At 38.8% G+C, this 288358-nt stretch overlaps 1 protein-coding gene across 3 annotated transcripts; it reads right to left on the bottom strand.

The window, feature by feature from the left end:
• Nucleotides 1–67618: 67618 nt before the first annotated feature.
• On the bottom strand, nt 67619–254211 carry LRRC4C (leucine rich repeat containing 4C). Of its 3 annotated transcripts, none has more exons than XM_053925803.1 (3): nt 254145–254211; nt 183812–183892; nt 67619–70185 (listed from the first exon to the last, which is right to left on the bottom strand). In XM_053925803.1, exon 3 carries the CDS (start codon nt 70141–70143, stop codon nt 68221–68223), a length of 1923 nt encoding a protein of 640 aa, XP_053781778.1. In that variant the 5' UTR covers nt 70144–70185; nt 183812–183892; nt 254145–254211; the 3' UTR covers nt 67619–68220. The 3 variants fall into 3 exon arrangements, with proteins under 3 accessions (XP_053781778.1, XP_053781779.1, XP_045050286.1); XM_053925804.2 differs by lacking the exon at nt 254145–254211 and adding an exon at nt 229585–230279; XM_045194351.3 differs by lacking the exons at nt 183812–183892; nt 254145–254211 and adding an exon at nt 229585–230279.
• Between the last annotated feature and the right edge of the window lie 34147 nt (nt 254212–288358).

The raw sequence follows: 288358 nt of genomic DNA, 5'->3' as shown, positions 1-288358 counted from the left end.
TTATCCTTCAGAGCCCATTTGGTAATAGCTGGATAAGTTCTTGATGGTTACAACTGATGGAGGAGGTTGCTGCTGACATCTGGTGGGTACTGGATAAGGATGCTACTAAACATCCTACAATGAAAAGCACAGCCCTCCTCTTCCCCGCCCCACCCCGGACACACACAAAATTTCATCTGGTCCAAGTGTCAGTAGTGCTAAGCTTCAGAAACCTTGTACTAAACTAAGATAATAGAGTAAAATGGTAATTTTATTATATAATTTTCCAAGCACTTCTGATTCTGTCTCTTTCATTTTCTCCAGTTTGTAAGTAATGAAATGGATACCAACAACACTAACATATTTTTAAAAATATATAATGCAAATAAAAATGCAGGTAAAAGTGTTTCTTTAATTTTTGGAACTGGTTGGTAGAAGACAAAAATGTTTCATCACATGTTTGAAATGTAAATTTTCCTCATGTGCAAAAAAATTAAAGTAATTTGAGGAACTTCCTTCAGTTCAGCTCACTGAACAATTTTGTCCCTACACCTTGTTTATAATAAATCTCTGGCCCTAGCAACTACAGTGGCAACTAAAAGAGGAGGCAATCGCATTTTTCCTGAAACTCCATAACATTAACTACCTGCCACAAATTCGAGTGTTATCTAAATCATTATATACCAGAGATGTACAAGGGAGATTAAAGTGGTAAAGGAAAGAAATATTTTATCAAGTTCTTTGTATGTTGGATGAGAACAGTAACTTATTTTTCTATCTCCGTTCTATTCAACCCACACTTGGATGACAAACCCCATATGGTGACTAGAATGGAAATGGATCATCTAAGGATGTCACACCACCATCCTGCTAACAATTCTCACTGAAGACTGAAAAAGCAATAAAAGTATATTTTACATGATAAGTGAAGATGGGTGATAATTGATATTCAGAAGATATATAAAATGAATTATATGCTTAAGTCACTTTCTATATTTGTGATAGTGATTTCACTGGCAATGATAATGCATCATCTTCATAGCAACGGTTAGTTAAGATTATATTCTTAAGAGCTATCTGCTGCATTAGATTCCATGCCTCGCAATAGGGGTAACTTAGAGACTAGAAATTAATGATCAAGTTTTAGATGCTTAAGCTATTGGAAAACTGTGGACATTTGCCTAATTTCAAAAATATTAAGTGCTAAAAGATAATAGATGCAAGGATTTACAGCCAAGATGGAGGCATAGATAAACATGCTTCGCCTCCTTGCGCAACCACAGAAAGAATCACAACTAGACATCAAAACAAATAACACCCAGAACCATCAGAAAATTGAGCTGTGTGGAAATGCAACAACAAAGGATTTAAAGAAGCCGCATTCATCCAGACAGGTAGGAGGGGTACAGACACCCTGTGGTGCAGAGAGGCAGCAGCAGCAGAATGGGTGGTCCCACATTCACGTGCGGTGGATAAAAATTAGGAGGGGTACCTTGGAAGTAAGTGATCCAGCCCCAGGCTAGACCACACAGCCCAGGGTTGCAGCACTGGGAAGAGAGAGCCCCATAATTTCTGACTATAAAAACCAGGTTGGGTTGGGGTGGCAGAAGAAACTGCCAGATTTTCAGGGAGACTCCACTTAAGGCACCTGCACAGATTTAGAATGTACACAGACCCACCCGCCCTGGGATTCAGCAACAGGGAACCAGCTAGAAGGGCACCTGTTGCATACAGGGAGTAAATGAAGTGACTGGAAAGAGGAAAAGTGCTGGGCAAACCTCCAGAAGCCAGACAGCGGCACTGTCTCCTCTCTGAGCCCTCCTCCAACATAAGCCCACAAAGCATTGAAGCAGGCTGCCCCACCCCAGTGATACCTAAAACTCCACCTCACACAGTTTACAGGTGCTTTTTCTATAATAGGCCACACTACTAAAACAGAGAGTCAAAGCTGCTCTCCCTAATACACAGAAACAAACACAGGGAGGTCGCCAAATTGAGGAGACAAAGAAATCTGGGCCAAATGAGAGAACAGAACACAACTCCAGACAAGGAACTAAACAAAACGGATATAACCAACCTATGCATCTTTACTAAGAAGAGGGTTTGTGATTCTGAGCACACTAGGGTATCTTCATAATGGTCACTAGATAACTTCACAGGGAATCCTGAACTGGCAACAAAATCTGTGGGTTTAAACTTTAGTCTTCAAGGTTGTTCTGCTTTCATTTCCCTCTAACAAAGTGGTCCATTAAAATGCAAGGGTGCCTTCTTTCTGCAACCTCACCATAGCCATGGCTTAGCTTTGACATTTAAAGGACTCTGATGTCAATAGCAGTATCCAGAAAAATAGACAGGTCTAACAATGTGGCAGAAAGAAATATTCAACTAAAATGAATTTCAGAATTGTATGCTTGAAACCTATATAATCTTATTAACCAATGTCGCCCCAATTAATTTAATTAAAAAGTAAAAATATAAAAATAAAATAATATGAATTTTTTGAAAGATGCAGATGTTTCCATCAGTCTTGTCAGCATTCTCTCTCTGGGAAACCAGAGTCTCAAACACAGTATTCAGTAGCAATGATAAGGAGGTCAACCGAGGCACCAAGCCCAAGCAGACACAGCAGAAACTAGCTGAAGCAGCACTTACCTAGAAATGAGGCTGAGAAAGAGAAGTAGAACAAAAGGGTTGGTGGCCAAGAAGAAGAAGAAGAAGAAGAAAAGAAAAGAAAAAGTTCTATAATAAAAGCATACCTCAAAGATATTGTGGGTTTGGTTCCAGACCACTGCAATAAAGTCAGTCATAACCTTTCACTGGTGAAGGGTCTCACCTTCAATATTAAAACATGCACCATATGTGGAATGCCATAAAATGAGGCATACCGGTAGTTAAAAGAGTAATAGGGGAGAGTATTCAGCAAGTGTTTGCGTTCTTGGTATTATACTAGATTCTCACTAATCCTTACAATTTATTAATACATGTTACAATAATCTCAGTTTACAAATAAAAATTTAAGGTCGATGACTTATTATTGAATAATTTCTTCAACTTTTATATTGAATCTCTTGAAAGTAAATTCTGCCTTATTTTACCATCTAGTTAACACCAATGCCTCAGAAATTATTGTAGCTACTTTCAACTGAAGCTCAAAGAAAGAGAGAAAAAGAAAGAAAGAAAGAGAGAGAGAGAGAAAGAGAGAAAGGAAGGAAGAAAGAGAGAGAGAAGGAAGGAAGGAAGGAAGGAAGAAAGGAAGGTCACTGAATGATTTCAATTCCATGCTAAGGCCCTTTTCTCAATGCTTGATCTTTGACTTCCCAGTAGTTGACAGCAGTAAAAAGCCCTTGCTTCTTTAAACTTTCCTTTACAGCTCTTTCTTTCTCTAAGTTCCCAGCTAAGTGTTCTTTACAGCATTGTAGTCCTCCAATTGTCATTAATTGTAGGAAATCCTAGCTCTAAGACTACCTTCCTGTGCTTCTCCTTCTGTGCCTCCTCTGATTCTCTCTTTTGTTTCAAAGAGAATATGTAAGACGATGCTTTCTCTATATATTCCTTAGGCCCAGTATTTTCCCTAGAACTCCAGATACACAATTTCAATGTACATTTGAATATTTCCGCATACACGACAGGATGATACCTCAACATCAACATGTCAAATAATGAGTATGTTACTTTTCCCCCAATTTTTGAGCTAATATCTCCCCCTCCTCCTTATTTTATCTTAATTTTTTAAAAATTTTGCTTAATAATTCCTTTAAAATCATCTTTGATCTTCCTCTCCTAAATTCTATCATTGCTTTGTCATTCTTACTCACCTTCAAAACTACATTTCATGATTACTAGTATTAAAGGTAAAGGCCGTCCAAGTGAAAAGAAATTTTTTAAATGGAAAAAAAAAATGGAGATTTGATTTGGGAACAGTATGTAATCTGGTAAGGTGGAACTGGTGTGTAAACCCACCAAAAGATAAAGCCCAAGCCAAATAAATTGTACCGGGGAGCACATTAGAATGGCTTTAAATGGCCGGCAGAGACATTTAGATCCCATTGTGCTGTAAACATGGTACTCCGCCACACCTGAATGCTAATTTGCTTATAACTCACCTTACAACATTTACCACATTTTGCCTATAGTTGTTGCTGTGCAGGTTTTGTATATACTATTTTTAATAGTCCAAAAGACTATTTGTATTTTTTTCTATATTTAGGTATTACCTATAGCCCCAGTATGGGCTTACAATTTATTGGTGGTCATGAAATATTTACTTAATTGCATGAACCTACACAGCAATAGTAGAAATGGGAAAGAGAGATGAAAATGTTGATTTGGAAGGCAGTAGCCAACTAATAATTGATTGAATTTGTTTGGTTAGATTGCACCTACAGAGGACAAATTAAGTCAGCCATTGTATAATCTTTTGGTGATGTCCACTATGATATTGTGATTTATAAGAAGATATGTGTGTGTGTGTATGTACAGATATATATGTAGATAGATATATAGATATATAGATATATAGATATAGTCATCCCTTAGTATCCAAGGGGAATTGGTCCCAGGACCCTTGCAGATACCAAAATCCAGAACTTCTAAATCCCTTGGCATTTCCTAAGTGGTGAGAGAGATAAAGGCGTCTTTTGTTATGTTAAGGGTGTGACTTTTGGAGTGCTGCTCTACCAGCTAAAAATGGGGGCTAGTTGCCAAGGGAACCACGCCTGTGATTGGAGGGTTGGAATTTTCAGTCCCACCCCTCCTCCTACAGAGAGTGATAAGGTGCTATAGATTGAACTAATGGCCAAATGGCCAGTAAATTAATCAATCATGCCTATGTAATGAAGCCTCCGCCAAAACTCAAAAGGACAGAATTTGGAGAGGTTCCAGGTTGGGGAACCAGAACATTTCCACATGCCACGACACCAGGCCTCAGGTGGAGACAATCTCCTTTGTTCTGGACCTTGGCCCATATATCTCTTCATCTGCCTTTTGATTTGTATCTTTTAATATCCTTTCTAATAACATGGTAATCTATTGAGTAAACAAGTTTTCTGAGCTCTGAGCTCTAACATTAGTCAAACTCAGGAAGGCGACCATTGGAACAACCAATCTATAGCCCATCAATGAGGAGTGTGGGAGACAACTGGGTTTGTGATTAGCATCTGAAGTAGAAGGCAGTCTTGTGGGACTGAGCTCTTAAGCGGTAGTATCTGATGTTCTCTCCAGGTAGGTAGTGCCAGAAAGGAGGTGGAGTGTAGGACACCCATCTGGTGTCCAATAAGTGCTTGCTTGGTGGCGATGTGTGTGGAGGAGTGGCAGGGGAGTCCCTGCATCCTCACACATCAAAACTGCACACAGATTCCTTTACCCATTTACTTCAAGATCCAGTTAAGACAAATGAGACTCAGACATTATTTCCCTTCAATCATGCACAATTTTTGGGTCTGGGCCAATTAAGAAAATAGCCTCAATTCTCCAATCTGTACTTACTGATACTTTCTTGTATGTTTTACTATAATAAATCAATATATTTATAATATCAAGCGATATAAAACCTCTTTCCATATTTTCAAAGAGGTCTTCTGTCAAGTTTATACAAGAGCTAGGGAGAAGATCACTAAGCCACTCAAATTTAAATTGTAGACAATATTTTTAAGGAGTTGCACTGAAGGGACAAGTAAACAGCTTAGTCCTGGACCAGATCCCTAGATCTCTTAAAGATAATGCTTTTCGACATCCTGATCAAACTGAACCCATTACTTATCCCCCCACCCCCGACCTTGGGACTGCTCTTCATTTTCTGTGATACTAAATGGCAGTGTTTCTATTACTGAAGAGTGTGATATACCAATGCAGGCTGCAATCCAAGCCAGGCCCTGTGATCCAAACCAGAAGCACAGAGTGCATGGGAAGAAAGATACATGGTCCTCTTGGGACAGCATTAGCACCATGACCTCATAAGAGTTAATGGACAAGAAGAATGGCTTCAATAGGCTGCGTAGAAAAACCTGCTGTTTCCTCTCAACACTTGCAAACCCCAGTGAAACTTTAATGATTAATAGTGATTGGGTCCAATAATGATTAGGCAAAACATCTGCCATGAGCATCTCCTGGGCACTGACATGACCTTCTATGTGTTAATTGAAGACATCACTGATCCAAATAGTCTGGTCTGCAGTATGTAACCTCATCCCATGCAGAGCACAATGCCCTGAATAAAGAAACGAACTGAGAGGGCTTTCTCTTCAAATCTAACGTAAATGTGACTTAAAGCTAAAGGTGACTGTTAGGTTAATTTTATCTATGCCAACTTTAGGTTTATAAATAGGCATATGTGGGTATTTAACTGGGTAAGCCACTTAACCTATGTACAAATTATTTTGGCATAAATATGTATATATCGAGTTGTTAATTTGTGGGCTCTCTTAAAGTTTAGTCAAACTTCTGAATGCAAATAAGAGCATATGTACAATATTAAATATTTTGAAAAATCCAAATGGACGTGGAACAAACTATTGGACACGGATGTGGTACAGTCAATGATTTAACTGTGCCTATATATTTTTAATTTAATAATCATTTTATTTCATATTTTATGTTTGTAAAATATTTAAATATTTTATTATACTTTATATTTTATATTTAACTTTTTAGATTTGACCAACATTAATGAGATTTTCAATCTATTTAATGACATTACACTAATACTTTTTCTTTCAGTGACTTACATAAAGAAAAATTTTAATACACAGGGTCAGGCAGAAGTAATACTTTTACTTTTATACTTTTAATCTGAAAATCTCACCTAAAATGTCATATGGTGTGCTTGAGTATGCTATTGTTATGTTACAGAATTATATGCTTATGATGTTGTCATAAAAGGTTTTGTAATAACAGGGGAGTTATTTGTGCCATAGCCTGTATTTCAGTATATGTCTAAGTAGTGGAAATGTAAATTGAATTATGATGAGGACCCCCAAAAGACCAGAATTATCTTCGGGGTGGCAGGTCCCTTGTAACATAGGTTTCCCTGCCAGGTGAGAGTTCTAGGAGCCACCTGCATCAGTGTACCAGCTGGTGGTGGTGTGAGAGTCTGCGTTCGGCTTCAGTAAATTTCTTTTGAAGATTCACTGTGCTTGCCCATTTCACAATGAGTGATTTACAAGTGCATCTGCCCACACGGCGCTGCATGATGAGAAGTTTTTCACCAAAAATGGCATGATCCCTGTGTCCCACCCTCCCTGTTCACACAATCTCAACCTGAGAGTGACCTTTTTTTTTGTTTCTCCAGAAGAAAAAAGTCCTCAAAGGGAAACATTTTGCTGATGTGGAAGAGGTGAAACAATCATTGAGAGGCACCAAAAGGCATCAAAATCAGAGAGTCCAAAAGCTGTTTTGAGCAGTGGAAAAAAGTTTCTATAGGTGTGTTGCATCAAATGGAGAGTACCTTGAGGGGGGCTAAAGTTTAAACATGTAAGATTAAATACACAGCATTTTATAAATAAATTTTGGGGTTGGGGATTGAGTCTCCCCTAGTACACATTAGTAGCATGTCAGAACACGGAACGAAAGCTATTCTTGAAACATTTCTTTTTAGAGGTAAATATTATGGGCATTACAAAACACGTATTTGTTACCTGGAGATGATGAAAAAAAGAAAAGGCATAAGATTTGTATATCTGTTTCAGAGACAGTGTTCAAGTAAACAAAATAAAGAACAATACAATGCAAAGAACATAAATACAAAGAACATAAATAAAATAAAGAACAAAAAAGTCATGATTTTAGCAAACACTATATTGCCCTGAACTAACTCCAAAAATACATAAAAGTAAAAATCAGAGAGAGAAAAGCCAGGAATGTGAAGGGGTCGGGGGCACAGTTCAGCCATAATATCCCCAAATCAATGCCTTGAGGTCAGGTAAGCAAATATTTTGAGATCTGGTAGAAAAAAGCCAGAGAAAGAGGCTTCAAATGGGCGGGGTGGGGGTAGGCGGGAAGATAATAGAGAGAGACACAATGGTAAAGAGGAAGTCACTGACTACTGCAAGAATTATCCAGATTTAGATACTAACAGGGCAGGATAATGTGGCTTTAATTCTTTCTCCTATAACTAAGAAAGCTCTCACGCTGATGCAGCAGGAAGTCCAGAGTTCTCAACAACTCTGAGAGTAGTATTGTCCTTATTGCTATGACTTATTCTGTTTATAGACTCTGAGCTCAAATTGAGTCCTCTAGATTGGCTCGGAATATATGAGCTCTAAAACTCAAACTTAAATAACAGCTCTCTTAAAAATATTGTAAGAAACTGGAGACAAGGCAGGGCTAGAGCTAGGTAAGAGTCATGCAGGAAGGGTAAGGAAAAGAGCATCTTCATGTCTACCTGGAAAGCCATGTGGCTTCACCAAATGACTCTGGAAGACACAAAGCCACTCTGGGACTTCAAGGACTCTGGAAGTTGTGTGGCAGCCGGCTCTGTATCAGATCAGCCCCATGGTGAATGGCTACTGTGATAATGAGCACAAGCTGCAGAGAGGCCTAAGAGGAATCCATGCCAAATAACGTTCAGCTGCAGAAGCAATTTACCTGCTCATATTCAAGGTAACAGCAATGATTTTCACAGGAGGAGCTGGAGACAGGGCCTAGAAGAGGAAGAAAATGGGGGTGGCCATTGGAACTTGTTCTTGAGGAGACATGAGATGCATACATTGGCTCCATGAAATAATTAGGAAGATGTTACCACAAGAGCCACTGATGGCAAGACACAGAAAATCATGGACTATGTTTAAAAAAAAAAATGATGGATGCTCTGATCAGTGTGGCTCAGCTGGTTGGGCATTATTCCACACAGCAAAGCTTCACAGGTTTGATTCCCAGTCAGCGCACATGCCTGGGTTGTGGGTTTGCTCCCTGGAGTCCCCAGTCTGGATGCGAATGAGGGGCAACTGATGGATGTTTCTCTCACTCTTTTTCTCCCACCCTTCCCTGTCTCTAAAAAGATAAATAAAATCTTTAAAAAAATAAGGGCATGAAGAGAAAAACAGGAAAAGTAGTATAGAGTAAAATGTCTTTTGCTACAAGACAAAGCTATTCAATACTTACGTTTTGGAAAATGAAGGACCACAAATTTTCTGATCAGCAGGTTCTCAGTGATTTCTCAGAGTTGAAAAATTGTATATGTATTTATCGACTAGTAATATATTAATCCCCAACTACTAATTCATTTCCACAAACATGGATAGAGAGCTTGCTGTGTGCAAGTTACTTAGATGGGGATTGGAAAACAAAGATAAATAAGACGTTGTTCCTTATTTTTTAAAATCTCATGATCTAGCCAGGTGTGCAGTGTGCTATAATAGGCCTTATAAAACATGATTAATGGGTAGACCTTGCTAAAAAACAAGTAAATGACACTAACAAAACGTAGCATATAGATAAAGGAAAAGAAACAGTAATAGCTACTTCAGTTGTGTTCATGTATGCAAGGTTTGTTTCATTTATATCAGACAAAAAGTATCCACTTTTACCTGGAAATAAGCACATATACATATATATTTCCTGCTCTGGATTCCTGTATTGAATTTTATTAATATAAAGCCCATTTGCAAATCTGAAAACAGAATGTGTATTTTGTTTGTGTAATCCATTTTCATGATAATCAGTTACTATTCTTCAAAAGGAATATCATTCTGAAGACAGACTTTAGACTAAATAAAACAAATCTAGTCTGAAAATACTATCATAAACATGGAAAAATCCAGATCTACTGGGCCATTTTTCTTTTGTTGATATATGATGATTTCAAATTAACACATTAGTACTGAAAATCTGTAGTGTATAGCAGTGGTTTTGTGTGTCCAGTACTTCCTTCCCATTGTGTTGGGGCAGAGCCCTCCAATGCTATCTCTTTGACTCCCTTCCTATTGAAGGCGAGAGGCAAGATAACCCATCCTTCCCATCTCATTAATTTTCCAGGGTTAGATACATGGCCCCAACTACAGCAATCAGAGTACACTGGCAGAAAAGTGTTCTCTTTTTGTTTATGAGGCTATATACTGTATAAAAACCAGAAACAGCACTGTGGCCGTGATCTTAGATTTGTAGGATTGACTGATCTAAGAGAATGAAGTCAAAACACAGAGAAGCGGAGAAAAAGAGAAAGGAAGAAAATAATAGAATAAGCTTGATCCAGTGCAAAACCAAGAGGCCTGATGACTTTGGTGTTTCTGCATCTAGGCATGAACGCCAACGACTTTCACCCCATCTCCTTTTTAAGTTTGTGCCATGTATCCTTCTCACTTACAGCTAATTGAACTAGTTTTCTGTCACCTGACTCAGACTGATGCCTAATACATTATTAAATATATATTCCAAACCTATTATAAATTTATAGAGACTGCATGTTCAACAATCTTTGTGTATAAAAGCTCCATCAGCTTCCCTAAGCCTGTGGTAGAATGTAGCTGCTCAAACTTTCCATTCGTCCCATCCCTTAAATATCAGTTACACAGAAAACCTCACACCAGTCACGGTACTGAAATACAAGATGAAAAATAAATCAAACTTAGAATATTTTATTTGTTTGAGACTATGTATTAAGTGGATTTGTGAGGAAATAAGATGTTTTGATTTTTAAAAGTTAAATATATTATTTTTTGGCAAAATACTGATACTTTTCTGTTTTCTGTAATTCTGACTTCAAATTTTACCTAAACCACTGTGGGAGCAATTTTACAATCTCATGGAGTTGGATTTCCATTGACCAAGTAATTATTGCCATTTTATTTTATATAGAAATGTCTATTTCAAAGTGATTTAAAACATAACTGAAATTCATCAAAAATACAGGAAGCATATATTATTGTTGTGATTTTTACCAGAGTGAGAATGGGCTTGTCCAAGGATGCAAACAAAGCTATCCAAAAATGAAAATGCGGGTCTCTATTTTCAAGACGAGTGTTCACAACAGTATTTTGTAAGCAAGGAAAATAAAGGGACACTTGTGTTTATCTATATACATGCTAATAAGCTAGGATAATTGAAATAACTGCATTGACGATTATAAAAGCTTTGAATGATAATGTATATACATTAAGGTTCGGACCACTTCTTATCTGGTTCACTCATACTGTGTAAGTAACATTTCAAACCAGAGCTGAAGAGCAGCCACAGAAGTCATTTCAAACTATCAGTGTTTGTTGAACAATAGTATATTTTGTCATAAAAAAAGCTTAATTCATTCATGTACATATACATAGACATTCCAAACAATTTTGTTACAGTGGAAAAGCCAGAAGTCTCAGCTGAGCTACTTAATGCTATATAAGCAAGATATAATTCTAATATCTATTGTAAAAGAAGAATTGTAGTGAACACATTAAAAATGGCAAGGAAGACTTTATTCAAGACTTGCAGAAGAGGCCAAGACATTGCAATAGAGAGAGGTTGAACTCATCAGAAAAGCAAGAAAACAGCTTAAAGAGCTTTCAATGCTCAAGTACGTTAAATGGAAAAGTACTGAAGAACTTTAGGGGAGAACCTTTGTTAATGTGATTATGCTCTCTGTATCTGCCAATTGTCCCTTATAAAAGTTATGTTCCTACCCTCTCACAGAGACTAGAAGCCAGGGTATCTATCGTTATTGATGCTTACATTTCAAAAGGATGTCTGCCAGGTCCTTGAGAAAGGCTTTCCTGGGTTTGCATAGAGGAGGTATCACATATTTGTCAGGAGAATCAAATTAAAAATATTACAAAACTTCTTAACAAATAGAAATGTCAATATAAATCTAATCAAGTTAATATCCTATAACAATCAAAATGATTGTATTATAGCAATAGGATGAGATGCAACAAAATCAGTTCTATTTTTCCATATTTTTAACCCTCTTGGCTATCTTCAGATTTTGGAACTGTCATTTTATTTCCACTGTCAAAATGTGGAAGAAGAAAATTGTATACTTTGGTATAAGACGGGTCTGGATGTTATTGTTTCACTTACTAGTAACTTTATACAAATGGATTAACTTTCATGAGCTTCATTTTTCATGTAAGATATGTGGAGCAATAAAAAACTTAATATATTTGGAACGAAGCACACCGTAGATATGAAACAAGCATCTAGTAGGCAAACAGTGTGCTTTCTCACGTTCCTGGGGTTTTATAAATGCTGTTCTTCCTGAAATTCCCTCTCCTACCCTGTCTGCCTAGTCCTCCTTATCTTCCAAACTGCAGCATTATCTCCTAGTCTAGGCCGTTGCTATCCTCTTACCTCCCACCCAGGATTGATTTATGTGCCTCTGTACTTACCCAAGTCCGAGGATGCACTGAAAATAGGGCCGTTCCTTTGGCAAATGAACACATTTTAAAATAATGATTGCTTAAGTGTTTTCACTCCAAAGTGACTTTATAGGTAAGGGGTTTTTTCAAATATTTAAAAACAAGTAATTCACATGACAAGTAAAAATGATGGGAAGTTTTCCAATACATGTTATGAGCCTGGCATAATCCTGAAACTTAAATAAGAAAAATAATAGCAGAAAATGAAAGAAACAAAACATTACATGTCCATACTCTCTATAGGACAATATAAAAATCTTGACTGAAATAATGGCCCATTTCTGAAATAAAGAATGAATGTGTGGGCTCCCGAGGGTTTATTGCATGAATGATATATTGGGAAATATTCGATGTAATTCATCACATAAACATTTCAAAGCAGAATAAAAGACATAAACTTTACAAAAGATGCTGAGAAGGCATTGGGTAAAATGTAAGCTTTTTATTATTAAAAGCCCTAGTTAAACTAGGAATAATGGACACTGCCTAAATATGATAAGTTTATTTAGCTCAAAATGACTACCAAACTCAAGATGAAGCATAATATTTTATAGGAGCCATAAATGAAAAAAGGAAATTCAGAGTCAACTACCATTGTTGCTGTTACAGGGTTATATTAATTTTCTGATGCTGAGTAACCAATCACCATGAATTTGGTGGTGTAAAAGCAATGCCCCTTTACGAGTTCCTATATAGGTCAGAAACCTGGGTGAGCTTGAATAATTCTTCTGATCAGTCTCCGGCAAGGCTAAACTTGAGGTGTCAGCCTGACGGCATTCTCATCTGCAGGCTCTAGGGAAGGATCAGCTCCTAAGCACTCAGATCACTGGTTACATTCTGTTCCTTGAGGTTGGAGGACTGAGGCGTTGGATGTTGACTAGGTGATGGTCTCATATTCTAGACACTTCTCTCTGGTCCTTGTATAGGGCCCTTTATACTACCAATTTAAAAGAAAAGATAAAGGCAGGGGGTATTTTTAATATAAGTAACTCTGACATAATAAACAAAAAATGTCCAATAGAAAAACATTTACAAATTAGAAACTTAAAAAATATATAAAACAAGAATAACATTATGAGACTCAATAACAAAAACAAAGAAAAAAGAAAACAACACAGCTTGTTTTCACGCCAATAAAAACCAGTAGAAAAGAGCAACTTGGTTGTATGTTTCTTAGGCCCTAAACCTGTGCCTAATATTTGCCCCAGAAATTCTCTCTCATGGTGCTTATCCTAAGGAAATGATTAAATATACAAAAGTACATCCTTGGAAATGTTCAGGGATTATTTTCTTTTACACTAGCAAAACTTTGGTAGTATGAAAAAGTCCAACACTTCAAGAACAGTTAAATAAATTTAATAGACCCATATATGTGAACACTATTAAAACATGTGACAGGGAAGCACGCTTTGTCTAATCAATGGAGAGTAGGTTAAAAAGCAAACAATAAAATTTTTAGACAGTATTTTCACACTTGGGGAAACATATCTACATAATTGCATAGAAAAATTATGGGAACATATACACATGTAATAATCGTAATTATATTTGTGCTAGAAGATAATTGGGTTTGTTTACTTTCCCTCTTGTCTATTTCCTAAATCAACAGCAGGGACTGGCTTTTGCACTGGATGTCTTCCCACTAGACTAGGAGCATTTTACGGAAAGGGTTTGAGTCATTCAAAAACCTTCTGTGCTTGGTTCTGAGAGGTGTAAAAGTAAATGTGTATTATTTGTAAGTAAGTACTCTTCGTAAATAAGAAAAATTAATCCTGACTCATGTGTAGATATTTTATCATCGAATCTCTGACTGTTGTATGGGAGATCAGCTCATCTTTTCAAGTGAAAAGGGAGACTTTTGGACTATACCAAAATGAAAGTTTACAAGACACTTCTCTGTCCCATCAGTAGGTAGAAATAAAAGAATAGAAATGTGACATTTGTTACTCTGCAGGGTTTTTTTTTTTAATTGTCGTTCAAGTATATTTGTCTCCATTTTCACCCCACTACACCCCCCACCCCCATCCCCACCTCCCACCCTCAAATGCACCCCATTTGGCTTTGTCCATGCGTCCTTCATATATGTCCCTTGATGGCTGACTCTGCAGGATTTTAAAAACGGTGTTTGACTTTAGTACTATGAAATTCAAATTACATTAGAACACATACTGATTTGATACAGTGGAAAGATTTGGGGGGTTACTATATTTGGAAAGGAACTGGAGTGGGACCATTTTTTTCCTCTCCAATTTTCGAGCGACACTAAATAAGTGTTTTTGGAATGAACCGTATTTACCTTTTTATTCATTTAGCTTATTTTGTTTGGAAACATTTACCTAGTAAGAGCTGTTAATGCATCCTGAGAACCCTGGAGCTCTGAGTAAAGAGATTGCTGCTTTGTGCTAAATGTACATTTTATCCTTTTACTTCTTCTAAATACCTCTATTGCTAATGACTTTCTTCCTCCTGAAATTCATATTTCCTAAGTAATCTGCAAACGTAGGCTACTCATGGAGGGACAATCACTATTAAAATTAGCTGTCTTCCCCAATCAGCAAATAAAGAGAATTTCATTCAAGGGAAAAGCTAGTTCTGTTAAAGGAAATTGAACTGGAAGATTTTATTGTCTGATGGGATATGGTCTTAAAGGTTATCTAAAGGACAGTTCATTCATCAAACTCTCCTGCTGTTTCTTTTATAGATGTTATAGATGGTCATTAAATTGTCTATTTAGATAGATTTTACATTTAAAAAAAAAAAAGTAGAGAAAGGCTAACTGTAAATATTACCTAAAATTAACACTTAGAATTAATGTGGATATATAATAAGGTTCTCATATGTAGCAAAACGTGGCCAACTTAATTAAAATTTGGTTTCTTTATTCCTACTATGTTTTACTCTAGTGTACATTCTGGATATCGATGCAATTTATGGAAGGGCTTTTACACATGTTCCAAGAGCTGATAGACGGTGTGTGTCTGGTACAGAAACACCCTTCGCGCACATCCGTGGAGAAGGGCTTCACCTGGGCAGGGCCTAGTTGTGCTGGGTAGATATTTACTCAAGTCTGTTTGCGAAGTCTATCCCCTGGTCAGACATCACGATGAGCTTTTCTTCTGTTCTTGTTTCCCCAATATATCTGAGGTTGTTTTAACCATGTTTTTACCATCTCTGAATTTAAAATTAAGTGAGGAGAAGGTTTCAATTTAGCAATTTCAGTTCAGGGTCTCATGCGGTCAGAGCCTCTCCCAACAGTTCAGGACAAAAGGCGGGGTCCACCCTGGACCGGACAGCTTTCTAGAGCAGAGCCACTCACACATGCCCACAGTCACTCAGACGGGGACAAGTTAGACAAGCCAGCTTGCACTTCTTTCTGGGGTGTGGGAGGGAGCTGCAGTCCCTGGAGAAAACCCACCCAGAGGTGAGGAGATGTGCAAACTCCACACAGACAGTGGCCCCGTCAGGAAATGATTTTTTTTTCTCATCAATATTTGAGACAACATTGAACAAAATATTGTTATTCAAGGACTGACTGGATGCACTCACTTTTTCACTTGAAGAAAGTACTTTGTACCTTCTCCTTGGCATATCCGAAATGCCAGCATCACTACTGGTGTGCTTTGGGGCCCTCATTCAGTAATGTGAGGATTGTTTGGACACCAGCACTGCAATGCTGCATATAGATATGGGGACGCTGGACCCAGGGACGATTCACATCTGGGTGAGATGAGCAGAACGTATGAGGTCTCATCATGCTACTCAGAACGGTGTGTAACTTAAAACTTACCAATTGTTTCTTTCTGAGATTTTCCATTTAACATTTCGGACCACCGCTGACCACAGCTAACTGAAACCACAGAAAGCGGAACTGCAGTAAGTGGAGACTACTGTATCTGAAATTTCTGTCGATGCTAACTCTTGGCAAAAGGTCTAAACGTGTCAATCTCTCTCCATTAGCAATATCAATTGTCCAAGCTAAAATTGTCTCTCGATTGAGCTATTGGAATGGCTTTCTAACTGGAGTCCCTAACCCTTGCCCCTATCTAAACATTCTTCACACAGAGACTAAAGTAATCATTTTAAAGCAACTTCATCAACAAATTGATTATGGCAATTTCCCAGAAAAAATAAATAAACTTTTATTGGCTCCCCAATTCAATTATGATAAAATTTTAAAAAATATTTACTACCCCTCAAAACTGCATACAATTTGACTTTGCTGATTTTTTCATGTCATTCTCAGACCAATTATGTTCTGTATCTCAACTAAACTATCTTTCTCCCACCCCCCCAACCCCGAAATTCCTTAAACATAGCTAGCTTATTTGTAGATTAGTATGTGTTCTCTCTGCCTGGTACTTCCTTCTCCATATCACATTTAGTTTTGAAGTTACCTACTATGAAAGACATTTTCTGAGCTAGTTCACCCCATTATACTCATGCATAGCTGTCTGTATTTTTAATTCACAATAATTGTAATTACACATGTATTTCTATGTTACATATGCTTCTACTTAGGCATTTTATTTTTTAATTCCATAGGGGAAAGGATCATGTCTGTTTTACTTGGCGTTTTATCTTTAGCACCTGAAAAGGTATTCAATAAAAATTTGTTGAATGAAGAAATAAACTTGTAACAAACTGTACTTTCTAGACCCAGCACTTTGATAAGCCAAGGGAGTCAGAAATAGTTTGTTGGGACACTTTTCATTCAAATTCTACCTCTCCTTTTCTAATTTAATGTCTGCATTATTAAATTACAGACAACTTGAGTTTTACTTTTTTACCACTACTTACATTAAGTTGATGTAGGGGAATTCACTTTAGATGCAATATGGCTCCAGCAATGAAGGCATCTAGGAAATGTTGGGCTCTCTGTTTAATTCTCTGTGACTGTTTGAGCTCCCTGTAGCCTCAGGCTTGGCTCACTACCCATAAAACCAGAATGCTATGCAAAGATAAATATCATGCCCTCAGGAAGGAGGTTAATGAATGCATGGAGTGTGATAACTGATGTTATCTGTTAACTTAAGAATGCACTGTTCTTTCTGGTGGTCCACATAACTACTCACCATATAATTTTATTATTAACTCCCTATAAAAAGGGTCCCTGTCCTGGGAAGGTTGTGGATTCTACTGGGTGGCCACCACTAGGAGCAGCTGCTTTGTCCATGTATGTAAGATTCTCCTATTAAAACTCTTAAGAACTTGAATAAGGATATGTGTCAGTTCTTCAGAATCCATCCTGAATTTAGCCTTTGGGGACACAAAAGCCAAGCCACACAACTGCCCTACAGCTTTGCCTGCAGTACCCATATTCCCCAAATCCTTGAGGTTCCCATCATGTCTTAAGGTTTCTCCTTGCCGTCTTTCAGGAAAGCAACCTTCATTACTTCCCTGGAAAGGTTGCCATGCACCACATGACCAACAAGGTATCAGGCCACTTCTCCAGTGGGCTTTCACTAGCTTTGAAAGTCAATTCAGCTCCCCGAGGCTTTCTAACACTCAGAATCCAGGCATGCCTCTTTCAGGCATGGCATTCCAGTCAAAATCTTGGTTAACAAAGCCACCATTGGAAACTGGTCAAATTCGGGAGCAATCAGGTAGGGAGAAAAATACAAAGCATGAAGGAAAATCCTTGTCCTTCTAGAATCAACCAAGATTGCATTTCCATGCCTTTTACCTTTCAGTGTTTACTTTCCACTTGGTGTGAAGTTCTAACTCTCTTTTGGAAACCACAGTTTCTTTCTGAAACCAAAATAAAGCAAAGTCCAAAGCAAAGACAGAGTTCCAAAAGAGAAGGGGGCAGGCTAGAATCAGTCTTAGAATCTTGTCTCATACCCACCAGTCACACTAACCGGTCACCCAGATGACCTTTCTCAGGTCTCAAATGGCCTAAAGCCCCAATGGTAGATGCATTCTCTTGTCTACCGGTACATCCACCAGTCTCCTGGCAGAGACATGACCTCTCACCCCTAGCTGGTACACCCAGCAGCATTCAATGGCACAAAGCCCCAATGGTAGAGGCACTCTCTCACCTACCAGTCTGCCCACTAGTCTTTTGGAAGAGACATGCTCCCTTGCCCCCAGCCAGGCTCTACCGGACACCAAATGACCCTTCTTAGGTCCCAAATGGCACAGGCATTCTCCCTAACTGGTCTCACAGATGAACTCTACTAGGTCTCAATGGCCAAACAGTAGAGACAGAGGATTCCCAATTTACACAAAACAACAGAGTTCAAGCCAAAGTCCCCACAAGATCATGAAGTAAGTAAAGAACAAAGCAAGCAAAGTATAACTTGCACCCGAGCTGAGGTTTCCTTTCTTTCAGGTTTAAAACTTTCACAACGTCCTATAGCTTTCACAACTTTCTACACACCTTCTGCAGCTTCCACAAACCTTATACACACCTTTACTCATTCGGAAATAATTATAACTCACTTTCATCTCTTGTTTTGTTTTGTTTTGTTTTTTTCTCACAATGGGAAGGACCATACTCAAACTCAGTTATCTGGCAGCTAAGAGTCCCTAGATTTGCAAGCACATACATAAAGTAGAAGGAACACTGTCACTTTGCACTGGGGGGTCGCTGTTCTTTTCCAGAAGAAAAACTTCAAATCTCCTTCTGGAGTGCAGGTCCAGCTTCCCACTCAGCATCAACCACAGCAGCAGGATTTGAGTCGTCCTCAGGCGGGGCCTATTTTATCTGTGTGTGGTGCACCTAGGGCTTGATTCCCATTAGCACTAGGGAACAGTGTGTTGTCAGCAGGACATCATTTCTTGGTGAGAGTTTTCATCTCTACTTCCCATTTTGAACTTCGGGCCCTCCTTTCTCCAATGGCCCTCTTCCTTGCAATAGGCACATTGATTGGTGCCTAGAGGGCCTCTCTGTTTCTACCATTGCCTTGGGCAACTTCCTCCTATGGCCTATCTCTACTCCTCACCAGTGATCTGATCACGTCTCTCTGTACCAGATACACCTGCATAGTTCTAAAATATTACAGAAGAAGGCCATATACAGTAAAATGTCAAATTTTATGATATGGACACGTAGCTATAAAATTATCAGTAGAAAATGCTGCAAGAGTAAGCAAAATAAAAAACACAGTCTGAGAGCAAATAATTCAATAAAGATTAAAAGCTCCATATCTGTTCCTTACAAGATCATCACTATCTTGACAGCCTTGTGTCATGGCTCAGCTTATGAACTAAAGGAAAATCATATTAAGCATTCACCTATTTTCCAACATCTATTTTACTTAGAACTTATTGTAGAAAGAAACATGTCTTTGTTTTATGTAGCTAGCTCAGCGCAGAATCAACTTTTTGGGGTCATACGTCTTAAACAATATGAAAACCAACTGAGATAGTCTGTGGACATTATTACTATTATTACTAATGTTATTCTGCTACCTCAAATTACAAACTCAACTTCCTCTGCTAAATCATTTCCACTCAGCAGTTAACTGCTCAATATCTTAAAGAGATAGTCATGTAAACTAATAAGCAGACAATTTATTTGATTGCTTCTACAATGAGAAGGGAAAACCATAATTACTTCTGTGAGGGTGAAAAGGGCGTTAAGAGAGCCTTTGGTCTACACAGGTAATCTGCCGGGTCTATTGCTTGGCCCCAGGAGGATAACACACAGCACCTCACAGCTAAACACTAGAGGCTATCTATTTGCTAGCTCTTAAATTTGCTCCGAGGAGAGTTGCATTGATTCTGGGAAGTGTGGTGCGCCTAAAGTTATTTAAGCACCGTGGGCAAATTTTATGCTAAAATACAGCATTTCTAAGATTTAAAACTTTATTTCTAAAACTTAAATATTAGTGGTCTTACCCGTTAAAATCACTGAGAGCAATAAGAAAAAACTATTTGTATTTAATAGAAGTTATAAACCCCCTCAGTGTCACATGCCCTGATAAGTAGTCATTCTTCCTCAGCGAGAAATTTAAATGGTGTTGCTTATTTTGTGTTATTCTGATCAGTCAATACAAATTAGGGGCTCAGGCTTACTCAGCATTGTGTATTCCCTTAAAGAAAAAATCCACTCAATTTACAAAGCTGGAACAGTGACCATTGTTTAGATTTCAATCTATAGGCCAGTTTCACACAAGGAAATATCTAAATCTTCTTTTTATTTGTAACCTTATAAAACTGATGCACCTCTTTCAAGGTAATGAAGCTCCAATTACAAAAAGATTTGGCCCCAGGGCTCAAGGGAACTGGTAATAAGATATTCAGCCTTTTATCTCCATGCAGTTGGTGTGAGAGTGTCTTGAGCTGATAATGGATAAAAGCAGCAAGTGTATGCCAATAGATTTAGGGTTTCTGCCAGCCAAGTTCATGATGCCGTCAGTATTTTCATGTTTCACTTGTGAACTGGCTTCTAATTTATCATTTGAAGAGCAGAAGCCTGCTATTAAATGCTTGTTTACTTTTAACATTGATGACCTTTAAATTAAAGTTTATGTTTATCTTCACTATCAACCTTTAGAATAGTCAAGATTATGAATTCCTATGGCTTCACAGACCAATGCCACATTCAAGGGCATGGAGATAATTGTTGACTAAATTAGTACTCAACCTAAAAGTGATTGGCTTTCCTTAGCCACCTGATCTGGTCAGTAGTAATGTGTGAGAGGTTCTCTGGCAAAAAAAAAAAAAAAAAAACAACCAATACTAAACTTTATTTTCCCAGTTGGAAGATTGTGAAAAAAAGGAAAAGGGTTCAATGAAAAGGGAACTTACATTACCTGATGCCTTTCATACAGCAAGCATTTAGTAAAATTTCTTGATAAGATTTCCTTCCATTCTCACAACCTATGATAAAGGCATTATTATTGTCATTTTACCAATGGTTGAAGGTCAGAGTGGAGGGCATGTACCCATCTGCTTACTATAAAATTTTAGCTCATAGAGTTTTCTTTGTTTTGAAATTTTCAAACCTGGTATGATTAGATATTTGATACATTAATTGAAAGGTATGTTATACTCTTAGGAGAAATATTCTTTATGTCTGAAACAAAAAGATAAAAAGTGCTTTCTCAGTAAAAGCAAAAATTTATCTGAAGGTGCTTGGGGAATGAAAGGCTGGCATTCGGAGGGTGATAGAAGATCTGTATGCATCCCCTCCAGGCTGTCCTGCCAAAGACGGAAGACCTCAGACCTAGATGGGAAGTTGTGCTTCTCGAGACTCACAGTCCTCCCAAAAGGAGTCCAAGTAAGCCCTGTGAGCAACATGGCATTGTGCTACGTTTCAAAAGCTAAATCAGCAAGGCATGAAGCTTTAAATGCTCAGTCACAGGAATATGATGGCAATGACTTACTAAAATACATTTACTATGAAATTAATTTTCTTTATAAAACTTTTAACTAGATAGAAGGAGGTCATTATACCCAAGTTTTAAATGACTTGCCTGTGTTCTATTTACTTACCCCTTTCAGCCATGTATAATCATTTACCTCATCTCCTCACTAAGTTCTGGGTGGCTGATGCTCTGACACTGTGTACTTCTTAAGCAGAGGTTATTTATTATGTAATATTGTGCCCCAATATTTCCTGGATGCTGCCATCTCATGTTTTCTTTCTGCCATGCCTAACCCACCTTTTCTCAAATGTCAGGAACCAGAGGCTCCGCAAACATTATCGTGCCTCCTTTCCCTCTGCGTCGCTCTGGCACCCTCCAGCCTAGATGTACCACTCGTCTATCTACCCAGACATTTACTCGTCCACTCAGAACAAACACTTACTGAACACCTCCGTATGAACCCAGCCCCATGTAAGGCACTGAGGATACACCACTGGTTCATAAAAGACCATTGTGCCCCGAGATTTCACCATCTTATGAAGAAGACAGGCACGAAAATATGCAGTCACAGAGCACTATGGGCAGTTCTATGGTAGAGTCATGTGAGGAGTACCTGAGGAGCAGAGGAGATGGCAGAGGTCAGTGGGATAAAGAGAGGAGGTGATGCTAAAAATAAGCAAAGCATTCTAATGATGTGTTTGGTACTTGATCAAAATTCTCGTTTCTTATCTCTATTACTCTTAAAGTAGAGTTTCTCATCTATTTACAGACTTCCATTTTTCTTAACAGTTATTATTTTGAGGACTCTTTTCTGGATATTACCTTACTGTACATGTCCTGGTTTTTGCAATCTTCCTCTTAATGCTCCTCATTAATGGCCAGCATATCACTTTTCAAATGTTTTATCTTTGTTTATTCGTTTGCCAATATATAGACCTAAACTGCTTTTAGCACAGACCTGACTTACTTTTAATTCCCCAGTGCTAAAAGGGCAGGTATATTTAAAATACACATCCAACAAAATGCACTTGTGCTCTACTACCTCTACAGCCTGTTTTTAACACAGCTGGCGTTCTATTAATAAACGTAAGGCATTGTTTTTGTTGCTTTCCTGAGTATAGACACTCACACATTTTGTATTCACACTTGGTGTGAAGCGTTCTGCACTCTCATCGTGCAAAATTTCAGGAGAAGAAAGTGACTAATTTTCCCCCTTTGTGTCCTTGTTTTAACACATGACTGCATTTTTAATACCCTAAACCTATTTGCCACTCTGCTATGGAAAAATGTTTACATGAATTATCAGGATATTACCTGAATCTAGAATCATTATCCAAACCCCATTAAATTGAAATTTTACCAAATGGCAGCTAATGGGTCTGTTTTTAAATATTTGCATCACCGTTTTATCTCAAATGATGTAATTACATAATCTAAGCAATAAATTAGTGGTGAGCTATTCTTATGTCTTTTAGGCTGAGAATAAGTGAAAGTTCTTTCTTTGCATATATTTATTTACAAGGAGGTATCTGCTATAGGTCTTACACAGTGAAGAATTTTAAACACACATATACATACACACTAGCCTCCATGGTTTTATGTCTTTGTTCAGCTGCTTCACACACATAATTATATCTGAGGACTTGAATAACTATAAATCTGAATTACTAGAAACTTAGAATTTTAGAGACTAAGCAATATTTTTTGCCCAACATCTTAATATATAAAATATCCCTTGTTGGTTTAGTGTAGTAAATTGGATGCCATCTACTGCCCCAGTATTGTTGCCTAAGGAACACCTACAAAAATCCAGTAGAATGCAACAAAATACACTTATTTTTCAGAAATGTTCTGTAAAATTTTATTTGAGTTTTTTAGGGTGGCATTGGCTAATAAAATTATATAAGTTTCAGGTATAAAATTCTATAATACATTTGTACATTGTATTGTATGTTCACCACCCAGAGTCAAGTCTCCTTCTATCATGATTTATCCCCTTTTAATCTTCTACCTCCCTCCACAACACCCCCATTTTCCCTTTGGTAATCACTGTACTGTTGTCTGTGTTTATGAGTGCGTGATTTCGGGTTTCTTTTTGCTTAATTCCTTCACCTTTTTCATCAAGACTCCCAAACCCCCACTCCTCTGACCGCTGGCAGTCTGTTCTCTGTATCTATGAGTTTGTTTCTATTTTGTTGATTTATTTTGTTCATTAGATTTTACATATCAGTGAAATCATATGGTACTTGTCTTTCTCTGACTGGCTTATTTCACTTAGGATAAGACACTCCAGGTCCATCAATGCTGTCACAAAAGGTAAGGTTTCCTTCTTTATTTCACAGCCCAGTAGTATTTTCTTGGGTAAATATACCATAGTTTTTTTTAATCTACTCATCTACTGTTGGGTACTTGGGCTGCTTCCAAATCTTGGCTATCACTGATCATCAGAGAGATGCAAACTAAAATCACAAAGAGCTATCACCTCACACCTGTCAGAATGGCTGTCATCAATACATCAACAAATAAGTGTTGGCGAGGATGTGGAGAAAAGGGACCCAAATGCACTGTTGGCGGGAATGCAGACTGGTGCAGCCACTGTGAGAAGCAGTATGGAGTTACCTCAAAAAATTAAAAATGGAACTGCCTTATGACTCAGCAATTCTGCTTCTGTGAATATATCCAAAGAAACCCGAAACACTAATCCAAAGGAATACATGCACCTCTGTGTTCATTGCAGAGTTATTTACAAAAGCCAAGACTTGGGGGCAACCCAAGTGTCCACTAGTAGAGAGTAGATAAAAAAGCGGTGGTACATTTTCACAATGGAATACTACTCAGCTGTACAAAATAAGGGAATCTTACCTTTTGTGTCAGCATTGATGGACCTGGAGAGCACTATGCTAAGAAATATAAGCCAGTCAGAGACAGACAAGCACAACATGATTTCATTAATATGTGGAATCTAAAGAACAAAATAAACTAACGAACAAAATAGAACAGATTCCCAGATACAGAGCACAGGCTGACAGCTGTCGGAGGGGAGGGGCTTGGGGGACTGGATGGTAAAGGTAAAGGGATTACGCAAACAAACAAAAAGAAAACCTCGTAGACACAAACAGTATGGTGGTAACCAGAGTGAAAGGAGGGGTGGGAGGCAGAAGAGGATAAACGGGGATAAATGGTGATGGAAGGAGATTTGACTTGGAGTGGTGAACACACAATACAATATGCAGATGATGTGTTATAGAACTGTACACCTGAAACTTGTAATATTATTAACCAATGTCATCCCAGTAAATTCAATGAATACAAATAAACAAATAAAATTTTAATTTTTATCTGTTCAAATTATCTATTTTTAATTTTTTCTGTAAATAGGCACAGTAATGGGCCCCCAATCATATGCTGCTTTTGCATAAAATTCCAGCATATGCATATTTCCATGATACCCACACAAGAACAAGAATTTAAGGGCACAAACTTGGAAACCATATTGTGCTGTGAAAATGTTTTGAAATTAGGAAAGTTGACATAAGGATAAGATACAAGAATAGCTACTGGCATTTGATCACTGAAAATTATGTGGAAAAGGAAGTAATGATGAAATAGTTCTGACAGCCGCGCCGAGGGAAGGGGATGCGAGACCACCAGCCATATGAATCTCCAGATGTTTGGATCAAAGAGATTTATCAGACTCCTATATCTTTTTCAGACTAATTTCTTTACCAGATTTATATTCAGCCAATCACAATGCTAAGCTGAAACTAACTTACAAAGAATGCTTCCCTGTCACACATCCTAAGTGGACTAGCCAAATAAACATTGGAGGATTTATAGCTGCTTTGAGAATCCTTCAAGTGATGACATTGGCATTGAGTTTAAAGCTTTCTCTGCTGAGTTTTAATATATGCATTCACTATGATCATGGCTTTTAAGTCTTTAAACTTCATCACTTCCTGATTCTTTACCATTCCCACAGTGAGTACAAGCACTGGCCCCGTTGTCCAGGTACACCAGTGTGATAAGGCTGGTCCCTGTCAAAAGTGCCTCTTTTTGCCCTCCCCTGACTGACCTAGTGACATTCAAATGCACCGATGAAATCCCTCAGTGCCTTCTGTCCTGTCCTCTACCCTGAGTCCCAGTGAAATCACTTGCCCCCAGTTCCTGTATGTGAATAATTTCTGTGCCACCTCACCCTCCTCCCCACACACACCATTTTGTGGTTACAGACGAAAATAGCATGAGAATTGAATCTAGAATTCTAACCCAACAGTATTTTTGTCCTGGTGTGTAGGAAGTGTTGGAAATAATAAGGCTATACTTAAGATACCATTCCTTGGTTTTCTATGGAAGAAGTATCATATCCAGTGGAAGAAAACAATCTCTACTCAGAATTCAAAGTCCTATGCAAAAGGGATGCAGTTTTGTGATCACAAAACACCATGTTATTGTAGGAACTGTCCCTTGAAGGAATAGCATATTTTGATATTTTTATTACATTAACAAACATCACTACAAAAGCAGGCAAAATTTCTCTTGGGTGCGTTTTTTAATTAAAACAAAGTATTTTGACCCCAGTATACAAACAAACTAAAGCTACATGATGCGGATCCCAGCCCCCGGGATCTCTGTGTTGTGGCTGAGATGAGTCCTGTGGAGGAAAAGGGTCAGCACAGCCACTTTCTCAAGAGGAGAACCCCTCAACCTTTGCCTTGACAGGCTTTTATTGCTTTTCTGGGCACATTACATTGAGGACTACTCTCATTTACTATGCACAGGTTCGCTTTAGGCCCCTATTTACTTTGCTTTAGGCAGGGGGTTGCAGAAAACAAAGGAGAGGGTGTTGCTAATTACATAAGAGAGGAAGGATATTTGCAAATTAAAGGGAAAAGTGGTTGAACTGGTTACACTGGTCCTTGGAAGGTTTAGCATAGATTTTTAGGAAGTTACTTAAAGATATGCAGCTGCCTCAATTCAGGGTGGGGAGTTTTAGCAAAAGCAAGTCTCATAGCTGTCTAGGTACAATGCAGGCCTGATTCCCCACGGAGAACCTATCCGAGGGTGTGGGTCCTGTGTGCCAGACCTCCCTCCCCACTGGCCTTTCTGAGTGGGAGCTGGGCCCAGGCCATGCAAAACAATCTCCTATAGCTACATAAGGAGAAAAACAACTGGTCAGCTTTTATCCACTGTAACCACACTCTGTTGACATCTCTACATCCACACGTTAATATGCGTGTGAATTTTAGAGGAAAGCTTGCAGGCTGTGCCATTTTTTAACGCCAATCCACCAAGCAGCTATAATCATTGCTGTTTTAATGACTGTGTTAATTTCAAAGAAAACCAAGTAATGCAGCTTCTTGCAAAAGCCTTGAAACTGACTAAGCCCTCAGGGTAACCGCATTTCTAAAGGAAAGAAGTTCAGTTCGCCATGCCATTTCTAAGACTATTGAAAGAGTAGGATTAAAAGTAGCGTTGTGTTTCCCTAAATTTCATGCTTGCCAACTTGTTATACATATTGTAAAAAAGGGTGTAAACTAAGAGGATGTGATCAACTGGTACCTTGATTAAACTAACGCCAAAAAACCTCAAAGTTTCTGTGTTGTTCTGGAGAAATGCTTTGGAGGGTACCTGTTAGAGCTGGTCTTCTTGCAACAGCTCTCGCATTTGTGGAGGTTCTGTCACGGACAGTCAGCCCTGCATATCTGCAGTTTCCGAATCCGCAGAGTCAACCAACCACAGGTCAAAATATTCAAAAAAAATAATGGTATATTATTGCTGGCGTGTATTATGCAGCTAGGTCTACAATGGTTGTGCCTGCACATTGTATGTAAATAACTATTTACAAAGCACTTATATTGTATTAGGTATTATAACTAATCTAGAGATAATGTACAGTACATGGGAGGATTGCATAGGTTATGTGTAAATATTGTGTCATTTTATATAAAGGGCTTGAGCATCTATGTATTTTGGTATCTGCAGGGGGTCCTGGAACCAGTGCCAGGTGGATACCAAGGGACAACTGTACTCTTCTAGCTGACCACCTCCAGAAATTCTTCAAAGATCAATCCAATTCTATGATGACTTCTCTGCTCATAAACACGATTATATTCTTGGTTCACATGCATGTATCTTGATATGGGTTGATGATCTCCACCTAGATCATTTGGTCTTAAGTTGTCTTTCCAGCAGCCCACCTTGGACACAATGTACTATGTTATTCACTGAAGACGCTAAATTTTTAGTTCAAGCCTGAGTGATCATGCTTAATGTATTTATCAGAGTTTCCATATCTGTCAAACAAGACTTTTGACTCAGCCAGTATTGTAACCATACATAATTCGTTCAGGAGTTGAGTATTCTTATAATGGTTGCCAAATATAATGAAATCTAACTAAGCATATTTTAAAACCCATATTTTCTATTCATTACTAACTTTTCTAAAGTGAGAGAAAGCCCATGCTTTCTATACTTCACGTTCCCAGAGAAGGTCTTTGAGAAAAATTTTTCAGCTTGGGGGACAAATGAGAAAAAGAAAGCCACATTTGTAAAAGAATACCGCATTTGTGGTATTCCTTGTTCTATCCTTCAATGTCAATTTGAAGCAGGGTGCAGCCAAGAGGAGGGCCCCAAGAAGGGATTTGTAATGGGGTCCAGGACTCAGGGTGTCCAGGAAATATTAGAAAAATGTATGTAGGATGTCTTCACCCCCACAGGCCTGAGCCAAGGGGGATGGGACACATGGAACAGGGCCATTCAGAGCTGTTTTGGGTAGCAAGAGCTTTGCAGCTAACCCCTGGCACAGTCATTTAACATATCTATAACCTTTAACTGGTTTCATGGATGTGTTAAGTAGCTGTGGCCATGCTTTGAGCCAGGGGGATGGGACCAAATTCCACCCAGGATGGGACTGGGAAGTAACTCCCCCTGGTTACAGGGCCTGCGTGAGAGCGTGGAGATGATTGGCTCCATGCCATGGGGCCACACCTGCCCAGACTTACTATGGCAGCCCAGAAAAGCTGGAAGAATACAGGGATGCTGGCAGGTATAGCTGACTGTAGGAGGAGTCAGAAATGGGGCTGCAAAGGAAGATGGGCACTGGGATTTATACCTAGGCCCGGCAGCCATAGAAAGGAGAGAGACCACGCGGCTTCAAAGAGTAGGGAGGACCACAAGGTTATGGGGGAGAAAGAAGAGACCATGCAGCTCTGAAGGAAGGAGTGAACCACGAGGCTCTGAAGCAAGTAGATAGATAGAGGTCCATGTGGTTCTGAAGTGGGGAAAAGGACCACGCGGTTCTGAAGGAGAGAGTAAAGAGGACCACGAGGTTTTGGAGTGCTTCTTCTTGCCACGCGGCTTAGGCAGCAGGAGAGACTTTGCAGCCATAGAGAAAGGGGAGAAAGGACTCTTGCTGCTGGGCCATGAGAAGGTGCCACATGGCTTTGGATTAACTGGAGATCGCAGCAGCCACACAGCTGATGGTGCCGGGAGCCTGAATCACGGACTTCTACTTCTTTTCCTGAGACACTGTACCCCGGACTGGGCACAGGGAGAGGGAAGGACTGTGCAACTGTGGGTATTCTAGAGGACTTTAGTATCTTACTGAAGACATTAGGTCATTATTCTAAGTTTGTGTAACTTTTGAATAAACAATTCCTTTCCTTTTCACCAGTCTCTGGCATTGAGAGACGTCTTTCCTCTGGCGGCGGGCATTTCGAACCTAGCAGGTGGGTGTGGGGGGAAGGAACCTGCAGAGACAGAAAGGCGGAATCCTTTCTGTAATAATTTATCGTGAACCACCCCCCCCCCCTCTTGCTCTGTAACAAATTTACTTTGGGATTAAATGGGTCATGGTTTGGGGTTTTTTTGTTTTTTTTTTTTACCATGATTGCTAAATCCAAAAATCTGGAAGTGTTCTGCTGAAGGAATAATTTTTTAATTGGGACTGTTGAAAATCTGGAATAGTGACCAAAGACATGAAATATTTTATGCCTCACTCATTTAGGCTTATAAGCACTTACCATATAAGTTTCAAAATTTCAACCTGTCCAAGGAGAATTCAGGGAAAATGAAACGTTTTGCTCTTCTGAGAGGGAATTCTACTTTCAAATAGTTATTTATCTAACAGCATAATTACTGGGAACATACTTAACCAGCTATGCAGAAGATTTCAATGTTTATATTTATTATAATATCCAGTTTTCTTGGAAAATTTTAGAACTTCAATCAATAGTTTTTAATCTGTAGCAGCTGGTGGCTCTTGAAAGACATGAAGCAGCCCTTGTTGCTGGTCATCTCTGAAAATGATGCCACGACCTGAATCCAGGTACCAAGTGACACTTCCTCCAGCATATAGTGGCTTGAATACATTTCTTCCAAGCCAAGAGCTGGAAGCAATAAGTGCCCATTAGTAAATGAACAGATCAAAAAACAATGGTACATTTACACAGTGGAATACTATGCAGCAGAAAGAAAGAAGGAGCTCCTACCCTTTGCGACAGCATGGATGGAATTGGAGAACATTATGCTAAGTGAAATAAGCCCAGACGGTGAGGGACAAATACCATATGATCTCACCTTTAAGTGGAACCTAATCAACAAAACAAACAAGCAAGCAAAATATAACCAGAGACATTGAAATTAAGAACAATTTGATAATAACTGGGGGGGGGGAGGTGGGAGGAGATAATGTGGGGGGAAGGAGGGAAGGGTTTTCAGGAACAACTATAAAGGACACATGGACAGCACCAAGGGGGCGGTGGAAGCAGGGGAAAGAGGTGGGGATGGCTGGGGTGGGGGGAGTGGTGGGGGTAAATGCAGACAAATGTACTTGAACAACAATAAAATAATTTTTAAAAAAGACATATGTCTATTGGATGAGAAAAAAAAACAAAACAAATTGTCCGAAATGTTTCTCAGAAGGATCAGTTTACCTTTCCAATATTCCTGAGCATATATGTCTTAGCGTAAATCCAAGGTAATCACAAAGTTTAATGTTTCAAGCAAGGGAAAGATGACACAGAATGGCAAATTGGAAAAAGAGGAAGACTGGGCACTGACCTCCTTCGTTTCTCATGTTACTTATGAAACAACCTTGGGGATAAACCTCTTTTTAACCTCTGAGATTGAGCTAGATAATTCCTATAGACCTGTCCAGCTTTATCTATTCTAATATTACATAACAGAAGAAGCCTGGAACTATCTCTATTGTTTCTCCACAATTATTATGGTAACAATATATTGTCAATAAATGTGCATAGTATTCTCCCTTTCATCTGCATAAAGCATTATCTGTTCATCCCGCTAAGTATATAAGCTGGACCTTGATAGACCAACCCTGTATTAAGTAGGGTTCTTCTGATTGAAAGTAATAAAACATTTCTTGAATTCAATCAAAAACAAAGCAGAATTTTTATAAGTATGATCTGAATAAAATCTGGACTCTTATGTAGGCCCAGTCATGTGACAAAGAAATGTGATCTGGAAATCAAATTTAATCACAGATAAAAAATAATTTAAACCTTTACAGAAGTGTCTCAAGCAAATTCAAAGAGAGAAAGTTTGTAATTCATAGACATATTTTATAAAACCCTCCACTCCCACTCCTCTCTCCGCAGCTCTCACACACAGTGAGCCTGCAGCCTCTTTTTTCAGCTTTTCTAGAGTCCACTCCTAATCACAAGGTATCCCGAACCCCACCCTATGTAGATGTCCCTTTGCTTTCCTCCTTTTTTTTTTTCAAAATTTTCATAATCCAGTCTGTTTTTTAATCCCCTTCCCAGTGTAAATTGAGTTGTCTGTCCTTTCTAATGTTCCAGGCTCATCTGTCAGCCACTCAGAATCAGTAGCAGTACAAAGCCAAGGAACTTAGCAGGAAACTGTGGAATCACCTCCAGAAACTGAAGGAAAAAATGGAAAAGGGAGAGGGATTATCTCAATGGAGATATTTAAGAAAATGTTCACAAATTCACATATTTTCTCCCATTTCCTATTCCTTAATGTACATGAGAGAAGAGGGGCAATGGGTTCCTGATTATGTGAGGAATACAGCTTGGGCCCCTAGAATAAACTAGAAACAGTGGTATTACTATTTTTAATGGGATATTTTTCCTTCTCTGCTTTTTCTCTCTGGGCATGTTGGTCTTTTTCTTCTCTCCAGCTCTCGGAGCTGTTCTCCACTGCTTTATTGTCTCGATATTGTGGAAAGCACATTCCCAGTGGGCTTTCCATTTAATGTTATATAGTCAGCTACCAAGAGAGTGACTAATCTCTTTGTCATAGAAGGGGAATCTAATTCAGCTTATATTTTATGCCCATTTAGCATCTAATTTAAAGTGGCCAAGGTGACTGGCTCATATTTTACCAAATACATCTTAATGTGGTTACAAGAAGGATTTCTTAAAGTGCAGTGGAGGTATGGTCTGAGAAGACAATGCAGTTGCACCAACCATAACTTCTAATTCTGAGTGTAAGAGTATCATTGTGATTGCTTAAGTAGGCTAGGAGTAGCATCCAGCTCCCCTTTGCTGTTGTTATTCCAGTTGTATTTTATGCCACTGTTTCAGTGATGTATCCCTTATGATAGGGTAAGATACCTTAAAAACACATTTCCAGGGGTAAAATATTTTGTTCATTATTCATTGTATACATTTTCACAGTATGCATTTTCACAAGTGCTAGTTTGCCTATCAATTTTTATTTTTACCTAGAATCTTGCTTTCAGATTAATAAGGTATTTTAAGTATATTTTACTAATTATGCCATTACAGTTGTCCCATTTTTTTTCCTCTTTATCCCCCTCCATCCTGCAGCCCCCCCATTCTCTCCCCCTTAGTTCATGTCCATGGGTTGTACATATGAGTTCTTTGACTTCTCTATTTCCTATACTATTCTTAACCTCCCCATCTAGTTTGTACCTATTATTTATGCTTCTTATTCTCTGTACCTTTTCCCCTATTATCCCTCTCCTGCTCCACACTGATAACCTTCCATGTGATCTCAATTTCTGTGATTCTGCTCCTGTTTTAATTGTTTGCTTAGTTTATTTTTGTATTTCCTTTTGTTTTTTAGGTTCAGTTGTTGATAGTTGTTTGTTGCCATTTTACTATTCATAGTTTTGATCTTCTTCTTGTTCTTAGATAAGTCCCTTTTACATTTCATATAATAATGGCTTGGTGATGATGAACTCCTTTAACTTTACTTTGTCTGGGAAGCACTTTATCTGCCCTTCCATTCTAAATGATAAGCTTTGCTGGATACAGTAATCTTGGATGTAGGTCCTTGCCTTTCATGACTTTGAATACTTCTTTCTAGCCCCTTCTTGCCCGCAAGTTTTCTTTTGAGCAATCAGCTGATAGTCTTATGAGCACTCCTTTTTAGCTAACTGTCTCCTTTTCTGTTGCTCCTTTTAAGATTCTCTCCTTATCTTTAATCTTGGGCAATATAATTATGATGTGCCTTGGTGTGTGCTTCCTCGGGTCCAAGGTCTTTGGCAGTCTCTGAGCTTCAGATTAATCAAGTATTTTTTAAGTCAATATACTCATTGTACAGATGATGCAACTGACAGACTTAGCCTAGACCACTCATCCAGTTCAGTGAAAAACACAGAAATTGTATCTCCTCTTTAACGTTCATTTAGTTCCACCCTTGGGCCTATTCAGTTCCAATAAACCTTTTCTGAGCATTGGAGGAAGAGTCAACTTATGGTTGGCTAGGTTAGAGTATCTAATTTTCAGAAGAAATGTAAAGAGAACCAGCAGCTTTGCAATTTAATGTGCTAGCTATATTACATTTTTAAGCTAGGTGCAAAGTTATATGACCCAGGCAATTCATAAAATTGTGGGGTTTCTTTATATTTTAATACCAAGAGTAATAGTGAATTCTCAGCTTTAACTGCACATAAGTGGTTGAAACATAACCTTTCATCAAATACCAGCATTCCAGGTATTCAGAACGAATTCATTTAGAGTGTAAAACTGGATTTGAACTTTGCTTTAGTCAAATATGTTCACCTAGATTTTACATTCAAGCCTTTTTACATCTATAAAGAAGGGAGAACAAAAGAAAGACCAAGGATCATGCTACTTAATGTGATCAAGATAAGGTGAGCAGGAAGATGGGCAGATAAGGCCTAAAGAGTTAACTACACTGACTAGAGACCAGCAGGACCTTGGGTCAGAAACAAGCCAGCCACAAAAGCTGTCTTGGTGATCAGCCATCTATAGAGCCCTGACTCCCGAAGGGCAGTGATGAGAGAGTTGAATTTCTGAGGGATCCAGATCCAGCAATTCTCCTGACAAGGTGAAATTCACACGTTACTTGCACGTTAGAAGGTGGAGTAGGTGGGATGGGGTTTGGGGCTAGTGGCTAAGAAGCAGAAATTTCAGAAACATCCATAGATTAGTTGAACGTAGCCATCCAAACTTGTGGAATTTTGTATTTGTGATAGTTAATTGTATTTGTTAACTTTACTGAGCTAAGAAATGCCCAGATAGCCGGTAAACTTTATTGCTGTGTGTGTCAATGAGGGTGCTTTTAGGAAAGATTAGCATTTGAATCACTAGACTGAGTTAGGAAGATACACTCTCAAAAAGGTTGGTGGGCATTATCCAATCCCTTGAGAGCCCCAAAGGGAAGAAATAGGTAGAGAAGGAACAAATTCTCTCTCCTCTTAAGGTGGAACCACCGATGTTCTCCTTGCTTTAGACATCGGAGTTCCTAATTCTTAGCCCTTTGACCCTGGGCTGAATTATGCCACCAGCTTTCCTTGTTCTCCGTAATTGCACAAGCCAATTCTCATTATATAAGTATAATTTTTTCCTATTGGTTCTGCTTTTCTTGAGAACCCTAGTTAATACAGTCCTAGAGTAAAGAAGTTCTAAAGACATTTGGCTGGACAAGGGCCTTTTGAAGTAGTGGAGTGACCTCTAGGATTCAGTCTGTTAATTTGTTAGATGTCCAGATGTCTAAACCTGCTCCTGGCAGCCGTGACTAACAGCAGTACCGATGGGCTCGTGGGGATCTGAGACTAGCTGGACTGAGGACTGGGGTTAGTCCTGAGTAGGTTTGATATGTGACACCACAGTGCTTTATGATGCACCATCGAAAACTACTACAGTCTTCACTTGTTGGCTTAGGAAGTCAAGGGTTTTTAAGGATATATATTTTTTTAATTTATGACAATTTTTAAAAAAGATGTTTTCAATTTGGGAAATACACTCTTTGGTCCTGAAACCTTAGGAACAATATGCCACTTCTCTTTCACTCAAGTCATGAAGTCTCAAATTACCCTGAAAAAGTTCTCTCATTCTGTTTCTTCTAAATGCCTCTTTAGAATTTGACTTTCTCTTTAAAATAGAAATGGTAAGAATACTCTGAAACAGACTTGCTGTGGCACAGCCAACACACGAACCCTCTGTGATTTTGCTGATTTGAGTTCAGAAAGAGCTCTGGTTTCTTCCACATTTCCAACTCACACTGAATGTTCACTTTCATACTCTTTCTTCGTGTTCCGGCTGGAGGTGAAAGAAATCCACACTGATTTGAAGGACTTCTGATATGCAGTGAACACAAAATTAGGTTTCTTAAAATCTCAGAGTTTCTATCAGTGAAAAAAAGCTTTTTTTAATGAAAAAATTAAATATTCCCAAGCGGGATTGCCTCGTTTTAAAAATCTATTTTAAGTGTTACATATGTCTTTAAAAATACCAAATATAAAAGATTTATTTTAGTGAATAAGTAAAGAATAATTATAATACTGTTATTACAAAATGGGGGTGATATGAACTTCAAGAGTATTCATGAAAGAAAAGAATGGTTTAAGTGTCACGTAAAATGCAGTCCGTGCCATTATTATCATTACTGAAGTGAAGCACTGTCTGGGTTGGTATTTAAACAAGAGGTTACCAAAGCCTAGATGGAGTCAAGGGGATTACAATAACTTCTCAACTCTTGAATTTGGAAAAATATAAATTCAGGGGGCCTAACCCAGACTTACTAAATCAAAGCTTCTGGAGAGGAATCTGAATTTATTTTGAAGTTCCTCAGGTATAGATGGCCAAATTTGGATTTCAGTGAATAAACACACATTCAAACTGTTGATATGAATACCAGTTCTAACAACTAATTTTTATATTTGACCGATTAAGAAACAGGCTCAGAGGTAAAGCAACTGGGACTGATGGCGAAGCTGGGACCGAGGTCCAGGACTTCCTGACTCCACGACTAGCCCAGAAACCTTAGCCAGCGCAATATGCTATCCAGGAAAGCGTGAATATAATTCTTCAATTATTTTCCTATGGAGTTTAGTAGTTCTATAGCACCCAAAACCACGTGAGCACATTCTTCTTTGACTGCATTTTCAGCAATGGCAGGAATGTGCTCCAAACTGCAAATCTGTATGAAATTGTGAATTACTTTTAATTCCTGTATCTGGTCCATTTTTGTAGCTTTTAGACCTAGTCAGAAAACTTTAAAAATGATAAAATGTTCACAAAACCCTTATATCATTTTTTTTCCTCTTCCTTTTTAAATAATAAACAATAGCAAGGGGCCCCTTTCCTTTTAGAAAGCTACTTATCACCAAAAGAATCTAATACTTCAAAGCAACATTTTTTTTGTCTTTACATGCTGGCATCCATTTTAACTGACTTCCTACTTTCTAGACATGAACAATCGATTTGTTGATGATACAAACTCAGAATTATATTTGAGGAAACAGTTATAGTTACCAAGGAGATGGATTAGCCTTGCGTTAGTAAGGATGCTGACCTGGCCTCTGTAACAAGAGATCCAAAAATAAAATGGCTGATATAATATGAAAGTTTATTTCTATCTTCCATAGTAATTCAAGGCTGTCAGAGAGAGTAAAAGAGACCAAGCATGCAGCTTTCTTTTATCTTTTCATCTTTGCCTTCTTTGACATGTGGTAAACAGATCGTGGTTTAATGCTACTGCTTACCCAGACTTGTAGTAGACCAATGTAAAAAGCAAAAGGGAAGGGGAGAAGTCCACCTCTTCCTTTTAGGGCCAAGATTCAAAGTTGCACATCTCATTTGCTCATATCCTCTTGGACAAAACCTAGCCACATGGCCACACATGGGTACATGGGAGACTACACTCTGGGTGTGGATGAGCAGTGATGTGCTCAGGTGGGATGCATATTCCTATATAAGAAGAAAATGGGCATGGAGGGCAGGCAACTGGCAGCCTCTGGCACCACTTTAAGATCCCCACTGTTTTGTATTTAAACATTTATAAGTGTTCAGAAGAGATACAGTTTCATTTCTTTCACCTTGGTGCTATGTCCTGTGCTGTCTCACCTAACCCTTGTTTAGAATTTAATAAAGAAAGCTTATTTAAGTCAAAGTTGCAATGGAAATCTTACAGCACTTGTAAACATCTTTCTTTTTTTAACTGTGCCATTTCCACAGACATTAACCAGGTCCTGATGAATGACAGCATTAAAATAATCTTTTTTTTTAAACAAAAAAATACTCTTTGTATTGATGTAGCATAGCTTCAGTGCCTTAAGTCAAATTAAGCAAATGCCTCCTACTATTGAAAACAGGATGCAAAAATTGAAAGTTCATTCAATATTTAGCAACCATGAGGAAACATAGGTCCTAGTCCTGATTCTACATGTGACTACATGAATGGCCTTGGGCAAGAAACTTTGTGGCCTTTAATGTTATGGGCAAAACAATGGTCTTCCAAAAACATCTAGGTCCTAATCCCCAGAACCTAAAGGTCATGTCAGGTTATATGGCAAAGGAGAATCAAGTCAGCAGATAGAATAGAAGCTGCTAATCAGCTGACCTTGAAATAATGAGTTACACTGTATAATCCTGTTGGCCCCAATATAATCACTGGGGTATTGTTTTAAATCATTCAGTTTGTGGTAATTCACTATAGCAGTAATATAAAACAAATACCCTTAGTTGAATTGTACTTAGATTCGAGAGTTTTATTACCTGATTCAAATTATCTCTGTGCTGGCATACTAAACGCGCCATCTCATTTAATTCTCTCGACTCTATGAAGTATGTACTAGAAAACAAATCCAGGATTAAAAAAGTTAAGTAAGTTCCTCAAAGTCACACATATTAATGAAGAAAGTGCTCAAATATTGTTCAAAAATCTATGATGTTTTACTTAAGACATACCTTTTGCCCTCAAGGATCTAAAGGTGGTTTTGATTCATTAATTGCATGATATTTGGAGTATCCTAGAATAGGAGTTGGAAAACTTTTTTAGAATGGGTCGCACAGTAAATGTTTTAGGCTTTGTCGGCCAAATGTTCTGTATTCATACTCAACCCTGCCGTAGTAGCATGAGAGCAGCAGACAATAGGTAAACAAATGAGCATGGCTATGTGCCAATAAAACTTTATTTACAAAAGTAGACAATGGGTCAGAATTAGTTCATGGGTATTGTTTACCAACTACTGTCCTAAAGTAAAAGAGCTTAAATATAGGAAATTCTCCTATTAACGTTGTTTAGCTGAATGGAGACTATTCTCTGTGTGTAGGTAAAGATTGTTAATAGAAGATGTAATTCATAATGAGTGGGACTTTATACTAGTGCTTCTTATTGGTTATTCACGTCCTGATATGCTATACCAATGCCCAACCGCAACTACCCTATTTACAGAGCTAGCTCCTCTCTTTTTGGTTTGTCATCAGCTCTCATCTTCTCTGTTAGACCTATCCTGATGAACTCATTTAAAATTACATCTTTTCTGCCATCACTGCAAGATGGACTCCCCTTTACCCTGCTATACATTTCCCCTTAAGGTATTTATTACCCTTTCATATATAGCATATTTATTCATTTTGTCTATAGTTTAGTGTCTGCCTTTCCATAATAAAAATGATCTTTGCCTGTTTTGTTTGCAATATATCACAAGTACCTAATATAGTACCGAGTACATAGCATACTTTCAATAAATATTTGTTGAATAAATGTTGTCCATGGTATCTTATTTGTTTTTTGTTAGGTCAGATTTGTAAAGCATTAATTTCCTTATATTTAAAGTGCATATGTGACCAGAAGACATCATTTAATATTAAATTTCATTTTCCATTGCAATATCATACTTTCACCATCTTGTTAAACACACCATGATTTCATATTAAATCTTCCCCATTCACATGGAGATGAGGTCTTTTATTCCTATCTCTAAATTCACCTCCTAATACAATGCCAAACATTTGTTGCTTTTCTCCCCAAAGAGCCTCACATCAGTGATCATAAAACACTTTAAAAATATTTCAAAAACAAGTGGCTATTTAAATGCAAGCTCCAATATGATAATGAAGGAAAGGAGCGACATTGCAAGACACAAGTGAAAGATAAAGCATGCCTGTATTTATTCTAGAGCTGTATTGGGATTCCTATAATGATTAATGATGCAATAATATAATGAGAACTCAGTGGCCATGAGTCAGTGGCATTTGCAAATAAAGAATGAGATAGGAAAGTAATCAGCAGCAACTTCGAACTTAGTTAACGTTCCAAGTTATGCACCATTTTTTATATCATGTTAGTTCATTTCCTTTCATATTACTACCCTAAATCATTTTGCTGTAAGGAAGAAAGAACAGCTGAGTTGAGTATGAAGATTAACGGGCGGTATATCTATCTCAACTTGCTAGGATGAGCACCTAAAGTTTAGAAAGCAGATCAGAACTTCTTGGTTTGCAAATTGGACTGGAAAATGTCCAGCCAGAGATTTTCTGCTCAGGATACTTCCTAACCCTGGTTGTACGGGAAATAATGCAATGCTAGTCCTTATTAAACCAAATACAAGCTGTGAAGGGATCACAAATACATAATTAGAAATCACAGCAAATTGAAAAAAACAAGACTCTACAACATTTTAATCAGGTTGAAACCCTGATTCTTTGAATTATTAATTCAAAGTATACTTCTTTGGACTTTTGCTCCTCTCTTCCTTGACATCAGCTCCTTTTCCAAAACTCAGACCTTCCTTTCTCGCTGCTTGATTTCTCCATTTGGATGTCTTGCCCAAAGGCTACTTACACCGCAAACCTACCAGGTCCACAATAGAATTTGTCACCTTTCCTTGGAAATGCTTATTAAGTCACACAACACAGTCACACAGATTTGATTCCTCCTTCTGCACTTCCATTATCTAATCACCAAAAATCACAAAGATTTGACATTCTGAGTGCTCTTCGTATTTTTTTCATTCTCAGCTATATTACCTTAATGCAGGGCTTTATAACCTTTTTACTTTGTCATTGTAATTGCTCTCTCACTGGTCTACTGCCTTCTCTCACCAAGGCATTATCTTGCACCCAAATTAATCTTTCTAAATTATAACTCTGATAATAACCTGTTCAAATACTTCCCAACTCTTCAATACCTACCAAACTCAGGATGACATTCTTGTCTTTGCATTCAAGTCCTCCTAGATATTGTTGAGCTACCTTTCCAACAGTATCTCCAAGGTGCTGTCAAACACAGAGACCAATCTGTGGCCAAAGTCTCTGAGCTTTCCAAAACATAAGTGATATGCTCACAACACATTCTCTATATGAAATGCCCTCCCTTAATTCTCATGCTTGTGAAAACTCTACCCATTAATCTCATATATTCTTTTGTTAACATATTCCTTTAAAAAATTGCATGTTCTACTTTTGTTGAATATGCATAATCTTTTGTTAGTATTTGCCCATTTCCAATTAGGGCCTAAAACACTGTGCTTTATCCATATTTGTATCCCTTTTGGTGTCTTGCATGGGCTACCGTACATAGAGTAAGCATTCATTATATGCATATGGAAATAAGTTCAAACCAGAAATATAAACAAGGATATAAATAGACATTTCTAAAAGTCAACTAATGGTCTCCAATCTTTTAAAATTTCACTTTCTATAACTGTTTTAGCCTTATCCTGAAAATTCTGAATGATACATATACAGGGTCCAGCAGAAGTAATGCTGGCTTGAGTGTAGTTGGTAGGGTAATAATATGGGTGTAATAATTTATTGTTTTAATTTAACATTTCACCTAAAATGTCATATGGTGTGCTTGAGTGTGATATTGTTATATTACAGAATTACATGCTTACGGTTTTGTAATAAAAGAAGGATATTATTTGTGCTGGAGCCTGTATATATTTCACCAGGGAGGCTCAGTTAATCAAATATTTAAAACAAATTTGTGATGTAAAACAATCTAAATTTTTGTATGAGAACAAAAAATGAGAGTTTTAATGAGTACATTAAAAAATAAGATCTAGCCTTAAGTCTCAAACTAGCTGTTAAATCTGAAGTAATGATGAACATGAATATTTTGGTGAGTTATCTATGACTACTACAAGAGTTGTATAAAAATATGTTAGTTATATGGTTGACAAATGACAGGTACTACTAACACTTCTATGATTTATTGGCCAAATCCAGAGATAATTAATCATAGGTTTGTTGCTGACATTGATTGCCAAAATATATTAAAGAAATACTGTACTAAGTTTCAGTTACAAGTTAATGAAAACATTGATATAAACCTGACATTCAAGTTCATGGTCCCCTTCCTGTACTTGGAAGACCTTACAATCTTAACTCTTCTCAACCAGAAGCATGGTCTTCTCAATCTTCTAACACTGCAATTATATCTTTTGCATATTTTAAAGAACTTTAGCATGTTTTTACAATGCCATTTGAGACATCCCAAGTCACCCAAAAATGTCTCAAAGCAAAAGATGCCATTCAAACACCTAAAGTAAAAAAATAATAATTCCATCTCAGAGGAGATAATTCCATAATATTACTTACAGCTTACTTATTCCTTACTTTTACATCTGCAAAGACCCTATCTACAAATAAGGTCACATTCTGAGGTTCTAGCTAGACCTAGGTTTTAGGGGACACTATTCAACCTACTATGTTGTAAAATAATTGTCCCCTCAAGGGCTACTTTGTCCTTAAGTAGCCACCAGCAGCAGCTCAAGAAGACAGTCTCTGATATAAAAGTAAGAGTAATAACAGCTGGAATCATTGGGTGATACCTGATGAGTGGTATCTTTATAACAGAAGAAAGAAGATAAAAGACAGAGAGAAGAAGGTCATGGAAAGACAGAGGCAGGATTGGAGGGATGCAGATAGGTACATGCCAAGGAGCACCAAGGATCACTGGAAGCCACCAGAAGCTAGGGTTCTTCCCTGGAGCCATCAGGGGACCATGGCACTACAAAGAGCATGCTTTTGGACTTCCAGCCTCCATATATGTAAGAGTATAAATTCCTCTTGTTTTACACTACTTGTGGTAATTTGTTATAGTAACTCTAGGAAACAAATGCATTACCTAATGTTTCATAGAAATTCCATATGTAAGGATACTGTACAATCATCTTTAACTCTTTTATAACATTTTAAAAGAAAAGCTAAAAAGTCCAAATATTAATAACACAAATGTTTTTCATCAAATCTATATATATTTTTTAAAAAGTGTATAACAGCGGATAAAAGCTTAGGCTGTGCAATCAACTGGATTTGAATTCGTTTCACTTATTATCTGAGTCATCAGATAAGAGAGTTGACATATTTAAGCCTCAGCTCTTCATGAACCCAACTAACAAATAATGATAGCTGTCTCATAAGGTTCTTGTGGAAATTAAAAGAGATAATTTATATAAAGTGCCTCTCCATTACCAGTACATAATAGGCACTCTAGGATGTGAGTTGCCACTTATGCTATTTTGGTTCTTATGATATAATTATTACTGTGCATTATTATTGTCTTCTGGGGAAGGAATTAACTTCTCTCATGCAAAGTCCCTGCCATCCCATAAAATTAGAACTTGTATCAGTACTTCGCTTCCCTTTGTTGGGGGAACAACGACTTGCCGTAGACTGGGAATTGATTTATTTTGCTGATGAGATGGTCAAGATTTCTGTTATTCAGCATAGTCTCAGCCATATTACATTAACAATCCATGCCCTACCCTCACCTTGAACCTCAAAGGTTGAAACCATCAGAGGTTTATTTTTCAATCAGCCCACAGGACTGCTTCAGAGCAGCTGGTAGTTCTCTTCTACACTTCCCACACTCAGGGACCCAGGCTGACCCAGTGGTTACCACCTCTGTGGCAGAGGGTAAGGAGTGTTCCTTTAAGAAATGACATATAACACTTCTTCTTACATGCTATTGGCTAAAGAAATCACAAGGCAGAAAAGTACAATTTTACCATGTGCCTAAAAGCAAAATGAAATGTATTTGGTGAGAATGCCTGACGACTACCACGGTAGAATGCACATTGTCCCCTGGGTTTTACTGGGCAAATGTAGTCTTAGAGTTTGCTCCATGGAGTAAGTTTACATTGAACCATCTGTACCTCCTCAGGGGAAGTCTTGCCAGTTTGTCTGCCAGCTCTGCCTTGGCTTGAGTATCTCAGTTTAGGAGAGACAGGACTCACCCCTAAGGTCTATTATCTAACTCAGCTTTATAAATTATAAGGTATATGTCTTAAATTTAAAGTCTGTTTCTCCATTAAAAAATCTGATGGCAAAGAGAATGGTTAATAAATGAGATCCCTCAGGAGCCCTAACATGGAAGGGCACACATCATTCTGTAGTATTTTTTGCCAAAAATTTTATAACTTAAATTTAATCATGAGAAAACATCAGACCCAAATTGAGGACATTTAAAAAAATATATGGCCAGTCAAGAATATGGAGGTCATGAAAGATAAACTGAGGAATTCTCTGGAATTAAAAAATATAAAAGATGAAGAAGATGCGAAAACAATTGAATGCGAGATCCTAAATTGAGTCCACATTCAAAAAACCTTTACTGGGATAATTGATACAATTTGAAATAGTATTGCATTAATGTTAATTTTATAATTTTTTGATCATTGCATTTACATAAAATTATATCCTTTTGAAAATCTGGGTAAAGAGTATATAGAATCCCTTGCTCTAATTTTGTCTTTTTTTAATGAAATTGTTTCAAAAATCAAAAATACAAAAAAATTTAAAAAGAGAGTTTGACACTTTTGAGGAATAAAAACTTGGGCAGAAGCACTCCCGACTTCCTTGTCCAAAACTTTGTCTTTTCAGAATCATTGCATCATTTATTCAAAGTAGTAACCATTCCCATATTACCAAGTCTAAAATTCCTAAACATGGTCGGTCCTGTTGGATTATCCCTACCTCTTTTCCGTTTTCTTAGAAATTGCCCCCGGAACTGACCATATTGCTGAGATGTTTATATTACTAGGATTTTGCTTAAAACAACAACAACAACCAGAAATCCAAAGGAGAAAAATGTATTGTTTTATTGCATTCCGATATAATTACACAATTTTAAATTGCAATTTTGTCTTTGCGAACCCAAAGGGAAAATGTTTTACTTATGATACTATCCAATCACTGCATTTGCAAATATTTGCTCCGAACCTAGTCAGTCATAAGTGGTATATTGGAAAGGACCACTTTGGATGGAACAGTCGATAATTAGAAAACCGACGTTACAGTGAGATTACTCAGACATTTGTGTCACCACGGACAAAAGTTTGAGGTAGTTTCCTAAACAAAGGAATGCCTCACTTGTGGCTGCCTTATTCACCCCTATCACCCAGCTGCTAAGTATTATTCCTTCCTTATCATAGCTGTCCGAAGGAAACATATCCCCTCAGTCAAACGCAGGAGATTCCACTGCTAGTGTTCCCCACTGTCCCCAATAACCACTAACCTTAAAGTCTTCAACGTCTCCTGCCTGAATGTTTGCCTTTTACTTGGCCTTTTTGCCTACAGGAGCATGCGCACAGAGATTCCCCCCCCCCACACACAATAACCCACAAACACACACACACAACCCACACACAGTCCTCACTGCTCATCTAAAATATACCTGTGATTAAACAAATAAAAAGATGTCTACCATGCATAAATGAACAGGTCCAAAACTTATGACTGATTTCAAAGCTCTGTTTCACCTGGGTCCCATTCCAGCCCCCTCTCTTGCTACTTCTCACGATAAATCAACTTTTACCTGCCATTGCAGAAACAGTCTCTGCCGGCTCGCCTCTGCCTGGCGGTGACTGCGCTGCCAGAAATCTCATCCACTCCAGTGGCACCAATTAGCACCATTATGATGGAGACTCGCACATCCCGACTAGCAGACCAGTTTTCCCTTTTGAGCCCCAGACCACATTTCCAAATGTTAAACTGGTCTTTTTCAGTTTGCTATCTCAATTCTTCAAATTTAAACAACCCCCAAGGGTTTCTTTCACCTTCCCTGCCATCCACGCCCACTCCTTGTTCTTTGTTCTCTAAACCAGTGAATGGAACTACATTGGAGTAATTTCCCCAAGTCAGAAACTCAGTTTCATCATTAATTTTCCTTTCTCTTGGACACATAGAATATAGCCAATGCTGTAGATTCTTGAAGACCAGATAATCTCTTAGGTCCATTCCCTTCTTTACATTCCCATTCCAATATTCACCATGGCCACCATTTTATCTTTATTTATTATTATTTAAGTATTTTCTCCAGGCTTATCTGTCCTCTCAGGGTGAACCAGAAGCCTTTTCTTTGTCCTTTTCCTAATACAGACATTAACAGCCCTCACTAGACTATACCTCCATATTCCTTACAATTGTATATCCATGCCTGGGACACCCCAGTCTATATGTATACACATTATTATTTGGTCATTATTTTTTTGATGTGTAAAGTACAGGTAAAAATTAGAAGTGATTATTGTTTTAGTTATCATAAAATATATAAAAATGAGTTGTAGATACAGAAAAAAGACTGTTATAAGAAATCTAAAACCAATTGTTTATTAGTTGATTTATGTGATTTTAGAATATAATAGAGGAAAAAACTAGAATCTTGATTTGCGTGTGTATGTTGTTCCTAGTTGCCAAAAAGTCATTTAGCTCTTCACCTCCGCAAAGCCCAGACTGGACTGGCTGATTTGTTAATAAGACTTTCTCCCATTCTGGGTATTTGGCAGATCAAAAGACATACATCAAAGAATCCTGAGGATAAAAGATATTTTTCACCTAGATAAAACCTAAAAGGCTCCATGGGATATTTATTTATTATTGGACCCTTATTCCAAGATCAAACGTGTCCCAATTCAGCCAGATACAATCTAAACTAGGTATCAATTGAGAAGCAAGCAGATGAAACCAGTCAAATTCCAGGACTTAAAAACTTTCAGGCTTGAAACCAGAGGTTGTTGAAGAACTTACCATTCACATCATCATAAAAACTGAAGCATCTTCCTAATTTAAGTTTCCCACTGTTAGTCTTACAGAGGAATGTGAGTAAAGTTGTCTGATCAGTAAAATAAAACTTACAAAAAGTTGAAGTTATTAAAGTGAATAATCAATAGATCCATTGAAAAATCTATTAAAAATTAGAATATCGCTACTGTTTCTTTGTCTTAAGCTTTTATCCCTAGACCTTAGTATTTGTAATGGCCTAACGTGCTATCAGCCCTTTTAAAAGAAAAAGGCTCCCCTCCATGAACACAGGGAAAAAGTATATTTCCCATTTCTTCCATTTATTGTCATTTTGTTACCTGTTAGTTGTCCACAGATCTCTTCCTTCAACCTCATGTTATGTGAATCAGGCAGGGGGTTCCTTTCTTCTTTATGCTCCCCAACAATCAAGCCTTAATGAATTGACTGGCTCAACAGATTCAGGACATTTTTGTGCTTTAAACATTATTCTACTTGAAATCTTTCTACTCTAAAGAGACACATTCCTCTTGCCCGGAGCTCCCAGTTTTTAAAAGCACCTGGAACACAATTCAAAAAACTCAATTGGCTCCTTCTTAAGCCAATTAAGTCAGAGAAAGACTTACAGGTCAAAGATCAGGCAGGGTGTGTATTAGAATGCTTATTAAAATTTAGATTTCCAGAAGAATCTGAATCATTGTGCCTTGGTGGGGCATTGAAACCTACTTTTTAAGAACTGCCCTCTGGGTTATAATCAGTAGAGTTCACGATTAAATGGCAGTGCTGGATGTAGTTTCTTCATAACATGTCTTTGTGTAGCTAAACCTGGCTTCAGCACCCTATTGGAAAGGTTAATGATGTTATAAGAGGTCTTCACAACCGTTGTGTACTAATTAGACTGGGGGAAAGAATCCATTCTGGAAAAGAATATATTTTACATGGTGGGACCCCCCTAAAAAAGGAATTTCTTTATAAAAAAATGTGTATTTATTCTTACATGCTTAAACTTCAGTCACCTCCAAAGCACTCCCCATTGGATGCAAAACACCTATCAAGATATTTTTTCCACTGATCAAAACCGTTTTTGAACTCATTGATGTTGATGCCTCTTAGTGCTTCTGCAATTTTCTGTTTCTCCTCTTCCACATGGGCAAAATGTTTCCCTTTGAAGGCTTTTTTCATCCAGGGAAACAAAAAAAATTTGCTCAGGGCGGGGTCAGGTGAATGGGTGAAATGGGAGGGGGGAGCATGAGGGTCATGCCATTTTTGGTCAAAAATTGCTAAACGCTCAGCGCGGTGTGGGCAGGTCTGCTCATAAATCATCCAGAATGAAATGGGCAAACGTGTTGAAACAGCCTTCAGAAAAATTTCGCGGAGGCTGTACACAGCCTCTCATAATAATATCAGCTAGTACTCTGATACCGATGGGCTCCTAGAACACTCACCTAGTGGGGGAAGCCTGTTCTACAAGGGGCCTGCCCTTCAGAAGAAAGTTCTGTTTTTTGAGGGGCTTCCCCCCTTGTAAGTTGACAATATTGCCTTTAAACAAACCTCTATATTCACCACTATGCCAAGAATTGATAACTGGGTTTTGCTATCCTAAATCTAGTAATAATTATTTAATGCTGTTTTGGTGATTTGTTTTAGAATTGTTCTATTCCACTAAACTCCTTGAGGTTGTAAATGGTTAGAAGCATGGAATATGGAATTACACCTGAAGTTTAGCCCCACCTCTATTATAGTCATGCACCATATAATGACTGTCTGATCAACACCATAAGGCACATATGAAGGTGGTCCTGTGAGATTATAATGAACTGAAAATTTCCTGTGGCCTACTGATGTCATAGCCATTGCCAGGTCATAGTGCAAGGCATTACCGTTTTTTACCCGTTTTAGCCTATCAGTAGAAATGCAAGAGAGCACTCACCTGGGCCCCACTTAGCTTCCCACAGACATCGACCCTTTCTAAACCAATGTTACGACTGGACCAACCCTTAGGGTTCTTATTACAATTGCATGACTCCCTTCAGCAAAATCCATTCGCAAACTTTGAAGCAAAAAGAGTCTGTTACTTACAGGCTCTGGAGCATACAAGGCATACCAGGAGCTGTCAGTAAGGTTGCAGCATGGGTGGGGCGCAAGGCCTGCCTTTCTGCCTGAACTGGGGGCAAGGTTTCAAAGGTTTGCTCCTTATTGGTGAATTTAAGAGTTCAAAGTGAGTATTTAGAGGCAGGAATTTAAAAAATAATAATAAAACAAGTAACCCAAATGGTCATTTGCTGAAATCAAGATCTCCAAAACAAAGGAACCTCAGCGGAGGGAAGGGGCCTGGCTTTTTATCTAGTTGTGTGGCTGGGATTATGTTTATTTGAAATAATCTTCCTTGAAGTAGCATCCACTGTTTGAAGTGTGTACGTGGGCAAGGCCATGGAAGCTTAACTCAGGCACTTACATTACAAAAAGAAAAGCCGGCTGCTGGGATTCCACTACAAATTCACAACGGCACTGGTGTAGACAAACGCATTGTGCTGCCCGTCACAATAGTATACCACATAAGCTGCAATAGTAGGCTATACCGTTTTGTTTGTGTAAGTTCACTCAATGCTGTCTGTGCAACTACGAAATATCCTAATGACCATTGGTCAGAACATATCCCCTTCGATAAGCAATGCATGACTGCTTTCTAATTCCCTCGAGGATGTGCCCACATTGTCTGCTCCTCTGTAAAGTAGGGAGGGAAATGCACTTAGCTAATAGGGTTAATCTGAGGTCTTTCAAATGAAATGCTTAGTATAGAACATAGCAAGCACTCTACATATGATTTCCCCCCAAAAGCTACCAAATACTTCTTTATAATACTTTGTGTACCTTGCACCAGGCACAAGCCGGGACATTTTATAGCCATTTACTAAATATTTACTCATTGCACAGTAGCAAAAAGAGCTAACATTTTAAAAATGTCTACTGGACAAAGAGCAATGTGCTCATTCTTTTCATCCATTGCCTTACTTATATCTCACAACAAACTCATAGGACAAGAAGTAGACAAGGATCTTGATGAAGGTCAGAGTTTTAATAAAAAGCAGAGCTGAGGTTTGAACCTATGGTTGACTTCAGTATCAGTCTTCTTTCCATTATACTGCATTGTACCACCTTTGGGAGGAGAGAGTGTCACGGTCCCGTGGATTTAGAGGGCCCACCTGGCCTTTTTGTTATGCCCTCCCATGGAGGGTGGAAACCACAGGGTCAAGAGGAAATGCCCATCAAAGCCTATACCCACATTTTAATCCACAGTCCAATTACCCAGGACCCAAGATTTCTCTACTCAAACATTCCTGGGAACAATGTAATGCAGAGTATGGCACAGCCCAAGGCCTAAAGAATGGCAAGGAGCCCTGGGATGGAGGTGGGAGGTCCATAGCCCCAGCACTCTCTGGAAGAGCTGACTGCAACACAGAGGTTCCATGGAAGGTGATGGGGCTTCCTCATGACTCTCCCTGAGCCACAACCTTCTGAGTGCCCAAGGAAGTTAAATTCACACCTGCCTTGCAGGCTGGAATAAAGGCGTATTTGTCAATGCAGGGAGATGGAATGTATTTTATTTACCAGTTTATTAGCTTAATTTGCAACTTGGAACTATTTAGATATATGGCATGTGGCTTTCTATTAGTATTCTTAACCAGAACCCCATGAATGTTGTGGTGGGATTAGTTGTAGATAAATCTATACTGATTATTTGGCTTAGGGGATAAATCATATTCTTTAACTCAAATATGGCTCAGAAGGAAGATCATAAGCATTTTATATGTTATATATACTTGCTATATATATCATAATTGCTATACATAGAGCAAGTATATACCATATATATGTACACAGATATAGCAATTATGATTATCTTACCTACTTCAAAAAATGATTCAAAGTGATTTATATTGAATGCCAGAAGAAATTATAAAATCAAAATAGAAAAATGTTGAACTACATAAAAGACGGAAAGAAATATGAAAATGGAGGGTGATAGATCTGATAAATAGCAATAATGAACACGTACAACTAAATAGACTCTGCTCTATTGATATGGAGAATCTTGAATGTGCTCATCTTTCTATCACGCAGCTCTTGGAGTCCAGAGAAGTGTATTAAGAGGAATCTTACCAGACTGTGACTGCTACATAGAGTGAAGCCTCTTATGTGGTTCATTAGCATAACTGGATATGCGGTTCTTTCCACCTGAAATTTTTCAAGAGCAAGAGGAAGAGCCAGCAAAAGCAAGCGTTCCCTGGTAAACTCTGTGCCTAAGAAGGCTTTTCTGCTCTTTAAAATCATCTTCCATTCAATACCCACATATGAAAGCACACACTGCTAGAATCTCAACCAGGAAATGGAGGACATTCTGCCTCTAGAGGCAATTAAAAAATAATTTCCCATCATTACATATATGCTTCTGAAATGTCTTGAACAACTCACATTAAAATTTTGAACATATTTTTAAGTAGCTTCGTTCTATATGGGTAAAAATGTAAATGTATATTTTTGAGAATCCTGATGACACATATTTTCTCTATTGAAGATTGGTACATGCGGATTTGAGAAGAAAAAGTACATTCATACATTTATTTATTTATCCATTAAATAGTCATTGAATGAGTGTCTACTATATGCCAGGCAGAGAGCCAGGTGCCCAGTAGATAATAGTATATATATCAAATTTGGTCCACCATTCAATGAGCTTATAGTACAGCATGGGTTGAGCAAATTTTTCTATGCATATTAGCTAGTAAACATTTTTGCTTTCTGAGTCAAGAGGCAAATTTGATGCTGTTATATAGGCACGCAGACATCCGGAAGGAAAACAGGTCTCCGCAAATTTTGTATTGATGTGAGCAATAAAAAAACAAGGTGGGGTGATGGATTTGGCCCACAGCTACAGTGTGATGATTCCTGACACAGTGTGTAAACAATCATCCTTCACCAGTATTTCTAGGCTTCGTGTGAATTAACAGAAACTCAGACTTGATGTAATTTTATCTAAATGTTTTATCCATTCACTCATTCATTCACTCACTCATCAAAATTTTATAATCGCCTACATTACGCCGGGCTCACATACAGCTCAATTTTTAGTGCATCATGCTACTCCATTTAATGGGTATATGTCTCTCCTAAAGGGTAAAGTAAGGTTTTTTGTTTTTGTTTTTCTCCCAGAAAAGAGCCCGAGGAAGCGACAACATTGCTTTCTTACAGGATCTGCTTATTTACTCTGGTGAGCCAGTCACCTCCTCTCAGTCGCCCACCCACAACCCCTCCCCTGGAAACAAAACACCTGAAAAACAATCACTGCACAGTGGCATCGACACCAATTTTTATCTTTGGTTGGACTGTGTGGTTACACAGAATGATTTCAAAATACTCATCGCATTCAACTTAAGTGAAGCAATTTCCTGAAAACATCCGTGACGGGTCTGGTTCCACGTGGCTCCTGTGGGCTTTTCCTCTAGGCTGTCGTGTGTGAGTGCACCAAAAAATACTCTTGTACGGGTTAGAGAAAACAACGTGAGAATTCCGGCTGTTCTAAAATGCATATGTTAATCAGTGTAGTAGTTAATTGGTAATAAAAATGAGACTTTATTAATTTTATTAATAATTGTCTAGGTGCCAAACCCCATCCTAATATAGGAGCGCATAAATGACTTTCAGCTTACAGGTTAATTTCCTAATGAGAAAGGACAATAAAAAATATTGAGGTGCTAAAATTTATTGAATTGTATTTGTGAAAGAATAAAGCTATTTTGAGTTATTTTTATTTTCATCCTTAGCCTATGATCACCATAAGACATTATTTTCACTGTTTTACTAGACACGCTCAGGAGCTGAATCACAAGTTAGGCTCTCTGGCTAATGCTGGAGGTAAAGCCCTTCATTCCGCCACACTCCGCTTATCTTCCTCTGTCCCAGGAGGGATAAATGATAGGAGAACCGTTTGACTGGTTATCTGTGAAATTCAGCTTCCTGTCTTCAATGAAGCTTTTATCTTTCTGATCCTAGAAGAGGCATATAACTTTCATTTTTGGAGATGTCCACTAGTGGAAAATCGTAACTTTTTTCTTATTCCTACACCCCAGGTACCATCTGTTCTCACAATCTAAAATGTGTTAACTACTTTTAGCCTTAACAATAGCTACTTAAACTCATTCTTACGATAAAAGCGTGTAGTTGACCCCTGACTACTATGTTCTACATTAAGTAGTCCGCTTATATTAATACGTATTTACATTTATTAAGCCATCAGTAGAATTGGTTGAGTTTAAAAATCATGCAGCAAATGGAATATCATGTACATGTAAGGTATTATTTTTAATCTGGGGAGTAAATTCCAGTCATTCAGTGTTAGAAACTAGTTTTCATGTATTGCTTTGCTATTTCAAGTCTATTCCGACCCCCATCAGAAACTGTAAGCTCTTCTACTGACAGTCTGTGTGTTGGGTCTGTCACTCTCTAGGATCAATCTGCTTGTGGTTGCTAAGACATTTATACCAGCGGTTTTGACTCTAGTATGTATTAGAATTACAAGGGGATCCTTAAAAAAATATTGAGCTTTGACTCCACTTTAGATCATTTCAATTAAAATCTCTGAAGTATGCATGGAGCTTGAATATCGCTATTTAAAAAAACTCTTTCAAGGTTCTCCTAATATAGAGTCAGAATTGAGGAAGGTTGATTTAGACATGAGAGTGGGAAGTAAAGGCTATGCTTGGAATCTTTATGGGAAAATTATCTGGGTAAGAGATTTTTTTCTTTTTTCTTTTCTATACTCTTGGATTACTAGGCAAAGAAAATCTTCCTTATTGCTCATTATTCTAAATGGGGATATGAAACTTGTTCAAAAGCACTTGGAATAAAGATTGAAAGTTGAAATATATATCAAGTCAGAATCCTCAAAATATTATTTGTTAGCTTTAGTGAATTTAGGGCACATTTCAGCTGGCTTGCCAACTTTCAAATTCTCTACAATCATTATCCAAAATGTATTTGAAACCAGCTTAATTTATTCTTCTATCTTCTCTGTGATGTAACTAAAGATGGAAGTAGAATGCAATGTATAATTGTGTTATTTCAGACAATAAACAAATCATCTACCACAGAGAAATAATCAAGCCATTTAAATTTGTCATAATTCTTGAACACCTGTCTTTTTTATTTTTAGGCCTTACTATTCTCTTTAATAAGTCCAGTTTAAAAAAAAATCAACACAGCAAAATATATATTTCTTCAGAAACAGCATTTAAATGATTCATCTAATCAACATATAAGCTCCTGGCTTATGATAATGTGCAAGCTTCTATGGAATGTTCACATTGAAAACGCATCAGTATTGCAAAAAGAAAACCTTCTTGATCAATACTCACTGGCTAGTTTTCTTTTGATAGTGAGATGCTTACTAATTTGCTGTGATGCAATAAAAAAATATTAAAGGTGGTAATAAATTCTGCAACCAAGGAAGCACTGAGGAATCTCAAGGACAATATTTTAAGTCACGGGGTAGTGTGTAATGTGAATTTTACATACTACGCTCTTTCAACCTAAAATATACTAATGGGTGTGTAAAATTGAATAATGGAAAGAAGGTAGTTTAAAAAAATGAAGATATGGGATCCCAAAGTCAAATGATTGATTAAAAATCATTTAATACTATATAAGTGATTGCTGACACTAATTTCTATACTCTATACCAGAGGCTGGCAAACTATCTGTAAAGGTCAAATAGTAAATATTTTGTGACATATGGCCCCAGTTACAATGACTCAGTCTGTCACCGTAGTGTAAAAGCAGTTATAAACAATGAATGCATAAGCCAGTGGGCACAGCTGTGTTCCAATAAAAGCTTGTTTACTAGCATTGGTCATTGACAGGAAAGTAGTAGTTGACTGACGTGGTTCAAATAAACTTTTTGAAAGTGATATTCTGGCTCTTGGAACCATGTAACTGATCTGGAGATTGATTCTATATAATTTGCAAGATTTCTGATCTATCTATTGGTTTCTGGTCCGTTGATCTGAAATTTCAAAGGTTTTCTGCTAGCATACTTTAGAAAAATTATAAGGGTGGAAAAATGCTAAAAAGAAACCTGGCAGAAAGAGCCCACATTTAATATAAGTCTGTGTTTGCAAAGTCTCTTCTAACCCCTTGAAAAGGGGTTTTAGAGCGAAGCTCTGTAAAGAGTAGGAAGCATATGTGTGCAAAGTTATCCACACATTATAAATAAGGGTTTGAAGCCATGAAACAAAAGTAGCTGAGTTTTGCAAGCATTTTCTTTTAAATTCACTGACATAATTCCGTACTGTTTGATAACTGGTACACCCATTTTACTTTAAAAGTCATTGTGTCTTCATGTGTGACACCTTCGTGTTTCAGTGAAACATAATCAAATTTTTCATTACTCAAGGCCTACAAATTATAGAGAAAAAAATGAACTCCATCTAAACTGCATCACATTAAACATTTTAAAAAAGGCTTCAGATTGAAAACACACTGCTTGGCAGAAAAATAATTGAGTCCATTAGAGGAGGTCCCAAGGGCCCATATTCACTAAATTCTGTTTAGTAAGCTAGTCATCAGAAGTATCAGAAAGAGAGGAGAACTTGACATCAAACTTGCAAAATTATAAACTTTGCTTTTTACACCTATTCCTTTTACATCCCTAATGGATTTCTTCAAGGCTGCATTTTCAAGGTCTCAGTTTCAGGTCTCTGAAACACTTTTCCAAGAAAGAAATGTTTTAGGAACAGAGTTTTTATGGGAGATTAACCTTTGGGAGGTATGTTCCCTTTTGTGCACCTAGGAGAGGCTGAGTGAAATTAAATTATAGATTTATTAACTGCTTTCTTCAATTCCTTCTTTGAGAGGCTTATTTATCAAACAAAATTTAATAAAACAGTCTTTTTTGTAAGCAATAAGAATAGTGGTAGAGTTTCTATTCCTCAAGAGTAGTCATCAGGAGAAAGGAATAAAAAGGATGTGTAGACCTAGTCCTAATTTTCCTTATCTTGAGTGGAATCTTCAAACTCATCCCTTACTTTTCTCAGACAAAACAAAGGAAAATGCACAAACAAACAAAAACATAGTGCTTAGTCTTAATATTGGGAGCAATTGGGAAAGTTGAGAAATGTATAATTAAATCTATTAACCTATGAGTGGTCAGAGTTGAGAATTCAAAAACATTGGCTATTATAATTTTATTAAGATTATAATTAATAGTAATTACTATTAACAGTGATTTAGATGTACAAATCACATACTGGAAAAGGATTTCTTCTCTCAGAAGAAAAATAAAAATGAAGGAAAATATATTAAAAAAATAATGTGGCTTTAAAATCAGTACCGTTATATCTTCCATATTTCTAACTTGTCAGAAGCAAGTGAACAAATTAGTAAAGGGATAAAAAGCATGTAATCTGGCTCTCTCCTGTGTTGAAATTTCAAGCTATGAACCTACTAGAAGAGAAAAACTATTTTTTTTAAACACTCATGAAAACTAATGAAATTTGTGTCCATTAGTAGCAAAAGAAAGGAGAATACTAGAACCTCATGGTACAACAGTAGCGTGTCTCACTCCATATCAGAAAGGAGAATATAAGTATGAGAAAGAAACACATGTATTTACACCAACACCTATGTACCCATACACACATACACATTCATGCACACATGTATCAGAGGCATATAGATTAAAAGAAGTAAATCTTTTCTTTTCAATGGAAATTCGAAACCCAAAAATAAAAGCTAAACCATTGTCATTAGTGATTGGGTAGCTATTCAGAAAATAAAAATATTTGGAATTAATAACTGAATAGTTGGGGTTAGAAGAGGTGCAATGGTTTGATGCTATTCTACCCCTTTCCTTTGGGCTATGTTTATTCCAAATTTCTTACTGCTGGAACATGAACATGACAACAAATGGGTAACGTAATGGGGTGTTACTTGACCCAAGGAAAGTGGCCAAGTAACACAGTGTTGTGCCAAATGCTTAAAGGAAGCATATAAAATGACTATTTTAAAATGCAGGACAATTTCCATAGCCATCGAGCAGCTGAACGAAAATTTCCAGGTATAAAATAAAATAAAGAAAAACAAAAATCATTTGTTTTGCAAATATGTTTGTGGTCCTGTTTTTAGAACCAAAAGAATAAAAAGATGAAGGGTGAAAGAAATACCCAATGCGTATATTTGATTCCTTGGACGCAAACAGAGTTTAGATGTTTAATGAATTTTAATATAGAAATACAAAAAGTAAAGACCATCACTTACAAGCAGGGGGCCTATCTAAATTCTACACTACATTTTCCATTTTGAGACATGCTAGGAAGGTGTGGAATGCAACGATGGTGGCTTCCATGGATGCTGTGCTAAGAAGCATCCAATCAAAGAACCATAGAGAAAGTAATGGAGAGTCTAAACCCTAATGTTAGGTTTGTAGACTGAGCGACTGTGAATGAATGAGACCCCATGTCTCATTAAAAACTACTTTTTCCTTTTTGCTTTTATTGTGTCCCCATTTCTAACAGTTATCATCTTGGTTCAGGTTACCTGCTCATGACTCTTGATTTTTTTTTTCTTTTCATTGCCTAATGGTTAGCATAGCAATGCGTTGCTCTGAGATGCACCCTAAGCATGGCCAACCCAGTCATCGAGGCAGTAGGCTCCAAGTCTCCTTTATTAAATGGTTTCAAAATGTGGCTTATTAATACAAAAGTTATTTACTAGTATGTAATAAAAAATATCATGCCATATTTTGTTATGCCAGAATGAGCAATAGCCTATAAATAATATTTTATGGAAAAATAAATCAGAAATCACTGTCATTTACTTACCAATTTAATATCATTTCTCTTGGAACCAATATTAAAACTTCTGAAAAGCTTTCAGATCCTTGGAGCAATAATATATGTGCCGTTAGTAAACCTTGAAGGGCAACCCTTGAGATGGAAGAGAAGTACAGCTTCACTTCTTACCTATGTCTTGGTGTTCACAGGGACTTGGTTACCTGTAATCTGGTGTCTAAAGGTTTTATTCATTCCATATTGAAGCTTCCACGACTTTCCTGTAATTTATTGTCTATATTCCACTCATGAGTTTATAAGCCTGCATTCCTTCCATGCATCATAGTTCTTATCTGACTGCACTAGAAAACTGCAGCTGTAATCGTTTGCTCTAAGCTACTAAACCATCAATTAATAGGTTATTTAATCGATGATAACCTAATTTCATTCCTGTAATGGACTCTGTGGTATTTTAAATTTCATGATTCATTGTTCATTCATTAAATGCAAATTTTATTACTTCATTGTATATCAACGGATGAAAGACCTTCCTTAAATGGGTTAATTAGCCACTCATGAAACGGATTGAAAGTATTTATTTCCTGTTCTTTGAAACAACTGTAAATTATAAGCCAGTCTAAACACAGAAGGTCCTCAAATAACATTTTTTCATTCAACATCATTTTCTAATAACGTTCATGGGAATGCCTGAGGAACTTAAATCTCATTCATACCAAGTATCCTAAGGTTTATTGTATGTTGTTTTGCTTAAGTTACAGAACCTATCATGGCATTAAGTGAGGACTTTGTATAATGATTATGAGTCCACCATTCCTCAGAAAATGCTCGTTATCTGCCACCAATAGTGTGCCACTCCTGCGATATAGATCAGACATTTAGAATTAATTTTTAAAAATCTAAGTAACTTTCCTGTCATTTCTTCAAGCTAAGGTACATTGGGATTCATAATTTTACTGACTTCCCATTTCATTCTTATAAATTAATCATTGTGATATAAATGTTGGTCCATATACGGTTACCTTTTTGCATATAAAGTCTAAATTCCTTAGACTAGCAACTGCCCTATTCTCTGTCTCCTCCTTCTGGTTAACATCAATCACCACCATGCTCTACTAGTTTTATTTGCAGGTTCTTCCAAAACCATCTATCATTGCCTCTACTTATACCCCACCACTGTAATGTGGCCTCTTTTTTCTCTTTTCACTGCACCCCCATACACAAATACAATCATTTCCTAAAACTGTTCTTGCTAATGCTATCACTCACCAACCAATTGCCAAATTAGTGAAAACTATTATAAAATTTCTTAGATTATTGGATATATGTTCTTTCCAAAACTCTGTTCAACTTCCCTTGGTTTTCTTCTTTGTCTTTTTCATTTGCTTCTTTAAACCTCAGGAACTTAACCCACCTGTTTCTCTGTTTCAAAAGCTCTTTGCACCTTTCTTTGCTTCTACCCTTTTTCACCTTAGAGTAATTAATTCTTCTTGGAAAGCTTTAAAAGCCATTGCTTTAAAGAAACCTCCCAAACTAGAAGAAATTCCCCTGTTTTATACTCTAAGTATGTAATCCTGCAATTTTAATTTATAGCACTCATCACAGTTACAGTGAAATAATCTGTATCATCTGTTTTCCCTTTTTAGCCTGGCACTCATCTTCAAAGTGATAACACCGGGCTCTAGCATAGGGCCCAGCATACAGCAAAGCCTCAGTCAATACATCTTTAAAGGATTTTGAACAAATGGTTTTTCTCTTCCTCTCCATACCTACCAAATGTTGTTATTTCCCACGCTGCTATCCTTTACCCACTGGACTTCCTGTTTTGCATACTGGGTGGTCCCACCCAATCTCTCAGTTTTCACCAGAAGTATTATATTGCTGGTGGCAGGACTAATATTGCTGGTCCAGAAAATGTTCCTGCTGGACAAGTCTACCTAGATTTCTCACAGGTGTTGCAGAACCAAACTATAATGGAGTTACTTAAGGCAGGAACAGAATGGAAATGGTCAACAGTGGCACATAAAGAAAATGTAATCTAACCTTTTAGCAATTGACAGCTATTCTCAGAAATCAGCAGAGGATACCAGGGCACCAGCCAGTCCTCACACATTAAGCCCGTTCACTTCATCTTAGTACTTTCTTGTTCCCTTGGCTCAGCTCTCTGGTCCAAATGAGGAACACCACTAAGCAGCTAATGAACTAATAAAACAAAATGGCATCCATATTTACTCCATAAAAATTCCTCTGTCTATGAGCAACTTGGAAATTACTGCTCCTATAGCCTGAGTTTCCCAGCTTGCATGTCAAGAGCCTTGCAATAAACTCACCTTTCTCTTGTTGTAGTAAATGTACAGAGTCTGGTTTTTGACAGTACTCAAACTCCATATATCTAAAACTTAGTGAAGACAAAACCTTCCTCCCTGGACCCCCCCCCCCCCCAGAACAGCCTGTTCTATCTCAGCTGCCAACTATAAACATTTCCTCTTAACCCCCCACTCAATTCCATATTTCCACTAGGTAACAAATAAATCTTGATTCTATCTCCTCTCTCCAACATCCAATGAGACACCAAGTGTAGCTAACTCAGCTTGACTTTTTTAAAAAATTGGATCTTCCAACACATCCTGACTATAATTTCCACTAACTTCTCTTCACTGCAGTAGTTAAACACACTTCAAAATGAGTTTCTCCGTGCCCCAGGCTCGATGACCTTAAATTTTGCTTCTTCTGCTATGCAACTGACCTATCCGAAGCTGAAATCTAATGATGCCACTTAACTACTTAGAAAATGTTAATACTTCATTATCATCTATAAGCTAAATTCAATGGGGTCAACATGCTCTCTAAGGTATTTAATTGTCTTAAACTGGTCTTTACCAACTTCCAAAGTTCATGTCTTGCTGTGGCAGCATTAAACCACTTGCAGTCCCATCATACAGGATGTTGCTTATTCCTCAACTTTGATGTACATTGTGCTGAAGCATGTGATGTATTCTCTCCTTCCACCTGGCTAACTCATATTCATCCATTAGGACTCAACCCAGGCATAACTTTATGTAAGAAGCAAGTCTGATTTCTTCACCGTCGACCACACAGCCCAGGTCTGCTGCCCTTCTCTCTGCTTACATAATGTGCAGTGCCTCTTCCATTCAATGTATCTATTGCATTTGCGATATTGTTATCTGAAAGCAAAAATTATGTCCTTACTTGTATTTCTGGCGACTTTGCTCACTGTTGGCATAAAGCAAGCATTCAGTAAGTTTTTCATGAATGAATGAATAAATGTATGTAGGTTAAGATGAGAAAATGGAATAAAAGATTGAAATCTAACCTCTCATGCCATATGAAAATGTCTATGCCTGGAGACCTACTTTCAAATATGTCACTCATGGTTTTACACGGAGAAACAACTTTTCCACTACATTTTAGTGCTGGTTTTTACTAACCTATTAATTTTATCATGTATCCATCTAGTTTTCTGCTATCTTCACTTTGGTTGATGTCATTATTTATCAAAGGTGATGCTTTTACTAAGTATGACAAAGCAGTAACAAAAATAGAAGCATAGAGGCTTAACTTTGTCAGGAGAAAGTGATTAAGGTAATTAAACATTTTATTTTAGAATTATTACTTTGAGTCTTTAATTTTCAAGTTAAATCTCTAGCTTTGGAGACTATGTCTTATGTTTTTTCTCTCTTGTAGCTACCCAGCAAGTAAAAAAACATTGCCAAGTGTTTATGTCTAATACAGTATAGACAGCTTTAAATAGGGTGTTGTATTCTAAGAATGACAAATTAGATGATTTTATTGGCTTCACGAAAACAGTTTACATAATGAGATGCTAAAGTACTACTACAGTTAATTAAAGGCTTTTTTATGGAGACTGGAATATGATCCTTTAGCTACTGTGTTATTTAGAAATATATTTATCAATATTTGATTGGAATATAAAAATGAATCATAATGCAACCATAAATATAAAATACCTAAAAGAGCTTATGACAAAAATAGTGTGATTGATTTATTTTCATCTTGTAATACTAGCTGCTCCATAATGTTTTCCATTCGAAGTGTCTATGTGAAATTCAATGTAAGCCAATATTTCAAACATTTCCATATTAACCAATCTAGTGCTTCAAAGGAGTTGGACTGTCAATTTTGTTAGTAAATTCGAAGGAACAAATAAGACTAACATCAGTTACCAAAATGTGTCCCCCAAAAGAAGACTGTTTTTCAGGAGAACAGGACCCAATAAAACGAAAAGATGAAATATTCCCAGGACAGTTTTAAGTTTTCTATTCTGAATAATAAATGCAATTACTAAATTAAGTCTTGCAATAGTGACCTGAAAGCTCTAATTCTCTTCTTTCGCCCTCTGTTTTCTTTACTTTGTGTGTGTGTGTGTGTGTGTGTGTGCAGTAGGAAGAATTTACTCTTGATTTCATCATCCCTAAAATGGAGATGATAACACCTACCTGATGGGACTTTGTGAGGAGTAGAGACGATGAGGGCTGGTGTCCTGCAAATGATGTTTTATAATAATGTGATTGTTGGTACCCCCCGACCACAACCCTCCCGTGAGGGTGAGTTGTGCTTGCTCTATTTCTGTTGCATTCTGCGGAGGGCCATCTAGAAATTGTTTGAGGCAATTTAGTATTTCCAGCGTATGTTCTTGTGTTGACCTTGCCCAACTGAGAAACTGCTTACATGTGGCCGATGTTATCTGCAATTGCCATTAGCAATAGATAAGCACATAAATAGAAATCGTCAAATCAAGTTGACAATTTCCAGAAGACAGGGTCAGCAGGAGGGTGACCAACCATTCTGGTTTGCCCTGAACTAAGCAGTTTCTGGGACACAGAATGTTCGGGGCTGAAACCAGGAAAGCTTGGGCAAACCAAGGTGAATTGTCCACCTTATCACATTCGGCATGACTTTGTTTTGCTCACTGTTGTGTATCCAGAGCCTTGCACTGTCCTGGAATTAAATTAGGTTGTTCAAGTTATATTCACTGTATGGATGAGTCCACTCTAACACAAAAAGAATCTCACCCTATTTTTGCGCTTTTATGGCTTACATTTTTTTCTTTTCCAATATTTTTCTCTTTCTATTCTGTGTTTATAGCTTCAAAATATTAATAGCTCTCCATATAGACAACTGCACTATCCAGGGAAAATTTGATATATTAACTAAGATACATTCACCTACCATTCTTTCAAAGCTCCACAATGAGAAAACAGGAGGAAGCACTTGCTATGCTACAAAGCACATTTTTTAAAATGTTTGAATTATCTTATGAACACCTAATGATGTCCAACTAATTTCCAAGGACACAGTCTATTTCTAACATTAATCTGTATAGTTCTACTCTGTAACATCAGTGCTCACTCTGATTACTAAAACAGCTCTCAAATAACTAATACAAATCACTCTCAGGATTTATCACAAATTTAGTTTTACATGAGTTCAATGGTAAGGACAATAAATTAAAACATGTTAGCTAATAAATATGATTTTTATCTAATTAGCATAGCTTTCTGATGAATAACCTATATGTTTTTCTCATCATTGAAAAAAAGTGTGGTAACAAGTTTGTGTTCATAAAATTTTATAAATTATATTATATAATATAAATTACATACAATCTATGTATGCATTCTGTAGCTTTCAAAGCATTTTTCAGTATTGTGAAATTATTTATTTTCATTTTTCTTGAAGGTAGAAGTTATATTAATCATAATAAAAATGTCAGATATTTTACATGGTAAAACGTAAAATAAAGTAAAAAAAGTAAAGATAAAAAGAGGCACTACTCTTATAATGTCTACAAAATAATTTATTTATGTTTAAGAGTTGCCCTTAATGTTGTCAGAGTTGAACTCCAGATTGCATAACTAAATTTTGTGTAGCAGTGACAGATTCTGATTTTAAATTTCTTCTGCAAAATCTGAAAACAAGCTGAGAAGTGAAAACCAAGAATAAAATGCACGTAGGATTAGGTTATGGACTGAAAAACCAAGTGCAATTGAGCATGTAAAAGCTAGCATTAACGTTTTTAAGAGTCACTTGTTTGCAAGATCCTTGAAAAAAACTTCAGATGAGAATACATAGGTACATGATATTTTTGTGGTAAAAATTAACTGAGGTTTATTCTTTAACAGTCCATTCATGTTGAGAAATATCTTTATAAGCTCGAGTTAGTCTGGTTGGGGGCTGATGGAAAGAGAAGCTTTATTACATTTCTCTTTCATGTGTAAAACTTTTTTTTTTTAAATAGAACTTTATTTTTAAAAATTATTTTCCATGGGACCTGGAAATCTATTATGTGTTTGACTTTTGAGGCATTTTACAAATTTTGTTAAGGTTAATTTTATTCATAATGATTCTATTAGTAAAAAAAAAAAAGCCAGGATTTCCCTAGTAATACAAATTATTTGATATAAAATTTATAGTAGCTACCATAAAAATATGTACCATAAAATATAACTATTTTTATGTGTTTTAAGCTGAATTTATTTCTCTAAGAGAACAAGTCACTTTACAAAACTAGCAAGGTTGCTTAAAGAGCAATTATTGAGCTCCGCTTTATTTTTAACTTTTTTAATGTGGAACTAAGGTCTGGGAAGTAAGGAGATTTATCAACTGTCATTCAGAAGCCTTACTGATATACAAACACAATAAAGGCCAGGGATTCCCCTAATAGATTTCCATCCCGATATCTTGGGGCTGACATAGCTGGATATTATGCCAAGTTGCCGTGTTGCCACAAATCAGAATGAATTCTACTGCCCCCATGAAGAAAGCCCCTCTAACTTCAAAAAAACATTAAATCTTCCCTTTTGTCTGGGTAATAAGCCACATACTACTTCTGCCAACCAAATAAAGACAGGATTGATGCCACTTGGACAGGTTCAAATCCAGCAGTTCAGCATCAAATCTATAATAAAGTGTGGCATTGATAACCTGGAAAATGAAATGAAATTATTGGACCAACTATGAAAAGATAAGCCTTCATGGTCTGGAATTGTATAGGTCTTTGCTTTCTGTATCATGCACAGGATATATATAAGTATTCTTGCTTACTGCACGTGACAAAATTACAGAACAAAAGATCTTTCAATGCCATGAGCTCTTGTTAAAATATTTGCTTCATTTATTGTCTGTCTTACAGCAACTGCACTCCCTCTTGCTTTCCTTTTTATCTGGGCAGGAGCAAAATAAACACTAGTTTTTCTTACTGCTACAGAACAGTTGTTATAAAATGTAATGCTATACATTTTTATGTAATGTGGATATATTTCTCAAATAATGCTAGGAAAGATTGAAATCTCAGAAATGTTGGTAGCACTTGAAGAAAAAAAAAATGACATGAACTGGTATGTGTAGTAAAATCATTCATTCATTATCTAAATTTGGGTTTTAATTGACAGAGGGCTTTGAGTAATTCTAGATTTCTTTGTTTTTGCCCTCATAGAGCCAGCTGTTACCTTCTTTTGTATCCTGATAGAGCATAATCAGACCACAATGTCACAGCTGGTTTCTACCCGATACAGAAGTTTTAGAAATTCATATATTTTTCCTATGGAAAAAGAGAAAGAGTAAATGGTACCTTGATTTTTAAGGCAACTTTTTAGACTTATTTTTATCTGAAGTATTTTTTGTACAAACATACATTTTAATAAAATATAATGATGTGTGCATAGTTGGGGGGGAGATGCTTTTATAAGAGCTTTGACTCTATATTTTATGAGAAGCAAATGGCTTCTTAGAAGGGTATGACTCCACTCAGGCGAATATCATTCACAGGTTAGGTCTGTGATATTTAATGATATAAACAATTTATTTTTATGTCCTTATAGAAACACACTGAAGCACCAACTGAACAATTGAACGTATTTAAAAACTGCACTGTTTCAGAGCACTAACCCGTATTCATTCATAAGCACTCATCTGACTCTACTTACCTAATTATCTTGAATATTATTCCAAAACAATAAAAGATTCCAATTTTTTCCCACCGTGATCAATATTTACCTTGGAAATGTTGTATATACTGGGATATTTCACTTAATATTTATTCACATTCTAGTAATTCCTGTTCCCCAAAATGCCTTCTTCCTTTTCTTTCTCCTGTGTAAATAAGCATTCCATTGCCAGGTTATTTTCTAGCAGACCTATACTCAGAATTTCATGGGATGCAGATCTCAAAGAATATCCTGATTTTCAACTCTGACTATAAGGCCTAACCGCAGTCATGGACTAGCAAAATTTTCTTTCTCAAAAAAACACTGATCAACATTCCAAGGTCAAAGGCCCCACTTCAACCTGAGGAAAAGATGAAATTTGATCCCATGGTATTCAGAATATGAGTGGAAATGATTAAGCTATATTAGAGTGCATATGTGTGAGCTCTGCCAAATCCTGCTCATATGTTAACAATGCACATAAATGGACATGTTCAAAATAATTTAGAAGATCAAGGTCATAGCCAGGTATAAAAGGATAGGAAAAAATTGGCAAATCCTCTTTCTAAAGCATTCCTGATGTATCCCCAAAGCAAACCATATACCATTAGTAGGAAATATATATACAATATATATATTTATATATAATGTATGTATATATGTATATATGCATATATACACAATTATATGATCATTAGGTTACCTTAATTTGGTTACTTGTAAATAGCACAATTTTGGTGCATAAGTCTTAAAGAATATTGTCACTGGGTTGCTTTTGGATAGAATAAAAAGAGCGATTGACATAGAATTTTGTTTTACTATAAGGATACACCACATGTATAAAAGTCAAAACACAGTGTGTGATAGTCTCTGTATGCCAGGACGGCTACTGTACTGAGGGGCCAAAAGCCAAGCACATTATGCAGAGAAAATACAGACACTGCAAATCATAAACATCTAGCATTTTAGCGTCCTTTAAATCATGCCTTTATAGCACCCCACCCTTCAACCCCAAAATCTGATATGATAACCTTTTGTCAATAGCATTTCTAAATTTTCTGTGAAAGTCATTTGACTTAACCAGTCTTTTATCCATGTGTGTGTGTGTGTGTACACATACATATATGTGTGTACATGTATATTCTACAATGTATCCATTAGGGCAACTATAATTTCCTGTGGAATTGAGTTGTACACTTTATTTTCTTACTTAAATTTTTAGTTCAAGTTCACCTTTCATTCTATTCAGTAGAATTTCTCTAACTGTTCGGCCACCCCTGATGGTCAAGGGGAATTGTATGATCTATTCTGAGGCAGAACTGGATCTAACTCAGGATGAAAGAACGTTCAGTCGGCAGAGACAGAGATCTGTTAAGCACACACCAAGTAGAGAAGGAAGGATTTTTCTCCCTTTTGATTTATACAACTCTTTTTGTACTAGCATATGCCTGATATTCCTCAGTGGGTTGTTTGTTTGTTTGCCTTCTGATGTACAGCTTGGGAATATATGAAGACATCTGATACTGAAAAGCTTGACAAATTACAGCCAATATGTGTTTTCCATTTTTTATGATCTTCTCCACACAAAGTAAAAACAAATGTGAATAATTTTCCTACCAAGGAAAGCAGGGAATGTAGGGAATAAGGAAAGAAAACGCTGCTAGAGAATTGGTGATAAAAAGATAGAGGCAAGACCCTTGTGTGATCTCATTCATTTGCCATCCCATCCTTCTAGTTCTCTGACCTACTGTGCTAGTAATGATTGGTTTTTCAGTTGGAGATCACAAAACCCTGGCGTGAGGTCCATCCTGCTGAGTTAAGTGTGAGTACCAAGCAGCTCGCCAAACAACTCATCCATTAGGAGTTGAAGTGTGCTCTGCCTCCGCCAACCCTTGTTTCACCAATGGGTGGTAGGTGTCAAGGGTAACTAAGAAGAGGTGTATAATTTCACTTTGCTTTACAAAAAGACAGAAGTCATCATACACATATTATATTAAAATGTTAGGAGAATGCCATGGTGCCGATAACCCACAAGTTATTTTTTTTTATTTGGAACCTGATGTATGTTTTCAAGTACCTTTAGTGCATTACCACTATATTAGCATAGCTACCCCTTGGTACACGTCCATCTGTTCATAAAACGTCTTTACTTACGCTTCTTTAAACTCTGCAATCTGCATTTGGAAAAAGAGTTGGCTTTTCCAAAAGGATGAGAGAAAACACGAATTTAGAAGGTTTCTGTAATAACCGTAACCTGATATTTTGAAACTCCATGGTCACAATTTATAGTCTTTCACATAACAGTAAAATTAGAGCCTTCCCCCAATAATGAACTCGTATTTTTAATCATATATTATATAAATCATGAGTGATCAAGGGCAGGAACCAGGTCTTTTCAACTGTGTGTGTACACTAAAATCAGTTTAACACATAGTAGGTCCTTAATAGTTATTGTTCAATAGCATTGAATTTGCTGAGACTCAGCACCAAAAATGATTTTTCGACTTGGGTAGTTCAGAATATCTTTGCATTCAAGGGTCATTCTTTGTCTAGCCAGCAGAATTATATGAGGCAGTGAATAAATTATACTGAAAGTTTCTTTCAAGTTGAATTAAATTTACTTCACAAAAATCACTGTTTTTAATCTGACCATTCTACAAAGGGTGACCCTAGTGAGAGGGGAAAATATACCACAGCATCTTTGAATATATAGACCCAAACCTCAAGTCAACTAATGAAACAGGACCCCATAGAGATTGGTGCTGTGATTGAAAAATACTGTAATATTTTCTATCTCAGAAAGTAGAAAATCAAATTACCTTCAAGTTTCTCACATTTGAGCCACGCTACAAATGAATTGTGTCCAGGTACAGAAAAACCAACAATATTTTATTTATAATCTTATTTTTAGCTTTTGAACTACAAATTCAGGTTCTAGAGTTGTTTAAAAGATCATGGGTTTTATAGATGTATGTAAATTAATCTGTTGTTTGCTTCCCTTTTTTTTTTCCTTTTCCATTGAATGGTCCTCATCATAAATACAGAACAGGACATTACATGAAAAATATAAGATCTTGCATTATTTTCCTTGCTCTCTCTTAAAAATCTATTTCTAATATTGCATTCCCCATTGGACTAGTTTATAAGGGCAAGAGGGGGAAAATAAAAGAAAAGAGGGGAAAAAAAAAAAAGAAAGACAAAATAGACTGGATCTCACCACTAGAATTCACCATAAAAATCTCAAAGTGTAACAGAATTCTTAGAAAATTTCCTAGACCAGTTTCTTAGGGAATTGAGATCTCCTATGAAAAATATGGCAATTGGGGAAGGCAGGGACGAGATGTAGGGAAATAGTAAGTAAGTGCAGCAAAAACAGGTTCTGAGGAATACACATCATTTTGTCTGCTTTAGATCACAATAGAATTTTTAATAAATAAATTTCTTTTCTTTTTTGATTTTTTTGTAAAGACACTTTTTTTGAAACAGTAGATTTAGCCCAGTCACTTGTGTCATTTTTAATAAACTGTCTTTTTTTTATTGTTTTCTGTAACTCTGTAAATGTTTTAGATTTGAGTCTCTTGTACATTGTCTTTAGAGTTCATTCGGATCAATAACGGTTCATGCACTGAACTGTGTATTGAATTTATCGTGTTAACTGTTGTTGTGTGGTTGAAGGGAGATTTGTAAGAGTTATAGTGATTTAGGTGCTCATGCTCGATAGCAGGCATGGGCAGGTGGCTTTCCATGGGTGTGTCTCCTGTAATCTCATCATCCACATTAATGATTTCAACAGTCCTCGTTGGGGCGTGATGGTTTTGCCTATGGTGCTGCTTCCTCATCTTGTAGAAAATGACCAGCATCACTGCAGCCATGAGTGTGATGGCCACGAAACAGCCAATGATGATTTTGGTAGTCTTCATGACCTCATCAATTCCTGGGATCCCACTGTTCATATCAGTCACTGGGATGGTGAACATTTTTTCTGTTGACCTTGTGCTCTGTGGCGTGAGAGAGGTGGTCACGTTGGTGGTCTCCCAGTCAATCACTGGAGTGGGACCCACGTTGTTGTCTGTGGTCCGTGCCTCATCCTGAGAAGGTTCCATAGTCTCTACTGTGACGGTTGAAAAGTACGTAAAAGGAGTGGTGGTTGCTGCAGTAACATTCAGGGTGGCTGAAGCGGTGGTATTTCCAACAGAATTACTCACCATACATGTGTACATGCCTGTATCTTGCACGGTCACATTTGTGAAATTTAACGTGCCATCGCTGAGCACAGCTATCCTCACTTTGTATGCCCCATGCGTCATGACTGTTCCATTGGGAGTAATCCAAGATACAGAGGTCAGGGATGTGGAGGCCCGACATTTCAGCTCAGCGGCCATGCCTTCAGTGACATTGAGGTCTGCTGGGGGCTCCACAATCACAGGAGCATAGCATGTGAAATAATTCTGGTCGAGCTCCCCAATGTACCTCCCTTTCAGATTGGGAGGAGTGTTACATCGGGCACAACAAGCTGTGTTGGAGGGGGCCATGTCTTTTATCCACCAGCTGAGCCACAGTATGTCACAGTTGCAGTTCCACGGGTTGTGATGTAAGTGTATCCGCTCTAGATGATGCAAGGGTGTGAAGAGATCGTGAGGCAGTAATGTGAGATTGTTGTGTGCCAGGTTGATCTCCACTAGTGACTGAAGGTTATCAAAGGCATTCCTTTCAATCACTTGAATCTGGGACTGTATCATCCACAGTTTTTGAAGGTGCAGCAACCCCTGGAAAGAGCCAGGCCTGATGGCAGACAAATGATTCCCGGAAAGATCCAGCTCATCTAGTTTTATGAGCGGTGTGAGGTTAGGGATTTCCCGGAGGTTGCACATGGCAAGGTTCAAATACCTCAAGTTGGACAGACCTTCAAAGGCACCTTCTGAGATGTATGAAAGCCTTTTCAGTTCCCCCAAGTCTAGCCGGCGCAAAGAAGGGATTCTGTTAAAAGCATAAGAAGGGATGCTTTCAATGGGGTTGTTTCGCAACCAGAGCTCCTTCAGCTTAGACAAATATACAAAAGCTCCATTCGGGATGGTAGTAAGACGATTGTCAAAGAGTTCCAGAGTGTTGAGGTTCGCCAGACCATTGAACGCCCCGATTTCAATTGTTCTAATGTGATTCCTACTCAACTGGAGGATTTCCAGGTGCCTCAGGTGCTTGAAGCTGTTCACTTTGATGATCTGGATTTGGTTCTCATGGAGGTTCAGCAGCCGCGTGTTGGTGGAAATACCATCCGGAACTTCGCGCAGGTTTTTCCGGACACAAATCACCTTGCTGAACTGGTTGCTGCAGGAGCAGACGGAAGGGCAGGTTTGAGCCCGCACGAGACCAGCCACCACAAGAAGTTGAAGAGCCAGGAGCACCACAAGCAGGGGGTCAAATAGGGCCCTGTTAAACCTAGGACCTATCATTATCTGCTGTGGATGTAAGGTCATCTTGTTCAACATTCATAATTTATCTGGTGTTGGTCCTTCTGGAGTTCGAATAGTCTGCAATACAATAAGAGCAAAAAAGAGTGTTAGGTCTCTTCCAAAATGTCTTTCTGGGACAATGTAAGTGATACAGCACATCTCAGCTAAAGCCATCATTTCCCAGACTAGGAAAACAACAAATCTAATGTCCCTTACAGAGTGATGAGTCTCATATTTTTAGAAAAATGTTTCTGCACTTCCAATTAGCAGCCATCCACAGCCCATATTCCATCAGATGTGCAATCACAGAGAAATGGGAGAATGAGGTGGAGGATCGTAATAGAGTGATAACCAACTGGTGTGTCCTGAATGCATGAGGACATATGAGATGTACTTCACCATGAGATTCATTGTCCTGACCCAATTTGAAAAGTTCAGAATGTAGAATTTGGGGGCTCTACCCAACAAACTAAAAGTCTACTTGCAAAATTAGTAATAGCTGACGTTTTATTTGGACTTACTCTACGTGCCAGGCCCCAGGGGCTATTGACTTCACAAACAATCCTATGCAGCGATGGCTACATAATTTGTGGGCCTCTGTCAAAATGACAATGTGAGATGCCATGTTAATAATTATTAAGAATTTCAAATCAGTAACAACAGAGCATTGAGCCAAGTGTGGACCCTCCTGAGAATGGGCCCTATGCAATCATAATTCTTTCTAATCCTGCATTCCTCTGATGTAGGAACTGTTATATTCTCGTGATGAAATTTATCATAGAAGTGCTATACATGAATTCACATGGTTTGTAACTACAGAGCCTGGGCTCAGATGCTCATCTGATTGGTCCAGGAGCATATGATCTCAAATATTCTACCAAAAGGTTGCTGTGGGAATGAAGGCCATATACAGGGCCTGGCATAGATAATGCCCCTTTTTTATTACAAGGTATTTTATTATGAAATTATAAGCGTGTAATTCTATAACATGATATCACACTCAAGCATACCATATGACATTTTAAGTTAAATGTTCAAATTAATACAATATATTATTATACCCATATTATTACCCTACCAATCACACTCAAGCAGGTATTATTTCTGCTGGACCCTGTATATATGATACATATTTTATAATTAAATTTTTAAAAATACCTTTCCTTCGGGGTGACAGCTATAAACACTGGCAACTTAACTTATAGTACCTATGAAAATACACTGAAATAGTGACATGCACAAATGTCCATAAATTTCTAGAGATTCTCATATACAAAAACTCATATTATAGTGGACTGCTACCTATAGGCAGACATACCACAAATTAAATCACTTGCCATAAAGCATGATATTATTTTGTAGAAAGGATTTTAGTATAACAGGACTATAATATGTCTTGTGTGCCTACTCTTACTGATTTTAAGTAGATTTTAAGACAAATAAAATAACTCACTTTCTGTATTTCTTCCAGTGCAAGGAGGCATTCCAAAGGAACTTGTGTTGCCCAGTACATGCCCCACTCCACTGGCTTACCATGGATTGGGCTTCTGTGTAATGACTTCTCCAAAATCTCTCATCTCAATAAACAGTGACTCTTCTATGAATCTCTTGGAAAGAATAAAGGGGCGGGGGAGGAGCTGTCCACAGTCCAATTCAAGAGTACTTACTATGTGTTGCCTTGGGGAAGTTAACTTACCCTTTCCATGGTTCAATATCCCCCCTTGCAAAATGGAAATGATAATATTATATTCCCCTTAGTGCTGTGGTGAGAACAAAATTAGTTCATGTAGATGAAGGGCTTAGAATAATGCTTCCCACATTGTAAGAACTCAATAAATGTTAGACATTATTGTTATTATTATTTCTGTTTTTGCTGTTGTCTTTAGCCAGACATTTTACTAAGTACTGGGCATACCAAATAAAATAATATAAACCCTACCCCCCAATGAATTATAATTCAGAGGATGAAATATAGGCAAACAGATGAGTGCAACAATGAACATATGATGTAGGTTTTTGAGACCAGGCCACATTGACACAAGGGCACTGATGTCAGAGCAACTCAATCCCTGCTGGTGAATTAGGAATTTTCAGAGAAAAAGGTTATCTGATCTCTGTTTTGTGGGAAGAGTTGGTCAAGAAGGAAGAGAAGGACATTTCAGGCAGAGAGACCAGCCTAAGTCAAGACAAGGACACAGTACCTCCAGGGAACAGCAGAAAGTTCCCTGTGGCAGTGGAGCAGAAAAGCCCGGGGAAGAGAATGGGAACGGAGCTGGGGTGATTTCAGGTCTAGACTGTCAGGAGTTATGTCAGACTTAGGAATCACTGATTTAACCTGCAGGTGACACGTTCTGCTTTTAGAATGGAGTGCTATCATCAGCTTTGTTTTTAAGAATAGTAATGTTGGACTAATACAGGAGAGAAAAAGCTCCAGAAGAAGCTAGCAGCAAGGAGAACAACGAAAATGATCTTCCTATTGTTCCAAGTGAGCCTTAGAGAGAAGTCAATGCCAGGAATAGGTCATCTTGACCACCTGAGGGCTTGAGGTAAGAAGGGCTGACCCTTTTTTAGGGTGTAGTTCTGCTGGTGGGGAGGTTCTCAAGGTAAATTAGCATCTGTAAATAATCGCATTTTCATAGAGTACACAAGATGGAGAAGAGGCTTTCTTTTTTAAAGATAGAAGACACCTTACTCATTAAAGTCAGCTGTCATTAGCAATCATTAAACATATATTCACATTCACAGAGCTACTTACTGAAAGGGACCAGAGTCTCAAGAAGGTGAAGTTTAAAGTCATAGAATGATCTGGATTCAGAGGCCTGTTTATGTCTCCTTCACTATAGAAGCGAAGAAAGTTGGCTGATAGGTTCTGAGTTAGTATTTCTTCTCTCACCAGGTGGACCTACTTGCTTCCATGCTTGGGGCTACTGTGGCTCTAGGTTGACTTTTCACACCATCCAGTACCATAAGCATTCGTTCCTGGATCTGTTTCCTGCCCTCGCCCATGAACTCTGTGAGGGCACAGGCCATCTCTGATGGCATCTTCTTAGCCTGTTGCCAACACAGCACTTGGCTTGCTATAGGCACCAAATAAAATGGCTGTTGAAAATGTGCAAAAGTTAATATCTAATGACAACTCTTTGCACATGTGTAAGTGATATGTACCAATGTATTATTCATGCCCCTAAACCAACCAACCTGAATCCCATACCTCAACCATGCCCTTTACTGGGTTCTTATATGTCCCTTACACTCAGGCCAAAATCCCTCTGCCCTGATCATTCTAGGGCTAGATACGAGGCAATTAAGATAGCTCCCATGTCCCCCACTGAATAATTTCAGTGATAGCACCCACTGAAATTATTCATATTAACCAGTCCTAAGCCTGTTTACCTTGTATCCCCTCAAAACACACAATAAAGGCTCCTGCTCACATCTTTCCCTTGCTCTTGACCAACCTTGGCACTTCCCCATGTGGCCCCTATGTGCCAAGGCATGCCCTCTTCTCTTGGGCACTGTGAGTAAAAATCAAACACCACCACCAGCAAAAATATCTTTATAATGGCAGTTGTCTCCTCATCTGTGGGCCTCACCCTACTTGAATAATAATAAAAATCTACATTTTAGAACAACTAATTGCTAAATCTTAGGGACCCACTCATCATACTAATTCTTTGATGGTTTTATAATAATATCATGGGTAGGTTTCAATCCTTGAGTTTGATCCTTCACTGTAAATTTAAACATGACCTTAAAAACTCTTTCAGGTTTACATTTTAAGAAGAGAAGAATGTTATTTAAATGTCCAGTAATCATGACCATCAAAAAATTTTCATTTGTGTGACTTGGTGTCTCTTTCCCTCAACACACACTTCTTAAGGTAATTGGGAATTTAAAAACAAAACAAAATTTAAAAACAATTTAAAAACAAAAACACCAGCACACAAAATCCCTGATACATTAACAGATTAATGTTTTTAGGAGTAGGGTCCCGAGGCCCTTCTTGTCCATTTCTGTGCCCACCTCCCACCCCATGACTCTCCTCAGAGTCCTAGGGTCTCTGGCAACACAGATTGAATAAAACTGACTGACAGGAAACAGCATAAAAGTGAAAAAGATAAGTCCTTACTCTGCCATTTGCTACCTTTTTCCTCTTTAAAATATGAAACAGAAAAAACAATTATGTCCAGTGACCAAGAGAGAAGTCTCTGGTGTGAGACTCGCGGATTTCATATACCTGTTTGTACCTCCATGACATTGTAATTCACCTGTCTATACTTCACCATCCCCATCTGGGAAAGGGAAACGACAGTGTTACCCACTCAAAAGACTTTCGTTAGGGCTGTCATATAATATAAGTCACTGGCTCATAATAAGCAAGATTCAGGGTATAGGACAAATAACACCCCCTTTCTATTACAAAGTCACAAGCATGCAATTCTGTAACAACAACATCACACTCTAGCACACCCTATGAAGTTTCAGGTGAAATGTTCAAATTAAAACTATCAATTATTACACCCATATTATTACCTTACTATTTAATGCATATGAAAAATAAAATGGTGGGACGCTCAGTTTCTTTTTCTTGTATGAGACAGGAGTTATAATATCTATCATTCAAAGTTGTAGGCTTAACTGGCACGATCAGGAAATGCTATCAATAAAACACACGCAAACATGATACATTGCTATTAATTGTAGAGCATACGTGCCTATCCTTTTTAAATCCCAGGCTGTTTTATTTGCCACTTCTTGCTTACTTCAGGATCTTTTTGCTATTGCAATTAATGAGATTTCCCATAAACCAGTCCTAAGAAACAATTTATGAATTATAACTGGTTCAATGCTGATTTATAACCTACAGCAAATAATGCTTGGTACGTGCACTGAATCAAATAACCCACCATCAACAGAAGGTTTTCTACTTTAAAATCTGAATTATGTTACTTTACATCAAAAGCCACATTTCAACATGTCTTTCATAAGATGTTTTTATCACATCAAAAGGAAATCAATTTAAAGGTATGCCCTCTCCATTTTAATGTCATCTGACAGCATTTATTTACAAATAGATCTGTACAGGTTTTCAATTAAACTGTAATACTTTTAGCCTAGTCCCAGAGTATAGCTTGACTTCTTTCCCTACCCATGCATGCTTCACTGCTCTGAGGCACACAGAAGAAACTGACTAAGGGAGAGTAGCTAATGGGGATGCTTTATTTAGCATAGTATCATTGCTAAGTCAGCATGAACTGTCTAGACATTGGAACTAGTTTGAAAATGAGGTGGGAGAAAGATAAATTTAGTTAAACACAGCCAGCCAATTGTCCTCCCCCTAATAGGCACACACACTCACACTCGTATGTAATAGCAACAAACCTCCCTAGACACACTGAGCACCGACACTGTTTGCCACTCTCAGCGTGGGCACTGAGATCTCCCAGTTATACCTTACCGTGGACAGCCACATGACTTTGCTCTTCCACAGTCTCTATCAGCATCTCCATCCCCTTCTGGAATGCTCCCGCCCAAGGAAATGGTTTGTTTCATTGTCCTTATGGGAACTCACCCAATGATCCATCACCTCTCATGGAAAGCATTCATGGAGGTCTGTGATCTAAGATTCTTTGAATCTGTCACCTTGCCTTGCTGTTTTCACTAATCCCGGACTGCTGTATCATAACCCTTATGCAATCCTACTCAAGCTCTCACATTAAAAAACCACCCTCAAATCAAACTTCCAATTCTCAATAAATTCTGGCCTGATCTTCACCACTTCTCTCTCAGACACTGTGATGGGTGAGTAGAATTTGGTTTGAGCTAAGACTAGGCACACTTTTCCTGTAAAGTTCCAGATAGTAAATATGTCAGGTTGCAGGCCATATGGTCTCTTGCTGCAACTACTCAACCCTGCCACTATAGTTTGAAGTAGCTATAAACAAAAGGTAAATGGACGGATATGGCTATGTTCTAATTAAACTATGTATGGGCACTGAAATTTGAAATATAAATTTGAATTTCATAATTTTAACATCTCAAAATATTGTTAATTTTTTTTGACCATTTAAATACTCGAAAACATTCTTAGCTCACAGGATGTACAAAAACAGGTGGGCTGCCTTTTGGACTATAGTTTGCTGAACCCTTTTAAAACAAATGTTGGCTGTGCCATTCCTAATGGCAGAGACTGGTTAGGTCTGGGCATGTGACCCAATTTGGCCAATGAAATATGAGGGGAAATCAGCTGAAAGGGTTCTGGGAATTTGTTTTCTCCCACAAATCAGAAGAAAAACATGGGAAAGAAGTAGTTCTTTATCCTGTTTCTGGATGTGCTTGTGAGTGTAAGCTTTCTGGAGTTTCTGCAGCCGTTTTGTGGCCAAGAGAGGAGGCACCTTGTGGACAAAGCTGATAGATGCCAAAGAAGAAAAATGAAATGAGGGAAAGAACTGCATTCTTGACATTGCAGTAAGCAGCTGAGTTAGTTAATCCTGTAATTGTCTTTCCTCTGTATTTTCTTATTATGTAATAGAATCCATTCCTTACAATACGAACAGTTATTTTCTGATTCCTTAGAGCCAAATCTTGTCTTCATACTTTCATACTCATTCTCTTTTCTCCCTGTCTCCCCCTCTCTCTCGTCTCTTCTACTTTTGCCATCTCCCTCTTCCTCTAAACAAAAGCAAAGTAGAGACAAATAAGACAGTAGAAAAATTAAGATTTTTATACCATTATGAATCTGAGACCTATCAGAGAAACAAAGTAGCTGAAGCAACATGATTTGCTTCTAAGACAAGAGGTGAGGTTCATCCTTACCATGCTAAGAAGCCTTTCTGCTGCAGTCATTTCTCCAGATATCTTTTTTAAATTTTATTTATTTTTATTTTATTGTAAAAGATATTATTTATTTTTAGTGAGAGGGGAAGGGCGAGAGAAAGGGAAGGAGAGAAACATCAGTTGGTTGCCTCTCACATGCCCCAACTGAACAGCTGTCCCACAGTCCAGGCAGGTGCCCGGACTGGAATCAAACTGCTGACCTTTTGGTTTGCAGGACAACACCCAACACACTGAGCCATATCAGTCAAGGCTCTCTTTAAATTTAAAAAAAAAAAGCTAGAATGTACAGGAAAAGAAAAAGCAGCAAATTAAATATTACCTCTCCAAATCAAATTTATCATACAAATACTTCCTAATACGGTTCCTTTTTTCCCCATTTGAAAGTCAATTTTGCAAATCTGTTGAGCTTTCTCCACCCCTTAATGCAGGAGTATGCGGTTCTGCAGGTTTTCAGAGAAAAGAACATTTTTGTAAAGGCCCAGGGCTGCCCCTCTAGGCAAATGTAGTGGAAGTGAGGCAACATTTAAAGGGCTGTAACCCAGGGACACATCTTGTCAAGGCAAAAGAAGAATCTTTGTTTGTCAAGGCAAAAGCCACACTGATGTCACAATGTTTCTATAAAATGTTGGGGTTTTAAGAAATTGAGATTTAGGGAAATCTGGATCTGCATTTTCATTTTTTTTCTAGAAGACTTATGTGGCTTCTAGTAAAAGAATACATATGTTTCATATTTAGAGGCGACAACATTAAGTGAGAAGAAGCAGTGACTAGAGAATGATGTATAAGAAAAAGAAAAGCAGGAAGAAAAAAAACATGTGGTCAACATGTTGCTATGTTCTGGAGGGTATAAAATAAAAATAAGAATTATGAAAGAGCTAAATTGGCAAAGCTTTCTAGAATTGCACCACCTTGTTGGAGCTATAATATAAATGTATAGGTATATATAAAAATAACAAGTATAAATGTAGAAGCCAAAGAACTTATAAGTATGACCCATGGACATGAACTATAGGGGGGGAATGTGGGAGGGAGGGGGTGAGCAGGATAGAGTGGAGTTGGGGGGGGAAATGGGACAACTGTAATAGCATAATCAATAAATATATCAAAAAAAGATATTGCAACTTAAAAAAAATAACAAGCATACATGTATGTATCTAGGCATGAATGAAAATCAATGTGTTCAATATCTAAATGCCATAAAGCATTGCCAGAAATCAAAATAAACACAGATAATAAGAGAAAGTCTTAAGAGGGAGAGTGGCAGTGGAGGAGGGAAGAGACTACTTGTAAAAGGAGAGCATAGGAGCATGAAATAACGGGAACGCTGACTTCATGGAAGCAGAGGGCTTATGCTGCAGAATTTAGATAGTTAAGTTGACCCAGTTGAGGAGCACTGCATGCCTGGTGGAAGAATTTGGATTTGCGTCAATGAACAGACTTAGGAAGAAACTCTGATTTCTGAAGCAGGAAAGGACATGATGAGAGCATTATTTTAGGAAGATGCTGTCCTTATATGTAAAATAAATTGGAGAGAGAAGATTGGTTAAAGGAAAAGTCAGATGACTTTAATAATTGACACCCCTTGCATTACTTTAGAACTGAATGGAACTGATCTTCAATGAGGAAATTTATAGGTTCAAATTAACCAGCCTAGCTGAAATTCTAAAGAGTATGAAATACCATTGAAGGCAAAATTAATTTCTGTATATGTTTTCATTTAAAAAAAGTCAGTGTATTAGGTTCAGGTGTACAATATAAATAAAAAAATTTTAAAAAGAACATGCTAGCCCTGGCTGGTGTGGCTCAGTGGATTAAATGTTGGACTTCGAAGCAAAGGGTCACTGGTTTGATTCCCATTCAGGGCACATGCTTTGGTTGAGGGCCAGGTCCCCACTAGGGGGCAATGGAGAGGCAACCGCATATTTATGTTTCTCTCCCTCTTTTTCTCCCTCCTGTCCCCTTTCTCTAAAAATAAATAAATAAAATCTTTAAAAAAAAGAGCATGCTAAAAAAATCATTGTATGCAGAGCAAGTAGAGTATTTTGGAAATTCTGATGTGCAAGCCTGGAAGGAGTAATCTCTCACAAAGGACTTCTATACACAGTCAGTTTTGGCTCTCTGATGACACCTGTACTTTCCAACTTGACACAATGATGAAGCACAGAAAACCGCCCCCCCCCCCCAATCTATAATAGCAAAACCTAAACGAACAAAAACCAGATTTAGGATAAAGTGAGTAGGGTTGGAGGGTTGGTTTAGGATTATTGAATGCTTAATCTCTGTTAAATTCGTCACCAGGTTGTGCTACCACATCATCAGTTAATCTTTAAACTGTTACTAACTTTTTTGTATTCTCTCCAACATATCCCCTGACAAAGCAGGCTGAACTCATCAAAAATAAAAATAAAAAGGCAAAAACGCAAAGGCTAGCAAAGTCTGTAGCACGGACCAGAGAAAGAACCCAAGAACCACAAATAAGAAACTGGTTTGCACGGGAAAGATCCAAAGGGCATTTGAAACCCTTTTCCAGGTCACCTTTTGATAAACTTTTCTTCATTAGTATGCTAAAAATCATGCCCAGGATTAGAGATTTAATATTAGGGTGGGACACGTGACGTGTGGCCAGTCATTTCCCAAGCCTGTCTGGAAATTGCACGGGCTCTCCTGCAGTTCCACGAACTCTCCACCCTTTTCTGAAATCTACACTCCTGGGCCCACCTGCCTTCCCCCAACCCTTTAAGACTTTCCTGACTTCCCAAAATCAAAGAGAAGGGATCTGAGGCCCCAATCGTATCGTGCCCTTCATTCTTTGATTAAGAATAAATTTTAGGATGGGCTGTACCAGAAACAGTCTCTTGCAATTGGTATGAATTCCACTAGACAGAAGGACCTCAATTTGAGGTCTCTGAACTGCAGGGGTCAGGGACAAACTGGCTTTCTCCCAGCTGCACCATCTGTAGGTGGGAGGCATGACAATAACATTAGTAAATAGACATTGAGAGGATTATATTCACTAAATGGCACTGAAAATACCGAGAGCAAATCCCCAAACCTGCCCCTGCCTGCAGCTCTATAAATGCCACTATTACACAGTTGCTCCAAGCAAAAATGTAAGACTCTTCCTTGACTTTTGTTTGTTTTTCTTTACACCCAGCACAACACTATTCATTTGTCTCTACTACTAAAATATAACTGGATCCATCTACTCTTCTTCAGTGTCCTTTACTAGACCAAATTATCTTCCTGTCTAACTTGGACCAGCAAAATACACTCTTGCCAATTTCTCTATGTTTGCAACTGCCTTACCACAATCAATTCCTCACACAGCATTTAGAGTGAAGATTAGAAATACAAATATGTTCATGCCATTCTTCAGTCGCAATGTTCCTGTTAGTTCTATAGCTTTTGAAAGCAAAATGCACGTTTTGAGGCCTGTAACAAATGATTGTGTAAAACCTGCCTGCCTGGAACGCCTTTCAACTTCCTGTCCTCCCTCCTCTGCAACCACACTGGCCTGCCTTCAACCTCACACATTCCAAGCTTCCCTCCCTGCACCCCGTCCCCCCAAAACCTTTGCCCTACGGTTTTGTGAGCAGCACATGTTCTTTGATTTTTGCTTGGCTGGTCTCCTTGCCATGGAGGGCTCTCTTAAATTTTACCTTCTCCAGGAGTTATTGCTCATTCAGCCAGTCTAAGTAGCCCCTCTATTATCATCAATCACCTCAGCATATTTAATTTTCACCATAGTACTTATCATTATTTGATATTTTCTCATATACTTAATGTTTATTTTCTTACTGCCTGTCTCAAGTGAAATGTTAAGTTCCAAGAGGCTGAGACTTGTCTCCCCTATTCAGTGGTATTCACCTAGAAAAAAAACTCATCAAACATGTGTTCAGTGCATGAATGAATGAATTAGCAGGTGTTTAAACAGGCAGAAGCAGCTTGTAGATAGGGAAAGCTGTAAATTCACTGAAGACCTAAATGATGTCAAGTACACTAATGGATCCCTGGCATCTAGTAGAATTCAACTCACATAGCAGAAATTTAATTTATTTCTGGACCAATACTTGTTCCGTTGTTAGTTCTTTTCACAGAGGTCCTTCCTACAAGGAAAGGCCAAGGAGAACAAAGCAATATAAAGGTCATTTTGTTGTCTCCTTGCTCTCTTTGGGGTTTTGGTTTTGTTTTTTACAGAAAGAGTTTCTATCTCTTCCTCTATTATTGCCAATAGCAGCCCTGTTTTAAGTTTGGCCAAACAATGCCCTCTGCTGTATGTGCCTAAAAATAACATGATTGCCTTAAAAAATCCTGTGGATGATGCAAAAGCTGTTTCAAAATTTGCTTCTTCACGTGTACTTCAGAACGAGGAAGGTTTGATCCAGCTTTCCGTTCACTGCGTTGAATGTGATGCTTAGAGCAGAGAACAAGAATCCTTACAGGCAGAGAGTCAAATCATCTCCAAATGCCCTTTAAAATTCGTCATTGCATTCCTGTTTCTGGAACTCATTGGAACCATTAATTAGAAAAGCCGCGAGTGAAAAAGATCTCCTGATTCTTCGACCACAATCTAAAGGAACAACTTGGAATAGGCGAGGGATTGGGGAAGGCAGTGGCAGCTCCAACTTTGTCTTAGCAACAAGAAGTAAAATCTACTTCATGTTAGTAAAGCAGACCCAGCAATATAGCCAACAACTTGGCAAAGCTAAAACAGAATGAAATCATTTCTTCCTGCTTGCTTAGCCTCACATGGTGCAGGAGAGATCAACGTATCTGGCCTGGAGTTTCTGGCTGCTTATGAATCCATTTGATCATATTCACATTTTGACGTTGATTATTTATGGAGAAATGAAATATAGATGACTGACTTGTTTTTCAAATTAAAGGGTGAGTGGGATTTAAGTTGTTCAGAGACATGTTTGTGTTTTTATGAGAGCTGCTTGCTGTGATGGTTTAGTGAAATGCATCACCAAAGAATAAAGCTTAAAACCTCAAGCTCCACACACCGCGTGCTATTTCATTCTTCAGGAAATGAAATCAGACTGTTCCAATTATCAGAAATGTTCCTGTTTGTAACAATGCCTGCATTCTCCTTTGCACTAACATTTTTGAGTCTGGAGCCCTACCAACAAATAAAAACTTCTTCCCCCTTCCTTTTTGTTCTTTTTCTCAGGTCCAGGACCAGCAAATAGTTAATACCTGACATTTTATGAAAAAGCTGTGGGGGTTTTTTGCCTTGTTTTGTACTTTTTTGGGGTGGGGTGGGAGGTGGTCTTTAAAGTAACACATGCAGAGTTAAGTGTAATAACACACAGTTTAGTGTAGACAATCACAGCTCTGGAAAACATAACCCACCAATTGCTCCCCAGTGCTCACAGGGTAAAGCCTAAATCCCTTACTGCCTCTACCCACTAGATGCCAGCAGCACCCCCAGTTACGGCAATCTACAGTCTCTACCAAATGTTACAGGGGAAGGGGGATTTGCTCTCTTAAAACCTCTGACTTAGTATGACATGCAAGACACCATGATGGGCAGCCTGTTGCTCTTTACCAGTCTTATTTCCCACTGTTCTCCACAATACAGTCTAGGCTGCAGTCTGTTTTGGATTCTAAAAATATACCCCCTACTTTATTTCTTCAGAGCCTTGCTCCTGTTTTTCCCATGGCCTGGAATGATGTACTCTGATCTTTGTTTCAAAATTGTACCTGGCGTCAGAGCCAATTTTACAGTGATGATTACTAGGCCTTCCTTGGTCTTACTGGCCAGTATTAATACATATTTTCTTTAAGTGTCTGTAATGCTGAGATGATAGCACTTTTCCAACCTGTGTTTGAATCTAAACGTTTGGAAATGCATTCGACCTATTTAATCATAAACTTCCTAAGGACAGGAATGGAATGATATCTAAGCATTCAGTAAATATTTGCTGAGTTGCATTACTGAATGTAGCCCACATTCCAATTCCTAGTCAGGAACAAGGCTAATGAGCTAATTTTGTAATAACAAATAATATATCAAGGTCTATATGTGAACCAAAAAAAAAAAAACGATATACAACTCACTATAAATGGTAAAGACGAGGCTCAATAACTACTTCTTGCCTACCTCCCCCAATAAACAAACACAAGCTTATAAATAAATTAACATTGGGAGGAAGTAGATTGCCAAAAATCAGTATGCAAATGGGGGATTGAAAACAATAGGTTAGGGTAAAAATTTATCCTTACCAGCAATAAGCTGTTTGCTAAATACCACACACAGCACCTGGCATATCATATATACTAAATATGCATATATTAAATGAAAGAATAAATAAATATTTCAAAAAGAAAGAAAATAAATAGACTCTAGAAATATCAATTACTATAGACTGCCAACTACTTACATAACTAAGTAGACACTATTGGAATATAGAGTTTTTTAAAAAAGAAATTGGAGATACAAATGTGTGAATTGCCAGTCTGTGCAACTTTCTAGAGATTGATATTCTGATTTACATACTCTCTTGCTATGAGGAAACATGAGTTAATAAATTAAGAAAAACAATGCCTCCTATATATACTATATAAATGTTTGTCATTGTTTTTGTTATTGTTATTTGTCTACTGCTGACAACTGAATAATTATAGAGAATGATTACTACATGAGACTATTATAACTGATGCTAAAGCAATTTGGATCATACAATTAAGATTTCTTAGTTTGATTTTTCATCAACCATCTTATTTAATTGTAATTTGCTTTGTCATAAAAATGCATAGTTCAATCTATGGGTTCCTTCAAAGTTCAGGAATGGATTGTGGGTACGTTGTGAATCCCTTGAAAGTATATGCAAAATTTTGTATAAATGTGATTGTGTATTTTATAAAAAGATTATTCATTGGTTTTATCATCACAGTCTAAGAGATTTTGACTGCAAGAAACTTAAGCTGTACATGAAAAGATTTGACAGACTGAAGAATTTGAAGTGTCTGTTATAATTCTAGCTATAAATTAGCAAATTGGCATTCTTCTCTAAATATCCATTTCTTCTACATTTAGTAAGTGTGAATACTTTCTCAAGAGGAGCTACCAAAATCACATTTCTGAAGGTAAACAACTGAGGACTAGACCCAGGTTTTAGTAAATTCAAGACAAATGTCCATTGTGAAAGGTGCTGGTCTTCCCTGGTGACAATGGTCCTTGGCACACCTTTTAAACACTGGTACTTAGGTGAAGATGTGTCACCCCATGTCATTTCCTTAAGGAATCAGTATCAGTGTAAGAATCAGGATGCTATGTGATGAAATGGGTCCTGAGATTCCTCAACAGAAAGAAATGGAACTTCTCTGCTCTACAACTTTTCTTCATTTGCCACAGTTGATTCCTCAAGGGAAAATGCACTGAGACAGTGCAAGTGAATTGTTAATGCTTATCTATCTCTTATAATATCATGGGTAATAATGATTGACAAAGGAGAAAATATCATGCTCATTAATATTTGTAAAGAGGAAGTGTATATCAAGAATAAATAGAAAAATTATATATTCCATTAAAACAACTACATCCAAAATCCTTATAACCACTGCCCCCCCAATCTAATGTTGGACTAAGTTAAATTACAGAAACTAGACATGTGTTTTAGCCACTTGGGATGCACAATGGAGTAATTTTCTAGGGAATCTGAGTTTGGAATGAGGGAGTTAAAAGATAACAAATAAAAGAGGCTGAACATCTCAAATTATGTTTGACCAAAATACGGAAAATTATTTTTCTCCTCATGAAAATCTCCTGTCCGTTTATGAGGCTAAAGATTATTCTTTTTATATATATTTATTAATTACTATTAACATTTATATATTTTCCTGTCTGTGTTAATGACAGGGCAAGTAACTAAAGAAACCTTTGAAAATATAATAAACCCATCTTAAATATATGTCCTTGGCAAGGCAAGTAGAGAAGGATTTCAGGAACTGATAATGCAGTCAATGACTTGGCTTCCCATGTTTCCTTGGGATTGATGGCTAGCTGGGAGGAGCTGATAGCCATTAACCCCCACCTGTTCATTAATCCTCAGCAAATGCCTTGTGCGAGATCATCATTGCCATTACAGGTTGAAAACAAACAAGCCGACAGCAGCACCCAAAAGGCATATGGATTTTTGTAATGAATAATGCAATTTAAATTGCCTTGCAAGGAATCTGGAGATAATAAATACCACATATACAAGGCCATTCAGATTTTAAAACTACCTTCCAATGTTTTACCAACTACTGTCTTTTCTGTTTCTTATTAAACTGTGCAAAGCCCTAATTTCCTAGGCAGTAACCAAAAAGCACTAAACATAGCTAAGGTTCATTTTATAGAGGGTGCTGGAGAAAAAGAATCTCTAAAGTCATTTCAGCTCTAATATTATGTAATTCTAAGTATGTTCACAAACACTGCGTGAACTTTGCCTATGAGGAAACTTTCTATGCAGTAACTCCCCTTCATCGATCATTTGAAACACTGTGCTGAAGCAAGCCTAACATAAACAGCAGAGTCACGAACCATTCAAGTGTTACCCTGAATGAGTGTGGACATGATGATGTGAATAATTATACGTAGTCTGGTGTTTGAGGGGAACCAGGAAGTTTTGAACAGTTCGTGAAGGCTATGGGGACATGCGATTTAGTAGGATATGTACTTTGGATAAGCTAAAGATCTAACTTTCCAAGAAAGGGAAAAACCCCCTTTAATAAAATTTGCTGAGCCCTGGCTAGTGTGGCTCAGTGGATTGACTGCTGGCCTGCAAATTGAAGGGTCACCGGTTCAATTTCATCAGGGCACATGCCTGGGTTGCAGGTCAGGTCCCCAGTAGGGGACACGTGAGAGGCAACCGCACATTGATGTTTCTCTCCCTCTCTCTCTCCCTCCTTTCCCCCTCTCTAAAAATAAGTAAATAAAATATTTTATAAAAATGTGCTGAGTGCCTACTAAGTGTCAGGCACAGCGTTCAGTTCTTGACCCTTAGGGCCAAGTTTCTCCCATAAATCTCACAGTGTAGTAGGATTGATAAGCATGTAAACAAGGAACTATAATAGAGCAGAAAGAGCTAGAGAAACATGAACAGTTTTAGGAGGATACACTAAGAGAAAGAAGAAAGAGAAGGAGAAGGGAGTTGATTGGAAAACAGGCATGTGGTGGGTGGGAAGTGTATGGAAGTAAACATGAATAGAGGACAGAGAGAGACACAAGCTGACTTCTATTAGGAACATATAGTAATAACCAGTGGGACAGAAGGTATGATAAGGAAAACAACAGCAGATTGTGAAAAATAGGCCAAAGAATTTAGACTCTGCACTAAGTCAGGGAATGGGTTGTAGGAATTTGATTTTTCTTTTTGTTGGGAGGGAAGAGGACAATGAGAAGAGTATTTAAGGAAAAGCAGATTTGCAATAATATGGAGAATAGATAGGGAAGAGTGCACAGTAAGACCTAACAGTCAACTAAGACATTATTTCAATAATTGAGGTACGCAATGAGGGGGGCATGGACTAGGCTTTGCATTTTATCTAAAATACAGACTGATATGGCATCATGATCTCCATATCTCTGTTCTGCAGTCCTCCATCTGCGAGACTTCATCCTTTCCCAGCTTGCTAGATCCCAGACCCATCATTGGATGCTCTGACTTGTATTTACTTGACTCCCTAAAACATCAGAGGAAGTTTTGCTCATCTAGTCCTGTCTCCCACTGACAAGCTCGGAGCCACTGCCTGCCAGTGTTCAGCATGACTTAAGAGTTTAATAAATTCACCAAAATGATCCATAAAAACCTGATAAGGAAACTGTCTTTAATTGAGTCTGTGTTTACGAGATCTGAGCAAGGGGAGGAAACAGAGTAGACTCTTACTGTGATTTCCAGGCAACATCATTTAATCAGAATGCAGATAGCAGGGATGACCTCCTAATTAGAACTGGAACTGCTTTCAAGTAGCCTCAACACTGTTAACATTGCATAATGAGGAACCCTTGGTGATCACATGTCAGATAATGGAAATGAACATAATCAGTGATTTCTTTGTTTCCCCTTAATGACCACAAAGGAGGGAATTATATGGCAAATGCAGACATTTGGAAATTGGATTCTTATTTATTTGCTTACGGCAGTCCTCCTTTGCTTGGTGCCAGTGTTAACCATAGTTCATGCATATCGCATCCAGGTCTTCTTTTTTGCACAGGTTTTTTTTTTTTTTTTTAATTTTGAATAACAGATTTGCACTCAATTACCATGGAACCTTGCAAAATGAGAATTTGGTTTCAATATGAACAAGCTTCATTTACGATAGTACCATGCAAAGCAAGAACTCCTTCTATTTCCTGTGTTCATTTGTCTACAATACATTATATCCAAAAAGAAATTATGAAAAAAATCAGCAATACATGTGGAAAGCAATAAGGAACTCTGTCCCCTATTGTATATTAATGGGATAAGGATGTAGGGTAGCCTGTTTATGTCCTTATTTAAGCCATTAGTCAACTACTTTTTCCTTGGTTTGGATAATGAAAATTGCCTGTGAATTACTTCTCCTACCATCTTTGTTTATTCTCTAAATGATGCACTTTAGAAGAATAATCCAACAGAAAAAAAAAAACAAGGATGACCCTATAGGTGAATATTGCAGATGCTAGGTGACATTAATGCAAGCCACCTAAACTTTCTGTACCTTCCTATAAAGTGCAGACGGAACATGTGCTCTTTCTGTGCTAAATCACACTGAAAAGATAATGTTTAATCAAGGGTAAGTGTAACAAAAAGTAAAATCCACAAAATTAGAGTAGAGTATGATATGATTGTCCCTCCTACCTGCCCAAGTACCATCTTTTAAGCTGTAATTGCCATGTGAACAGAAATGGAAGTTGGATGGAGATGCAGGCAAAACTCTAAGATCAGTGGTTGGCAAACTACTGCCCACAAGCAAAGTCTAGCCCACAACCTGTTTTTGTCAATAAAGTTTTATTGGAACACTTACCCATCCATGTATGTATTATCTATAGCTGCTTCCATATTAAAGCAGAATTGTGTAGTTGTGGAAGACTAGAAGGCTCACAAAGCCTATCAAATATTTACTCTGTGGTCCTCTACAAAAGAAGTGTGTTGATCCAGCTCTACAGCATTCAGAAAGATTCCATTCTCCTCAGCCCCCAATTTACCAAGATTACCCATTAAGGCATGGAAGAAAGACATTAAAATTCCTATTTATAATTTGTTTCATCTAAGCAGTAAGAAAATGTTTAAGACTCAGTAATTTGGCAAAGGTGCCATGTATCCCATAACATATGTGAAGAATACTGAGCAAAAGAGTGATTTCTGCAGCACAGAGGGGCTGCCTGCTACACATTACCTGCTCATATGCCTTCAGCACATTGTGATACGCTACTATGCCTGTGTGTCTGGCTAAGTGGCTTTAGGGGTTATATTATTTAGTTTTAACTAAACTAATACAAAATGAAGAAAGGGGCTTACAGATATTCTTTCAAAGACAATGTAGAAGGCATATTCTAGTAATAAAGCAAGAATAAACATAACAAGTAAAAATGGTAGAGCTAATACCTTACTTCCTAGTATGAGCTCTTTCAGATCATAAATTGATTATCATTTAAGGACATGTTCATTCTGATTAATCCTTTCTACATGTGCCTGTGTGTATGCGTGTGCACCCATGTATGTGTGTTTATGTGTGTGTTAATTATCACACTCTCTAGCAATCATGTCCATCACACTCTTGTCCTAGCTGTATAATCTTTTCTGAATTAGTAGGTGCTCACCAATACTTGTGACTGATACCTGACTTGATGTTTTTTCTCCAACCTGAAATACTAAAGTATTGCTGTACAAAATCAATGTCTCATCTGCCCCTGAGATCAATCATTGTAATTCTACATATCCCTTTGCATTCTGAAAGAACAATCGGGAATCAGGTCTGTGAGAGACATATTTTGCAACCAACCCTTCCTTACCTCTTTTCCTCTTTCCCTGCCAAAATCTCCTTCCTCTCACCATTATTAGATGTATGACTTAAAATCTGCTGGATTTCAGCTTTAAGACTCAAGAACATAGGACCCCAATAAGAACAATAGACTTTGAAAGTTTTAATTATAAAAAAGAATCCTAGAGACCTAGGTAAATGGAGAGCAGGATGACAGCTAGGGGTGGGGGGCAAGTTAGGGGGTGGAGGGATTAAGCAAAAAGGAAAAAGGACTCATGGACATGGACAACAGTATGGTGATTGTTGGGGGGAGGGGGTACAAGAGGACTAAATGGTAATGGAAAAAATACAATAAACATTAAATCAAAAAATTAAATTAAATTAAAAGTAAAAAATAGTCAACTTCCTCATTCACTATAGGGAGATCTTCTCAATAACAGTTCTGAATCCCCTTACGCTAACCTATGAAATAGGTGTGAAATTATCTGTCTTTCCTTTAGCGTTGTTATCATGATAACTTGAAGTAGTTTATGAATTGTGAGATACTTTTAAACTATAAATATTAGATAGATTTTGAAGATAGATCATGGTTACTTTGAATCCATATTTTTTTAAAAAAGAAAACAATCCAGAAAGGAAGGAGTGGGAGGGGGAGATGAATGTAATTTCAACTCCTTAACAGTTGAGGATTAGTTACATGTATACAGTCCTAAAATTATTTCGGCCCTTTGAAGGCAACCGCGAGGCTGATGTGACCCCCGGTGAAAATGAGTTTGACACCCCTGAACTAGATGCTCTGTTAGCTTATCACTTACCCCAAATCATACCATTGGTCCTTGATCCTGAGTCTGTCTAAATCTACCCCTTCTAACCACTGCAGTGTATGCACACATGTTCTAGTTTTGGGTAAATGACGTACTCCTGTGGCAACTCATTTTCCTCATTTCTAAGGGGATGGAGAGAAACATCACCACTAGTGAGCACTGGCTACATTATCATCTCTAATCCTAATAAAACCCCATTTCTTAGAAGTGCTTATATTCGTTTTGTCTTTGAGAAACCAAGGCAGAACATTTCCGCACTCTACCCAAAGCTCTACAGCCAACTGGTTGTGGGAACCTGAACTTCAATCACCAGCTTCAGATTCATTTTCCTGCCTGGTAGTTAATTTTGTGGGATTAATAAGGCAACCTAAATGAAAGTCCATAGCAAAATATCTGGCACACAGTAGGTACACAACATATAGCATGTGTTTTCTTTCCAAAATAAACTCATCTTTTTCTCTTGGAATGTAATTGGCACAATGACTTCATGGTCCATTGAGAAGACTGAAAATTAGGACTGAAGAGAAACATCAGGCCGGGCTGACTAAATCACGGAAAAACCACAGTTGGGGTATGAATGTGGACTGTGATATGTAGAATGCAAATTTTCCACTGGGTTTCTTCTTGCCAGCATGTGCTATTTGAGTAAACTTCACTCTCAATTCTTTTGTTTTTGAAGAAAAACATTTCCAGCTAATAACACAATTACACTTAAGTCTCAGAGCTCATTTTAGTATTATTGCATTTGTTAAATCTAACTGAGTCCAAATTACTTCCTCATTGCTCATAAGAGAAGGGGAGGAGGCAAACGAGGAGGAGGAGAGGTCTGAGGTGGGGAGAGGATTGTGAGGGTTAAAGGAAGAGAAGGAGACAGACACAGAGTGTCTGAGAGAAAAAAAACAGAGATATCAATGCTGCATATAGCCTCGAGTCCAATAAATGTCAGTTAAATTTGCTGCCCACGGTTTCTATGGAAACCCCTTAAGTTAAGAGTGGAACAAAGACATTTTTTGGACTGCAATTCACAAGCTGTTTATTTAATTATGATGAAACATGAGACTGTTAGGGACAATACTATCATCATACTGATAGCATTTAGAATTCAAAGAATAGGTATGGTAAAATAAAAAGTTAATCTCTCTCTCTTTTTTAAAAACTATTAGCTTCTTGTGAATTGCATGCAAATAATATGCATCTTGATTTTATAGGACTTCACACATTATTTTCCACAGGTGAACCCCAAATTAGCTAAATGACATTTGCTAAAAGAGAATACTTCAGAGGTCTCATGCCAATTAGACCACCCCCATCCCAGTGAGCAAACCAAGGTCACACATATTTTTCAATTAAACCCAGGATAGCACCAACGTGCAGCACAGCTGAAAAAGCAAGCTCATTATTACTCCATAGATCATTCATGAGCAATGAATAGGTCTCTGGTGTTTTCCTGTTTTATAGACATTTCAATATAAAAATAAAGAAAATAGCTTCAGATTAGCTTCTGCCTCCCGAAATAAGCAACGACTTTCAGGGCACTATTCCTGGTGGCCTGAAAAAAGTATGACTAGAAGTCATCATTTCTCTGTCACTGATAACTGGAAAAGGCTTGCTTAGCACTTAATTTGGCCACAAGGAACCATTAGATCGATGAACTCATTCAAATCCTTGTTCCCTCACTAAACAAACATGTAGTGTCCACCTACTGTGTGTTAAGCACTGTTCCAGGGGCAAGGGAGGCAAAAAGATTAAATCCCAATCCCCACCTAATCATGGACTTTTTAGAAGGGAATGCATGAATTTTGCTGCTAAATATTCATGGAGGGGCAACTCTGGCTTATAGATACTAGACTAAAATAAATCCAGGATCCTGGCTTCCAGGAGATGACAATTTAATGGTGACAAAAGACCCTTGATTATAAGTCACAGAGCAAGAATTCTGTACTTCTGCCTGCTGCCTCTCGACCTTCTCTCTATGGATAGAAATGCCACCCATGGCTGCTGGGTATAGTGGTAGGTAAGTGTGTTTGTGCATATGGCATGATCGGCGGATAGAGGGTGTGATGAGGGACTTTCAGAAATATTTCCACAGGACAACCACTAATCCAGCTCTGTCCATGAGCCACCACTACTCTTATAAAATCTTTCACCCTTAAATATGACTGAAGGAGGAGGCGCTCCCAAGAAAAAGGAATCCCAAGGACAGCCATTCTGGTGTCAAGCTGGGAACATGAAGGTTGTTTCTAAATTGGCAAAAAGAAACATACAAGGTATTTGCAAATATGACTGTGAATATGCCTTTTCTACAATACTGCAACCTATTTTTTAAAATCCATGGTGCTTTGCAGGGGCTGGACAAACCACAAGTTGCTAGCAAAGCCAGTCGTTGCTGTTATTGGAGTTGACAGTGTATAATGAGCCACTTCACATTAGCTGATGCCGTGGTGTTCAGCATATTGTGGGAAAGATTTAGCATGAATCATCACCCACCTAGCTCTCCACTGCGGTCTCCATGCTGTAAACAGGCAATGTGTTTGACAATCTTAAAAAAAAAAAAAAGAGGCATCCCTTAGAACAATTCAGCACATTTCTCTATCTGTCACCATCACCATCACCACAGACAACGGGTGACAATATTTATTGAATCACCACTGTATTTTAACACTCTCCTGGGAAGAAAGCCAACGCAGCTATTTTAACCACTGGCCATTTTGAACAATGCATTGTTTAATGCCAACAAAAATGCGTTTGGTTTCAGAAGACCTGCAGTCTATACTTGGTTCTGGCTCATCAGATGCATGACCGAAAGCAAGCCACATTTCATCTTTGTTCCAGTGACTTCATCAAACCCCTTCTGAAGATCAAATGACATAGTGGATTTGGAGTATGGCTAAGAAGGAGTTAAACAGAACACTCTGAATTATTAAAGTCAAATGGCAATGTTAAAAGTTTGACCTAGGTTTTTGCTGCAGTCTCCAATGGTTTTTTTCCCCCACATCCAAAACCAAGAAAGATACTAACATCTCTTCCTCCTACCCATCCTTCTTCCTACCTCCACTCCCCTCCTAACACTCCTGTCGCAATGGCAGAATCTGAGATTGAGGACCACAAAGTACTTGAAGCAAAGAAACATGAAGAGGTAGAGCTGGCATTTTGCAAAGCATGAAAGAGTAAACTAAACAATTGTTAATTCCAACAAATATAGATCTTTACAGTTTAGACATTCAGTTGGTGCAAACTTCAAAAAAAAAGGAAATCCTGAATAAGAGCAGATGGAAAAAGCCCATGCAGTTAGTAATCAAGATCAGGGACTGACATATATATTGAAATCACCAAGAATTCTTTCAGGAGTAGGATTGGAGAGAACACAGGGAGGCAGGTGTTAAAATCTTCAAGGAATGAGGAGGTGTGATGTGTGGGTCTGAGGTTGACTCCTTCAAGGAGGTGTTAGCAGGTGGTGGAATCTGATGCTGTAAGCTGCAGAGCTGAGTGTTTTACTGTGGTAGATGGTTTTGTTTGAAACAGATAATGTAAGGAAAAATGTTTCTTAAACTTCAAAGCAATATGCCATGAGTGAATATCATCAATATTACATAAGTAAAACTGAGTAAGATTAAAGTTTATTTCTGAAATCATTTGTGAATTTTTTGTTATCAGTTTCAAAAAACTTGTAGCTCAACCATATAAAAAGCTTCCCCAAATCTCACAGCTTCAAGAATCATCCATGTACCTGGGATTTACAATAATGTGAGAGCAAGGCAATGGGTAACGGTAAGTGTGTGTGGAGCAGGTAAAGAAGAGGTGGGGGGTGAAACTTTAGGTCCACTGCTGAATCAACCAGCCAATTCTCATTTCTCCTATTAGGCAAAACCAGCAGCATTAGACATAGTGACCACTGTGTCCTTCCTGTACTTGGCTGCTAGGAAATCACTCTCAATTCTCCTTTTACCTCATTGGTCAGTATGCTCAGCCTCCATCACTAGTTCTGCCTTATCTCTTGAGCCACTTAAGCTTAGAGTGCACCTCCTACAGTGGCTTTGGATTCCACCTGCAAACTAAAGACCGCCAAACATGTATCTACACGTTTATATATATATATATATATATATATATATATATATATATATATTCCAGCAATGCAGAATATATATATATATATATATATATGTATGTTGTATATATATAAATATGTATATACATATACGTGCTTGCTATATTACAGAAACAGCAAGAAACCAGTGTGGCCACAGCAGAGTGAATAAGAATGGTAGTGGCAGCAGGATAAGATAAGTACTATAAATGCAGAACAAAGATACAAATGGCCTCTTGGACCACTGGAAGAAGCACTTTAATAGTATTCTGAGTGATATGAAAAGCCATTAAATATATAGGATATGTTTATATTCTTCCTCATGAAACTACTTCCTCAGGAAAGTTGTACTTGCTGTTTCTTCTGCTTAGAATGTTCTTCACCCAGGCAGAGCTATAGCTATGCATACACATGAACCCAGTACCACTTTTCATCCAAACCTCTGTAGATTTGGCTCCTTCACTTCCTCCAGGTCACCGGCTCAGAGAGGTTATCCTTAGCTATTCTGCCTAAAATATAACTTCCCCTTGTCCCCATCATTGTCTTCTGCTTTATTACTCTTCTTAACACATCTCACAACTAGAGATAATGCATATTTATGTGTGCATGTATGCGTATATATATGTGTGTATATGTATGTATATATATGTGTACACATGCATTTCCTGTCTCCTCTGACAATATGAAGTCCCAGGACATGGGGTTTATAGCATTGGTTTACTGATGGAGATCATCGCGGTCCAACTATGTATATGAAGAAACGAAAGCCTAGAGAGGTTGAGAGCCTCTCTGGGGTCTTGTATTTTGGAGAAACTGGGGTAAAAGGAGAAGTACAAGAGTGGAGATGATGGTGAATCCTAGATCAGCACGTGAGATTGCACACAGAGGTGGGTAAATTCCATCATTAGATGTAGTAATTTTATAACGTGGGGAAGTTCCATGATATTTTTAGACTTTAATTCCCTCATCTGTAAAGTGAGGGTGAAAATAACAGAGCCAAGCGCAGAAGGTTATTCTCTGTATGAAATGAGGTGATGCCCATAGACCAGCGAGACTGGCATATCATAAGCTCTCCAAAAATAGACATAATTATTATTGTCTGAGAGTTTCATTCATTGTTTATTAAGCACTGATCTAAATAATTGGAGAGTGGCAACACAATGCGCCCACATTTGTAAAATGACTATGTGGTGCTACATGTGCTACTTGTCCCCAAATAATGACAGTGCCTGGCCCTGGGAACATACACCTCACAGACTGGAAAATCTTCTCACACACCCACTTTTGTCTGACCATCACAATTACAGGCGTTTGGCAGAACAGATTATAGTTTTCCATTTTGCAGATACGAGAGTAAAAGAATAAGGAAGTTAAATAATGTGCTTAAGTTAAAAAAATATTAACTATATATAATAACCGTTAATGCAAGAAGTTAAATCTTTGGAGTCCTAGGCTAGTGCTTTGCCCATATCTGATCTTTTAACATGAACACGTAAAGGGAGAGGGAAGGAGGTACTTATGCTACAAATCCTTCCAAAGCTCTCTGTGTTTGAAGGGACTTGCTTTTTGAACGTGCTCCTTTTAAGACAGTGCACTGTTGCTTTCATATGGAAAGAATGCAAACAAAATTTATTGAGCAATTATCAACCATTGGACTCGTCACCCACACTGTACTACTCGTGTGTCTTTCTGCGTGACTCCGAATACACGCTGTCTCGGGACAGGCGCTTTTCCAGTACAGTTCTCCAAGGAAGGACACTGCTACACATGTCCTCCATTTTCCCTCCCTTCGCCCCTCCACCCAGCTCCTCCCTCAGCTCAGTAAATTTTTTTTTGATAAGTAAATAAAATAGTTTACTTGGTTATGCACAGAAAAAACCCCAACAACTGAAAGTCAGCCTACATGTGAATTATACAATCCATTGGTATGATTAGAGTAAACCTTACAAAATTGCCATTTCCTCTCAAAAACTGTGGGTATCAACAATTCATATAGTTAAAAATAACAGTTTTCAAAGAGAAGCAATGATTTTGGAAATGTCCAGTATACCAAATTCTGGAATTTATGGTAATCCTTTTCAGTTTAATACCAGTTATATAAAATTTTATATACCAACCAAAGGAAAAAGAGCCAATGATTTTATTTCGATGGAAATTCTTATAACTTCAAAGATTCAATTTGTAGAAGAAGAATTAAAAATAAAACCAGTATGACTTCACTTATATGTGGAATCTAAATAAACAAAACAGTAACAAACTCATGGATAGAGAGAACATTCTGATGGTTGTTAGATGGGATGGGGGTTAGGGGGATGGAAGAAAAGGTGAAGGGATTGAGAAGTACAGATTGGTAGTTACCGAATAGTCATGCGGATGTAAAGTATAGCATAGGGGATACAGTCAATAATATCCTAATAACAATGTATGGTGTCAGGTGGGCACTAGATTTATCAGGGTGATCACTTTGTAAGTTGTATAAATGTTGAATCATTATGTTGGACACCTGAAACTAATATTGGATTGACCAAAAAGTCCATTTAGTTTTTTTGCATAAAATAAAAGACACATTTTTCATTTTCACCAATAATTTTGTTGATTTGGATATTTTGAGTATGTTGGCTCTCTCCCCGCTATTGGCTTATAGTGGGTAGAGGGGAGGGGTGATGCTAAACATCTTTCAATACATAAGACAGCCCCACAGCAAAGAATTATTTGGCCAAAATGTCAATAGTACCAAGAAACTTCTCAAATTCCTTTTGACATGTTCAATCAGTCACAATACCTTCACCATAAACTGCACAAATCTTGTATTTTGCATTTTAGTTGCATGGTTACCTGTCCTGAAATAATAAAGCATAATATTCTGAAGATGTCACATGTTTTCTTCCATGTTCAATATTAAAATGGCTGTACGAAAATTCACCGATCTGAGAAGTTTTTTAAATAAATGCATACTGATATGACAGCTCTCACAGACAACCTAACAAAATTGTTTTGAATGAAGTTAGACAACATAAGCACTACTAGAACTACTGAATAGAATGAACTTTTTGGTCAACCCAAGATAATATTGTATGTTAACTGTAACTAACTTTTTTTTTAAGTATTAAAAAAAAATCAACTTCTGAATGGGATGCCAGTGTCGCATATAGAAGCAGCATGTAAATCACTCGGGGACAGAAGGGCAATGTCAAATTTGTCAGATCACCAGTAAAGACGATGTCCAAATCCCTATACCTAGATTTGCCTTTAGAATATCAGACCTGGGGGTTTCTAGAATGATAAACAGTAACAACCTAAGCAGCCAAGTTTTAATCAATACTGTTTTAACATTTGTAACTAAAAATTAATCATGTCACCCTGTTGAAGTTAAACATCTGACTATGTGATATGTTGTTTATTTCACATGTAGAAAACCGCCTGGTGGTAGGGGTCCTATTGAGCTACTTGTATTTTTAAATTGTTTATTTAGATTAAACTTTTCTGTACTTGGTTTGTATGCCGTTGTTACTATGTGAGTTAATTTTATATTCCTCTGCCTGGTTTTCAATACAATATAGTGATGTGGGGGGAAAAATAAAATGAAACCAAAATAAGTACATTCAGTGCTGGGTTGAAAGGGGTCTTGTCTATTGATGACTTATAGGAGGGTCCACAAGCACAGAAGACAGAAGTCACCCATTTGCTCAGCCATAGACTTAAAATACAATAGGACAGCCATTTGCAAATCATGGAAAGCTAAGGTGTGAATGATGTTTTCTTTTAATATAGTTGCTCAAATATTACCACTTGTCAATAGTTCTATTCTGACTTGCTCCTTTGTTATCAGATATGCCCAGGAGGGACTTAAGCACTTGCTTATCATTTTTTTCCATGGTATTCTCTTCTTTATGCCACCTGGTGAGGACCAAGACCACATCCTATCAATCAGTACATTGTCCCTACAGAATGCTGTGCTGGGCATACACAGGAAATAAACATTATTTTAATAAAAATGAAGTGAATATCTGAATACAGACATGGATGAAAGAAACATATGCTACTTAAATACCTCTTTAGCTGTTAGTGATACCCTAGTTTAACACTGGGGATGACGGCGTGTGAGAGTAGGAGATGCTATATGCAAAGTGCCCTTGATTTTCGACTAATGACACCAGGTCGACCTCCTGCTCTACCCGACCAAAATCCCTGGTCTGAAAGAGCACATGGGAGCTGGGGTCCGCGTCACTGCGGCATTTATCTTCATGAGTGTAGCGATGAAGAATGAATCAGGACTGGCACAGTCCTGAGTGACTTATCTGTCCTCACAGATGAAGATAAATAGCACAAAGTATCAGCCTCCATGCATTATATGTATTTATTCCACATTTACGCCCTCGGAGACAAACATACAGTAGGCCTTTTCCTCAACCTGACTGTTTTTCACTTTGAAAATGTACAGCCAACAATAACAGCCAAGAACCTGCGGGAAGTCAGAGGGGATGAAAAATGCTGACATAACCTCTAGGAGACAAGCTACACACCCCATGAGAGAATACTCAAAAGACCCTATCTCTGAGATCTCTAACATGGCTGCAAACCTCAAAATGGGATTCCCATGGGTGTCTGGCTGCTGTTGTTAAGCTAATGTTATGAGAAAGTCACAAACCCCTAGCCACCCCCAACAAGGATACTGCATGAGGGCACTTTCCGACCTGTGGAAAATTCACTGAGAGGGTGCTTCCAACAGAGTGGATTCCTAGTTCTCTAACAGATAGTCCTCCTGGTTTACATTATTCTTAGATGATATGAAATATCTTCAAGTGATATGCATTCCTTAATTTCTTAGTTGAACTAAGTATGTCTTCATTAAGCATCTTAAATTGCTGGTAAGGTGGACAGAGTACAAAAGGCTGAATTCTGGCAGCCCCAGCGATGCTCTCCCTGCCCAGTCCTCCCAGTGAGATAATGTGGGACTCAACGTCAGCCAGCCATTGGACACGGCCTCTTCTAGGTTCTAATGTGGTAGTGTGTAGTCTCATTTTACATTACTGAACTCAACCCGAAACCTGGCTCTGCTGGGAAGAATCTAGTCCCCTAAATCTGATTGACTAGAAAACTTTCACATCTGGATTGTCAGAAAGCCAAATCTTGTCCTTGCCAAAGCAGCTGAGAGTTGTAGTCCTTGCCTCGTATTGTCCATGCCTGACTTTTTCCCAGTGGAGGAAGTGAGCAATGGACCTGCCCCTACAGGCAGAACGAAGCCTGGCCATCTTCTCTAGCCTCATGACATCATTGCTTCAGCTTTAGCTCTCATCTTAGGCTCCAATACCTTAAACTCTGTATCTGTACTACTTTGGGAAATGTTACCAGTTTGTCCCTCAGACTATTCCTGCATATCTCTTTGTCATCTCTTATGGAATTTCTGTGCTCTTCTTTGAGTCTAAATCTTTCTCATTATAACATACCCAATATCTCAGACTCTCTCAATGGCTTAGGACCTGTCTTTTTCTCTAACTTTCTAGCTATCAATATTACCACCATAATCCCCTCTAACATCGAGAGCCTTTCTGATATGGACCTTATTAACATTAATTGCATTCTTACGAAATACCAGGGGTTGTTTTAGACACTCAGGATTCTGCAGTGAGTCAGACAGTGCAAAATGGAGCATGGAGCTTCCCTTTAATGGGTAGGCAAACAATAAATAAATCCAAAAATATCAGGTACAGATAAGTATTAAAATCAAAATAAAAGAGTGATGATACAGGGAATATTACATTGATTTAGTCCAGGGAGATGCCTCTGAAAAAGAGACATTTAAGTTCAAAAATGACAAGAAAGAACTCAGACAAAAAGATCTAGGAGAAAAATATTCCAGGCAGACAGAGCAGCTAATGTGAAGGCTCCGAGTCTGAAGGAGTGCTGTGGTCCAAATGCCTGTGTCCCTCCAAAATTCATGTTAAATCCTAGTGCCCCATGTGATGGCATCAGGCGGTGGGGCCTTTGGGGGGTGATCAATCATAAGTGTGGAGTCCTCATGAGCGGCATTAGTGCCTTCATAAGAGAAGCCCCAGAGAGAAGCCAAGCCCCTCCCTTGATGTGAGTGCGCCCTGAGGAGTGTACAGCCTGGAAATTGGCCCTCACTTGACCATACTGGCACCCTGGTCTCGACTTCCAGCCTCGAGAACCACGACAGATAAATTTCTGTTGCTGAGAAGCTACCCAGTTGGTGGTGTTTTGTTGTGGCAGTCCAGACAAAGACAAAAAGCATGTTATTCTTGAAAAGAATGATAAGGGGAAAAATAGGTTAGTCTTGCAAGCAGAAGAGTAAAAATATAAGAATGGAAGATGTCTTAGTTTCCTTTGGCCTGCAGAACAATTATCACAAATTTAACAGTTTCAGACAATAGAAATGTATTCTCTTCCAGTAATGGAGACTACAAGTCTGAAATTGAGATGCTGGTAGGACTTTCCAAAACATTAGGGGAGAATTCTTCCTTGCCTCTTATAGCTCTGACAGCTCCAGGTTTTCCGTGGTTTGTGACTACATAACTCCAGCCCCTGCCTCAGTCTTCACATGGCCTTCTTACCCTCTCCATGTGTCTCTCCTATTGGTGTCTCTTATAAGAACGCTTTATATTTAGGTCCATCTGGATAATTCAGGATGATCTCATCTGAAGATTCTCAACTTTAATTACATATGCAAAGCTAATTTTTCCAAATAAGGTTACATTCACATTTTGTAGGTTAGTTAGCATGTGGAGATATTTTTTAGGGATTCATCATTCAACCCACTATAGAGAGTTAAGTCTGGTAGGCCAGGGAAAACAATTTCTTCATATTTTATTTTATATGCAATGGCAAGCTTTTGCAGAGTTTTATACTGGAGAATAATATACTCTGATTTTGACTTTTCACTATCACTCTGGCTAGGTGTGAAAACTATTTCAAGGGATCCAGAGAGTAGATCAATAGCACAGGAGAAATGGCTTGATCTTGAGTGGCAGCAGTAAGAATACAGAAAATTAGAAAATTAAGGATTTGTTCTGGAGGGGGAATCAAGACTATTTGCTTAGGGATCACATATAGGGATGACGAAAGGAGAAACCAAAAAACTGCCATCTGCCACCTACCAATGCAACTGTCCAAATACCATCTGCTCCTGAACTTCCCCCACTGCCATGCTCCATATGCCTGCAAGAGTATTTGTGTCAAGGGATCATCTCCACTTACCTTGCTATTCTTAGAAGTTTGAAAATAGTACCCTCTCTGTTAGTCTGGCCCTTGTCCTCGTTCCCATGGCTGGTTGTGCCTCGTCTAACTTTACTTCAAGAGTCTGCCCTGCTCAGTCATCGATTGGGCTTTAAAATAAGGCTACTCCAGTGTTTTTCCATTCCAATGCAGGTCCTTGGGGCAGCCAAGCAAAACCTAAGTGATTTGGTTATACCCTGGAAATGTCATGGATTTCTGCGTTTTCTTCAGGTCAAGGTGACTGAAAACTCTCTGGGGACAAGTCTAAGGAGGTTTCAGAGCCTAATTTTACGTACAATTACTGTTTCAGTGGCCTGCATGTGTTCTGTACTTAAACCTCCATACACTTAGAGTTTTTAGATTCTTTCTACTTTAGGGACATTTTCTGAATACACAAAGAGATTAACTTAAATAAAATAATACCAATTCTCATGGTTATGTCTTTCGGAGAAATTATCAAGTCAAGTATAATTTACCTCCCTCATTAGATTGAAATTCTGATGAAGAAGAGAGCCTTAAAATAATCTGCATAGTTCACTGAAGGTAGAGAGCCAAGTGAAGGGCAGTTTGGTGTAGTTTGTAGAGTGAAGTCCCTTGATGAAGGCCAAATTGAGCAGCTATTGAGTGCAAATGTGGCTGGCGCCCTATGATATACTCTTGGATTCTGGGAGAGAAAAAATTGACATGAGTTCCTTATCATATTCCTTGACATCAGCCTGTTCCCTTATGAGCCATTCCCAGAAGACATTCCAGAGCGACAGCATAGTGTTTCTTCTGGTTAAGTGCCTGTCAAGCTTATTTTTAAATAAGCTCACTTTTTTCCCAAAATGATTGCAACATCTAAAACTACATTTATCTGCACCTATATTTTTTCAATTTATCAATTATGGTATATAATTTATTGTTTGGCCCCTTCATAGCAAAGCAAATTTGAGGGTTTGGTATTTCAAAACCCAATAGTATATAGAATCAGCCTTAGTCCAGCAAGCTTAAAATATACCAAGAAAATACATTCCCTGGCATGTGAAATTTGGCAACAGTGAAGAGAGGAGCGGCTGCTCTCTGGCTCTGGATTAGAACATATTTGCATCCAAAAGATCTTTAATGCAATCCATCGAAGTGGCAACCCAGTAGAAAGACAGGTCACCAGCCTAATATCCATCAGCAAGTGGGAAAATGCTGTAGATGTTTATGCTGACTTTTGGCTCTACTCTTCGGTTGGTTATGTCTAAATAAGGGCTGCTGTCTTCATCATGAAGTCTATATCAAATCAATAGCAGGTTAAAAGTAAGAAAAAATTATAAGAAAAAAATCTCCCTGTTGATGCACATTCATCTCTTTACCAATTCATTTACTTATTAACTGATTATTTTGCTATCTTCAAGTCACCTCAACCTGATGGAGCATGAAATGATTAAGTGGGAATCCAGCAGATGGTGGAGTCAGGCTGGATCTTAATTCCGTCGCATTGCGAGGGAGTAAAGTCTGTACTTCTATATAAAGGGAAAAGCCCCTTGCAGGTGGAAATTTGGTTATTGATTTTTTTCACACTGAAGAGTTTAAAATCCTCCTTCCTTTATTATTGCTTGGAGAATCCTGATGAACAGAAGTCACAGACATTGAAGAGAATTTTTCAATTGGAGTTAGAGAAGCCAATTCTCTGGTTAATGATCACGGAGCAGCAGGCACTCTGAAGAGTTTATTTGGAGAAAGAAAACATCTGCAGAAATCAAGTGATTAAGATGTGATACTCAAAGCGAACTCTGAGCGATCTCATTAGCGCAGACTAAGAATAATCTACAAATGTAATAAGAGCCATGATACAAGGTCACAGTGCAGGCCAGCTGGGTGGGACCCACCCAAGAGGAAGATGGGGCACCTGATGGGATCGGATCAGGAAATGTTCCCTAGGAGAGATGACAATTTCTATCCACTTCTTAAGGAAGGAAGAATCATAAGTGCATATGAAATTTCCCATTGCATATTGTTCGTAGGTCTCCAGATGCGCTCATGTATATTAAAATGTACATATTTTTATTCTCAATAATTTTGAGTAACTCCTGCATAAATGTCACTTTCTCACAGATTGTTCTTCATGAACTTCCATAAAAGGACTCCGTACCCACCTGCGATCTCTTTTCTCTGAAATGGCATTATTTATTTACTTTTCTCTCTTTTAAACCATAGTTTCTACCTTCAAATTACTATAAGTTTCATGAGTAGAAGAATGTTTTATGTGGTTTGCTCACTCTTATTTCCTGGGCCTAGAATAATGTCTGGCACACAAGTCACTCAAATGATTATTGAATAAAAAAATTAAGAACTCTTTTATATTGTCATAAAATCACTACCTAAATGACACCTCTCTGTGTTATTACATGAATGAGAGAATATTGAAATGGAGGTTTTGGCCAGGAACCCAGACCCTGGAGATGACACAGCTATAATGGAGGAAGTACTAGGTGGTCATACAGCTCATAATCACCTAGGCACAGCCAAGACATCAATGAACCAGAGAAAGCTCATGCAGAGTCCTTTGGAGACAGTTATCCTATGAGTTCTACTCCTGAGGGATGTGGTGGGTGGTTTTACATCCTAATCTTCAGCTTAGTAGGGAGGGGCTTCCAGACAATTAGAGGAGGCTTTTTGAGACAATTGTGAGTGGGCTATGACTTACAATCCCCCAACCCCTCAAAAAAGACAGCAGAAGCATTGCTGCCTTCTTCTCAAGACTAAAGATAGAGCTTAGATGGAAGGGTAGACACAGAAGGATGGTGTATAAATCCTATTTGAAATATTTCAAGGGCAAAACACCAGATCTTGATCACACATACGAGTTTCTGGAAAGAGCCTTGAAGATATTTTCAATCCTGTGCAAGAGGGTTGCCTCCAGAAGTAAATAGCTTACCAGAGGGAATCTGAAAGAACTTCTGGATGCTGAGGGGCTGGGGAGAGAGTAAGTGATGCGCAAGGCCCATTAGGGGGAGATTGGGGGGGTGGTGACTCACCAAATGATGTGTGCACATGAAAGTCACCATAAGAAAAATCAATTTCAAGTGTCTGGCAAACTCAGAGATGCTGATGTCAATAAGAGCTATTCTTCCCACTTCTTACTTATTTTCCCTAACTATAATCAAACAAAGAAGATCAGAACCAGGAGTAGGGAGATGAGAAAGGAAGAGAAAGAGAAAGCTAGGTTACAATAGAGAGAAAAAACCAGCCATGTCCACATTCCGGGCTGTGACTTCAGGCTCCCCACCAATAACTGGCTCTGGGTTTGGGAAGGCAGGAATCTTGATATTAATATAAGTTCAACATTTTGAACATTATGTACTACGCATGTTTCAATTACTTACCACAGTGCCTTTATTACAGAAATATAGAAACTCTGTGTATATATTCCGCCCCAATTTCAAATGTTAATCTGATTTCTGTCTGGCTACGTTTTGCATTATGATTGATAATGAAGACACCAGCTATCCTTTCAACTTGAGAACGAGGCTCCCAAATTGATACCTAAAAGCTATTTTTTAATCCGCAACAATTCTCAATGTTTAAATATTTTTCAAGTTTCTTTTACTTCTAAAAGAGCTGACTAAAGAAAGGTACATTAGAGGTTATTTAAAAATCAGAGTCTCTTAGTCCATCATATATTCTGGAAAAACTATAACTCAGTGCCGAACTATTTACAGGTTGTGGGAGAGTGAGATCACAGGGCAACGCGTGTCTGTGTGTTGAGCTGGGAAGAGGTGCATACATGGTAGCACACAGGGGTTAGGAAAATACAACACAGCAAGTACTTCTGGTGAGAGATAAGGCATCGAAAGGGATTTTTCCCATTTCTGTGGTGTCCCACTAGCTAGCTTCAATGGGTATTAGAGTTCTCATGTCCTTTTAAATAAAATATTAGGCCACAAAGAATTTATGATACTGTTTTACCAAATGCAGGGCTGGCATTGGTATTTTGGCCTTTATGTTTTGTTGTTCATCTTTATTGTTTGCCCTATGGTTTTTCCTTTCATGACTGTTTTTATTAGAGTGTTTGAAACATCTGGCTCCATGTAATAAAAAGCAGTCAGCTGATCTGACTGGTTAAAATCTTGAAAAATAGCCAATGTGCCGTTTATTCCAACTTAATGTTTGTAACAAATAGAGGTTCACAGTGGTCTTTAAAGGATGGCAAGTCAAGAGAAATACAATTTCAAAGCATTGTTAATCAATAAAAAACAAATAAAAATTGCCTAAGTTATGTGTATAAACCTTACCCTAACCAGAGATCTTTTGTTCTAACTCTTATGTCCTCATACCATCTGATTTCAAAATATTGCCGCATATTCTATGACCTGTCCACATCTACAGAAGAAGACAGAAGTAAGCGACACTGTGACAAACATAAAGATTTTGTCCCTTTCCTCACTGATGACTTACGATCCTGAAGCCACTGCTGAGGGTGAAGAAGAGAAATGAAGAGCAGAAGCAGAGAACATAGCATGTTTTCCCTAACATTCTGTCCCTTAAGATCAGGGAAACTCTATAAAGACTATACTTTGTGTAAGAACTCAGTTCTTTAAATATTCATGAACAAGTGCTCGTGGACAGTGGATCATATTCATTGTTCCAATCCTTTAACTTCTTGCTCATGGTCATTGTTATTTTATTGTCTGGAAAACTGGTTCAGAAAAAAAAAAAGACTGACCATTCGACCATTACTGAACCAGAAGCCATTTCCAGCCCAGATTTGTCGTCTCTGCTCCAGGGATTCAATCCGTTTGACCTTCATTAGCTCATAAGCATCAGAGCTGAAAACACTCTTCACCTTTGCTTCCCTTTTGCCATTTTTCTTTGGTAGAAATGTTAAAGGAAAACGGAGTCTAATAATTTTTGGTACATAATTAGAGAAAGAGACACAGATACAATAGATAAACAAATTGCTTCCTTCAGGCCCAGGGTAAAAGGGAGAGCAAGGAAGCACCTGTTTGATTATCTCTGACTTCCCTTGAAGGCCGAGACTGCTAGCCCCTCTTCTAGGAGTTGGCGGAGTGCTCTGTAATTATGCTTTTTCCTGGGTAGCATGCCCATCCCCCATTAGATATGAGCTACTTGAAGAATAATGATTTTTTTTCATCCTTGTAGCCACAATTTATTCTGCTTATGTCCTTGTTTTGTTGTGTTTACTAGGGTCAAACACTATAACAAACTCTTTAGGTAAGCTGTATCATTTACAACCCTGCAATAATGAGAAAACGATGGCTTAACAAGGTTAAGTAACTTGGTCAAAGCTGTTAAGTAGCAGAGCCAGGTTTCTTGTCCAAGTTGTCCAGATCCAAAGATGAGGCACTTTAACTTGAACTTCTAAGCACTACTCAGAAAGAAAGGCTCAGATGGCCTTTACTGTGATCTTTTTCATGAAATAGGATTTAACTCCCAACTTATTCTTAGCCTCTCTGGATGAGATGCTCTCATTTGCCATATCACCTCATCCACAAGTTCCATTATCCCTCTGATCACATCCACTTCCTATCTCTTGTTTTTTGCCTTCCATTATAGTTTGTTAAAGGGCAGCAACCGTATTGCACCTAGCGTTGATTAAGCAGGCATGACATTTCTCAGGGAGCTAAGCAAGAAAAGTCCTTACAGTGGTCTCCTTAAGTCACTGCTTGGCATGTTTCCCAGAAAGCACAGTGCATCTTATCCCTGCCCAGTCCACCGTACCATGTGCAAGAATAGCTATGCCCATGAAAAGTTTTAGATCTATTCTGAACCAATTTTATAATACAGCCCGGAGAGGACAGTAGTTTCACATTATTCTGAAGGTTTGATCTTAATAAAGATTGGCTATCTTTCAGAGGGTTTATGACAAAGGGTGCCGCATTTCAAAAGGAGTCACCGCCTTCTGTGATGTTCTGGATCGCTTTTTATTCACACTGGAGGTGAGAGTAAGGTAATATAAACTCCCTGTTAAAGAAATCACTGGCTTGTAAAATATCTACATTGTAACACCATTTGTTAGCAAGGTAGCAAGTATATAGATTAAACTGTGGCTGATTCCATTCTTATGGTAGGGGGTGAAATTGAAGAGTCACTTACATATTTGTATTTATGTACATGTGAATATGCATATATTCTGAAATTTAATGTGTGATATATGAATTAGACTGTGAGTTGCTGCTAGAGTCAATATATCCTATGAATAGAAATTGATCTATAATAACAACAGTATTATGGGTACACGATGAGAACGACCACATAAAAGAAATTTCTCAAGTGCTGTAGGCACAATTCTAAGCTAATCCCATGCCACACCATTGTATATTCTTCCCAACCTTTGAGTATTAGGCAGGACCTGCAACTCGCTTCTAACCAATAGACAATGACACAAGCAGTAGGAGAGTTGCTATCCTGAGTGGCATGGATTAGACAGAAAAGTTGATGGGAGGTCATTCCAATGAATATGTGATGTTTTCTAAGATCTGTCTTGGGACATTGTCAGCAACAGGGTCTCCTGTCGACCACGAAGAACTGAGCTGCCATGTTCTTGTGAGAGAGCCACATCGCAAGGGACAGCAAGTGGCCTCTAGGTGCTAAGCGTACGGCCTGGCTGAGAGCACCAGAGAAAGCCAGAACCCTAGTCCTAGGCTACAAGGAATTGAATTCTGCCAGTAATTACTTAAGCTTAGAAAAGACCCCCAAGCTTCACCCTGAGCCCAGCCACTGTCTTCATGGCAGCCATCAGAAACCTTGAGCTGAGGACCCTGTGAAGCGGTGTCCAGAATCCTTTCTCCAGAAACTGAGATATTAAATGTATGTCATTTAAGCTAATATAATTATAGGAATTTGCTACATAGCAATAGAAACCAAAATATTTTCTTAACTTCTTTCCTGGAATTATAGGGCCCACATTTCAATCACTGACAAAAGTATCTTCCCTAAATAATTCCGCAGAACCTGAATAAGAAATATTCTTTGGGCAGAAAGAAGACCCCTCGATTAGACATTATAGTTTGTGAATTAAGTGGACATAGGTATGTCCAGTGATGCTGTATAAAGAACAATACCCATCTAGTAATTAAGCTCCAGGCATGTTACTGAAGTAGGGTATCTTATATTTCTCCAGAAATCTGAAAATTATAAAACTAAAGTCACCCTCAAACTAAGTATGTACACAGGTGCTTATTGAGAAACCATGCACCATACAAACACAACCGTAAGGAATTTATTCTGTTGGCAAAAGTATGGAAGAATATGAAAAACTATGACATACAACTAGGTGTATGTGCCATGGTACTTGTGTGTGTGCCTTCATGTGCATCTATGGATGAGTCTGCATGTATCTCTGTGTCCATAGCGGTATTCGTGTTTATGTGCACACATGTCTGTATGTCTGTATGTGTGTGTGTCTGGGTTTTGTATGCCTGTGTCTCTGTGTGCCTCTGTGTGCACACCTTTATGTTTGTGTGTGTGTATCTACACGGGGCAGGCTGTGCGTATGTGCCTGTGTGTCCATGGTTCTGAGGGGTTTGAAGAAGATGGATAAAGGGCAAATAACCTCCTCAAAGGCCGTGATAAGTAGTAATAAAAAACAGAGGAAAAATGACGAACAATCAGACACCACTGGCTATGACTCTGTAATCTAGTGTTGGTTTTAGTTTTGTGATGTATAGTTAGCTCTGTGATGTGGGTAACCTGCTTCAGTGCTGAGCCTCGTTTTTCCTTTTCTGTAAAAACAATGAATTAGAGCCTAAGATGAAAACCAGCCCACTGATGGTGGGAGCACACACTGGTCAAGCACTCTGGAGAAGAACCTGTTTGGTTGTCTTACTACAGGCTGAACGGATTCAAGCCCTGTGACCCAACTAGTCCAGTCCTAGGCGGCTGTGACCAACACAAATGAGCACATGTGTTTACCAAAGGCACGTGTCAGAATGTTTACAGCATCACCATTCGGTTCTCACCGGCCCAAACTGGAAATGTTCCAACGAGCACTGACAACTGAATGTGTAATGGTGGTATCGGCGCGGAACGGGATACTATGTAGAAATGAAAATGAGTAATCTATAGTCTCACAGCAACATGAATGAATCTCACACATGTAATGTGAACAAAAGAAACTTGATACAAAAGAGTTTTAGAAGATTTATGTAAAGTATGCAACCAAGCAAATGGAATCTAAATAGGCAAAGGTAATCTAGGCCCTAGAAGTAAGGACAGTGGTCATCCTTGGAGGGGGCACCGGGGGCCGCGGTCAGCTTCCTACGGTGGGCACAGGATATCGAGTGTGTTCAGTCTGTGAAATGTCATGGACGTGTGCTTCTGATGTGTGTACTTTTCTCCTTAGGGTATTGAATATTACTATAAAATTTAAAATGTCCTCAGACAGCGGTGCTGATCTAACAGGATAAGACATACGAACATGATCCGAGTAAGCTGCAGCCACTGCAACCCTATAGAAAAGGGCTTGCAGACTAGGTAATGACAGCTCGCTGGTCTTGGAATCGATGTATGGATTATGACCTGCATTAAATAAAATAAAGAGAAGAGAATGGAAGGTATCGTACACTGGAAATTATTTATAGCTGGGTTATTAATTTACGTGTTTATAATTGGGTTGAGATTTAAGAGTACTTTTATGATGGGTCACAGACAAAAGGGATCAAAGTTACTGACACAGGCTATCTGTAAGATAAGGTCCCATAGCAGCATCCTAGGCTCACTGAATGCCTCCTACAAACGCTGCCCCTGCATTATGACGCCTTCGACTTCATGGGTTCCACAGGAATGAAGAGGCATTTCAACAGGGGAATCCCAGAGCACAGTTAAAGCACTCCCACTGTGTTTCCATCAGCAGTGCCAGCCACTGGCCTTATCACTCACTCCTGGCCATTTGCCAGAAGCCCTATAGCTTTATACCCAGTAGATGGCCCAGAATTCTTCAAATTGCTTCCCGAACAGGGGAAACTGCTGTGTATGGACTGTTTCAACCATTTTTCTCCATAACATTAGAGCAGATGTAGTGGGTGGTAGCACTGCGTATCAGCAAAGGCAGGGAATGGAAAATATTGCTCATTTGCATATTCCCCAAATAATGGGATGAGGCAAATAATTAATAGCTATTTTTAAACCCCTTGATTTAATTAACTCAGCTAAGCTGTTTGTAAACACGTGATGTTATGTTTGGATAAACGTGTCAACGTGAAAATTAGTCACTAATACAAGGCACTGCCGAAAAATTTTTAAAAGGCTCCGGCAGAAGGCAGACATAGATATTTCCCCATTTTCTAATTTGGGGCGTGTTTACCCACAGAAGTCACTGGTGGCGGTGTTCTTTGACAAGAAGGGCTCCGGAGGGGGGTGGGAAAGCAGGGAAGGGAAGATAAAGGGTGAATGGGATAGGGTGAGGCGAAACACTGGCGCCTGGCCAAATTCAGGAACAAAGGGCCATTTCTTGAGGTGGGGACCGTTTCACTCCAAAGCCACTGATACACATTATTCTTTCCCAAGGGAAGAGAATTTGAAATCAATAAGGAAACAAAACAGAGAGAGAACCAGATTGGAGAGACAGCTTGTTTTGCTGAAGGGCAGAGGTTATTCCAAGGCTCCTGGCAAAATCAAATGCAGACTAAATGGTATTTAAAGAAGGGCTACGTAGGGGGACAGTGGTAAGATGTGCCAGTTCAGTAAAAGACGCACATTTTGGGGAGAGCCATTTCGATTGGATTCATGTGACAAAGAGTGGAAAGCAAAGGGGTTCTAGGTAGGAATGTCCAGTGGCCAAAGTGGCAGGCCTAGTTTCGGGCTGACTAGAGAGGGATTCTTTCCGTTTTGTCCTAGTTTGGGTTGGTCCAAACCTCCCAAGGCTGCAAATCAATAAACCCGCTTCACAACGGGGTAGATCGGTCACAGTTAACAGCAGGAAAGGACCCTGAAAACCTCCACAGGAGGCAGGGGCCCTCCTGTGAGCTTACTAAAGCCAGAGGCATGGAAGACCAATGTTTCCTTGCCTTCTACTCAACCGAATGCTCCCCCTCTGGGAAGGGTCCAGTGGGGAAGAGAAAGAAACCCCCTATCGGAGTTAATGATCAGAGCTCTGCTTTGCTAATGAATGGCCCTGACTCCTGTGGCATCAGGCACAACTTAAAAGGCTCCACACCAGCTCAACAGCTGGGGCTGGGAGATGAAAAGAGCCGGGAATCTTTTATGGGACTCAGAATGAAGGAGAATCTTTAATTTTCTGTTAATTATGTCTTTTAACTTTATAATTTCCGAGCAGGGCAAGTAGGCGAAGTCAAATCTGCACTGACACACCACAGCAATTCCATTTTAATGAAAAGCCGCCACCTGCACCCCACCCTCGTGCGAGGTAACGTGACCGAGGGCCCAGATTTACTCGGTGTTACCTTCTCAGTTTTTGCATGAGTAATTCTAACCTTTGACTTTTACAAAGTAACTTTGCCATGGAACATTTTAATTCATAATAGCCATAAAGACTAATGAGTATGCAGTCCCGCAGATTTACATATGTTTACCGGTATATACATTTACACATATGAACATAAGGTCCTAACAATATATACTGTATTTTTCGGACCAAATGACGCACCACACCATAAGACATAAGGTTTTAGAGGAGGAAAATAGGGAAAAAAAAATTGAAGCAAAAAATGTGGTCCTGCTCCTGTCTCCTGCTCTACTGCCACCTCTCCCCTGCCACCCTGTGAGCCAGGGAAGCTACATTCAGACTATAAGATGCACCCCACTTTCCTCCCAAATTTGGGGGGGGGGAAATGTGTGTCTTATACTCCGAAAAATACGGTAACATTGAGACATCTTTTTCTGGGACGTACACAGCTCTTAAGTAGGACCATGATTTTCTGAAAGGGTTTGTGTATCCTCTTAACTAGCTCATTTGCCAGTCACGCGGCGGACAGTTTTTTCTATAGAAAAGTTTCAGCATTATATGATTAAAATTTTGGCACATGAGAGCATACAGGATATTAACATACATGTATATATTATTTTAAAACTCTGTCTGGGGGATCAATTCTTAGAGCATATGATACAGAGATTGGGTATACAAATATTTGAAAGGTGGGGAGAGTCAATCCTAAAATAGGAAGATTCTCTGAGATTAATTGATTAAGTTACTTAGTTGCTTAGCATCGAGGTGTGCACATGTTGCATTTTGGTAGCTAGATGAACGCATGTGTGTATATGTGCAGTGTGATGCTTTGACTTGATAAAGGCTGCTCGGGGTGCTGTGTTTACAGTTGGAGAAAACAGGCACCTGTTTGTCGGCTCAGATTCTATTTATCCTTCTGTTGTGAAGAATTATAATGATATCCACTATGGATCTTAGCCTACAACCTCTTGACCAAGTCTAGCCTCCCACCTGAAAAAAAAAAAGAATAAAAAACTCAACATCGCTGGTGGAATTCACACTTCACACCATTCCCTTATAGACACTAATTATACAGAAAGGCAGGTCGTTGTGTTTCTCACAAAACCCTGATGAACATTGATTACTGATGGGTTATTGGAATGCTAATTTGGAAGCTTACTAATTGTCCTTCCCTTTTGCAGACACAAGCTAATGTTACACTTTGGTTATGAGACACATTCAGCTTCTTTGTGTAAAGGACACACCTGTAATGCAGCCCCGGTGTTACAATAAATAATATAATACAGATAATATGATACATACAGTGGTCTCTGATAAAGCCCGAATGTGAGCTATTATTAAACACAGAGTCCTATTTTGTCTGTGTGTGACAACAGAGCTAAAACTCCACCTAACGTGGTGGTATGTGCGAGTGGGCTTCTGCTTTGAAAATTTGTGTATACCCTCCTGTAACCCAGCACACACATGTGCATTGTCAAAAGGAAGTAAAAGCAGTTCACCCAGTGAGTCATCACACAATCCCTGCTTTGTTCCAGGGCAGCCATAGCCGCACATTCATTTGGATGCTAACTCTGTTCCAGGGGTAAACACAAACGCAGAGAACCTTGTGTACCCAAGAAGATGCTTTAAAAGGCTCACTTAGTGAAAACATCTGCAGAGTCTATTTCAAATCAAGGCCTCAAAATTACATCTTGGGTGAAAGTAAGCTACTCACTACACAGGGAACTAAAGGCAAAGATGTCTCACAGGGAAGCTACATTGAGAGGAGGACAGAAGAAGAAGTAGAAATAAGCAGGGAGCAAAGGAAGAAAAAAGAACAATGAAGGAAAAAGTGAGATAGAGGGTAGAGGACATTGCCAGAGATATCTCGGGGGTGCAAACAAAAGCTATGCCATGTATCCAAGGGGGGTCCCATGTATCCAAGGGGGGTCCGATGCTATGAGAAATCCAAGGTCTCCTGCAAGGGCTTTTTGTTGCTAAGAAATTAGCAACCCAAGGTATGAGAACAGAGACATTCTAACTGGCCACCGAGTGGGAGTTCACCTGTGAATTTACACTTCTGCCTTTGGAAATGTCAGGCTCACTTTATCTTCCCAACCCATGAGCAAGAAATAAAACGAGAGTGTGTTTTGCTCCCAGTGCAGTATGTTTAATCTAAACAGGGTGTCTGTGATTGCAAACATTTCAGGCGCCGTGCGTGAAAGTAAAGGAGACCCTTCCTTGCAGGGCTTCTCAGAATATTTATATGGTAATAAACTACACTCTCCCAGTGTGGAGGACGTGTATCACGTGTAGAGAGAAAGTGGGATCAGTGCTCTTTATCTGAAGCATTTGCCTCTGTATTTGCTCGCCAAGGCTTATTTTGGGAAAGGCTGAATCAGACTTTTCAGTTAAGATCTCTAATAATGTTTTATACTAAAAAGAAGAGACTATTTGTAAAGGCCATTAAAAACTGCAAACTGCAAATTATTCTAGAATTACCTTTAGGAATTAATTTTTTTTTTTAGAGTTTGATAGTTATTATAACTGACAATCAAGCTTGGTCAGAAACAGATTTCTACACCTTTTTTCATCCTTTTGTTTTACATGGTGGTATTATTTATTTAATGCATAAAATAAAATCACTCGTAAGTTCAGCATTCAACTTGGCTTTAAAAGGTTAAGATATGAAAACATTACAAAGCAGGCAAAAAGCTACAAATAAAAATTCTAGTAATAAGTAGAATCCCAGGAGGCAGAGCTCAGGTGAGATTCACTCGCTGCGTAGTTTCCATCAGGCCACTGACTGGGAGGGGCCCGCAGCCTGTGCTTTGGGGACACCTGATCTAGAGATCTGTACACAGGGCACTGTTGTTTTTTTTTTTTCTTTTTGCTAGACTTACTAATTAAAAGACAATTCATTAAAATAATTTATACTACACTTGACATATGATAAGCATGTGTTAGCAGAAGTTATTGTTATGTGTTATTAGTATTTTATTTCATCTATAGATCCAAGAATAGAACTTTTTGAGTATGGAAGTGACTACCTAGAAAAAAAGGAAAAGAAATTAAGGGTAACCTTCCTTGGAAATAGAGTCTATAGAGACAACCCATTCACAATGAGGTCGTTAGAGTGGGCCCCAAGGTGAAATGATGGGTATCCTGGCAAAAGGGGAAATTTGGACACAAACGGACATGGGCAGAAGAAAGATTATGTGAAGACACACAAGGAGGAGAAAGCCACCTGACTGGAGTGATGCATTTACAAGCCAAGGACACCAAGGACTGGCAGGAAGCAGGAGAAGCCAGAGAAGATGAGGAAGGACTGTTCCTTAGAGAGGCCAGAGACAGCAGGGCCTGCCTGCACCTTGACTTTAGACTTCTAGCATCCAGAACTATGAGAAACAAATTGGGTTGTTTTAAGCCACCCAGTTTGTGGTAGTTTGTTATGGTAGCCCTGGGAAAATAATACACTGTTGGCATTTTCTTTGTAGCACTTGTCATGGTCGCAATCCTTTATTTGGTTTCCTGCTGTTTTCAATCTTGGAGGTTCCCTTCATATCTGGTTAGGTGTCATTCATATCACCTGTTCTAGGGAAGTGTCTGGCAAAGAGCTGGTGCTCAATATATGCAGTAAGTTAATGAATGGCTGAATTCAAGGGAAACAAAGATCAAGATCTACAGAAAAAAATAAAATAAAAAGAATACCTACAATCATTTATTGCTAGTTGTTGTGTTTTCTTACTTGTTTGCTTTTTCTCCTTTAAACCAAGTCTTTCTCAGGAGTACAGTTAATTGTGTGACTGTGTATAAAGGTCTATAGATTAGTACAGAACCAAAACTTCTGAACGTAGTGCCCAGCTGATTATACTTACAGAACATCAGTGACATCCCATAGGAAAAGGAGAAAAGGAGACAATTTTTTGACAGAGACACATGGTAAAAACAGAAAATCATCTCTGCCATCTCCATACATGTCTCGTGGTTTGGGTCAAATGTTGATGATGGGAAACTTAACCACAGGTATTTCTAAACCAAGGTACCAGGTCCTATCATTGGTAAAATGTTACCTCTCTTTCATTTGGAGGCAGTAAGGTATTGTAATTAAAAGCATAGTCCCTGAAGTCAGAGAACTCTAGTTCAGGCCCTGTACTTACAAAAAGCATGGCCGTGTATAACTGGTCTTCATTTCTTAAGCCTTAGTTTTCTCAAACCCTCCCCCTCCCCCAAATTGGGGAAGAGTAGTATCTACCTTAAAGTGTTTGTTGGAAGATTAAGATGTGACATTTGCAAGTGTAAACTTGATGTTCACACTGCATGATACACAATAAAAATGCAATAAAGGTTGATTGTGTTATTTTAAGAGTTCTCTGGTCACAGAATCCACTGACAAGGTTAATGTCTTCTAGCGTGTGAGGAATACAAACCTAACGTCTATTATTTAACACACACACGAATGGACTAGGGCAGGTGCACAATGTAATCCTACTGTTACCACCTTTTTGTCCTTGATTATTGACCTAAGGTTTGTTGATTTAAATTAAAGACCAGGAGTTACTTCAACATGCAGAAGCCATAATCCCAGGGTTGTTCTTTAAAACTAGAATAATGGATTTATCTCAGAATTCTAAGGAAACACGAGGTAATCCTTCTAAAGTTGTCACCCAAGCCTGTTAGAAGGCTCAGAATGAAACTGGAGGGGTAATGCAGGAAGTGGCCGTGTGTGTATGTGTGTGTGTTCGAGTATGTGTGAGAAATGTTTTCATTTTCTCATATAAAGCCATGTGTATGAAGGAGCTACAGAAAGAGTCCCTTGAGTGTTTAATTTTCTTTTTATGCTGTAATCATAACAGCAGTCGAGGATCTGACCATATGATAACACTGTTCCTAAAGACAAAGGAAAAAATACAAGTCATTACAATAACCAATGAGTGTTTTTATTGCATTATAGTTTATAAAGTATTATCCTATGCGTTAGCTTACTTGATCCTCTGAAAGGCCAGGTCGAATAATCCTAAGCAATATTTCTACCTCAAAGTAGAAGGAACTGAGATCCCATGTTTTGATTAAAGTCACAGAGCTATTCTGGTATCAGGTTGGTACTATAGCTACAACTTTCAACCTCAAATCTCCCTTCCTTTTGTTATAACTTGCTGCATTAATTATGTAAAAAAGTGAGATGGAGAGACTGATGATACAGAATACAGTTAGAAAGAGAGGCTGCACGAATACATCCAGTCCTGACCATTTCCAGGTAAAGCAAAGTTTAGCTTATCACGTCAGAGAATGACACCTTGCCCACCTCCAGTACTAACACCATAAAGCTGGCGTTACACAGAGATTTGATGTTATTAAACTTAAATCATGCTGTTTGCCCGCAAAGCAAGGGCCTTAATGTCACTGACTAAATTAACCATTAAATGAAAATTCAGAAAGTTGTCTGGATATGCTAAATGATTTAAAAATTCATAGCAGAATTGGTAAAAGGAAGTTAATGGTTGCGTTGCTGTCTTAACATTTAGGCTTGCAGAGAAAGCAAAGATGTCCTGATTTGTCTTGGGGAGTTTTCCACTTAGTCAAAGTCAGAGCTGAATTCTTCTACCCAAACAAAACACTGTCCAAACGCAAGCTGACAGGCCACAGAGGGAAGCATTTCAAAAGCAGAGGCTCATTTTTAAAAATTGAATATTTATTGTATTTTTTTCCATTATCATTTAGTCCCCTTCTACCTTTCAACTCCCAGCAATCACCGCGCTGCTGTCCATACCCATGAGTCTTTTTTCCCTTTTGCTCAATCGCTCCACCCCATAACCTCCCTCTCCCAACTACCTGTCATCTGCTCTCTGTCTATTAGTCTGCCTCTGTTTTGCTTGTTAGTTCATCTTGTTCGTTAAATTCAATATATGAGTGAAATCATATGGTATTTGTCTTTCTCTGACTGGCTTATTTCACTTAGCATATGTTCTTTGGGTCCATCCATACCACTGCAAAAGTTAAAATTTTCTTTTTTACAGTTGAGTAGAATTCCAGTGTGTAAATATCCCACAGTTGTTTTATCCACTTCCTATTGATGGACACTTGGGCTGCTGCCATATCTTAGAGGTTGTAAATAACACTGCAATGAACACAGGGGTGCTTATGTTCTTTCAAATTAGTGTTTTGGGTTCCTTTGGAGGTATTTCCAGAAGTGGGATTGCTAAGTCATAAGGTAGATCAATTTCTAATTTTTTGAGGTATCTCCATACTGCTTTCCACAGTCTGCACTCCCACCAACAGTGCAAAAGTGTTCCACTTTCTCCACATCCTCACCAACACTTGTTGTTTGTTGATTTATTGATGATGGCCATTCTGACAGGTGTGAGACAGTATCTCATTGTGCATTTAATTTGCATTTCTCTGATTATTAGTGACAGTGAGCATATTTTCATATGTCTGTTGGCCATTTGTATGTCCTCTTTGGAGAAGTGTCAATTCAAGTCCTTTGCCCAGCTTTTAATTGGGGTATTTGTTTGTTTTGGTGTTGAGTTTTGTAAGTACTTTATACATTTTGGATGTTAAGCCTTTACCAGATGTATCAGCGAATATGCCCTCCCAGTCTACGTGTTGTCTTTTTATTTTGTGGATGATTTCCTTTGCTTTGCAAAAGCTTTTTAGTTTGGTATAGTCTCAATTGTTTATTTTTTCTTTTATTTCCCTTGCCTGAGGAGATATATCCAATAAAAAATTCCTACAAGCAATGTCCAAGATTTTGCTGTTTATGTTTTCTTCTAGGATTTTTATGGTTTCTGATCTAAAATTTAAGTCTTTGATCCAGGTTGAATTTATTCTTGGGTGTACTGTAAGGAGGTAGTCTAATTTCATTTTTCTGCACATATCTGCCCATTTTCCCAACAGCATTTATTGAATAAACTATCTTTAGTCCATTGTATGTGCTTGCTTCTTCTTTTGAATATTGATTGACTATAAAGATGTGGATTTATTTCTGGGCTCTCTATTCTGTTCCATTGGTCTATGTGTCTGTTTTATGCTAGTACCAGGGTGTTTTGATTACTATGGCCTTGTAGTATAGTTTGATATTAGGTAGCGTGATTCCTCCTACTTTGTTCTTCTTTCTCAGGATCGCTGTTGCTATGTGGGGCCAACTGTAGTTCCAAAGAAATTTTTGAAATATTTGTTCTAGTTCTGTGAAATACATCATTGGAATCATGACAGGAATTGCACTGAATCTATAGATTGCTTTGGGTAGTATGGACACTTTAATAATGTTAGTTTATCCTATCCATTAACATGGTACGTGCTTCCACTTATTTGTCTCTTCTTCAATTTCATTCTTCAGTGTCTTATAATTTTATGAATACAGGTCTTTTACATCTTTGATTAGGCTTAGTCCTAGATATTTTATTCTTTTTGATGCAAATGTGATTGGAATTGTTTTCTTAATTTCCCTTTCTGTTTGTTCGGTATTGGTATATAATAGTGCAAATGATTTCTGGATATTAATTTTGTATCCTGCTACTTTGTTGAATTCATTTATCAGATCTAGTAGTTATTTGGTGGAATCTTTGGGGTTCTCCATGTACATTATCATGTCATCTGCAAATAAAGACAGTTTTACTTCTTCCATTCCAATTTGGATGTCTTTTATTCTTATTGTCTGATTGCTGTGCCTGGGACTTTCAGTACTATGTTGAATAAGAGAGGTGAAAGTGGACGTCCCTGTCTTGTTCCTGATCTTAAGGGAAACACTTGTAGTTCTTGCTGTTGAGTAGGGAGATGGCAGTGGGTTTGTAATACATGGCCTTTATTATGTTTAGGTGTGCTCTCTCTATTCCCACTTTGCTGAGAGTTTTGGTTATAAATGGGTGCTGGATTTTATCCAAAAGTATTTTTCTGAATGTATTGATATGATTATGTGGTTTTTATCCTTCATTTTGTTTATGTGGTGAGTCACATTTATTGATTGTGAATGTTGTACCAAACTTGCATTCCCAGAATAAATCCCACTTGATCATGGTGTATGATCTTTCTGATGCATTGCTGTATTTGGTTTGCTAATATTTTGTTGAGGATTTTAGCAACTATGCTCATCAGTCATACTGGCCTATAATTTTCTTTGGAGTGTCTTTATCTGGCTTTGGAATTAGGATAATGCTGGCCTTGTAAAATGAATTTGGGAGCCTTCTTTCCACTTGAATTTTATGAAATTTTTTCAGGAGAAGAGGTATTAGTTCTTCTCTGAATGTTTGGTAAAATTCACCTGTGAAGCCATCTTGTCCAGGGCTTTTGTTTGTTGGGAGGTTTTTGATTACTGCTTCAGTTTCGTTAGATGTAATCTGCATATTTGGATTCTCTGATTCTTTCTGATTTTTTCTGAAGATTGTATGTTTCTAGGAATTTATCAATTTTGTCTGGTTGTCCAGGTTGTCCTGTTTACTGGCATATATCTGTTCAAAATATTTTCTTACAATTCTTTATATGTCTTTGGTATCAGTTATTATTTCTCTTCTTTAATATCAGACTTTATTTATTAGGGTCTGTTTAAAGGTTTGTCAATCTTGTTTATCTTTTCAAAGAACCAGCTCTTGGATTCATTGATATTTTGCATCATTTTTTAGACTCTATTTCATTTATTTCTGCTCTAATCTTTATTATTTCCTTCCCTGTACTCACTTTGGGCTTTGTTTGTTGTTCTTTTTCAAGTTCCTTTAAGTGTAAAGTTAGATCGTTTATTTGAGCTTTTTCTTGTTTTTTGAGATAGTCCTGTAATGCTATGAATTTCCCTCTTCGGGTTGCTTTCCCTGTGTCCCACAGATTTTGGACTGTTGCGTCCTCATTTTCATTTGTTTCAAGTTATCTTTTGATTTCTTCCTGGATCTCATTGTTCAGTCATTCATTGTTTAATAACATGATGTTTAGCTTCCATGTCTTTTCATGTCTTTCAGTGTTCTTCTTGTGATTGATTTCTAGTTTCATAGCATTGTGGTCAGAGAAGATATTTGATATGATTTCAATCTTCTTAAATTTATTGAGATTATTTTATGTCCTGTCATGTGGTCTATCCTAGAAAACATTCCATGTGCACTTGAAACGTGTGTATATTTAGCTGCTTGGGACAAAATGCTCTGAAGATATCAATTAATTCCATATGATGTAGTGTATCATTCAAGGCTACTGTCTCCTTGTTGATTTTCTGCCTGGAAGATCTATCCACTGAAGTCAATGGGGTGTTAAAATCCCCAATATGACTATATTTCTGTCAATCTCTCCCTTGATGTTCATGAAGACTTGCTTTACATATTTAGGTGCTCGTCTCTTGGGTGTGTAAAGGTTTACTAGGGTTATACCCAAGCCTTTACTTTTAGTCTTTGTGTATCTTTTGATCTAAGATAGGTCTCTTAGAGGCAGCATATAGATGGGTCTCATTTTCTTATCCATTCAGCTGCCCTTTGTCTTTTGGTCAGAGAATTTAAGCCATTTACATTTATGGTGATTATTGATAGATGCTTATGTAGTGCCATCTTATTGTTAGACTGTTTTCCTCTTTTTTTTCTTTCCCTTCTCCTTCCTCCTTCTTCCTCCTCCTTCCTCCTCCTTCTTCCTGTTTTCTCCTTCTCCTTCTTCTTAAAGCAAGCTTTTTAACATTTGTTGCAGTACTGGTTTGGTGTTAACAAACTCTTTTAACTTTTTCTTGTCTGGGAAGCACCTTATTTCTCCTTTGATTTTAAGTGGTAGCCTTACTGGGTAAAGTGGCTTTGGTTGTAGGTCCTTGCTTTTCGTCATCTTGAACATTTTGTGCCACTCCTTTCTGGCCTGAAATGTTTCTGTTGAGTAATCAGATGCCAGGCTAATTGATGCTCCCTTGTAGGTAACTCCCTGCTTTTCTCTTGTGGCTTTTAGGATTCTCTCCTTGTCTTTAAGCTTTTCATTTTAATTATGATGTGTCTTGGTATAGGCCTCTTTGGGTCCAACTTATTTGGGACTCTCTGAGCTTCCTGAACTTGTGTGACTTTTTCTTTTACCAGATTAGGGTAGTTTTCAGTCATTATTTCTTCAAATAGGTTCTCAATACCTTGCTCACTCTCTTCTCCTTCTGGTATTCCTATGATGTAGATGTTGTTACACTTCATGTTGTCCAAAATGGTTCTTAAGCTGTCATTTTTTTTTTTAAATCAATTTTTCTTATAGTTACTCTGCTGGGTGTTTTTTCTACCTTGTCTTCCAAATCACTGATTTGATCCTCCACTTCATTTATTCTACTGTTTATTTCTTCCAGTGTATTATTTATTTCAGATATTGTATTCCTTATATTTGACTGGTCCTTTGTTATGGTTTCTACATCTTTTTTTGTGTTGTTGAGTATCCTTATAATCATTACTCTAAACTCTCAATCTAATGGACTGCTTGCCTCTATTTCATCTAGTTCTTCTGGAAAATTCACTTGTTCTTTCATTTGGGGTCTGTTTCTTTGGTTGCTTTGTATTTTCTGCCTTAGCTGTTAAACTGCTCAACCATCAAGGGGATCAGTTGTTAATCTAGTCAAGCTGTGATCAGCAGCCTGACTTAAGCACCATAGGGTGGGTCAGAGTAATTCCTGGAGAAGCGGGTATTGTTTGCCCTCAGGCCAATGCCATTCAGAGAGGACTGTTCTGCCTGAGAGTAATTGATCCTGCAGTATGGGGAATGACTCGGCATAGCGATCCTGGCAGCTATTCCCTCAGTTCTCTCCACAGAGCCACCAACCCCAGATTCTCCTCAAGCATCTCTAGTCCACTCTGCCCTCCTTTTGCCAGTGCCAAGGGTAAGTGGCTACAAATGATATTTTGTGCCTTGGCATGTTAAGAGGCTGTCTGCATCTCCAACGGTCTCTCCCTGGCAGAGAGAAATCCTGTGCTTTTCACAGCTGGATGTTACCTGGGTTCCTTTCTGACTCTGGTGCTGTAGGTTGGGGTTTAGACTTCACACTTCTCAAGGGGAATCCACCAGCCACTGAAATATCCCTCTGGCCCTTCAGCTGCTGCTGTGGGAGCCCAGCCAGCCCTCTTGTGTCTCCTCCGCACTCCCTACAAGTCATGTTATGGTGAAGTGGTTTCTTCTGCCTGTCTGTGGCTATAAGGCTTCTCTCCAGCTAGCATATAGTTGGTTATTCCAGATGATTTCTCTACAACTGAGTTGTAATTCCAGATTAGTCCTGGGAGGAGGTTAGCCTTGCTTCCACTTACTCCTCCTGCATCTTGGATCTCATTACACTCCAGAGACTCATTTTTCACAGGATATTAGAGACTGTCTCATCAAGGCAACCTCAAACTTGAGACCAACCTCTTCCTCTACACAGGGATGGCAATTTCTCACCATCTGGATCCCCGTATTCTGACACTTTAGTACTGCTATGGACATTCTAAATGCAAACATTTGTTCTTGATGAGCTTCAAGGACCCAACCAGTCTGCAAGCACCACAGCCCCACTTAAAGCTTCCTGCACACAAGGTCTTCTCCCCATAGATTCATAGTTTGCAGCATTTCAGCCCCTGTTTTAAGGCCCTTCTTATTTCCCCACACATTCCTTAGTCATCAAATTCATTTTTAACCCTCAGAACTCCTCCTGTCACCATTATGTACCTGAATTCAGCTGCCCTGAGCTAGATTTTGGGGTGTAAGTTGTCTTTTGCATGCAAGCCTCCCAGCAATATAAGAGCTGTGCCAGCAGGATACATTGTTTGGGGAGTTCAAAAACGAATGAGATGCATAATAATTGGCATGGTGTTCCCTGGTGGAAAAGAAGGGTGTGGGTGAGGCAACGATATTTACAGTAAGAAACGTATGGTAAAAGTCACCTGGTTTTAAAGTGGAGGTTTGGCATGGTTTGAGAATGTCCAGTGATGTAGTAACATTGCATGTGCAGAATGAAGATGTCAAACTGAGGGGTATTACATAGCAAAGGAACTTGAACACTTTTGGATCATCTCTCCGCCTATAACGTCAGCTCACTGAGTGCAGGCAGGATGTGTTCTGTTCACCATTTCACTAACAGCATCAGGCACAGTGTCTGTCTGGCACATGGTAGCTCTTTAGGAACCTTTTCAATAACTATCTGAATGAATGAATCAGTGTTTGAGAGAGAGTTGAAGGGAAAAGCACATGATATTTAAGCAGGGGAATAACAGGATTATATTGAGTTTTAAAGGATAACTTTATATTCTATCTTGATTCTTCTGTTTTTAAAACTGGTCTTCTTAAAACATATATTTTATCATTTAATGTCTCCCAGTTTTGACCTTTGTCCCACTATAATCTATTTTTAACAGAGAGAGAGAGGGAGAGAGAGAGGAAACATACTTAAAATATAAGTTAAATCAGGACCTCTTTGATCAAAACCCACCACTGGCTGCTGATCTCACTTAGGGAAAAAACCATAGTCCTTCCAAAGGTTTGAACACCTTCATACAATAACTGTGTCTCACCTTCCTTATCTTTAATTCCGGCTTCCCCCCACTATTTTCTTCCCACTCACACTGGACTCTTTGGCACTCCCTGAATAAACCAGGCATGTTCCTGTCCATTCTCTCTACTGGGAACCATCTTCTCCCATATCTATGGAGTTTATTTCCTCGCTTCATTTTGGTCTCTGCTTAAGTATCACTTTTTCATAAGGTCCTCCCTAAACAATTTGTTCAAATTTCATCCTTTTTCTTTTCCCACCACTGTTCTCTCTTGCCTAGTTGTACTTTTTTTCTTTTTATATAGCACTTATCTCACTCAACCATAGTCTATAATTCACTTTCCTTTCTGTGTGTTATTTGTTTTCCATTTTCCCTCATTTGACAAGAATATGATCTTTGTCTGTATTTTTCTCCACTGATGTACCCTAAGTGTTTTTGTCCAGAAGTCAGCCCGGCACACAGTAGGTGCTTTATTGATGGTAGCTGAGTTGCATTGAACATTTAGGTATTTGAATAAAGATTTTGATTTTAGTAAATATAAAACAGTAGAAGCTGCATCCAACTGGCCAACCTTATAAGGTGGTTATTAGAAATGAAGGCTATGACAATGGTAACATTCTGATAAGAGCATAAGGTTGTATGTACTGAGAAATTGTTGGGAACCGTCCTGCCTGGTTTCAGAAACTGTAATCCCTCATGACTAAGGCTGAGTAAAAAGACCTTGGGACCAGAAGCCACTTAGGAGACAAAGCTTACCTTCCTGGTAGGGGCACTACCTCTGCCCCTTTCACCTCACCCTGCTTGGCCCCAGGCAGATGACTAGTTAGTCAATGGCCAGTAAGACTCCTCAAAGGAGGGATGACCTAAGACAGTCATGGGCCCTCAGGGAAGGACTTGGGGGGCTATAGAAAAAGAGGGTGATAGTCTCCTAATCTCTTGGCTGCCTTACTTCCCCTCCCTGACTTAAGCCTGAAACAATGCCAAAGATGGGTACAGCCCTGTGCTGGAAAGGGCAGGTTCCAGAGGGTGATCCAGCCTAAGAAAGAATGCATAAAATCCTATGAAACCTACTTTGCTAATACCCTCAATTTAAATTATAAGGGTCCAAGCATGAAATGAGTTTTCTCCCCAAAGTTTTATGGCCCTTTAGCTACCTGGCCCTGACTCTAAATAAGCCTTCATAGTTCTTTGAGTGTTATCTATTGTTTGATCACTTTTGCCTGACGATGATTGATGAACTTTATGTCTGTGTGTATATACATATACACATATGTATACATGCCCTGTATTCCTATGCAAATTAAACCCAATAACAGCATGTGCAGGCAAGGGGTGGGCCCGCCCTCTCTTTCACTGAAAGAGTGGCTATGTCATCCCTTTTCCTCCACTGGATTTCTGTAGTCCGTGTGAATTTGTCTCGTCTCATCCATAATGCCGCAGACACTGCAGGCCAGTGTCCCCATCAAGAAATCAGTACTTTATTGTTGACATCACAAGCAGCATGAATCAAATAGGCCATCGAGTCAATAGGATGCTGTGCTGCCCAATGGCAGGAAAAGAACAGAGAAGAATAAGTAAGCTTCCCAAGAATATGGAAATGTTAATTAATTCACTTGAAAAACACATTTGGCAAGAGAGTTTGTGCCAGTTCATCCCACCTAAGCTGGATATTTTAAAAGAGAGATGGGAGAGCAGTTGTGAAATGATGAGCAGAAGGGAGAATGCAACACGGAGGTGACTCTATGGAAAGACTAGAAACACTGGTGCCCAGGGCCAGGTAACGTGACAAAACCATAGCCTCTGGGAAGCAGCTAGAGCAGGCGTGGCCGTTTGCGGCTTAAGGTAAAAAGTAAGCAGGGAGAGTTCTGGAATACATCTGGGAGTGATGAATTATTCTGCTCTGAAACTACCATCTGGTCTGCTACAAATATCAAAACACCCCATGTGTTTTATGTCTGTCCCTCCAGACCCTCTCTCTGCCCTGGTCCCACAAGAGCCTGTTACTACTGAATCAATGGGCCTCTTTGTCCTCTAGATGTGTATGGGCTTCATCCAATAGGGGACATAGGCAGGAGCTTGGAAGGGAGGAAGGGAGAGCAGGCAGGACATATGGAAGAGGGGATCCCCCCCAAACAGAATGTATTTATAAAAAATTGTGTATTCTCACATGTTTAAACTTCAGTCACCTTCAAAGCACTCCCCATTGGATGCAACACACCTATTGAAATGCTCTTTCTACCACTAGAAACAGTTTTTGAACTGACTGATTTTGATGATTTTTAGTACTTCTCCTGTTTTTTGTTTCACTTTTTCCACATCGGTAAAATGTTTCCATTTCAGGACTTTTTTCAGAAAGAGATAGGGTGAGTAGGGAGGGTGGGATATAGTGGCCAGGGTGTTTTTTGGTCAAAAACTGCTGAACACTCAGTGCGGTGTGGGCAGGTGTGCTCATAAATCACCCATCATGAAATGGGTAAACGCATTGAAAGGATCTTCCAAAATATTCACGGAAGCTGAACGCAGCCTGTCACACCACCAGCTGGCACACGGACACAGATGGGTTTCTAGAACACTCACCTAGCTGTGGAAGTGTGTACTACAAAGGTCTGCCCTCCAGAAGATAATTCCATTTCTGGGGGGGTCCCCTCCTATTCCCCTGGTTCCATTCCTGTGAGGTCAGCTATGTTCTCTGTGGCCTTCAAACAAGTGGCATTGCTCTTAAGGTGACTGTCTCTACATGACTCTTTCCTTCTGGGGACCTGTAACCTCTCCCTTCTGCTATCTTTCCAGGCCTAGGAACAGGGACAGCTCTTCTATTACTAAGGCCAGGTTACCGACTGCACCAAACCTTGTGGTTTGGCAAACCACCCGCAGCTTTGAAAAACCATCCCCTTGTACTGATTTGAATGAGCCAGCTGTTCATTTTCCTCTTGAGGCCTCCATGATACACATAATTTTTTTGAGGCTTAGTTTTCTCATCAATAAAGTAAAAATAATATTTACCACCGATAGCCACAATAACCATTAAGTTAAGTAACCTTAGTAAAATACATAGCAAAGTAGCAGACCTGGAAGAAAGTGTTCAAACAACATGAGTTTCTTGGCCTGCCTTGCTTTGTGCTGTAACTTAATTCGATTGTACTACAAGCACCTGCTTACTTTCTCGGTTCCTCACTGGAGACTGAGCATTCCTTAAGGGCAGGGCCACTCGATAAATCAAATATGGAGATCTGTAAGTCCTGCAGGTGCCCTGGACATATCAGTGGCATGATCACAGAGTGAATATGGTGCACCTGTAGCAGAAGCACACAGGACTCCACAGCATTATCAGGTAAAAGTAGAACATAAAGCCTCAGCATTTGAAGTTTCAGATGTAATTAGATATGAGAGCAGAATGGAAAAGACTAATCTTTTTAGCCATATCTACTTAGTAACAATGTTGAGAATCCCTCTGTGTGTCTGTGTGAATAAAAATAAAGATAGATGATGGATAGGTAGGTAGAATGGATGGATGGATGATGGGTGGATAGAGAGATAATGTATCACAATCTTAGTCAACTCTTATTTGACACAATATCTACAAGAAGGACACCTTAGAAATAAACTGTAACTAATTAAATAGATAATTATACCAAACCATTTTCCATTACCTAAAATTTGAAAAAAAATAACTATGAAAGACATGATTAACATAAAAGTACATTTGACTCCTAAAACTTGGTTGTTAAAACCTGACTTATTATGTATGGTCCAAATAACATAATTGTCAAACCAGCTAAGACATTAGTTCTTAAAGATTTTTGTAAAACTAAAAATCATGTATTGTAACATAATCCCAGTCACATCTGCACACATGGACAAATGGAAAGAAATATTTTCACTTATTTGACAATATGACAACGAATAACTGAATACGATTATTTGCTCAGAAATTTCCACCTTTTGTCTAGAAGCAGAAATGTATCTTTTTACTCCTCCCTCCCAATGCTCTACCTTTCAGACCCTATGGCTTACAGTAAGAGGGAGCACCAATTGGGCGGGAAGGATTCTGGCAGCATAACCAGAAATCTATTCTCTATGTGAAAAACCAAAGCAATAGCATAAAGGTACTGTGTAAATGAGGCCATTTCTGGGGGTCATCTCCTTTTGGGATACAACTAGCCCTGATTTCATCTCACCCCACTGTCCACTTCCTCTTTCCTCAACTCTTAACTAGAGCAGTTCTTCCTAACGTGTCACTGCCCCTCTGGTAACCCACAAGCAGTGGCTTCTTTTGCTGAATCCATTACTGTAGAGTTTGTGCATGTGTGTAGTGCCTGTGTGTGTGTGTTTGCTAGAACACATAAGTACACACCAGTTCATAGGTGTTAGTGAAAATGACATTCTGACATTTTTGACTTTTCGCTTTTCATATGTTTTTAATTTTATAGCATTAGCACTGAAGAATTGAGTTAGGTCCGAGATGGGCATAGCTCTCTGCTGACTCAATGGAAACCCTGTCAAGGGGTATTTACTCCTGGCCTAATGGTCACTTTGTACAATACTCTATTTATTCTCAACAAGTAAACAGGAGCCCTTGAGTAATTTCAGCATGCCCATGCCTGAAAAATAAAATTATATAATTTCCTATTGTAATTTCTTAGTCACTGGGAGAAAAAGGCAAGAGGTATGTGTTTCCTTTTTCTGATACCCATAGCCCTTTATCTATAATTCGGAAATGAGATTTCTCCTTTTCCACCTTGAATTTTGCAGAATTGGGTATATCTCTTATCTTGTCTCCTTGGACTACATGCTCCTCAGTGCCATGTTCCTGTCAGATTCACACATCTGTCTTCCATGATCGATCTAGCGGGATAGCTTCAGCAACGTGATGCTCATGTAAGCAAGCAAAGACAAGGCAAAGAGCAAAGTAATAGGCTTCCGGGGCTAAAGGATGATCGCTAATGGGAAATAGCATGGAGGTCTAGGGCAAAGATTTCTAATTTGCTGTTTCACACAACAGAGAAATTGGTTTGCTATTAGAGAAAGAAAAAAGGAAAGAAGGAAAGGAAGGAGGGAGGGGAAAAAAGGAAGGAGGGAAAAAGGATGATAGGAGAAAAAGGAGGGGAGGGGTGAGCCCAGGTAAATAAACTTTGCCTGTGTAGGGAAAGAAAGTTTTGCCTTTTGCTTTACTGTGGGATCTCTTTCCCAGGGTCATTAATATGCCTGAGTTGGTATCTGAGCTATTGGAACATAAAGGCAATTTAATTTTGATGAAAGAAAACAAGAATTATGACATTTATTGAGTGTTTATTATCTACGAAACATCATGCTAAGTTCTTTTACCTCATTGCTAGTTTAACCCACACAATATACCCACGGGATAGGTGGTATTATTACCGCCACTTTGCAGTTCAGGGAACTGAGGATGAAGAAGTAATGTACCTAAGGTGACATGGGTTATAATTAACAACCCAGCTTTGTCAACAGGAAGTCTGTGCTCCTAAGGAAAAAGAAGGGGAAAAGAAGGAAGGTAAAAGGATGACTGTACTCATGTTTTGATGAACCATTATGGCTATTATCTAAGAAAAATATGCTTAAATTAATACTCCCACAAAGAGGCTATATGACACATCACAAGTACCAAACATATCTGACCAAATAGTTTTATCCATGCACATCCTGAAACAGTAGTACTGACAACATCAATCTGGCAAATAATGCCTTTTGAGTAATTTTTTAAGGTTCTTTGTAGTCATGGTCAACCTGGAAACGATGTTCTCTGTGCTTCAGACTAAGACGGTTCATTATCTTCCCGCTACCATCCTTTCTGTACAGGATGGTATAGAAAGGTCCTTCTGCTCTCCCTCCTTCCCCTATTTGAGAGTGTCACACGTGACACTAAATATAATATGTCTTGAGAGAAAAAAGAGGGAGGGGGAGTGAAACAAGAAAGAAAAGAGAAAGTTACTGGGAATTTTCCTCTTCTCCCTCCAGTGAGTTTGAGATTAAAATTCTATACTTCACTTGAAGATAAGGCATATTGCAAATAATCCCTGATTTAACTTTTCTTGGGCTCACCTCTGTTTCTCATATTAAGGGGCTCAGCTACAAACATGGGAAAATAAGGTAAGTTAGGGTTCCTGTTCCATTTAAGCAATGCACTTTGTGATGGATGGTTTATGTCGATGACAATCTTGGATGTCAGGTGAACCTAAATGAAACGGGGCTTGTTATCTCACTACCCACTACTACACACTACAGAGAGCCAGGCCAGTTCACTTCTGTTTGACAGCAACATAGCAAGATAATGTGGGTAACTGAATAGTTAATACGTCTATTTCTGGTGTATTCGTAACCAGCCATGAGGAGAGAGCTTAGTGGGGAACAAAATAAGAAAGACAGGAAGGCACTTAAGTGGTCACTAGGAAGGAGGAGGAAGGGAAATGGGGCTTTGCCCCATCAGGGCCAGAGGTATCCCAGGGCTAATAAGCAAGAATAGCCCACCCCAGGACTCAGATTGTGCTGGCCCCTGTGGTCAGTCCTGTCCTCTCTCATATCTCCAAGTAGTAGACAAGAAATGAGAGTGATTGAAATACCATACCATTCATGTGAGGGGATGGTAATCATTGAGAAATTACATTCCTTGATCTCTCTCTCTCTCTCTTTCTCTCTTATTAGAAGGGCTATCTGAGTCAGAATGAAGCAGCCAAAATGTTTAAATTTATTTCTGCCTATTAATTTGTAGGTACTTAAAATATACTCTCTAAAGCAATAAATAAAAATTATTAATAATACCAATACTAATTACAATTTATTAAATACTTACTATGCTAAGCACATTACATGCCAGACTTATTTAATTTAATCCTCATAACAGTATTATGAGATAGATATTATTATGTCCATCTTCCCTAAGTATGTTCCTCTCTTCTCCCCACTGCTCATCCATTCTGGTTCAAACTCCTAGATATAAATCTCACACACCACCCTGCCCTCATCACCAAAGGAAACAAAAGATTAAAAGAGAGAGAGATGGAAAAAATATTACCTCTGGCTTCTTCAGGATGCATAGAAGTTAAAAAAAAAAACAATGGAATTTCTGCCTGCTTTATCCTTCCAACTTAAAGCTTACTGTTCACTTAATTAAAATAATTGTAAAAACTACCACAGAATAAATCACTTTTTTACTTTATTTATTTTTAGAGAGCAGGGAAAGGAGGGATGAAGAGAGGGAGAGAATCATCGATGTGAGAGACAAATGTCAATCAGTTGCCTCTTGTACATGCCCCAAATGGGGACCTGTAAGCCAGGCATGCCCCCTGGCCTGGAATCGAGCCGGACACATTTCACCTTCCAGGATGATGGCCAGCCAGCCGAGCCACACCAATCGCGGCAAGAGTAAATTTTTCTTTCTGTTATTATTTTAGAATTTTATACAACCTAACACTATAAAAGTAATTTTTATCCCTAGATGGTGTCCCTCAGTGGATTGAGTGCCTGCTTGCAAATCAAAGGGTTGCTGGTTTGATTCCCAGTCAGGGCTCATGCCTGGGTTGTGGGCCAGGTCCCTGTTAGGGGGTGCGCTAGAGGCAACCACACATTGTTTTTTCTCTCCCTTTCTTTCTTCCTCCTTTACACTCTCTAAAATAAATAAATAAATCTTTTAAAAAATAAAAATAATTTCCATTGCATGCAAAATGCTCAGTGACAATTTTTAGTTAAAAAAAAGATACACAGTCTTGTTTACAGCATGATACAGGTACACAAACACACAAATACAAATGTCCAACATGAAGGCATCCCAGATGTTAAGCATGCTCAGCTCTCAGTGGGTAGGTGAACGGTTTGGTTTGTTCACGTGTTTGCTTTTTCTCTTTCTCTGTCTCTGTATTTTCATCATTTTATGAAAATTTATTTGTAGCTAACATTTACTGAACCCTTGCCATGTGCTATTCTGAGAACTTTACATGTATTCACAACATTTACATGTATTTGCTAGGAGGTGGGTACTATTACTATGCCCATTTTGCAGACGAGAAAAATGGGGCATAGAGAGCTTAAGAAGTCCACAGACAGACACAGCAGCTTTGTGAAGCCACGTGGTCTGCTTTCAGAAGCTGAGCTTTTAAATACCATGTGCTACCACCTAGTAATGGGGATGTTAGCTTTGTAATTAGAAGAAAAAATCTTAAAATATTAATTCATTTTTTGTAATGCACTCTGCAAATTTGGTAACTACCCAGGAAAAACAAGGGTGCACAGACTGGGGTAAGGGCAGAAGGAATTTACTCAAGGTATTCTTTTCTCTTTTAAAATAGTTATTTCATTGGATTGCAATAGCCATCAGATTTCCCACAGGCCATTAAAAGGCAAATTGGACATTAATTTTTGTGTTTCAGTGCCTTTTTCTTTGTAATTGTCAATAATGAAATTACATGGAGTCCCTGTTTGGAGGGGGAAAAACCCCAAGACATTCAGTCTTTTTTTTTTCTTTTCTCACACCCGCAGAAATATACCAAATGTCTGAGTCTGTAGATGAGAATGCTTTTCTTGTAATAACCAGTCACCTCACACCACCTGCCGCCCAGTGAGGGCGGGGAAGGGAGTCCATTACCGAGAGGCCCTCCGCTGTTCAGGTGCGTTCTGTCAAGACCTTCAGATCTCTATTGCAGTTTATGGCCTGGAAAGTGGCTTCCGGAACGTGAGTCAGCTAGGATAATGATCTCATTCCAAAACCGATCAGAAACTCGGCGCAGCTCTTTTTTTGTTCATGGAAAGGTTGGGAGATAACGAGAGAAAAAAAGAAACATGCTGTTTGAAGTGCTTGCATTTTGAACACAGGAATGTTCCGCAAAAGTCCACTCCCTTCCTAATCCTCACCCACCACCTTCCCATCCTGAGTCTGGGGCTAGGTGTCAGATCTTGTGGATATGCTTGGGGTTGGATATCGCTCTAAAAGAGGATGGAATTAGCGATATCAGCATTTCAAGCCCAAGCCCTTGAGAAGGGCCAAGAGTTCTGAAAATGCCGGAGAGTTCTGAAAGTTGCAATAATATAGATCACTAACAGAAGACAGAGCTTAGAGTTAAGAATAAGGTAGGAACTGGATCGTAAGTAGAGCATATCAGTAACAAGGAGAACCAGAGGCAAAACTCAGGTGCTACGTTGGGTTCTTGGCTATATGTATGCTATTTGGGTGACAGTGCCTCCCTGGGACAGTTCCTGGACACACCTGTTGTGCTTTCAAAAGCATCCTGGGTTGGAAGATAAACTACATAGACACAGTAAGAATTGCTGATGTGTGTACAAAGGAGTGAAATCAGGTCATAGGGTCAAGAAGGAAGCTCAGGACCCTGTAAGTAGAAAGAAGTGAGGGGCTCTTTAGGAGGAATAATGTTAAATACTAGGATTTCAAATGTATCTTGTTATTAGTTTTACTCCTTAATGGCTAATAGAATCCTCTACACAAGTTGTCTCTGTGAGTGGGAGCAGATGGGGGAGAGGGGAATCAAGAAAGGTCTGTGGTCTATATTTGGACTAAAACCAGAAATGAATAAATAAATAATCTTGGAAAAATGAGTAAAGGATACCACACAAATGGAAATAGGGAGCAGAAAATATGACACAAATTGGAAATAGGGAGCCAGAGGACATCAGCAACGCAAACTCTGTAAGAATTTGTGGTAGTCTTAGAAAGGGCATTGGACTTCCAAAGGCACTGAGGGGTGGAGTCCATAGTATCTAATCCAGATTTTCAAGAAGAGGTTGATCTCAGCTAATGTCAGAGTTTCATTAAATGCACACACACACACACACACAACTCACACCTGTTTCCTACCTCAGAAGAAGAGAAGGGGCAAGAATGATCAGATAACTGACACCTTTGTCTTTACAGGGAGCATATCTAATCTCAGATCAGGAAGAGCCAATTATTGCTCATTGTCTTCTTGTCAGGACAGCATGTGCTCACAGGTTGCCCCCTTTTTCACAAATTCCAACAATCCCAGAAGGGAATCCATCACACAGCAAAATTTAAATAAAGTGTGCCGAGTGGGTTTTAAACCAGTTCTACGGCAGATGTAAAACCTTATTGGGGAAACTCTCAGTAGGACTCTGTTATCAGCAAACACCTGGACTGACAGGCCGCTGAGGACAGCAATGGGACACAGGGTGGGCGATTTTAGGAGGAGCAGTGGGGTTTGTGGAGGTGGGGAAAGGGACAGGACAAGGAGGCTGGGAAGCTGCTACAGGAGAAAGACTCATTCACAGTCAGTATTGCCGTTTTCCCAAGCTAGCAGGAGCTACCTTGAACTTAATTACCCAAAGACAAAGGATGGTGGGGCTGGAAACCATAACTTCCAGCTTCCAGGGCTTAACATAAATTGTAGAAAATTGTCGACAAAGTTTGACTTCAAGAGCCCAAGAAAGCATTCTGTGTCACCCCACCCAGCCTCACCCTTCCTCAAGCAAAGAACCAGCGTGGTGCTATCTCACCCCTCATGCTACTGTCTCTGGGAAAAGAGGCAACTGATACTCTAGTTAGGAATTTGAATTAAAATGCGGTGAAGTGAAAAAGACAACTAAGATCTGTTAAGCATCTACAAAGTTCCAGGCATCGTGCCAATTTTTCACTTGATACGGAAATAACCTTCAATGTGTAGCTTATAGCTTCTATTATCCCCATTTTTCAGACAAAGAAACAGCACATGTGAGAAGTGAAGAAATCTGCCCAAGGAAACATAGTTAGAAGGTAAGGGAGACAAAATCGGATACCGTACCAGCATGTTTATTTCTTGTGTGGTACTTCCTGCAATCTGGATTTAACTTGCTTATATATTTCCTTGTTTGTAAAGAACCTCTAGGAAGGTGGTGACCTGGTTGTTTCTTCTTCACTATTCCAGACTCCTCCACATGGGGTCTCGTCCAAAGTAGATGCTCCACAACAATTTGTTGAATGAACTCATGGGCGTCTGAATAAATGAATGGATGCCTCATTTAACAATCAAAGACACGAAACAGGGAGTCCAGGATGTTGTAAAATAGATGTATCCTATTCCACAGTTTTGCTTGATGCTGTTCTTATTTCTCTGAGTATCTGGGAATTTCTCCTGAATCTCCTGTCTTTGAAATGTAGGCTTTCTTTTTTATTTTTTTCTCCCAGCAAGGATGCCAGGGAGAAGAATGACACAGACACACTGGATGGATGAAGAATAGGACAGTGACAAGGGTGTGCGTCCCTCCTTCCATCTCCTTCCCAGACCAAATCTTCCTGAATTAGGGACTATTGGGTCTGAAATACAAAGCACAAAAGCTTTTCTTAGAGCCCCTAGTGCAGCTGGAGGCCTTGGTAACTGGATACTACGATGCCTCAGTCTCTGAGTGACCCTCACCTTTAGGTTTTCTTCTGAAGTCATGGTCAATGCCAGCTTTGCTCTGCTAAATGCACACTGCCCTGGGCTGGGGGGCAGCCTCCTGTTACAGCAGACCCCCACAAGCCCAGGCAGTGATGCACATCACTGCTGGGAAAGGTGGGTTCCCCCAATGCTCATCTGTCTCTGACATTTCTGCCATTTTGGTCTCCAGGCTCCACAAGGGAAAGATGCTAATGGACAGATTTAGTGTCTCCTCTTAAGCAAATCCTCTTACCCTTATGCAGGCTGCCAGTTGATCTCTCTGTGAGGTTCGGGCCCCTCTGTCAGGAACTGTTTTATTCAGAATGCCCTCCATGGCTTGAGAGTGGCAGGGCTGTGCCAGGGGGGTGGCAGCTACAGCTGCACTGACACATTTCAGTCAAGATATAGCAATCCTCTGCCAAGCACGGACGCCCACAAAGGAGCCGTGGTGACCGCCTGAGGCTCGAATTGGATCCTGTCTCCCTGTCTGAGGAAAAGGATTCCAGCCAGTCAGCAGTGGGAGAGGTGGGGGAAACCTAAGGAAGCCTGAACCCTGATTTCTCTCTTGGCTCTGCCAGCTGGCTCCGTGCCAAATGCAAAATTACATGTGAACTCTTAGCACAGCTCCAGAGTAGCAGGGGCCCACTCTCCTGCAGATGAGAACACTTCAAGGTGAAATGCTTTTAGGGAAGATTTTTTTTTTTGAGCAGTTGAATCAATGTTCTTTGCTACAGATGTTAAGAGTCCTGCATTTTTATTCATCTGCTCTGTGTATAAGTGTTTGGACTGACAGCCCCCTTAAGGCCAGTTCCAACTTGCAGGGTATCAGACCAAGCCAAGTGCAATGCCTTCTCCCGTCCCCTTCTCTACTCACAGAGCTGCCTCCCATCTGAAAGGAGCAGCCAGTTTCAAGCACCTTAGATGCTGACACCACTGAGAAGCCCCCTGAGAGGAACCAGCCCAGCTGCCTTTGGTGTCTGCACACCAGGAAGGTGAGGCAAGGAGAACTCAAGGGTCTTTTGCAAGTCAGATGTTTGGATCATTCCCTTATTCCCTTTGCCCTTCCTACAGCGCGCTGCCACCTCCTGGAGCATAAAATCAGTTTCTCCATTACTTGGTTGGAGAGAGGATTCCAAATGACTTTCATAGATGAAGGAGTTTTGCAATCAATACCCTGTAGAGAACAGATGCAACACTCCATCTCTCACTTCAGAAATCAGTCTTTAGGGAAAAAATGCATGAGGGAGGAAGGAACAAGAGTGGAGAGAGAGAGAGGAAGAGAGAGAGAGAAGAGTGAGAGAATGAATGAGGAAAGAATAGTCAAGAATCTTCTTTTGGGGTGCAGTGCTTAGGCTTAAAGACCTACTGTCCACAGCCGAATGTAAAATAACTAATTAGGTAACTCTTTCAAAGTGAACACTGAAAGAAGACACAAAATCTAGCCAGAAGCTCTAAAAAGGCAATTTTGTGAGCAACAAAACAGCAAAGATGAACTATCACCAAGAATCAAATGGTATTGTTTCCGCGCTTGAACCTTGAGTTACTTTTTTTAAATGCAAAGGTCTTGGTTATAAAAAGCAAAAAGTGTGTTTCTGACTTTCTTTGGGTTTTAAAATGCTAAATTGTACTGGCAAAAAGATCCATCCTATACCTCTCTGTATATTTCAGTAGCGTTCCTTATAGATTTGACTACTGAAGACCTACATGAACATAACATACTTGGCATCAAAGGATGGGATGTTTAATAAAACTCAAGATGGATGTTTGTTCCTAGAGGTTTTACTACCAAAAATATAAAGAGAAATACCAAACTGGTTTTTTTTTTTGCATGGGCTTAAAAATATTTTATTGTGTTGAGTTTGCATTACTCTACCACCTTGGATGTTTCTATTCATGTATACTTTTATTGTCATTTTTTGGCTTCAATAGATTTGAACACAAAAGATTTAAATTATAGCAGCAATTGCTCAGTTCAAAATTAGTGCAGATGGCACTCAGATTTCCTTTCTCTGCTCTATAAACCAGAGAGCTACTATCCCCAAACAGGGGAAAATAGTTCATATAGATAAATATTTACATCTGATGCCAAATGCACATCCCGGTCCTGATTCCTGGAAAGAGGCTTCAGGATGGACCTCGCTGACAGCATGTGCAACGGATGCAACTGCTGGCACAGAGGCTTCCTGCTTGCACACCTGTGCGGGTCTCGGACACCCTACTGAGTCATAACTTCTCCGAGGAATACACTTTGGCATTCAATTACCTCAAACAGTCCTGAAGGCTTTCTTTCAATCTCTTAAATGCTCTTGCATCAGGGAAAATTTATTGTGTAATGGGGAAATGCGACTGTGTGTCCACAAATCTAGCCTGCCTGCTATTCCCCTTCTGGATGGTGGCCAAGTTTCCATTCCTGCCAGGGCCTCGGATTTAGGTCATCTACCTGACACTGATTTGACCTCATGGTCTTCTTTCTGCCCACTTCTGTTGCAATGTAGCAAAGATAAAAAGACGTGATTTCTTTTCCTCCTCTACCACTTTGCGTTGTAGGAGTGTCTGGACTATTACTAAGATAAGTAAGGACTTTTAAAAAGCCACATCTTGATCATTCTTTTTCTCAAATTGTGGCCAAATGGTTTTAAAATCCTGGTTCTGTACTTGCTAGGGTAAACTATTGTGTTCCTGTATTTTTGTGTCATGCAAATTTCCTGGGGCAGAAAAAAATATGTGTAATAGACTTGTGTGGGTTTTGCGGTCAGGGAGACCTGGGTTCAAAAGGCTATTCAGTTTGACAAACTGCCTGTCTCTGTCGGCCTTGGTTTCCTAAACTGTAGAAAAGTGGAATCCTCATTCCTTTTTCGTAGAGCTCTACAAAGAGAAGCGAGGTGATGGTGATGCAGAAATACACTCAGTAGTGGGCTTGGTACCTCATGTACTAGCTACTTGAGGCTGGTTTGAACAACAACCAGAAGAAAAATTAGCTAAAAGTTGAAACCATACTTGAAAAAGTAGTGAGAGGAACAAGTGATGACAAATGCAGTATTTAAAATTTATTTTCCTTATATGAGGCCTTCATGTGATGATTTGAATATATATGCCAATGTGGCAGCAGGATTATCTTTAGAGGCAGAAAGGACACTAAGTATGTACACTGTGGAAATATTTTTTGACAATGAAATACAGTCTGTGAGGATAAAATCATTCGACGTAGGTTAACACAAACGCTATTAAAATGTTGTTCACATTGTTATCATTCACGAGAACCGTCCATTGTTCCACACCAGAGCTACCTATAGGCATCCAGTAGCAAATTTCATGATGATGCAAAGAACAACAAGAAGTGACATTCCCAAAGAGCAGAATATTATAAACGAAACCTTCACAATGCAGGCTATAAAGCCCCAAGAAGATAATGAGAAAGATGTAAAAAAAGAGAAAAAGAAGAAAAAGAAGGAGGAGGAGGAGGAGGATTTTGGAGATCGTCCTCTTCCAAATGGGATTTTGAAGAAAATAAGTGTAGAGGCAAATGAACTTTGGGCCAAGCCAGGCCTTATTTCCACTTCATCAATTATACTTCAAATCTAAAACTATAGTTTCCAGTCCTACCCAATCAGTGGCATTATCTTTAGGATGTTAAAAAATAATTCACATTTTTAGAGGACTAGTTTTGGGGTGGGGCATAAAGAATAATGGAATAATTTTTAAAAGTTCCTCCAGGAGACTCTGGGGTTCTGCCAGACTTGGGAACCATCGGACACAGACAAATTATATCTTTCTGCCATTACCCACCAGCTCTCTCGTGCGGCTCACGGGCACACAGCTGCACTGCTTAATTCTAAATATGTTTTGATAGACACGGATGTATTTAATTAGCAGTTTGTACCATTAATTAGAACATGAACCTGAAAAGTCACCTTCTTGCTTAGATAGGCTTTGAACACAGATTTTTAATATAAGTGAAGATTCTTGAAGGAAGGGCAGACGGGATACTAATGGAATCATGAAGACATCAGGCGATTTCACCTGGGGATGCTATTGAGACAGTAAGGATTCAGCATCTGGGTACCGGAGAATAAAAAAAATGTGATATTAATAGAAAAACTATGCTTCATTTTCCTGTCATTTTTCCCAAAAGGTTTTCAAAAGCCACTCCTGTCCCATTTCCAGGAAGGAAAGCTGTACATCAAAAGGATTTTGCACTGTTTGCAAATCCATGATGTCTTTCATTAGTTTTCTGATCTCATCCGGGAAAACAACCGCTACTACTATTGTTGAGCTTTATACCAAGCCACTGAACGTGTAAATCAACATACATCACATCAGTCAACCCAATATTTAATTTCAGAGTTGAGAAAAAGGGGGCTCAAAGAGGTGGAAGTCAGCATTTGAACCCAGGTTAATGTAACACCAAGGCCAGGTGCTGGCCACCCACCCAATTGACAGTAAAGAGACCCAAGTATAAAACAAATCTTTAACAATGAATTACTTCCCTACTTTTTTTCACCTTCCGGAATTTAATTCTACTTTTGAAATCGATGTTCTGTCTTTTCACATGTGCGGCCTAAACATACATATACTCCACACTCTAAATGTGCAAGTCACACAAATTCTCTCTGCCTCAGCGTTTTCTTTCCAATGGGGGCAGCTATAAAGTCCCCCGCATGACTGCAGAAGTTCCTTCTCCTGCCACAGGGCAGGCATAACTAATTGATTGCGTAGGCTGGGTGGACTCAAAAGTCCTCCTCATCAAAGCAACTTAAACAGTGTATCAATCAGAGTTGGCATTCAGAGTGAGAACCTATTTGCTATTCGTTTATACATTCCCTAAAGGTATACTTGATTTTTTGGTCTAAAATTCCATACGAGTTACATAAATCTGTGATTCAGTTATTTAACTATGAGTTTAGGATAATATTATGGACGCAATTATAAATCTAAAAAATGTTGACCATATTGATATGTGAAACATTCCTGGAATAATTAAGTAAAAAGTCATAAGATTTCCTTGAATCCCACACTGCAAAGGGCATTTGAGTAGTCCTCCTCTGAGAGACAAAGACCAAGGCTAGAATGTGGAGATATGAAGCATTCACAAAGCTGGGCAGTTTGTCAAAAAATCACCACAAATGGAATTCCCAATATACTACAGTGAAAAGCTATACAGTGTCCTATGTAAAAGCAAACTTATATTTTGGCTGCCAATGACACTCTTCCTGAATCATGGGTAAAATAAATCTTAAAGAATCCCAAAGCTTTTCAGAAGGCATTTTCTCCCCCCGCCCCAAGAAATTTGGAATATATTGCTTACTAAACTATGTCTAGCAGGAGCTTTGTACTCAATATGGATAAGAATTCAGCAGGCAAGTGAACTAATGCTTTAATGAGAAAAGCTTAGTAAAGGTTTAGCACAGACAACAAGGGAGAAACAGGGATAAAACAGACAAAATGAAAACCTGGGACATAAAGTAACAAAACCCTCAGGGAAGAGATTAATTCTACAGCATGTACGATCCAATTAGGGAAGCCAGTCTCAAACCTGGTGGACAGTGACAAAAACCAGCCAGCACCATTTGGGGCTAAACAAAGAACTAAATGGGGAAACCAAAATCAAAATCTCTTGTGTCGTGTAAACTGGCCCATGGCTCGGTCAGCAATGAATCTCTTAGTTGTCCTTTCACCTGTAACCTACCTTAAGCATTTAGTCACCTTTCATTTCCCTCCCTTACACACAACACGCATATCCGTATTCACACATGCACACGTGGGCACAATGGTCCGGGAAAAAAGACACACAATTCTCATCATGGGGACCATTTCTCACGGGGATGAAGTAGGTCTAAGACTTTACTAAAGTATCCATTCAGTTAATTGAGATAATGAACTTGGAGTCTGAGCAGTGTCTAGCATACAGTTGGTACATATTAACAATTATTATCATGTTAAAAGGGCTATGTATTCTATATATGCAATCCTCATAATGATCCTACAATGGCATTAATTATAGCAAAGTGAGCGACTGTCGTGACTTACCCAAGATCATTAGTAAAGACTGGGCTGTCACTAAAATACAGATAGCCACTTGTGGACTTTGCATTTTTTCTAATGTGTCAAACTGTTTTATCTAAACACTATTGGGATATTGAAGGGGTTCAAAATATGCCCCACCCCCACCAAAAACAAAATAACGAACTTAATCCAAAACCAGGTACTCTATGTTCTATTAGCTTCACTTAGAAACACAAACTATAAGATTAAAGGAGAAGTTTATTTCTGCTTGAAAAATTAATGTTGTGTACACTGAAGCTTCCGGCACTAATAATTCTCTCAAGTGTAACACTTGAGTTTGAGCCTTCCTAAACTGTGCTAACCTCAAGATTAGCCCCCTCCATTTACCTGCTTATCTGACCAAGGGGAGATTATAATTAATCAGACTGGCACTCACCTATCATATCAATGTACAGGTTCGCACAAAAAATATACTTTATTTGCCAACAGATAATCCACTGGGCCCTCAGCGGCCAGGTATTAATCTTATTAAAAGGGTGGCTCCATCATGTCCCTTTGCTGCTCAGAAATGGCCAAGGCTTCCCTGCAGCTGCTGCTGTGAAGAGCCCTGCAGCTCAACTCACATTTAAAACTTCTGACCCTCTCAGCCAAATGTTCATATCACTGATTCTTTACAGGGACCCACTGCATCGGCGGGCTGGAGCCACCCAGGATGCTTGCTGTCCTGCAGCATCGCCCCCTTTTTTTTCCATTCTAATTCTACTCTGTCATCCTCCATGGAACAGCCCACGGGCTCTGGCTATTGCAACAATACTGATTACGGCAATCGTGTTGCTTCTTATAATCTATTTATTGTATTAGATGCTTGGATAATATGTTTTATCTCCACCACAAAATTGCAAGCTCCTGGGAGACCAAGGCTCTTTCTGATAATAAAGGTCTTTTAGGGCCCAGCACAGTGCTTCTCATCTAGTTAGCGCTGGAGCCATCCATCAAGCAAGTATTATTAAGCCCACATTACATACCATGTTAAATACAGGTGCTACGCCATTATTTCAGAATGCAACATGACATGATCACTGTTCTTACAGAGCTTCTCTTTCACAAGAAGGAGCTGATTACTTTATCGGCACTTTCAATAAAGTGGAGTAAGTGGGGGAAACTTCATGTTCCAGAGAAAGCGGCAGGGATGACAGGGTGAGGGCTTTTCACGGCAGGTAGCCTTACTCACTGAATGAATAGTTGGGAGAGAAGAAAGGAAGGAAAGGAGAGAGGAAGAGGCAGGCCTTAGTGTTTTATAACATATTATTTAAACATAATGTTTTATTACATATCCCTGTGCTTTGATTGCATATAAACACACAGACAGATGAATACAGAGACAGACACGCTCATACACACACACCACACACTGTTTATCTATACGCTCCTGTGGAAAGGGTAAGGTCTGACTCTAGGGAAATCTACAGCCGTCTATTTTCAGCAGACATCCACCACAATCCCATTACACACTTGCAGGAATAGACATCTAAGCTCATCCATTCAATTACCTTCCTTACTAATTAGCAACTGATATGAGATATACAGATCTTCCACAAGTCCTCTTTCTTACAATATGAATGCAAATGTCCCCAGACAATATATGATGTACCATCGAATGTAATTGATTTTTATATATTATTTATCTATTCCTTGGAGAGAGAGAAAGGAAGTTCATTTTGAAGCTCAAATAAAGTTCAGTTTTAAATTCCAATTCTAGGGGAAGATTCATGCCAGCTTTTATTTAGCATTTCCACCCACCCGTGTCCATGGTCCTTTCTGATTCTGAAATGTGGAATAATTCTACATGTATTTACATTCTTCCAGCCTGCTTATTCAGCAAGCTTTCTAAATAGAGGCCAGTTGGTGCCAGGGTAACAAACAGAGCCATAAGGGACTTCAGAAGGGGCACAAGGTCAGAAATGGACACTCTCATAAATGACGATTACAAAAACACAAACTGGACAGGATTACCTTCTGCAAAGATCTCCGCAGAAGGAGGTGAGGGAGTGTACGTTGGGGATATACTCCCCAACAGGGATACGGAAGGTAAATGTTTGGGGAGCTGACAGACAAGTACGAACGTTCTGAAGCAGGAGCAAGCAGATGACGGCAGGGAGTTGAAAGTTAAGGGCAAAAGGGTCACTTATATTATGGTTCTCGGGGGGAGGCAGCCTCAGACTGCATAGGGGCTTGTGGGACATTATCAAGAATCAGGTTCTTCCCTGACTGAAATGAGCCATTGCTTTTGAGCTACAAAGTGACTCACTGGACGTTAGTTTTGAAAGGATTCCCTTTTTCTTCTTTAATTCAGCTTAAGGCAGTGACTAGATTTCACCAGAAAGACCAGGGAAGATAATACCTTAGCTAGTGGGATAGAAATGACGGATCATTTTACAAGGATATTAACTTTCTAGAGTTTAATTATATACCAGCCCTTTAAGATAGCCGAAATCTGATTTTTTCATCTGTTGTTAATTTTATTTCCCAAATAGTTTCCCTTGTGAGAAATTTTTCTTGCAGAAAGTACAGGAACTGCAGCATATGAGAATCAGCCTCAGATGTTTTCCTAGAGGAGCCCAGGGAGTAGGTGCTATTTTCCTAGAAAAGAGAGAGCAAACTTGGACAGAGTGATTGGCCTAAGGCCACACAGAAATGCAGATGATGGAATTTGAATTCAGAACCAACGGACTCTGTGGCCCAATGTTCCCTTCTTGATAATTAAAACTGTTATTATTGCTTTGAAAATAAAAATTCTAGCTTTGTAGAATTTCACAATTGGGATAAATATAAATCAAAATTGGGGGGCAACTGGATTGGCCAGATGAACCTTGACTGCTAAATCGTTCCTCCCGCAGGTCAGGGGTTTCCCCACCAAACAAACTACAGCCAGTCCTGAGAAAGCATGCCCTCTGTGAAGCAGCTGGCTGAACAGACCTTTATGCAACATGTTGGGTAAGAGTGCAGTGTGTGTATTTATGTAATGCAAGCACGTGTGCACGTGTGTGTAGGAGCGGGAGAGAGAGGCAGAGAGAGAAAGAGACAGAAATAGGTAGAGAGAAAAAGGTCTTGATTCCAGGAATGCAAAAGCGTAGGCACACTGCACACCACCCCACTGCATGCCATCCTGTCACATCCCACCCCATGGGCACACAAGGCAGAAAGGACCCACCAAACAGCCTGAACCTGCCAGCCTCAGCCTTGGACCTCGCACTTGGCCATGGGAGTTGAGGGAGGACTAAGCTCATCGTCTTTAGAGTTCAGTTTGCAAATGAGATATTTGAAGGCATCAATCCATAGAGTCCTTGCTTCTCTCCTCATCATCTCATTCTTTCTCCGACTTGCTCATTGTTTTTTAAACTAATTTTTTCCCTTGTAAAAGGAAATGCATCCATCCCTCTTACTAGGTACAGCAATAAAAGTAAACAATTCTTTCCTTCTATTTCAAAGAAATGAAGCCTTTTACTTTAATCTTCCCAAACAGACTAGAAGAGAGAGGCTTTCTATTTTGCCTCGCAGCAGTGGGAATGAATGCCTTCTATTTCAACAACTCCACCCATGTGCCAGTGGTTTCCTCCTCAAAGGGTCAGTGAAGTCCGTAGAGCCCACCCAAGCCAGGTGTGAGAATGACCCAAAGAACCTCCACAGACATACAGATGCCCGTTTTGAACAGTAACTGTTTTAAGGATTCTCAACTAGGAATAGAGAAATGTCAGTTCCTGAGGGAGCAATGATTTTAGGACAGGGGTTTGTGCCCCTAGCGTCATGGGGCAGGGGGTTGGGGAGGAGGAGAAGAATCAAGCTTAGGCTGAGACACCGACATGGGGGTGGGGAGGGGTGGAAAGAGAGGGAAGAGCTCACCAGGCAGAAAATGCAACCTCAGGTGGCCCTCACTCCAAAGAGTTGGAATCATTCCTGGCATTCAGTTACATGAGCTGTTCAGATGAGGGTGAAAATGAGGCCAAATTAGCACAGAATATTGGCTAAGGATGGAGGTGTTAGAATCACAGAGATCTGTGCAAATCCCAGTTCCCACACTCCTGAGCTGTGTAATTTTGAGAAAGGTGTGTGAACACCTCCGGCTCCCATTTGCTCATGTCCAATAGAGCTCACTAATCATAGAATGGTTGGGCTCATTAAGGAAAACAATGTGTGGGAAACACTTTTTCAATACAGAACCGGAACAGCCTTCCTCTGAGGGTACCTTGCTGATTCCATCCAAAGGGACTCCCCAGCGCACCGGCCAGAGGGAGGCTGCCCAGGGAAGGCAGCATTCTGAAAAGAATACCTGGTTAACAACTGCGTCCCCATCACAAATCAGCCCCAACCTAGCCCCTCGCCTTGAGAGAAGTACTCAATCACAAAGAAATGGTGTCAGATGGTGGCAAAGCCAGACAGGGAGAGGACATCCGGATTATCATTCTGTCTCTGTGCCCCCCAAATTATACTACCACGGGCACGTCACTTCCCCTTGGTGGGCCTCATTCTTCTTTGTGTGACATGCATGAGTTGGGCTAAACTGAGAAGCTCCACATTCTAAAACTCTTCATGGGCCTAATTTTCACCGGTATGGTGGGTCCACTTCTGAGTCTATGAGCATGACAGCATTTGACAAATATCCCCAGTTCCTGTATGATGGTCATTCATCAATTCCAATTATGGGACCAGAAGAGGAACAGTGGGAAACCAGCCTGCAGGGGTGTGTGCCTGAAGGGAGGGGGCAAAGCTATTCCCAGCAGTGATCAAAGCCTGACCATTTCACGGGGAAGCTTTTAGTCAAATTCACTGCTTTTCTCTGGGACCGTTTCCCTTTACCTCACAGAAGGGGACTCAGCTGTTTCTCCCACAAAGACAAATGGGTCTTGAATAATTCGTACTTACAATATTAATTATGAAATCATCTCTTTACTTGTTTATCCTTCTTTGCAAATCATTCTAAAAATATTATCATTGAAACACTGATTCACGTGCTGTGCCCAAGTGAACTCCCCAGGGAAATCCTAGTCACTGTAATATTTGAAAATGCCTCTCTAAGTTAGCAAGCCTTGCACAGACTCTATTGGCAAATTCGATCATTCCTCTGCACTGGGTATGGTTATTTGTGGCTCCTTTAGAGGACTGGAGTTCACCTGTCCTCAATTCCAGTCAGTCTGAAATGATACAAATATGTTGTGAGTTTAGCGGCATCGACTCCATTAGCATTAATATACATGAGGAACCACACCATATCATAAAAACAAAAGCTTCACACAAATTCTGAAAAGCCTTTTAAGAGAAGAATAAACAATCTAGTGATAGTTTCTTTTCCTCGTACTACCAAGACTATATACAGCATACAGGTGGTGTTCGTATTCATAACATTTTCCTCCATTCAGGTGCAAAATAATGGGGGGAGGGGCCCCGAGTAGATTTAATTAGCTCCCTAATTCTTGCGTTTCCCTAAGCAAAGGAGATACGTTGTTGCTAAAAGTAGAAGTTAGTCATTTTATATTAGAGGCACCACCACATGTTTCTCCCTAATGTCGGTTACTGCAACCGCAAAGAGGTGACAATTGAAATCTCTGGATTCTACAAACAGAAAATGAAAGGTAATCGGAGCTCATGAAGGAAAGCCATGGAGAAATCACAGGAAGGGAAAAGAACCGTCACAGAACAGCACCTCACGTGGAAATGGGAACTCTCATGTTAGACTCTAGACCGCTCAGAGTCCCGCCACTGAAAATGCAGGCAGTTCTCCTACCCAGTGGGGAGGGCTGACTGGATGCCATTCATCTGAATGAGTGAAATTCCTCATGAAACCCTCTTTCCTGATTTTCGAAGCTAAACTGAGGACACAGGAAATTTCAGGTCCCTAAAGGATCTTAACAGTGATCCTTTCTAACCACAGATATCACACGTGACATCCAGGTATGTCATCTACAACATGTGTTTGACCCACATGGCCTTAACCATTCCCTCAGCTTGATTACACTTTAGACTGGCTTTTCTTCCTGACTCTAGGACCCTCATCACCTATTTTTTTACAGCATTTACTTCAGGAAACTTGTAATTATAAATACCTTCTCTGATACTTTGATGCACAAAATTTTTTAAAAACCTCTGGCCAGTTTTGTCACTCAGAAACATCCTTCTCCGGGACCTGGAAACCTTCTCTTTGAAATGACATTAACACAGAGATGGTACTCCCTTTTCTAAATTTCATCGGGAGGGTAGAAACCTAACTTTGGTGGGCACCTTGCTCCAAGTTGCAAAACTACCACTTGCCATAGAGATATGTGAGGTTTATTTTTCTTTTCGATAAAGCTGTCTATGACTTGCCCCGACCTCCAGAACAGCTCACTCAAACCCTTAACAAAAGCCTTAACTCCTTTTTCTCAGTGGAGTTACGTTTACACTTAACTGTAGCCTCTGACCCTTACTGCAACAGCCTTGAATAGTCCTCCTTGCCTGTTTGACTGTGGCTGGAGCATCCTGCCCCTGCGTGGAGCTGTGTGACGAAGAGCAAGGGTCACGGCGACTTGTGGGCGGCCATTCTTTCCTTGCTCACCCTGCCCTTAGACAAGTCTCCCGTTAGCAGTTCTCCCCACCAACTCTGGTTCTGCCCTTGGGGTCCATACCAAATAAGCCTAATATTTTATACATCATTTGAACCTCTAAAGAAACTTCTCCAGGGTCAGCTTTCCCAGGACCTTGACAGAGAGCTCTGAGCCTTGGGGCTTGAATTTGGCTGTGTTTAAAGAAGAAAACTCTGTAAGGGAACGTAAACGCAAGTAGAGCTGATTTCTAGCCTGTGGGAAATTGTGAATATGGAACAATCACCCATAAAGCCAGGACCCATGACTTCACAGAATGAGAGAGTCAAGGGATTTTTCCAGTGACTTTTCCTATAATTAAAACACCCTCGATTTCCTGAGAGGGAACTATAATGAATTCCTTAGTCATACTCATACCAAAAAGGCCTAACTTCCTCTGGATTTACCCAAGCTCCTGGTCATCTTAGGTAATTAATGATTCATTGAGCTTTTCTATGCTCTTTGAGTCATACTCGAGGGAGAAGCTGGAACCACAGAAAATGACTTAGGCTTAAACTAATCTTTAAAGATGAGCATTTCATCCAGTCCCACAGCAACTTCTGCATATGGCCATCAGAGGCACCAAGTCTCCTTGGAGTGCTCCCAGTGATGGGAATCAGACGTCCAGGGAAGCCCACACCAGCGTCACCTGGCTCTCCATACCTGAGAATACTAACGGACACGGAAACCTTTCCTACGTTTCAACACCAATCTCCGTTCTGCTCTCAGAAGTTGCCTAGAATATGTCTAATATTTCCCCATAGTGTGTCAAAAGAAACAGTCAAAAAATGTAAAATCATGACTCTCATGCACATATAAAAGTATACACATGTTTAGAGAATTAATGATGGTCAATATAATATGAGGGAGCCAAGAAGATGTTAAACCAGTTCAGAGTCAAAGTCAAAACACTACAAAATTACATGGAGTACAGGAATGTTGAGCTAAATTGCAAATGAAGACAAACTAATTTTTCCACTGGGAGAGGGAGAGTAATTGAAATTCTACTGGCCAAGATAGAATTTGCATATCCATCAGCTACCTATAATGTATAGAGGTGCAAAATAGCTTAAAAAAGACAATGAACAGGACTAGAATGGAACTAGAATGGGTAGGTGTGCTCTAGAGCATGAATAGTTTTCCACTGAAGTATTCTTTTTTAAAACATGGACATAGAGTCTTAAAACTTTCTATGTAATTAATTTTTAAAAAGCTCTGAAAACTAAAAGCTATTATTTTATATATTTGGTATTTATATGTCTCTTAGAGTCAACAACTGTTTATTTTGATGCAGAAATATTAGTGTATTTTATTACAACTATTACTCCACATACCTCTGAAGACATTACATAATATATACTATATTCACGTATTAGTTTCTTCAAATCAGAAAACATCTGAATTCTTAAAGACATTTAGACACCTAGTGATGGTGCGCTGAGTGCTTTAGTCAGCTTATGCCTTAGCCAATAGTATGAATCTCCTCCCAACTTCACATTCAGTGATTTTTGTTTGGTAGCCTGATTATCCAACGTGGGAATATTTACAGAAGAAAATAAGGAAGCTACAAATCAGGGCCTCTCTGTGCTTGTACATGTGTGTGTATTTTCTGAGAACCAGTTGTTAAACACTTACCAGCACACCACTGCCACCAAGAATTTCAGGTAGGGGGTTGTGCACCTTGGTTCCAGCAACTTGAACAGGATATGTGAGAATAAACACACTAATTCCCTGTGCTGAAGGAATTCACAGTCTAGTGAAGAGCTAGCGGTGCAGGAAATAAGTTTACATGTTTATAAACATGAGATTGTTCTAGGATTTATGCTCCCCCCAAGCTGGCTGTTTCACAGCAGACTTGCCTGCCCACTGTCCATCATAACATAGATAAAATCTAAGTCAATTCAATTTAAGAACTACGCAGGAGGGTGAGGCCACAAGATGCTTTGAATGATATAAATAGTAGATGATGTTCCAGACTTAATTGGAATGTGAAAACATGTATTTCACTTAGAAATAACTTGTGATAAAGGCTAAGAGCTTCCCTTCAAGTAATGATTTTTCGAGGAAAGAGATTACATAACCCAAACCTATTTTGTGCATTTTCTCCACTCCACAGTGTAGAATTAACCTTAGTCTTGTCTTTAATGGAGCATTTTTTATGTAACAAACATATTTAAACACTAAATACGTGCCAGGCACTTTGCTAGATAGCAGAGTTTCACCAGTAAATAAGCACTGCATTCAATTCTTAGGAAACTTGTAGTCCAGTGGGAAAGAATAATGGGAGCACCTAATCATGATAATACACCATGATGTCTAATATAAGAGAAGCACTGGGCTGAATGCAGAGCGAAGCAATCAGCTCTGTGAGAAAGAAGTAGGGAAATCTTTTCAAAGGAGACACTATGAAGGAAGAATTGGACTTTGTCAGAGAAGGGAGGAACGGCATGCAAGTGGAAGGAAGTGGTATATGCAAAGCTCTCTACAACTTACACAACGCAGGGTCCTTGGGAAAAGAAACGAGGCAGGTCAGGAATAGAATGGAGTATTAAGATTTCTGTATGCCTTCAAGACAGGGGATAAATAAAATTAAGCTATGGTGTTCAAGGCTCATTTTGTATATAAAGATTCCAATAAGGAGAAGAGAGCATGAAAGGAAAAAAAAAAGAAATCTGGATACACAGCTATAAAGTTTAGGGCTCCAAACTCTGAGCTGATCCGAAGTCTTTACAGAGTAAGCACCGTGCCAACAGAGAACATCCCATATCCATGGTTTACCTTCTGGACCTAGTGGAAGAGTCTCCCGCATGGTAGGCAATCATTAAACACTCGGTGAACTGAAGAAGAGAAAAATAAGACACTCAAACATGGCAACGGTCATTTCATTTTCTATTTTGCTTCAGCTGCAGATACCACGCTAGCTTCATTCTTTAAGGTGCTGGAATTATCTCCCCCTTTGGTACATTGAGATCTCTCTGATCTGTCTCCCTGTTGAACTTAAATCCTAAAACTCTCAGTCCCTGAAGTCCAGCTGCCTGGCCCTCCTTGCATTTGCTCAGCACAGTAGGGAGAAGTTCCTTCAAGAATTTTCCCTTAAGGGCACTTGTATTACTGTCTTCTGTGCTGTAAATCCGACCCTGAACACCGTGTCAAAGACAGTACTCCTCCTCCTCCAGCTCTCCTACTCCTACTCTCCCTTTCTATGCTTTATTTACATAGTCCAACATTATATTGTAGATTTGCTTGTCTTTTATATTCCCCCATCAATATAGTTAGCCCCATATTGGCTGATATTTTGCGTTGCTTACTGTTTTATTCCCAGCACCTAAATCAGTGCCTGGCACACAGAAGGTACATTGTAAAACTGTGTTAACTAAAATTAATGAAAAAATAAACTGCACTCTTTCGGCATGTGCATTTGGGAAGTTTTGTTGAGATATTTTTAAAAACAGGTGCTAAATGTTAATAAACTTAAAAATAAACAGGAGAAATCACTAATTATAAAGAGAATTAAAAATATGCAAAAAAATGCTTCATAGGAAGTAAATCCATCTAAAAAATTGAAGTACCAAGGAAAAGCAACAAAATACCAAATTAAAATAAAAGGTCAATACTTAAGTTGCTACACCCAAAGGCCATTTTCCCTTTCTTCCTTTAAAATCCTAGTTTTAGTTTGGGACCTATAGGGAGCCCCAAATAAAAGACTGCATTCCCTAGGATCTTTTGTCCCTAGGTATAGTCATGTCACTAAGTTCTGACCAAATGGAACATAAGCCAAAGTGTCCTATGATAATTTCAAGAATGATGCTCTAAAGAAGTAAATTCAGAGTATAGATAACTTCATAATGTCCTTCCTCCATTTTGCCTTTCTGCTTCCTGGAATGTGGACATGATAGCTGGAGAGTTGGCAGCCTCCGTGTTTCATGTTTTGCCCTTGAGGCTTAAAACTTTTTGCTAGAATACTAGAACAGAGGCAGAGGAGAAGCCTGCATCCCTTACAATTTTGAATGACCATCATACCAACTCTGCACTATACAGTAGTTTGCCTTTACCTGAGGGTGTGTTCTTAGACCCCTGGTAAATGCCTGAAACCATGGAGAGTCTCAAACCTTATACAGACTGTTTTTCACTCCTACAGATATGTACACTTTATGGCTTCTTTTTGGCATATCAGAATTGCAACATCACTACTATTGCATTTTGGGGCCATTTTTAAGTAAAATGAGGGCTACTAGAACACAGCACTGAGATACCACATGACAGCTGACCTGATACCTGAGGCAGCTACTAAGTGACTAAGGGCAGGGAGCCCACACAGTGTGGAGACGCTGGACAAAGGGATGATTTACTCCGCAGGCAGAATGGAGAGGAATGGAGAGGGATGGCGAGGGATGGCAGAATGGCACACAATTTAAAATGTATGAATTGTTTACTGGTGGAATTTCCCATTTGATATTTTCAGATGGCCTCTGTCTATAAGTACTGAAACCACAGAAAGGGAAACCATGGATAAGGGGGACTATTATATTTCCAGAACTTTCCATGGAACAGAATAAACCCTGTATGCTGGCACCATTGTCATTTACATAAAGTTCTTATTTCATGTTAATATCTTAAGATATCCTTAGCAGCATGTTTATTTGCCTGACAAGACATTTACCAGATCGGGTAGTAACCAGATAGGAAGCTATGCTTATCAGACCCAGTAACCTAAAATAGGTACTGTTGTAGCATTACTGCTCTTATTGTGATTGCTGATACATTCACCACTTGTTTAGGTAAGGACATCTGTTAATTTTCATGATTTCACTACGTTCTGTATAAATATTAATTAAGCACAATAGCTATGAAAAACAAACTAAATGCATATTATTGTGGATTTAGGAGCAAAACACTCAGGGTAATTGCATGCTCATTTGGGGAACTTCTAGTAGTTTGTAAAAACAGACAACTTGTACATGGTGTAGGCAGGATAAACACAAGGGAAATACAAGGACTGTGAAGGCATTAAAAAAATCTCTGATGCTACTAGGAAGCTAAATGTTCAGGAATTACTAAATGAATCATGAGATCTCTTCTAGCTTGTACAGTTCGAGTGGGGCTCCCAGTAAAAAGATAATACTTGTCAGTGCTTCCAATGATAGCAACTAAGTATGGCATTCTATTAAACTCTTCACATTCATTAAATGCAGATAAAATACATGTTCTTTATATATATGATATAAACATCACGGCAGCCCTATGAAATGGATACTATTATGACCTGCATTTTTTCAGATGAGGAAACCAAGGTGCAGAGATGCTGCATAATTTCCTCAAGATCCCACAGTCAGACAACACTGGAAGCTGAACTGAAATCCAAGTAGGGCAATGTAGACTCCACATACTTAGTGATCACGCTATGTGACTACCGCAGGACAGCACCTGAAGAAACAGTAACTTGGGGAATAATCACTGAGACATTCTAGGGAAATGGCTGAGTAGAAATACTGCCAATTAAAGGAAACCAGAAAACAAGGCGCAAGCCACAGAGGCTGGGTTTGGATAAGATACGTCTCGGTGTCAGGATGTCGGCAACACCTCCGTTTGTCTCCTAACCCGCCCTTTTGTTAAAAGCTGAATGTACAAAAACACTTAAAAGCAAAACTCACCTTAGAACAAACAGTTCTCGACTTGTTTTACAAAAGACCAGTGGATGGATATTTTAAGGAGCGTCTCACGTAATTGTTTATGATAACTGTTAAGAGTAGCAAAGTTCGTAAAGAATGTCTTCATTCCCACAATCAGAAGATATTCAAGGTTCTGCCTAGGAAGAGTTCCCACTCGTTTGCATTTTGATCTTTTTTGAATGAGAGCACAAGGAACGGCCTGCAGGCTCCTGTGATGCAACTTGGCGTTGCTGGCACCCACGAGGGTCTGACGTATGAGCATAGCCGTGGGCATACATTTGTGGGGAGCTCATGTCAGGGGAAAGGACGCCAGACTGGAGTCAAGAGGCCAGGCATCTTAGCTCTGCTATTCAGTAGCTAATATTAAGTAGATTCTTTCAAATTATGGAAAATCCCTTTCCTAGTAGGCAAAAGAAAAAGGGCATTATTAGTTGGAACAGCCATCCCCAACGTCTTCTTCCTGTCATAAAATCATGATGTTCTGGTATATAACCCCCTACTCAGGCTGCTGTGAGCAGGGGCCAGTCTCAGGTCAAGTGACAGTGTGAGGTTGAAGCATTTATAAATTAAAATTTTGATTTATTTCCTACTTCTTGCTACACCGATGGAGCATCTAATACGTGCCAAGTTTTCTGTAATATATTTTACATACTTAAGAATACTTCAGTCTACATGGAAGATAACAATATAGTCTCAAATATAATCTCCAATGAGAAAAAGAGGAGCTCAGAGAGAATTTAAGTACTTGCTCAGGCTCACACACCTAGAAAATAATAAAAAGAAATGTAAGCCCCACACAGGTTGTTAGTTGGAAGGAAGGGAATTTAAACTCAGACCTGTCTTACTCCACAATGTAGACTGTAGTCCGGACAGCTCTCAGAGCTACAGCGGCTGTTGAGCAACTTCAGGAAAATTCATTAGATTGATTAGTCCAATGAACTCAGAAACTGACATGCAAAAACAGGCAGGAAACCCCTGCGGGGTCCAGGAAATAGAAAGACATGCCCCTGGACTTGATTGCATGAATATGAGGGGGCCTGTGGAAATTTCACCGCAGAGTGAAAAACACTAAGACAATCTGGGAAAGGACCAAGCTTAGGACTGATACAAGAAAGAAACAAAGGAAAGAATTAAGAACTGCTTAGGAAGGCAAAAAGCTGAATGAGGGAGCTCAAAGAATAGGCACTCTTTGGCAAGCCCAGAGTCCAAAGGACTGAGAGGGAAATGTGCAGAGCATTCAAGAAAGCAAAGAGGAAAAAGGTCTGTGAGTTGAGGAACATGGCTTTCTTTGTTCAAAGCTGGTCATGAGATTAATCTCTGTGTGTGTGTGTGTGTGTGTGTGTGTGTGAACAAATAAGCAAATGAGAAAAATAAGGGGAATTTCTGCTCTTATGTAGTTGCATGTATTCTTATGTAGTTGCATGTATTTTTATATAGTATTAAAAAGATTTAAACAATTCTTGGTCAAACATTGATCCTTTTTATATATCATCTTGGGGTACCATTCTCATTATATACTGTTTCAAGTAAACTATTAATTGTTAAAGCAAATATGTAAGTCTTCATCCCCTCCCCTTTCCTCTTGAATTTCTTTTCCTTTTCTTTCTCTCTTTCTTGCCCTCCCTCCCTTCCTTCCTTTTTTTCTTTCCTTCTTCCTCTTTCTTTCTTTCTTTCTTTCTTTCTTTCTTTCTTTCTTTCTTTCTTTCTTTCTTTCTTTCTTTCTTTCTTTCTATTTCTCTCTCTCTCTCTCTCTCTCTTTCTTTCTCTCTCGCTCCTTCCTTCCTCCCTCCCTCTCTCCCTTCCTTCCTCCTTTCTTTTTTTTGCTTAAATATGTGACTGCAAAACCTATAGATTTCTACTATGACTTTAGAACTGTGCTGAGACTTTCATATTTTCTAATACTTAATGAAGATGAACTTGACCATTTCTTTTGTGGAGGAGGGTGACAGAAGCTGGTTATTCTTTTAGCCAGCATTAGCTCCCGTGTCCTCAGGACTAAAACGCCTGCTTGTTTGTTTTCCGAAGTTAGCCAGCCCAAAAGACTGATTTTCTTTATCCCCTCCTTGATTATCCTTTCTGTTTTGTGAGTCAAGCCTCAGCCTAGGAGGTACAAGGTGGCACAATCCAGGGTTTTTCTTTTTGGCCTAAAGGACACTTTTTTTCCTAGAAGACAGACAAGGCGTTCATGATACCAAATGGATCATTTGATTAGAACAGGCTAGTTATCTTCTAAAACAAGACTAAGAAGCAGAACATGGGAGACAAGGGAGCAAGGACAGCCCAGAAAGAACACAGAACTGGAAGAGAAAGACCCAGGGGATTCCCAGAAACTAGAAGAACAGAAGATCTTTCTGTGAATTTCCTCAGTTATGAAACAAGAAGTGACCGTGAAAACAAGTGGCATCATCGATGCACCTCTCAATGTTCTGTACCAAGAAGAACAGAGTGTGTAACAAGTCATCCGAGTAATGGGAAAACTTCAAGCTCTTAGGTGTGGGGGGCGGGGAGTACACGGCTGGGAGAGATGTCAAAGTCAGTCTTTCTGAAAGTAACTAATTACAGGCAGACAGCAGCAATCACAGAGCATCTGAGAAAATCCAGGCTCCGTTTCAGTTCTGGGGAAGGAAGTCATTAGGAGGTTAATCAATTTTCCTTTAAGCTCATTAATAATAGTATCTGGTTGCACATAATCTGTAAATTATGGAAGATCAAAATTTAAAAGCGGTGTGGTTGGAAAGACTGAGGAACATAATAAGGGTTAGAATATCTATTGTATGATAACACGTGGAGTTAATACACCAAATAATTTCTTCCATTTCCTACTTATGAATGCAGAAACTTGAAATAAAAATGATAAATAATAGCTAGTGTTTATTGAGTGATTATTCTGTTTGAAGCACTTTGTCGCTTGTTTATATGGATTATCTCATATAATAATCACAGTCACTTAAGATATTTTATATTAATATCCCCATTTTATAGACAAGAAATCTAAGGCTGATCAAGAGTAAGTAACCCTAGTAAGAAACAGGAAATACAGCATGTAAATAGCAAAGCCAGGGCATCAAAATATTATTTTTCAGGTATTAGTAAATTGTAACTGAGAGGGACATTGTGATAGTAGGAACACAGAATTTGGCATCAAAAAAACAAAAAAAAAAAAACCCAAAACTCTGGGTTGAGTCCTGGTATTATCACGTATTAGAAGAGCGTGTGTGTTTAAGTGAATTTCTGTATCTCTCCAATTTCCTTATCCTTAAAATGAAAGTAATACTAACTCCCTTGGAAGTCTGCTATTAAATTAATAGCAGTGACAAATTAAATGTGATAACGCATGTGCAGGGCATAGTATAAGACAATAATGATAACAGCCATTCTTCATTGCTTTCTTCTTTTAATAAATGTTTTAAATGTCACTGGAAAATAACAGATAGCATCATTATTTTTACCAGACGTGGCATCTAGTGGGCACTCAAATAACGTTAATGCCTTCTCTCACCCTCTCCCATCTCTCTTTATATACAAACTATTTAATAAGATAATTAGCTGATTAAATTTAAAAAATCAGAAAGGAAATTAAGAAGACAACAATACCAAAATATTAAAATTTAATTGAAGAAAGATATGGCTGTATATATATATACCTGATTGAAAACAAAACTTTAAAAAGTGGGCATTATAACTATCTCTACAAAGTAATCAAGTTTCTTTAAAAATGAAATCATAGCTAAAGCCAAAATTTAGGATAAAAGTCTATTATATGGCAGCTAAGTGTCAATAAGGGTCAAGATGAATGAACATACGACAGGTCTATTTTAGTGAGATGAAATTCAAGAGAAATCTGAATACCTGCAATTTCCTTAACATCCTGTACAGTTTCATATGACTAATGCTCTCTCTTCTAAAAACGCTTTGCATTCATATCTCCTTCTGTACCATGATCTGTAAATCTCATTAATATTACAGAATTATCTGCCTATAAAAATTGGCATATTTTTTTCATACTATATTTCAACTACATTTGAATTTGATAGATAAACTCAATCCCAAGAAATGAAAACAGTAAGGTTGCTGGGGCAAGGAGAGAACTAAAGACGGTTGTGCTCATAAATGCTACTTAGTGTGGTGGGGAAATGCAAGTCAGAATCACGGAACAGTTAAAATTCGAGATTCAATTATGAAATTAAAATATGGCCAGAAAAATACGGTAGCCGACCTCCATGTCAACACAGGGCTTTAGGTGAACAAATAGGCTCCTGTGCTATTTGAGTCTTAAGCCTTGACACTACTTTTAAATATAAATATACCCATTTGCATATATATTGCTGAATAGATGCATATGTATTGCTACATGGATGCTAAAGATTGTTTATAGATGTGTGTGTGTATAGTTAATGTTAATATTATATATAAGTGAATTAAGTGATACAGATGTATGTGAATGAATTAAACCTATGGTAGAGTCCCTGATTCCTCACCATGGCCACGGCCTTTCTGTTCTCATCTGCCTTTGTCCACACCCTCACTCTGTTGCACCCTCCCCGGCCTCCACGCCAGCCCTCTTGCAAGCCAGGCGTCTCTCACCTCAAGATCTCTGCACTTCCTAGTCCCTCTGCCTGGAAAATTTCCCTCTAAATATCTACATAGATTGCTCCTTCACCTTATTTTTTTTAAGTTAGTTACCCAAATGCCTCCTCAAGATGTCTTTCCTGACAACTCTATTTACAATCACAGCCACGCCTCTGTGCCCTGCCCCCACGCACATGTATTAGTCCTTATGAACTGTTACAGCTGTGTACTAGACCTTAACTCTCAAAATGGTAGCCCTGACTCCCATATGGCTATTTAAGTTTCAACTTCAATTAGTTAAAATGAAATAAAATTTAAAGTGTCAGTCTGTATTCATACTAAGTTACCTTCAAATGTTCAAAAGCCCCACACGGCCAGTAGCTACCATACTGGAGAGTACAGCCATAGAACATTTCTGCCGTTGAGGAAATTTCTATGGGACAGTGTTCCCTTAGACACGCATAGACTTTATATATCTGTTTGCTTTCATACACCCCTTTGCCAACCCACACATATACAGCTGAACTTGTAAGCTCCAAAAAGGTCAGAATTTATGTCTGTTCCCAGAGCTGACAGTAGTCCTTGGACTAAAGCAGATACTCAATACGTACATATCTGTTGAATGAATGAACTCAAACAAGTATTCATTAAAAAAGAAACAAGGGAACATTTGCATCACTTAGTCCAGCATTTCATTGGAACGGGTTTTTCATGCCAATATCGTGGTAGATACTTACAGATTACTGATGGACAGAGGCCATCAGTCACGCTACCTGAGTTTATACCCGAGATACGTATTTGCCTGGTAAAATTCATTTTCATTTTTAATTATACCTGTTAGAATGAAGGCAAAAAATGAGTGATCACTACCTTCCGTGGGTGACCTTATGAGGGATACAAATTACTTCTGAAATTTGAATTCATCATTGTCGATACTGTACAGAATAATTTGATATGTATTAAGAATTCATATTATTGGCCAAAGCAACAGCTTTCAAATGGAATCAAGTTAAAAACACCTTAGAACTGTAGCTATTTCATTCACTTTTTTAAAACTTTTGAAGACCTGAGTTTATTTTTATCATATTTTTTCTAACTATAACAGAATGAAGCCTGATGGAATATTAAAATTACACAAATATTTAAAAGGGAAACAACACAAAATCTTATAATCCAACTACAATCCTAGTTAACATTTTGACAAATATGTTCGTTTTTTCCATCTCCATTCCTGTTTTTAGTTCTGTAAGGCACTAGGTAAGGTACTGGACTTTCAGCTCCCCCTCCCCTTACCACTATAGTGGTCCTTGGCATTCATATATTCGATTATTCTTAATTTACTTTAATGCCCCAACTTGTAATGATTTATATGTTTCTTTTTTTTTTACTGAGGTATAATTGCCATACAACATTATATTAGTTTCAAGTGTACCACATAATATTTGATATTTGTATATATAGTGAAGTATACACCACAACAAATCTTGCTAACATCTGTCACAATACTAATTGCATTTTTTTTCTGGTATTGAAAACATTTCAGATTTACTGTCTTAGCAACTTTCAAATAAGCAATACAGCATATGTATTAATGATAATCACCCTGCTGTGTATTACAGCATTATGACATATTTATTCTGCAACTGAAAACTTGTACCTTTTGACTTTCTCTAACCATTTTTCCACCCAACAACCCCTACCTCTGGCACCACCAGTCTGCTGTGTCTATGAGCTAAGTCCTTTGTTTCTTGTTTTAGATTCCACACATAAGTAAGATCACACAGTATTTCTTTGACTGACTTATTTTACGTAGCAGAATGCTCTGAAAGTCCACCCATGTTACCACAAATGGTAAGATGGTAGCATTTCATTCTTTTGTATGGAATGCAGCTATACACACACACATATAGCAGAGTTTCAATAGGCAGATAATGTAAACACAGCAGCTGGAGCACAACAAGTACAAGAGATGGTGGTAAAAGCAGAGGAAGCACTTTGAGCAAAAACTGGAAAGTGGCCGAGTATGAACCAATTTTCAGCAACAGTGAGTAGTCAGTCACCAGCTTTATTGGAGCAAAAGCATATACGAGGTCTATACAGAGGTATCCAGCCATGTAATATGAAAAATAGATATTTATTGAAGAAAATACAAGAAACATTATATGTAGGGAAATGATACCTCAGTCCCCTTCAAAGTAAGCACCTTGGGACCTCACACAGTTCTCCCAGTTGTCATCATCTGCCCTGTCATATTTTCCCAAATCTGACAGTCTGGAATATCTTCCCTTTCAAAGGTGATTTTAGTTTGGGCAAAAGCCAGAAGTCACAGGGCACCAAATCTGGGCTATAGTGGGGCTGAGTCACCCAGGTGATTCAATATTTTGCCAAAAACTCTGCACTAGCTGTGATGCATGAGTGGTTGTATTGTCGTGATGAAGCTGCCAGTCATCAGTTGCCCATAGCTGTGGCCTTCTGAATCTTCCCAATAGTTTCCACAGAGAAATTTTCAGGCTTAACACAAAATTTGATGCAGATTCATTGCTCTATACATTCAGTCATTTTGAATGTGATGGCCACACAGTACCCAAACTCACTCAACAGAGTCTACTGCCCCACTGACTAGAACAGTGAAGTCACAATTATTCACACATGGGCATTCCAGGGCACTCTCTTTGGCTGCCAGGTTACATGGATGCTGCTCAAACCATTCTCATTATATTAACAATGGCGGGACTTTTTCTGGACAGACCTCATATATATAGGACAAGGTTAAGAAATATAGCAAAGAAAATATAAGAGAAGGCTAGACGTATAGGCTGTTTCCATATTATTAAATACTTTGAGTGGCAGGATAATGAATCTATCCTTTATTATGTTTGTAATGGGGAGTGGCAGGATAACGAATCTATCCTTTATTATGTTTGTAATGGGGAGATCATGATGGATTTCACTGAGTCCAGTAGGTACTAGCTAAAATGGCAAAAACAGTATTGCAAGTGATCCTGTCATCAGAGAAGCAATTGAGGCCTGGACTGCTTGGGATGCAAGAGATGATATACATAAAGGAATAGCATCTATGTGTGTGTATGTGTGTGTATACTGTATATCATAATCATTTACTGTACATCATATATGTGCATATATGTGTGTATGTATATATGAGAAAGGACACCTATACACACACACACACACACATGATAGGACATTAGCACTTAAGTAAGCACAGAGCAAGAGAACACAAGTGCTAGTGTGACTCAGAGATTTAGGACAAACAAACAGGAAAATACCAGGCCAATTAGATGGCTCCTTTCAATATCATAATCTCTTCCATGTTGAATAAGAATCATCCAGGGGGCTAAGGCAGGATAAAGAGCTCAAAACTCCCACTCAGTAGAGGTCTGGGAAATTACTTCTTTTTTACAACTTCCTAAGTTGCTACTTCTTCTTACAACTTCCTAAGAAGGAACCAGACCAAGGCTGAGCTCGGAGTGTCCATCCAGAGTGCGAAGTCTGAAAGGTGCCTTTCTCATTTGCATGATTGGACAAGCATTGGAGCACCGCTATTTCCAAATGTCACCTAAGAGAACAGGCAAGACACCAGTAAGAGGTTATCTGCAGAAGGAAATGTGCCAACCACAATTATATCTGCAGTGCCTTTCGGGAAATTAATTCTTCGCCTCCTTTCCAAGACCTCCCATTCACACATCTTTGCAAAACTAATTATTTGTAAATGACTGCATGTTTTCCTTACCACTGTAAGGAGACTTCGGTTTCTATAACTTAGCCTACACTGCTTTGGTTTCTCCTGTAAATTAATTTTTAAAAACTTTTCTCTTCTAAGATTAAAACCATTATTTAAATAAATTGAGACATGCAGCTTGTAGAAATTAAAAGTACTTTTGGATAGTGTGTGTTTGTGCATACATTTTACAACAAGAGATCGTATTGGAGATTAGAGGCATGTTTTATCCAATTTAGCTTTACATCCCTCAAGTGTTTCAGCTTCCAATATTTCCCACGAGATGACTTTCAAAATCCAATAGATTTTTATTCTACAGGGGCTGTCAAATACTCAATGGCCTCCACATTCATTAAAATCATTATATAATGTTGATCTGGGTTATATATAATTCTAGTTCCACTTAGCATTTATACGTGTGAATAAATTGCCTACCTCTAACTTGGGCTTTATTTAATAATCTCTAATATATTTGTATATGCCCCCAAATACAATTCTTGTCATTATTTCCCTGGCTTTTACAGCTTTCTCCAATTTAAACTTTTCAGCACTTGTGGCACCCATAATAAATGCAATATGAGAAATGCAATTTATAAAGACAAGGCAACATAGCCCAAAGATCATGATTTTTGGACTCAAGTAAATCAGATTCTTAGTCTGACTCTTTTTCTTTCTGTCTGTCAGTCTATCTATCTACCTACCTACCTATCTATCATCAATCAATCAATCTATCTAAAATAACCTACTCTTTCCTATAAGCCTTCATTCATTGATTAATATCCATAATTTGAAATAATAATCATAATTTTACTTATAGATTTGTTTTTGAGATTAAATAGGATAACGTGTAAAATGCTTAGCCTGCATGAAGTATTCAATACAGTACTACCATTTTGATCCCAAGACAGATTCTCCATTGAGAAGCACCCCATACCAGTGTCCTTTGCTACATTTCTATTAATGCTAGTGATAGAGTCATCTTTGTTCTTTGCTATGTTCTCTCAGTTGTTATTTAAAGGGCCACTTGGAGGCATATTTTATGGTCTACCAGTACTGGAGTGACAGATAAAAGTGCCATGGGACAGTAGCCAAGAACTCATACTCTCTTCAATTTTCCTCTCCTGGCTAATTTCTACTTTTTAAGCCTTAGTTTGAGCATAACCCTTTTGGGAAATATCCCCAGAACTGATTCCACCCCAAATTCAGTTAGGAGAATTTAACAGAACAATTAATCTGTCATGGTATTTGCATTGTGTCTACAACTATAATATAATTACCTCCCCAGGTCCTTGGCCCCCAAAACTTGAAGCTACCTCATAGAGAGAGCATATTTTAACCCATTGTGTCTCTCCAACATTTAGAAACAATGTGACAGTAAATAAGCACTGAATGAACTGATAAGTTATCTGAATGGATGTCATCAATAATGTAAGAAGACTCATGAAATCCATTCATTTACTTTTACCTATTTTACTTCCATGGCTTCATGCAGTTGAAATACAATCCAAAGGTTATTTTGTTTATCTCCCATCATCTTCTGTCAGACAGAAACCCACCCAGACAATGCCAGACAGATGGAGGCTGATCATCTCATTAAAATAAAGTGGAATTACCACAATAACCGACGAGGATCTGTGTAGAGGCCACTAGTATTGACTAGAACTTGAAGTCATTATAAAATGTAAAGAGACCCATAAAAGCCATTGTGGAAATGAATTCCTATAACTGCTTACATAAAACCATGAGTTATGTAGTTGGGCTACCTGAAATAATGGTGTAGACCTATTATTCTTAGAGAAACAGACACAAACTATTTAGTATCTAAAACCTTTTCCATGACCTAGCCTGGATTCCACTGGGGGAAAAGAAATGGGAAATAGAGAAGAGCATGGCCTCTTGAAGACTTTGAATTAATTGATTAAGCCGGCTCTGATGCCAAAATAAAATTTAAACAGAAACAAACACATGTAAGTTAAGCTACAAGAAAAGTGAAATTTTTCTACAAAAATGAAGTTTCCAACACAGTAGGTTCTATTGTTCTTTGTTTCCCCTTTTTCAAGAGCTACTAGCCACCCATTTTTTGTGTGTGTGGTTATGAATGGCAATGTCCAGAAGTGTGATATCAAAGTGAAGCTATGTAATTAGTGGCAGATAGAGGTGATTCGTTGTATAAACCCTTTCTTCTCTGTTGCTGGTGTCTGGAGGATTGACTTGTATATAACAAACCCTAAAGATGCATCTTAATCACTGCTGACATCTTTCTTTAGATTCGGATTCAAAATATTACACCTCTAGCTGATATTCTATTATACTATAGACAGGTTATTAGTACTATTCAAAGCAGATAACTCTACCTGAATTATCTTAGATAATTCTCTCCTAAACTACATGATCTAGAAATTATAAGTTCAGTTTTGGAAAAATGTACCTTGAAGCTCAGAGAAGCTCAGCGACTTGCCACAAATCATATTGTTATTAAGGGGAATGTTGGCTTGGATCTTTAATCTCAAGTTACCTGATTCAAAGTCCAGAATTCATTCTTTTATGACTCAGACTACTATCCTATTCTATAGAAACAATTTTAGGCTAGATCAAATTATGCCAATGCATCACTTTTGGATCTTTCCTTTGGCCTGCTACACAGCGAGCCTCTATGTACTTCCCATGAGTAATTTTCAACAATGCCTCCACACAACCACAATAATACACTCAACTCCAGTCAGTGGTGGGAGGTGGTTGCTGCCTTGCCAAACAACATGGATTGTTGCCAGTAATATTTCCCAAGCATAGAGGTGGCTTTAAAACTATATCTTGCCCTGTGCCCAATGGGATGAAAAGTCATTTACGATATTTCAAAGAACAGCAATAATCCTGCTTATACTTGAAAAAGGTTTAGGTTCAGTCACAGACCATTTCTCTTTAGTTCTTGGTCGAATTCCAAAGTTTCTATATAGAACATTTATAGTGAGGAAGGCTTGTATGTTGCAAAGAGTACTGGGCCTATGATAGCTGGGTTCCAGGTTGGCATCTGGCTCTAATAAGTTCAATGATTTGGTGAAAAATCATGTCTGGGACTCAGTTTTTAAAGACGTAACCTGAGGGGCCAGCCTGAAGTCCCTTCCAGGACTAAATGTAGTTCATCATTCACACACACACACACACACACACACACACACACACCCCTGTGTATGATGCACATTTTACATTTGAATAGCTATTGCAATCCCTGTTAACATGGCAGGTACCTATTTAGGACTAGGAAAATAGCAGTTCTCTGATTTTATAGTCTTTTATCTCAGGATTGTGAAGGATCTTACATCATTCATTAATTAAGTCTCCCATTCCCCGCCCCCCCGGAAGGTGAGACCTCAAAGGCTGTTACTTTCTGTCATCGCCCATATGGTGCCATGGCATGATATTAACTTTGGAACACAGTGCACTGAGAACCTAGCAACTCACATGAAGAGTGGCCTCTCCGGAGTAGAGGCTAGGCAGAGGATGCACTGTGCCAAAGAACCGGATGGGGAAGAGGCTGGAATGAAGAAGTATGAAGTTTTATGGTGGGAATCTCTGGCAGATGAACTTGGTTTTGAAACCGAGAATAATTTAAATAAACAGTAAATCGAGGCTCTCTCCTCATCCACCTCCACCCAGTGGATTATCAGACTCCGAAAACTCATCCTGTACTTATCTCTCTCGGTCTATGGAAGCAGGCGATGCTGCCTTGAAGAAGACAGTCATGATGATGACAGCTTTTGGCCTGCTTCCATCTTGAGTCTTTCTTCCCCCAAACACATCTTCTCTGCAAAGCTAGAATTAGGTCGATGACAGCATTCCTCACCACCTCCCCCTCAAATATGTTTGTGCATATCTGGATCTAACACTCAAAGAGCTGAAGCACAGCATAGGTTTGTTTGTTATCTGGAAGGGAAAGAGTGGGAAGGAGGAGAGAGGGGTAAAGTCTTAGGGTGACAGAAGGTGTGCAGCTTCTCATTGGGATGCAGGATCATTCCCCAAAATTCTTCAGTCAATCATTCCTTATAGAGAGCAGAAGGTTATGTAAACTTTAGAAACAACGGGTGCTAAAAAGAGAAGACTATAAAAGAATACCGGAAAAGGAAAAAAGAAGAAAGTACTGCAGAATAAGATAGGTTCTAAGCAATGTTATTTGAGAAATAAGAAACCTGAAGTAGAACGCATATTTAATTTTTAAAAATTGTTTAAAGCCATGCCACAATAAGGAAAAAACAATTACCCCTCAGGGTAGACCTGCTGCCTGCAAGGTAAAGAGAATGATGCGTCATATGTTGTCCCAATTAACCCAGAGAGCAATCTGCATGATAGGTTTATGAGTGCTGTTTTGCAAAAAAGTAAACTGAGGCTGACAGTAGTGGTTGGTGGTTAAGAAGAGATGGCAGGATTCAAATGCAGGTCTTTCTGGCTTCAGAGTCCCTACGCTCCAGCCAAAGCTCTTTTTCATTCCATTAACCCATATCTATCTCACACTGTTCATCCTTTTCTCATCTCTTTCAATTTCCTCTCTAAGTAGGGTCCTATTAGCCACTCTCAACTGAGCAATACCAGAAAAACTATAATATTTGCCAGGCAATCTCCGAGTGTGAAGCACTGCCTTCTTCCTGTGGGGCACACTCGAAGTGAATGTTCATCCATGTATTTGTCCATGTACATGTGGCTTCCAGGCAAAGAAGAATGGACTATAGTTTGGAATTCTTCCCAAGAAAACTACCACATACATTGTGACCTGCAGCTTTTTACAAGACTCTACCTTCAAAGTAAAATGGAATCTCTCAGAAAAAGAGAGAAAAGAGGTATTAAACTTTCCTTCCACTTTCATGCTGAAAAGTGCTATATACATAATTCCACATTCATCTAGTTTACAGGAAGCAGAATAAATGGAATACAATGATTAGCCTACTATTTTACTAAGGCACTTCACCATGATTGATAAGCAACTGCTAACAATGACCTTTACTTGTGTAATGGTATTCACAAATCACCCTTTCTGTACATGCATAACTTTTGTCTATACTTAAGAGGTTTATGTTGGTGAGTCAGTAGCTTTACCTTGGTCCAGTGTTTTCTTTCTCCATTTTATAAGTATGAAAACATATTGGTACTCTTGTCTGTCAATGAGCATTTTTTTTTCTTTTTTTTTTTTTTGCTTAATCCCTTCACCTCTCTCTCTCTCTCTCTCTTCTTTCATTCCTTCTTTCTTCCTTTCTCTCTTTCTTTCTTTTAGAAAAGAAGGGATTTATTAATCCCTTGTCCCTATTTACTCCCCTCTGACAACTGTCAGTCTGTTCTCTGTAGCTATGAGTATGTTTCTATTTTGTTTGTTGTTTAATTTGTTTGTTAGATTCCACATATAAGTTATATCATGTGGTACTCATCTTTCTCTTATTTCACTTAGCATAATACTCTCCAGGCCCATCCATGCTGTCACAAGGGTAAGTTTTTATTCCTTTTTGTGGTGGAGTAGTATTCCATTGTGTAAATGTACCACAGCATGGTGATTATTAGAGGGAAAGGAGGGGGGGTGTAAGACAGGGTAAAGGGGGGATAGATGGTGATGGAAGGAGACTTGACTTGAGGTTGTGAATACACAGTACAATATGCAGAAGATGTGTTATAGAATTGTACACCTGAAACCTATATAATTTCATTAACCAAAGTCACCCAATAAATTCAATTAAAAAAACATTGATAAAAGTTGAAGTTCCAACGCCAATGTTTTCCATGGCATTCTGGGAAATGATCTGTTTAGGGTGGCTGCACAAATCTATTTGCTCAGCAAAGCTAATTTTAGCTGAGGACCAGTAAACAGGGAGACAGCAAGGACACCGTTTGCTAACAGTGCTAGGCTTTCATGCCTGATCAGGGTGCACAGGCCAAAAAAGATGTAAAATATTAAGGTACATCATTCTAAGTTTCCATTCTTTCAGAAGGAAAGAAGAATCATCACTTAGGAGCTCAGAAAGAAGTAATCTATTGACTTGAGAAACATTTAAAGAAAATTTAATCTTCTCTTTTTCTACCTCTTCAAGGAATATCTGTCTTATCTTCCCTTTCCTTTCATGTAGCCTTTTCATCTGTAGTTACTACACTATTCCATTTAAAACTTCATATTTTAAAGACATATATAAACTTTTCATTTAACATAGGGTAAATATTAACCCCAAACCACATATTTATCAGTATATAAATCTATTTTAAAAACATTACAAATGAAAAAAAAACCCTGTTGTGTTTCCTCTTCCTGGGTTTAGGGCAGTTTAGGGATCTAGAGGCTCAGTGATACTTTAAAAAATATATATCTTACAAGGGAAAATAGGATGTACCACTTCTTCTGGGCCTACTATGTGCCACATACTTTTGCACTTACATTTATGAATTAATAAATGACTCTTTAAGAGTGTGGACCAAAAGAAAATTTCAGGAATACTCAGGAAATAATCAGGAGCTGCTGTGGTAGCCTTCACTTTTGTGACGTCAATCATTTCTTTTCAACGACTAGTGAAAGTGAAAACACACGTCTGTATGAACATGCACTGCAGTGTGGGTCTTCCATCCATTTCCCGAGCAATAGAACATTTGCAAAGGACTCTGATTTCAGAGCTGGCAATGACTTTGGAAGCATAAAATTATCAGTAATGTGAGAGAAAGGTAAATTCAGCAAGTACATCAATGTGGAGACAAATATGAGGTCATTTTTGAAGTTATAAGTCAACAGAATTTAAAATTACTATTCCATGTTAAAGAGGAACATTTTCCATTCACTGTAGTGATAACACTTAATAACCAAGTCACTGACTTAATTTTATGAGCTTTCTTTGAATTGCTGCTGCTTAGCAACATGAAAAATGCCTTTTTATTCTACTAATTTGGGGCATAAGGGCTATGTGTATTTACTTAGAATGGAGTGGAAAAAAATTGGCAGGGGATGAGCAGGATTTGATGACTGATTGGTGTGGGGTGTGGGTAGGCACTGAGCATGGACTAGGACTCAAGACTTCAGTTGGGATGATATTGTGGGTGGTGAACCATTTAACGAGGACTACACATAGAGGAGGAGAAACAATTTCTGTGGGAGGCAGAAACATAATGAATTTGCTTTAAAAATATGAATTTGAGATAGCTACAGAACATCTACCTACAGATTGCCAGAAGTCAGATGGAAACCAGATTCCGGGGCATGAGAAAGGGATAGCAATTACTGATAATCATTCGGATGTCTTCAGTATGTAGGTGGTGGAAGAAGACAAGAGGATGAATAAAAAATAGATGCTTAGACAGAAATCCTCCTTTAAATGATCTCTATTTAATTTCTATTCTCTATTTGGTTTAATGGTAGAAAGACACATTCATAATAGTTAACCACGTGTCATCTAGGAGAGGGGAAGACCTCCTTACTTTGAAAGAACGTGTTGCGTTGTCCACATCACTGCATTGCTTTCGTGTTGTTCCCTTAGAAGACTGCAAGATTCCTAAGGGCATATTGCAGTGGCTGGCACAGAGTAGAGATCAAGTAAATGTTGTATAAATAATGAATAAAGGAAGAAATGAGTAAATGAGAGAAAGCAGGACATAGAAAGTGCACCAGAATCACAAGTCATGTGAAATCATATCTTTAGGGCTAATATTCAACTTCTGATTTATGATAACTTCCCAGGACAGAAGTAACAAAAAAAAGAAGTAAAACTAAACTAATTTTGCCAAAGGCAGCTGTAAAGCTACATATCATTTTGAATATCACTGTGCAACCATTTTTGTTATAACTGGTAGCCTATAAACTAACTGCAAATGTATACATTTGTATCTGTGTATATACTTTTATATCAAATCATCAACATATACATAGTTATAATGAGCCATAGAATCAGTTTGTGATAATAAAATTATAGTTAAATTGCATAGGAATATTTAAATTTCATTAAATATTTATTATGTGTTAGGTAAATCAATTACATGTCTTAATGATCTAATTTAATTCTCCCAGTCATTCTATGAAAAAGCAATTATTACACTGATTTTAGAAAAATATTTTAGAATTAGACATGTATAGATCATTGAATAGGTTTTATAGATTTTAAAGAGTGTTCACCAATATTCCTGATGAAAATAGATACTAAAATACTGAACAAAATAATAGCAAACTGGATTCAGTAACACAATAAAAAGATTATATACCACAACCAGGTGGGAATTATTCCAGGGACTCAAGCTTGGTACAACATGCACAAATCAATAAACATGATACACTGTATAAACAAAGTAAAAGCTAAAAGCTACATAATCATATCAATAGATGCAGAAAAAGCATTTATAAAATCCCACACACATGTATGATAAAAACTATCAGCACAGTGGATATAGAGGGAACATAAGTTAATATAATAAAGGCCATATATGACAAACTCACAGCCAACATAATATTCAATGAGCAAAACCTACAAGTGTTTTCCCTAAGATCAGGAAGAAGACAAGGGTATCTGCTTTTACCACTCTTATTCAACATAGTACTGAAATTCCTAGCCACAGGGATCAGACAAGAAGAAGAATAAAAGGTATCCAAATAGGAAAAGAAGAAGCAAAACTGTCATTATTTGCAGATGACATGATATTGTATATAGAGAACCCTAAAGATTCCACCAACACACTATGAGAACTGATAAATGAATCAGTACTGTAGTAGGGTACAAAATTAATATTCAGAAATCAGTTGCATTTTTATACATCGATAATGAACTATCAGAAAGAGAGAACAAGAAAACACTCCTATTTACAATAGCATCAAAAAAATAAAAAACACCCTACAAATAAATTTAACCAAGAATGTAAAAGACTTGAGCTTAGAAAATTATAAGACACTGAAGAAAGAAAATGAAGAAGATATAAATAAGTGGAAGCATATACCATGTTCATTAATTTCCTAAATTAATATAATTAAAATGTCCATACTACCCAAAGCATTGAATCTATAGACTCAATGCAATCCCTATCAGGAGACCAATGGTGTATTTCATAGAACTAGAACAAATATTCCAAAAATTTATATGACACCACAAAAGACCTCAAATGGCCACAGCAGTCTTAAGAAAGAAGAACAAAGTTGGAGGAATCATGCCACCTGATATCAAACTATACTAAAAGACCATAATAATCAAAACAGCATGGTACTGGCATAAAAACAGACAGGTATATCAATGGAAGAGAATAGAGAGCCTAGAAATATACCCACATATTTATGGTCAATTAATATTTGACAAAAGAAGCAAGAACATGCAATGGAATAAATATGGTCCATTCAGTAAATGGTGTTGGGAAAATTAGACATATACATGCAAGAAAGAAAGAAACGAGACTACCTTTTTACATTGTACACAAGAATAAACTGAAATGGGTTAACAATTTAAATGTTAGACTTGAAACCATAAAAATTCTAGAAGAAAACATGGGCAGTAAAATCTTGGACATCTCTCATAACAATATTTTTTTCCTAATATATCTCTCTGGCAAAGAAAACAAAAGAAAAAAATAAACAAATGGGACTATATCAAACTACAATGTTTTGCACAGACAAGAAAACCATCAACAAAATAAAAATACATTCTACTAAATGGGAGAACATGTACACTAATGATACATCTAATAAGGTGTTAATATCCAAAATGTATAAGGAAGTTATCAAACTCAACACTAAAAAAAAAAAACAAAAGCAGAAAACAATCCAATTAAAGAATAGGTAAAGGACCTGAATGGACACTTCTCCATAGAGGACATACAGATGGCCAAGAGACATACAAAAAGATGCTCAACATCACTAATCATCAGAGAGATGAAAACTGAAACCACAATAAGACATCACATACACCTGTCAGAATAGTTATAATCCACAAATCAACAAACAGCAAGTGTTGGTGAGGGTGTGGAGAAAATGGAAATGCATCCTGGTGTAGCCACTGTGGAAAGAAGTATGGAGTTAACCCCCCAAATTAATTATGAACTGCCTTATGACTTAGCAATTCCACTTCTGGAAATTCATCTGAGGAAACCCAAAACAGTAATATGAAAGAATATATGCTCGTATATGTTCATTGTAGCATTATGTACAATAGCTAAGATATGGAAGCAGCCCAAGGGCCCTTCAGTAGATGAGTGAATAAAATTTGTGGTACATTTACACAATGAAATATTATACTACTTGGCTATCAGAAAAAGAAGAAAATCTTATGTGTTGCAACAGCATGAATGGACCTGGATGGTATTGTGATAAATGAAATAAGCCAGATAAATATCGTATGATTTCACTCACATGTGGAATCTAATGAACAAAATAAACTAACAAATAAAATAGAAACAGACTCAGATACCAATAATATACTGATAGCTATCAGAAGGAAGGGGGTTTGAGGGGTTGGGTGAAAAAGGTAAAGGGATTAAGCAGAAAAAAAATAGAATGTTCAATTTTATAAATATGACATTCAAGGCCCTATACAATATGGCTATGTGTATTCACATATACATATTTACTATGCACACAGTTCATATGTCATATGGCACATATTTTACACATATAATGCAGGTAACATTCTCCTTATTTAAACATTTAATGTTTTATATTTTCTATCGAGATACTAGTGGTTAAAAATGAGAACTGATGAATCTACATTTTTATGTTTCATCTATAATGCAAAGATCACTTCAATGCAAAATGGAAGATCACTTCTACTCAATTTCAGCTTTCTCCATAAGATGAGACAAATGAAATTTCCTATTATGCATCATGGCTAACTGAGGTAGAAATTTCCTACTGCCAATAAATTGAGGTACATCCACTTAGATCAGTCTTGTAGGGGTAATGAGGGTAAAAATCACTTGCTAGGAGAATATTCTGGTTAAATGCAATAATAGAGAGTTCTCAAGTATTACACAAATACAAATTTCATTTTTATTATTGCTGTACATTTGTATTTTCACTCTTTTGGAAACTGATTATTCGTCAGTGTAATCCTCAGGAATGTGTCCAAGAACAAAGTAAAAAGCAAACAAGCCAAAATAAATCTTTCCAAGTCCATAAGCTAAATATTGGAAACGTTTTCAGTCTTACTCCTCAGAGAGTGTTTACTTTTATTAGAGATACAATTTCAACTGTTTTCATCACATCTAGCCCGGTCTACTGCAGTAGCTTTCTAACTGGTGTCTCTACCTCCATTCTTTCCTATGCCCAAGCCATTCTTCACATGAAAATCAGCCATATCAACAACAAGCTTAACCTTTCTAATGGCTTACCATGGTCTGTTGGATAAAGTCAATCTTTTACATGGTTTAAAAGACCATATATGATTGAGAACCTGGCTTTCCAGACTCATCAATGCTACCCTAAACCTGGATTTCCTTTATTGTCTTTAGCCATCCTAGGCTTTTAAAAATTCCTTTATTCAAAGGGGCATAAATGCAGAATGGGTTTGTTCCATGCCCACGCATGGTGGATAAAAACTCAGATTGGATATCTTGGGAGAAAGAAGTCCCAGTCCCATACCAGGGCCCCCAGCCCAGGGTTCCAATGCCAGGAAGATAAGTCCCCACAACTTCTGGCTGCAAAAAACAGTAGGGATCGAGTCTGTAGAATAAACTGCTGGAGCCCAAGCAGTTCTTCTAAAAGAACTCACACATGGACTCATCTACTCAGACTCACTCCCTCTGAGCTCCAGCACTAGGGTAGCAGATTGAAAGGTACAAGTAACATATAGGGAGAAACTGAAGTATCTGGTATCAAGGGGAGCAGTGGCCATTGTCCGTTTTCTAAACTCTCCTCCTACAGAGCCACAGAGCTAGCAAGCTGGTGCCATATCTGAAACTCCATCAACCTGGCTACCATTATTTGACCTGCCTTGGAGATCCTGAGATACTCCACCCCACCCAACTTATAGGCCCACCCAGCTGCTTTTCCATATGAATGCCTGGTCTCGGCTCATGCTGCACAACTTCCTAAATCCTATCAAACAAGTAAAAGCTGGCCTCTGTGAGCCCTAGGCCTAGCACTAGCAGCAGCCAGCTTAGATTCACAGCTTGGCTTCGCCTGGAAATCTCAAAGACCAGCATAAGTAGCAACCATCTCAAATTGCTTTATAGCTCAGGAAAGGTGGCCCTAGGCAAAACACAGGTGGGGTGGCTGACCTTGGCTAGCATCACCCAGGAAACCCCAGGGTCAGCACACCCAGTGGACAGCTACAGACAATGTTGGCCACCACCCTGCCCCTGCAAAGCTGATCCTCCACAGGGGTGGAGGTTGATAGAAAGTTGTCACAGCTAATCCTTGCAGCTGACTGGCGTGGGTAAATCCCACCCACTGATCTGCCAACACCAACCAAGTCTCACCTACAAGAGGAGGGTGTACTCAGCCAACACTTATGGCACACATCAAGTACCAAGTTTGGGTGATAGAAGCGGCTATGCGACTGGACCCTACAGGACAGCTACTACATTAGGCCACACTACCAAGACACAGAGTCAAAGCAGCTCCACCTAATACATATAAACAAATACAGGGAGGCTACCAAATTGAGGAGACAAAGAAACATGACTCAAATGAAGAACAGATGAAAACTCCAAAAAAGAATTGAACAAAGGGGAGGTAAGCAATCTATTAGATGCAGAGTTCAAAACACTGGTTATAAGGATGCTCGAGGAACTTAGTGATGACCTTAGCAGCATAAGAAAGATCCAGTCAGAAATGAAGGATACAGTAACTGAAATAAAGAACAATTTACAGGGAAACAACAGTAGAGTAGATGAAGCCAAGATTTAAATCAATGATATGGAACATAAGGAAGCAAAAAACAAATAATCAGAACAAGAAAAAAAAGGATTCAGAAAAATGAGGATAGTGTAAGCAGCCTTTGTGACAACTTCAAAAGGTCCAACAGTTGCATCATAAGGGTGCCAGAAGGAGAAGAAAAAGAGCAAGAAATGGAAATCTATTTGAAAAAATAATGAAAGAAATTTTTCTTAATTTGGTGAAGGAAATAGACATGCATGTCCAGGAAGTACAGACAGTCCCAAACAACATGTATGCAAAGAGGCCCACTCCAAGACACATCATAATTAAAATGTCAAATGTTAAAGATAATCAGAGAATCTTACAAGCAGTAAGAGAAAAGCAGTTAGTTGCCAACAGGGGAGTTCCCATAAGACTGTCAGCTGATTTCTGAAAAGAAACTTTGCAGGCTAGAAGGGATTGGCAAGAAATATTCAAAGTCATGAAAAGCAGGGACCTACAGCAAAGATCACTACCCAGCAAAGTTATCATTTAGAATTGAAGGGCAGATAAAGATCTTCCCAGACAAGAAAAAACTGAAGGAGTTCATTATCACCAAACCCTTATTATATGAAATGTTAAAGGGACTTATTTAAGAAAAAGAAGAAGATCAAAACTATGAAGAATAAAATGGCAAAAAATACATATCTGTCAACAACTGAATCTAAAAAACAAACTAAGCAAACAAGAACAGAGACAGAATCATGGATATGGAGATGATTTTGATGGTTGCCAGATGGTAGGAAGGTGTGGGGGAGGGAGTGGGTGAAGAGGTGAGGGGATTAAGAAGTACAAGTAGGTAGTTACAGAACAGCCATGGGGATGTAAAGTTCGGTATAGGAAGTGGAGTAGCCAAAAAAGCTTATGAGTGTGATGCATGGACATGAAAAATGGTGGGCCGATTGCCTGAGGGAGTGTGGGGTGTTGGGTGGAGGGGAGGCAAAGGGGGAAAAATCAGGACAACTGTAATAGAATAATCAATGACATATAATTAAAAATAAATAAATACATAAAAATTCCTTTATTTAATGCCATGTCCTGTTCAGAGTCAGGGCAGTTGTGCATGCCGTTGCATCGGCTTCTAACACTTATTTTCCTTGACTTGCTAACTCACTTTTCCGATTGCCAACTAAGGGTCAATGCCCCACATTAGAGCTGTTTGTCCTTCAGTGCAGTGACCTATACTTCTCAGTCATCGTATCATGTTTAAACTACATAGTTAGTTAACTGGCATTACGTCTTCAGTGTTTGCCTCTGTTAAATGCTAAGTTTCAAGAAAGGGTTGTTTCCTGTGGTCGCTAAATACTTTGGAGAATATGACGCATAGTATGTTCAATAAATATTGATCAACTGATCAAATGCAGATATTTCTAAGAAGGCAAAATAGAGATTGCAAGAGTCAGACAACTGATGTTTTGATAGGAAGAAAGCAAACACAGTATTTTTAAATGAAGACAAAAGAATGAAACGGTCCAGAAAAATTATCATCAATGCTTTCTAAACTTCATGTATCACAATCCAGTACAACAAACGACAGTATGATGACAAAAATCCTGAGTTAAATATGAGATGTTGAAAGTACCGCAAATTTTTAATTAAGCTAGGTAGTTTTAAATATAACTTTAGAGCTATTAAAAAGTTAGTGTAATTTTTAAAAGAAAACAAAAGGCTGGCACTTCAAGAGGTAAGGTTCATCTACTTAGAAAATGAACTTATATGTTATGACTTATTTATCAATATTAAATAAATGATTAATAAGAGTTAACACCTATCCACTTCTAAGTGGTAGAAGCAGAATTTCTGAGCATTTTGCATTCATACTCATTTAAGCCTCAAGACACTCTAGAAGAGACATGCTACTTTTATTGCCCTTACTCTTCTTATAAGTGAGGGCATGAGGGCACAGAGGGTTCTAAGGCACTTGCTCAAAGCCATACAGTTAAAAAGTAGAGGAAACAAGATTTAAAACAGAGCTGTCTTATCTGGCAGCAGATTTCATTTCTGAATATCCACCACCAACAGTCTTGGAGGGTCGCAAAAGAAAATACTAACTTCGCTTAACCAATGTTTATCATTTTGTCAACTAAAATTATTGATCATTTATGAATGTGAGGGACTATGCTAACTTATTTGTATGAATTAATTTATTCGTCAAATCAACCTTACAAGGTAAGTATTATCACAGTATCCAATTTATAAGAAACTACCTTAAGACGTAGCTTAAATACTCAAACTTAAGCAGGAGAACTGGAACTGAACCCAGCTACTGGGTTCAAAGATTGAACTCTTGATTATACACTTTCCCATATCTAATAACAGAAAACTCTTTTACACAAGGTCAGCCTTGGCACTATTTGCATTTTGGTCTGGGTAACGCTTGGGGTTACCATATGCATTATGGGAAGCTCAGCACATATCCAGCCTCTACCCATGAGATGCCAGTAACATCCTTCCTCTCAGTCACAACAACCAAAATGTCTACAGACTTTTCTAAATGCCCCCTGGGTGGGGAGGCACAGTTGCTCCTTACCTGAGAACCACTGCACTAGAGAGTGGACTTTTCCCTTGGGGACTTCTGGATAAAAATTCAACATATTTCTACCGCTTAATCTCTATGTCCAAACTGTGTTCTGCTACTGTTCTGCTTTTGTTAAAATATACCTTCTCCATGCAAGTTAAAATACGGAGTTTAGGCTAAAGTTTCCTTTGCTTATATTGTGGTTGCATAGATATGCACACATTTAGAGACCATCCAAATACCTTGTACAAGAACAAGAGTTGGCCGATTTTAAATATGTCAGACAGATAGATACCTTCTGGTCGTGTGACATTGGAAACGTCATTTAACATCTCTCTAAGCCAGTTGTTAAAGTGGGGCTGATAACAGTGCTTGCCCCTAATAAATATGCAGAAAAGACCCTTGTGAGATATTTCGTCCAATACTTGAATCATAATGAATGCTCAATTAATGTGCTTCTATTATTACTATTACTATTATACGTGTAATTTTCATAGGTTTCCTTTCTAGTTTATCTTCAGAATCTCAGAAGCCATCATCCTGCCTCTCTACGTTCACTGAAAACATTTACGTGGAGGCCGTACAATATGTCTGAGAGGCGAAGCAAATCTGTTACATGGATATAACTTAAAGTGAATACAATCTGAAAATTGAGGCATGGGGAGCAGTTGTTGAGGGAAAATATTTTATAGTGGAAGTCCAAATACTTAAGTCTCTGGATAAGTCATATTAGAGTTATAAATAACTGAGAAATAGTAAAAATTGTTTTCACTCCAAGAAAAGCTTTTCAAAAAGCAGTACAAATTTTTATTCTTCCATTCCTTACAAATCCACATGACACTATACTTTGAGTTCACTGATTATTTTTAAAGTCAAACAATTTTAACGAAAACACTGTACCCCATATACATGTACACACATACGGTATCTGGACTCTAGCAACATATGATCTTCAACCCAGCTTCATTGACCTGATCATACTTTGAAGCCTAAACTTACTTTCACGACCTTAGTTAGGTAGTTAGATAGTTTAATTAGTTTCCACTCCTATTTTTCCACAAGGTATAAATCTCTCCAATTGTATATGCTTTGCAAGAAAACTGTCTCTGTATTTGACCATGCCGGTCATAAACACTGAGATATTTATAAAAAACAAGTGTCCAACAAAGAAAATGGCTTCATTCTGCCCTTCATCACTTAGAGTGGTCAAGCACAATTTTCTTCATTCTGTGAAACAATTACCACAAGGCCACTGGTTCAAAAAAACAAGTTCTAAGACCCGGGCTTAGTTTGTAAAACATCTTGGCCTCTATTTAAGAAAATTAAGTAGGCAGCATGAACATAAGAGAATACAAGGAATTTTTAAATCTCAAGCAGCTTTTGTAGATGAAAAGGGAATTTCTAAACAGAACAGTGGTTGCTGGCTTAAGGAGCTATAGGCCCTGCCAAATTGTAATATAGCCTTAAATACTTGCCTGTAATTACTGTTTTTCTCTTATGACTGTGTAGCTCAGATAGGAGGAGATAACTCCAGCAATTGAATCTTTGCTGTCCCCAGAACTTGTAATACAACAACAGCACTCACCAGTATCTGTTAGTATTTTCTTTCATCGGCATAGAAAAGACTACACTGCCCAGCACCCTCCCGACACCGCCCTCGGTGTTAGGTGGGGCCACAGGATTTCAGAAACCTGGATTGTAAAGAGACTAGGAGTGGGCCACTTTGGAACGGGGCACAGAAAATTACCTGGGGTACTTCCGGCCTTCCCTTCCCCATTGTAAGAAATCGGGAAGCCACCACTTGTGGAGGAGGCAAAGCCATGAGAGAGGCAGACTGCCATGTCTCCACAGTGCGCCCCCAAAACAGCGTTTCAGGGCCCACAAGAGACTTTGCCTGCACAAACAATCAACCTTTAAGGTGTCAACCCACCAAGGTTTCAGGGTTGACCTGTTATCATAGCAGACTTTAGACAATTCTGACTAATGTAGCTCTTAACTCAGTTTCTAGCACATAGTATATGCTGAAAATATAACTCTTTAAAGAATAAATGGGCAGAGCTGAGAACATCATTTACCAGTAACATCTAAGTCTAGATGCGTTCTGTAAAGAGAAGAACACATTCATCTTTATTTACCTAAATAACAATTTCTGCATAGTAAGCATGTACAGACTATATATCAACCCACTAAACAGCCGAGGGCCTCAGCAGCGCGACTCCATGTTGCTGACTGAGAAACAGACAGATCACATTCATGTGAAAGGACTGTTACCACCACGGAGCAGCACACCTATGTTAGGTTCAAAGCAAATGAAGAGAGTGATCTGTTTGGAAGGGAGTGGATCTGTACCTTTTACTCAGCCCTCATCCCTTTTCTGCCTTTTATCTAAATTGTCTGTCCTGGCATGGTTCAAGCTACTTTGGGAAAAAGGAAGGATGACACTTCAGTGCAGCTCGCATCATCTCTGGGTTTAGCCTAGTGATAGAGACCAGTTAGAGATGCAGATTCTCCTGCCTGAGCTCTGCTGATGAGTCTGCAGGACTGTGATCTCTCCTTAGAATCTCTCTCAGGCTCTCTGTGCCCCCTGGTGAAAGGGGCCCAGTGATGTCCCTCACATGAGGTCATGGCCAAGATTCAGTAGCACAAAGCATATAAATAACCCAGCAAATTGTTGGCTATATGCTGGCACCCAATAAATGTTACTTGCATTTCCTCATCCCCTTTCTCTTAATCTCAGATCTCTCCACTGGACCCACCACCATATCTCCTTTCAGTGCCTGTTTCTGTTGTTGTTGTTGTTGTTGTTGTTGTTTATCTGTTCAAACTGAAAAACAAAGAGGATCAATGCTAGATGAGCATCAAAACACCTCTCGGTATGACACATCTATGCCCTTGAAGTTTGGTTATTTCCTGGAATTTGGATTTGACAGCATGCTACCAGGGTCAGAATAACAGTATCCAATATTGCCAACATTGGAGCATAAGGAGACACGGGAAGCTAAAGAATAAGCACTGACAGAACAAATGACAAAAGGACATAAAGTGACCAGTGAACAGCCACAGCTGACTGGAGTTTAAAAAAAATTGAGCAGAATGCAAAAGGATTCTAAGTTTATATAGCAGCACATGCTTCACCTTGTCCACCTGTGCTCTGAAGAGTTCTCTTTCAAGGTCGGGCAATGAATGAGATGGATTGGTATTTTCAAGTACTTTCTTGTGCCTGTAAGCCAGTCTCAGCCAACAGAGTCAATATCCAGTAAGAACAAAGACCCCATAAGGAATTCAAGTGGGTACTGCTCTACCCACTGTTTCCTGATACGTTCCTGATCAACTTTGAATTTTGAAATTATTTTACCTTCTGACAGTGACTCCAAACTTGTCTTTGGATAACACCCTTTGATAATGGCTAATGCTCTTTGGTTGTCCTCATTTCTGTATACATTTTTTAAAAAATATTTTTTTTATTTATTTTTAGAAAGAGGGGAAGGGAAAGAGAAAGGGAGGGCAAGAAACATCAGTGTGTGGTTGCGCCTTGCACACCCCCTACTGGGGACCTGGCCTGCAACCCAGGCATGTGCCCTGACTGGGAATTGAACCAGTAACCCTTTGGTTCACAGGCTCTCCCTCAAACCACTGAGCTACACCGGTCAGGGCCATTTCTGTACACATTTTGAAATGGAGTGCAAAGCGAAATGACCCTGATATAGAGCATGTTCCCCCACAGCCCGTGGTTGGAGGACGGAAAGTGGAAGATATGGCTTAAGATACTTTTCATGACAATGGCAAGTTGATAGCTGTGTCCTTCCTGAAGGGAAGCTTTGCTGACACCCCAGTAAAGGCCTGTGTGACCTTCAGTATGCATAGTGCCAAGTATGAAGTCATGCAGGAAGTCCCTAGTCAGCATTTAAAATTAGGGCGGCTAGCCATGATGGGGCAGCCATGTGGTTTGAAAATGGTAGAAGGGTCCCTACTGGCCCGCCATGAGGTCTGGTGTATAAGGAGGTGCCACGTGGTTTGGAGTAAGGAGATGCCACACAGTCTAAGATTAAGAGCTAGAGGAAGAAAGAGGAGACCCATTGGGAAACCTGCCTGGGAGAACATGGCAGCATGGCTGACGGGATTGTGGGGACCTGCCCAGCCAAGCATGGATTAATGGGAGATGCCTGGAATGCTGAACTATAACTGGGAATGCTGGGCTGCAGAAGTCTGGTTTTCTGAAAGACGGTACCTCTGACTAGCATATTCTGAAACTGGACTGGTTTGGCAAAGGGAGGCAGGACTGTGTGTTTGTGGGTATTTTAAAGGGAGGGGGACTTAATGGCAGAACTCCACCATTATTCTAAATCTGCATAACTTTTTTTTCTTTTTTTAAATATATTTATTGATTATGCTATTACAGTTGTCCCATTTCCCCCCCCCCACTCCACTCCATCCTGCCCACCCCCTCCCTCCCACATTCCCCCCCTATAGTTCATGTCCATGGGTCATACTTGTAAGTTCTTTGGCTTCTACATTTCCTACACTATTCTTACCCTCCCCCTGTCTATTTTCCACCTATCATCTATGCTACTTATTCTCTGTATCTTTCCCCCCCCTCCCCCTCCCACTCCCCTATTGACAACCCTCCATGTGATCTCCATCTCTATGGTTCTGTTCCTGTTCTAGTTGTTTGCCTAGTTTGCTCTTGTTTTTGTTTTAGGTGTGGTCGTTAATAACTGTGAGTTTGCTGTCATTTTTACTGTTCATATTTTTTATCTTCTTTTTCTTAGGTAACTCCCTTTAACATTTCATATCATAATGGCTTGGTGATGATGAACTTCTTTAACTTGACCTTATCTGAGAAGCACTTTATCTTCCCTTCCATTCTAAATCTGCATCACTTTTAAATAAACAATCCCTTTCCTTTTCACCAGACTCTGGCATTGGGAGTCACATTTCTTGGCGGTGGGCAATCAGACCCTACGGCTGTTACAGAACATCATAGGCTGGGGTTCTGTAACAATTTGAACATCAGACTGCATTGACTTCAGTGTCACCAAGTAATCAGCTCTATCCTGAGATACTTAGTTGACTTTTGCTTATATCTGAGGACATAAGAATTTATACCTAAAATGTTGGAGACCAGCAGCATGAACATCAGGACCCATGGACAAAACCAAAGGGGAGGGTGGAAGCAAGGGAGGGAGGTGGGTTTAGACGGGGTGGGGAGAAAATGCAGACAACTGTAATTGAACAACAATAAAATAAGTAAAAAAAAAGAAAAAAAAAGAAAAGAAATGCAGACTCACAGACCTCACCCCAAATCTACTGAATCAGAATTTGCATTTTAACAATATCCAGAGCACAGATATTGAATAATCTAGCAGCAATATTTCATTTGCATCCCAGTAGTCTCTTTGCTCTAAGCTGTGATTTTATTGGAAAATTACTGTATTTGCTTCTCACACCCTCTCCTTCTCTACCCCTCACTGTTTCCTATACACCTACCTATCCATTTGCTTTAATAGGCAGTATAAAAAGATTCCTGTTATGTTTTAGACTGTACACATTTCTTTCATATGCGTTATCTCATTTGATCCTTTTGATATCCTTGTAAACATCATCACACATAACTTGTCAGGTGTCGTTTAGGTAATAAATGTCTGACAATCTTCATTCCCAGTGGTGTAAAGATGCTGCTTCTTGCAAACAATGAAAAGGGTTCTTCCTGTAACCAATGAACTCTCCAACCTCAGAATTCTCTGCATGATAAACTGGACTTCAAAAACATTAAATTCACATGTTTAACAAGGAAAATGGATATTAATACTTGTAAGACAGACTATGAAGATTTACATCTGATGAGTTTAAATAAATAAGATATTGAGTTCCTTGCTCCTCCTAAATGCCCCTCAAACTCCATGGAGACAATGACCTGAAACCCCAAGTGCATGTTACCCTTGACTCCTTGGTCCTTACAACCCAGCTTACCCCACACAGAGACCCTAAACACGCACATGCTTGATGAAAGCTGTTACAGCTGCCATTACATAATGGATTTGCTGTCAGTTTGTCTAAAATGTGCCTGCTGAAGGAATGAGAGGGGAAAAAAAAAATCCAATCCTTGCCTAAAAGCAATGAAGTTTTCAACTAACTAAAATCAACATGGGCAGGTCTGTCCTGTACTGCAGTCCTTCTCCAGCATCCTTACTCATTCGTGAGACCTGAACTTTCCAGTCAATGAGTAGAACAACATAAGGCAAAAAACAATAATGAAGCATTTACTCTAGTTTTTATTAAACAATTATTTGTGTTGTTAGGGTATAATACAGTAAATTATCAGCCATATTCAAAACCAGGTGTGTTTTCAAAACCTTTAAATCTATGCCACATACAGAGGTATCTGTACACAATGCAAAATTATTAACTAGAACTTTAGTCTTCATCAAAATGCTCGAACACTATTATTTAGGCAGATAAAGGCATCATTTTTAGAGAAGCTTCTTGATGATTACAAAATGCAAATCACACTGGAAATAAAGAATCTAAAATTAAATATTAGAATAAGAAGGAATTTTAGAGATTGTGTAGACCTATCTCTCATTTCCATTTTATAGACTGGAAAAAGAAGCTGAAAAGAGGCCACACAACTTACCGCAGTTTCCACTGTTGTCTGCCACTGACTAGCTGAATGACTCTGGGCAAGTCCCTTCTCTCTCAGCCTCAGTTTCTTGATCTGCAAAATGAGGTGATTGGACTAGATGATGCAAGATTCCATACAGCCTGAAAATGTCATTATTCTGCATAACTAGGAGCCATATCCTAGAACATTCTCCTTCCAAAGAACATACAAAAAGATGGAAAGACATATAACTGGCACTTGGTATTACTGGTGTTCCAGCTTGTTGACACTGTATCTGAACTTGAGAATTCACAATTGCATAGGTCAATGATACCCACCACAGACAAGCAAAGCAGGAAGAACAGCCATTGGCATACTCTTTGCCTGAGAAACGCTGCAACTGAGTATCAGTCCAGAGTTATAGGGAACCTATTTACCTGGAATGGCAAATGTAGCCCAGCCCTACTGGAAAGCCCATAGGCACATGGAGGCATGCAGGACACCAAACCCACGGATCAGTTCTCCCGTGGGAAATCAGGCCCGCATTATACCTAGGCTGCTTTGAGACTTGCTCTTGCTAAAACTCCCTCACCCTGAGTTGAAGCAGCAAATGCTTACTGCGTATCTTTAAAGTAACTTCCTGAAGTCTGTGTTAATTCTCCCAAGGATTGAAGTGTAACCAGACCAATTACTCTTATCCTTCCCTTGCATTTGCAACATTTTTTCCTTGTTAATCTGTAGGAAGTAATCAGTAACATCCTTTGCTTTGCTATCTGTAAAAAGTAATTATCTAGAGCAAAACTGAGCATAATGAATGAGAACCTTCTTTGATGTATGCTATTAGAAAGCCAATAAAAGCCTGTCAAGGCAAAGGTCAAGGCGCTCTCCCCTTGAGAGAGTGGCCATGCCATCCCTTTTTCTCCACAGGACTTCGGTAGTCCATGTGGAATACCGAATTTTGTCTCATCTCATCCACAAAGCCAGGGACACTGCTGGCCAGAGTCCGCATCACAGAATGATGGTATTCTCTTTCCTCTTCTGAGAGGATCTGGCAACTTCTTCCATCTGGGCAGTGCCTCAGACACTTCTCCTGGAGGTTCACTGGAGCCCTGGGAGTCAGTCCAGCCCTTGACCTAACCCTAGACAAGGATGTATTTCCTCCTAGAAGATTCCCTGCCTGGACAAGTCATTCAAAATCAACCTTAAAAGCAACTCTAGGCTCCAGGGAGCTGCCTATTTTAGCATCTTTTAATTAGCTGTCTGGCCTTGTCTGTAGTGAAAATTTTATATTTTATTTCAATTTTTTTAGGTTAATAAACAAAGAGTTGGTGCACTTAGGAAAAAAGGAGGATTCAGCCTGGGAGTGGAGAACCTGTTATGATCACTTATCACTCTTATAAAGGGTAGTATCTCTCAAATGGCTCCTATTTATTTATTGTAAATGTTTCCATCCCTCCCTTTCTCTTCTTTCATTATTACTATTTTCTAATGAGCAATCAGAAAGTCCAGCAATTGTTTAGGTTTTTAATATGATATTTAAGTATATGACTCGACAAGGCAGAGCCCAGATTTCATGCACATACAAGTGGACACTGCCGATGTCCCTGTCAATTAAGTTAATAATTAAATCAGGATTCAAATAGTTAGGATCATTTTAATAATATACACAGGTGAACCTGAAGAATTGTGTCCTTTTAGCTGTACATATTTAAGGAAAACTAGTGTCTATATCTAAATAATTATATATAAAATGTGATCAACCAAGAGGAGAAAAATTCTATAAACAATGTCTAATCTACTAAATAACAAATATGTTATTATTAGTACTATGATTATTATCATCTGTATGGAGTGCTTTTTATGTGGTAGGTATGCTCCTAAACAGCTTACATAATTGCATCGTTTTAACCTCACAGAAACACTGTAATGTTAACCCAAAAAGAAGGCATGGGGAGATGGAAGAGAGCCAAATAGTGGCCTCGAAGAAGGATTAGGTTGTTGGAAAAGGACAATCATAAAATTTTAATATGCTATATTAGGCAAAACCAAGAATGGAAGGTACCGAGAAACCGAGTTTGTTTCAACTGCTACCTACGGGAACCGAGCAGCAGATCATCCCTGCCTGACGGGCATGTGCTTAGTGCTAAAGGTGTGCAGTAATGGGACTGTGACCAGCTCTTGGGGATGCCATAGAAAGAGATCCTGGCAATGGGTGAAAGTACTAGAGAGGCTCTAGGGATCTGCCAACCCTGAAATTCTAGACAAAAGCAATATTGTGAACACGGAATGTATAGTGAACCAGTCAAGACACAGATGGACAATCTTGGAGAAAAAGACCCTTGTGTATGTGTCTCTTACAGCACTCATTTTATTCTACCTGTGTAAAAGCTATGCGTCCTTTTATTTCATGTCTATTAGATCACAAGTTCAATGAGTCTTGACTCATCACATACTATTAACCTTGGGAAAGGGGTTCATTTTCCTTTCTTATTATAATGAAACCTATCCTAGAGGTGGTCATGAGGAATACATCAGTTTGTATATTTAAATCAGTGACTGCTACTAGGAACCAACAAATAAAATTAAATAGACCTCTTCATTATTCTTACTTTTACTATTATAATTTACTATTATTATTGTTGTGATTGCTAAGCCATAGATGAATGTCTCAGACTTAGTAACTCTGATTTTATAGTGTTTTAATAAACACCAATCAGTAGTCATCTCAACATTCTAATAGACCAAACAAAGCACAAAATTTTATCTGCCAACCTGCCATGTAAGTTGTCTGGGGAGAGGGAAACAAGTCCAAACCACCTTCAGTGAATGAAGCAGTTCAATACCACGTTTTCAGAGTTCTGCTCTCTTTACTAGAAAGACTATGAAGTGAGGAAAAGAGAAAAAATGAATACATTTGATGCCAGTATGTTAAAAACTATTATTCTTTAAAGCTCATTGCACACATGACAGATGAACATACATCTCTCTCTGTAGTAAAGAAACTACTATATGCCTTTGAAGTTAATGAATGTTGCCTCCAGTATTCCCACAAAATTAACGTCAAGTTCATTTGAATGTGGCTTCTGGAACTGCAGGACCTCTTGTCCAGTTCTTGTACGGTAATGTAACAGCAAGATGGGTATCAAATGGCATGTGTACAAACTGCTTTGAGATAATCAAAATTCTACACTGTGATTTACACCAAAATTTTTCAAACAATTTTAGCAGTAGAGCTTTTTATTTATGAAGAGTATCTTAGGTCCCATATAAGTGAAAGTGTTTAAATACCTATCATTGGGTAAGAAAGGACCTCATTCTTCATGGAGGTCCCAAAACACTTTCCTAGAGTCTCAAAAGTAGTTAGAAAGACATTCCTAAAATCAAAATCGAAATGCCTTCTGCTACTGATGAGAAAATGCAGGCCCAAAATGGCAAGTGATTTGACCGTGTCTCACAGCTACTTAATGGCAAAAGTTAGAGTTCATGAGTCATTTATTCATTTGGTTTATAGGTTTATTGCGAGACCTCCATGTGCTCATCCTTGCTGGGCTACCTACATATATCATGCTTACTTTGAAAATGTGTTAAATTTCCATTTGACAACTGCTCATTTGATATCTATGAGATGCGGGTGCCATGTTTGGTACAGTGTGCTGAGGTACGTGTAGGTAAGAGTTGCTATGTGCCACAGCATTTTAAAAGCTAGTGGGGAATGTACCAAGTACATAAATAGTTGTAGTAATTGGTAGAATGTAGCTAATACCATAAGAAAGCAAGAGACTTTGTCAGGTTAATTTAATAATTTCCTAGCCATACTAAAAAAACGCTGTATCTGTTATCCAATCATTGAATCTGTATTTGTCATGTAGCATGTGCAGAGAACTGGGAATGTGATTAGAAAAATCCAAGAACAGCTAGAAGTTTACAATCTATTTAAGTAGCTGGTTGATATGAACAAACAAGAAATTTGTTTTAAAGAGTCAGGACAGCCCTGGCTGGTGTGGCTCAGTGGAGTAAGTACTGGCCTGTGAACCAAAAGGTTGCCGGCTCAATTCCCAGTCAGGGCGCAAACCTGGATTGCAGGCCAGGTCCCCGGCTGTGGGGCGTGCAAGAGGCAACTGATGGATGTGTCCCTCACACATCCATGTTTCTCTCCTTCTCTTTCTCCCTCCTTTCTCCTCTCTCTAAAAATAAATTTAAAAAATATATATTTTTAAATTCAGGATAATTTTAAGCACTAAGTGTGATATAGCAATTTATATGTTAGATTATTAAAAAATAAATTTCAGTGTGGGCTGACTTAAGTGGGCTTCAAGGAAGAGGTAGAATTTGACCTTAAAATATGAGTTACTACCATTTATATCATACTAGGGGTATTGGTGCAGTCCACTGCACTTGGGTTTGCTAACACGTGCTTTTGGAATAACTACACTTCTTCCAATGAACAGCTTCTGAACAACTAGCCCGACATGACCTTATAATATCAATAGACCCCTAAAGACTCATCTGGCAGCTGAGCAGTTTATTCAGCTTTTTTATTTGTACCTTTTGTTGTGACATTCCTGATTTTTTCTCTATTGACTCATTAAGCTTTTCAGAATTGACCAGATATTCCTCAATCCTGGCATATCCTGAGGCCACCTAAGGACACTAGTGCTGTCTCTTTCACAGTCCCCCTACTTACTTTTCACCTAAGTCAAAGTCGCCTCTCCCTCCCCTGAACAATGTACTAAACTGTACATTTCACTTGAAACATTTTTTGCTTTTTAACCTCTTACATATATTACTATATTATTAATAAATAAATACATTTTTCCCATCTATAATAGAAGCCCAAGACAACAGGAAGCATAGCTAGGAGCTAAATAGAGTCCTATACCAAAAAGGTGTGTAAGACAGAGTCACTGCTGTAATTCGATTGCATTGGAAAGGCCCACATATGTTACAGATACACTAGCCCATAAGTAGGTGTTGACAGCTTACATCGTGTTATTTCTGAGGCTTTATATCCTCAACTCCTAGGATAGAAAAGAAAAAAGAAAGGAGCAAGAATAATGAAAAGCACAACACCTAACAGTACTAGGATACCCATATTCCAGCCCCAAATGTTCCACTAATTAGCTGTGCCGTCTTGCAGCAGGTGCCGATCTACTCAGTCTTCTGTTTCTCCATATGTAACCCAATGGGATTGTCTGAGATGCTGCACATATTCGCTCCTCAGACCTTTCCATAACACAAGCATCACCCGGAGCACACAAGGTAAAATTACATTGATTTGGTTTGGATTGTGTAGTAGCAATATGGGCGTGCAGTGAGGTAGAGTATTCTTTGGTGCAGTTGCTTCAGATCGGTTCTTTTTTCTGTATGAAATCTCTCAGTAAGACTTTCACTATGCAATGCAACTCTTCTTTTCCTCTCTCACTACCTCCCCCACCTGCTCTCTCTTTCTCATCTCTTTTTCTACCACCCACTCTCAAAACTGGAAGCAATGTTTTACCAATCAAACCTTACAACATGTGATCACTCTATTCTTCTCTTCTCTTCTCTTCTCTTCTCTTCTCTTCTCTTCTCTTCTCTTCTCTTCTCTTCTCTTCTATTCTATTCTATTCTATTCTATTCCATTCCATTCCATTCCATTCCATTCCATTCCACTCTCCACTCCATTCCCTTCCACTCCACTTCATTACATTCTGCTATATATTTTCCTATATTGTTTTTTCCTATTTTATCTTATTTTATTCTATTTCATTTGAATCTACAGTATTTCATTTCTAACACAGATTTGCTGATCAGATCAACTTCATACACACTTGCTGTATGAATTCAATCACATCTTAACCTATATTAAGGGTTATTTTTCTCATTTGTTGAATGTGGATAATAAAACTATTTTTTATAAGGTTGTTTTCATTATTAAGTAAAATACCACTCCTATCATTCACTGTGTTTGGAGCTTAGCGTTCACTATAGATGTTATTTTTATAGATACTATTTTAACTATTTTAATTATATTATTATTATAAATTCTATTTTAGAGGTGTGGAGACTGCTCTTTTATATTACAATTCTCATATACATGCCATTTATTTATTTTTAGAGTGATGGGGAGTGAGAAAGAGAGGGAGAGAAACATCAATGTGTGGCTGCCCCTAACATGCCCCCTACTGGGTATCTGGTCCATAACCCAGGCACATGCTGACTGGAAATCGAACTGGTGCCACTCAGGTTCACAGGCCGGCACTCAATCCACTGGGCTACACCAGCCAGGGTATAACATAGATTATTAAGTAAGGAAATTTCTAACTTGTTAATCAATTGTTAGGGAAAAGAGGAAAAGACAATGAAAGAATTGGTAAACCTTTTCTGAGACCCCAAATACTCAATATTACTTTGTATTTGGTTGACTCTGCAGACTTTTGATTTAGTACTTAATCTCCATGGTAATTAAGGGATGTAAAAAATGATACATCGACATTTCATTGGGATGCTTCTGTGAGGTGATATATATGACAGATTCATTCTTCTAACTTAACTGTGATGAAAGTCATCTCATCTCCTATTAGTAGGAGAAATATGAACAGAAGCAAGTGGTTTCCTTCACCCTTAATGTGTGCACCAGAGGGAAAGATGCCAACTAAAAAAACCCTGAAATACAACTTCTGGTAGCTTAATTGTTCTAGTTTGAACCCTCACATCACTTTCTACATAAGAGGCTATAAGTAGAAGCATCATACTTTCATTTCCATCTTTTTTAGATTATAGGTCTTAATTCTTTAAGAGTAAAATTCACTATCCAATGAAATTTTAAATAAAATATAAACATTAGAAATAAAGTGTATATATATATGATATATGTGTGTGTGCGTAAAAATATATATGAATCTCCTAAAATTTATTCTCATAGAAAGCAGAAAATAATTTGTTTACTCTTCCTGCCATGACCTATCAGGAATCTGCATGTTCAAACTCATAGCTAGAGGAATAATACCAACTTCTCAGTAGGGGATAAAGTGATTTTCGCAGGTGGAGTTTATGGCTGTTTTTTAGTCACTCAAGAGATGAATTTTTCTTTAACCTAAACTAATCTTGCTTGCTTTCAACTCCCCCCGCCCAGTCCTATAACTCCTTCCTCCTCTCTTTTCTTCTCTCTCTCTTTTCCCTCTCTCTCCTCTAACTTAAATAGGGACCTTTTTAATTCTCCGTGTTTGCCATCAACATCAGCATTTCAAAAGACATCTTCAGCGCACCCATTGAGTGTACCACGCTTGTTTAACTTTGTTAACTGAATGGTTCTTAACCTCATTATCTGCCCACAGCACTTCCCATTTTCCCATCATAAAGCTATCCTTGGAAATGTCTTTCCTGCCAACTGGAAAGGCCGGAATCTTGCTGATAGGGTCTCCCAAAACACGGGAAGGGTCTTTAAACAAATTCTCATGCTGTGGGACCACCATGGAGGATGTGAAGAGAACTAATGTTGATACCTAACTACACGTCAGTCTACAAATAGTATGGTATTTAATCTTCATAGAGTCCTATAGTATACATATGATTATATCCATTTAAAGAAGAAGAAAATTGAAGCAAAAAGAGGTCCTATCACTTATCAAAAGTCACACAATGAGTACGTTCTTGAGGTGGGACTGACAGAGTCTGTCTGTACTTTGGGCACAGCACAGAACCCTGAGCAGTACTAAAGAAAGAAATACTGACTTACTCTCTGTTTTATTTGTTTATTTGCTTATTTGTTTTTTTCTGTCAGAGAGCCTGCTGAAAGTCTTAATATTCTGGGTTGTCCAGATATGGGGATTAGGTTATCTCCCAAGTGGCTCTAAGCTGTGGAACATCCTTTCCCAGAATTACAGTTCAAGAAGGGTCTGGAAGAGAGGAAGCATTAGCAATCTGTAGACCCACTGACTGCACTATGGGAAAACTGAAGCCAAGGAGCTAGGAAAGCTTCCTCCTGCTAGCAGAGCATGATTTTCTGTCTCGCAGAATGTGTTTATATATACAGTTTAACATATATATTAGAAAAATCTTCCATATAGAGTTGGGTTTTAACCCAATTTGTATAAAACCTCAGTAGTAACTGCCAACATTAAAAGCCTTGTGGCAGGAATAGTCTTCAATGTTTCACTCATCTTTCAACTTCTACCCAGAATGTTCTCTCCTAGTTCTCACCTTCCCATTCTCACCCAGTTAAACCAGGCTCATTCCTCTCGGCCAAGCCCCAATGCCACTGCCTGCACACAGCTTTTCAACACTGCTCCACTTCTAGTTTTCCTTACTTGAGGTGCGGCAGCACTTCAATCGCGTTCCTGAAACAGCATTTATCACAATACATTATACAGGGTCGAGCAGAAGTAACACCTGCTTGAGTGTGCTCGGAAGGGTAATAATATGGGTGCAATAATTTATAGCTTGAATTTGAACATTTCACCTAAAATGTCATATGGTGTGCTTGAGTGTGATATTGTTATGTTACAGAATAACATGCTTATGATTTTGTAATAGAAGACTCTGTCATAAAAAGGGGGGTTATTTGTGCATGACCCTGTATTTTTCTCAGCCTATGGACAAGGTTTTTCAACATCAGCACTACCGATTTTGGGGGGCTATGTAATTATTATTATTTTTACCACAGCTGTCCTGTGCATTAGCAGCATCTCTACTCACTGGATGCCAGTAGCCTCACCCCTTCCATTACAATGACCAACTATGACTTTAGATTCTGTCAAGTGTCCCCAGATGGAAGGGCCCAGTTAACAACCACAGCTTTAGATCACGGGAACCACACAGCAATGGCAGCTTCTTTTCATCCTCCTTACCCAAGAGCATTGGCCCCCCAGCAGTTAATGAACCCTTTGGTTAGAACTAAAATAGTCTCATTCCCTAATAACTACATACTGCATTGTAAAATGCAGGAAATTCACACTTTATAAGTAAAACAAAAGTGACTGCTAAATTATACTCTGGATTCCAAAAGAGATCAAAAATCATTGGATGTCAGAGTAAAAAAAACTATTTTCTCTGCATTTAAGATAGCAAAAAAAAAATCAAATTATATATTGTGTTGGCCGAAAAGTTTTAGTTTTTCCATAAAATAAATGCACATTTTTCGTTTTCACCAATAACTTTATTGTTTTGGATATTTCGAGCATGTCATTTATCTCCCGCATGGTATAATATTGATTGTTCTCCGTTAATGTCTCGATTTAATTGCTATCAATCTCAACTGGTCTACCTGACCATGGAGCATTTTCCGGCAAGAAATCTCCAGTATGAAATGTCACAAACCACTTTTGACACATTCAATCAGTCACAGTACCTTCTCCATACACTGCACAAATCTTTTTTTGCTTTTTAATTGTTTTTACATTTCTTGAAATAATAAAGCATAATATGCCAAAAATGTGTATTTTCTTCCATCTTCAATATTAAAATGGCTACACAAAAATTCACCAATTTTGATAAGCTTTATAAAAAATTCATGCTGATATGACAGCTGTCACAATACAGTCTATGACAAAATTGTTTTTGTCATAGACTGTATGTTCACCCAGTGAACTTTTTGGCCAATGCAATATATATGGAGTATATTTTATATACGTGTGTATACATACACACACACACAATGACCTTTGCTGGCAAATGCATGCAGAAAACTAGATGAAAGTAATATGGTATTTCTAAATAGACCATCTTAAAGTGCTCTGTTCACCAAATTCTGCAATGAATGTCTGGCTCTTATTTTCCTCAAAGACTCATTCATGAAAAAAGTAATGCGTATTTTAAAATTTCAAAATCAGAGGGACTTGATTCAACACAGAAGCAGGGACAATATGATACTGCCTGTCAGGCTGCTAAGACGTCCATCTCTTCCCGATCTAGCGCAGAACAATTTAAAGACATCTCTGACTCTGCGGATTTCTGCAGACCAGTTAACCATTTATTTGAACTGATAACCGGAACCATTGTGATTTTAATACCAACGTGTGATGAAAGACTTTTCCTCACCTCAGAGGGGAACTGGCGCTGCATAGCTTCACTTATTTCCTGAGCTGAGGTTTTAATTAAAATGTTAAAAGTGAGACAGATTTGTCTTTTCAGGTTTCGCTAGTCTCAAATCCATGAAAATCTGTCATTCTCACTGGGATACTATAAGCACTGGAGTGCATTTGATAAGTCTAAAAGATGTTTTCAAGAAAGAAGTCCAGAGATAAGACCAGAAAGGAGGTCACTCAGAACCAATATGCATGATCTATAAATTATAGAAGACCATAATTTCAGTGACCCCATTTTATTGGTTGCCTCTTTTTGGTTTTAGCTGCATTAATTATACTTTATCATTATACTGCCATGAGATAGTGATTATTCTTGCTCCTATAAAGAGCAAGTAATTAAATACCAGGATAACTAAGAAATTGTGTGATGTCATTTAATGACTCAGTGAAGAAAAGTGGGTGAAGCAAAAGTTGCTGCAAGATTCCCCTCTGATAACAAACAGCAAACACCTCAGACTCTTTTGCACCCACTCCTCCTCTGAACGGGAGCCACATTCAGATACTTACCTACAACCAGAGATATTTCCAATCCTCCACACTCCATCCCTCCCTGTACTACCTTCAGCCCTATGCCCAAAGGCATGCAGAGTGAAAGCAAAAGTAACTGAGATGCAAAGAAATATGAATTAATAGAACAGTTCCATTCAGAGGGTGAGGGGCCTGTATACCTGAGATAAGAAAGAAACAAAAAGATCACTTTCACCTCCTCCTTGTGCACCAATAGGTCTCCTTTTCTCTGACTTCAGTTGAAAGAAATTGCTGGGCACCAGTAAGTTGTGTTAATTTAAAAGAGCTTAAGTCATGACTAATACAGACTTTGGCCCTTAGGACGCTTTGACACATGAGTCACTTATGGCTGTTCTCCTGCAGCATTTTGTGAGACAACAGAGAGGACATGCTTATCTTGGTCCTCCCTGTTAACACACGTATTGTGGAAGGTCCCTGTTGGAGGCTGAGGTTAGGAGGGATCTTAGGCATCTGGACATTGCTTCTAATCCGCTACATGGACTCAGTTCTCCCTGAGCTTCAATGAATCATTTATAATTATATTCAACTTATTATATTTCTGTACCTATCTATCTATCATGCATCTGACTATCATCTCTAGACAATCTATCTTTTTCATGGAATCTGAAGACAAATGAAAAGACACCCGTGAAAGTAAGCAGTGGTTAACTCAGAAAACATAATTATTTCCTTGTGATGGTGGTGCCATTGCCAATCAGTTCAAGCAATCGTGTACACACACACACACACACACACACACACACCACCCCAGCAATCTTACCACACACTTCAGAGCTCCAGGTCACCACAGAAAGACTCCATTTTATCTTGACAGGGTATGAACAGGTCAAGGATTGACTTAGGGTTCCAAGAGAAGGCAAAACATAAAAAGCCCTTTCTAAAAATATTTACCACATTTTGCTTTTAAACATGATTTTTGTGTGGTGCAGAGATGGTTTGAAACCCACAGGATGGCAAAGACAAAATAACCCGGCTTATAAATGTGGGCCAAGGATCGATTCTACTTGTCCCTATGACCCTTAATACACAGAATAAAAAACTCCCATTCTGTCAAAGTACAGAACTTATCAGAAATAAAAGTAAAGCGATCAAAAGCTTTGTGCAATTCATATATTAAAATATATGGCATGTTTTATGTTTATTTACATAAATAATATGCTTACCAGAGCACTTTCATATAGATCTGTCACTAGACAATTGGTACTTCCTTTTCCATAAATAGGAAATTTTAGACTCATCTCTCCATACCTTAAGTGCTCTTTGCTACTAAATGAAGTATTTGCATAAACACATTAATGATGTCTGGATGAAATATTGGAGATGTCTGAGACACGAGAGAAAAAAAAATTGGCTTAGAACAGTTTCACCTAATCCTCAGTAAAAATGTAAAAAAAATGCCACTTGGCATTTACACAGATAGTAACAATTCCTAAATATCATTATTGTGGTTGTAGAAGCATTCTGTGCTTAACTCTAAAGTTATTATTTACCTAGATTCTCAATGTACAATTTTGTGTTCAATTATATAAAGCTACTTCTGGACTAAATAATTCAATAGAAATTATGAAAGATGTTATGTCTCTAGAATATGTTTGACTTTGTAAAGGCAAACTTAGAAACCAGAGATACACCATAACTCCCCCAAACAATTTCCTATTGTTTGTGTATATGCTTGTTTCCTGGGTGTTTTGGGCTAAATACCAAGCAAAGTAGAAGATTGGTGTGTGTGTTTGTATAGAATCAGACAAACCTTATTCTGCATCCCAGCTATGATACTTTCTAGGTGAGGGACCTGCAACTTTTTCCTTAATCTCTAAAAGTCTCAGTTGTCTTATCTATAAAGTGAGAATAACAGTAACAGTCTCACCAATTTCACATATTTTACTTCTAAAACCATTCAGAGGCTTTCACTCAGAGTCTGTTTATTCATTTTTTAAGGGTGAGTTCAATATTTGTGAATGCACAGGTTCCTAGTCCTACCTCTGGCTGACTTCAGGTTTGAGATGTACGCCTCTTTTAGTTAGGCTACATTGGTTTGGACCTACACACATATTCTGAAGAGAGAGATCTAAGAAATAATGATCCGGGTATCTAGAGAAAAGGGTAAATTTGTGATTAGGGTAGAACACAACCCAGTTCATGGAAGAATAATCCCTGGGTTGGAATAGTAGTCGTGGGTTCAATGCCAAGATCACCACCAACAATTAGAATCATGCTGAACAGGTGATTTAGGGTCTAAGCCTCCACTTCCTGTCCCTGGAACTGATGGTGATGATAAATGTCCTACGTGGTTGTGAGGAGTGGTAGGGAGGAATTATGTACAGGACATCGTGGTGGGCTCCATAGTGTGGATTCTTTCATTTCCTTCGCTGTCCTACACGTGACCCGAACCCCGGACCCTGGCCCCTGCAAATCTTGATGTGCCCAGCACAAAACCGTGTCTAGAAAAGAACAGACACCTTTAAGTTATTACATAAACTCATGAATAAATGAATCAATGAATGAATGAACCAATAAAAATACTTAAATCAACCCATCAATTAACTATACAACCATCACTCCAGAATCCTTACAAATCATGAAGGAAGATACAATTCTTCTTTATCACAATTTGTTTTTATGGAATACTAAATAATGAAGTATTCATGCCTGCCGATGGAGATTCTATCTTATCTTTAGAGCCAGGATCTGAATTTAGTAGGCACAAAGATCAGGTGGAGAAATGTGTTGGAGGTACACTGGCAGAAGGCAGGAAGTGATTTTCTTCAGAGTGGTGCTTTAAGCTTCAGCCACAGTTATTTATTTTCTTTTATAGGAGGAATTCATTTATGTCTTCAGGAGACAGATGCATCAAGCCATAGGGTGTTTCTGCCAATCACCTCCTGCCAAAGCTCTTATGTTTTATTTCATTAGTGTAGGCACTTTCCATTAATTTGGACACTGTTTAAGAGTGTTATTTCCAAGGGACATTGTTTTTTGGCTCTTCTATTTTGAAGGGCTATTTAATACATTACTGCAATGAGTTGACCCCTTGCCAAGAAAGAAACAGTGGCCACCCAATTCTAATCAGTTTCTGACAATATAATTCTAATTCTAATGACATGTTTATTGTGCTATACCTGGAATCGAGAGAAACATATAAATAAATTCTATTGGACAAATAATGAAGACTAAACAAAACGTATCATGCAGGTGTTTTTCCTTCCTTCCTTCCTTCCTTCCTTCCTTCCTTCCCTTTGTTTGCATCACAAAAATAAAAACATAAGAGTATTTTACTCTATGCCCAGTGTGATAGATACTGTTCATGCCTAAATGCATACATCCTTATCCCCATCCCTTCTAGTTCCCAAGTAAACCCCAGGTTGATTCAGGTGTCTATTCTCATTCATGCAGCTCTCCAAGCAGACTCAAAGAATGCATCCTGACTTATCAAAGGTAATTACGGTTGCCTCATTTCCTTTGCTAGTGACTGTTTTGAACATACAAGTCTAACCAATAAAACATAAAGAGAGGCTTAGTGAAGATTTCTGGGGAAGTTTTCCTTATTCTTAAAAGACTCAAGAAGAGTCAAAATCTTTTGTCCTGCCCTATGTCATTTCTCGATAAGATGCCTACAACTGTCATAATCTCTTTTGACCAAAGGGGAGTTTGACCAAAGATAAAGGTGACAACTGAAGAACAGTGGAGCAAAATGATGGAAGGATATGTGTCCTTGACACTGCTGTTGAACCAGTGAGGGAAACAGAAGCAGTCTCCCTCTGAACTCCTTGTTCTATGGAAAATAAATCCCCTTACACTTTAAAAGCCAGAAGAGTTACCTATTGTTAAAGCTACACCAGGCCCTGGGTAGAACACCAGCAGATATATTCTGTATTAAAATTAACCCTTTAAGAATTCTGGAAACACCAAGTGAACTGCTCTATGTAAGGTATTCCAGCAATGTCCTCATGTCCTAAAATAGGAGAACTGAGCACTGTGATTCCTCTGCATCGTGCTTCATAGTGTCTAGACGAATCGTTCATCCCAAGTACAAATACAAAGGTGGGGGATCTTTTGTAGTGATGCATCCAACTTTTCAATCCTCAAGTCTGGAAGTGGAAATGTTCTAAATGCTCAGATACTTTAGAGCTTTTAGTATGAGCTTTTCCTCACCCATATCTAAGAGTTTGTGAAATAAAAAATCCACTTCAAAACAATCTCTGCCTAATCTAATCACCACAATTATTTTAACTCATATTAGTTTCTCTATTTTCTCAATATGCAACTGGAGAGTGGAAGTTAAATTATCCAATTATAATATGTATATTACATATATATATATTTTTATGTGTGTCTTAGCCATTTTCGCCAACTAGAAATTAATGTCACTAGGAGCAATTCTTGTATTTTTATAAGAAGCAGAAAGCTTCTTATAGAGGAGATATTCAGTCACATATTGGGGCCAGTTAAGTTACGAAGCAGACATGGAAAATAACAAACTCAACATGTTTTTCCTTCTACCGTAAGTGTTTAAACTTATCTTTAAGCCTACAATTGCATCTGACTGTAGCCTAAATATGCTCTGAATAGAAAGAGTAAAAAGGGCTATGTTCTCCAAACGATTCTCTACTTAAAACCCTGCTGTCCATCTTACACTGAAGTAGATGAAGCAGAAACCAGGAGGGAATAGTTCACCTGCTGCAGGTGAACTTCTGTATGTCAACATCTGCTTGACAAGTATTGGTCAAACCAATACATCTGGCAACCAGGGCATCATCACAGGAATAACAGAACGATTATTAACCAAGTCCACATGAACAGGACAATGAAGAAAATGATGATGAATAGCTAAAATGTATCAGTTGCTAACCACGTGCCAGGCAGTGCTACATCCATTTATTTCTTTAATGCTCACAATAACTCTCTGAGTTCCATTTTGTTATCTTTTTTTGCGAATTAGGTCTAAAGCAAGAAGCAGAAAGTTCAGTGACTCACGCAAGGCCTCACAGTTTACAAGTCATGGGTCCGAGCCAGATGCTAGGGAAGCGGTCTGCATCTCAGCCTGCACTTGTAAAGTACCATCCCCCCAAGTGCCCTGTTCTCCACGGAAGTCAGAGAATATAGAAATAAAAGGAATACTTGTCCAAGGAGCTTTCCTGAGCGAGGACAGGGACAAGCATCAAAGAGCAGCACTGATGTAACCACATGGCCCAAACCATTGACGGTTGTCACCTTGCTTCTCTCCATATATCCTTATTTTAAAAATGAATGCTGCCTCTTTACAAAAGATAACCAAAAAATGCCAAACACATGCATATAACTACTACTGACTCTCTTAAAAATAGTAATGTAATTAATTTAAAAGGAACAAAGTGCACTAAATGTTACTGGTAAAAGAAAAATCAAAATGTACTGAAACTTTTCTCTCTCCCATAATAACGTACCCCCAACATAAGCAGGTGAGGGTTAGGCTGTATCAGAAGAGGAGACCACTTGTTGTAGCTGATACATTGCCCAATTCTGGGGAGAAGGCAGCCTGGGGCGTTCTTCAGCGGGGCAGCAAATTCTCTGCGACTTCACTGGAAGTTTATAGAAACCACTTTCCCCTTGCTTAACCAACATTTAGCAAGATTATAAATCTGGAAGATAAAAATGAGTTTAAAAAGTTCTGAGACATGGGAAAGGTATGAAACAAATAGGTTCAATATGAGAAACATATCTTGCAAATGGAAACTATTGCCACATACTAGAAACGAAAGTCCCACACAGTGATGAAACTGAAGACAGGGCCTTTTTTTGGCCAGAGGCTGAAATCTCCAACATATGCTCCATTAATCCAGCCACTCAACCCCCTACTAGAAAAAAAAAAAAAAAAGACACACACAAACACTCATACACACACACACAAATAAATAAAACAAGACAAGAAACTACACAGCTCCCTGAATATAGTAGGTTCTTAATAATGCTGATGTACTTCCTGCACCTAATTACTGAAGTAGGAGAACAATATTAGTTTCTGAGGCAGAGAAGAAATACAGCAAGTTATTAAGAGCGCAGGTTCTGTGTAAGACTGAATTCTGTGGCTGAGTTGCCTGTAACGCTGAAGATCAAATTGGTTGGTTATTTGGAGGGTTAAAGAAATAAACACATCATGATAGAAGTTGCTTATTTTCTCCCCATATTCCTTCCCCCTATTTCCTTGTAGTGCCCTTCAAGCAGCCATGCTCTGCTGTCCAACCTCAGGAGTGACCTTTCCAGTTGTAACCTAGAGAAATGGCAATCTCAGGAGTCATGCAATACGGTGGCCCCATGCCCTACATCTTAGCAACACTCAGGGCCACCCAGGCAGAGTCCAGGCTCCTCCTCCTCCATGACAGACAAGGCTGTTCCTGTGACTAAGCTCTGGCTGACAAAATGTAACCACAGATGATGTATGCTACTTTGGGGTCACATTCGTGAATGAAGCTGCGGTCCTGCAGTCTGAATGTGGCCATAGTTTTGGAGAGCCAAGAGCACACAGAGGAAGATTAAACCACACGGGATGGAGAACAACCCTACAGAAGGAACCTCGGTCCTGGGACAACCTGGTGGAGAAACTCATCCCCACTGCCCGGTTCACCTACCTCTTTGTTGTGAACATGAGAGAAAAATGAAATCTACATCATGCTTGACTCATTGGACTTCAAATCTCTGCAGTACAACAGCTTGGGCTATGTCTCATTGAGTTTCTATGTGTAAAGAACTTAGAATGGCACTTGACATGTAGTAAGCTGTCATTAAATGTCAGCTACCAACTTAGTAAAGGGAAAGAGCCGGTATTTGAAAGCAGGGAGCACTGTGTGCCTCCAACGACCAAGCTCTTCCCTTTGTTCTTTCCTCCAGTGCGCAGAGACTGAGAAGGCAGAGCTATGTGCTAGAAGCACGTCCTTCGCCAACACTTAAAAATCCCTTCTAAGTTAAAGAGTTTTCTCCCCCATTCCCCAATGTTTAAAGCTATTCTCAATTTAAAATTGCTATTTAAAAAATGGTTTTGACTTTAACTTGGTGAATAACTTTAAATTTGTTGAGACTTGCACTTCTGACTGAATCCTCTTCGTCACCCCATAAAACACAGGGCAACAAGAAAAATAAGGGCCCGCAAAGAACCACCTGCACATTCTTCAAGCTGAATTTCCTGTTAGCTTGCATGCTTAGGACCATCATTTTTAAGGTTTACAGTTGTTGGTATAAAAGTAATTCAATAATTAATCAATAATAATAATAATACAAGAATAAACTCTTTTTTCACCTATGCACAAATACAAACCGACTTTTGCCCCATGCTGTACAACTAGGCTTTCTTTGAAGAGCTGATTCTGCTACCTCATTTGGATGGGAGTCTCTATACCATCCTTCTTCCTTTCCTTTGAGAGTTTCTGGGCAAAACTGCCAAGAAGAGGAATTTCGTCTTCAGGGTGAATAGTGCTTGCTATTTCAGAGTCTGCCCTCATTCCCCAACCAGTCTGAGGAAGAGTTGGGGGGGGCACTTTCCACATCTTCCAGACATCCAGCTGCTCCTCTCTGTACACCTCTTTGGAAGTGCACAGATTTGAAACATGCACTGGCCCTCCGCTGCTACATATATGGCATGACTAATAGGCTACTTCAGGGAAACAGAGAAACACATTGTCCCATCTGCTTTACAACACTGAACTAAGTAGCTGAAGGCCAGGGTGCCATGCCACGTATTTAAAAGGGCAGTCCAAGTGGGTTTTTGTTGTTGTTCTAGGAACAACTGGAAAATATGTTGCTTTGAAGGCAACAGAGATTTGAATAAAGTCTTCTCTTGTTTTCCTCAACCCCTTGCAACTCTAGCACAATGAATGCTTCCTCCTTCCATTTTCCCACAGGGCTTTGCGCAACATTCTATCAACATTTCTTCCACTGTGCTATAAGTAGCTGTTCCCATGACTTTTTTCTTGACTAGACTCTTTCTTGAGTAGGTCTCTCTTTCATTATCCTTTTGGCATAATTAATCTCATTACTTTGCCTCCTGCTTTGTGGTGTCATTTTATTATTGCACCTGTTGAAGTAATTTAAATGTGCTTTGAGAATATATGTTAACATTAGGGAACACTTTTCAAAGTGAACATCACAGATTTAGATATTAATAAAGGGCTTCAATTTTTCCCTGCTTTCTTTTTTAAATTGAAATGATCGTTTGTAGTTGACACTATTACAGTTGTCCCAATTTCCCCTCTTTGCACCCCTTTACCCAGCCCCCCACTCCCTCAGGCCATCTCCATACTATTACTCATGTCCATGGTCATGCATATATGTTCTTTGGCTACTCTATTCCCTTTGCTGTACTTTATATCCCCATGACTATTCCTTAACAACCAATTTGTATTTCTTAATCCTTTCACCTTTTTTGAGCATCTGCCCAACCCCCCGCCCATCTGGCAATCATCAAAATATTCTCTGTATCTATGATTCTGTTTCTGTTCTGCTTGTTCTAAATTCTCCATAGTCTAAATATCCTGTTATCTCCTTTTGCAACCCCAAAGTGTCTCAAATTAAAAACCATACTTCAAATGAAGTCACAGTCAATGAAGGAGGTAGGGTTGTTTTCTTTTCTGGAGGATAGATGCAATAGGTATTGAATATTTCAGCAAAGCTCAACTCCTCACAGCACTAATGGTGCCCTTTGGCACCAATGCATTGTCAGGGATTAAAATCTAAACAGCAGAGTTTGGAGCAAGAAAAAAAAATCAATAAAATTCAGCTCAGGCATACAGCATGCGGTCTGCATTCGATGGAAGGATTATATGAATACATAAATAAACCATTAAAATCCACCCACTAGGAGTCTGCTCAGTTCATGGTGATTTGAGTTGCTGTGGGGGCAATGGCAAATCTAAACATAATTTACTTGTTTGGCAATTGAAAAATAAGAATTGGACAGCTTTTAAACATATGTAGATAGTTCATTTCTACATTTTTAGTATGGTTAATACAACATTTCAGTAAAAATGTGAAGCACATTTTCCAATGTGTTTTTGTAAAAACAAATAATAATAAACTTAAACTGCTACAGCCAAGTTCTATTCCAGCAGATCCCAAGGCACCATCTAAAGTCTTTGGCAAGTCTATCATGTACTATAGTGAATACAGTATTGCTCGAAGTACTACGAATGGGGATGGAAGGAATAGACATTTATTGAATTCTGTCATAGGTATCTCATGAATTCCTTACAACAACTCTCAAATGTAAGTTTTTAAACCCCATTTAAACATGGAAAAAAAACTAAGAAAGGATTCGTGTCTTGCCCAATGGAATCCACTTGGTAAATAATAAAGACAGGATTTGGCCTGAGATTGCTTTGGCTTTAATATTCATGTTCTTTCCACTGCCTTACACTGGTTGACATAAAATTAATTTCGGAATGCTGAATTTTAGAGCATGAACCATTTCCTCTCCAGCCAACACAAACACGCATCATTCTTATTCTGCTCTCATGGGCCAGTTCATGTGCTACCTTCACCCTAAAACCTTCCCTTTCTGATCTTCAATGGCATGCACTTGCTTGTATCACACAATTTTTTTCTTCAGAACATACTATCACTGTGGGATGGGGTAACTACTTCTTGGAACTAGTTTTGTGTTCTCAGAACACGATTCTTAACTTAAGGAGTACGTCCATCTCCATTTATGCACTCAACGGCATGTGTGATCTTGGTTCCTAATACGACTTTAATGAAGACTTCTTAATTTACTCAGTTATTATAACTGAATTATTATGTAATATCAGTGAGTGGTACTTTATTTTATACATTACAGCTGCTTTCATGTAGTCAAGTGCAAATACTTTTTTTGAAGCTATTGTGTTTAAATGAGGTGCTTAATAGGACCTGGTAGGAACCTTTTTGTGTAAAACTAAAAATTGTACCTTAAGGTATAACACGTTCATGTCTGAATTTTCAAGTACAGTAGTCCCTGACTTACAAAAGTTCACTTATGATTATTTTATCTTCATGATTGTGTGAAAGCGATATACATCCAGAGAATCTATTCTTCAAATATTGAATTTTGGTTTCTTCCCAGCTTAGGGATATGTGGTACGACACTCTCTTATGATGCTGGGAAGTGGAGGTAAGATGCTTTTCCTAACTGCAGTCTAACATAAGTGCCCCAAGTAATTTTAAGGTAGGGTAGGCTAACCTATGATGTTTGGTAAATTAGGTGCATTAAATTCATTTTTGACTAAGGATATTTTCAAGTTATCATATGGTGGGTTTACTGGGATGTAACCCTATTGTAACTTGAGGAGCATCTGCATTAGGTTTGTCTTCAAATGGGAATAGAACTATAAACTAAAAAGAAGATAGGGAAGTATAGACTGAAGTTCATAAAAACGATGTTAGGTTTGGGTCCTAAAAAGTGTGACAGACTCCCTGCTACCTCCAGGAACATATTTAACTTTCTGTAGTTATTGGCTTTCTGCTCCATGAACACCCTACTTCAAACCTTCATTGACTTCTGTGTCCCTCTTCCATCTGGAGAGGAAATTATGTATGGACAGCAAGCCAATGAAACGAAGGGAAACTTTCATCTTTTAGGAAGTGGCATGGAGCTACTTAGCAAAAAACCCTGCACCCTTGTGCATCCCCAATTTTCCATATGGCACAGGAAAGTGCAAGAATACCTTTCCAGGAGAGGATGGAGTCTTATCCTAAGCCCCATCTACCAGATGGAGAGGTCCTTTGAACACAAACAGTGCTTTCTTCTTTGTTGGTGAATTGTCAAAGCACCTATTAGATGCCTTCTCACAATGAGACAATAATGCCATTAACTGCTGCAGCCAAAGACACTTCAAAGGAGCCACAAGAGGGTCATGGGCTCCTGATGTATCACAGACCTTCAATCTAAGAAGACTTGAGAAAATCATTATGCTTCCTACATTGAGTACAAAGCAAACTTTTTTTTTGTGATTCTGAGTTTATATTAGGAAGAAATTATATAACGTTTTATATTTCTATGATTTTATATAGAGCTTTAAAATTCATCATTAAATTACACTCCAGTATGATACATTTTTAAAAAGAGAACATGGAGAGATACTGAAAATAAATCAATAAATATTGTTGAGGAAAACTCCATGATTTTCAGACACCAGATTCGAATTTGTATAACATTAAACTGTGACATTGGCAAAGAGAAGGTTAAAAAATACTGTTAACACATGACCCTTTGGGACTCATCTGGAGAGTCTATTTAGAACCATGATCGTCAATACAGGCTGAACGTAGCTCAGAATCACTGATGGAGCTTCCAGAAATATGCTCACATCCAGGTCCCATCCCTTGAGACTCTGAAACAGCAAGTGAAGCTCCTGTATTGATAACTTTACATTAACGCAGGAGAGCCTGATGCCCCACAGGGATTGGGAACCTCTGGTTTAGAGGCTTGACAGAGAATCACTGAAGTACCTTTTACCAAGTCCTGTTGTTTCCAACACTCACAAAGCTGTTTCATATTCAGTATTTCCAGCTTTCACCTTCTGAAGGATAAAACTAATATTGGTACTTAAAGGGTCCATGTTTTAGGTAGAACCTTAGCTTACAGGCCTCATGCATTTTGAATTTAGTTAAATCTACAGCTGGGGCTGCTATCGTAAAGAGTGTGCAGTCTTGGCCCAGCTGTACTCCTCATGCTCCAAACGTGGTGTTTCTCATAACGAGAGAGAACAGCAATGGCGCCTAGCAGCCAAGTCAACATAAAATGTCTGCTTAGCCTAAAAAGTGTTCACTACAAATAAGTATTGAAAATAAGTATTAGAAAGAATAATAGTAACAAACGTATTGATTTCTTAGCCAAATAGTAGGCTAGGTGCATACTTTTTTTCACTTAATGATAACAGAATAAAGTGGGCTTTATTTTTATACCTATTTACAGTGACTATTATTACATCTACTTGCTATTATCTTTATGGGTGGTGATGAAAGCAATCTTTAGGAAATGTGAGTTCTAAAAATACTCAGAGTGATAGCATACAACCAACCACGACAAGATTCAAAGTTTATCTTACTGTAATCTTGCCCTTAAGTGTTCCATCATACCACTCCGATTTGACCCTCATTACTACCCTACAACAACAACAAAATCAAACTAGCAAAACTGCACCTTTTCTTTCCCCTTTATTTAACCTGAGATCTGTTTCAGTGAATACTACACAGTAAATAAAGTTATAACAATATTGAATAGTCCATTGACACAAAGCCTTAGTTTTGTATATTCCAAGAGGTGTAAATTTCTTACCCCTGCCCCATTCCAAGAGTAAAAACGACCCCTTGAATAGTAAGTTTTAGGAAGTTAAAGGAGGTCTGAGGAAATCCTTGTATTTCAGGCAGTCCCTGGGACATCTGGCTAATGAATTCTCTTTTAAAACTTGGAATTTCTTCTTAGACTCTATTCTGCAGAATGGAAGGTGACTGTATTACCCAGAACATAACAAATTAACCCACATGTGGGGCTTCTGGGTTAATTGAAGGATTCCCCTGAAAGAGAAACTCTGTGTCCTCTATCTCCTGTTCTAGTGAACAGCCAAGTTGAAGGTCTATGCTCCCTGGAGGTGAAGATGAGAGAATGCATTCCTTTAGGTGGATACACACATTAGGCCACTTCATCCATTATTACAGCCATAGCTCTCCATTCCAGTTGAAGGGAAACACTGTCATCTTGGGCTGCCATAACAACACAGTGCAGTCTGGGCAGCTTAAACGACAAAAATATATTTTCTCACAGTTCCGCAGGCTAGAAGTCCAAGATCAATGTGCCTGCAAGTTTGTCTTCTTCTGAGGTCTCTCTCCTTACATTGGAGATAGCCACCTACTCACTATTTTCTCACATAGAATTTCCTCTTCTTGTCTGCATGCCTGTGTTCAAATTTTGTATTTTTCTAAAGCCGCCAGTCATTTTGGATTAGAGCCCACCCTAAAGATCTCATGTTAGTTTAATTACCTCTTTAAAGACATAATCTACAAATACAGGCACTTTCTGTTGTCAAAACGGGGGTCAAAACTTCCAAGTATAAATTTTGAAGGACACAGTTCAGTCCATAATACAGTTTCTTCTCTTTTTCTTAAACAGAGAAAGGTTCTCTTCTATTTTATTCTACTTTTTCAACCAACCTAAGAGCCCAATTCTTCTTATGATGAGGCAGAGGTAAAGAGAGGAAGAGGGGGCTACTGACTTATTTCCACACAGTTGCTCCTTGCACAGTTGATTGGAAGCTGGAAATTCAATAAACAAAGATTTCCGCTACCACTGGGTCTACAGCTGCAACTAACAAGATCATTGACTGTTTAAAGGCAGAAGGAAGTTGAGAGTTACCATGCGTATCTGGTGATTTTGATCACAGTGGTGTGTATAAACAATCTAGGTAAGCCAGATCTAATGCTTTTTCTATTTTTCCTTCCTCAGTAAGGTGGCTATTGGGAAAAGGCTGAGCATAATGACCTTGGAGCCAGGTGTTGCCACAGAGTTGTAAAACCCTCAATTTGAGAAGCCTTTTAAAAATCCTTAGATCCTTTCATACACTAAAGGGTTGGATACGCTTTGGGTATCCCAAAATAATTTGCATCAACATTCCCACACCCAGTTCAACCTGGATATATGGCCTACCTAAGGAAAAGAAACTAGCCTGCTTTTCCCAACACCAGTCCCCAGGAGACCCCTGCCTTTCCAGCAAACTATAACCCTTAAGTCTCTCATATATAAAACTTCTGTCGTTTCCTCTGCTTCACCCTCTGTTTCCAGTCTTTCCACAAGACAAAATGTTGGAGGTGCAGCAGAGAAGCTGGATTTTACAGATCAGGAAAGAGAGCATTAGGAGGGTTAAATGACTTTCCCTAAATTACAGACACAAAGGTTGCAAATAAAAGTTAAATTTTCTTCCCTTACTAATTCTAAAGATGTAGGTAATGGACAAGATTCTATAACTAGCATATATTGGTAATGGCTACCATACCACATAGCAAGCATTTTATGTCAAATATGCAAAGAGCTTGGCTCTGGCTTCAGTGAATGTGAACTTGGGATAGTCCCTGCCTCCTCAAGCTACTAAAGCAGTATTTGTCTCAACCCTAAACTCTTCACTGGGGTATGACACATTCATTCTTCACTTCCATCAACTCTAAATATAAGACTGCAATGAGTCAGTGTGGATGCAAGGACATGGGGATCTCACAGGGAAGGGCTATTGTGGCTGACACATATGGATACCCATCGTGGACATCAATGGACTCATTCATAACTGCATCCCAGACTCAGAGAATCATGAGAGAGCATTTTATTTTATTGCATCCTATGATCTGACAAACTAGGAGTGAGTCACAGTGTGCAGACCACTTGCTTAATCTCCAAACTCATTTGGTTATTAATACAATTGCAGTCAGGCTAGCATTAAGGCATATTCTAAAAGGTTGTATCTCAAGTTCATTGCTATAAAATATTCAAAGTACAACACATCGATCCATGTCTTCATGTTACAATGCCATTATTATATGGCATTGGGCCTCCTCCCAACTGAATATAAATTAACACAGATACATTCAGGAGTTCCAGAAAGTTTAGAGATCTCATTAAACAGAAGTTGCATGGAAAAAAAAAATGGAACCTATAATGAGAAAACACTTGCATATCTCCATGAGAAAAAAAGCTATTTGGTGGCTATTTTACAGTTAACGTTTTTCTCCAATGGCCTTGGAAAAAAAACAAAACAAATTATCCAGAAGGTATAGCATACTGTGAATCCAATTCTGTACACTCAAAAACAGGATAAAATGAATATCTAGAAACATAATGGACTCAATCCTTCCTTGGTACATCCATGTCTGATTCAAAATCCAAAGCCTATTATAAATATTTAAGAAGACTGCTATGAGTTCTGGCTTTTAGATGATCCATGTAAACCCATTCTTAGAATCACCTATCTTTTAACCCATCCTCCAAGATCTATGGAAATGATTCTGTGAATTCCCTGAGGTAACTAAAAAAATAGTATGTGTAGAGGGGGAAGGTAAAAGTCCCATAGTTTTTATCACATTTGTAAGGTATATAAGGCCCAAGTGAAAAGCCAATTGCTCTTAGGCCTGTTCAACTTTTAGTGCATCCAATAGTAGTAGTAGTAGTAGTAGTAGTAGTAGTAGTAGTAACAATTCATAATAATTAATAATAATAACAATGTAGTTGCTAATGAGTAATCATTTCAGTGAAACATTTTTCTTTGATTCAAAGTCTCACCCAAAAATCATATTGGAGGAAAGCAAGTCTTATTACAAAGGTATTAATTAAATTATTCAGATTCCATGAACAGAGTATAAACCTATGATTTTTTCTCGTTTTCTGACACTGCAAAGACACCAAATATATTACAACCTTAAAAGGGAAAAAAGGATTCCTGGATGATAATTTATCTTTTAAAATGGGTTGTGTGTGTGCAAATTCAAATTCTTTGACTCAAAATTGATAATCAGTATATACTGGCTTCTCTACTCTTAGGCACAGGTCCTACTTTGTGGAATGCATGCATTTTCCTTGAATCTACAATTATACAATTATTGACTACATAAAAACTGGCCAAAGTATCCAACATTACTTTGTAAAAGTCTATTTTACTTCCATCAGTTACTATAGTCCAACTGTAGAAAGACGCCAGGAACAAAAATTTAGCAGCAAGTTCTCAAATGGAAAGCAACGTGAACATTTCTGTAACACATGCTTTTTTATTTTTTACTTTGAACTTTTTAGTTGGGCTATCATCTTCACTACAAATAGTCAAAACAATAGTATTTGGCTCACAAAGCAATGTGATTTTAAAGTATTTTGTACAAATTATTGAAGGAGCAACAATTATACTTAATTCCAACTATAAGTATTAAATATAACCTTTTTTATAATGAAAAATATCTTACTTGTGCAAATGTAAAATAACCCTTCATTACCCTCTAATCTCCCACATTCTATTTGTTATAACACCACCATACTTTTACATTATAATATCCTGTACAGAAAAAGCACTAGCAGTAGAGCCCAGACTTCCTAATTATGACCTACCAACAAATATATATCTATACGTATGGATATATACATGCATACTTATATATACTTATGTGTGTAGCATATATACTTATATGTTAACTATACATATATGCATATACACATATATACATTTAAAGTATTGTTAAGTGAGAGCTTTTCTGAATTTGATTGTAAAGTATTAGGAAACATTTGCATGTTTATGTTTATACTATAGGATACTAAAAGATAATTTTAATAATCATCTATTTAGTTTAGTCCACCTAAGACAAGCCAATGTGACTTTCGGTTTCTTCTGTCTGCCTCTATCCGTCCATCTCTCTCAGAATACGTTTACAGATATAAGATGGTTGCACGCTAAAAAGTAGAGCTTACTGATTATTTTGGAAAAAAAATCTTAAGTAATTAAAGATTAATGACTAACTTGGTTGAAACTAATTCCTTGAGTCATATTGAATTCAATCTCATTTTTAAAATCATGTGTGTGTGTGTGTGTATGTTTTAAAACCCAAAGGAGTGCTTAAAAACACAAATGTATAGAGTGAATTTAATAGCACTATTAGACACAATAATATGATATTGAATTTTGAAAAATAACTGTAACCAAACTCAAATTGTATTATTACTACAGGGATTAAATCTTGCTTCAAACAATTTCCAAGATTTAAGTGTTCCCCATTTCATTTGTTTTCTTTCAACACTGATGTATGAAACAGGCACACAAAGATCAATAAGGCTGGTGCCCTACATAGAAACATCTCAGAATGATGTGGGGAAGATACATAGTAAGTGTGTAACTGCTAAGTGATATGACCAGTGCTGTGGTAGGTGTGTGTTTGAAGTGCTGGGGGAAGAACAATAGAGGCTACTTCCAATGCTTCAATGGAAGACAAGGTCAATTTATGCTAACAACCAGGGCATACAGTTTAATGCATGGAACAAAGAAAATGAGCTGTCTTAAGGCAAGGACACTTAGTTTAAGAATTGTAACAGGGCACAGAACAGAAAGGTATAGAAAATCAGAGAACATATATTTAGTACATTTTTTTAAATCCAATTACTTTAAACAAGTAACTGAACTGCTTGAATGGGCTCCAAGAAAAGCCTCTTTTGTGATGGATTCTATTTTTTTACAAACCATGTTCCACTCTGTTTCATTATAAAACATTTTATCAGCTAGTTGCTATTTGTAGGGATTTAAAAGAAGCCATAAATCCCTACAGAAATGGGAAAAATATATAAAAAAAAGGCACACAGTTTTGTGACAAATGGCCATCACACCTGTCATTCACTGTGGTTATTATGTGGTAAAGAAAAATAAAACAAGATACAATTGTTGGAAACCAAAACAAAAATAGGTTTTAAGTCAACACTTTTTCAGAAAACTAGTTGGTGGTTCCAGCGCAGGTTAGGGAACCCTATTACAGCTTCCTCCCTGAGTTCTTTCTGATGGAAATGAGGTGAACATTTTAACCTCAAAGTAGGTTTGCAGACCTACTTTCCTCATGGAACTGGGGGCAGGTGGGCAGGGGTTATTCAAGTTTCTGACATAGAATAGACATCACTGAAATCTCAGCCGGTGTCCAAAAGTAGAAACGAAGTCCTGGCCAGAAAGCTGGGGAAGGAGGAAAAGAACAGAGAAATGATTCTTTCCATAGTCACAAAGTATGGAATTCCTGTGTGATGCAGCTTTGGGGGGGTCACTTGGCTGCTCCCCAGAAACATGGATACTTCTGAGAATCAGCAAGACAGCTATCCAGTGTGGAAAGTCGAAGGAGATTTGGGGGGAGGGAAAGATTCCCGTCAAGCCTCTGGCCACATCTAGGGCTTCTCTTTTAATGAGTTAATATAAACTTCAAACCAAGCGCTGAATCAATGAATTCACCTACTTAATTTTGTAGTTAATTAGTGGAAGCAAGTCTGAAATGAAGTGCTTACCCTGTGGAATAGCCACACACCCATATACACACAAAAGGCCAACTGTAAAGTGGAGAAGGACTGGGCTAGATAGAGACAGGAGAGGAAAGAAGTAAATTTGACAGGCACAATGAAAAAGAAGACAGAGGAGGCCAAGAATATGAAGAAAAAGGAAATAAGCCATCCGGAATATCTGAGAAGGGGAATAAGAAAAATGATTCTCTCTGACACATATAGCCCTGTACCTGTGAATAATTCCATACAAAGCCTTAGACTTTAGAAAGAGAGAGCTAAAAGGATCACAGCCGAGTCTCTAAATCACACTTTTCATTTCACAGACCCAGAAGGCTGAGAAAGGGGAAGTAACTTGCTTGAGCTCTGTAGCCAGAGACCAGCGTTGCCACGTTACCTTTGACAACAGCGCTCAGCAGTGGGAAGGGCTGACAGGGATGCTGCTAAGGAAGCTCGGTGCTATGGGCGCACTTTCCCTATGTTACAGCCACCAGCGCAAGATGTTTTCAGGGCTCTGATGTTTATACCTTACGGCAGTGTTCTGGACCACTGAACTACTGGAGTCAAATTACAGACATGGTGGTCAGGTGTGGAGGACTTGTGTGTGTGTGTACACATATGTGCATACACACACATACACACATATATATACTACAAGGAAAGCAATCACTTGCATATTTATATACATATGTGTATATATATATGGGAGGGCAAAAGTAGGTCTACAGTTGTTTATATGAAAAATAATACAAGAATTAATAAATAATAATACAAGAATAAACTGCTCTGTGTACTCACAGCTGTAAACCTACTTTGTCCACTCCTGTATGTATATATATAACTTTTCCTGCCATAATTCTTTAAGTTCTCTAAAATTCCACATACCAGCCTAATCATTTACCTTTACAAAAAGCACATTTTGACCCTAATAAAATAACAAGGGAAAAAACCTTGGTTTTTAAAAACATATAAATACAATTATGTGAGAAACTCACAACACTTCGCTTTGTTTTCTCCATTTATTATTGCAAACTTCATCAGGACACCTGCCCATTTTGTGCATTTGCTTCAGGAACCAATGCTACATATTAGAATAGTATGCAGCTAGGGGAGGGCATTTAAAAGATTGGGAGTAACAACTTCATTATGCTCCTCATAACTTTCAGAGGCCAGGGAGCTAGAAAAAGAAACTTGTACACATGAGCATTGGGTCCCTTGGGAAATCTCTCCCTCATGCCAGCACTGCAGGACACAGAAGCAGGCAGCCCTTAAAGAAGACAAGCTTTTAACCATAGAAGCACGTTGCTTTGACAAGGGAGCACTGCATCCCTGCTAAGCAAATAGTCACAAGAAACCTGGAGCTCTAAACAACTGTTCTTCAAATAGCAACCCTCTAAAGGGACCCTGTAGGAAACACAGCAAAAGAGAACACTTTTTTGTTTCAAAGATGACACACTGCTAGGTGGAGTAGGTTGCCTTGCCTGAAGTAGACTCTATGAGCCCATCTATTTTAAAAAGTTAATAAAAATAGAATTAAAAACAAACACCACTTTAAAATATATATATTGGCAGTTGGAAGCTTGTAAAGCAAACATCATGTTTTTTGATTACGAAGCACATATAGAGCATCTCCTATGCTCAAGTCATGGAGGCAAGCACTCAGACTTACAGGCCGAGCCTTTCCTGTAGGTGAGAACAATTACTCACACAAAGCATGGCAGAGAAAATGGAAAGCAATGCAGCATGGCCAAGAAATACAAACTGGAATTGAGAGAAGATGAAACTCTTACATGGAAAGGCCTGCTGCAGGAGCACCAGATTTTAGGGTCCAGCATTTATCCTCCAAGTAAGGATTTGCTAGCATAAAAGCAGTGCCTCTGAAAGATAAATAACTGGCGATAAAGGCAGACTGGAAGGAGAAGGGCAAATCAGCATGCAATTGAAGTTAGCTGGAAATGTTTGGAGAGCAGGACCAATGAAACAGCATTGGTCCAGTCAAGAAAGGATAAAGTACATAAAACAAAATGGTGTCACTCAAGTCAACCATGATGGCTGCCGGTCAGTCTTGACGCTTTGGTTCAAGAAGGAACTACCTAAGTCACGCCAAACACCCTGCCCAATGCCTACCAGGGCAGTATATCCAAGATACTGGTACACAGGCCTGTCTGCAGACAACGCACACCTACTGATAGAGCACTGGGGGCTCTTGGCCCTGAGCCACAGAATTTCCCAGCTCAATCAGTTGCCAAGAATTTGGGTCTAATTGAGGTGGACTTCAAACCCACCACCAAGACAGCAAATCTCCCACCACCAAACATTGTGCCAGGCTACTCTGGGCCACATGCCAACAGAAGCTCCGTCCCACTGAGCTCTGGAACTTCCATTGCGGCACCACTTCAATCAGACCGAGACACCCACTCACCGATGCTGTCACCGTAACCGGGACTGAGACTCTGGAGCTCCGGTTTGTTAATCCCCCATTGATTGTTGTGTGTTAACTGTGTGTGATATTATAGAGAACGGGGTACTAATGTAATGGTGATATTCTATCTCATGTGAACATGCATTTAATAAAAGCTGACTTTGTGCAACAGCTCTTGTAGCTCTTGCCTTGTCCCTTGCCACTGCGGGGTACAGCCTCAGCCAGGCGACCTTCTTCTCCCGAAGCTGAGGTGTGCCGACTTACAGGAAGGATGGTAACGCGACCCTCCTTGAGGGGTACGGCCTACAGAAGTCATATTGAGGGGGCCTGCAACAACATGGTAAGTACTAAAAGCCTGAATTCAGGTAGGAAAGGATCGTATTCCAGAGATTATATGAAGCAAGAAGCTACTCTGTCTTGCCAGCCCCAAGGGCCAAGAAGCAGTAGTTCAGATATTAGAAAACAGTGAGTAGCAGCAAGCTTCTCAGATTGGGGGATAAAAAGCCACAACTGATACTAAAGTCACTTGATATTCTTTGAACAGAAGATACCAAGTCAAATGTATAATAGGCAATAAGAATAATTCTCAGCTGTCAAACCATGCCTACAGACTATGGCCCAGTATACAGTTCTTTCTCTTTGCATCTTGAGTGGAGGAGAAAGACAAATGGCACATGCCTCTAGGAGGCCCATCAGAAGTCATGTGGGACTCAGGAGGACACTAAGATAAGCTAGTGGGGACCGTATCTGTATGTATATATGTGTTTCCATGTGCATCTAAGTGAGCAAGTGTTGGTATTCACAGACCCTGCGATTGTAGAATGTTGTGCCTGCTTTCCCCACCCCTGCAATGTCTGTCTCATAAGGAAAAGCAAGGGTGACATGCTGAAGGAATAAGGAAATTGATTTGGGTCATTGCCTCTTACCTGGCCCAATGCTCAGATGAGCTCAGAACAGTGATTTTGTTTAGTAGCTTTTTGGGAAAGGCAGCAAACACAGTGTCTGAGAGCTGTAGCCCCCTTCTGCCTCTCCTAAACACCTCTGGTGGGGAAGAGTAAAGAGTCCTAAGAGCTATGGGGGAAAAGGCCCAATGCCCCTTTCCTGTACATGGGGAAGGATTCTGATGGTTACAACTGAGATAACAAACATGTGGTACTGCCTCAGGCAGCTATGCATTTGACTGCTGGTATCACTACATGGTAAGGAAGAGGCTGCCCACTACTAATATCTATAGAGGTTTTGAGAGTTCAGTTGCCAGGAAACCACTGGGATATGAGACCTTTCTTCACTCTCCCTAACCAATGACAAACAACAAGTCCTCCCCAAACACTCTTGCAGTTTATTTGGGGTAATCTCAAGTAATTGTATTTAAAAGAAATGGCACAGAAAAGCTTGACTTTCAAATATCCGGAGCTGTGGTCAGGCAGCCGCCCTGTGCCAAACTAGAGCTGAAAACTACTGTGAGAGATAGTCAAAGCTGAGAAACGTGGGAAAAAGAGGAGAAAAAAGTGAAATCATTAAAAAGCAATTGAGGTTAGAGGGAAGAATTACAGGTATTTGGTGTTTTGATTTTGAATTTAAGGTTTTTAAATTTTTTTTCCAGGAGTCTCATGTGAGAGGCAGCGCAATGTAAAAACCACAGGGTGGGACAGTTCAAAGCAGAATTGTGTCATTTACTAGCTCTGTGACATGGGCAAGTCATCAAACACATCTAAGCTTCCCTCTCCTCATGTGTAAAAAAAAGTGATTATTTCCTTGTAAATTCAATGTCATTACAAACTTAAGGCATTTAGAACAGTGTCTGCATGTAGTAATCACTCAATAAATATTACTTATTATGGATATTTTTATATTATTATTGCAGTTTTTAAGGGCACAGTGAGATAAAATATGTAAAATAACCCACTACAGTTCCTACCATATGATAGGTGGTCAAAAATGGCAGTATCCTTCATTACTCTCACTTTCCAGGCACAAACTACTGCATCAATAGTCTGTTCTACAAGAGCTTTTATGAAAAGCATCTGAACTTGCTTTGAGCCTCAATTCAGAGCATGTCACTACCTAAGAATGAAGAAAGTATCTCTACCGCACACAAAGGGGAAAAACGACAAAAAAAATAATTCCAAGTTCTGAACTTGGCAAGCAGTCACGTGCTTTGAACAGACCTACTTAATAAATATTTGAGTCCAAAGCCCAGATAATTATTTCCTCCACTGAGCCTATAAAGAAGCAAATGGCATCATGCCATATTCCCTGGACCACCATCCCTAGGAAGGCAGATTGGAGAGTTCAAGGATGGACTACGTCGCTGCTGAGATCTTTACAGCGACAAATCAGAGGAAATCGAAGCTGGACAGAAGCTCGCCCATAGCTGTGCAGACGACCAGCAGCATGGGTGTTCCAGATAGTTTAGAACAATTTCCCCAGTGGACTTTTACGGAAGGAAGGGGATGGTTTGATTTTGTGTTTGTGTCCTTACTTCCAGGAACGCCTGTAAATTCTCTTTCAAAAACAAGAACCCATTCCTAGGAGATGAGAGGAGCAATGCAAAAATAGCACGAATGCAGCTCAAGTTGTTCCTTTGAAAAATTGATAGCTACAACCAGATGCTTTGCAGGAAGAACAAGACTCCTTAGATGGTTATTAAAACTTTAATACCTACATGCAATGGAGCATTACAGAGAAGTAAAAACAAAATTAACCCTTGTAGTGAGTTACAAATGTGATACAAAACTTCTCCTTCCCATTTCCCATCCTTAGACCTAGGCATTTAATTGAGATCATCTCTCCTGTGCCTAATTCCTCTTATCTCTCAATTGCCACTGAATTCTGATGCACTTCATCATCAGCTCCATTCCTTGAAGCCAGTGGCTGATCCATGAGTGGGCATATGAGCTAAACTAGTCCGCTCAGCTTAGATCTCAGGATGCTTTCTGGGAATAGTGGAACAAAAGTGCTAATCTGTCTTTAGTGGGCGGGTGAGGGATTGCAAAACACTAGTCTGAGGATGGAAATGGCCCAAGGAGGAAGAGTAAGCCAAGAGAATTGCAGAAAAGAGAGCAGAAGTCCCTTTGACATTGCTAACATCTGCATCAAAACACACTTGAATTGCATGAACTGGGGGACTTTTCAATTGCATATGTCAGTAGATTTTCTTTCTTTGCTTAATCTAGTTAGATTTTGTCCTCATACTTCCAGTCTAAGCCATCACAACTGATACAGTGCCTTGAAGACTGGTCACACAAGAAAACTCTAATATGGTTGGATGAAAATCATGTATCCAACATGAAGGCAGCAGAAGTGTATTTCAATGATCCTGTTTGCTCTAATTTCCAGACTGTAGAGTTATACCAAAAATATCAGGAACGTTACTATTTCAAATTCAGAAGCTCAATCTTCTAATGCTTTTTTCCCTTTCCATTAAACAATCTGCCCTAAATTATTTTTAAATTCATTCTGCCTGAGGTGCATGCCTCGCGAATAATACTGTTGTATGAAAATGCCTCTCACATTTTTACAAATAATAGCCAGAGTGTCTTCCTTGTGCAAGCCTACTGCTAAGAAGTTTGTGCCTGCATTATTCCACATATAACTCATCGCAGCCCTGTACTATATTTATTCTCATGTTGTAGGTAAGACAGTTGAGGTTCAAGAGTAGGTAAAATTACCCAAAGCCCCAGATTTAAGGAGAGATGGACTCATTCAGCCTTCTATGTCTTTATATCATCAGTCTTGTAGAATCACTGGGTGTTCTATGTAACAGACACGCAAAGCACCTGCCACAGAGTGCTCTGCAAACAGCAACTATTATTATTGCTAACGGGGATACACTTGGGGAGATAAAATGTGATGCTCACATTTCTAGTATATGAATCTGAGGGGGAAAAAACAGAGTCCCTCTGTATCTAGTAACACAAAGGTCTCTGATGACTTATTTGGCTCTGAACTACCCAACCCTCCCCTCTTTCAGTTAAGTATCAGAGCAGATTTGCAGCCTAGGGATAGCGCTGATGCCAGCCCTGGGAAAAAGAGACAGAATCTCTGGGTGTCCCCACCCACTGGCTGCCTCAAACCTATCAATGATGTTAACAATCCTTCCTATTTCCTCTGTACAAACACCTAGGAGATGAGTTGTGCCTCATCCCTGGCTGGGCTGAAAGGCCTAGGGGCACCCCACAATGAACAGTGGATAGACAGCGATGGGACTGAAGGCTTTAATACAGACAGGGCCTCTGTCCCTTCTTGGCTGCAGCCAACAGCAGCAGGGTTGGACCTGAAGTGATGGCGCTGTGCCGGCAAAGCACTTTGGCACATGCCGGGATATGAAAGGCTCTAATGAGACCCATTTCACAATTCACTGGCCACGTGCATTAAGTAGGCAAAGATTTCTTCCTAACAGCACACAATATATCCTATGGCCCAGGTCTGTGATAGGGTCCCCCACCACCCACCAAACCAGATCTCTCACTGTCCCCTCACTTCTCTTTCCTTGGTAGTAAAATAAGCTAAATGAGAGGCAGCCGCCTTAAAGAGACAGGAGGCATTTCCAACTGCAGCTCTCTCTCAGGGTCTACAGGAACCTTCCAGAGACTTGCAATGCATGCTAATCCTTCCACTGGTTAAGAGAGTGGGCTCCTTCATAGTAAAGTCATTGTTCTTCCTAATTGTCAGAGACTGCTGCTCTACACTTGCCTGGAGCGATCCAATTAACATATCACCACAATACCAAACATCATGATATGTTCTGTGTCCTACCAACAAGGAAAAGCCCCAACCCTGCTTCCATCCACGGCTTCCTTCTAATTAGGTCTTTAATGCATAAACAGACAGGGGAATACGAAACCAAATAGAAGGCTATATGTCTGACTCACTTTCTGCCTGAATACAATTTAGTGGAGCTGGAATATTTTTGTTGTTACTGGGGTACAAATTGGGAAATTGAGAACAAAAGAAGGAACAGACAGAGGAAAGGAATGGGGAGACAAGAACTAAGGACTGAGGGAGCTAGGGAGGGTCGAAGGGAGAGTGAGAAAGAGAGGGAAAGGCTGCTGGCTGCTTTGGGGAATTGAAAAACATGTCACTTCTTCTGGGAACTATCGCCATGGCAACGTTCAAACAATATAGAGAAAGCCTTCATAGTTCCACTCTTGCCATCCTCAATACCACTGCGTAGATGTTAACCGTTTTACAGTGGCTTCTGACTTTCTGCCTTTTCAGGTGGCAGAAATTGGAGTCCCCTGGATCACTCCCTATAAGGCATTTAAATTAATTCACCCGCACACATGCTCTGGGCCCTGCAGAGGTGATCACCAGAGATCCTCCAACTCAGCTGTCAGCATTCTTCTCGCCCAGATTAGAACAGCCACGCGCATCGCACTCTCTCTCGCCCTCTCTCTTCCTCTTGCTCGCTCGCGTGCTCTCTCTCTCTCTCTCTCTCTCTCTCTCTCTCTCTCTCTCTGTCTTTCAAGGTTGAATCAGCATGTTCTGAGATCTGACTCAGAGTCAACTGTAAGCCATTTAAGAGAGGCACATCTTTACATTTTCAAATGTCACGCATCTTTCTTAAAAAAACCTATATTTTAGTTACTGAACTTCCCAACATAATTATCAAGTCACTGGTTCAAAGAAAACGTGTCTATTATCCTGAGAATGAATTTTTTAGTACAGTGTTTCTTAGGCTCCAAAAGTTATAAATAGAAAGGTCATCTCTAGGGAAAATAGGCTATTCAAGCACCGTAAATCAGTCAAATCAACTGGTTCTTGGCAAGTCCACGTTTACAATAACCATTGATTTTAACAATTATAGGACAGCATTAGCCACCATAGCAAGAAAGACCTTACTCTGTCTTCATCTAGGAAAGCCAGCCCCCCACCGTAGATACCTATCAAAGCAACAAATGAAGAAACATAATCGAATGGCTAAATTCTCTTACATCCCTTATACTGACTTGGTTCAAATCGATGAGATGAAACAAATGGACCCCAGCCAAGAAAACAGTATTGTCTCAGCAGTTCGCAGTTCGTCAAGAACCAGAGACCACGCTCAGCACTGGCTCTTCTAAATAAAACTTCCCTGCACACCTCCCAGCTCCCGAGGCTTTGTCACAAGGGCTGTAGTGATCAGGGAGTGCTTCTTTGGATGTTCTGAGACCGAAATATTGTTGAGAGGATTCAAAGGGACAGCTATATTTAAAAAGCACTGTGAAGCATTAGTGTGAATGTTCTCTGTTTTACTAATACTATTATTAGATTAATCATAGTAATTGCTAAACTGGAAAGAAGTCCTCTAAAAGTAGAAGAATAACTTTATTAAAAAAGACTAAAACAAGTATTCCAATACAACACAGTCAAGGCACTGACATTCAGAGACTGACGAATGAAATTAAACCATAATTAAATAGTACCTTAGCATTTAGCACTTTCTTTCATCTAATCCATTGTCTTCTGCTGCCTTCTGTGAGAGAAAGGAAGAAGCATCCTTCTGAAGCATGAAGCCTGGCCATCTCTTGGAAATATATATCTGGCTTCATAAAGCCAGGTGTTTACATATTTTGAAAAGTGACTGCAGCTCACCAAATTTTTAAATGCAGACACTTTTATTGAGGAAGCCATTTTTATTCTCTCACTGCATGTTTCCATACTTGGGCATCACTCAAATTGAAAATTCATAGTCTTTTTCCGATAGTCATTCATGAGTAGGAAGACCCACTTCACATAACTGACCAGCTGTGCAATGCACGACTTCTAGGGGCACCTTCATCTTGGAGAACAATACTGTTTGAGCAACGTCACTGGGGAGTGTGCACTGTAACACTCGGAGTGAGCCATTAGCAGCTACACATTCAAGCATCCAATTAGCACTAAAATATATTTACAGAACTATTATCAATATTTCAAAAGGCCAACTAGAAATCACGCATGTTCTCACACAATTGCGTAAGGTAATTAAAACATCTTTTCCTTTGGCTCAATGTATATCACTTCAGCCACTGCATTTCAAAAGTAATGATTGGCACATATGTGTCTTCAATTAGCAAAACATGAAGGAACAAATTTCAATGTATTTATTAGGAAAAATGGTTTTGAAACGTGGGTCCCTAGAGGAAAAAAATAGTGAAAGGTGACCTTAGTGGTAAAAATATTGAAAAAATAATGGCCTACCCCATAAACTGAATTGAAGAGACCTCTTCACCCTAAAGATGTATACCAGTCTACTCATTTATTGGTTTTACCCAAATGTACAGAAAACCCCTGTGAGCTTTGTTAAATATAGATGACTAGCTGAGGATCTGATCCTTGAATAAGTCGCACTGTAGCAGATTTTTGCCAAGTAGGTAGATATAGCAATAATAAGAACTGTGACACATGTATGAATAAAACGTTGGTGTACACAGGACAGGGTGACTCCGTGGACCAATGGGGCCTGGCAGATTTTCCCAGAAGAGGTAATTTGCTCTGAACTTTGACGTATACAGAGTATGTCATAGACAAAGAGAGTAACTCTCACAAATTTTGCATGAAAAGTATCCTGGAATATCTCCAGAAAAATAAAACATTCACAATGGCAAACAGACAAGAGAGAATATGAATTGGTTGGTTAGACCATCTTATCAAGAGAAGAATCTAGATTTTATTCCATAAATATAATTATAGAATAGAGAGAAGGGGATTTGCGTGTTATTTCTTAGGATCTGCCTTCTGAGGGAAGAACGAAAAACGGACTACACTGAAGAAAAGTTGGCGTCATCAGAAAGACAAGAAAGTTAAAAAGATATCGAGATTAGTAACAATAGAATCTGGACTGAGAGGATAGAATCTGGACTGAGAGACCAAAAAAGCTGAGCTTAAGATAGCACACCGATTTGATGAGTGGTTGGATGCGAGGGAGATGAAGGAGATGGTGATGTCATTGAAGATGAAACTGCATAGCCTCCTGGAGGGGAAATAATCAGTTGCACTTGTGTCAGGTTTGCAAAGCCTACAGACCAGGTAAGGAAGTGGGATCTTGGTGACAATGGAGACTCAGGAGCCTTCAACATACGCAGGTGGCTGAGGCCAAGGATTTGAGCGCCATCTCACAAAACAAGCCCATGACATCTCTCAAGGATGCACTGAGACTGGGACTAGAACAGACTCAGAGGGGAAGCCCCTCAACATGCAAGGAGAGAGCAGGGGGAGGATGAAGTAAAATGAGTACACAGAAAGTGAGAGCAAGCAGCCCCTCAAGGATGTGGAAGAGTTTCCAGACAATCAGCAGCGGCAATGCTATCTCTCTACAGAGAGATCCAACTCGACGGGGACTGAGATCAAACTCACTGGGTTTGTAGGATATTGGACCTAAACTCCCAACTTATAGCAATAAGCGTGTTTCTCACACAGTTCTGAGTTTCCAGGTGATCTCACAGAATTTTGCAAAGCCTTTCTGTCTGTTACATTGACTGAGTTAGGACAGTATCTCCCACCTTTCTCAGAAGTTGTTCGTTCCACACTTGGATATTCCTGCAGACTGGCAAAATTACGCAAGGTATATGTGACCTAAGCATCTGGTGACAATGTTCATTTCAGGAACCAGGGGAACGGGAGACTGCAGGTTTCTTCATCTCAATTAAAATATTCACACTGAGTACCAGGTTAGAGGATGGTGAGCGATCACGTTTGTGGGTTACCAAGTCAACAAGTTTGAATTTACTGATTTGATCTCATTTCTAAAGTCTAAAGAAATATAGTTTCTACTTCCAGTTCCACCACTTAATTGCTGCATAATCTTAGACAAGTTACTTAGCCTCTTTGTGTTTTAATTCCTTAAGTGAGGATTAAAGAGAAAAACTATATGTTGTATTTTCAACATAGAGCCTGGTGCATATCAAGCGCTCCCTAAATGGTAGTTACTATCGCTGTTACAAAATTACACCCGTAACCTCCGTAAGTGTTGAAGGCTTCCATAGGCACAGAAAGCTGCCGTCGGTTAATGCCAACGTTGAAATAAAAGTTTATGAATCTTATGTAAGTTTTTCATCTTTTTAAAGCTTCATTATAAATCTGATTGACATTGGAAAACATTATCAAAAATAGTATTACCAACTTTGATAGTAGAATCAGCAAAAGATTTTCATTTACATACTCAGTAACTATAAAGCATAAAACACTCACAGACTTTCAGTTAAATGTTCCCATTTTCTGTGGAAAGTAACCGAAGATCTCAATGAAAGGCGAGCTATCTTTAACTGGGTACTGATCATGCATCCAACACTTAGACATGTTAATGCTCCCAAAACTTCAAGAAAAATAGTGTCCGGTTTTATAGTTGAGGAAACTAAGGCACAGCAAGGTTAGTTAGCCCACTTAAGACCCCCAGCTAACAGGTGGTAAACAGAGTTGAAATCCAGTGTTTGTCTATTGCAAATCTCATCGTATTTCCTCTACGAACCCTCTAGAGATTTCTTCCACCTGTTACTCTATATACCAGCCACTATAACACCAATTCTGCCTTGCTCTCATTCACAACTATGCTGTTCTCCTCCCCATTTTAAAAACTAGTATCCTGAGATCAAGCATTTTATATTTTTAATTCCCTAGGAATCTTAAATTCCTGGAGAGTCAGTTGTGAATGCAGAATCCTAAAATCCCAGTGCTTGAAGAAATCTTAGCTTTTGCTTAACAGAGAAGAATGTAAGACTAACCTAAGAGAGGCGAGGTGACTTGTAGAAACTGTTCCAGTCTATTACTGACTATATCCAGACTAACAAATAAATAAATCCACTGCCTCACCTAACTTTCAGGCCTCAGCTTCTCCAACACAAGGAAACCACTCAATGGTGCTTAATATCTGTGTGTGATGTCATCTTTGTACACACACACACAGTGTCAATATACAATACACTTATTAGTATTTCTCATTGAGCTTCTATAAGTTGCATAGGTATGTACATGCATTTGAGTCTTTTGGAGGAAATGCCTCTTAAAGTAAGCTCAATTAGTCAGTCAAGGACTATTTATCTCCGGCACACTACTTCTCAGGCATCTGTCTGAGGGGCTGAGGACATGCGGAGAACAAGTGCAACCCTCGCCCTCAGAGAGTGTTACACGCACACTGTCTTACCCACAAGATCTGCCCAGCGAGCATTCAACGGTTGAATTGACATTTCTCCAGGAAAATCACTTTGAAGGAGGATGCAAGAGATTCTTGATCCCCTCGGAGAGTTTTCCAAGATACCATTTACAGATCATTAATGTTTTGTATGCCTATATTTGTAAAGTACTTGACAATCTAATAAAACTTTATATGGATACAGAGTATATTTTCCACAATTCACAGTTTATTTTAATCTTTCCTGAGGGAATAATATTCAATAAGGCACTTCCAAATGTTTTAGGAAGGAAGTGTAGGGCCTTACCAAAAATGGCAAAAATGGTTGCATCTATTGGCATTAGTCCAACCTTAATCTTACCTATGTATTTTTTCCTTTGTTACTCTATACCAACATGATTTTAGATCAATAGCTTCCTTCGAACAAGACCACATTTATTTTTTGCAAACTGTGCATTACCTAAACTAAAATCAGAGATGCCCCATTTAAATGTATATCACTGAATGCCTGCCGTGCCCACCATATGCAATCTGATTTCTTCCATGTGGCTGCTTATAACCTCTACCTGACAGCTGAGCCTAGAGGCTCAGAGAAGTTAAACGGTGCACGCAATGCACGTGACCCCGTGGAAAGCTGAGTACTCACACTCAGGATGCCAGAATCCAAGTTTACTGAATTTCTCAGTCACGTTTAGGAAGCACACACAAAAAGTAAAACTTATCATACAGTAAGAACTTCTTCCATGGATGATGCCTCCTTGAGATCAGTGAAGATGGTTAACTTTAGGATACTTCTCCAAAATTCAAGCAAGTAGTATAAATATCCAACAGGCAACTCCTCACTCTGACTATCCAGTTATAACCTACAGATCTGGCATCAAGAATAAACATAATTACAACAGTAGGACATTTTTGCCCTCAAAGTAGGGACAGGTCTCTGGAAGTACATTGAGGAAATGGACCAAACACAGGGCTGCTGTTGTAGAGAATGAAATTATGGGCAAAGACCATGACTAGCTGCCTCAGAAAACCATCATCGAGTTGGTGTGGGATGATCTGTACATGCAAACAATATGATACTTACAGCTACATATAAAGTCTTGATTCCAAAAACAATCAGGACTTTATCGTATCACAGAGTGAAGATGTTTAACACAGGATTCATTATACCTAGAAAGACTATGAATCCAAACTGTGCAATTGGAGTCTTAATGTTAGTAATTTCATGCCATCTAACTTGAATGGTATTATTGCCTAGAAGTCAGTGCTTATTTTGTGCACTCCAGGTCCAGACAATGTAATAAACAGGCAGCTAAAATTATCCATTTAATATGTAAGATCTGTCACATGCAACTCTTAAGCCAAAATAATAGCAACACAATAAGAGTATTACTTCTCATTAAATATTATCTTTGAAGAGATTTATTTTTCTATACTCTAAGGAGGAAATCGTGACTTTCAGTTTCAAGCTTGCAGCAGCATTTCGATCTGAAATGATACGCGGCGGCCAGTCCGTCCTGCTAAGATCTGAAAAGAAGAACGTGGCAACTCCTGTGAGGTCAGTTGTAGCCACTAGAACTGGTAAAGTGTTTGGCCAGCCTGTATTCATAACGGGGAAGTTAATCCAAATTAATCCTAGAACAACCATAACAAACAGCCCTCTTTAGAAGGACTATTATGCCTGGGGCTTTGCATAACATTACATTTAGTTCACCGAACAATTCAAATTAGCTGAATTCTAATTTGTTGTTAATTTTCCCATCCCACAGATGAGAAAACAGAGGGCCAGAGAACTTAAAGGTGTGGCCCAAAGGATACAGCTGTCAAATTATGAGAGGAAAAGATATTTAAAAGGGAACTTCAAAACTTGCAAAACCCAGCTGTTTCCGGGCCTGTGGTCCAGAATCCCAGTACATAGCTACAGACTCACAAATGTTGCTCAGTGGGCACCAACTTTGGCCTTTGAAATAAGCTCATGAGGCAAGTTTCCAGGTCTCCTGTGGCCATCATTCTTTCAGCAGTCCATGAATAAGTTGCCTAAAACGCAGAGCCAACTCCGTCTGCCAAACCAAAGGAGCTAATCCTAAACTGGGCAATGTGTCCCAAAATGAAGTGCTGGGGAAGTGAGTGATTCACCAGATGAAAATGATGATATCCTTGGATGCTCCATCATCTCCAGATTTGAGGAACATGCTTAAATAGAGGTGGGTGGGAGGAAACATTTCAGCCCAGAATTTGAAAGACATTCATCCCTTCCATTTCTCATCCTCCCCTCCCCCAACTCCTTCCCTCCTCTCATTCAGAAAAGTTTGCATGTATATGTAAATGTGGAAGGTACAGAGAGGGTGACAGTGAAGGAGAGGAATGCACTTTGAGGTTTAATCGGAGTAGGTGTAAAGACATTTTAATGCCCAAATAAAGAAAGGAAAAAGAAAGGAAAAACCACCTCTCCCAATTGGCAGAGGCAAGCTGATTGCAACGCTGGGCTTCCCACGAAGCCCAGAGCTGAACGGTGTATGCAGTAAAAATGTCAAGGTGCATTTTTTTTCATTTTTTCTCTTTTTGTCAGTTGTGCTGAGCTGCTACTGAGCAGGAGTTTTAACTTGAGTCCATCTATGACCACAGTGGTAACTTCACTGAGATCAAAACAAACTACCAACCAACCAACCAAACAAACAAAAAACTGCAAGCCAGAATAAGATATGCAGATGCCTACAGAGATCTCCTGAGGGGGTAAAAAACCCTGCGTGATTATTTTCAAGAGTTGGTAAATGTACCGCTTGATCTATGTCCCAACAGGAAACGTGTGTCCAGAAAAATAAATTAGAGAAGTGTTCAGCTGTAGGCCAGTTTAGTTAAGGAGTAATGAAAGGCATAAGACTAGATGATGTGAGTGGAAGAACAGCCTCAGATGCTTTTAGCAGGGTGTTTCTGGTTTCTATTATCACCTCTCTACTATAAATCTGATTCCCTGATTCTTTAACGACTCTCTAGGGACCACCACTCTCTGGATTAAATGTGCCCAGCACCAAGAAGGGGCCCAGGGGAGCGCTGCCTTCATCTCCACAGGATATGCCAGAGTTGTGGGTCTTTTTTTAAAAATAATATTAAAACTAGGGTTTTCTGAGCTCTGCCATTAAAAAAAAAAAACTCAAAAGGGACATGAATGCTGAAGTTGGGTTAGCCTTGAGGTCCAACATGGCAGTTTATTTCAAACCCTCAGGATAGGTACTTTCCTTGACTCTTCTGGATGCAAATGGCACCTGTGGAGACAGAAGTAACCATACCAGGTACGGCCGAATTGCTATCCAGTTTGGATCCCAAACTGACTTGAGTCTGCCGTTCTGAGGCCTGTGTGAGTCACCTGTCTCACATGATTTGGCCCTTACCCAAAGAACTATAGCTCCTCTGGGCCTGGGATTCCTTTTTTATTGGCATGAGATCTCTGAGAAGTCTTCTGGCTGGAAAGTTATGTGAGTCTATGATTCTGATGGAAGGCCCCAGAAAGGAATAAAGAAAATGAAGAGACAGAGTTCTGTTGAAAGAAAGAGAGAATAAGAGAAGAAAGAAAAGAAAAGAAAAGGAAAGAAAAGGAAAGGAAAGGAAAGGAAAGGAAAGGAAAGAAAAGAAAAGAAAAGAAAAGAAAAGAAAAGAAAAGAAAAGAAAAGAAAAAGAAAGAAAGAAAGAAAGAAAGAAAGAAAGAAAGAAAGAAAGAACCCAGCTCTACATTGCCAGCAGGAAGGAGAGGGAAAGAGGGGTCGATCCCCTAGGCCCTCAGCTCTGTAAGCATTTTCAACCCCTTCTAATTTTTCTTAATTGGTCTCTTTCCCCCAAGACAAAGCTGTCACATGAGAAGCACTGGTGTTCAACACACAGAGCTTTTCTTTATCTCCTCTACCTAAATTACCACACGGGATACTCTGTTCCTGCCTTTCTCTCAATAGCCCTGTCCCGGAAGGTTTCTGGCAAAACCCAAGCCAACTGCCCAAGCCATCTACAACCTAGGTGCAGCCTCTCTGTTATCCACAGAAGTGGTTATTTAGAGGGAGGTGGGGTTGAAGAGAAGTGGGTCCTCCTTCTCTCACTCTTAGCAGTGGCGAGAATCTAGATAATCTGGAGACCACATTTGAGCATGTGTATGCAAGAGAGAACTGGAGAAAGTGTAGCCACCTCTCTCTACCTCTTCCTCCTCTATACCCACACCCCCTCCCTCAGTCCACCAGGAGCCAGAAGCCATCCTTCATCTGCTGGCTTTATTATCATACTTTTAGGTTAATACATTCCGTTGATCTGCAGTGTCAGGTTGGATAATGAAATTTAAATTAGGCCCTTTCGATTTCCAATGGCTAAACATTTGTGCATCCAACTCTGGGGCTGACATGCAACTTAAATGTATTCGGAGTGTCAATCACACGCACAGGCACCCCACACTGCAGTGGCTTTCCTGAGATTTTTTCCCCCCTCCCTGATGAACATTTTGCAAAGGCGTTTGCCCAGGATGCAGACAACCTGCATCATTAAAGCAAACCAGCTTATCCTGAGCAGAGGCTGACAGAGCAAATGCGTGGGCCACCCTCTCTCTTATTTCTCTGGCCCCCTAGAATGATGTCTTTAAAAGCCACACTCAAGAAGGTGAGGGGATAATGGGGCTAGGAATGCTAAATTAATGGACCTTTCTCTTTACCAGTAGACAAGAAAATATAGATCACTCACTGTATTTCAGACTGATTACAGCAACATCCAGATGGAAATCCAGGTGGTTAAGAACAAGCGAGAACGCATGATCTTGACACCAAAAAGAAAAAAAAAAAAAAGGAAAAAAGGAGGTTGATGAAAAATCCAACTGCAATTATCCATCAATTTTAGTCAACACAGGCACAAATCCAACTGTGCTCTGCTGGTTTCTCTCCCCCAATCAATGCCTCATTCTGCCGCGGTCAACTTTTCTTCTCCAAAATTTCTTTGCAGATGTATTATTAATTTCCTCGAAAACACCACCATATCGGGTCTTTACTTTCCTAAAAAAGCCCCAAACTTTTCATTCCAAGAATATCTCCTTGGCTTACTTTCTCCTTTATAGAAAAAAAATGAACATACTTTTTCTTTGTGGCTCCTCGGTTCTCCATTTCCAATCATCCTTTTGGGAGAGGGGGGTCAGCTGTTTTATTATTATTTATTTATGTCAAGAGCCCACCAACTCCCGCGGGCCCGACACTGGTCTATTTCATTTTTCAATACTCCCAGTGTGCACATATACACGTTTGTGTTAAGATCCAGGTCTCACAAGCAAAAGGTTCGTTCTTCCTGCTCCCTTGCACAATCCACTGCGTTCTGTTCCAAAAGAGAGCTGCGTCCCGCATCCTTCATTTTTGCAAGGCACCCAACCGCCACCGCCACCACAAAAAAAAAAAAAAAAAAGTGTCCTTTTACATCGTCAATTTCTCTCCCTAGCCCCCACCCCCTTTGGAAGAATTTGGGGGTCAACTCCCCCCACTCGTCACCCTTCTGGCTGGCCCCTTCTCCAAAGATCTGATTAGATTTCTCATCACAACCCAGTGCGCAATTGGATTTTTGATTTCAGCCACCCGGCCAGGAACCTTCCCCTCTCCTTCCAAACTCCCTGTTATATCCTGTCTCCTTTCCTCCGCCGCCTCTGCAATTTCATAATCTCACGTTAAATGGAGTGCGGGGGGTGGGGGCGGGGGCGGAGGTAGTGGAGAAAAATTTCAAGGCTCCGTCAGCTGTCAAGAAGAAACCCATTCCTCCCCCCTCTACTTTCTTTTTTTTTTTTAAGGTCCGGGGTGGCTTTCGCTTCCTCTGTCCCCGCCCCCACCCCGGCACCGGGTCCAGTTCCTCCAGGTGTTGCAGAACTCCCGGAGCAGGCCCAGGATCACGGGGGAGACGCGTGACGCGATCCCGCGCCGGTGGCCCCTGCCAGCCCTTGGGTCCCCTTTTCTTCCATCAGCGGGCAGCAGATCCGGGGGCGCCGCGGCGAAAAAACTTCAAACTGGGCTTTTATTTCAAATGAGGAGGGCGAAGTGCGGGGACCAACGGGGTGTTAGGCAAATTAAAAAATAATGTGGAAAGAAAACAGGAAACGGGATGAAAAATAAATCCCTAATCGCTGGCTCTTCTTATCCTCCTCGACTGAAACTGCAGCTTTGATCTCATTTCCAGCTGCGTCGGGTACATTTGGGAGCCACAAGTTGGTTCCTTTTGGCGCAGACCTTCCGGACGCCGGCTAGTCCTTAGCGAACAGACAGTTCTCGGGAGCGCAGCTGCTCGGCGCCGACCTTAGTGCCAGCGACCCTCGGCTGCCAGCGCGGCCGACACCCCGGTCCCCGTCCATCCACTTCGGCTTGAACTCTCTTCCCTCCCTCTCGCGCCTCTCTCCCTTCTTTTCTCCCAAATAAATAATGCGCTCCCAGCGCTGGCAGCAGCTTCTGAGTCTAAGCTTTCCCTCAGCCAATGCCACGTCCCGACGCTTAGGGTCCTAGCTCCCAAAATCTTCTCTCGGACTGCAGTCCCCTTCCCTCCTCTGCCCCTCTTTCCTTCCCCTCTCTCTTCTTGTGATCAGTAAAATACAATTACCCAATTACCTCCCATCATCTTAGCACTGATTGGTCAATTGCATTAACACTTGCAGTCTGGGACGAAGGGGTTGGAGCCTCTGCGGTGGGGCACCGCTGCCACCTGGAGGGCAGCGTCAGAACAGCTGCGTTTCAAAGCAACCCCCACACTCCTGGGTTAGTAATAGCCAAGGAAAGTCAGGGGTTGTGTGGGAGAAGTTGTCTCCCCATCCCCCCACCCCAAAAGCCTGCCTGTTTTCATCCTGAAAGGCGGGAGCTGGAGCTACAATGGAGAAGACAACGAAAGCAAATTACCACTAGAAATCAAAAATCTCCCCAAACTCACAAAGCTGTTGCTTTCCCATTGCAGTGCAAGAGCCTCTCCCCTGCCTAGTCAAGCAGGCTGGTCACAAGGTAAAGGTAACACAGTGCTATTATTACCTAGGATAGGCTAATCAGAAGGAATCTAGGAGTTGCAGCTGCTAGGGAGGGAGCCTGTTGTCCAGCAGGATAATCCCTCCGGGGGGAAGCACAGAGAAGCAACATAGGAGCCTTCAGCCTATGCAACTGTAGCAGTAAATTGGCCTGTTCCGTTTGTACAAGACACCCAGGACAGTTTGACAACTCAATTGCAACATCCCTGGCTCCTGGCTGTGGGTTTTTCCAACAAATCATGTTAGAAGGGAGCAGGGATGAGGCTGGTGGCATATTTCAATTCCACTGGGTCTTCTTATTAATATTATTAATAATGTATTTATGCTGGTACCTTTCTCCACTACATAATTGTCCTAAGGCCCTTTCTGTAAGCTAAGATTACTTATTCCATGTCCTTCAGCTATGTAACCTCGATGTATGAAGAGAATAAAATAGGGGATGATTATCCATACAATAAAAGATTATATATGTTAGGGGAGAAGGCAAAGAAATATTTCTCTGTTACAAGCTGCACAATTAATAATGTCTGTAACAATTTTCTTTATTTTTCAGAGATCAGGATATGTACTTGGTTTAAAAACAGTCCTAAAGAGGCTGTAGGTTACTCTGTTCAAGGACAATACATTCTTAACATTTGAGTTTATGTGACATCGTGAGAAGTAGCATTCAACCAAAAGGAGGAAAACTTACTAAGGGAACATCAGAGGCTAATCCAAGTTCACAGCAAATGTTCTTTTTTCCTTTCCTGTTCTCTTTATAGGGCATACATACTTCCTCATTTAGAGCTAAAAATAAAATTTAGAAAGTATTACACCTATACATTATTTGGGTCTTATAAACATACTCTAATATGTATTTCAGATATCAGTACCCGCAAGAGGAAAGTTTTTCTTTACATATGGATTTTGATTTATTATAATTTCTTCATCTATTGAAGAGCTTTCATATAGTTATGAATTGCATCAAAATGTGAATTTGTTGAGAGGTAATGTGATTTCTATTTTTAAATGAATGCTCTATTTCTTGATTTAAAACACTAATGGGCAGTTGACTACAACTTTAATTTGTCTATTGAAGCTCTTACCCTTGTGTGTCAATTACAATTTATCAACTAATAAACCATTAAAAAGTGTACTCACTGAAGCTCTGGAAAGATACAAGGGAGTCTACGCTCTAATTCCGAAGTAAGCTAGAAGCCATTTGAAATAAATTTTTTCTTTCTAGGGACTTTGACAGCAAGAGAAAGGCCAATGATTTGTTTTTCACAGTTGATTATTAGCCACCTACCAGACATCTTTAAAGCCTTTCAGAATGAATGAATCTATCAAACAAAGCAGTAGGGAAGGATCAGTGCTATTTAGCCAAAAGGCAAAAGAAAAGGCTTGCCTTTTCTGTTTGTCTTTCCACTCAGCAGCTCCAACTTCTTTTCTCACCTCAGCAGCCCATTCACAGTGTAGGACTTTGAATTAGTCATTTTGCTCTCATTTTTCCTTCAGACTCAACCGGTGATTATTGGGCATCCGTATGGGTAGGTCTTTTGCTGAGTTATCATATACATCACCTTATCTAAAATTCAAAACAGCCCCCTGAGAGATTTTGAAGGTGGGGAAAAGTGAAGCTAAAGCCACATACTTGGTAGATGACAGACAAGTTTTGAATGCAACTCTCTCCATTCCAATTCCTCCAATGTTCCTATACCTTCTAGGTTTGGGGAACAGGGGGCATACCTCGAAGACAATCATGAGCATATAGGCTGTCATCATCAACTCTGAATTGCAGAGGTGAGTCTGTAACCCCGTGGGGGAATGGAATTGTCACATCTGTCATTAAATGACCTTACTCAGAAAGAATTGCAGTAAATAAGCTGCCGTACAAATACACATGCAAATTAATTTGTTGTTAAATAACAACACAAATGTATTTATTCTGTTGAAGTTGTCAGGTACTGTCCCCAATAACAGGGTATGCGTTCAAGTAAAATTTTTAGTAAAAGCTCTTTTAGAAGAAATAATGGCCTAATGAGTAACGAATTGATTACATTGTCACACTTCCAATTAGCCCATCTAATTACCATAAAGCAAGGACAGGGCAAATGTCATTAAAATGAGATGACTCGGGAGAAGAGGGGCACGGTGCTAACATGGCAGGTTTGTTCTATGGACACAGAGAATCCTGTTTGTTCTGCTGTCCTGATTTGTAGGCACCTGGGTGCGGAAACAACTATCACATCATTTCACTGGGTGCTGGTGACTCCACCTGGTATAATCTTTAGCAAACAGCAGAGGACAGCATCTTATAATCACAAATACAAAATAGCAAAAAGAATGAATTCAGTAGCTTCACTTAAAAATAGAGAAAATAATGGACATGCCCATTGCGTTTCCTAATTTTAATTAACAGGCTGTAGGCTCCTCTATTCAAGCACAATGCATACTTCAGATTTGAGTCTTTATGTTACAAATTTTTTTCACTTTCAATACTGTTAATCAGGGACCAGAATATCCTGTGGGGTAATCCTATCAAATTTCCCTCTGTTGTCACACATAATAAATCACAGGTGAATTAACTTATTTGGAGCAACTTCTCTGGAAAACTACTTTAATGATAAAATGCCATATTTAGTGGGAACTCACCACATGTGTTACACTAAACAATACTCCAAGAATGTTGCATTTCAGGGCTAGAAGATATCCTAAAAGAAATCTATCCTGAAATCTATATTTCAAAGATTCCTATCCTTGAGATATAGATAAAGATACTAAAGTCAGGTAGATTTACGCATTTCAGGGGGGGTTGGTTAGTTGGTTTTCAATATGTATATCTCCTCTCCAGTGGCTCTCTTTCTACCCAGATCCCCCCCCATTACAGTCATGCATAGATGTTTTGGTGAATGGCAGATGGTAATGATGTGCTGACATCTCTATTCCCCCCGCCAAATCGTAATTGATTTCATGAGCTTTTTTTGTTTTTGAATTTCTAATACTGTGCACATAGTCGAATGAATAAATGTCTATTATGACATTAGGAAATGGAAGAACCTACATCTTTTGTCCCTTACTGAATATTTTTTTCATTGCAACACACAAAATATTAGAAATATGAGATACTTACTGTCATTATGAAATAGAAAAACTAATAAAAATGCCACCAAATAGAATAATTTAATCAGAGAGTTAAACATGTATCGCTTCGCTATTGCTGTATAGTAAGCTAGCCCAAAACTTGGCAGCTGAAAATAGCACTCATTTACCATTTCTCATGAACCTACAGGCCCGTCAGAGATCGGTTAAGTAGTTCTTTTGATCTTGACCGGTCTCACTGTGGTCTGATGTAAAATGGCCTTGGCTAGGACAGCGGGGCAACTCGGGTCTGTTCTATGGGTGTCTCTCTCTTCATCAGCTTGGCGCAAGCCAATGTGCTGGCAGTAGAAGAAATCAAAGAGAGCAAGCAGAAAGGCATGGTTACTTTTCCAAGCTCCTATGTAAATCATATCTGCGGACTTCCCATTGGCTTAAGCGAATCACTTAGTTGAGCCCATTGTCAAGGAACGAGGTGGGTCTTTCCACCCAGAATGGGAGGACACTGCAAGGTTATGACAAAAGAGAATGAAGAAGCAGGGTGCTCTTGGCTGCTAGCCGCAGCCTCTACCTCTTACAAAGAACGGATTTCCTTAATGATTACCGGGGTTTACAGAAAAAAAAAATCTCAAGGGATCATTCAACTAATAACATATTTATTTCAACAGATGGATATAAACCTCTCATTATGTACCAGGTACTATGGAAGTTATCGCTAACTCCTCTGCTACCCACATTTTCCTGACCACGTGCTGATACTAATGCAGTGGCTCACACATCTGCCCGATTATTTCTCTGTGTTTCTTTCCTGAGGCCCCTCTCAGGTTCCTCTATGGACTCTGTCACTGGTCTTGCTTTTTACCCATGTCATCCCTTCTCTAGGACTAGTCAGCTCCAAAAAAGAAACGCTGTGAGAAAACTGAATGGAAGAAGCACAAATTGAAACATGTTTCTTATGTACAATAACAAAAAAAGCCACAATATTGGGAAAATTAGTGGCAATGTATAGAACAAAAAGAAAGTATATTCTTAATACATGGATACTTCTTAGACACAAATTTTAGAAATAAATGAGAAAAACAAAATAAACTTACAGATGATTGGGGAAAAATCCATTACCAGTGAATCTGCCACAGAACTGGTTGTGTTAAAGCTTATCGGTGCCCATGTCATTCAGCATAGTGCCTAGGCCTTTGGTGTCCTTATAAATTTTGATTCATGGATGAATGAACTGTCCACTTGGTTAATGAAGGAAAGTGAGTCAACAGTAAGCATGACAATTACAGGCAATCGTGATACAATATACTCAGCATTGCTAGATGGGAGGATACAGAGCTGGGGAAGTGGAGGAGACGGAGGCTACCTCTGTGTGGGACAATCCCAGAGGACTTCACAAACAAGAAACACAAATGTGTTAAGAACTCCATGAATGTTAGTGTACCGTTGATGGATACAGATTTGTACATTCTGTAGCCAGAGGACAGAAAATAAGGCGAATTCTAAGAAAATATAACTTGTGGCCTAAAGATTAGCAGAGCTACAGCTTAGTTACGTTGCATACTCAGCTATGGTGGAGGTGAGCAGACTGTTGGATGCCTTGTAGAGATAAGAGCATCTAGATTTTAAAAGTTATCTGAAAACGTTCTTTCCAGGAGGATATCTGTCCCGATGGCATCGGGTAAGAAATAGCATCAGGGAAGGGGAGCATTTTGAGGGAGGAGTCTTCCTTTATGAGACCCAATAGGCCACGTGACAAATTCCTGGAGTGACTTAAAGTAATAAGAATGATGATGGAAACAATTCTATGACAATTTGGCACCTGATTTTGAATCACTTTAGACCCTATTACATTTTAGAAATTCTTTTTAAATGGCGACTCAAGCGCTTTTAGAGCATAATCTCCTTTATCACATGCTTTTACGGGAGATGGTATTTGTGCAGATAAACTACACGGTATGTGTTTGTACTGTCTAAATTAGGATTCCTTGCGCCGAGGAGAAAATTGCCCATAAAGGTATCTTTAAAATTCCACCAGGGATTAGTAGATGGTGTGAATCCAGTTGTGTAATTTGGGAAGACAGCTGCATTTTATCTAGCTAAATCAGCACTTGGTACTGAACAATTCCTAAAGAACGTCATTGTATTTCAGCATTAGCCATGCAGTGCAGATCCAAGAAATGATAACCTTGTTTTCCCCACCATATCACCATTGTGTTTTCAGGAAATGAAGTGCAGAGATTTCAAAATTCAGTTCTCTTCACTTTGAAGATGCATTAGCACATCTGTGATTTGGGGCCTCCAGCTGATTTAGTAGCACATGATTCAAATAATGTTAGACAATCTGCGTTTTCAAATGTCCAGATTTCTAACATGCGCAGCAATTTTGAGGGAAGTAAATGGCTGTCTAGGAGGAGATGCTTCAGATTTCAAAAAAAAATCTATTGTATTTATAAAGAACCTGAACATGCTTTTATTGCTTGAACGAAATCATTCTTTAAATACCGAAAAGAAGCATACACAAAGAAATACTATTGGGAATCAACTTTCAAAACAAGAGGAGCTTGGGAATGTTTTGCTTTACTAAAACGATCTTTTTAACCCATTGACAACTGTGTGGGGTTTGTAGGAGAATGAAATATTCATAAATATTCGTGTGGCAGATGAAGACTGTGAAGTATATCTTGGAGGTGAGGTCCTACTGAACAGTGTGAACAATGGTGACTATTACCTGACTGAGTGTTTGACATTTTACTAGAACCTTCGGTTGATTATCACCCTGAAAAAGGTTTTATTAAAATTTTAAGGATTTTTGTGGAAGTTCACATTTTCAGTAGGATAACAATTATGCCACATTGCAGATGACCTGAATAGAGGTTTTACCAAAGACATGCAAATGGCCAATAGGAGCAATGAAGAGATGTCCCCATCACTAATCAACAGGGAAATGCACTTCAAAACCACAATGAGGTATCATCTCACACCTCTCAGAATGGCTCTCATCAAAAAGACAAGAGAGAAGTGGAGGCAAGGACGTGGAGAAAAGGGAAGTCTAGTAGTGAACTGGTGTACTGCTGGTGGGAATGCACAGCCACTATGGAAACCAGATGGGGCATTTATTTTAATTAAAAAGAAATTGACCATATAATCTAGGAATTCCACTTCTGGGTATATATCTGAAGAATGTGAGTTTAGGATCTTGAAAAGGTATCTCTACCCCTCTGGTCATTGCAGCATCATTCAAAATAGCCAAGATGTAGAAACAATGTAAATATCCACCAGTGAATGAATAGACAAGGAAAATGTATAGGTATTTAGTCATGTATATTTCAGCCATGAAATAAAAAAGAAAAAGAAAATTTGTGACAACATGGATGGACCTTGAAGGCATTATCCTAAGTGAAATAAATCAGACAGACAAAGACAAATATGGTATGATCTTGACTTATATGGGAAAAAATGTAAAGCCAAACTCATAGAAATAGAGAGCAGAATGGCGGTTATCAGGGGCTGAGGGATAGGAAAAATGGGGAGATTTTGGCCAAAGCATACAAACTTCCACTTATAAGTCCCAGGGATCCAATGTACAACATGGTGACTATGGTTAACAAGACTGGATTATATATCTGAAAGTTGCTAAGAGAGTAGATTTTAAATGTTCTCAGTACACACACATACACACACACAGGTAACCATGTAAGATAATGGAGGTGACAATTAACCAGACTGTGCAAATCATTTTCACTATATGTGTGTATCATATCATCACGCTGTAAGTTGAAGGTTAAACTTACACAATGGTATGTGTCAACTATATCTTAATAAAGTTGTAAAAATGTAATCAAAGGATACAGAAAAGAATTATGCCGCATTGAAATTTGATTTCTTACTTTAATTCTTATTAATGATTCCTCATTTTTTGGTTACTGTTCTTATTGATTTTAGCAACTACATAAAAAGACCACTGCATTTTCTCACTTTTCCTATTCTCAATTGTATTTCTTTTACCTCTAGGGTTAAGAGGTGACAAAATTATATTGGAACAAAGCTTATTCTTGAAGGGGCCCATCCCCCCTTTGGGTGTCTTTTCCTTTTCCATTCTTTACATCAGCCCAAGGCCTCAATATTAGGTGTTTCCCTTCTCCAGAAAGAAAGATACTAAGGCAAAAAATTGTATATAGGTGCTAATTAACAATTTAGTTCAGTCTAACTCAACCCATTCATGTACTTAACAATTTTGTATTGGGTACCAACTTCTGTGTGTTCTGTATACCACATCTGGACAAAGTATTAGCAACTTTTCACTGCTTTTCACAGGTGCTTAGATTTTTAGAAAGGCTTGGTATATATTCAGAAAGGGGATATGCTTGATCCCAGGACAGAGCATGGAGCAGCATGTTTGGCATTGCAAAGACTGAGTATGCATTTGAAAACTATTCATTGCTTGTATGGTAGAACTGCAAACACTTTAGGCCTGGAACTTAAGGAGAGTGTGTAGCAGAGAAGGAGATGAAATGCCAAGAAAGGAACCTGCTTATATAAAGCCAGATTGAGTATTTTTTTTTTTTTTAAGAATTTGTCCAAAAGGCAATGGGGCATCATTAAAGTGATATTAAGCTAAGATGTAACATGATAAGTTTGGGATTTTCAAAAGACATTACAAGGGGCAATTTGCTGATGGAGTGGAGGAGAAGAGGAACAACTAGACCAAGGAGAGCAGTTCGGAAACTATGGGTGGTTACGAGGATCCGAACAATCGCAGCAGCTTTGGGGGTGGAGAGAGGGAGATCAGGGTAAGAAATACCCTCCAACCTTTCATAAAACAAGCGTTCGAATCTATATAGTTTTATTAATTTACATGCTTGTTGTTTGCTCACATTGTCATTACGTGTGTTTATGCATACATGTGACATTCTATTTGAGGTCTATACATAACTTCCAATCAAAGGAACAACGTACTTCCTAAAAATTAAGCTCTCCAAACAGGGAACAGACTGCCTTGTAAAACTGTCATTGGAATCACTCGAGCATAAGCTGCAAGTTATGGTTGGGTCTTAAGTCAGGCTTAGGTTAGAGAAGCAGTTCCCACACATTGTCCTCAATTAAATTCCCATCGGTGCGCTGTAGTAAAATGAGATGAGCAAGGGCAATGTGGTGGCTTTGTCCTATTAATTAGTTGAGAAAAAAAAAGTAAACATCTTGTTTGTGATAAATTCTTTCCTATATTTTTACAGCTATAAATCCTTTCTTATCTTTATTTAGTAATGTTTTAAAGTATAATTGTTTTGTGCAATAAAAATTGGAAACAGTCTATTGAGCCACTGTATATTTTTCTTCATTTTATTTATTTGTTTTTTGTTTTTTTTTAAGATTTTATTTATTTATTTTTAGACAGAGGGGGAAGGAGAGAGAAAGAGAGGGAGGGAAACATCAGTGTGTGATTGCCTCTCACTCATCCTCTACTAGGGACCTGGCCTGCAGACCAGGTATGTGTCCCGACTGGGAATCAAACCAGCAACTCTTTGGTTTGCAGGTGGGTGGTCAATCCACTGAGCCACACCAGCCAGGGCTATTTCTTCATTTTAATGACATGAAAGGTATCAACTCTGGGACCTGCTGGACTGATAGCCTTTGAGGGCCCTTTGGACTCTTAAATTTTATGCTTTTATCAGAATATGTCTGCCTAGAGAAGTGCTCTCATGCAGATCAACAGAATGGTGTGATTGACATTATTCAACCTTCCGTAAAACAAATCAGTTGTCTCAGGCTACAATTTCGGAAAATGCTCCCTAAGTTTCAAGGACAGCCTTTTTAGAGAGCAAAATTCTAAAGTGAAATTGATGACATCTTACAAACCTTTGCTCAAATGTTCCTTTCACAGCAAAATACAACATTGGAAAACATGTTATAAACCAGATTACCAGCATCGCTCACCAAAGTGGACGATTTGGGAGGACCCCACATGCAGACCTGTGTCAAGGCATTTTTCATGTGTAACTTCAGGGTCCCAAGGGGCCTGGCTGTTCAGATCCTCACCCCTTCAGGTGCTGCTGACAAGCAATGCTATAAACTAAGCTTCCAGTCACAGAAGGGGGTCTCTTAGTGCCTGCACAGTGAAATGCTACAGGATTTCAAATGGAAATGACATGAATTAATTTCCTGAGAAGAACAAAAAGAGAAGGAAAATCAAGAAGAAAGACAGCTTCTTGTAACACAATATGCAGATTAATGGCACCCACTGATTGATTGAAGTGTCAAAAATGCGCCTTTCAGATACAAATGAAGCTTCTGAAAGAGTTTCGGTCTCTCTAGCCTCATATTCATCTGAAATATTAACTGATAAAATCAAGGAAAAATTATGTACTTCTTTGGGGTTTTTTTGTTTGTTTATTTTGTTTTCTTTTTTGGGATCTGCCCCCAAAGCAAACCATTTGAACAAGTAGCCCCTGGGGAAACCAGGATTAAGATCCACCCAAAGGAATCTCATTGTACCAGAAAATTCCTTATATTGACTTATAAAATCCTACTGTTCCTGGCATCGGCCTTCCGGCAGCCATTCTTCCACCTGTCTTACATCATCTGCTCTTGCACCTTAGCTTTTCCAGCCGTCAGGCCTTCTTTCTGTGTGACAATAGGGTCTTGGCAACCGCTGTTCCCCAAGCCTGGCATACTTCCCCCTTCGCAGGCACTGATCTTTCTGATCTTCTAAGACAAGCCATCTTTCCCAAGCAGCTGAAGTAGCCCAGTGCTTATCACATCAACATGTTTTAATCTCGTGCACAACAATTATCTGTCTATTTAAAAAATAATAATTTGTGGAGTTGCCTACCTCTGCACCAATGTCTTGTTGCAGAGTGCAGGGGCATTGCTGTTCTTGTCACGGCCCTATTCTCTCCTCCAAATTCACGGAGAAGATTCTGAATTCAAGTTGTTGACAAAAGAGCTAAAAATTTAGAAGCCAAATATAGCATTGGGAAAAAGTCAAAGTTGAGGGTTGAGAAGGAGGCATGCTGTTCTTTTGCAACTATTCTATAGTCGTCCTTAGGTAGGGCTTAATTAAAGGATGACAATGTATCCATTCTTATTTACATCTTGTCAAGTACAAAAGGAAAAGGAAGAATTTGTGTACTAACTTTTAGCCATACATATGGTGGCTAAAACTTGGACACTTGAGTCCAATAGCTGGGTTTTAATATTGGCTCCACTCCCTCCTAGCTGTGTGACCTTGAGGAGGTCACTTAACTGCTCTATGTCTCAAACACCTTATCTCTCACTGGTCACATCTCTCCCACACAGTTTAGAGAATTGAAATAAATAATGCATGTGAAGTAGCACAGATGCTGGCTTGTAATGAGCACTCATTAAGTATTAGTATTATTTCCTATTATTAATAAATATATTAAATCCAGCTTTCAGTTACTTTGGGTCCTGTCTTCTGTTCCACATGTTGTTAGCTGGCCAGCCAAGTCTTTTGGGGAGGCTTTCCCTTAATAATGCAGCAAATGTGACAAAGAAAATAGAATCTCACTCTTTGGGAAAGTTTTCCTGGCTATCTGATTCAGCCATCACGCCTGGCTAGCAGTAAAGTTACTTTCACCTATACAAATATATGGCAAAATGAATGTTAACATTGTTTCTTGGAAGCATATCAAAGAAAATGTCATTTTGTCCTTTCTTTCCTACATTAGTTGTTGTACCTTTAAAAAGGTCAAACTTATCTTCTCTTTAAGTGTCTAAAGAAATCTTAAAATGTGGTGTGAGCTTGAACTAACTGCTTTACCTTTCTGGATCTCAGTTAGCCTATTTTAAGGAAGCATAATAAATGCTAACATGGCAGGCGTTCACTTTGCAGCAGTGAGGTGAAAACTGACTTCTCAGGTTCAAAACCAGAGTCATCTTCAGAACTTCCTTGAACACACCCACACATTCATCCACTCGTCAGGCGCTGTAGTTCCTCTGTGAGTCCCATTTTCGTGTGCCCCTTTCTGTACACTCTACAGGCTTTCCCTCCAGCTCAGACTCTGAACACTCTGCCCTAGTCCCAGACCATCTCTCAGTCCCTGGTCTCTCCCTCCTTCCGGGGACCCCACTCACAGCTGATACATCGCTGGAAACACCAGGGGCCATTCAAAGCAGCAAGGAACATCCATTGAATCCACTGAGTGCTTACTGTGTGGCAAGCATGGTACCAAGCACTTGACATGCATAATCATTTAGCTACAGCTCCAAAGATCAACATGTCCAATTTCAGAGAATCTTACTGGTTATATCCACATTCCTCACTCTCTAAAAAGTGTCCTTAACCTCGCTTGGTCATTTAGTATGTTGGGCAAAAGTTGTAATCCCAAAAGACCCCAATTTCCTCATCTGTAACAAAAAGAAAATAATACCACAGCCTTATAATATTATTGCAGGGTGTCTTATCTGTGGCATAGTTGGCATCTTGGCTCAGATATTTCTTTGTGGGGATGTTCTATGCATTGTAGGATGTTTAGCAGCATCCCTTGCCTCTACCCACTAGATGGCAGTCTCCCCTTCTCTCCTTTCCCTCCCCCCTATATCCCTCCCACCCCCATTTTGAAGACTAAAGTGTCTCCAGACATTGCTCAATTAACCCCTCACTGCAAACATATTGAAAACTAGTATTAGGATGAATATTAGAAACTTTTATATGCTGGGCATAAACAATCCTTTACAGTCCCTTGGTTCTTGGGACCTTGTGTGTGCTTCCCATTCCCCAGCAAAACCAGAGGACTTGTGGCTCCCAAGACTGTCCTAGGTTTCCCTGCCTCCCTACTTTGTGGCTAATTCCACTGCAACAACTCTTCTGCCCTCTCTCAGCCTCGCAGATTCTTATCTGTCCTCCAGAATGCTTCTCCTACCAGGAATTTCCTGTGAGTCTTCCCAACCGAGTAAGTATTTCTCCTTCTAAATACTTTTACCATAATGTTTTGTGCTTCACTCATGACCTCTACATTCTGCCATATTATGCAGTTATTGGTGTAATTGTATCACCTCTCATGTTGGGACTAAAAGCTCCATGAGAGGGAAATTCTTTTGTGTCCTGTCTTTAGCTACTATGGAAGTGAGCACAGTTTGTGGCATCTATTAGTTGCTCATTAAGTGTTTGTTAAATTAAGTTTGGGACACAAAAGAAATAAATGACTTATTAAAAGGCAATGTCTATGAATGTTAAGTAAACTAAAAAATGTTAGAGAATAAAAAAAGTAAAATTCACTTGTTGAAATAATCAGATAATTGAGCCAGGAGGGGTTTATTGTTTAAATTATTTATGCTACTGCCTTAGTTCTCTGCTTCTCTTTGCACATGTAGAAACAGCTGAGAAAGAATTATAGTTGTCATTTGAAAACTATTAAGTGATTTTCCTATTGATGGAATCTGTATTCTTTTGCTAGAAACAGAATTTATCAAACAAAGGAGATGCAAGCAAATCTACATCATCGTTTTATTCACCAAGAGGGAGGGCCAAGCAGGCAACTGCCAGTGGGAATGACGTAAGTTCCAAGTGAAAATGAACTTTTCTCCCTAATTCTACCTGTTGTCTTAGAAAAGGCAGCCCTACTCCTGCCTCCCCCCACACAAACTTATTTGCTATCATAGGTGAAATTTCCTGCTCTCTAAGGAGTTAAAATCCAGGCTAGCTTATACACAGCCGCTGTTTTGCGATATGGTTGTGATACAGTAGAAAAGATTTTGATCTCCTATCTGGGAAACATGAATTAAAGACTCAGCATTACCACTTAATACCATGGTGGCGACGTTAGGTTGAATAATGGCCCCGCAAAGATGCCCACATGCTAATCCTCAGACCTGTGGATATGTTCCTTTACGTGGAAAACGGGACCTTGCAGGTGTGAATGATTGAAGATTTTGCGATGGAGAGCTTATCCTGGATTATCTAGCTGGGCCTGGTGTAATCACAATGTCCTTATAAGAGGAAGGAAAAGAATATTAACTTTTCTCTCCCAGTTTGATCATGTAATACATTAGAATAAAAATAGTACTGACTTCATAGGCTTGCTTTTAGGGTTAAATAGATAGGAAATGTTAATATAGGCAAAGTTAATATATGCAAAATATGTATCACATGCAAACATAATTTTTGCCATTCCTATCGTTATTTTTCAGCAACTTTATTGAGATAAGATCCACATGCCATGCAATTCACTCATGTAAGGGTGTAAATCAGTGGTTTTAGTGTATTCACAGTTGTGCCACCATACCACACTCTTGCTTCAGAATATTCTGTTCACCTCAAAAAGCGACGCCCTGCCCATTAGTGGTCATTCCCCATTCTCCTCACCCTGCCTGAAGCCACTGCTAATGTACTTTCTGTTTCTATAGATCTGCTATTCTGTATTCAAATTGATATGGAACTATATCCACGTCATTCATATTCAACACTTCCTATAAATGAAATCATACCATATGTGATGTTTTGTGTCTGGTTTCTTTTATGGAGCATAACATCTTCAATGTCCATTTATGTTAAAGGACATACCAGCATTTCATTCCTTTTGATTGCAAAATAATATTCCTTTGTGTGGATATGCTACATTTTATTCAAGTTATTATTATGGCCTGATAGACTGTTTTTGTCTGTAGACAAGGGAGAAGGAAGGGGCAGAGGTATGACCCCAATGGCTGTACCGGTACCTAGAAGAAGCAGGAACGTATAGTTGACTAGAGAGGGGAAAGGGTGGTTTGGAAGGAAGCTGAAAATTGTGTGCCAGAGACTCATACTCTTCTTAGGGATGGCCCTGCTTAGGTTCAAGGTACACAGGTGACTCAAGCATTCTCTACAGAGGCAAACTACCGCAGAAGAAATTTCTGCTGTCTCACTAGCCCGGTTAGCATGAGCAAGTTCATTAAACTCCTCAAAACATCAGCTTCCTCCAAACATCTCCCCAGCCCTCCATTTCTCCCTTACAGCCTTGGGCTTACCTCACCAGCCATTGTGAGAAGCGATGTTCGTGCAGGTAAAGGTATTTTATTAACAGGAATGTATTTTTAAAGTACAAAAATGCTTCGATAGGACATTGTACTAGAGGCACTTTGAAATACTTCCTGTTGAACAAAGAATGCTTTAGAGATCCCTGCTTTCCTTAGGAATTGATGGATAAATAAAGCACAAGTCAGGACCCCCACCAACCTCTGTGGTTAGTTGAAAATGGATCCTCACAGACGCTGACACCCAGGAAGGCAGGGCTCTACACTACTTACCACTGTTGGATTCTATCACTGTTAGAACTCTATCACTACTTAACACATTGCAGGCCGTAATTTCTAGGATATAGTAATAGCTCAATGAACTCATTTTGTTGAAGCAAAATCCCGATTGCATGTTATAGTGTATCAATCAGTATGTGCATGACTTGCATGTTATATTTTTCTTTTTTTATTTTATTGATTATGCTATTATAGTTGTCCTAATTTTTCCCCCTTATCCCCTTCCACCCAGCACCCCCACTCCCTCCAGTGATCCCCCTCCTTTGTTCATGTCCATGGGTCATGTATATAAGTTCTTTGACCCCCTGCCTATTGTGTAACTACCAATTTGTACTTCTTATTCCCTTCACCTTTTCCCCCATTCTCCAGGACAACTCTCCCAACTGGCCACCATCCCAATGGTTTCCATATCTATGATTTTGTTCCTGTCCTGCTTGTTTGCTTAGTTTGGTTCTTTTAAATTTAATTGTTGCTATTTATGTATTTATTGCCATTTTCGTGTTCATAGTTTTGATCTTTTTCTTACATAAGCCCCTTTAATATTTCATATAACAATGGGTTGGTGATGATGAACTCCTTTAGCTTTACCATTTCTGGGAAGCACTTTATTTGCCCTTCGATTCTATGATAGCTTTGCTGGATAGAACAATCTAGGGTATAAATCTTTGCTTTTCATCACTTTGAATACTTCTTGCCAGTCCCTTCTAGCCTGCAAAGTTTCTTTTGAGAAGTCAGCTAACAGTCTTATGGCGATGCCTTTGTGGGTAATTCTCTGCTTTTCTCTTACTACTTTTAAGATTCTCTCCTTAACTTTAATTTTTGGCATTTTGATTATGAGGTGTCTTGGTGTGTTCCTCTTTGGGTCCAACTTGTTTTAGACTCTCTGTGCTTCCTGGACTTGTATGTCTATTTCCTTCACCAAATTTGGGAAGTTTTTTTAAAATTATTTTTTTCCAATAAGTTTCCAATTTCTTATTCTTCTTTTCCTTTTGGCACCCCTATGATGTGAATGTTGGAACGCTTGAAGTTGTCCCAGAGGATCCCTACACTGTCCTCAATTTTTTGGATTCTTTCTAATTCGTGCTATACTGATTGGATGTCTTTTGCTTCCTTATGCTCCAAATCATTGATTTGATTCTCTCTACACCCACTCAGCTGTTGATTCTCTGTAACTTGTTCTTTATTTCAATTTGTGTCTCCTTCATTTCTGATTGGATCATTTTTATGTTGTTGAAATACCCACTGAGTTCCTTGAGCATCCTTATAACCAGTGTTTTGAATTCTGCATCTGCTGGTTTGCTTATCTCCATTTTGGTTTGATTTTTTGTATGGAATTCTGTTTTGTTCTTTCATTTGGGCCATGTTTCTTTGTCTCCTCATTTTGGCAGCCTCCCTGGGTTTGTTCCTATGTATCAGGTAGAGCTGCTTTGACTCTGTGTGTTGGCAGTGTGGCCTAATGAAGTAGGTGTCCTCTAGGGTCCACTGGCACAGCCTCCCTTATCCCCTAAGCTGGGTACTCGAGATGAGCCCTCTGTGTGGTCTGACTACTCCCTTGCCTTGTAGTTGAGTCTTTATTGCTGTCAGCCGGTCAATGTGAGGAATTTACCCATGCCAGAGAGCTGGTAGGACTGGTTGTGACCACTGGCCTGCAATGACTTCCTCTGTGGCTCATGGAGGTGGTTGAATGATGGTGCCCCATCATGGTCTGTAACTGTCCACTGGGTGTGCAGTCTCTGGAGTTTTCTGGGTGGTGCAGGCCAAGGTCAGTCACCACCTGTGTTCTGTCTGGGGCCCCTTGGTGAAAGCTATAAAGTGATCTGCAGGTGGCTGCTGCAAGTGCCAGGACTGGAGCCACTCAGCGAGAAGTACAGGGGCTCAGCTCAGCTATTGCTTGTTTGAGGGGATTTAGGAAGGTCTGAAGCCTGTGCCTAGAACATCCACTCATATGGAAAAGCCACTGTTATCAGCTTGGATGGGTCCATAAGTTGGGTGGAATAGTGCCCTAGGTAATTGTCGGGGCTGGGCTCACCTTGTTAGCCAGGTTGTTGGACACTCACTTATGGTGCCACTGCACTTGGCTCTGTGTAGGGGAGGGCTCAGAACAGGAACAATGGCCGCTGCCTGCAGTCTGTCTGGGAAGAAGCTGTGCCCCAGCCCTCGCCCTGACACCAGGCACTTCAGTTCCTCCCAGTATGCCACCTGTGCCCTTCAAGGCACTGCCATGCTGCTGGAGCCCAGAAGGAATGAATTTGAGTAAGTCCATGTGCAGGGCCCTCCAAGAGGAGACGCCTGAGAATCCTAACATTTCTCCCACTGACCCAAGCCTTACTGGTGTTCATAGCCAGAAGTTATGGAGACTTATCTTTGTGGCACTGGACTGGGAGGTCTGGTGTGGGGCTGGGATCCCTCACTCCTGAGATATCCCACCATTTTATATCCCCAAATGTGGGTTTTGGACTAGCCCATTCTGCATCTCTGCACCTCTACCCCTCTGCATCTCCTACCTGTCTGGATGAATGTGGTTTCTTTAATTCCTTAGTTGTCATACTTCCATACAGCTCTATTTCCTGACATTTCTGAGTGATATTTGTTCTGTAGTTTAGCTGTAATTTTGCTGTGGTTGTGCAAGTAGGTGAGCCATGCTTACATACACCTCTACCTTTACCAGAAGTCTCTTTGTTGTTTTTTTCTCACGTTACAGGCTTCTTAATGAAACAGTAAAGAGGTATTATTGATAGTAGCCTAGCTCACGTTTAATGAATATGCACTCTGTGCCAGATAGTGTGTTAAATTTTTACATCCACTGACTTAATAATTCTCCTTTTATGAAGGACTTAAAGACAGTAGAAGTAAGTAACTTTTTAAAGTTCAAAAAGTATTAAGCAAAGCAGCAGCTTTAACCCAGTTTGATCTAAAGCCAAAGCTTTAGAAAGGATTTGGTTTTACTTTTATTTATTACAATTAAGTACAATAGTTACATTCAATCTGGTACACAAAGACTGTAGATTCGGAAAAAAAAGGATCTGTAGGGGGTATTTTGTTTCATTTAGACTCTAATGAGAAATATTCTGAAAAACATACACATCGATGCTGATATTCAATCCTCCACTAAAGGGTTCAACTGACCTGTTTTCTTGTATTCCATAAAGAACCTGAGAAGTCCTCATATCCTTTGTGTCATTATCTCGGCCAAAATAGAAAATATCTCCATATTCTGTGCCACCATAGTTTATTCTGTCATTTTCAGCCAAACTTTTCAAAACTCTATTCATCCATGAAATCTTTTGCCATCGAGGCGGAAGCCACGCAGACATTCTGTTAATATCGTCAGTGTGATTGATATTTCTCTCCTACAGTGTGGCAAGATAGCATATGTGTATATGTGGGCAAGCGCATATATCTTTATGTTAATGTGCATCTGTTCCTCTCCTCTCTACCATATTCTATTAAGATATTAAGCTCCTGGGGTGTGTCCTTGCTTCTCTCCACAGAAGAGGACATCTGTTCACCTGGGGAACCCCTGTGCCTTGCTCTGTGGCATGATGTATATGTTTAGTGAACGTTTATTGAATGAGTGAGAATGTTCAATGATGGCAGTGCCGATCTTGAAGGAACATCTGGCACAGAAAGAAAGTGCCAATTGGTATAATAAAGCACTATACAGTAATGACTGTATAAAGGACTATACAGTAATGACTGTATAAAGGACTATACAGTAATGACTGTACAAAGCACTCTATAGTAATGACTGTATAAAACACTATATGGTAATGACTGTATAAAGCACTATATAGTAATGCCTGTACAAACACTATACAGTAATGACTGTACCAATAGATTGTATCATACCAAGTCCTTTATTTTCAGATATTTAGTTTATTTCTCATATATTGTAACTATTTACAATGCTACAGTGATTATACATGTACACATGTCTTCATTCATTTGTCTACTGATTTCTTTAAGACAAATATTAGAGAAGGAAATGTTAGGTCACGGGAAGGCACATTTTAAAGACTTTTTGGTAATATGCCATAATGGTTTCAGAAAGGGTTACCCCAAGTTACACTCTCAATAGCAGTTTATAGAATTGCTCTTTCTCTATACTCTTGCCAGGACTGGGTGTTTTAATTCCATTTTTAATTTAAAGAGCAAGGAGGAGGTGTCCCATAGGGCTTGAGATGTCCCTGACTAGAGCCACATCAGATTTACGGCATAAAGGTTTGTTAGCCAGGGCATGAGTCATGGGAATGTGGGCATTTTTTCCTATTACCAAGAACACTATGAATCAGATCTAATAACTATTTCAGTCACTACCAATATAGCTCCATTTCAGAGACAATCCAAACTGGAAAAAGCTATATATAATTTTTTTATCAAAAATTCCCATGAATGTGATAATAGCAAATGTCTCTTTAGTTCTCTTTAGATTGGGACAATAATATTGTTTCACTTGAAAGTACCCATCTCATGTTAGACACTGGGGGATCTAATTTATAGATATATTTCCAGAAATAAGTGGAACACTGTCTGTTCCCAAATAAAAATGTCAATCATAAAGGAACAGCCACTGCAATTTAACCATGTACATGTCTGGTTTTTATTTACAAATCACAGACCTGGCAAGGCTGTTTGTAACCTTACTTGTTCCATTCTGTTTCTCTGGTCACTTAACCATCCTTCAACTCTATGCAGTAACTCTACGCATAGAGTCACTCAATGGCAGTAACTCTAAGACCCTTTAGCAAGGAGTCAGAAACAAACTTAAGCACTGATAGAGCCAATTCATATGAGGATAACAATTCCAAATGGGAAAAATCTGCATGCTCTCGCTTACGCTTACCCACAACGGAAGGGGGAGAGCTGTGATGCTTACCAAAGGAGCTCGCGATTCTGATCTCCCCTAAGATGTTAATATATTTTTGCCAAAGGTTCCATGAAGGTTCCATTCTTGGAAAACTTCCATGAATATTCGAACACTCCCATAGAACCTATCCTCCATTCATTTTACTAGCTGATTCTAAACACAATTAGAAAATTTATAAAACACAAAACAAAAATAAAGTTAGAATGCTTCCTGGATGATCTCATTTTTTGATGCTATGAGTTGTTGGTACCTAGAAACCAGATAGCTTTGAACTTCTGAGATAAATTCTTTAGAATAGATCTGTCAGAGATGGATATAGCTTTCTCATTGCATGTGTTATTTATTTATTTTTTACTTTGTTTTTCTAATATGTGAAAAAATGATGTTATAAAGGTTTGTGTGTATAGGAAAAGAGACAAACTGTCATTGACTCATTCTGAAATAGAAAGGCAAACACGTATATTTTGGAAAATGGGCTCACATATTCATAATTAACCTAATTATTCATTCAATCATTTATTCAACTAACACTTACTAAATATCAACGATGAGCATATCTTCAGTTGATCTTTATCTGAAGGAACTCTGAAGTCTCAAATCAGGGTCCTAAATTAGGATTTGCAGTGTTTTTCTCCTGGAGCAGGAAGCCCTACTGATCTAGGGCCCCTTTATCCTTCTTCAAAAGTCATTGATTTAGGAAATATTATTAGGCTTGGTTCCCCAAGGAAGTCCCACTCTTTTTATTTCCTTACTATGCCTCCTTTATCTTTCAGTATAATATTTTTCACTTTGGGACTAGTTGATTTCTCTTGACTGATGGGTTTTACATTCCCCAGGGTCTAATCATAGCTGGTATCTAGTCTGGCATCCCAGCAGAAGAACACCATGGCTCCAAACTATAGACCTGAAAACAGATTCCATATTTGAGCTATTTCTCTCCAATTCACAGCTCACTGACAACAGTAGATATGCCAAACAGTTTCCCTGACTTGTGCATTTGTGGTCATACTTCTTGACTCCCACCCTTCCATATCTTCTCTCTTGGCCTAGCAATGTCTTTGGTTCACTGTACATGCTCCTTCATGAGATCACCTCCTAATGACTGTGTTTTCTTTTCCATTCCTCTTACATGATTTCACTAGTTCGAGCACAGTTTTAAGCACTCATTACCAAGATTACAACACCATGTTGTTTTGGGGTTAAATGTAGCTATACGAATATTTTAAATCTAAAGTGTCACCATTCCATACTTTAATGCAATAAACGGGAGAAACCATGCTCCTCTTTTTAAAATCTGAGGTCCACATTCCAGGCAGGGGCAGAGGTTTAGTGACAAGAAATGGTCTCTTTCGAAGTGAACACAAGATGAAATCAGGACATTTATAGATTAAACATACTTTCATGCTAACATGATAACTTGTAGAAGTCTAAGCTTTGAGTGTCCAATTTAAAGAGCTGATCAATTTGGTAGTCCCTTGACATTCTTTGAAGATACATTCAAGAGATCTTTGCTAATAATCAACTTTCTAAATGTCACTGCCATCCACACTTTTTTGTGGATTATTTGATGTTAACGTGATATAACATAAACAACAAAGTAGTGAGTATTAAATAATGTCAAATACAGACCCTTCCTTTCTGATGATAGCTCTATCTCATTGTTGATGATTAATTTTCCCCCATGAAATGCATTCATGGTGGAGTGATAAATTCAGATGATTACCCTTCCATTACAGAAGATAAAATTTCCCAATTTATTATATTTTTTCCTTTGCTACTCCAGTATAACCAAGGGGAGGGCAACTCACCAATCTTGACCAAATCAAATGACTAAAGTAAATCAAATTTTTTCTTGTGTGATATTGAATCTCAGATAAAGAAACACAAATATGAAAGGAACAGGGTTCGTTTATTCTAGAGGCATCATTCAGCTGGAAATATTACGCGGGTTGTGCTACCAAGGCCATCTACAGATGCTTGACTCGGTTCGTTGTCCTGCACCAGGTCTATTATTTTATTCTTTATTCTATACTCTTAATAAGTTTTCTTTCTCTGGTTTTATTTTTGCCAACAAATAAATCCAAGTGGCATAGATGACTTATTAAATTACAAATACAGATTTCCATTCAGACAAGTACACCGAAGAATTAGCTAATCTCGCTTACTACTGAGATAAGATATTACCTCCACAAACTCTTTACAGAGTAATTGGATAGCATGCATGAGAGTTAAAAATTACTGTATCTAATGGCTTTTTAAAAACAGCTAAAAGCACAAACACTAGTGGTCTGCCATAGTCATCTGCTCTATGACAATACAGACACATTCACTGTCACTGAAAATACATAACTTGTAACAGACAGTTGGCAAAAATTCTGTCTAGAATCTGGCTTGAGTCTTAAAGCAGAAGAACTCAGAATGCTGTGGCTGTCTCCATCAGCCAGGAGGAATTCTCTTAGTGTGCTAAACTAGGTTAAGAAAATCCAGATGCAACCTCTGAAGAACTCTTTTTGTTGGCAGGTCACTCCTATTCTTCACTGGTTTTACGGAAGAATGCTTACTCCCTATTTCCATTTTCCCATGTGAAGGACACTCCATTACATTGTCTTTTCTGGCCTTTCCCCCTCTTCCATTTACTCTCTCCTCCCCTTGATCATTAGAATTGTTTATTTGATTGGTGAACTTGGGAGCAAGACTTTGTCAGTTGTGGTTTAACCCATTCCCGTCACCTTCATCTTGTGGGCAGGCCGTTAGCAATGCAATCAAGTCTGCTACTCCACAATGGAAACTCTATAGGGCAGTTGCTGTGTTCTGGAAGTTGACAGTTGCCCAGTACTTCCTGGGACTAGATGGGTAAATCTATCTAATTCTGGGGTTAAATAACAGGAAGCCTATTTTTTTCTTTTTGCTCTACACCAAAACAACATTCTCAGATATTAACAGCATCATTAGTACAAGTGGTACTTGGCTCTCCATTTGTCTGTTGTTTTGATCTATTAAACCTCATTTTTCCCCCCTGAACTTGGGCAGCTAGAATGGAAGCCCCCAGCAAACAGGTTAGTGGTACTAGAAACTTACCTTATCAAAATTTCTCCAACAGGTCCTGATCTTCCTGAGGAAACCCAAAGAAGTTGAAGAGTTCTGTATTTCTGAAGATGATATTTCTTTTACGCCTGGCAGAAAACAACACAAATATATGTTTAAATCATACTATATTTACAATTAAAACAAATTTGAGTAAGACATTCCTGCCACACTTCCCCAGTAGAATTTAGTGATTTGAAATGATGTAGTATTGTGATATTCATCTTTCTAATATAAATAGAAATCTATATATCTGTATATGAACATACACACAGTTTATCCATCTCTAGATTTGCTAGTTTTTCTTTGTCAATGCTTATTGTACTGTATTATTGAAATGTGTCATATGTATTTCATTGGAGGATTTTTTTAATCTACATATAACTTTTTGTACATACATTTGAGAGACTTTTTGTCATTACCTCATCCCTCTATCGGAGCTCAAGACAATATAAATACAGATAATAATCAGTTTGTTTCAACCCTAAGTGGATGGAAAAAACCCTAGAAAATATACATTGTAATTTCCAGATTTTTCAGGTAGATATAGCATCAGAAAAATAAGTAAATACAGGCATTGGATTGAGAATCAACCCGGGATTCAATTCATAACCTTACCATAATTAGCTAGGCAATTCTGGGTAAGTGTCAAACCTCTCTCTGAGTCTTAATCTCTACACATATAAAATTAAGGATTGTGTACAAAATTGCCTTTGAGACCTCTTTCGTCTTTCAAATTCATGATAATTTTCTTCTGAGGGTGTGGTTTGAGGTAGGTAGAATGTTCAGGGAGAATTTGTGGTAACAAAACTCTCATGTTTAGATAAAGCTTAATTTTTTATAAATGTATATATGACCCCAATCACTGCCTTCTGTCTCTGATGGGCAGTGAGTTACTTGCCAGTAAGTTACACTCAGGTGTCTGCAATCAATCCATTTCCTATTGACATGGGACAGTCAATTGTGTATGTCATGAAGCTGAATAGAATTTGAATTTTAACTCAGAGTTCATAACCCTCTGTGGCCTGATGACCAGTGGTTCACCACTATCCTTGTGCCCTCCTAATGCAGAGGGGAGGAAGCCGGAATTCTGAAAGAACCAGGGAGACTACAGGCAACTTGTAAAACAGATTGTAGAAGCTGGCATTATATCATGACTTTTTTTTATCCTCCTCAGTCGCTTTCCAAGGGGGGAAAATAATTATGGGTGAAATATTCATACGTAATTGGTGTTTTATATGTAATTGTCTTTCGACAACAATAACAATTCCTGAATCTGAGAACAGAGTGCTAGCTGAAATGACTACTCGCAAAAAACGACTTTACAACACACGATTTTTTGTTGTTATTAGAATAACGGAGCCGGTTTTAAGCATGTACTATATTTATAACACTGGAATAAACTCTTTATATTAATTTTAAGCCCCATAATTACCCTATGAGAATTTTGAACCATGATTCCCCTTTTATAGTGAAGAAACTGAGACATGAATTGATTTCCCAGGAAGAGGTAATACCTGGCAGAGCTAGCAGTGTGAGATCACAGGGCCGACACCGCTTCTTGCTATACTGTATACCTGGCATGACAAAAGTTGTTGGCTACACCTCCGCCAGCAAATATTCCATTTCAATAAGTCCTCTCAGGCTTACATTTATCAGAGCTTCTGAGTGCATTGTTTAATATTCATCCTTTGATATGTCAAGGCTTTGTCTGATTTCTCTCCAGGGCTGTTTTTTGTACTTCATTTCCATGTTTGGGAAAACAAAATGCTGCTTCTTATCTCCTTCTAGCCTGAGTTTTTTGCCTGGTATTTAACATGTTTCAAAGACATGTGTTGGCAGCAGGATGCTTACTTTGTGAGAACTGAACGAGGTGGGCTGCAGAGGCTCCGCCAGGGGGCGTGAAGAAGCACTGTGGTGGGTGGTGGTGCAGAGAAAAACCAGGGGAAGGGTTTGTCAGTCGGAACAAAGTGAAGCCTATCATTGTATAGCTTCATAGAATATGGGGCTGGGACAGGCCTCACTCATCAATTAGTCCAATTTTTACAGTGTGGACGGGGAAGGATACAGGTGTTCATGAACGAGAAACAGGTTTCTGGATTTCATCCATCCACCCAGCTTCTCAATAGTAGCTTCACAGATCCTCACTTGTGTGTTTATGTGCATGTCCTAAAAAAGAAACTCACTACTCTAGGCTCACATATATTAGTTGCATTGTGTTGTTTAAGACCCAGGGAGCATGGTGGTTATGAAAGAGCTTGGACTCAGACCATCCTGAGTCCCAGGTCAGCAACATCACATTCTGATTGGAGAACGTTAGGAAGGTGGCTTAATCTTTCCATGGGGCAGTTTCCTAGTCTATAAACTAGGATAACGACAACTGCCTCCCCCCCACCCTGTGCTGCTTTGAGAATATAAAGTGAGAACTTTTTATAAAAGCCTTTGTATCAGAGTCTAGCAAGAGTTAGTTAGTATGTACAAAATTGGCAAGAGTTATTAAGTAGGCACAAAAATTTCCAGGTCGATCATCTTCATCGTCATTATTGTCATCACCCTAATTTCTTATATGCGAGCCTAAAATAGTGAGATATTCTTTGAAAACTGTATTTACCTTTAAAACAAGGCAATATAAATCCCCCCCAAAAGGAGATTCTGACTGAAACTAACAAAATAGACTGAGATCACCAGCAGGTAATGGAGACTTTAGGTTTCCCATCAGTGAACTAGGAAAGACACTAATCTCTATACATAATTAAAATTATATGTGCAATCCTCTGAAAGATCAGATTCAGAAATTGATATTTCTGCTCAGTACTATCCAATTAAATTGTACTCCAAAGCTGAGGTTCATGTAGTTTCTCCATAGTTTGACCTTGTAACTCAAACCAATGATTTTATATGACAAAAAGGGAGAAAAAAGAGAAGGCTTCATTTTTTCTTTATCATAAGTTGATGTGAAGATATGTCCATTGGATTCTGTTGTTAGAGAGCTCAGTTATGCAATATGCATACAAAATAGTTCCAGATCAATACAACATGTTTTAAATTTACATTAACATTTAAGTTAATGAGAAGCTCAATGTGAATTATAGAGCTTTAGATGTTTAGGACTATGTCCCTTCTTGCCAACTTGGAACAGAGTCTATTGACTCACCTACTCAGTCTCATAAACAGCTTCCAGAATGTACGTGTTTTTAGTGCCAGAGGATTTTCAGGCTGGTGAATGGTGCCATATTGACATCACCAGGGAGTGAAGTTGGCTCTATCCAGCAGAGACGTAAAATGCTTCCAGCAACGGCACACACTCTACCTAAAGGGCAGTTTGCCATAGATGGTTGCGAGGCCTGGGAATGCTCTAGGATGAGCGCTTTCTCCATTTTTTTCCCTGTTAATCTTAGCCAACAAATAATTCGAGGGCACCTGCTACAGACACAGAACTGTGCTAAAACTACACAGATTCTATTTCAAGGAGCTCATAGTCCATGGAAGGATATAGTCACCTATATAAACAATTATAGAATAACATGACATGTTCCATGATAAGAGAAGTACATCATAGGTGCAATCAGAGGCACCTGCATAAGATTGGAAGAGAATCAAGAACAGCTTTCTAAGAAATGAGGCTTGAAAGACAAGCTGGCACTAGTCAATCACAAAGAACAGACACCTCGCCACCAGAGAGGAAGGCCTATGAAAGAGCCTGGCACATTGCTTCATAAACAAAAGGGTCTGAATGATTAGAGTGTGAGAGGTGGGGCAAGGGTGTGTGTGTGTGTGAGTACACACACATGCATACAAACAAGTCTGGGTGTAACAAATTAGCATGCGTGGTTAGACAGGGACAAGTTTGTGAGGGATCCCATATACTATGCCAAGGAGTTTGAACACCAGCCTTAAACTGATGCAGATGCAGAGGTTCTGATGTATTTTTGTTTGCTTATTTCAATAAACCCCTTTTAATACAGATGTTTCAGGTTTACAGCGAGCTTGAGTAGAAGGTACAGAGAATTCCCATATATCTCCTGTCTTCACACATGCAGAACCTCCCCAGCTATGCACATCCCACACCAAAGAGGGACATTTGTTACAATTCATGAATCTACGCTGATACTCTACTATCACCCAAAGTTCATAGTTCACATTAGGGTTTGCTCTTGGTGTTGTACAGTCTGTTAGTTTTGCCAAATGTAAAAGGACATATATCTACCATTGTAGCATCAAGCAGAATACAGGGTCCAGCAGAAGTAAGGCCTGCTTGAGTGTGGTGGGTAGAGTAATAATATGGTGTAATACTTTATAGTTTTAGTTTGAACACTTCACCTAAATGCCATATAGTATGTTTGAGTGTCATATTGTTATGTTACAGAATTACATGCTTATGATTTTGAAATAAAAGATCTCGTAATAAAAAGGGGTGTTATTTGTACCAGACCTTATAGTTTCACTGCCCTAAAATTCTCTGCACTCCATCTACTCAGCCCTCCCTCATCCTTCACCCCTGGTAACCACTAGTCTTTTTACTGTCTTCATAGTTTTGTCTTCTCCAGGATGCAACATAGTTGGAATAGATTCCAAATTCCATGGGATCCAAATCCCTTATAGGCTTCTTTTACTTAGTCATACACATTTAAGGTTCTTCTGTGTCTTTTCATGCTTCGATAGCTCCTTTTCTTTTTAAGTGCTGACTACTACTCCATTGCCCAATATACAACAGTTTATTTATTCCCTCAGCCACTGAAGGACATCGTAGTTATTTCCAAATTTGGCAGTTATGAATAAAGTTGCAATAAATGTCTATGTGCAAATTTGGTGTGGATATAAGTTTTAAACATCTTTGGGTAAATATCAAGGAGATCAATTGCTGAATCGTATGATAAGTATGTTTAGTTTTATATAAGATACCACCTGAGTGTCTTCCAAAGTAGCTGTATTGTTTTGCATTTCCACCAGCAATGAGAGAGCCTATCATTCTACATCCTCATCAGCATTTGGCGCTGTCAGTGATTTTAATTTTGGCCATTCTCATAGGTGTGCTGTGGTATTCTTCTGTTGCTTTAAATGGTGTTTCCCTGATGAGATGTGATGTAGAACATCTTTTTCATATGTGTATTTGCCACCTGTATATCTTTTGGGGTGAGATGCCTGTTCAAGGCTGTGGCCTGTTTTTAATGGGGTTGTTTGTTTTCCTTTTCTTGAGTTTTAAGAGTTCTTTGGATACAGTCCACTACCAGATGCTTGACATCAGAGAACGAGGCAGACATGTAAAGAGCTTTAGGAAAGGTGTTTACACTATTTGTTAGAAAGAGCCAGCAACAACAAGTACAAAATTCCTGAAATAATGTTACACTTTCTTCAACTTACTTATATTACCTCAGTGTAGATAGTATAGTTCCAGCTGCTAGTTTTGACTCCAGGAAAGAAGGGTCACTTGTATTGATCAAGAATCCATAATACAGAAGTAATCTGCCAGGATTATATTAGAAAAGTCACACTCCAGAGATACCTGCCATCACTTATTTTCAACGTCTTGATCAGTACCAGATCATTAGCTTACAATCACAGTTACTAGAAACTAGTGAATTGTATTGATTGGCAAGTATATGTCTTGAGACTTGGCATTGTAAATGATAGAAGTGGGCCTTTATAGAAAAATCACAGGTATTTAAAATATGTTTATTGACCTACATATTTTTGAAGTACTTCTCACATTTTTAGTAATACAGTTAAAGACTCGAGTGAGGTATAAAGCTTACATCCTTAGGTTCGGGAAGACACCTGAGGCCTGACCCATAAATGGTTCTCTGTCCGGCCATGAGTTAGAAGAACACTTCATTGGCTGATCCAACTAGAAGGTATACTAATTTTGTCTCTGGAATGTCGTCTGCTGAAAATGGCATTTAGAGCACCTCAAATAACAAAAAGATATGACTCCATTGCACTTTCAGAACAGGTTTTTGTTTAAAGTATTTTGTGCTTACTAGTGTTAGCATTTATGTCTAATCCACATGTGTGTGTTTGGAAAGTTAGGTCAGTGACTCTGCTTTCCTATTACCTCGTCCTCAGGTTATTTATAACTGATGTTACCCAGCACAGGCTTCTTTGCCTATTATAGTCTATCAAACCCAGCCTAGTAATTATGTGATGTGAAGCATCAGAGTGTCTTAGGTCAGTTTGCAACATTTAACATGTGCCAGGAACAAACAGGACACTGGTGAGTCTTCAATGTGAAAAGAAAAATAAGAAAGATAGTGTTAGAAGTTGAAATTGGAGAGGTAGGCAAGAACCAAGGAACACAGGGATGTGCAGCTTCTGATAACATTTTTAGATTTATTTCTCAGGGTAATAGGACTCTTCTAAGATATAAGAAGAGAGTGCCACCAGTCTGTTTTGTACTTTTTAAAGAATATATTAACTGATGTGTAGAAAATGGATTATAAGGGTAAGACTGAGTGCAGGGAGGAAAGTTGAGAAATATTGCAGAAGTCCAGGCATGAGTGATGAAGGTTCAGAACAATGATGGAGATGGATGAAAGAAATATGAATGGACTTTGAGATGTATTTTGGAAGAAATCCCAGTAGGATTTGTTTGTGGCTCAGACGTGGAAAATAGAACAAGGAAAGACTGCCAGGTTTGGAACAGCTGTCGGGACACCTTCAATGCTGACTGTGGCTGCTACAGAAGGTCTGTGTTGGAGGGTGCAGGTTCGATCTCACTGTTAGGCTACCTCTGGCAATGTGTGCACTTCCCAGGGATCCATGCAGAAAGCTGCTGAGTCCCACACAGGGCTTTCGACAGAGACTACTGAGTGGAGGGCACATGCCTTTGGGCATGTGACATGCCTCGTTCGCCTAGGCCACTTTTCCATGCATAAATAGGAATATGCAAATGGGGAATCTCAGTGTCTCAGGCTTATTTCACGTACATTTAGCCTTTCTTTTCTCTTGTAGAAAATTGGTGATCAAAAAAAAGGACTTCTATTTTTATCTGCCATCATTAAAAAAGAATATTCATCAAAAGTTATGGCGTTCACTATGATTCTTAGCTTTTAGTGCAGTGTATGAATATGTTTTCATAGTCATTGATTTAGTCAGTGAGTCAGTCCATCTGTCAGTCAGAGATTCTTTTAATAAACCTTTACTATAAATTAGCCATGCAGTGGGTCATGTATTAAAGATGAGCTTTATATAACTCTTCTTTTGCTAGTACATCTCCTAGATATTTAGTCTATTAAACACCAATAAAAAACCCTCAAGTGCAATTCAGAAAACTGACATCATGACACTCTATATTCTGGGACTATTGGAAAAATTAATGGTTAGAGAAATAATAGTCAATTATTTTCAAGTTGTATTTATTAAAATGATATCACTTAGAAAATCAAATTTTAATTTTATTTTGTACTTCCAATATCTACCTGTGAATGTACTTAAGATTTTTTGTCAAGTATGGGATTATCAGTAAATGAGTAGATCAAAAAACTCTGGTACATTTACACAATGGAATACTATGCAGCAGAAAGAAAGAAGGAGCTCCTCCCCTTCACGACAGCATGGATGGAACTAGAGAATATTATGCTAAGGGAAATAAGCCAAGCAGTGAAAGACAAAGCCATATGACCTCACCTATAAGTGGAACCTAATCAACAAAACAAACAAGCAAGCAAAATAGAAACAGAGACATGGAAATAAAGGACAAACTGACAGTGACCAGAGGGGAGGGGGAAGGGGGATAGTGAGGGAAAGAAGGGGAAGGGCCAAGTCAAGGAACATGTATAAAGGACGCATGGACAAGGACAGTGGGTGGGGGACGGATGGAGTGTGGGAGGTGGGGGTGGGAAGGACAGGGGAGAGTAAGGAGGGAATAATGGGGACAACTGTAACTGAACAACAATAAAATAAAAAAAGAATGGGATCAATCATTATGTATAAATAACTTCATGATCTTTATATATGTTAACAGGCATGTAATATAGATACTGGCTAAACTTGTAGACTATTCAACCTGAAATACTTTCACATATAATTTAGAAAAATTTCATTTGCATAGGAAAAACTAAAAGGAGGACATTTACACCCAAATTGCTCTTTTACTTTTCTATGGCCTGTGTAGCTTTGAAATGAGACCTTTCAACATTCTCTGCCACAGCATTTTGTCCAAAGTGGAGTAGACACTTTAAACTATTCTTATGTAACATGGAATCCTGAAGCTTGGTGTCCGTAATGTCTTCTAGGCTGGGTTTTATCACAAAATAAGCAGAGCTTATTATTATTACTATTTGTAGTGAATATGGTTAAGAAATCAAGAGGAGAATTGCCAGAAAGAAAAAATTTACTTCATTATCAGTTCAATGATACCATAAAAGAAGTTGACACATCATGAGGTTTTTAAAAAAAAATATTTGTCTTCAGCTGTTGGAGACAATTAAAACAGTTGACAAGTTGATGTATATATGAAACCACGGAGTCATATTTTCTTTTATACTTCTCAAAGACAAGCAGTAATAGTCAACCATTAACTCTTATTGGACATTGAACAATTGAGGTAGAGGACATTCCTCAGAATTTATGTGCAGGTTGGAAAAATTAGTAATTCAGGGATTTCTGGGTGGTATCACTTTTTAGTTTTTTTCTCCATAGGTTAATAACTATGATGATTGTTTCTGTCATAAATTAAAAACAGGAGAGGAAGGCAAAGGAGGAAAAATTAGGGCAATTGTAATAGAATAAACAAGAATAAAAAATTTAAAAAACAGGAAATTATATGAGTTCAGATAAGGAATATTGTATGTATTATTGAGATTTTAGAGTGCTCAGAAGACTAGTAGTTTTTTAAAAATTATTTTATTGTTGTTCAATTACAGTTGTCTGCATTTCCCCCCCACCATCCCCCCCATCCCAGCCAAACCCACCTTCATCCCTTGCATCCACCCTCCCCCCTTGGTAGTAGTTTTTAATTTAGATAATTCATAAATGTGAACGAGGTAACTGGGTCATAGCAGCAGGTGGGGGAAAATTCCCAAGACTCTCTGCATGAAATATTTCATTTTTTCTTTTAGACATACTGATCTACTTTAAGATTTTCATGATGCTACTTTCATAATTTAAAAAGAACAAATGTGCCACAAATATTTCTATGTGTCTGTGAGTAAAACTGTGGCCAGCCAAAAAGTAAGCTTTGTGACAGGGGATGGAGTGAGTGACAGAATGCTCCTCTTTGTAAGCAGGGCTGATTCATTACCCCATACGCTCTCATTATGTATTCTGCTAATAGCACCAGGATGTGAAAATAGCAGTCCTGTAGAAGCCTGGTGCAACATTAAGATTTAATTAAACTTTGTTTTCCTTGGCCAAGGTAGCCATGCAGTGAAGTCACGGGAGAACAGAGCCTGACATTGTATTGACTGACTAGCAGCAAAAAGCATGGAGCTGAAATGCCAGTGCACATGGTTAAAGTAAAGAAGATTAGGGGAGTGACTGGGCCAGAGCGGTGAGCTGAAGCCATGTCACACGAGCTGTGCTCCAAGAATACAAGGGTGTGGAGTCTGCAGAAAGCGGAGTGTGCAGGACAGTGGCCAGTGTTCCTGCCTTGTTCTGGAAAAGGGCAATTAAAACTGCTTGGTGTTCCTCAGGGCATAGGGCAAGAGCCCAAAGTGATGATGACAAGAGCCCAAAATGAAATTTCAGCTCAAGATGGAAAAAAAAGTCTAAGCCATGAAAACTATCTAAGGGTGGAAAAGACTGCCTTAAAAGGTAGTGAGTTTATTGTCATTTGAATATTCGAGTATAATGCATAGTCACTTGGCAATTCCTCACTTCTTATAGTATTGTTCTCCAAATCCAATGAATTAAGCCACTTTGGTATTAAGAAGAGGCAGTTGAATTATGAATACATGTGAATTTTAGTTGCTTATGTGGTGGAGTTTGTGATGGAATTACTAGCAGTGATCCGAGAGCCATAACATGCAGAGTAATACAGGAGAAGCAGCTTTCTTCCATTAACTTTTCTCTAAGCATGTGGGTTTTCAAAATTGAATACACTTCATCAGTGTATTAGTTTCCTATCAGTGCTGTAACAAAGCACCAAAACGGGGTGGCTTAAAACAATGCACATATGTTCTGTAGCTCTTCTGGAGGCCAGAAGGTGGAAATCAAGATGGGAGGAACAATGTCAGCAAAATGGCCAATTAAGATGTCCCTTTCAAACATCCTTCTCTTGAAAATAATAATTTGGCATCCACCCACAGAGAAAGATGTCTTTGTGGGAACTATGAGATCCAGGTAGGAGATGGTGAAACCCCAGTGAAGTTCAAGACCAAGAACAGCCCATTAGGCTTGCAACCAGGGAAATGACTGACTGACCCTACAGTCCTGGCCACAGAAACATCAATAGCTCCAGACTCCTGAGAATTTGACTATAGCTCTGTTTGTCTTTGGGTCTGCCACCAGCACCCTATGCCAAGAGACTCAGAAGGAGCCATGCCCACCCAGGCATTGGATCACATGCATACGGATTTCTGTCTCGGCTATGGACCCTGAAGTGGCCCAGAAACAAGCTTCAATTCCTCTTGGTCACAGTATGGGATTACCTGGAGGTGAGCCCACCAAATCTAATCATTTGGAAAGGGCCCTGTCATCGAGCTCCATCAGTCTGTCCCAGCTGTAGTTCATGATCAGTATTGCTGGCATTACAGCCCAACAGGGGACATCCCCTTCTGAATCCCCAGGATCCTGAAATAATAGGCATTGCCCTGCTGTTCCCATGAACTGGAAAGCTGGATCAGGGGCTAGGTAAGAGGACCTCATATTTGTACCCCAGAGATCCTGAAAAGACCCTGTAGAAGAATTGAGCTTCCTCACAGCCACAGTCAGTCTGCCAGCAGGAGACACTCCTGTTTGTGCCCCTGGAGATCCAGAGCCCTACACTGGGGTCCACTCCCTCCAGCCATTGTCAAAGACCAGGCCAGTCTTCTGGGAAACATGGTAGAGGATTACAATGAATGCTAACACTTCTAGAAAAATACATGAAAAATTATTTGATGTTGGTATCAGCAATAATTTTTTTGAAATGACACTAAAAGCAAAAGAAACAAGTGGAACTACATCAAAACAAAGAGCTTCTATACAGCAAAATAAACAATCAAAAGAATTAACAGGCAAACTATGAAATGAGAGAAAATATTTGCAAACCATATACAGAGAAGGAGTTAATATCTAAAATATATAAGAAACTCTTGCAACTCAATAGCATAATAATAATAGTATAAAATAATAATAATAATAATAATAATAATAATAACTGGCAAGCAAAAAATAGACAAATACATTGAAATCAACAACAACTGACAGTGGCCAGAGGAGAGGGGAGAGGAAATAATGTGAGAAAGAAGGGAAAGGGATGTAAATGAACATGTATGAAGGACCCGTGGATGGAGCCAAGGGGGGTGGGATTTAGAGTGAAGGTGGGCATGGGTAGGGTAGGGGAAACTGGTGGTGGGAAAATGGAGACAATTGTATTTGAACATCAATGAAAAAAAGTTAAAAAAATATAATCCAGTTAAAAATGGGTGAAAAACTAAACAGATGTATAAATGGCCAAGAGGTACATGAAAAGTTGCTCAACACCAATAATCATCAAAGAAATGAAAATCAAAAGCACAGTGAAATATCATCTTATTACAGCATAGCAGCTTTGGTTTTGTTTGCAGAGTAAACGTGATGGAAACATCATCTTGTCTCATATGATTCTTCATGTGATGCTGTGTCTAACTGGCAACTCTCTGTTTTTCTAATTTTAGCACCATCCCCATTTTCTCCTATCTGCTCACCAAAAGTGAGTGTCCTTCTCCCTTTGTTCTCATTACACCACCCACATTTTCACTAAGCCAGTGAGCAGACCATATTATTAACATTTGTTTACAATTCTCTTCCTGTAAGAAACCGTAGGTTATTTAAAAAACAGGGATCACGTTTACCCCTTACAACTATTTATTGAGTGAAATGAATTCACAGATGACTGAATGAATAGGTGGACAAAGGCCCATGCTAGTACCGAAGGAAACCCAAATGTGTGGGGAGTTCTGGATATTAAAATCAAAATAGACATAGAGAGTGATGACCATCAAAAATATTCCACTTGTACAACCATTTTTGGTGGCCTTCTCCTTTGGCTAACATAGAACAATATACAGAGCAACTATCACTCCTTAAGCTCATTTGTTTTTAGTAGGTAAATGGAATTATTCTGATGAGTCATCATTATGTATCCATTCATATTATTCAATTATATATGCATACATATGTGTACATATACATACATATATATATATATAATTATAAAATAAATAAGGGAAGAAACGTGTTTGGCTGATGTAGTTACTGCTAACTTAGTGCTGAAGCTGGAAAAACCTGTCCTGACATTTGTTTTTTCTGTTTTTGTGTGTAAGTAGAGAGAAAGCCACCGGGAGCCTGTTCCGTTTTACACTGAGGGGCTTCCATCATGCTTTTAAAAGTGTTTTGGGTAAGACTGTTGCTTGATTTCTAAATATGAAGTTTGTATCTACTGGGCACATTTGCTCATCACCAAAGCCGCAGTTGAACCATTTCAGTGAAACTTTAATAATGGTTTCAGAAGACACTGTCAAGGAAAGCACGCCACTGGGTACTGTTATCCCTAAGGGCCTGGAGTTTAGGAAAACAAGTTGAGGACACAATAAAACATTTTAAGAAGAGCTTATATCAGTGCTTCACAGTAATACACCACCAAGTGTGAGTACAGGAGGAAGGTAATTACGTTTTATTACGTTATCTACATGCTATCTCATTGGGAATGTGCGCTCATAATTGTTTTGTGGGTACTTGCAAGAATCCAAGAATTATTAACACAATAAGGAACAAAGCATGAAGCAAAATATGTGATCACCAGAATATATACAGTTGACCCTTGAAAAATGTGGGGTGTAGGGGTGCTGATCCCCATAGAGTCAAAAATTCATATATGACTTTTGATTACCCCCAAAGTTCAGCTGCCCCTTCATATCCATGGGGGATCAATTCCAGGATCACCTGCAGATAACAAAACCTGTGGATGCTCAAGTCTCCTATGTAACATGGCATAGAGCAATGTATACAGTTGGCCCTCCACATCTATGAATGTAAGCCAGCCAGGCAACAAAGAGGGAGGCATAATAAAGCATAGACATAATTGATGTTTTCCAACTCAAATATTCATTTTATTTCCTTTTATCTCTCTTTCTCCCTCCCCACCTCCTTACTTTCATTCCTTCCTTTACATTTTAAAATTTTAATACCTTTTCTGCTACAGATCACCAGCTACAACTCAGGAAAATCTAATCTGAAAGTATTGTCAAAAGTTCTAATACCTTGAGCTCACTCTTCAGTGTTATGGCCCTTTTCCTAAATGGTAATTATATCATGGCTGTGGCAACCCCTTGGAATTACCAGTGAACCTATTTTTCCTTTCCCTCCAATTTTGAAAGATTCATATCCCTTTGCAGACCCAAGACTTTCAAAAAGCTTGATATCAGTGACATGTAATTCAGTGATTCAGAGTCCTTCTACATGCCATATTCCAAGCAAAATTATGAGAGGAAAAACAACAAAACAAGAAAGTAGAACAACAGCAAACAGGGTAACAGTGACTTGGCCACTGGAAATCATTGAAATCACTGATATAATTCACCTCCTTATTATCAACATTCTTTGAGAATTGTTGGTTAGGAAACCTGTATCTAATTGATCCACAAAAATCCAATGTACTTAAAAGTTTTAAAATAACTGGGTAACTATAGATTTTTCACTTACAAATATCACATTTTATACTAACTTAAACATACACAAACAAGAAGTCAGGGCCTTTCCAAGCTGGAAGGTTTTATACATTGTGGTGTCTCATGACTGATTGTCCTCGTTTCCTTTGCTCCACTTTTTTCAGGTTCAAAACACATTACCTTGGACACAGAAGTCAGGATGGGACCTCTGCCTGTGCCAGAAGGTTTACTTTACATGTGTCCATAGTATATCGAGAAGGATGTGGGTGTGGGGGGATGACATTTAAAGGCAGATCACAAAGCAGATTTCTGAATTGGGGTGTAGGCTTAACATTTCTCTTGCCCCTAAGTCCTCTCTTTATTAGGCTATAAGATGGAGGTTAATTTTCTTATTACAGGGCTTTTTAAGCCTTATCCCCAATGAAAGAGCCAGGAGTTTAGAAAATAGAGTATTAAGATTAAATAAAAATGGAATAGATTCTAATTTTATTTACTTTGCTACGGGATGAGAATATATTATGTGACCAAGATGGGGAAGCAGAAAATCTGAGATATGTCCTTAGGCTAATTGTTGGATGTGCCTAGTTCAGATGTGCAGCTCGGATAGGGATCCCTTCACATCCCCTTACATGCTGCCACACTGCCCCTGATCCAACAGGAAGACCTTACCTGTTATGAAGGGGCTCATCGCAAACAGAATGGACTTGCTAAATTTTTGAGATGTTTCACTTACATAGTAATTCATTTAGTACATAGTAGAGTGGCGTGGTATGAAGCAACCAGGAACGCAATTTCTGGATCCAGACAAACTGAATTCACAGCTCTGCTCCACCTTTTTCTACCTCCATGCCTGCAGGAAGTTTTCCATTGTCTTCCTCTGAGAACTGTGACAAGGAGAGCACCTACCATGTAAGGACACTTTGTAGTATTTTATGTAAAGCACTCAGACCCATGCCTGGCACATATTAAGCCTTTTATGAATATAATGTTTTTATATTTATTTATACTTAGTTAAGCATCTACTGTGTACCAGGCACTTTTCTAGGCAATGGGCATATAATGTTAATAAACCCAAAATCCCTGCACTATGAAATTTTTGCTATGTGAAAAAACCTACGTAATTATTCACCAAACTTCTTTACTCTCCCTTTTTCTTTAACATTAATTAATTAATTAGAGAAATAATTGACATATAACATTTCACTAGCTTCAGGTGTACAACATGATTCAATCTATGTGTACATGTGAAACGATCACCACAATAAATCTGGTTAACAGCCTCCATAACCTAATTACACACTTTTTTCTTGGGATGGGTCCTATCTTCCTTCTTGACGGACAGCTGAACTACGTATCTCCATCTTCCCTACAATGATGGCTGTCCACAGGACTGAGATGTAGTAAAAGTATTGTGAGAGGAAGTGATGTGAGCCGTTTTCAGATATGGCTCATATATATTTTCCACATGCCATCTGTTCTCTCGGTATTGCCTGCTAGCAATTTCAGATACAAGAAAGAACAAATACGAGATGCCAGGGTGAAATTTAAAGCCACAGGTCAAAGATGTCAGTTGTTTTTTTTTCCTGAATGACTGTGTGGGTCAGACCCTCATCCTACTTCCCCGCTGCCACTGACATTCGAACTTTGTACAGATAGGTAAACTATCTTCTACTGTATTATGTTGCTAAAATTACAAGACTATGTCTTACAGCATTTAGCATTACTTCTATTAATATGGACAGAATAAGTAAACAAATAAATGTACAACATCATATTAGTTAAGCTAAGTTCTTGGTAAAATAAGTAGGAAAAGGGAGCAGTGTGGAGAAGACTGGTCAGGGAAGTCCTCACCTAGAAGGGGACATCTGAAGCAAGACTTGAGTAAATGAAGTGGAGAAAGACACATACATAACCATTGAAAGAGCACCCCAGATGAAAGGAATCATAGGAGTGAAGACTCACATAGAAATATGCTTGTAGTTTTCAAAACTTCAGTTAAAACTAGTGTGGGCTGAATTTATCTAGTAATCGAGTCCATTGACAACCAGGGCCAGACTAACATTTCACAGATTATGGTAGGGATTGTGGATTTTATTAGATGATTTTTAGTAGGGAGATGACACAATGTAACTAACATTAGAAAATTATCAATTTAGCTCCTGTGTAAGGGTGGATTAGGGGAAGAATGAAAGCTGAGACATGTTACAAAGTTATTAAAGTAGCTTTGAAAACAACAAAATGGCAGCCCAAGTCTTCTCAAATCAAAGTTTTTGATTCTTACATTTTTTTGTCCATTCAACACAAAATTGATAGATCATTCACCATCTTATTTATTCCTCCCCCAGAAGCACTTGAGTTTGACACTATCCTTATATTCAGCCAGAATTAAATGTCATGGTCCTCATGTGATCCTCAACTCCTGCCTTCCGAAAGCTGGACATGGCACTGCTGCATAAGTCATCATACTATGGAAATCTTGCTTCATATTTTCCACCCTTAAACCTTGCCACATTCATTCTATATTTCTAAAATTGATACTTTTGTTTATTTTTTAAAAGATTTTATTTATTTTAAGAGAGAGGGAAAGGGAGAGAGAAAGAGAGGGAGAGACACATCAATGTGTGGTTGCCTCTTGCATGCCTCCTACTGGGGACCTGGCCTGCAACCCAGGCATGTACCCTGACTGGGAATCAAACCAGAGACCCTTTGCTTCACAGTCCGGCACTCAATCCACTGTGCCATACCAGCCAGGGTTGATATTTTTATTTTTATTTATTTTATTTTTTAAATTTTTTATTGTTCAAATACAGTTGTCTCCATTTTTCCCCCTATGCTCTCCCCTGCCCCATTCACCCCCGCCTCCCACCCTCAATCCTTCCCCCCTCTGGCTTTGTCCGTGGGTCCTTTATACATGTTCCTTTATGACCCTTCACCTTTTTCCCCTGTTATCCCCTCTCCTCTGGTTACTGTTAGTTTGTTCTTATTTCAATGTCTCTGATTATATTTTGCTTGCTTGTTTGTTTTGTTGATTAGGTTCTGCTTATAGGTAATGCTAAGTGAAATAAGCCAGGTGGTGAAAGAAAAATACCATATGATCTCACCTATAAGTGCCATTGATACTTTATTTTTTAAATTTATTTATTTATTTTTATTCAGTTACAATTTTCTCCCCATCCCTCCACCCCACCCCAGCTAGTCCCACCTCCCTCCCCTACCTCTACCCTCCCCCTTGATTTTGTCCTTGTGTCCTTTATAGTAGCTCCTATAGACCCCTCTCCCCACTATACCCTCCCCACTCCCCTCTGTCTATTGTTACAATGTTCTTAATTTCAATGTCTCTGGTTCTATTTTGTTTGCTTTTTTCTTTTGTTGATTGTGTTCCAGTTAAAGGTGAGATCATGTGGTATTTGTCCCTCACCACCTGGCTTATTTCACTTAGCATTATGCTCTCCAGTTCCATCCATGCCATTGCACAGGGTATAAGCTCCTTCTTTCTCTCTGCTGTGTAGAATTCCATTGTGTAAATGTACCATAATTTTCTGATCCACTCATTTGCTGATGGGCACTTAGGTTGCTTCCAGTACTTGGCTATTGTAAATTGTGCTGCTATGAACATTGGGGTGCGTAGGTTCTTTTGGATGGGTGTTTCCGGGTTCTTAGGGTATAATCCCAGCAGCGGAATTGCTGGGTCAAAGGGCAGTTCCATTTTTAGTTTTCTGAGGAAATCCCATACTATTTTCCACAGTGGCCTCACCAGTCTGCATTCCCACCAACAGTGCACTAGGGTTCCCTTTTCTCCGCATCCTCTCCAACATTTGTTTGTTGATTTGTTTATGTTGGCCATTCTGACTGGTGTGAGGTGGTGTCTCATTGAGGTTTTACTTTGCATCTCTCTGATGGCTAGTGATGCTGATACTTTAAAAAATGCTTTTCAAAACTCTATTTAAACAGTGCTCATGCAACTTGACTATGGACCATATGAAACTATGGAAAATATAAATGTATGGCTATTTGGAAAGTTAGTTTGAATTCTAATAATTCTAATAATTTAGTTCAGGCTTCCAAAGAATATATGTTCTAAAGGGATTAAATAATTTGATGTGAAAAAGCTCAGTAGTGAAATATAGTTTGGATTCATTGAACAAAATATGTTAATCAGATCTCATTTTTATAGGGCAGTTCAGAGAACTTAACATGAGTTTATGCTTCATGAGTCTCCATGAGATGAAATAATATATGAAGTATTTATCAAACTTAATTGACTATAGAAGTTCTTCCTCTCCTTTTTTTTACTTTTATACATTTTATAGAACTAGAATTCTGCTGAGTATATGCTACTCAGTTATACAACACAATAGTTAAAATAAATTTTAATCTGACATAATCCAAAAGCAGTAACCAATATGATCAAAATCATAACTGAAATGGGTGTAAGAAGCACCACTCTGCTTATACACCCACACAAATCCCATTCTTCAGAGATCTTCTCTTCACAATGTTTCATGATGAAACCATCAGAGGAATACTTTTTTAAATGAAAATGACTCTAGGGAAATAATATCACCCAAACTTTCTCCAGGTTATCTTCCTTGAAAATCAATTTTGGTGGAACCTTATAGAAAAAAGCTTGGTACTATTTATTTCTGGCCACTAGATTATAAAGACAGAAAGAGGTTCCTGATGTTACACATTCACAGTAGAGCAGAGCTATGTATGACTCATTTACTCACTTAGGGGCCTCCAGAATGCCCTAGATGAATGCTATTTGTTGGATCCTTCTGTTCAGCCTTTTCATATTTTTGTTTCAATGTGAATAACCAGTTACAAAGAACCAGAGGGTGTGTTCACACATTTTCCTCCTCTTTGTTAAGGTACACTTCACAGCCCAAGTGTAACAAGTAGTGTTTTCACACACCTGAGTCCTTCCAGGAACTATTATCTGACTCTATAGGCGCTGGAGACTTTAGACAGGTTCAGGATTGATAGAACCACTTTCCATCAGCAATTGCTTTGTGCCAAAAAAGAAGAAGGTTGTGTCAGATGGGTTATATTTTCTTTGGACAATCTATAGTGGTTGTTCCACCTTATTTTTCCACAATACAAGACGTAATGAAAATGGCATGGGTTTTAGAATAAAAAACACCTTCAACTCCAAAAAAGTACTTCATGTACACAGGCCTATTTTTTAATCTTTTAATGAGAAAAGAAATCAGCCTACTTCATTGGGATGTCATGTGAATTAATGTGATTTAAAATCTGTAATGTTTAGAATACAAGTCTGGCAGGGCAGTCACCTTGACCATGTTATTCTGTCTTACTCCAAGGTGCCTAGGGCAGCATCTTGCATGTAATAGGTACACAATGTTTTTCAACTGTACTGGTCAAACACACTTAGCTCACTGAATCTTTTTTTCTTGAATCACAGGCCCCAACATAAATGAGATCATCAGTGATACAGGATGGTTTTGTCAAAAAGTTTATATTTACCATAAATAATGACTTGTAATATTGGAAGCCTATTAGGTGGCCAGCTCAATTGTAATTCTATTAATTTTTCTCCTCCTATTATAAACTTTTTATAAAGAGCAATAATAATGGATATTTTTATGTTTTTGGACAGTTATAAAATTTAAAGGTGATTTTAATACTTGGACCTAAAAGAAAACTGGCATTTACTTGGAAATTTGACATAAATAGTTCCAATAGAATAAAAATCTAAAGATTGCAGGTGTGTATGGCTTTTGTCACTCTTCCTTATAGTGTTATAAAATGAATAACTGGACATTTTATTTGAGAAACACTTTTCTTTAAATAGTTTATACTTTCTGTTGCTCTATTTTATTATAAATTTTCTAATTTTTAAATAAATATTTACTAGGTTTATATCCTCTTTTTTTAAAGATTTTATTTATTTATATTTAGAGAGGAGGGGAAGGGAGGGAGAAAGAGGGAGTGAAACATCGATGTATGGTTGCCTCTAGCACACCCCACACTGGGGACCTGGCCTGCAACCCAGGCATGTGCCCGGACTGGGAATCAAACCTGCGATGCTTTGGTTCACAGGCTTGCACTCAATCCACTGAGCTACACCAGTCAGGGCCTATTTTATTATAAATTTTCTAAATGACTCTATACGTCATCCTCCTTCCTGTCCTGCCCAGGCACATGGTTATTTCTATCTTACATACTATTTTCAACATACAAACTAATAGGTAAAAGAAATTATGCACATGGAATTTTGATTTCTCTTTTGTTCCCCTCAATAGAAACATGAGAACTTCACCCTTGAACCAGGAGAGAGGTCAAGTGTTTTTTGGTAATGTTTGCATTATATGACTATGGGAAACAGAGAAAACTTAGGAAAATAACAGTTGAGTTAGGATGTACTCTTACACCTACTGTCACTCACCGACATTGGTGAAAACTGCTCTCTTCTAAATACACTGTGAATAAGAATGTGTGTATTAGGGGTGAAGTAAATTAGGATAGGGATGTAGAAAGGGAATTGGAAGGATATATAAGGTCTGTCCAGAAAAAGTCCAGCCTTTGTTAATATATCAAGAATAGTTTGCACGACATTGTTGTAACCTGGCAGCCAAGGTTACAATGAGCACTTCCTCATTGCACAAACATGCACATGCATGACTGGAATGCACAGACATGAACAATGAGTACTTCACTGTACTAGTCAGTAGGGGGCAGTAGATGCAGTTGACTGAGTATGTGCACTGTGTGGCTGTTGCATTCAAAATGACTGAGCAACTAGAGCAAAAAAATCTGTATCAAATTTCATGTAGGGCAGAACCAAGATGGCGGCATAGGTAGACACACTGCGCCTCCTCCCACAACCAGAACTGACAGAAAATCGAACGACAAGGAAGTCCGACACCAAGGAAATAAAAAATAAACATTCTTTAAAAAATAAACATTCATCCAGACCTGTAGGAGGGGCGGAGACGGGCAGCCGGGGGCGGAGAGGACTGGTGTTGCAGTGGCGGGACCCAGACTGGCAGAGTGTGGGACGAACGGGGCAGGCAGTCTGACCACTAGCAGACCCTGCGGCCCCATTCATGCAGATAAACCAGAAGGAACGGCGGGGAGCAAAGCAGGCCGTGCAGCCCAGGGCTCCAGCTCAGGGAAATAAAGCCTCAAACCTCTGACTGGAAACGCCTGTGGGGGTTGGGGCGGCAGCAGGAGAGACTCCCAGCCTCACAGGAGAGGTCATTGGAGAGACCCACAGGGGCCTAGAGTGTGCACAAGCCCACCCACTCAGGAACCAGCACCAGAGGGGCCCAGTTTGATTGTGGGTAGCGGAGGGAGTGACTGAAATCCGGCAGAGAGTGGAGCGGGCGCCATTGCTTCCTCTCGGCCCCTCCCCCATGTACAGCATCACAGGGCAGTAACCAGTGTTACCCCCCCCCTGGTGAACACCTAAAGCTCCACCCCTGCCCCTTTAAGTAACAGAAGCACCAAGACAAAAAAAAAAATATGGCCCAAATGACAGAACACTTCAAAGCTCCAGAAATAATTCAACTAAGCGAGGAAGAGATAGCCAACCTATCAGATGCACAATTCAAAACACTGGTAATCAAGAAGCTCACAGAATTGGTTGAATTTGGTCGAAAACTAGATGAAAAAATGAAGGCTATGCTAAGAGAGACAAAGGAAAATGTACAGGGAACCAATAGTGATGGGAAGGAAACTGGAACTCAAATCAACGGTGTGGACCAGACGGAAGAAAGAAACATTCAACCAGAAAAGAATGAAGAAACAAGAATTCGGAAAAAGAAGAGAGGCTTAGGGACCTCCAGGACATTTTGAAACGTTCCAACATCCGAATTATAGGGGTTCCAGAGGGAGAAGAGGAAGAACAAAAAATTGAAAACTTATTTGAACAAATAATGAAGGAGAACTTCCCTAATATGGCAAAGGAAATAGACTTCCAGGAAGTCCAGGAAGCTCAGAGAGTCCCAAAGAAGCTGGAACCAAGGAGGAACACACCAAGGCACATCGTAATTACATTACCTAAGATTAAGCAGAAGGAGAGAATCTTAGAAGCAGCAAGAGAAAAGGAGACAGTTACCTACAAAGGAGTTCCCATAAGAATGTCAGCTGATTTCTCCAAAGAGACCTTACAGGCAAGAAGGGGCTGGAAAGAAGTATTCCAAGTCATGAAAGGCAAGGACCTACATCCAAGATTACTGTATCCAGCAAAGCTATCATTTAGAATGAAAGGGAAGATAAAGTGCTTCTCAGATAAGGTCAAGTTAAAGGAGTTCATCATCACCAAGCCCTTATTATATGAAATGTTAAAGGGAGTTACCTAAGAAAAAGAAGATAAAAAATAGGAACAGTAAAAATGACAGCAAACTCACAGTTATTAACAACCACACCTAAAACAAAAACAAAAGCAAACTAAGCAAACAACTAGAACAGGAACAGAACCACAGAAATGGAGATCACATGGAGAGTTATCAATAGGGGATTGGGAGGGGGAGAGAGGGGGAAAGGTACAGAGAATAAGTAGCATAGATGATAGGTGGAAAATAGACAGGGGGAGGGTAAGAATAATGTAGGAAATGTAGAAGCCAAAGAACTTATAAGTATGACCCATGGACATGAACTATAGGGGGGGAATGTGGGAGGGAGGGGGTGGGCAGGATGGAGTGGAGTGAGGGGGGGGGAAATGGGACAACTGTAATAGCATAATCAATAAATATATTTAAAAACTTTTGAAAGGCGATTAACAAAGTTTAGGATTTTAATAACATATACATATAGCTTTCTCCCATCCTCATGTTAAAGCTCAGGCTCTTAAAAAGACAGGACATTACAAATACTACACAAGGACAAGGGGGTAAATTATTTTTAAAAAGCCATTTTTAATGGTCTTAAAAAAGACACCCATTGTTCTACAAGCCTGACATTTTTTTAATGGCATAGAAAGCCATTCAGTGCATTCTGGGCCTTGCTGAACTCTTAACTCTTGATCTGCTTGCGCTCTCCTAAACCAATCTAAAAATCATGAAAGCTCAAGACTTCTAGGAGGACAATGGAAGTCCATCTGTGATTTCTGTATTTATCCAAAAAAAAAATCACTGGAGGATAAATGGTAATGGAAAAAATAATTTAAAAAAAATAAAAATAAATTTTAAAAAATAGATGTTAAAAATCAAGATTTTTGTATGGCTTTCAGTATGCCCAACTATCAGGATTATCCTTTCTACCCATTTGCACATGCAGCAGTGTTTAGTCTTACCTATCCTACACCACATGACTCAGCTGTTCTCTCAGTTTTTCAACCAGTGTCAGGTCAAGTTCACAGGCCAAGGATTTATATCTACCACTATATCGCCAGCATGTACCTTAAAATTGTACCTGCAACCTAGTAGGTGCTCATCATATGTTGAATGATTAAATATACCTGAAATGGTTTTTATAATGCAATGTTTTTAAATGGCTTATGTATGATATATTGAAAGTTTATTAAATTTACATGTAATTTCCATAAAACATGCGTTCCTACTAGAGACATCTAGTTTTAGCAGTTTATTAATATTTGTAATAATGTAAGTGCAATGTAACTAAGATTCTAGTTTTATGAAAAATAATTTCACATATAAAGCTGTTAATTTAGAATATAAAAAAAAATTTCATGTCAAGCTTGAATGTTCCTCCACAGAAACTATTTGGATGATTCAGAAGGCCACAGCTGTGGGCAATTGGTGATGGCAGCTTCATCACAACAATGCACCTGCTCATGCATCATGTCTCATGCAGAGTTTTTTGGCAAAACATAAAATCATCCAGGTGACTCAGCCCCCCTACAGCCTAGATTTTATGCCCTGCAACTTCTGGCTCTTCCCCAAACTAAAATCACCTTTGAAAGGGAAGAGATTTCAGACCATCAGTGAGATTCAGGAAATACGATAGGGCAGCTGATGGTGATTGGGAGAACTGTGTGAGGTCCCAAGGTGCCTACTTTGAAGGGGACTGAGGCATCACTGTCCTATGTACAATGTTTCTTTATCTTCTTCAATAAATGTCTCTATGTTTAATGTTATATAGCTGGAAGTCTGTCCAGAAAGTCTCCAGCCATGCAGTATGAGAAAGGAGACATGTAGTGAAGCAGATACAAGATGCAACAAACACACTCATATCTTATTAATTGCTTTTGATTGCGTACTGTGGGTGGGCACGCTGATGTGTACATTACAACACTCTCCAATTCTCCCAATGTCATAATATAAGAATTTTGCTATTATTTTACAAAAATTTTACGATCTAGAATTTTAGAAACTGTGGATCAGAGAAGTTAACGAAGCCTGTATGATATTATAATGCCCCTATGTAGTAAAGTTATTTCTCAGGTCTGTTTGTTCTGGCACCGCTTCACTACAGGTATACAAGATTTCTCATTCATAAATTCGGAGGAGTAAAGGAAGAAAACAAACTGAATTTCAAAAGCCAAAATTTTAGCCCATATGGTGACTTCTCTGTCATGGGAGATCTGAAGCTCTAGTGTACCAGTAGGGATCAACTCACAAATCCATATCTTCCTGTTGGATATACAACATTCTGGTGGTAGGCACAGCAGAAAAACTCAGGAAACCTTGAACTTGCCAAGGCTCCATTGTGAGTTGTTTGCTGGTTTCCTAACACCCGAAGCTGTTGAATGGAAACTCAGCTGTTGAAAACCCTAAAACCCCAGTAACGTGTGATGTTTCTCATTTATTTCCTCACTTACAATATATGAACTATAAAAGCTCTTAAATTTATACTAATTTGTTGCCTTATCTTCTTGCAGAGTTCAAAAGATAGAAGCATTTTCTCCCTACTGCAGACAACTGTAATTGAACAATAAAATATATTTTTTTAAAAGACAGAAGCAAAGGCAGTCATCAGAGTTGATATCACTCTTCACATCTCATCCTTCCTTCGCCTGAATGAGAGGCGAGACTGAGGTTCAATTGTAATAAGAAATGCAAATTGATGTACCCTGTGCTTGGGAAATGTAGACACGACAGTGAATATTTGACCCTTAATACAGAGTGTTTTCCGAGGTTTTCTTTGTAAATTACAGTTCAGTATTATGCTCTGGATTTTCACAGAGATTATATCACTGGTATTCTTTTTTAAAAAAAAGATAATTAAATCATTCTAAAGAAAATATGGAAAGGCTTGTCTGTATCTAAGCCATATGGTTGAAAAATTATTCAAGAATAGTATTGAGTAAAATTAACCATCTTCAGTATTATTCACAACACGTTAGTATACAAGTTTCGAGCAAATTTGTATCTTAAAAATGGAATTTAAGCATTTAAAAATCTAAAAGCTTATACTTCATAAGTTAGTGAAATGTTCAACAGAAATGTAGGTGAAGAAGATGGACAACTGTTTGATGGAAAAATAAACAAAAAATCATTAAAAAACTTATGAAAAAATAGGCAGTGTGACTATTTCAAAGAAGTAAATAATAATGAAACAATGGATTTATCACCAATTTTGTAATTTTATTTTCAATTATAGCTGTGGTTAAAGGCACATTTTCAGAGAGAACAGTTGTATTTAAGGTGGCTCCTTTCTCCCAGTTACCGTATATTTTATTATCCCATCTACACTACATATTGGTAATTCTACAGCATGATTTGCCTTTTCTATCTGTCTTTCATCTCTCTATCTCTCATCTATGACTACCCATGCATTCATCCACCATCTATCCTTTTATCTATCTCCATTTATACACAATTTTTAAAGCTTCTTACATTTATTGGGGTGATACAGTTAATACATTTCTATAGGTTTCAAGGTCTCATTCTGTCCCTATATATTTGACTCCCTTTACCTTTTTCTACACCCCCCACCCCCGTTAAAGGCAGTGACTATTCAGTCAGTTACAGGTTGAACACATACTTCTCTTTATTACCTACATTTTGCCAATTATAATGTGAGCTCCCTAAGTTTAGCAGTAACATTTCTCTTAGTTGCCACCCCATAGCTTACCTAGAAGAGTGCCTGAAACTTGACTGGTGTTCATAAAACGGTCTTTGAAAGAAAGAGGACCTTCTACAGAGGTAAAGAATGTAGAGATAAACTGGCTCACTATTGCTTGAAATGCATATTAATAGAACTTGGCTTATATATATAGTTTGACAAATTTGCCTAAGAATAATGTTTTATGTATAGAGGAATACATAATTCAGTAGTAATTGTGATAGAAAAAAAATCAAGTTAACCTAAATTTATCAACAGGAGACAGGTGGTTAAACAAATTATTTGGCAACCATATTATGAGGATACTATTAACCATTAAAACAAATATTGTTATTTATGTGGAGTGATAGCTAAAAATCTCTAAGTTCTATTTCTTAGGTTTTTTAAAGGCATGATACAGCACAGTCTGTCTATAATACTCTTGTTTGATTAAATCTTTTATATATATGTATAACATTTTATCCATAGACACATATGCGTGTATAGGTAGATAGGTACAGAAATATGTATACTAACTGGAAATTTGGGGAAGGAACAATTATACTTAGTAGTTACATTTGGAAAGTGTGAAATAGGCAAAACGTTGGAAAAGAGACTCACTTTGATTTTAGAGTTTTTTGGGTACTGTTCGAATGTCTTGATGTGTTTTTGTGGTATTTTTCTAATGATGACGATAATAAAATAACATCTGAAAACTATAATATAGATCTGCATTTGCTATTTAAATATATCACAATATAAATTAAGTAAAAAAAGCAAGTTGTAGAGAATGCGCTGAAGTAAAAGAAATGCAGGAGATTAAAGGGAAGAGAGAACACTAGTGTATAGGTCCTAAGTGCCTCCAGGTATGTGTTAGCGTCTGAACAGCCCTGGGAGAATAGAATGCTCATCGAGAGTTAACCATAACAGACTTTGGGAGAGAAACTGTGAGGATGACGTGGAGATTTTCGGTTTTTCTTTGTATTGTGTACGCTTGAATATTTTAATAGTGAGGATGCACACATGCATTATGTTGTAATTAAAAAACACGGAGAGGAAATTAAAGTCTTTACTATATATAAAAAGTTGGTATTACCAAATCTTGAATGTGTCCCTCTTTTTATACTTTGGAAATAAAAAGAGCATCCTTAATAAGGCAAGGTGAAATTCAGAGATAATGTGATGTGGGGTCAGAAGTTTAAAGTTAGTCATTTTATGGCTCCAGCCAGAACTATACAGTCTATTATTCATGCCAGATTACCTCCCTCTATGAGCTCGGCTCTTTTAACTTTCTGGATTTAGGCTTAGCTAGTCTTTATCTAGAATGCCCATATTATCTTCTATATTAGGCACTTTTTAAAAATTTTATTACCATTCAGTTATAATTGTCCTGCCTTTCTCCCCATTGCTCACTCCAACCCTGTCCCCCCCACTCCCACAGTCAATCCCCCCCCATTGTGTGTGACCATGAGCCCTCTGTCTCTCCCTCTTTGATAACACCTAACATCTTACAGAAGAATAACTCACTCCATTTCTGAGTTGCTCAAGCATCTATTAAAGTTATCTATGTGTAATTATTTCGCTTTATAGTCCCTAAGTACCTTAAAGTCAAGGATACTTGTGGGGCATCTCTCAGTCCCCAGCTCTTTGCAATGTCTGGCACATAAGTCTCAGGGACTATTGTTAATATTATATCTGATTCTTGACTTCAGAAAGAGAGTGAAGACTTCCATGGGAGTGTAGCATGCAGCATCCCATGTAGCATGGGGTCCCTGCTAACAGCACTGCCTTCATATTTACCTATTACTTCCTAGTTTAGGAGTCTTACATTGAATTATCCACTTCAGGTACCACCTCAAGCCAGAAAAATAGGTGTTACCACTATTCACATTTTACTCACGAAGAAACAGACTTAGCATGTTGATTTTCCCACAGGTGCCCCCACCCCTGCCAGCTCACCAGTGGCCCATTTAAATCCAAAATCACAACTAACGGGTGTAAAATCAAGAAAGAAATGACATTTGTCTGGAACAATGGATTTCCAGGACCTTAGACACAGCAACCTTCTACAGAGGTGAAAGGAGATGGGGTAGAGGCCCCCTGTCACAGCCACTCTTCCTCCTGATAGACTTCTTTTCATGTGCAGCGGGGATGGGGACATTCACGCAGATGGCATGGTCACTCCTGCTCCCAACGCCTCAGACAACTCTACACACAGCGGTACTGCCCCCTGCACTGAAACGCATGCACACCAAAGAGAGTCGATCCAACTCTGTAGTTCCTTCCGATGATTTCAGTGTGTTACGGGAATAGCAATAATAATAACAATAATAAGTAGTAGTAGTAGTAGTAGCAGTAGTAGTGGTAGTAGTAATAGCAGTAATAGTGGTTGTTTAGCTCCTTTCTGCACACCCAAGATCAACACCTGAGGTTATGTGAGAGATGTGGGGGAAGAGAGAAAAAGCAGTGAGGGAAATGCTTTCTCAATGTTAATAACAGTTAACATTATTGAGCACTTATCTGTAGTGTTTAAAGTGCAGAGCTTCATAATACAGAGTTCAAGTTCATAAACTTAGAAGTCAGACAGCATGGGCTTGAATATCAGCTCTAGCAATCACCATGGCTTTTGGACAAGCTGCTTACGTTTGCAGTGTCTTAGCTGTAAAATGGGGTAGATAATAATAGTGCTTGCTTTACAGGTTTGTTCAGCGTCATTAGTGTCTGCTAACTTCCATAGTGTAAAGACTCATAACGATGCCTATTCGAAGTTACCAACAATTTAATAAACAGCTCACAAAATTTTGAGTTTTTAAGAAGTATTACATAGGTATCATAAACACATGGAAGAGTTTCTGGAATATAATTTGCATTATATAAAATACTTGTTTTGTTTGTTTTAATAAGATATGTACATGAAATCCATTTTCCTCACAATCATTCTATGAGATAGGTGGTATATTTGTCCAATTTCAGGGGAGATGAATGAAGCAGAAGGCAAGAAGTGTCTGGCTGCAAAGGAGAGAGGTGGGACTTGAGCAGTGGGGCACACCCTGTTGTTCTCTTGCCTGGGTCATCAGGGATCATGTCCCCTTGTGCCTATGCAAGACTTTGCCTGTTCACGAGCACAGGGTGAAAGAAGAATAGAGAATCCTGGTGAAGTAACACATGGCAAAATGCCTATATTGGCAGTATGGCTTCTTTCCTCCCAGGAATATTTCTGTTGTCTTTGAGATAAATTATTTATTACTGTACACCATGAGGAAACCATGCTATTATGTAGCCCCAAGAATGGGGAAGGAAATAATAACAGCTTCTATTTCCTGAGTGTTTACTGCATATTTGACATTTGTTAATTATCTGAAATGAATTATCTTATCCAGTAATCACAGCGACCCTCTAAGGAAGGATTATTATTGTACCATTCTCAAGATGAGGAGACCAAAGCTCAGAGATGTTAAGAAACTTGTTCAAGGGCCCTGGTGGAGTAGCTCAGTTGGAGTGTCCCAATATGCCAAGGTTGCAGGTTTGATCCCCAGCCAGGGCACATTCAAGAATCAACAAATCAATGTATCTGTCTCTGTCTCTGTCCCTGTCTGTCTGTCTGTCTCCCCCCCCCCCTTTCAAAATATCAGTAAGTTAAAAAAAGTGTCTGTTCAAGGTCACAAAGTTACTATTAAACATCAGCTCAGCTTGAATCCAAAATTTGTGGATATAATGCAAACCATATACTTTACTACTTTCTCTTAAATTCATGAAAAATTGTCAAGAAATGTAGGAATACATCAATGTCTTTAGAGATGACGGTATTATAAAAAACTTTAAGGGTTATACTGAAACTTTTTATGTGGCATTCAAGTTATGTGGTATTAAAGGAAAATATTAAAGACCAATGTTGGACCAAAGATCAGGGACTGGGAGAAAGTCATATATTCAGTGTGACTGCTACTTCATTAAAATATAATTATATCTTATTACCAAAGCCCCTTTACTTTACGTTACATAACTATATAGCTCTGACTCTGGAGGTGAGCAAGGACGTGAATTCTGTGCCTTTCAGAGGAAGTCAAAATAAGAGACATGTAAAGGTCAACTTCAGGCTACTCTGCATTCTGCTTGGCACCGCCATTGTATTGGAGAAAAAAGAATTAATTGGTTCATTTAGCCCTTCACTTAACTCAGCCTTTTAATGTGCACTTCAGTTCTCACCCAAATGAACAGAGACAGTGCAAGAAACAGAACACATTTAATGGGGCTCTCAGAAATGTGCAGTTGTTGCTCCTGCTTCTGTAATAGACCCAAATCATTTATTTCCTTCTGAAAAACTCCATTAACCAGAAAAAAATAGGGTTTCTTAACAAATGCACATCTTCCCCCAAATGGAAAACCTGTCCCTTTCTCTCTGATAGGCACAGAGTCACGGAGTCACATTTGCAGTGTGTCCATACTCAGCAAGCCTGCCCCTGAGTTACCATGGCCCACAAAGCTGGCCCTTCCTTTCGCAGGTTAAGGGCTAAATGTCCTGGGTATGAAACAAGGAATCACAGTAAATTGTGAGTGAAAGGGACATTAGCTCAAATTAAGTCCCATCCTTCCATTTTAAAGATAGGAGAAAGAAGATTTGAGAGGAGAGGTGATTAGCTCAGGATCATGCAGGTGATCCAAATTTAGGAACTTAAGCTCCCCTCTCTCAACTTTAAATATAACCTGCTCTCTCCTCTACTATGATAACTGCTTAATCTAGGTCACTGATGTGGTCCCACAGACAGATCTCCTCCTACGCTTGTCATCCAATCCTTTCCAAAAATGCCTGTGCACCTAACACACAGCCACTGGGCCTCTTTCTGTTTCCATAAAACTTTGTTTTCCTTACCTTTTAGAAAATACTCTGGACTTCTCTCTCTCTCTCGTAAATAATGATCATCTCTTGAGATTTGGTCTTGAGAAAGCACCAAAGGAGCCATTTTATTTTTGTTATTAAAAGCACCCAAATATGAGTGGGTGGCTGGTTTGAATTTCTACTTCCCTTACTCATGATTCTTCCCATAGAACCATAAGTGTCAAACTTGCCTCATGCTAATAATTTTCATCAGCTTAAAGACCTAGTTTAATTCATTTCTTTCTTTTTAACAGCAACAGCAACAGAAAGTCAATCTGATGAAATGTTTAGGGAGAGAAAGTAAAGGGGGTGTTTTTCCCGCAGATAATGTGCCAAATAGTTTTAAGAAAAGGTGTTGGCCAGTGATACAAAAGAAGTAATTCATTACTGAAGAAGTGGTCTAGATGTGTGTGTTCATCTCAAAAGCTCAGCACTACCAAGTGGCCTTTGTTAGAATCACAAGCTGGCACATTGGATAAACTAAACATCACATCTTCTATGCACAGACAGAGCAAGCCTCTGCTCTGGGGAACAGGTCCCGGTGTGGACGTGCAAATTACATCCTGATTGCCTGGGAAATAAGTTGTCTCTTTCATTTTGAACTTCTCAGTAGTATGAGTTCAGCTTCCTCTGGAAAGATAACATTTTTCTCCAAGTCTGTCCATTATTTGCAGTGGGGACTCAGTGTTAATTTCACTGCTTGTCGATTAAGCTCATCTCTTAATTTAATTGGGATGTGTATGCAAAACATCACAGTACTAATTCTGGTCCTTATCCTATGCCTTGAATAAGCTATACCCTGTAGGCATCCTTGATTCCAGCCTTCCTATCTTTGTTTTATGGCCAGATTAATCCTCTTATGTTACATGAGGGGAACATCTTCCTGCTTCAAAATCACTTCGTTTCCCACTGACTACAGGATATAATCTAGGTTCTCTAACAAACCAATAAAGACTGCAAACAGTCTGCATCAACCTCTTGACCAGCCTCATCCCCATCTATTTTCCATGAATGCTTTGTGCCACCTGAAACTTGTCTAGTTGAAAATCAGAGTCAGGATTCAAAGGATGTCTGATTAGTAGACATGGAGTAGTCTCTCCCAATCTGATACAATAATGCCTGTGAGATTTAGAGAAAAATAAGAGAGCCTACTGACTAAGGGCTAAAAAAAATGAAGTGGCACTTGCTGAAAATTAAGCTGACTACTCTCAAGATTTAAACAAAAATATTAAAAAAATATGATTCATTTCTAAACATTTTATCCATCCACAAAAACTAAAAGAAAAAAATCACAAATAAAAACAAAGAACTTACAGGAAATGAAGTGCTGTGTACTGAATGTTTGGGCTTCCCCTCACCCCACCTGCATGGCCGGTCTACATTCTTGTGTTAAAGCCTGATCCCAAACGTGGTGATATTTGGAGATGGGACCTTTGGGGGGTTATTAGGTTTGGATGAGGTCATAGGGGGGTAGGTATTCATGAAGAATTAGTGCCCTTACAGAGCGATGAAGAGCCCAGGGGTCTCTCTTTCTGCCCCGCGGGAGTACGAGCAGTTGGCCATCCACAACCCAGAGGAGGGCTCTCAGCAGAACCTGAGTACACTGCCACCCCAACCTTGAATTTTCAGCCTCCAGAGATATGTGCAATAAGTTTCTGTTGTTTATGTTAAAAAACTTGAAGTCAGGGGCCTGATTTCTTTTGCCAATTTTACTTTAAACTATGTAATCTTAGAGGAATTGCTTCTTCATTCTGTGCCTCCATTTCTCACGTTTAAAGGAAAGGCATCGGCCTTCATGAAATTCTGTGGTTTTTTTACCCTGTACAGTTTCTCCCTGGTTTCTTGGTAAGCTCCTGTCACATGGGCTCTAAAAGAAAACCGAAGCCGAGCTTGGGACATGGCAGAGGGGATTTTCAAAGCAGGGTAATGTATTAATCAAAGAAAGAAGAAGGAAACTTTTTTTTTTTACAGTAGTATGTTAGGAGAAGAAGAAAATGTCATGGGTGGTGACTCAAGCTGATGATTGTCAGATATGCATGACACAGAACAAAAATGCCAATCTTGACACGGTGAGAACAATTAACTTCATTGTCACCATGATTTTTTTCAAATATTTATTCTATTTAAAGTCCCTGAGTGGGTTGTATGAGGTATAGACTTAACTCCACTTTACTTATTATTTGTAAGCTGATACATACTATTTCAAATTCATCTAAATAGGAATACATATTTTATATAAATATATAGTATATATACACATATGTGTATTCTAATGTACACACTATAAAGTGAAGTTTATTTCAGCCAAATTTTATTGAATATCACTTGAGGATTTTGATAGTATATATCAGAACATTGTGGGACTAAGATTTTAATCTCAACACAACCAATCAGTACCATTATCTAAAAAAAGACCTTATTTTATTTTAAAAATAATATTTTTATCTTCTATAAAATGTGGAGACTAAATTAGATTATCCTTAAGGTTTTTTCCAGTTACCAGCTCTTGTATGTGCCTATATTCTCAGAACTTTAGCATAAACTGTGGAGAAAATAAACCAGTATAATATGATTCCTACCTTTGAGAAAATTATGTCTAATTGGGTAATAAATTGGATCCATATTTAACTCAGAATTAATTACTGAATGTTTATTATGTTCAATATACTAGGTTCAATGCAACTCAAAACAGAATAGGCTTAAATTTTTAGGTGCCCATTGCCAGCTAGGGTTTCAGGACTAGATTTGTAAAGAAGTTGAGATTCAGGATGGAATTTGTAGGAAGGATGATAATAAACTGAGGGTTGTTGTGAGGATATGTATCCAGATGATTAAACAACGGAGAAAAACTTTAAAAGAATAATATTTACCCATGTTATGCATATAAATGGAAATTTTGCAACAGATAGGGGTTACTTAAATCTAGTGTGTGAGTGTGTGTGTGCATAAATTATGTGCGTTCACACACATTTCTCCACTCTGCTATTTTAATGAGGAGGAGAAAGAGAAAGCAGACAGACACAACGGGGTAATATGGTAGAAATAGCACCCAGGTGCTCTCATTCAAGTTCAAACACTGCAACTGACCAGAAGGTCTCTGCTCTTATGCAAGTCTATTTACATTTCTCAGTATTGTAAAACTTGGAGGGGTAGGTCGACTGGATGGGTTTAATGCCAGTGTCAGCTCTATCATTGCATACTGGCAGTATGAACTGAGTTAGTGCCCACTTTGGTCGCTGCGCTAGCTCCTCTTCTGAGTCAGAGAGCTACACAGCTTCTTTCCGAAGGAGACTCTAAACTGGTTTGGGAACAAGGCATAGGCATGAAATTTACACTACAAATGTTTGTCGATTACCCGCACACTCACTATATATTTTATCTCCATTTATGTAGCAACCACTTCTGCCTTATTTTGAGTGTATTTTCAGTGCTTAGCACAGAGTAGATTGTAGGCATCAATTTACCTTTTTACTTAAAGAATAAAGGAATGAATTCATGAAAACACAAATCAACTGGTACTATACTTAGAGTTTTACTATTTACTTTTACTGATATATAGCATAGACCCCTAC

This window comes from Desmodus rotundus, chromosome 5, assembly GCF_022682495.2.
Source record: "Desmodus rotundus isolate HL8 chromosome 5, HLdesRot8A.1, whole genome shotgun sequence".
NCBI lineage: Eukaryota > Metazoa > Chordata > Mammalia > Chiroptera > Phyllostomidae > Desmodus > Desmodus rotundus.
This window is presented reverse-complemented; position numbering and strand designations above follow the sequence as displayed.

Coding starts and splice junctions, on each gene's coding strand:
- LRRC4C (XM_053925803.1), bottom strand. CDS start 70,143: ATGTTGAACAAGATGACCTTACATCCACAGCAGATAATGATAGGTCCT.